Here is a 278711-nt window from a genome sequence, read left to right as displayed (position 1 = left end):
CAAACCCTTTTGCCCATCTTTATGCCACATGGATGTCCTCAAACCCCTTCCAGCCACCACAGCAGGAGAGTTAATTCAAGGGGTGCTGCTCTGAGAACAAGTTATCTGCAACTGGTTGGTGGAGAAGAAGGGAAAAGCAAGTGAGGTGCAGAGCCCAGGGTTTAGCCAGGAGCTGTGGAATGGGATGGATGGGATGCACAGCCTCTGCTGACACTGCCTCAAATTCACATGTTTGTGAGCATGAGCAGAGTGGGAATGCCACAGCTGGCTGCTCAATACATCCTGCAGCACGGAGCAATTACCAGCAGCCATTCCAGGTGCCAGATGGGGTGCAGGGAGAGAAGCACCACGCTCCTGCCTTGTTCAAATGCCATCCCTGCTGCCAAGCCAGCCTTGTGCACTTGAGCAGCCCTGATCTGAGGTGGTGTATCCTTGGATCTTGCAGAGTGCTTCTTGGTGGAGGAGAAATCAATGCCCAGTCAGTGGTTCCTGCCACGTGGCTGCTTCATCCAAACCATCGTGTGGGGGGAGAGGGTGACACTTGCTGTGGTCCCGGCTGGCCACGTGTCCTGGCAGCATGGAGCAGGTCTGCCTGAAGGAACAGTGTGGGGAGCCTGTAACAAGCCCTGGTCCCTGCAATGGCATTGCCCAAAACCTTGGACACCACCAGAACACACACAGCTCATCACACTCGAAGCAGCAACTGCACAGTAACAAAGCAGCCTGGCAAACCGGCACTGTGGTCAGGGCACCCTGAGCATGCAGACTTTGCTTCAGGTGCCCAGATCCAGCCTGGTTCGGCCTTTCCTGGCTCACAGGAGCTGCTTTCCAGCCCTGAAATAGCAACTCAGATGATGCTCTCGGCAGCTGGGGATGATGATGCAAAATACTCGTTATCCAGCAGGAACAATTAGACTTATGGCAATTATCTCTGCAGTTACTGAGAGATGCCGGAACGGGCCGGCCGGCAGCCAGGTCCTGGTGTAATCCCTGGGAGGGAGAGATGCAGTGCCCAGCTTTCCAGCAGCTGCCATTGCCATGGAGGGCATGGGGCATCCCATGAGATTCCTGCAGTGCCAAGTGGGCTGGTTTTGCCTGGGAGTGAGGATGAGGATGGGTCAGTGTTTACCTGAATGCCAAATGTCCCTCTCTAATGACATTTGTTTGCATTTGGATCAATGATGAATGAGCTGAGCCACGCTGGGGTAAGAGGATGGTGTTAGAGATTGAAATGCTTTGAGTAATTCTTTGGCCTCCCTCTCTGCTGGATGCCCCCACAAGAGAAGCCAGGATGGACTCAGCTAATCTACAAAGTAGAAAATGGCAAAACCTGGCTCCAGGCTGGATTGAGCCATGGTACCTGATGACCACTGAGATGGGCAGCAGCTGCTAAGCTAGGCTTTATGGCATATTCCTTTGGGGAAAAAAGGCTTTTGGCTGAGAAATGCCCATGGGGTAAAGGCAGGAAGGACAAATTCACTCATTTCTCAAGTCAGAGCAACAAGGAGGGTTTTTCTTTTTCCCCTTGACATTATTTGAAAAGCTTATTTTGATTCCTCTGCAGCTGCTTAGAGCCAAACCCCCAAACCAATCCAACCTCAATAAAACAACTCCTCCTTGGATAAATCAGGGTGCAGCCAGGACGGAGAGAAAGCTTTTGGGCAGGATGGGACACGGCTGAGCATTGGATCACCAACTGAAGGAATGCACAGGAGTGAGGGAGGAGGAGCTAGAGCCTGCTCTGGGAAACTTCTAAAACTTTGTCTGAGACAAAATGTCACCACATCCTGGCCTTGTTTGGGGCACAAGAGTCAGCAAACTTCCCAGGAAAGCAAACTTCCCAGGAAAGTTTAGCTCCCTGGTCATCAAAGCCTCCCCGATATGCCTTGTTTATTAGCAGCTAAACATTAAGCCCTTGGCAAACAGGGATCCTTGGGTCCAGGGACACGTGACTATGGCAAGCCACTCATGGATGCCAGTACCAGAACTGGGTGGGAGCTGCTGGTGTGGATGAGCAGGGGGACAGGCTACTCCAGCGGGGGGATGGCAGCATCCTGGGGATGCCCAGGGCTCACAAAGCCCAGGGTCAGGAGGAGAAAGGCTCAGCAAAACACTGCTCTTGCCATGGCCCTGCAGAGATGCATCATTTCCCAGGTCAGGAGAAGGATTAAATGGTTTCTCACTGCAGCTGGAGGGAGACTTCAGTGCTGCCCCAGAAACCCACTGCTCTACCATGTAAAATTATTCTTTGAGGACACCTGACTGATCTTGCAAAGCCCATATAAATTTTGTCTCATTTCAGTAATTAGGCCAATTATAGCAAAATGTTGTTTGCAATTCAAGTGAAGGATGGGCTAAAATCTTAACCAGATGCTTTTTCTGTGGTGCCAAAATGATGTCTGAACAAAGCTCCTTTCCTCTCCCCCTGTGTTAAGTAACCCAAGAGAAATATTTTGAAGGGCTCCAGCATCAGGTAATGGCTTTTTCTGCCACACTTGAAGGGACCCTGACAAACACACAAAAAAAGCCTGACCCACTTTAGAAGAATAAGAACTGATTCCAAGAAAGGGAACTAGGATTTTATTAATGTCCTTAATGTGACCCCATTAGTGAGTGTCTACTATGTGCATCCAGGTAAATTTATCTGTCCTCTGTGACACCCACAGTGTCCTTGTGCAGGGCAGTGGTGCCCTGGGATCCATGGATGCACGAGCACAGGGACACAAGAGCACATGGATGAGCCCAGGGATGCACCCAGGAATGCACAGGCACATGTGGATATGTGTGCACAGGGATGCACACATATGTGCTGTCCCAATCCAACACCTTGCCAACATGCTGGGTATGCATCCAGGAGCTCAGGAGAGAAATCCTTGCCTGGGCTGAGCCTTGCCCTTCAGTGCAGGCTCTTGCAGCATTGCTTCAAGGCCACGATTGCATATTGAGAGTGAAACTGTTGCTGCCTCATGTTTTTGGCCGCACGTGTTCAGAGCCTCACTCATTATTTCTAAATAATGGCAGGGACGTTGCTGACTCACCACACTGCAGCAGGAGCCAGCAGGGATCCAGGGCTGCTTTTGCCCAGTGGTGACAAGGGCACTTCTCTCTGCAGGCGTAGGTTTCCTCAGGGACACCCCAAATTCACACTCCAAGTTCCTCTCTTGCTCCTGCAAGGTGACTTTTCCCCCTTTGCCCCGAGTGGAAAACAGCTTGGAGTGTTCAAGCCTAGTTGTGGGATGATTCTGCAGAGACTGGTGGCTCCCAGGACTCAGCTCTCTGAGGTGCTGCACAGTCACAGAGCTGCCCAACAGAGACAGTGAGCTCCAGAGCCACCTGCAGCTGGAGCTGGGCCAGGCTGCGGCCGCTCTGCCTGCGTGTTTTCCTCGATCCATGTTTCTGCGTAGCTGATCTTGTGCAAGAAGTCCTCAGTGCTCCCTCTGCCCACGAAATGGCCAGGGTGCCTCCCCTGGGGGGGCCTGGCCAGCCACCATGTTTGGTCAGCAGTGGAGTGGCACTGGAGAACATGGGGAGGTCACTGGACACTCCCTGTGGCCTTGAATCATCCCCATTCACCTCCTGAGGCACTGCATGGCCAGGCCAATGCCCTGCAGTGACACCCAATCTGGTGCTGTAGGCAGCCTCGTCAAGCTCCAGGCTCTGGCCTGCATGCTGGGCTCTCCTCAAGGGTGGCATCCCCTGGGTCATGGGATGATGGCCCTTTTCCCATGGCAGCCCAGTTTCCCCAGCAGCCAGTGACTCCAGGAGGCATTGGGATGATGTATTTGGTGCTGCTTGTTTGGATCTTAAATCTCAATGGCACCCAGGGCACCAGCAGCTCTGGGAGCATGAGGGATTGCAGGGCTGAGTGTTTGGGGCAGCCAGACCTCCAGGGCCTAAACCCCTCTGGTAAAACATGGTTTCAAAGGATGAAGCTTGGCTTATGACCTGCTACTCCCAACAGCAACCCCATGAGAAGACTGAGACACCAGAGCCTGAAATGAGTCAAGACAGGGCAGAGCCCAAGACTGAATTCACATCTGGTCAAAATTAGGGAGATCTTAGCCACAAACCTGAGCAGTTGCAGGATCACAGCCATGACCAAACAAAAAGGTGCCCCGACCACAGCCAAGGGATGGAGCTGTAACTTCTCATTCCTATCACCCCCTCCCAGGAGGCCACAACCTTGACAACACCTCCCTGACTGAGCAATACAGACTTATCCCACCACAGCAGCTTAGCAAGACTGAAACAGAAAATTCAGCAGATGATGCAGTGCAGGAGCAGGAGGAAGAGATAAAGTTCAACCTGGTGATAGCCACATAGTAAAAAATGATAACAGAGCTGGTGGCAACAGCACAACAAGCTCCAGATGGTCCAAGAGCAAGAAGTGGAGCCCAGTGAAATGTCAGACTATCTATATAAAAACATCAAGTCATTGTAAGGAAATAGTGAAAGGCACAGAGTCACCTGGTGCTAAATTAAATAACTGGTGGTAAATACCTCAAAAGTTCCCTTTGGAAGAGGACAAGAGGTACAATCTGTACAGAAATGACAGGAGAAGAAAGAATAACATTGGTATCATAAAGAAACAGGCAATAACAAAAGATACTCTGGATACGGATTATTTGATCAGCTGGGTTTTAGGATAATGGGTTAATGAAATGTCTGTGTGAGCAATGAATGTACACAGAAAATCAGATGGTTTGGAAACATTCACACATTTCAGACACTGCCTGTCCAGCAAATGAATTGTACAAAGAGCCACAATTAAATTGAGGAACAGGTCGATCATTTGCACTTCAGGTTTATTACCAAATCCAGGGGGAAATTATTCATTTCATTCATCACTAAGTGCCTTTGTTCATGCTTTAGCTGCCTCACATGGAGTTTTCACAGGTTGCCCATTCAAACCTTTCTGCTGAGGAACTGATAGTGGGTGAAAAAAATCCAGAATGAAAATTAGGGAGAGCTGCAGCACACCACCAGCTCCTCCTGAGAACAGATGATGGGCTGACACAGCCCTCCCATCTGAGATGGAGACCTCAGCACAACTGCCACAGGATTGGGAAAGAACTGCATTACAAGGACATAACAAAGGTCAGCAAATTACCCCCTTAGAACAAAGGTCTCACAGCTTGGAGCTCCATAAGGACAGGCGAAGATCTGGGTGCACCATCACTGCCCCTCACCTGAGGTCAACACCGTGCACACCCACAATGCAGAAAACCAAAAATCTTCTCTTCCCTGCCAGGCCTGTCAGCTGCTCTCAGCTCTCCCTGCAGCCCTCACTAGGGATATGAACACACACAGACCACACCTCTACTGTGCCCTTGTGCAGGCTGACACCACACAGTCTCATCTGACCAGCAGCTCCAGCGGTGGAGGAGCCTTTCACACTTTAACCAGACTGTGAAACACCTTGGACTTGCCACAAGACACGACAAGCCCCAAAGGACAGAGGTGGGTCCCCTGGGGCAGCTGGAGGAGCTGTTCCCACAAGGAAGAGAAGGCAAGAGGCAGGGACACACCACCTAGGTGAAGCTGTGTTCCAGCTCTTTGGGAACACGAGACTGCAAATAGAATGAAAAGGCAAAAAGAAATGCTGATTGACAGCACTTTAGGTACTGAATGGCATCTGCATGTTATCACCTGCTGGAACAACTGCCTGACTCAAACATCAGAGGCAGGCATCCAGCAACCCAGCAATTATTGCTGCCCTCCTCCAGAAAGCCAAGGGGAGAATTAAAACCAGCACAGTACAGAGGGAAGTGTCCCCCACAGAGTCTGAATCAACTCCTGCTTTAGAAACAGCCCTTAAAAAGAGGCAGAAATGAACCATTCAGCCCCATCTGAAGGACACAGCATCCTGTGCCTCTTGCTTGGCTCAGTCAAGGGCCATAAATACCACCAGCCTTCCCACAGGGATCTGCTCAGCGGAACCTGGGCTCCTCCAGGCTCCTTTGCACATTCCAGCATCAGTTACCAAACCAGGATCTATTCCTGACAGTAGGAATAAAGTGAGCGATTGCATCTGCTATATTTAGAGCAAACAGCCAATACCCCCCATTTAAATGGTTGCCAGCATTCTCATTAGATGTATAAATAGCCTCTGTTTGTTTTCAGAAAGAAATTGGTTTAAAAAAGAAAATTGCCTTCCCAGTTTTCCTCAGCCTATAACCATTGAGCAGGGAGGCCTATTTCAAATGAAAAATTAAATAATGCGTTTTGTCTAAGCCAAACCAGGAAAAAAAGCTCTCAGCTGTGGCTGGTATTATCCATGCTGTGATGCTTTGTGTGGGTACAGGGGTTTGAACACAAGGGCAGCACTTGACTGAAGCAAATTGAGGCTGCTTGCTGCAGAGGGGTTTCAGGAGGGATCCCTGAGGGTCTCAGGGGATCGCTGCAGGTTTCAGGGGAATCACTGAGAGTCTTTGGGGGATCACTGAGGGTCTCAGGGGGATCACTGAGGGTTTCTGAGGGATCACTGTGGGATCTCAGGGGGATCACTATGGCACAGGTGGGATCACTGTGAAGGCACTTAGAGGGTTTCACTGGGGGTTTTGGGGGGGATCACTGAGAGTCTTGGGGGAATCACTGAGGGTCTCAGAGGAATCACTGGAGGTTTCAGGAGGATCGCTGAGAATCTCTGGGGGAATCACTGGAGGTTTCAGGAGGGATCACTGAGGGTTTTTGAGGGATCACTAAGGATCTCAGGGGATCACTGGTGTGCAGGCGGGTTCACTGCGGAGGCATTCAGGAGGGATCACTGGGAGTTTCGGGGGAGATCACTGGAAGTTTCAGGGGGATCACTGAGGTCTCAGCGGGATCACAGTGCGGGTGCAGGGCACGGCCCCACTCCCCGGCCCGGCTCCGGGCTCCCTGAGGGCCGTGGCGGCGGGCTCCGCTGCCGTGAGGCGGAGCCAGGCCGGGCCCGCCCCGCTCCGTCACTGCCGGGCCCGCCATGGCGTCCGGGCCCGCGGGCCGCGCCGCAGAGGAGCCGCCGCCGCCGGAGCCGCCCGCCGAGCAGAAGCCGCCGCCGCTGCCGCCCGCGCAGGAGGAGTTCTCCTTCCTGCCGCTCGTCCACGACATCATCAAATGGTAACGGCGGGCACGGCCACCGCCGCCCCCCGCCCCGCCGGGCGCCGCGGCCCTGCCGCCGCCGCCCGCTCGGACGGTGCTGCCGCACCCAGAGCTCTCGGCGGGCCTGCGTGAGGAGCGGGGCTACGGGGTGCCCTCGCCGGTGATGTTCTCCCAGTCACAGCATCCGCGGGCATGCCCTGGATAGAGAGTGAGGCAAAGGGATGCCACCTGTAGTGATGCTCACCCGGCTCCCGGCATCGCCAGGATGCTCTGGATGGGGAGCAAGGCAATGGGGTTTCCTCTAAGTTGTTTTTTCATTCTTAGCATCCTCATAGTGCCTTGAAGAGGGAGCTGAGTTATTGGATCCTCCCTCAAGCGATGCTCTCCCAGCCCTTACTTCTCCAGGATGCCCTGAAGAAGTAGCAGGGCAATGGCGTCACCCCTCTAGTGATGCTCTCCATCTTCCCAGCATCTGCTTTGCCCTTTTTCTCTCACCTGGAGTTCCTGGGAAGAGTGTTGGAGGGAGCTGGCACAGGCCCAAGTGCATTTCCGCTCTGAGTCCAGCCTGGGTGGTGTCAGGGTCACCTGAGCAGTGCAGGTGCTCCCATGGCTCAGGTACACTGCCCCACCACCAACCCCAGAGCAGCAGCACTGTGTGTCCACTGGGTTATTGCTCCAGAGAACTCTACTCTTTGGCTGATAACAGCCTCGGGAAGTACAGGCAGTGCTTCAGGAATGCAGCCCATTTCTGGGAAGTTGTAAAAAGGGGGATGGCTTCCTCGGTGGGACATACACTGTTCTTTTCCCAGCTCAAGATAAGCACTGTACAGGTGAAAGGTGCTGGTGCAGGAGTCCTGAGAACTGATGTGTTTCTGGGCCAGGATAACCCTTCCAGAGATGCTCATCTGAATTCCTGGAAAGGTGATGTCTCAGCCATGGAAATCCATCCAGGCAGGCTCTGTGTTCTCACCTGGGCAGGGTGAGGCAGTGGGCATGGGAAGCATGAATTGCTTTCTTCCTGCCCTCTCTCTGTGCACTCATTGAGGAACTGATTTGTGTCCAGCTGATGTTTCACTTGGAGTAAACATGTCTGAAAGGTGAGGGATGTTGATCCTTAATGGCTCTGCAGCCCAAGGAGCCCAGTCCATGGCAGTGAATACCTTTGACACTCCACTCCAGAATGGACATGAGAACACAAACACTGTAATTTCACTCAGTTTCCCCATTGTGCTAGCTGTAGGCCATCCAGTTACCCCAGGACCTTGATTCTCTCTGATCTGTGCAGACCACAGAGTGAGGCTAAATCCCCTGCCAGGTGTGTGCCTGTACATCACCAAAGCGGGCAGTAGCCACAGGCTGAGACCTCCTAGGCTGTGATGTGTCACTGATCAGGTTGTAGTGACTCACAGATGACAGTCCCAGGGAAATCTTGTGCCCTGTCCCACCAAGCCACCCACTCCTGCTGCCCAGCTACCTCCCTTGGCTTCGTGTGTGGCTTTTCCTGGGCAGCTCGAGACGACAGTGTGGCAGAAAGGTGGCACCACGGTGGCCAGTGGTGGGATGCTGTGCCTCCTGTCCCTGACAGATGGCAAACGGGCTGTCCTCTAACTCTGCCTCGAGTGGCAGAGCCCAGCCCTGCTGTTCTGACACTGACTCAGCTGTGAGGACACATCTCCAAGGTGACTCTGCTCCGGAGCGAGGATGTATCGCGTAAATTTGCTGACATTCAAGGATGGGTGCTGTTTCCTGTTGTTTGGGTCTGGAGAAAGTTTTCCTAAACAGAGTCTGCTGATGTTTTCAGCCTTGTACAGTCAATGGCATCACTGCTGAGATCCCTCTGTGTGGCTCTACCAATGGTGGGTTGTGCTGGTGTGGTGAAGGGCACTGTGCCTTAGGGCAGGTTTTGTGCCCAGTGTATCAGCACAGGCTGTGTTGAATCCTGTGTTAGTGCAGGCAGCTGCAGGCTCTTCCCACACCTCCTCACTCCCACATCTCCATGAATTGCTTCGGTGGCTTCATCTAGCAGGAAAACTACCCATCAGGAAGAAAACCCCACCAACCCTGAGATATTTATCCCTTTGAATCAACCAGGCAACAGGCAGCTGTCAGTTCTCTTTGAGTGGGGACATGTGGGGAGGACCCCCCTGTCAAAGCCAGCCTGCAGCTGTGGTGGATGAAAGGCAGTGTCACCCCATCCTTCCCCAGATGTGCCATGGGGTTGGTTGTGTGTGTGTTTCTGTATTTTTCCACTGCCGACCTGGCCCTGAGTGCCTGCATAATGGGGAGACATTATAGTACCAGCTGCAGTTTTATTTAGAAGGGAATAATGAATATTTTGTTCCAACAGGCTTTTGAAACAAGCGTCGGCCATCTGCTTAAAAGTTTTGCTCTCAGCCATGTCACGATTCCCCAAAGTTATAATCGAGCACCTCTCTGCCCTGGTCATGCCAAGCAGATTTATTTTTAGGTCTGGCTATTGAACAGGCTCCCAGTTTTTCAAAGACCATTAGAATCCTGCTCTCCCTATTAACAGGCAGTCTGGAAGCGGGGACTTGCTTTTGCCTGGAATCAGTAAAACTTCTTGCTGGTGCTAACAAAGCTGAGTCAGATACTAATGAGGGTTCAAGGGCAGACGCTGTCTCAGACAACACTGAGCCTTGAAAAGCACAGAGCTGGCTGCAGAGCCAATTCTGCTGCTCTGAAAAAAAACACCCCAAACCAACCAAAAAAAAAAACCCCTGCTGCTTCTCTTTTATTAAGTATTAATCCCCAGACACTCATTTTAAAGCTCCCAAGTACCATTTTCTCTGCCTTTGGACACTCTCTGACACTTTGGGGAACAGTTTCTGTTTTCTGCTGTCAAGCTGTTTGGCTGCATTGATTTTTTTTTGTATTATAGCAGCAACAGGTCACGGGTGAGACTGAGATCTTTTTTTCCAGGTGACTACACACAACACATATGCAATCTTACCTTCCCCAAAGAGAGGTACAGGAGTTCAGAGGGAGAATTTAGCCTGCTCCAGTGTGAAGTTTGAAAGCTGCAGAGCAGCTCCTAACGTGATTAATGCACCCTGAGGTTACTGGATTGTGTGCTGGAAATTTGCAGGGAACCAGGTTGCCCCATAGCTACCCAGTCTGTATCAGTCTGTGTCATTTTATTGGGATAGGTGAATAGGGAGTGTGTACCTAGATACCAAGAGCAATTTTCCCAGTGAATTCCAGTTTAAACCCTGGTTGCATTGGAAATTACAGCGTTTTCAATAGGAGAATTCACAGTGTTTTGATTTTCTCTCCTCTGCAGCATGGACAAGGACAGCCAGGATGTTCACCAGGTGCTGAATGAGCTCAAGAACAAGTTCCAGGAGATGAGGAAGCTGATCAGCTCCATGCCTGGCATCGGGGTGAGCCCAGAGCAGCAGCAGCAGCAGCTGCAGAACCTGCGGGAGCAGGTCCGGACCAAAAACGAGCTGCTGCAGAAGTACAAGAGCCTTTGCATGTTTGAAATCCCCAAGGAGTAGGAAAGAGATAGCTCCACTCTCCAGGTCTAAGATACCTCCTGTCCAGGCTGAACAGGGTGGCAGAAGTTGGCACTTCTTTCTTTAGGTTTTGTGGTTACAGGGCTGTGGCGTTGAGCCTGTGTGGACCGTGGGTGTGTGACACTGGGCCAGGACACTGTGTGCTCTCCTGGGATGATGGCAGCAGCACCTTCCCTTGATCAGCTGCAGGACTGTGCTTTTATATATCCCATCTCCTGTTTTCTCTCAGGGTGGGGTTCTTCTTTTTTACGTTCAGACAAGCAAGAGACATTTTGCTTTCTCCTCACTAAGGGTCAAAGTACCTGCTGGTGAAAAAGGGGGAATTTCTACATTTTTTTTTTTTTTTACTTAAAAATGGCCAAACATCAAAAGGGAACATGAGGGAAGCATGAACTGTTTGGCCCTGCTCCTGGAAAGAGTCTCTGGTACACTTTCCATTCTCTGTGTGTTGGAAGAGGAACGGTTGCTTTCAGTTACTTCTGTATTTCTCTTTTTAAACAATTGGTGGTTGTGTCTGAGATGAGTCAAATAAAGATTTATAAGTTCCAAACTGCCCTTCTTGTGTGTTCACTGAGTGGATGTGGGCCGAGCAGGGGCAGGATGTTGGCAGCACGTGGGATCCTGGGCCCAGCTCCAATGTCTTTCCCTCTTGAAACAGAGGAAGGGCAAGAATCAAAACAAAGGGCATAAATGATAAAAGCTTTTAGTTATTCCATATAAAGTCAGGCTCAACAGGACAGGTAAGTTCCACATTCAGGGGCTTCCCACAACCACAAACATTTGAGCAGCTGGAACAGGTAATTCTGCCCAGTGGGACGGCTGCAACTCACCTGTAGCTCTGAGATTTACTCTGTTCCCACTGAGGTACTGTACTAGTACTTTCTTTGGGAAGGTGCCAGTGTGTAAACTCTGAGTAAAGCAGAACACCGAGATAAACAAAGCACAATGTACACATTTTTTTATTACTGAAATTGCCTTTCCACCAGCCATTGCCTGTCCCAGCTCAATAAATTCCTGTGTCTCATGCCTGGACGATGTTTTTCATTCTTTTGCCAGTTGCTGTTCCTGTGAAATCAGGCATAGGCAGAGCTGGAAGAAACAGCTTATTGCCAAAGAAATGTCTGGCACTTAGCTCAGGAACAAGTTAACTCTCTAAACTTGAATCCAAGTTTCAAGTGAAACTAAGGGTTTGTTTTGAGATGGTTTGCTTTGCAGCCTCACTCCCCCACCGTTGTTTTGTGGCTTCAATATGATTCTATTTTTGCCATTAATATGTGCTAAACACAGATTTGTGCTGCTGCATGAGGGGGAAGCGGAGGTTGAAAATGAGCTTTCTTTGAAGAGTGATCCCGTTTCCCTCTCACTTCTAGCAATGATTACTGCAACTTGTTATTGGGAAGAGATTAAAAACCATCAGATGTAAAGGTGACCTTTTGAGCAAAGTACTTCCTTTACTCATATTGCAGAGTAAAAACAATATCCCAGCTGGGGTGCCAATGAATCAGTCCGTGTTGACATCATTAAAGTCTGCTCAGTTCATCGGCAAGGAGCATGAAACACAATCGGCTCTTTAGAACGGAGTGATGTCAGTCTGCTGGGTGACTGCAGGCAGTGACATGCCATGCCCGGCGTGTCATGGGGCTGGCAGCACCGTCACTCGGCGTAGTGGAGTGAGGAAAGAGTGCTGGCTCAGTGACCCCTTGGAGTGAGCAACTCCCTGCCTGGCCCCGAGTTACCCTGTGTGCCGAAACCCGGCGGCTTGCAGAGGCGGGAACCTTTGCACTGGGAGTCGGAGAAAATGGGGCAATACAGGGCTGGAGTGAGAGGCTGGTTTTGTCACCTCGGAGCTCAGGCCTTTTGTTGAGCAGGCTTTGCTATGGGATAGGGCAAGCAAGCAAAGGCAAACCCACAGGGGTAATTTTTAAAAAGATTTTATTAATTTGTAGAAAAAATAAAACATCAAGTTTCACCCACGGTAGAAACACTTGAAGATTTTTTTTTTGTTCATGTCAATGACAAACAATACCTACATAAAGTGCCTATTATTTTATTTTGTAAAACCCTTCCCGCTGCCCCCCACCCTCCCCAAATCTTGCAAATCAAACAAGACAAATGTAAACAAGAGTCAGTTTTTTGGTCCATCGGGGCTGTAACTCTGCAATGTCTTTGCAACAGCTTAGGAGTGTCTTCTGCATGTGTTTTGCAGACACAGATGAACACACAACACAGAGCCAGAGTCCGTGCACAGCTTCTCAAGTTGGAAAAAAAAAAACAAACCAAGAACCAACCCCAAAGCCCCAGGCAGGTGCTGGCCAGGCCCCTGCCCTCCCTCGTGAAGGCAGTGCCTGAGGCTGGGTGGTTTGGGAGGGAAAGAAACACCAAGGTCTGCCCTCCACACTCACCCTCCCACCTGGCTGCCCAGCAGCTCACCCTTTCCCTGTCTCCTTGCCCAGAGGAGGAGGCTGTTTCCAGCGACATCCCTCCTGCCCTCCAAAGCCTCCCCCTTCGCGTCCCTCGCTCCCAAAATGCGCCCCCGGGGAGGGAGATGATGAAAGCGGGAGGAGGGAGGCTGGGGGAGAGGCGACGCCCTCTCTGCCCGGCTGGGCACCTGCCCAAAGTCAATTCGGAAACGAGCATCTTTCCCCCCTCCTTTCCTCCTTTCCTTCCTTCCTTCTTTTCCGTGGCGAGCGGGGGCTCCTAGCTGATCACGCAGCGATCCTTCTCCTTGCCGTGCCCGCCGCCGATGGCTTTCTCCCGGATGTACATGAGGTCGCTGTGCACGCTGGGCCGCCGGGCGAAGGGGGCCACGATGCCGTACGCCTCCTCCGTGCCGCCCCGGCCCCCCTCCTTCAGCAGCTTTTTGCCTTTCAGCGCCTTCTTGTGCAGGATGTCGCAGTACTGGACCGACACCTTGCGGTGCAGGTCGGGGCTCATCTCGCTGGGCAGCTTGGCCATGGCGAAGAGCGCCTGGAACATCTGGTCCAGGCTGCTGTTCCTCTTGGCTGAGATCTCGAAGTAGGCACATTTTTTGGGGTCCCCTCCCACCAGCTGCTCGATCTCCCGGGGTTGCACCTCCCGGTAAAAGTCCCGGTCGCCCTTGTTGCCGCAGATGACCAGGGGCACCTCGATGTTCTCCTTGGTTTTGTTCTTCAGGCAGGACTTGGTCTCCAGGATTTGCTGCTTCAGGCGCTGCACCTCCTCAAAGGAGTCTCGGTTGTCCAGGCTGAACACAAGGATGAACACATCTCCTGGGGACAAAGAGGGAACGTGAGATGGTTGCAGGGATGGGGACGCAGAGAGACCCACTCCTAAACCAAATACAGGCTTGGAGAAAGAAGGACCAGGCGGCACCAAGAAGTGCTGCCCAACCACTTGACCGCACAAAATCGTACCTCCCTCCTCCCAGGACTGCAAAACCATCCCCAAACTGAGCAGGAATCTGGCAGAGGGACCTCCTGACAAGTACCTGTGAGGATGGAGAGGCGGCGCATGGCCGGGAAGGGGTGGTTGCCCGACGTGTCCAGGATGTCGAGCTGGTACACCTCACCACGGATGCTGTAGAACTTGCGGTGGAAGTCCTCGATGGTGGGCGTGTACTGCTCCTCGAAGCGGCCGGTGAGGAAGCGTGAGACGATGGCCGTCTTGCCCACCTTGGAGGAGCCCAGGATGACCATGCGGTAGCAGTTCTTGGCGGGGATGCTCAGCTCGGCCTCGCTGGGACACATCTTCTTGATCATCGCCGCCAGTTTCATTGACGCCGGCAAAAGTGCAGCTTGCGCCGAGAAGGAGACGAGGAGAAGGAGGAAGGCGCTGCCTGCCCGGCTGCTCAGCCCCTCTTCCCTCTCAGGAAGGGTCGGTGTGAGCTCTGCACGGCGGCCGCCGCGTTTTATGGAGCCGGCAGCGACCGCCCCTCGGCGCGTCACGGCCCGGGGCGGCGGCGGCTGAGTCAGCGCCCGGCTCCGCGCCCGGCCCGGCCCGCGCCCCCCGCCGGGCTCCGCGCCGCGCACACCGCTCCCGTCCGCAGCCCCGTTCGCGCTCCTGGGGCTCGGCTGCCTGGTCCCGTTCACAGCCCGGTTGGGGCTCCGGGTGCTTGGCAGCCCCGTCCCGTTCGCAGCCCCGTTCGCGCTCCCGCTGCTGCGCAGCCCGGTCCCGTTCCCATCCCGGTTCGCACTCCCGGGGGTGCACAGACAGATCCCGTTCCCATCCCGGTTTGCGCTCCCGGAGATTTACAGCCCGGTCCCGTTCGCAGCCCGGTTGGAACTCTGGTTCTCAGAACTCCCGCTCGCACTCCCGGTCCCTTTCACAGTCCCGTTTGCAAACAAATCTCTGCATCTCTGCACGGAGTTCCTGTGCTTTGCCCCCGTTCTCAGCCCGGTGCGGCTCCCGGCGCCCCGCACTCGGCTCGGGGTTCCCGGGGCTCGGGGAGTGGGGCGACCCGGAGCTGCAGGAACCGGGGACGGGGGGTGCAGAGGGTCCCACGCCACTCCCTGACGTGATTTTGCTCCGGTTTACACTTGCCCGGTGCAAACACCCGAAAAACGGGAGAAAAGACCCCTTTCGGTACGAGCTCCCGTGCGCGGGGCCGAGAGCAGAGAGAAGTGTCGGTCCCACCGGGGGCTGCAGCGCGGGCTGGGGCTGCGCGGTGACATCTTGACAGAGGCTCTTAGGACCCCGACCTCGACCCTGATTCAGGTCCCGGTTCCTGTCCCCATCCCGGTCCCGGTCCCGGTCCCGGTCCCGATCTTGATCCCGGTCCCGGTCCCGGTCCCGGTCCCGGTGGCGGGCGCCGAGCGGTGCCGCTGCAGCGCCGGTTCTCCCCGCTAGGGGACAGGCGAGAGTCCGGCTGGCGGCAGCGCGGGCAGGGCCGGGAATGGGAACGGGAACGGGAATGGGAATGGGAAATGGGAAATGGGAAATGGGAAATGGAATGGGAATGGGAATGGGAATGGGAAATGGGAATGGGAAATGGGGATGGGAAATGGGAATGGGAACGGGAACGGGGATGGGAAATGGGGATGGGAACGGGAATGGGAATGGGAACGGGAATGGGAATGGGAAATGGGAATGGGAACGGGGATGGGAAATGGGAATGGGAATGGGAATGGGGATGGGAAATGGGAATGGGAATGGGAATGGGAATGGGAATGGGAATGGGAATGGGAATGGGAATGGGAATGGGAGCGGTGCTGTACTGGGGGAACTGGGAATGGTCAGCCTGGGGAGTAGAAGGCTCCCCAGAGACCTCAGAGCCCCTTCCAGTGCCTGAAGGGGCTCCAAGAGAGCTGGAGAGGGACTATGGACAAGGGCTGGAGTGACAGGACAAGGGGGCATGGTTTCATGCTGACAGATGGCAGAATTAAATGGGATATTGGGAATAAATTCTTCCCTCTGAGGGTGTGAGGCCCTGGAATAGGTTGCCCAGAGTGTCTGCACCCATTGCTGGAAGTGTCCAAGGCCAGGTAGGACAGGACTTGGAGCAATCTTGTTTAGCAGAAGGTGCCCTTGCCCCTAGCAAGGGGTGGTACAAGATGAGCTTTAAGGTCCCTTACAACCCAGCCTGTACTATGATAAAATTAAAATCATTAAGAAAACAAACAAACAAAAAAAACCCCAACCCCAAAAAAACAAACAAAAAAACCCCCAAAACCATAAAAAACATCAACAAACTTAGCAAAAGGTGATAAGGTTCAGGGCAGCAGAAGCCTCACCTATAACACAGAGAGGGACCTCAGGGACAGCCAGAACACACAGACTGGGGCAGAGCAGTGCCTTTCATCAGCACCACTTGGGAAATGGATTGAGCTTCTCATCTCCCCTGAGCGTGGTGCCACCCTTGGACATTAATTTAAACACCCTCAGAAGGCTTATGGAGGGATTGTGGTTGTCTGTGGCTGTCTGGAAGGGAGCAGCAACTCAAACAGCCCTGTACAGCCCCATCCCTGCCTGCAGGGAAACATCCTGCCCAGAGGCACAAGGACACTTGGAGGAGAGAAAGTGGGACAGTTTCCTGTGTTTATTCATCTGTGTGTGTGAGACAGCCAAGAAGTTTAATAGCCGAACACAAAGCCCAAATGTATCACCCCAAATAACAAAAAGATCATTTAATTGAAGCAGTTGATGGAAAACAACAGGGGGAATGGGAAGTGGCAACCTCTGGAGGACAGACAAATCGAATATCTCGATCAGCATTTATTGCTGGCCGTACAACTATTAATAGAGTCAGGAACAGGTAAAAATAGCCTGCTTGAAACCTGCTCCCGGCTGACAGGAGAAAAAAAATCCATTTGCTCCTTCTAAACAGTTCTTTGGGCAGAGCATGCCAGGAGACAGATGTGCACTGGGATCCTGTGGGCTTGGTGGAGTGGGGCCAGAGCCAGGGACCCCCTGACAGCAAGGACAGGGTGTCAGGGACCTGGGGTGGGTGGAGGAGAGCTGCTGCTGCTGCTGGTGGGAGCTCTCAGAGAAGAGGTCGTGGGCACTGCCTGTGCATCCCAGAGCCCTGCTCCTCATGGAGTCACGCAGAGCCCGAGCAGGGAGCATTACACAGCATTAGCTGAGTCCTCCCAGGCTCATCCAGAAACTCATCTCCTGGAGGAGCAAAGCCCATTTGCTGGGAGCCGCTGCCAGTGATTGATGATGAAGGATCCACCTCGCTGCAAGGCAAAGCCTTCCCACGGTTATGACTCTCTAACAAATCACCACCTATTTCTGACCTGACTGCAAATAGCCCAAGGCTTAAAGCAGAGGCAGGTAAAAGGGCATTTCCCCCACGGCTGCCAGAGTTTGTCCCTGCTATTTGTGGGATGTTTTGCTCCTTGTCTGGTTTTGGAGGATAGAATCTCTTTGATGCAGCAGCTCAGCACAGCCAGAGCCACAGGCAGGATGCTCTGCACGAACCCCAGCGACACCTTTAATGGAATCACCTCCAGCACAGATCAATCCTTGTTTTCTTGCTGTTTCCCTCCCTATTTTCACCCTCCTCGCTTTACCAGCCACCTGCCAAGCAGCAAAACCCACCCTGTGTCCGTGAGCAAGTGGCTGAGGAAAGGAAATTCCACGAAAGTCACACAAACATCCCGGCGACAGAACACGCGGCTCCCCAGGGCCTGGCTTGGACGAGCTGTGCAGCAGCAAAACAGAGCTCACAGCAGCAGCACCACGGCAGAAATGTAGGAAGCAAAATGTTCCAGGAAGCAGGAGCGGCACCGGGGCGCCCAGCACAGGGACAGGCGAGCGGGGGATACTCGGAAAAGGACAATTACATCAGAACATGAGTTTGGTTTCTGAGTGTGCTGCGGAGCCGGGAAGGATCATCCCCCCGGGGCTGGGCTGGCCTCGGTTCAGGGCCGGGTCCTGAGCAGTGGAACAGGACTGGAAGAGCCATTTGTGTCCTTCCCACCTGGCACATGCAGAGCCTGCAGCTGTCCCAGCCACGGAGGGAGAGGGGCACATCCCACATGAGCTCCCCATCAGATGCTTCACATCCCACCAACCATCCCCGCTGCAGCAGCACGCAGCATTCCCAGGCTCTGGAGCAGCCACGCACATGGAGCCAAGCCCAGCTCTCCTGGCTCCCCAATTCCTGCTTTTCTCCCCCAGGACTGTCCTTTGGCCAGGGCCCCTCTCCCTGGGGGCTGCACAGCAAGCTGGTGTCCAGCTCCTTACCCTGCTCCCAAAGAACCAGCGTGGGCTGTGCATTCCCCAGCAGCTGCTGGTGAACAGCAGGGACTTGTGGGACCCCAAATCCTGCCCTGGCTGCTCCCCCGGGGTGGGAGAGGAGTGAATGGCCAGAGGAAGAGGGGAGCAGCTGGGGAGGGAAGGGAAGGGAGGCTTTAGCCATAGTTCTTGCTTGTCCCCCTGAGGAAAAGCGTCTGATTAAATCAAGATGCAGAAACCAGGGTTGCTATTCATTCCCTATATTATTAGCTTGTCTCATTTTATTAAATCTCTTTAAGGCTTTTCAGAAGAAGCACGTAATTCCCAAAATATAATTTTTCCCAGATGAGATATGATGCAGAAGCTGCTCCTTCTCTGGGGAATGGGGGGTGGCTTTATTTGTTTCCCTCCCCTACCCCCTGCTTCTTTAGCAACACTTTTCATGTCTCTTGATTCCTTTTAGCACTTGGGATTTGATTAACGGAGAATCTGAAAGCCTGAGATGTCTCAAATCCCCAGTTCCTGGAGTTATCCAGGCAAGGAGTGGCAAGAGGTCCCTCGAGACACCATCCCTGTGCTCAGCATGGTGCAGCTCCGAGCCAGGAGCACCCTGGAAATCCCCTGCTCCCAGCTTCCACCTCCTTTCATCCCATCCTCTTGCCCACAGGTCATGCAGCATCCTGCCAGCATGAACAAAGGCGTCTCCATGTCCTGCACGTGTCCCCAAACTCCAGCACCTTCTGCTCCCTTCCAAAGAGCAGCCTTCCCTTCAGCTTCCCTGGGATCAGAGAGAAAAGTCACCTGTGACCAGAGACAGGCACCAGCTGGGCTTGGGATACAAGGCACAGGGGAGAGGGGAGCTGGGTGACCCAGTGGATGCACTGCTGGGATTTCAGGGAGGTTCCCATGGGAATGGCCGTGCTTGGCAGGGCTGGCAGGACAGGAGGAGGCAGGGAGCCGGGTGGGCAGTGCAGGCAGGAGCTGGCCGAGGCAGGGGCAGCAGTGCTGGGGGCTCCCTGCCTGGAGATGTTTCCTGTTGGGTCCCACATCTGCTCCTGAGGGATGGAGGGGCTGCACAGGGGTGCACAGGTTGGGATCTGGGGGAGTTGAGCTGGACAAAGGCTGAGCCCATGGCCAAATCCAGGGGCTTTGGGGCTCCCTCGAGGCAGAGCCTGGCCCTGACATCTTGCCAGGGGGCTCTGAGCCCTCCTGCAGCCCTGGCTGGGAAAGGAGCTTTGCTCCATAAACAGTTCCTCCCGACGAAAATGCAACATGGAAAAAGCAGCACATTCCTGCCATTCTTCTCCTTTGAAACAGGATCCAAGGAGGATCCGGCTCACCGGGGCAGCTTTTGAGAGTGGAAATTAAAGAAAACAGCCCTGGTAACTTGTCCTCTGCCTCATGGCAGGAGCTCCGTGCGTAAGGGCCCCTGGAGTGAGGGTGGAAATGGGCTGGGCTGGATGGAGCCTCCTCCACCCTGTCCTGATGCCTGGGGCAGGGGGACAGTGGCCATGGGTGCTGCTGCTGCTGCTGCTCTCCGGCACTGGGGGAAATTTCAAAGCTTTCCCTGGACACCAGTGAGGGAACTGCCTGTGTCCAGATCCCTGAGCGTGCAGCTGCCAGCAGAGCCCAGCAGCTCAGCCCTGGGATGCCCATCCTGCCCATGGCATTTGTTTGGGCTCCAGCACTGGGGTTTCCCACATGGGAACAGTTTCCCACCAGGGTGTTCTCCCCACTGCTTTGTGAGCAATTAAAGTGGCTTATTCTCCGGGAAAGAGAAATTCTGTTGTGACCCCTGTCCACCTTCACTGGATGAAGGGATCCCCAATAAAGCAGCACCCAAATTGTCCCCAAACCTCAAAGTTCATCTTTGCTTTTGCATCAAATCCCAACCACTGCCAAAAAAGCCAAGGTTCTGCCTCAGTGCTGGGATGGGTTTGGGAACCCTCAGCAGAGCCCTGAGCCCCTCATCTCCTGCCACCTTCCCAACCAGCCAAGGTGCAGACTCAGCAGGAGCAGGGTGGGAATGGCGAATTCCCGGTGCTGCCAGGGCCACACGTGCCACCCTGATTGCACCACGTGTTTGCTCTGTGTTTGTTTGCCACGGTGTTTATTCTGTGTAAGGGCTGATGGCCGTCCCTCCCCTGGGGCAGGGCAGAGCAGCTTCCCTGGGCAGAGCAAACACGGGGTTACAGGCGGTCACAAGGGACAGAATGGCCTTTGGGAATGTGTCCCTGCTCCTGGATGTCACCACCACCAGGGAAAGAACTGCAGGATGCAGCCTCCACCTCCCAAAATGCTCCTGGATGAAGCATTCCCGTGGAGCTGGCCCCACATCCCCGTTCCTGGGGTGTTTATGGTAGAAATGATCCTCTCATCCCAAGGAATTCCAGGTGCACCTCCGTGGAAGGGAGATGTGTGTGGGGGAGCCATGGAAACAACCACGCAGAGAAAAACCTGCATGAGGGTGGGCACAGAGGTTGTGGGGTGGGATGGGGGGAGCTGGGGCAGCACAGAGCAGTCCCCTGGGTGACCCAGCTGCCCCTGCCAGATAGGAGTTGAGATTTAACTAGTTTCTCCTTTCCTGGTGTTTGCTCTGGAGAAATATCCCAAACTTCAAAGGAAGTGTTATCTGTGGCGTCAGCACACAGCATCACGTGAAGCAATTCCCAAGGCTGCAAACAACCTCCCTGCCAAGCTCCAGTGGGCCCAGAAAGCCCCATCCTGGATTTCGAAGGCATGAAGGCGTGAAAATGGCCCCATGACCCCATTTCCAGAGACCCCATTTGGTCCTTGATGTCTCTGCAGAGCTGGATGCTCCTGCCTGTGCTGCTGCACAACTGGGGCTGCACCCAGCTGCTCCTGGGGGTCTCACAGTGCAGGTCTGCCCTTTGGAAGCAGCAGGACTCACCCTCTGACCCTGGCCATGAGATCCACCCCTGCATCCATGCAGGATGTGTCTCAGCTGCTGCCAGGAAGAGGGGAGAGAGCTGTGCCACCACCAGCACTTCGTGCTCAGCCTGAGGGTTTCACCCCCTCCCTGGTGCAATCTCCAATTCTTGGAAATATTGGGCAATTGGAGAGGAAACACTTTTTTTTTTATTATTTCTAACCAAGGAGAGTCCCCTAATTCCTTGCTGTTAAATACCATAAAACACCATAAATAATGGTGTCTCTGTGCTTCCCTCCCTGCAGCCCAGGGAGCAGCACAGCAACCCCAGGGACTGGTCCTGGCCAAGGCCACCCCTGCCCCAGGGAGAAAGGTGGGCTGGAACATCAACCTCCAGCTCCTCACCTTCCCTCTTCAGGGAACAGAGCAGGTGCCTCTAAAATATCCAACTCCAACCTTATGGCAGCCAGAACCAGCTGTGTGAAGGCAGAGACCTTTCATCCGTGCTGGAAGAGCTGCTAAAACCAGGGATGTGTCTGGCACAGCCCCCAAAAAACCCTTGTGCTGGGAATGGCAGGTGGAGGGGGAAGGAGCCTGTGGAGCCACCCCAGCACCAAATCCTTGTGCTCAGGGGGTGCTGTGGGCATGGCACAGGAGGCAGCTCCACCACTGGGGTTATGGTGACAGACACACGTTTCAGGAGGCTGATACTGGCTGGGGAGGGGAATGGTACCACTGGGGTCCCTCCTGGCCTTGCAGAAGGGACTGGGAAAGGCACACGTGGTCCCCAGACTGGGAATGAGACAGCACAAGTGCAGCCCTCGCTGTGTTCTCTTTAGGAATAATTCTTCCCGTAGGAGCACATGCTTCTTCAGTAAATACTGATTTCACTTATCAACAAATCCAAGTTTATTGACATCAGAGACTTTGAGCCGGGACTGGCAACTCTGACATAAATTGTCTGAATAATGCAATGTATCCTCTCCTCGATGGTTGCTATGGGTACTGGGCCGGTTCAGCCTCCCTCTATAAACATTAGCTGTGAAGGGAATGTGGAAACTTATCTAAAAATAAAATACTATGCCCAAATCTTTGAGAGGAAGGTGGTTGAGATGGCAATAAAAAAATAAATCTATGTGTAATGGTTCTGAAGTGATGAAACACAAACACAGCATTTGGGAGCCCTTCCGGAGGAAATGGAGGCCGGACTGAAAAGAGACCAACACTTTTAATTCTGCTGAGCAATGCCTGGAGGGTGAGTTAATTACAACGTGGAAAAGCAAAAGGAAATGGAACCGTTTCATGGAGGTGACTCTGAGAAGAGGGAGGACCCTCTGAGGAGGGGACAGTGGTGCTGAGATGTGGTGCCACCACAGGAGCCAGCAGCAGCACAGCTCCCTTCTCCAGCACCTGCTCCTTTGGTCATTTACAGTTTACTTCTCAAACTGTTCTGGCAATCTGTGAAAACAGAGCCTGGGGCTGGAGCATCACCTCTGGAATCTTTCTGTTCAAGGCAGGATTCAGCACTGGACAGTTTTGGGACAGGCTGGTGGCAGGGGCGGAGGGCACATCTGTACACAGCTGGCACGGTGTAGAAGGCAGAAACAAACCTTGCCCTTTCTTCCCTCCCTCCCTCCACTGCCCCTGCAGGACCCTGGAAAACAGCTGGAAGGCACTGGGTGCTGGGAAAGGCAGCAGGACCCTCGTGTGGACCCAGGGAAAGGAGGGGCTGGGGCATCACCATGGCCTGGGTGGGATATCTGTGAAGTGCAGACAGGGATTGACCCTTCCCCTGGGTCCTCTCCACACTGGGGCTCTCCCACAGGACAGCTGCCGTCCCTGCAGCCCCTGGGCTGTGCCTTGGGTCATACATTCACATTCCTGTGCCATCAGTCACTTCTCTCAGAGCCTCTGCAAGAGTGTGCAGATGCTGCAGGGCTCTGCACGGGTGGGAAACTGCAGCTCTGGATGGGGAGGTTCCTTTCCCCAAAAAAGAAGGTGTTGTTTTTTTGGGTTTGCAGCAGGTTTTGCTGTTGTTGAGCTCACAGAAGTTTCCCCTGTTCCTTCCCCATCTGTGTTTGAATCCTCAGGGGCTCCTGAGCTCTCCTCTGCTCCTCGTGGCTCTCAGGCTGCACCTTCAGATGATCTTCAGGACCAGCTGGAGCTGGTGCTTCCATTTGCTCAGACCTCACTTAGGAAAGGCCCCTGGTGTCTCCATCATTAATCTGCTTTCCCTCCAGTCCAAAGGGAATTCCTTTTTGCCTGCAGATCTCCAGTAATCGGTGTGGGAGAAGAGGTGGGGAGGTGCCACACTGTGGAACTCCCGGGGAAGCATCAGGAGCTGCAGTGACCTGCACAGAGCCCTGGGGACAGGGACCTCCCTCTCCCATGGCTGTGGCAAGGAGCTGCCACCACGCTCAGGCTGGTCCTCTGGTCACTTCCAGTGCTGCAGGGAGCTCAGCTGGCTCATTAAGGGTTGCTGGGTTAATTAGTAGGATACATCTCAGTAGGAAAGTGGGCAAATCAGACAGTGTGGGGACCGAGAGGCACAAGGTACCCCAGAGAGTGCCCTGCAAAAGGCAAAGGGACAAGAGTCCATTGGGGACCTCACTGGTGCCACAGCAGCTCTGTCACAGCAGCACAGTGCTGCCAGAACCTCAGCAGTGCCGTGGGATTGTCCCAGCTCTCCAAAACCCAGCAGGCAAATGCACTGGGGGCTCCAAGGTGGCAATAAACCCCCAGGAAAGGAGCCTGGCCAGGAGCTTGTGCTGTTGGAGAAGCTTTTGGCACCCCAAAGAAGCTCAGGCTGAGGTTTTAGGGTGAACCCACCGGCAGAAATGTTCCTGGCTCAGGCAAGGAGCATCTGGAGCAGGGAGGCCTGATTTCCCTGAGGGATGAGCAGGCACACATGCCCTCTCACACCATCCCTGCCACTCTCTGGAGCACCTGCCATGGCCAAGAGTTGTATTTTTCTGCCTGATTCAGATTAAGCCTGGAGCCTCAAAGCCTCCCAGCAATTTCCCCTCGCGCTGATTCTCAAGGGTATAATCAAAACAATTTGGGGGCTGCTGGTCGGGTGCCAGGAGGCGGACAGGACTGCTGCTGTGGAAAGCTTCTCTGCCTGGGACTCTGCACAGGCTGGGAGCCCAAATGCTTTGAGAAGTGTGGGAAGGGCTCTGGAGGAGCCAGGGAAGGCAGGGCTGGGCTGGGGTGCTCGTTGGTGGGGGCCCCTGCCATGCTCCCATCAGCAAACGTACCTGGGGCTATTTGCTCTTCACTCCCTTCTGCTTCCTCCGGTAGATTTCCTCTGTGAAAGGCCTGGAGGTGGCAGGATGGGAATTTGGGGAGAGAGGGGGGGCAGAGACAGAAGAGAAGGGCAAAAGAAGGGAGGAAGAACTGAAATCAAGGCTACTGAGTGCTCACCTTTGAGCCTACAAAATTTGTCCTTCACAGGTTGGCACAGCCTGACTATTCCTGCACTGTGGCAATCCTGGTTTCAGCCTCTCTGGATTGTGGAGCAGCAACAGGAACCATCCCTGGGCCAAGCAGGACAAGGCTCAGCACACACCCAGACTCCCCCTCATGCAGACCATGGCTCTCTGCATCTCCTTCTCCCTTGCAAATACAAAAGACCTTTCACTGCAGAAGTACAACTGCTGCTCCTGGGAGTTATTTTGTGCTGCTCCATCCTGTGCTGCTGGCTGGGCTATTGTAGTGCAAAACAGCAGAGAAACCCATCCAAGGAACTACAAAATGCAAGTGCTTCTTGTAGGGGGCTCTTGTGAAGACACAATGAGTCCTCTCACTGCCTTCCTTATTGTTCTTCTATAGACAGAATCTGGCATCCAAAAGGAAAAAAAAAGGCCTCATTTTGATAAAAGTAAAAAAAAAAAAAAACCACACAAATGTTCCTAGAACTCAGCAAATAGCTTCAGAGTGGAATCTGCCCATTATCAAAACAATTGGAAAAAAATCCTCTGTTTTCCTTCTTCCCCGCTGAATTAATTGGAAAAATAACATCTCTACTTGTGCAGTTCTCTGAAACCTCGAGAGTTAAAGCTGGTAGAAATAATTAGAAGCTCTCCAGTTGTGCACAGCTACTCACCCCTCGTACAGCACAGCAATTGTGTAGGAAATTGCCACTACAGCTGTCAGCAAAAGGCCAGCTGGGCTGGCGTGCCTGTTTTGAAAGAGAAGGGAAAGATCAGGTAAGTACATGGGCTTATGCAAGACCTGGTTGAGAAAGTGAAATGAGACACTGGGCTGCAGAGAGCTCTCACTCCTCATTAAACAGAAGCAAACAAAAGAGTTGGGTTTTTTTTGTGCTTAATGTTAACTGTTTTAGACAGATGTTACTTGGCAAAGGCTCTTCCCAGCCTACTTCAGTGACTTCTTTTAAGTCTGATCCCTGCACGTCTCTGCTGTGAGAGCTCCTGCTTTGATGCTAAACCCTGAGATTATGGGGGTGTTTAAGGGCTGGGCAGCTGCTGACACACGCTGCAGCTCCCAGCCCGTGCTCTGAGGGACATGCCTGATGTCCCAAAAAGGGCCACCAGGGTCCAGGGGACACCAGGCAGCCAGAGCAGGGCATGGCACCACACACATGCAAGTGGTGGCTCAGCCAGGGCAGGGATGGGGATGGGAAGGGATGGGAAGGGATGGGAAAGGATGGGAAGGGATGGGAAGGGATGGGAAGGCCCATTCCTGCCCTGGGAAGGGTGCTGGGGTGGGTGCTGCACTGGGGCTGGGGGCTTGGTTCACTTTTAAACCCATTTCAGGGCGTTTCAGGAACGTGTCCTCCAGCCAGATGTCACCAGGCCCAGCAGGGGCACCGATGCCACCACTGCTCCTCACTGTGGTTGTGGGGAGAGATGACCAAGAACTGAGGACACAATGGAGATGGCTGCTCCTTCCAGCAGAGGCCACAGCTTGGGGACCAAAGACCCTCATCACCTCCTGCTCTGAGGAGAGGTGTCACAGAATCATAATCATGGAATGGCTTCGACTGGGAAGGATCTCAAACCCCATCTCACCCCACCCTGCCATGGGCAGGGACCCCTTCACAACCCCAGCCTGCTCCAAGCCCTGCCCAGCCTGGCCTTGCACATCTCCCCACCAAGGACCAGCCAAACACTTTATGTGCTGACAGCCAGCTCTCATCCCTCTCAGAGCTGCCACCAGCACTTAAAGGCAATCACCAGGGTCCTAATTAAGGGGGGCAATTAAGATAAGCTTTAAAGTTTCTTCCAACCCAAACCATTCTGTGATTTTCTGAGGATAAACATCCCACAAGCCTGGTGGTGCAAGGTGACTTGTGCTGCTGGGAAAACACACCTGCAGAGAGAGACTGAACTACCTAAACCTCCCACTGGAGCCCCTTGCAGGTACCACCCAGCCCCCTCAGTCCCTGGAGAGGCACCCACAAATCTCCACTTTTCCACCATTTTCATTCTGCAATAACTTTTTCCCTCATTAGGAAGCTTCGGGCAACTTCCTTCTCTCCCAAGCCCCTGCTATTACATGCTTAGTCATGTCTCCTTCTTGATTCCTATCAGAGAGAACAAATTTACATGATTGTTTGTTGACAGCAAGACCTCTAATTGCATCATTTGGCTGCAGCTCCAGCTCTGATTTACACAGCCTGTTGCTGTGAGTTAGAACACTTCCCTACCAGAGGCACACAAAGCTGTCCCCACACTGAATGCTCCATTTGTCTGGCAGGAGAAATGAGGCTGCTCAGCACAGGTGATGAGCAGCATTTGGGTGAACTGCTCCTGTCCTCTTACGAGTCTGACCTACATCTGATTGTAGCAGCAATGATGAATCAGTCAGGAAGGGTTTGTTGTCCTGCTAGGACTTTTTTTTTTTTTTTTTGGGGTAGGAAGTCTGTCTGTCCCCAGCCTTGCTGCAGCTCCCCGTGGCTGTGGGCTGTCACCCCACCTTAAGGCAGGACTGGAGTCAGAGGACAGGCTGATGGGATGTGTTTTCATCCCTTATGGATGAGGATGGATCCATCCTTTGGGTTCTGATGCCATGAGAGGGAGTGTGGTGCATCCCCAAGGGAGGACAGACTCTGTGCTCTGTGCTTTAGGTCTGGCCAGAATCAGACAGCTGCAGGATTCCTCCAGCACCCCTCCTGCTGCCACCAGGATGGGACATCAGCTCTGGCCTCTGAGGGCAGACACCTGACATCTTCTGAAAGCCCTGGGACCTCAGGAGAAAGCGTGGGCCCCCAAAAAATCAGCCAGTGGAGGGAGTCCAGAGAAGGGAACAGAGCTGGGGATGGGTCTGGAGCACCAGGAGCAGCTGAGGGAGGATGGGGGGCTCAGCCTGGAGAAAAGGAGGCTCAGGGGGAACCTTCTCACTCTCTCCAGCTCCCTGGCAGAAGGGTGAAGCCAGGGAAATAAGCAACAGGAAAAGAGGAAATGGCCTCAAGGTGCCCCACAGGAGGTTTAGGTTGGATAATGGGAAAATTTCTTCCCTGGAAGTGCTGTCAATCCTGGCACAGCTACCCAGGGCAGTGGTGGAGCCACCATCCCTGGGGGGGGTCTAAAAGCCATGTAAATGTGGCATTTGGGGACATGTTTTAGTGCTGATCATGGCAGTGCTGGGTTAATGCTTGGACTCGATGATCTTATAATTCTTTTCCAACCTAAATGATTCTGTGACTGGATGAACTGAGGTCCCAGGGAAGAGAAACAGCCAAAAAGCACCGTGAGAAGGGTTGTGCTGAGCTCCCCCCAGGCAGGTGGGTGGTGTCTTGGTGCCACTCTGCACAGCTCCAGCAATTTGTTCACAGCAATTATTTGTCACGCCTGGCTGGCCTTAATGGTGGCAGCCTTTTAACGAGAAAAAGGAGGCAATCACTGCTGTCCTGAGCTGCCTGCAGCTGCTCCTGCCCAGAATTGTGCTGGAAGAGCACAAGGAGAGGGGTGAGGAAGGGATTCTGTGACAGAAACAGCTCAGGAGGTTTCAGTGGATTCTGCAAAGGTTTTAGGAAGCAGTTTGATGCTGATTTTAAAACATCTCCCTACAATTCCTCCTGGTCAAATCCCTACTTCTGTGCTGCTGTGGGGGTAGTGGTGTGGTGTGGGGGGACTCATCCTGCCCCAGCTCTGCCCCACTCCCCAGAGCAGTATAAACATTGCCAGGGTGCTGCTGCAGACCCCGTGGCCAACAGCACTGCCTCCCTTTGGCATTTAAATCCTGCACCATTTCCCAGGGTTTAAACCCCATCCAGTGCCATGGCTCTGCCAGGAAGGGAAGGAGCCTCATGCAGCCAGCCCTGACAGCACCTGGGGGGATTTCAAGTGCAGAACTAACAGCAACAAGGCTCAGTGGAGACAGGAGAGAAACCATCAGCTTTACTTATTACCAGGGGCTGCACACATGGCTGAAAAAATGACCAGAACGTGGCAAAGCACTTCATTTTTCCCACCCAGGCAGAGCAGAGGTGGTCACAGTCAGGAGCACCAGTGTAAAATACCCAGTGATAACAGCCTGCAACACTCCATGGGCTCCTGAAGTAACACAGCCAAGGGGTTTTTTGTTTTTTTTTTTTCTCCTGGGCAAATAAATAAAATGTGATATTAAATGAGAACCACATCAAACTTGTTAGACTGAATAGAGTATATTGCTCATTTGCTGCTAAATTACAGCCTATTCATTTCCTCCTAAGCAGGCTATTAAGCTGTGTTGGAGCACACAAGGAGCGTTTCGGAAGCGTTTTCGCCGTGGGCTGGGGGAAAGGGTGGCTTGGCTTGTTTTGCTTTTTTCAGAGTAATTGCAGGGTCACACTGCTCCCCAGTACCAGTGCCCTGCCCCTGCAGAGCGACACCCTGCATGAATTTGGCCCTGAATGTTGATTTTTCCACGTGCAGAGCCTGCCAAGGACCCTGCTCACTGCAGAGCATTTGCTGATGCCGCCTCTCCCCCAGCACTCGGCCGCTATTTATTTTTCTACAGCAAATGCTGCGAGTGTTTCGGGACAGCACAAGATTTTCCACGCACAAAAATAGCCAGGGAGCCAGAAGTCAGGGCAGGCAGCACTTTCCCTGCCATCACAGAGTGTCTGTTTGGCCCCAAATGCAGCCTGGCACCTCATGCCCTGCCAAGAGACCCCTACAACCAGCGGTGTTTGCAGGGGCAGGTACTCACATGAGGGACCAGCCCAGGTAGATGGCTGTGCTGCCCCAGTACATGGGGTTATCCAGGATGCTGAAGGGGAAGCTGGTCACTTTTTCCTCCATCAGGATGCCAAAGTAATCACCTAAGAGCAAGCAGAGAGCTTCTGGTCAGGCTCCATGAAATTGGGAGTGGTGGGGGGCTTTGGCACACTGACACCCTCCCTGTGCCACAGGGCACCCCTGGCAGGGACACACAGCAAAGGGTGTCAGCACTGACTTCCAGGCTGAGGAAACAGCAACAAAAAAGCTGCTTGTTTACTCTGTGTCTATCAGCTTTTCCAGGAATGGCTCTTTGCCCACGAGGAAGGCTCCTGCATTGCAATGAGGTTGTGGCAGTCCCTCATCAGGACACAGCTCTCGAGGTCCCAACTGGTTAATTCTGGTTTTTTTCATTTGTAAAATTGCCTGTCAAATGCCACTCCACGAGGAAGCAAGTGCATGGGATCAAATCCATTTAATGTGAAAATAAACCCAGTGCTGGGAAATGGTGTTTGGAGCTGTTTTCATCATGACCACCACAACCAAATGCCCTCATCCATAATGTCACCCTTATCTCATAGTTCAGAGAACTTCTCAGAATTTCAGAAAATAGCACATCTGCCTACAAAACACTCAGGTATTGGCACAATGATGATGATGATAATGGGTGATTGTCATCTGTAATGAGGAAAGCTTTCAGAACTGTCAGCATCCAACCAGCTTCCCATCTACCTTGGAGTAATCCTTCCATCCTCCTGAAGGGAGCTTGGGAAAGAAATGACAAGGAGATGTGCAGCTTGTGAGCAACATTTCAGAGGGGTAAAGGGCCAGGATGCAGATCTCTGGTTCTGTTGGTCTTACAAGTGAGACCACAAGGCATCACACCTACACGATTTTTAATTCCCTCCACTGCCCTGGGCAAGCTGTGCCAGGGCTAGACAACTCCTTTGGTGAAGAATTTTTTTCCTGACATCAAATGTAAACATCCCCTGGTACAACTTGAGGTCATCTCCTCTTGCCCTGTCCCTGCTCCCTGGGAGCAGAGCCTGAACCCTCTCTGGCTGCCAAAAAGAGCCAAAAAGAGCCTCCTCTTCTCTAGGCTGAGCCCCTCCCGGCTCTTTCAGCTACTCCTGGTGCTCCAGACCCTTGCCCAGCTGTGCTCCCTTCTGCTCCATCCACGCTCCACGACCACTGATCCATGAGGAGCAGCCTGTCCCTCAGCCACCCCCAGGGCTGAGCTCCCAGCTCTGCTGCCAGCCCTTCCCTGACCTTGGGCAAGTCTCCTCTGTCCCTCCAGGTGCTACTGTGCACTGATCATAACATCAGTCTTTCTTAGAGCACAGAGGGTGGTGAGGATTAATGTATGGTGAGAAAGTGCTCACAAATCCAGATGAAAGGCATTACAGGAGTGCAAACTATTCAAGGTTATTATTATTACCTGGATCGTAGTGTAATTTCTTTGACCTCACATGGTGCTAAAACATTTATTTCTAAGGATAAACAGCCCCTGCCCAATTACACAATGCTTTTGGGTTTTAACTGCAGGCCACTAAGTGAGATAATTGCCTTGAATTCATACTATATGTTCTCACAGTTACTTGGCAATACATCTCTGAGATTGTTCTGGTAGAGAGAACACATCACCCCCTGCCACAGCCCGTTTCTGCGCTTTCTTATGTGTCAAAATGCTTCATTATCCCCTGCCCACCCTCGCCCTTGAGCTGAACACCTCATTCCCCACGTGGCCCTGGCACTGAGGAGGTTCACACCAAGCCCTGGGTCCGTGGGGCTGGCAGGGGCTTATCTGTGCCCAGCACTGGTGGGGCTGTGCAACCCTCCAGGCAGGCTCCCCACGAGCAGGAGCTCCCCAGGAGCTTTTCCAGAGTAATCTCTGCCTCTAAACCTGCACAGGTCAATGAGCATGACCACCAGAGAGGTGGTTTCCATGTGTTTATGCTCAGAGAGGTGCTTAGGGACAGGTGTGTGTGTGGTGTTGCACAGCATCACCCTGGGCATCTCCTGTGCCTTCACTGAGCTCTCAGTCAGGAATCAGAGTCAGCTCCTTGCCAAGCTGAGGCACTTTGGCACCTAAAAGGAGCTATTTTCTGCTGGAGGTTTGTGCAGCCATCTCACTGCCCAGGGTGGGATCACAGCCACTCTGCAAGGTCCCCCAGAATGCCTGGAGCCTGACCTGGGCTGGAGCATCTCCTCTGCTTCACCCCAGAGAGCTGCCAGCTCCTCCAGGCCCAGGAACAGACTTTGGCAAAGTCAGATTGACTTGAAACCTTGGTGAGTGCTGGAAGAAATGTCACTGGGGTATGAGGGTATGAGGCAGATGGGCTCAGACAGGCAAAGCAGCCTCTCCACGTCCTCAGCCTTGAGGTAAGCCCAGCTCTCATCACTGTGTTTTTTGGGAAAGAGCAACAAAGGAGGGTGCTGAAGTGATGCTGAAGTGATGCCTGAATCCCAGTGAGGGCACAGCATGGAGACAGGGCACCAGGGATGGCTCTGCCAGGGAGAGGGGGCACATCCAGCTGCTGCAAACAGCATCTGGAGCAGGTGCTGCTGTGCTGGAGATGGGGTGGCACAGCCAGGCTGCTGGAGAAGGGTGACTCACACAGCTCCCACTGAACCATTTAGCCCACACTAGAGAGACAAAGTGTTCTGCAGCTGCTCTGAAGCCTAAATGTGCTGTAAGGAAAGAATTCAACAGGAAGCCCTGTGCCCTGCCTGGTTCAGCTGTCACTGCTGTAGAAAAACTCACAAAGGGTCAAATCCAGCTCCAGTGATTTTTGAAGTGCCTGTTGTCAGAGGCTCTCTCAAAACTTCTCTTGAGCTCAGATGTCGACAGTGAGAAGGAGCTGAACTCCCCTCCTTGCCAAAGCAGTGCTGCCCTTTGCTATGTGGAGTCCTTGCTCCTCCTGCAGCACCAGGGCAGCGCTAAAATCCTGCATGGATCTTGGAAGTACCACTCCTGAGAGTCTTGAGCAAGAGAATATCCCACATGACATCCTCAGACACCTGCAGACCCGTTGTCTTCCCCTTGGCTGGGCAACAAAGCACGCTGAGGGACATTCTCCATTCAGAGTTGGCTGACTTGGACTCTTGGGGCTTGTGTGGAGTGGAGAAGCTGTTATCAGTGCAAGGCTGGATCCTCACTGGATGCCTCAGTGCTGCAGAGGTCCTGAGCCAGCCTGGCTGCACTGGCACGTGTGGCATGTCCCCACCCTGACTCAGCTCTGCCCCGGTGCCTGTCACGCCTGCTGGCAGAGAGAGCTGCTCCTTGCTGTGTCAGTCCAGGGCAGGGATGGCAGGCAGGATGGAGCAGAAATGCCTTTATATGGACCCCTAGCACCCACCTCTGCCCTGCCTCGGGGGATTCAGATCTGAGGGCCAGGCCCTCTCCCCTCTTACGCTGAGCCTGACTCACTTGTTTGCTTTTTCCCAGCGGTTCAAGTCCAGTGGATCCTCCTGGTGGGATGAATCAGGCTTTACGTAAACAACTCCAGATCTGGCTGAACTTCAGGAGCATTCAAGCAGCTCTTGCTGAAGGGTACTCCTGTGCCTGGCCTTTCTGGACATGTCTCCACAGGCACAGCATCACTCCAGGGGCTGCTGGGGGTTTTGGAGGATGCTGGTGCCCGGTAGCTGAGGGACAGGGGTGTGACAAGGGGCCGGGAGTGAGGCTGCACACGGAGGGTGAGGGCACATGTTTAGGAGTGCTGAGCTCTATTTCTGGCAGCAGGATTTTGGCCAACTCAACACATTTCTTTGCAACTCCACTTGAAACCAGGAAGGCTTATTACATCCCTCTCTTCTTCCTAGCGACGCCACAGGAGCTAATTGAATTTGGTTTGTAAAGCACTTGCAAAAGCACAGCCTAAATGAGGTGTCAAAGCTGGGGCTGTGATTATTTCAGCCAGCAGGAGCTGCCCCTTTCCTTGGATATTCATTGTTCCTGTCTCTACTTTATTTTTATGAATTCCACACATACTGGCATGTTTTCAAAGTCAACAATGCTAACAGAATTACGCTCTAAATGTGAAAGCAGGCACAGTGGAAAATGCCTTCTGCCATAAAGCGGGAGATAAAAGGATCTGTCAACGAACATCAGGTTTATTGCAGAGGGGAGAGCAAACAACATCCTGCTTCAGCACGTGTGATGAGCAGGTGGGTGCTTGGAGCAGGGCTGCTGGACAGCTCACACACGCTGTGCCAGCGCCACTTGTGAGGTCTTGAATTTGGGGTCCCTTTCTGGAGGGTGCTTGGGCTGGCAGATGAGCAGCTGTGCTCCAAACCTCCAGGCTTGATGCTGGAGGTGATGGGATTTGCTGTATAAAGCCACTGTGCCATCCCCTCTGTGGTAACAGCAGGGTTGGGTCCTGCTTTGGTATCATAATGACAAATCTAACAAGGACAAGGAAAGTCCTGCAGGACTCTGCCCTAGCAGGAGATCCCTGCAAGGATTAAATGCACTTTCTGGTAAAGCTGTTGGATTTTCAGTGCTTACCTAGGAACGTCCCAGTGAATCCCAGTGCTAAGAAGCTGGAGATGACAAACAAGGTCCCTACAGCCGAGATGGCCAAGCCTGAGTAGTAGGTCCAGTGGCAGTCCCAGCCCTCCAGCTTCGGCTGGCTCCTCATGGCTTCTGTGAAGCTGTTGGGGAGACAACGAGGGCTGTTAAAAGCACCAACTCATAATTAACATCACTCACGCCTCCCTGGGAGATGTGGAGCTTTGGGAAGCTGCTGAGGAGGTCCCCTCTTCGGATCCCTTTTTCCTACTCAACCTCCCAATGGGAGAAGCAATCAGCTGAAGACTGTGAGGAGCCAGGGCTTGATCTGGGGCAGCTATTTCTACTCACAGCTCTTGCTCACTCCTGGAAATACCAGTCCCACTGACCTGTGATAGCAAATGCTTTGCCTTATTCACCAAATCCCAGTTTTCATCCTGACTGAGAGCACTGGGACAGACGCCCTTGCAGATGCTGGAGGCTGCGATGCCTCGGCACAGGACTCGAAGGGTTGGGAACAATTGGCTGGATTATCTCGTGCTCCCACCCCCGTTCCCCTCCATCAAAATATTTTGCAGCGTTCATGTGTTAGCCACGTGCCCAGGAGTGATTCATGGCTGGAGCCTGACAGTCAGGGGGAGGATTGGAACAGCGAAAGGAAAATACGAGAGACGAGGCGCTCTGGAGTGCGAGCACAGCTCCTCCCTCCCAGGCTGGGCCAGGCATTCTGGGTCTGGCCTCCCAAATACTCATTTATGATTGGAATAATGGTGACCCCCTCCTTCAGCCCCCTGAGCTCTGCCCAGGGCAGGGCTTGGCAGGCTCAGCATGGCACACGGCTCCCACACCAACGCGCGATGACAAAAGAGACAATGCTGTGATTAAAAAACACCATTAATAACCCAGAGGAGGTAACAGACCCACAGAGCTCCACACTGTGTTTCTCCACATGTTGTTGACACATGAGGTAGGAAACTTTGAGCCTTTTTTTAATGAGCACCCTGGAGGCTAAAATTCAAGTGGAATAACAGCTCTCCTGCGCCTCTGGCCACCGCTGTCTGTCAGGGCCAGGAGAATTATTCCTGCCCGCAGTCCCGGGCTCCTCAGCTGGAAAGTGCTTCCATAATGCTACCTGCAAGGCTTGGGATAGCTTTTTTCCCTGGTGTCCATCTTCCCTAAGCCCTGCAAACCTCTGGATTTTCCCTGTTGCCCAAATTAGAGCCAAGAGAGACAGTCCTGCCTGCATGGCTGAAGGCCAGGCAGCTGGAACCACATCTTTCAAAGGATTGATGGCAAGTTCACGCACCAAGCAAGCCCAGGATATTACTTAAACTCTGGTTTAGGAACCTGGACGATATCCTTTGTTCACTTTGAGTTTGCTGCCACTAGGCTTTCTATCGTTGAGGAGTTTTTAAGACCCCAGAACAAGACATTTAATCATCAGTTTGGACTGGAGCAAGGAAACAAACCATGGAATAAGTGTAATATGCTCAGAAGTGAACAAAACCACAGCATCTGGGTGATTTACACTCTGGAAATTACAGGGAAATTCCTTTTCCCAGGAGCCAAGCACAGACAGAGGAACAACGGCCCCAGGCAATGGGGGCACAGTCCCCAGGGCTGGCTCTCCTCCAGTGCCCAGCACAGCTCCCTGTGCTCACCAGGCTCACGCTGCCTTAGCTCCAAATCATTTCCGACGGGAAGACGCAGATCTGGCTGCACCGTGAGGCAGCAGCAGCTGCACAGCCCTTTGCATCATCTCCGTGCTGGTTATTTCTAAATGACACAAGTCTCCTCCACGAGGAAGCCAAAAAATCCCTGTCCATGCTACCAGCAGTGCCTGGGTTTGGGAGGAAAGCAATCCCCCTGAAGGGATGTGCCTTTCTGCCCGAGGAATCCTGGCCTGGCTGTGCACTCAAAACACACCCTGACATCCCTGGGGATGCTCTGCAGCTCTTTCCTCACATGGAGGAGGATGTGCCTCTCACAGCACGAGGGTTTGGCTCCACATCTGGCCAGGACCTATCCAGAGGGCACCAGCACCAGGAAGGATTTTACAGCAATTTGTTGATCCTTAGGGAGGCAAACCTGGGACAGCAATGCTGTGCTGGAACCCACTTGGATGCCAGGCATTGTCAAAGAGACGGCAAAGCAGAAAGAGGTACAGCAAGAACAAAACCCTCAGAGCCTGCTTCTTGCTCTGGATGAGCTGGATTCACATCCCCTCACATCCTTGGGGCTCCTCTGTCCCATGCTGATGACCTGACTTGGTCTCGGAACATTGCACAAAGGTGGCTTCAAGAACACAAACTGTTTGGCTGGGAAGTTTTGCAGCCAGCACATGGTACGGTTTGTTTTGGCAAAGCTGTCTCCCCTGCTCCAGATGATCCCATCCTTCTTTTCCATGGTCGGATAGGCCTGCATTAGTTATTCTCATCAGCATGTCTTGCTCAGTTCCCTGCTGTCTGGCTTACAGCTAGGGAGGGAGGTGTTTGCACGGAGATAATGGACTGCCTTTCCCTCTAGGAATGGTTTATATCTTCCTAAACACACTCTGTATTTGCATTAAACATGATGCGCTCAGGAGTTTTCAGAATTGGTAAATAAACCTTTTAAGCATTTATGATGCTGGGCCGTGACAAGCAGCACGGAGCCATCAATTATTGCAGCATCCACCACGGGGAGGGAGCCTCCCTGGCCGTGTTTCGCCCTCCCTGGCAGGGAAGGACAAGGTCTGGGGCATTTCCCTTGCTAGGGAGCTGGTCTCCTGAAACATGACATATTTCAGTCTGTCATGAATCCAGTCCCTTCCTTCATGTGCCTCTCAGTCACGTTGGTGACAACATTTATTTCAGGCTCACGACAAGGCAGCGGCGCAGCTCAGCATCCAAGAGGACATCAATTAGAGCCAGGCTTTGTCCCAGTACCTGGAACTGCACTCTGTGCTGAGCTGAGCCATTGCCATGGTGAGGAGCATCCATCCCTCCTCCAGCACAGGGGAGGCTGAGAGCTGCTTTGGTCACATCCCTGGCAGCTGTCATGAGGATGGCTCTCCCCATGGCAGGGCTTGGAAGATGCCCCAAGCGTGTGCAAAGGGAATGGGGCTTCCCCTGACATCTCCCCACACTTGCCAGTTTGAAGCACCATGCCAAAGGCACACATTCTGCACCAGCTGGGAAAAGCCCAAATCCTTCAACTCTGCTCTGGCCAAACTGGCAGATTTGGCTAAATCGTGGCAGGATAGGTGCAGCCAAAGCAGGAGGCATTGTTCTGCCCACCCTTCCCAAAAACAGAGAGGTGCTCGCTCAGACACTCTTCCTTATATCTAGTTTGCATCTCTCCTCTTTCTGTCTGCCACATAATATACCACATGAACTGGAAAACCACTCAAAGTGGCTCTGCACTATGGGGATGGACATGTCACACCAGTGGGTTCACAGGAAGAAAGTGGGAGTGAAGGAAAGGGGCAGCAGATTCTCTGGCTGGGACACGGACAGGACGTGCAGCCAGGTTTGCACAGCAGGTGCTGATTTATTCAACCAGAAAACTCAGCAAGCCACAGTCCTAAACACATCCCCAAAGGCCACGTGGAGCAGGAAGAAAACACAGAAATAATGTACTAAAAGAGAAGCTGAGGTTTCTAGGTCTTGTTGGGGGCATCTCCCACCAAGTGCATTTTGTCATCCCTCTCCTCCAAAGGAGGACAAAGACCCCGTCCAGCAAACTGGGTCGCTGCAGGGAGCAGCCCAGCAGTGCTCCCTGACTGATCCCAAAAACCAGCCTGGAAACTGGGGCTGAGAAGCACAATAGGAGCAGAATTGGGCCAGGGGCCAGCAGGCAGCAAGGAAGCAGCAGTGGTACAGGCAGCCAGGGTTTCGGTGGCAGCAGCCACCACTGCAAGGTGCCACGGTCACCGTGCGGGGCGTCCGTCTGTCCCCCACGCTGGAGGTTTTGTTCCTCTTGGCTAAAGGAGACAACAGGAATAAAAACCATCCGGCGGTGCCCAGCAGCACAGGCTGCAACAAAAGATCTTGTTCATTAGAAAACAGCAACCTCAACAACACTGAAATCGTCCTGCCAATACCACTGGCAATTGTCAGCCCGGTCATCATCCTCACAGCTTCTTCTGCCAATAATGACTTTGCCTTTCTGACAGCACTGGGGTGTGTGTGTTATTTAGGTCAGCTGGGGGCTGTGGCAGCTTCTCCCCCTGCCTTACATCTGAGCTGTGAGGTTTCCTCATCTGGATGCCGTGGGCAGGAGGTGCTGTTGGCTCCCTGGGGCTTTTCCTGAGCAGGCATCAGATATTTCTGGCACTGTGGCTCAGAGGGGGCACCAGCTCTGTCAGGCCATGCTTGATTCCCATCACCAGCCTCGGTCACTTCTGCACACAGGGCCCTGTGGTTCCAGGATCGATGCCATTTACAGCACACTCATTCATGGTGCCAGCTCACAAAATTAAACAGGACTGAGAAGAAGGTGAGAGGCGCTACCTGGCAATGACACACAAACCCTTTTCTGTGCAAAATCCCATCCCAGGGCGGATTTATTTTCTTGGAAGCATCAGCTCCAAGTGAGAAATCCACACAGGAGGCAACATCCAGAGCGTGGCATCAATGCAGGACTTGATGCCAGCCTGCAGCACGATGCCACTGAGCCACTGCCAGTGGCACTGGCTGGCACAGCCTCTGTGGGACTCACACTGAGACACCCCAACAGCTGCAGCCCCCCCAGGAAAGGTGTGCACGTGGGTGCTGCCTTTAAGCTCAGGCAAACATCCTGAGACCTTCAGGAGGGGGGCTCAGAACCTCCCTGTGTACCTGCCCAAGGGTGGGGAGTGTGCCAGGGTGTGCCAAAGGCAGGGCAGAGGGGGTTTGGAGGCAGTGCCAGTGGCTAATTGGGAATAAACTGATGTAGGGAAAGATACCAACAACGTGGTGAAGGAGGAGAGAGAGATAGTGGATGTGAGTTTGGAGGACAGTGAAGGTTGTCACGTCCCATGTCACACAGATAACAGCCACAAACTGCACACAGTTCAAAAGTTCAGGAGTTGTTTTCACAGATTAAAACCTCGGTGATGGAAGTTCCCTGCTTCTTGCAGAAAGAAACTGTTGTAATGAAAATAATCATTGCAGCAAAGCAATTAAGGATGCTTGTCTTGTGCACTTGACTAAGCAGGTCCCCTCTGGTCACAGGTCAGTCTGGATTGCAAGCCAAGGCTGATAATGAAGCTGAGAGCTGGGAAGCATCTAATTGCTTAATTGAGCACAAAGACATCCCTCTTCTTACATGCACAGTATCCTTTTGGAGCTGAGCTGGCACGAGAGCATCAGGGTGCTGGGCTGAGGAAGGACCCCAGCACAGACCCCATGTGAAGCAGCCACACATCCTGGCTCCCAGGTGCTGTCAGCTAAAATGCCAACCCACTCCCAAAGTTCTGTCTGCTCTGCCCTCCTCTCCTCCGCCTCCAGCTCGGAGCCTTTCAAAAATTCAGCTGCAAAAAGGAAGGAGGCTTTTAAAACCAAAAGAAACATCCCCTGGGCTCCTCATCGCTCCCTGGCAGCCCCCACCCACGTAACGAGTCCCCAGAGCAGGAAAAGAGGAGTTTTAAAGACTGGATTACAGCACTGGAGGTGGAGGGACCCCTGAGGCTGCCTTTTTGCTCACTATCAGCAGCACTCACACCCTGCACAAGCCACCCTGGCCACCGTGCCAAGGGATGGTCTCCAAGGGGCTGAGGAGCAGAAAACCTGTTCAGAGAATAAAATAAAGGGAAAAGCAAAATAGCAAGAGCAGTTAGACTTGTCTCTCTCCCAGCATCACTGGTCACTGAGATGATATTGACTGTGTCACACGAAGCCCCCCCTGGTCAGTGGAACCCTAGGCTGGCCCTGGCTGGTATCATCCTGCAAGGGTAAGGGGCAGGATGAATCCCTGCCAAGCAGCAAAAGCTCTCCAGGCTGGAGCAATAAGCCTTGGGCAGCCCTGGAGGGCTCACTGAGCTGGGAATGGAGACTCCCAGGTGTGTTTTGGGACAACTCCAGCAGTTGCTGCCCTGATGATCACCCTGGAACCACCCAATCCCTCCCACAGTTAAGGGCCTGCCTTACCAGAAGAGCCTCCAAAGCCTGCTAGCCATCATTCAGGCCAGCTTCAGCACCAAGGGAAGGGGAGGGAACAATCCAGCCACATGGAAACATCTGAGCAAAATGAACTTTCCATTGCAATAATTTGAAAGGCTTTGGCCCATCAGGATGGGCTGTCTCATCTATGTGCTGCTGGGGCTGAGCTGCCCATCTTCCAAAGCCTCTCCTTCAAATCCAAGGTCCAGAGGCGGCTTTTCCAGCCCCTGGATCAACCTTGCTGTTTCCTTCAGGGCCCAAATGCTGGGCTGCACAGACAGAGCCAAACCCAGTGAGTCCCACAGTCCCCACAGACTCATGACACAGAGCAGAGCCAGCCCTGGTGGGGTCTGAGGGCTCTGCAGGGGCAAAGTGTGACACAGTGCCAGGGCACACGAGGCCACTTTGGCTCTCCCAGCAGCTCCCTCTCAGTGCCTTGCTGTGACCCATGAGCCTCTCTGACCCAGGAGCCAGCAGGACCACTAGAAATGAAGATTGTCCCTCCACCAGCTGTGTTTTTAATTAAAGGCAAGGACAAGGCTTTGCATTGCTTCCCAGACAACAAGTGACTATGTAATTTGTGCAAGAGACTGTTGAGACATTCTCCAGCAAAATCCAAGCCTGCTGTGTCACTAAGACATCAGCAGCACATACACATGCCCTCTGCATTTGATTATAGCCCTGCTCACTGCAAGCTTTCTTTCAGTTTCTGCCATCAGCAGTGGCTGGGACAAACAGAAGGGCAAGGGCAGGTCCTGGTGTCATTTCCAGGAAAGCAGAGCTCTTAAATACATGTGCAAATTCCATCCTGAGAACTCTGCGCCTGGGAAATTACCCAGAGTACTAAACAACCCATTAGCTGTGACCCTGGTATAATTGAACCTGGGAATTTAGTGAGTCTGTCTCTCCTAACAGCAGTGGAGATAAAGCCAAGCAGATCGCAGATAAATTGCTGGCATTGAGGAAATCTTCTGCAGTAAAACCTCTCTGCACTGGGAACGTTAAAGGACATATTCCCATGGAGGATGGTGCATCAGTCATACAATACTATTAGCTAGCACAGGTAGTGTTTAGAGATAGCAGATAAGAGTTTCAAGAGATTGATTGTTAAGTGCACAGGTAATCCTGCTCTTCTGCACAGGAAACTGCGGCTCCTTAAAAGCAGCTTTAATTTTGTTTATGATTTTTACAAGAAAATTAAAAAATTCTGCTGTTACGTATGATCCACCCTGTGTAAACAGCCCTGCCACCTGGGCTGCTCACAGGAGAGAGGAAACATCCCCAGGGAGCAGAGCAAGGTAACCTGTGACACTTAACGACCGGTGAAACTGATGGCTTTGCCACACTGCTGCATCCCTCATCTTTAGCACAAATCCTGGAATAAATCTGCTGCTGCCTGAAGTTATCCAACCATGGAAAAGCAACACACTGGGGTTGGATTTAACACTGCTGAGCAAATGTCCCTTTCCCCCCTCACTGTAGAGGGGCATTTCTGTCCATGATAGAGCAGCAGGGTGAGCTCCTTACCAGTGGCTGCGCACACAGTTCAGCACCAGGATCACAGCGCCCAGGCAGTAACAGGCAGCACGGGGAGAGCCGAAGGTTTGGCTGAGTGCTCGTGTTTTGTGCTCCCATCTGGCTACCTGGAGAGACAAGGGAAAACAAAGTGGGTGGTTGGGGTGTCTGGAACACGCTGCCCCAGGAGCACAAATCCCACAGCCTTGGCCTCGCACGCTCAGAACACTTTGTCTGTGTGGCTCTGTGCAAGAAACAAGTGGAGGCCACGGATGGGACATGGCTGAATCAAGACTGGGGATGGGAGCTCTTTCTCCCACCTGGGCCAGACCCTGCTTGCATTGCATATGCCCTTGCACACGAGGTCAGCCAGCAGCACCAAAAAAAAGAGACTCAAACAGGCTCAAAAAAAGGAGAAAAAACAAACCAGAAAATACCCTACGCATCAGTTTTAGGGAATACAAGGCTTGGACATGTCTCCAACAAGGCTGAGAGCATTGCTAAGGCTGTCCCCTGGCCACCAAAAACAAGAGGCCCCTGCTGTGGATCCTAATATTGCTCTCCTGAAAGGAAAACAGATCCTTGAGTACGGGATGCACCACAGAGATGCTCAGCTCTCATTTTCTGGGCTGTGGCATCTCCCACAACCAGTCTCAGGGGTTCCTGCCAGGAACAATCCCTCCCTCTGCACATCCAGAAAAGTTTGCAAGCTCTCCCTCAAGCTTTCCTAAGACAAGATTTGCCAGCTTTGCCCAGAAAACTCCTTCCACTTAAACCAGATCAGCCTTCATTAGCACTCAGCAATTGTAGCCATTCAGGCTTAGTCTACCCTCCTTACCCAGCCCAGCCGGGCAGTGACAGCCCAGGACTCCACACACATCCACACACAGCATCCCTGGGGAGGTGTCAGCATCCTTCACAGCACACTTTTCCCTGGTTCCCATGCTCAGGCTCCCAAGTTCTGCAGATGCTGATGGGCTCCTTCCCAGGCTGCCCCACGGATGAGGAAGGGCCCTCTCACCCCAGGTGCTGCTGCATGCAGGTGGTCAGAGCTGCTCCCAAAATCTGCAGAACCAGACCCACCCCAGTCACCAAATCCAGGCCCAGAAGTCCCAGCTGATAAAAACCCTTCCAGCTACTTTATTCTCTACCTTTCCTGCATCCCTGGGAAAACTGCAGCGATATTTATTGCCCTCTCAGGCTCCGCTTTCAGGCACCAAGCTGGAGGTTTGGATCAGACATCAGACCCGAAATTCCAGCCAGGGAGAGAGAGCACACCTGGGCAATGAAGCAGGAAGTGGGAGTCAGCAGAACATCTCGGCACCAATTTGCTTCTCAGACATGGCTGGCACTTGATTAGCTTCAAATGCACTTCACTCCCTCGCACGGAGCCTGGGCAGCTTTCGGGGGCACCTGCAACCCAGCTCTTCATCTACTCTGAATGTATTTGGTAAATTATTGGCTCAATTTGAGCAGAAAAAGGCAGCTTTGCAGGTCTAGCTTTCTTCCCAGGCTGCTGCAGAAGCACAAAGTGCTGCTGGTGGAGGGGGACTGCTGGCTTCAGGAGGGGGGAACGATAAAAACCTCTGATAAGCAGGGGCACTGATTTCACATGCTGAGAGCTGATTCAATTAGTTATGCAATGATTGCTCTGAAATTACAAATCCACTCATGACAGAGAGAGCTGCTTCACTGCCTTTTTCTGGCTGGTATAAATAGTTTGTATTCTAAATTGAATTTAAAACACCGTGCGTCACGCTGCTGCTAAAATCGGAGCTGCTGTTTGAGCGCTGAGAGAGAGGAAAAAGAAATATAAGGTGCATTACCACCTTTGGAAAGCAAAAAGAAGTGACCATACAGGTGACTTGAGTCACAGATGGAAAAATGCAGCCACGTGCCAGTTATCTGTACCAGCTTCCTAATTCCCTGGAAATTATTCTGGCAGCGTTTGCATGGATGGCAGCTCCTGCCTTGCTCAGGGAGCTTTGAAGAGCACCTCAGCAGCAGAGCTGAAGGAGAAGGCAGAGCCACTGGGATCAGAGGGAAGAGCTGGTGTGCTTCTGGGAGCCAGGGAGGCGGTCACTGTAATTACCCTCACCTTTGGAAAGGCACATCTGGGCAGCAATCCCGGGATGAGGGGCCGCGCTCCCGAGCCCTTCAGGCAGCAGCTGCCACGGCTGCCATGGGATCACTCCCAGCACAGCCCAGCCTGTGCTGCATCACACAGCTGGGACTGAGATGCCAACTCTTATTTAGCTGTCACAGCCTTCAGATGGGACCCCAGGCTCCTCTTCAAGCCCACACAGGAGCCATCCCAAGCAAAGCTGGGAGCCAGAGCGGGGCTGGAAGCGGCGGCACCCACCGGGCCCTGCGGCGATATTTCAGTAACAATTAATTAGTTCCGGTTCTGGTTCTATTCCTTGAACAACTAATTAGTTCTGGCTGGGTTCTAATTTTCTAATTTTAGTCATTCTGAGCTAATATTAGCACTTGATCGACCCACGGCTATGCAGCATCCTTAATGGCTTTATAAAATCGTGAGCTGATGTGTTATTATTTACTGTGTGATGGATGCAAAATGCTTCCAGCATCTTCCGTGGCTGTGTGTGGGACAGAGCAGGGTTGAGACCAGCAGCCTCCCAGGAGGCTGCACCCATTCCTGGTGTGCTGTTTGTCCTCCCAGCTAAGGTGGGCACTGTGCTGACCATGGGCATGCCCCATGTCAGGGCTGTGTGTCCTGGAAAAGGAGAGAGAGGAGCATTTTTATTTCTCTTCCAACTCCAAGTTTGGAAATGGAGTTAATACAAAGTTTCCTGACTTACCCAAGGGTCAAAGCAATAGAAAAAATTCCTCTTCCTAGTCTCCCAGCACTCTGCTTTCACTTTAGGATACTTGGTGAGGGCTGCAAGTAATTTTTTTAATGTTTCCCCCAATGCTCGTTATTGAATAAATCAACCAGCGGATGTGGCTGCAAAGCCAGGGATGCTCTTGGGTCCCATGTTCTGCCTTTGGCAGGCCATTCTGGGGGCAGGCTCAGCTGGCTGATGTTCCCAGGGAATTGCTTCCTTCTAGACGTAAATTTGGGGCTGATTTCTACGTAACCGATCCAAGACATTTCCCCAACCACTCGGGCAAGTGCGTAAACAAAAATGAAAGCACAGGCACACATCCCCAGTGCCTGCCCTGATGGAAAATGGAAATGCTCTGCGTTTCCTTCTCCTTTTTTTGGGTAGGCAAACCACGAGCCACCTCGTGAAAGGCCACAAATAACCATTCAAAAAGCAATTTCATCTCACGAACCTGCCTCCGCAGCGATCAACGGGAAATGCTCTCTCCAGCTCTGTGTGCATGGCAGACCACGGCCTCTCATTAATATTTAGTATTTGTTTGAAGGAAATTGATTCTTTTTGTCTGCCATCCAGGGAAGCTGCCTTCTGAACACGCTACATTTTAATTGCTCAGTCCCAGCTCTGAACTAGAGCCTTTGTGCTGTTTCATGTGACTCCATTGCTATATCTGGCTCGCCCCAGAGATGGGCAAGGAAACCAGATAGCCCAAAGGCTCAGGACAAAGGGACACCTTGCATCTCAATGCAAATCAGTCATTTTATGTCCTCACATTGCCCCATCACCATGGTACCCAAAGAAAAACGTGCAGGGACTGGTGAATTCAGCCTTGTGGCACTCCTGGGAGGCTGGGATGGATTAGCAGCTTCTTTCAAATCAAGGGAAACTGAGGCACGGGAGGATTGAGGTGAAAGCCTGCTTCCCAGCTCTGCAGGGAGCAGGGTAGAGGGGCTGGGTCTACATCCTGCAAAATCCCATCATCCACCCAGGGAGATGCTCTGCACATTTCTTGGAATGCCCTTGCCCTGGACAAACTGTTGGCATGGAAATATTCAGTGTCCAAGTCTGGGATGGAGGAAAGATGACAGTGTACAGGATGTCCTCCCTTTACATACCCATCTCACAGTATCTGACAGCATGAAGGGTTTCCTCCCATCCCACGGGGTCTAGGAATCCTGCTGAGGGGTCCATAAGTCAGAAATTCCATGAAAGTCCAGAGGAAGAACAATGAGCTCTCTCCAGGGCACATCTGAGCCCCAGTCCCAAGAGGATGCAAGTTCATGGGGCAAACCCTGGATATATGGGTGATACAGCCCCAACTCAATAAAAACCTTCAGACAAACCTGACCTGAGCACATTTATTTTCACAGAACCATTGAGTGGTCTGGGTTGGAAGGGACCTTAAATTTATCTCATCCCATCCCCTGCCATGGGCAGGGACACCTTCCACTATCCCAGGATGCTCCAACCTGGCCTTGGACACTCCCAGGGATGGGGCAGCCGCAGCTTCTCTGGGCAACCTGTGCCAGGGCCTCACCATTTTTATAGTAAGGAATTTCTTCCAACAGAATAAATTTCTCCTTCAGTCTGACCTCTCCTAGGTCAGCCAGGGGATTAGTTCTCCCCTGGGGTGCTAGGGCAGGAGAATCCCTGACTCTGGGCTTAGGTGGCTACATGTGAGCATCTCCCACTGGGAAAGACATGCCCCAGCTGGCTCCTGACCTGCTGAAAGAGCACGAAACCTGATATTACCCTTACTGCACCCACAGAGACCAAAGGCATCGACCTGTTCCTGTTACGAAAAATCCATTTTTCCCTTTCTGATTCCCTGTAATCCCTCATTAAAGCATAAGGACATTCTCTGCTCTCTGTCACTGCCTGGATGCTGGAAAACAACCCTGCTCACAGATATTACATTTATCTTAAGACAGGGAGAAAAAGACAGACCTGAGCAGCCAGGGCCTGGTTGTGATGCTCCCAAGAGCAGGCAGGGAAGCAGAGCTGCCTGCAATGGAACTGCAAGCACTGGGGCTGGCTGACCTTTGCCAAATGCCAGAGGAGCCAGCCTTTCTGGGCCTGGGGAGGAAATGAGTATGGCCTGACCTTATCCCTCCTAACTGGGGGCTCGAGCCCTGCTGCAGCCAGCAGCACCCAGAGCAGACAGAGCAGTGCCAAAGAGGAGCACCAATGGCACCAGGTGAACACTGTGGCCACCCTGACAGCCTGCATCACTTTGGCTGAGCGAGTCCCTCCTAGGTGAGAAAAATCCTATTTCCAGGAGGTTGCAAATCTTAGAAGAGACAGGAGGGGAAACTGCAGGGCTGCTCCTGGGGAGCATTGTGCATGGCCACCCCATGGGAAGTGTGGGGGCTGTTCCTGCAGCTCACCAGGACAGCACTGAGCCCCTGGCACAGGAATGGCACCACCTGAGGCTGGCATGTGCCCATGTGCAGCCACATCAGCCCACCCCAGCACCAGGCACAGGCTTTCCAAAGGCATGTGCAGAAAATGCCCCGGGGACCTGCGTGCCACTGGCAGCAGGAACATGATTAGCAGGAGCTCTGGGCAGCGAAGGCAGGAGGAAAAGAACAGAACAAACCACGGTTTTAATTTGTACAAGCTGGTAATTATAGTTGCTATCTGTCTGAAATCTCTATTGAGTTTATTTAAATATGTTCTCCGTGAAGGCCATTCAGACAGGAATTATCAAGGTGTTGCAGCAGAGGAGATAATGCCATGCAGTTTTCAACAGATCAAGGGCTGATTAGGAGGAATTAATTAGCTGCTTAAACAGTCCTTGACTCGCTGCAGCAATTAGCTGTCACCTCCCTGCAGTCACGTTCCCAGCACAGCGGTGCCTCCGATACAAAGCACAAAACTCCTTCCCTGCTGCTGGTGGGAGCACCAGGCCAGCCCTGGGTGGGCACATGGCCCTGGGAAGGGGTGCTGAAGCCACAAGAGCCCCAAAGCCACCCCCTGGGCAGGGCCTGGCAGACAGGCAGGGTGAGCTGGGCTGTGGGGACTCCTTGTGCCCACCGCAGCACCCGTCACCGGTCCGTGGTTCCCAGCACCATCGGGTGTCTTCCCTCCTCCAGTCCCTCGGGCATTCCTCACCCACCACCTCTCCTGGGCTGGGAACCACCAGCTCTCAGCTGTGCTCCTCCACTGGGGCCAGCAGATCATCCAGCAGCCTTTGTCCCACCTGCTGTCCCTTGGTGGGGTGGGAGCATCAGCCCTCACCTCTGCAAGCACTGAACCACGGAAAGCTGGCACTGCAGAGCTGGAGGCTGAGCCACCCCCACGGGACACTGCCCAGGAGGAGAAGCTGGCTCTTGGGATGACCAAGAGCCCACCATGAGCTCTGAGCCCCTCCTGCCAACACAGTACCTCGCAGGAGCTGCTCCTGGCTGCCAAGCTCCTGCCAGCATCCCAGTGGGCTCCACTTTGCTTAGCTGCTCCCTGCCTCCACTGGGAAAAACTGTGGCAGCTTTGGACTACTTGATGCAGGGACTGAGTTACTTCTCTGAAGGTTTCTCAACTCACAGGCTCTCCATTACAGAGAGCCATCAGATGGTAATGCAGCCTGAAAGCTTTTTAGCAAATGATTAAAGCCTTGTGAAGTTCTCCCTCCAAGTACTGGAGCAGCAGCTTCCAGTTCATGCAATTAAAACATTGAACTGATATGAGAAGAAACAAGCAGCATCTTAATGGTTTCATGTGAGCTGTGAGGCAAATCAGGCTGAGGACTGTGTCTAGGGAGCTTGTAAAGGCTTTTTCATGGTAATGCCCCAAGAAAAGATGCACCCAGAGATGGTTTGAAGGCAAGCAAGAGGCACTGGGGACAACAGGTGACAGGCTGTGCCCATGCACATGGAGGCAGAGCACGGCAGGGACCTGGCAGAGCCTGGAGGCTCCAAGCACCCCAGTTGGAGGGCTGGCAAGTGTCCCAAGGGATGGGACAGGCTGGCTCATCCAGGTCTCCTGAGCAAGCTACACCAGTGAAGTTTTTCCCCTTTCCCACTGCCTCACTGGGGTGATGGCAGTAAGAGCTGTCAGGGAGCCACAGCTGAGCAGCACAGCTCAGCTCCTCAGTCTGCCAAGGGCTTTCAGTTTGGAAAGGAAGGCGTCGATTTGACGCAAGGAGGATTTTTCCATTGCCTTTCACTGGCTCTGGATGGGGGGTTTGTTGTTTGTTCCAGCCAAAAGAAACAGGAGAGGGATTTTGGAGAGACAAGGCGATGTGTGGCCTGGCTGTGCAAGGACACTGAGGTGAGGAACAGCCAGCTGGAACACTGGGGCTGCACACCCAGGTGACAAAGAGCTGCACAGAGGGAAAAACCACATGTTTGCAGGCTCTCACAGTGGAACATGGGGTCTGGAACACATAAAGGGCTTCAAAAAAAAGGAGAACATCCAAGTGCTGAAAAAGAGAACTACCTAGAAGCAGAGAGCAGGGTGGACAGCTCTCCAAAACCAAAAAGCTGAAGTGAGATGAGACAGCATGACAAACCCTCACTGTCTACAGTCCCCATCACCCAAACCAGCAAGTTAAGAGGATGAAACATAAGCTGGAGTGCCTCTTTGAGTGACTCTGTCCTCATGAATGCTGCCAGTGAGGAGGTCAACAGGGTCCAGTCTGAGCGCTTTGACACGGGAGAAGAATAAAGTGACTCCACTTGTAAAGAAGCGGAAGGACACTGAAGTAACCCAGCCTGCCTCCACCACTTCTAGCCTAAAAAACAACCCTCCCTGCACCCATTGCTAGTGAAAGTAATTGGACTGAAACGGCACAGGTCACCTCAGCTAACAGCCTTGAGCTGGGGAAACAAAACAAGTCTGCAGGTAAACAGATAAGGGTTTCATAAAGACTAGGAACGCTTTACCTCAGAGTTATCCCTGCAGATTACCTCCATACGAGCCTTTACCTTGGATCCACTCATGATAAAGAGTGAGATAAAGAATTTCATTTCTCTAATAGTGTTTATGGGATTTGTCAAAGTAGGATCTCATTAGCTGGGTGCAATGAAAACAAGCCCTTGCTCAGTGTATGCCAAGGCAGCCTGGGTCCGTCGATGTTCCATGAGCCACATCCTCTCCTCTTCAATAAAAACAAAAACGACACAGAATATGGGCTGTATTTGCTAGCAATTTCCAACACAAAATCCGAACAGTTTCTCCTCAAAGCAAAGAGCTCATGATTTATGTCCAAAGAGCTGGAAGCTGAAGGCAGGTGATTTCAATAACCCAGAACGAGCTGTGTTAATTAATTCTGAGCATGGGCATGGGGAGCCCTTATGATCAGCTCCCCGGGAGTGAAGGGGAAGGGCAATGTGCTCCCACCGCAGGGAATCAGGCTCAGCCCAACCCCATTTTCCCAGCCAGCAAATCCCACGGAAAAACTATTTGTGAAATAATGATTTCTCCAGAGCACAGCACGGGATGGGGAAGGAGCTTTCCAGTCCCAGCCTGGGCCGTGGAAGGGATGGCCCAGCAGTGGGAGGGACATGGGCTGCATGAGGGAATGGGGAGCAGCTGGGACACACCTAGCTCTTCTAAACCAGGAATGCAACCAAATGAAATAATCTCCTGAGATTAGGGAAAGGCAGAAACTGCCCCTACACAAATATGTGGGGCTCTGCTGGAGCTCAGAGGGAATGCAAGTGTTGCCAGATGAGCATCTCGTGAGCAGGACGGTGAAGCATTTTTCCAGAGTTCTTTTCATCTTCCATGCCCAGATGACTTGGCCCACACTCAGCTTCCCACTGCACACAGTCCCCATCCAGAAAACCACAAGCCTTGTATTTTCACACGTTTCTCTGAAGCTCAGAGTGTTTTCCTTGGGGCAAACAGATTGGAAACAGGCAGCCCATAGCAGGCACTTTCATAAACAAACCAGAAGCAAAGGTGTGTGCCAGCCTCCTGAGTGACTGAGAACATTCTGCCCACATCACATCCTGTATTTGCATGGGATTTTTTCCTGTTGCTTGTGCTCATGCAGTCCTAAATAAAGCAAAGCAGAGGAAGAGCCTGAAGTGTTCTACACAGCTGCTTTCATTGAAGCAGGCCCTCTACCCAACAGACCCATTTTCAAACAAAGCGATCCAACAATAGCACTGACGATGTTTGAACTGGCACGGATTTAGGAAGACAAGCTCTTTGCTGCACCACACTGTCAGCAAGGACTCAGTACAAATGCCACGTTACAAGATAAACATCTCTCCTTTTTTATTTTTTTAAGACCTTTTACTTTCGCTACTCGTTCGGCTGCATTATTTCCAAACGAGGCCCTGGTTCCCAAAGGATCACAGTGCTGAGGTCAAGTCCCCCTGAATTCACTTCAGAGCCTTGGGTTTGGTTTAAAATATGGAGATAAAGCTTTATCTGCATCACGAAGCATCTATTCTGCTCCTCAAAGCTTCCCAACGCTGCTGCAAACCTCCAGTTCCAATTGCTATCACCGCTGCAAATAAGGTCAGCCTGATTAAAAAGCAGTTATTCTAGGTGGAGTGAAAATGCTCAATCTTCAGCCAGAGTGTGCTATGTAGGAAATATCCTGTTCCTGAACTGAAACAAGCCTTCACGGGCTCCAGGTAAAAGGAGATTGAGGTCACCTAACAACTGACATTACTTGCAGCCTCTGATTCATTGCAGAGACTGTGTAAAGCTATACTGGAGGTGTCAGCTAAATCAGGTGTTTCTTTCTCTCCTGTATGACCTGTATTTAATTGCAGATACAAGTTCAGGTACCACTGTGAGCAGCCAGTGTCCCCAGCCAGCCCAACCTGCAGATGTCACACTGCCTGCAATTGAAAACTAGGGCTGGATGCTGCAATATTTCAATTCAGGCAATTACTCAAGGAGCTGTGGCCCATGGGAGTGAAAATACTCTGGCTCTGTTGTCTTAAAGATTAAATCAGAAGCTCCAATTCACCCAATGTATGAGTAAGAGGGAGCTGGCAGGAGAGAAAGGGATGGAGAAAGGCTGTGGGTGACAGCAAGCAGCAGCCTCCAGAGACACAAACCCAGCAGCACAAAAACACCCAGCCCCACAGAGAGGAAGATAAAGCAGCTGAGCCATCCCAGCACTGCCTGGATCCTGTGTTTGATGTGGAGGTTTTCAGGACTGGGCACCATCTTTGCAGTTTGCTCTCCTTAATAGGTTTGCTTGGATTCCAGCTCAGCCCAGCTCATTAGCCACACTGCTGAATCCCACACTAATTCTGCATCCCTTCTACTGCTACAGATAAATAACAAAATTGCCTCCACGCAGGGGTTGTTTTCTTCCTCTCTCCCCCTTATGCAGGTCTGGTAGCATCTCATGTATCTGTTAATGAAGTCCATAATATCCAGAGTTTCCCAGCAAGTAAAAAATTACAATCATTAGCCAGTGAGTGATGAGACAAAAACACCATTTCTGCCAGGCTGGCAGTACCAGTACAGCAAGTACACGTCCCAGAGAGCTGAGCCTTGCTCTCCTGTAATGTGGTACCCAATGTTCTTCATTAGCACCTCTCTCTAATAGAGCAAGGCAGCGTCCTGCAGCAGGTCACAATTACACACAACAATTAATTCAGGGAGAAACAATGACAGGCAACGCAGCGGAACACTCTGCAGAGGGGTGGTAAAAAGATGAAATGGAAGAGGAATAGGAACATTTTAAAGCCCTGCCTGAAACCAAAAACAAGTGGAGGCACAAGTGACAGCATGGTAGAGGAGCCACGGCTGGTTTCCTTGAACAAGACTTTGTAATTTTTGTTTTAAACAGGAAAGAAACACAGCAATTACTCTTTTGGTCACAATACCCCAGTGACCAGGAGCAGCAGGCTCAGACCAGGACTTCTTGTGCTATTTGCAAACAACACACAAAGCCGACTCAGCCTCTCCCAGAGCTGCAGCCTCTCTCTTGCTGCCCTTTTGTGAAATTAGGGTTTAATTCTCTAGAATAAGTCTGCTAATAAGGAGTCCCAACACACCCATCCTCTGGACAGCGTGTACCCACTCATCGTTCCCCCAGGAGCTGTGATGGGAGGGGGACAGGGAAGGGGGGGAGAAGAAAATAAATCTGCCTCAGAGAGCACAAAATGCAAGAGAAATCCAATACTGCTTCACAGAGGAGTGAGAGGTGGTTGGAATAGAGGTACTGGCTGCACTGGCCATGCTCAGCAAAGCACTGATTTCGTCTGGAAGGGCCTCCTGTCCTCTCCCAGCTGGACAGATCATGTTCCACGCTCCGTGTTAAGCTCCCCTGGGAACATTTCCCACTGAGGACACGCATGTTTGCGATGCTGCTGTCGTGGCAGCAACAATAGAGAGGGACAATGTGATCTTTATGTAACGCGGGCTCTGTTCCCCTCTGCCCGGGGATGAGATGTTCAGCACAGGGGCACAACAGGTAATAACAGCCTGAAGGGTTAAACACAGCCACTGGACCCCTCTGGTGTCAGCACTGGGGTTCCCCTGGGTGTGGGTGGGTGTAACCACGTGCCCCATGGTATTTGTTCATCTGTTCAGGGCAAGAAAAGGAACCCAAAAGCTGAGTGAACACTCAGGCATCCTCAGATCCGGTGATCTGCATGCCAGGGGAGCTCCTTCCTCTTCCTGCAGCCTCAAAGCCCAGTGCTGGGATATAGGTACCAGCCCTGCATCCAGGGCTCAAAGAGTCTCACAGCCTTTTGCTCCACAAATTTCTACTAGAGGCCTGCACAGAGCTGGAGGAGAGAGGCTGAGAAAGTCCTTCCAGATATGGATCTACTCACATCCACACCAGTGGCCAAAGCTTAATGGATACAGGAAGAAAAGTAATGTTCTTCCATTGGACAATGCACCCTCTTTGGCTTCCGAGTACATCAGTCTCTGGAAAACGATTGTACAACAAAATCTCGGAACGAAACTAATTCAGTGCCTCTCTCCAGCCTTGGGAATGAAATGAGTAAGTCTGCAGTCATTACAACAATGTCCTGGTAAAAATAAACAGGAAAGGGCACTTAGTAGAAATGCTTCATAGTTAAAAATACAGTATCTCGTCTGAGGTCATTCTGGCTTTTTATAGGAACAGGCATGTGTGCCTCAAAGTGATCAGATTGGGTATCACTTCCTGTTACAGATGGACATCTCAGTCACAGACAGATGGACAAGGTTCTCTTCCCCAGTCCAAAACCCTACCTGGAATGATGCAGACTGAGCATCTGCTACTGGGCTGGCAGCTCTGAGGGAAGAGGCAGCAATTGAACACCTGACTACATGGGGGGATCTGGGGTCTGTCTTCCCTTCACTCAACAAGACTGACAAGGAGGATGCCCAACTTTTTCCATCTAAAAGGTGCAGAGAAGAGGTTTGAGCCAGAGGCGGTCATGCTGAGCAGCAGGCAGGCACAGAGATGATGCTGGACAAAGGGCAGGAGGCAAGAAAAGCGGGCAGAAGAAGTACTGTAAAGGATCATAAAAGCTGCATGTACACTTTCCTTCACAGAAAATGTCTTTCTGCTTTTATGGCAAGGAGCTGCTACAATTACAGCTTCTTTTAGAAGCGAAGCAGAAACCAGATAATGAGCAAACCTCCCACGGTACAAAGGAGGTGACGAAGGCGTTCTGGGAGCCCTGACGGTCAGGCTTCCCCACAACAGCCAAAAGCACAGAAAATTGCTAAAACCCATCTCCATTTCACCCTCTTCAGGGCTGTGAGCTGTTCATAGCCTTTTTCTTCCCCAAAGTACAGAAAGGATCACACCAAAAATGTGCCTACACAGATAGCAAGTGAAAACCCTTCAGCCAGACAAAGCAGAGCTTGCACATGCAGACCTGCAGAATGAGCCCACGGCTGCATCATCCCGGTCTGGGGGAGTACAAAGAGGGTACAAAAAAAGGCTTCACAAAGAAAAAACCAAGTAAGATATTGTCCAATCCAGGTGAGTCTGTACTTCACCACAGATGTTCAGGATTTCAATGACACGTGGGAAAATCAAGAGTTCCCACCAGTCTTCGCTCCTTGACCTCAACACCCACTGGACGAGCAGAGCAGTTTGATGAAGCCACGTGCATGTGCAGGTGTTTTCTGGAAACCAAATTTTTAACTTCCTAAGAAAGTTGCACCTCATTCCTGCATGGGAGCAAGCACAGAAGTTCAGATGTTTTGGTAGGGAACAGGAAAATTTAGGCAGCAGCTCCACAGCCCCTCCCCTGGATTGGGGTCACCCTCCAAAATCAAAACTCCTTGCTCTGTACAGTCAGTGCACTGCTGCTCCCATCCCTCTGCCACATATCAACCAAACCAGGCACACTCTTGTGTCCACAGCTCATGTCCTCCATCAACGAAATGCATCAGCACCAGCTTCCAAAAATAAACATTTTTTGCCTGGGTTTGGGTACAGGGGTTTTAAAGCTTTGTCAGGATCTCTTAGGAAGGGGAATATAAGGGGGCTGATGCAGGCAGGCAGCCTGGGAGGCTGCACATACTTGTTTGCTTTAATTAAGATGAGGTTCCTAATATTAAGGAACCAATTTCCAACGAGCACTGCAGGGATGTGGGATGCTCCTGCCAAGAGCCATTTCCAGCTGTACATGTCACTGAGGTCATTAGAGAGGTGGAAAACGCACAGAGGGTTTTGCTTTAGTGATTTACTAATCTATTTCCCACCCATTTGCTGCTGCCCTGTGAGCAACTGGAGATGTGTCCCCTCAGAGTTCATCCAGGAGGGAAAAAATAGGGGAAATTAGGTGACATTTTCTTTGGAGTGCCACCAGCCTGCCAAAAGCCAGAGTCAGCACCCTCACCATGAAACCCCAAGGACTCCCTCCCCACCATGAGTCTCCAGACATGCAGAAGATGCAGCTGCATCCTGATGGAGGCACAGCAGCGGGGCTAACAGAAATAACCTCCCAAGAGCACCCTGCGTGTCTGCATTTCTCCATCAAAACAGCCTATTTTGGGAGATCACATCCTTCTGGGAACTGGGCAGGCTTCTGCTAAACGCTCTGTGCCATGGCACAGCTGGAATACACCCAGCTCATGTCCGAGACTATGGCAGGCCCCTGCCCAGCCCCTGGATCACTGACATTCCAGGGGGGGCAGTGGGCTTCTCCCCTCCAGCAGCTCCCAGTCCTCAGTCTAGGCACAAACACTGCCACAGCCCAGGGCCACACAGGAGGAGCTGCCTCTTCCACACCTCCCAGTCTGGGTAGATAAAACCACTTTTTTTTTTGCTTCCAGCTGAACCTTTTCCTTTGTCCCGTGAGACACAGGTGGCCACAGACTTGCACGTGAGAAGGCTTAGCAGCAGGATGGAAGGAGAGGGATGGAGTGGGATGAAGAAGAAAGGGCCTCTTCCAGCTTCCAGGGTCTAAAGATAATCCTCTGATCCCATATGGAAACAAGACTCTTGGCTTAAATATTTTTTTTTCATCTTTTGTGTGTGCGCTGACTTACTCCAGCAGGGCTGCCAGAAGCCTGCAGTTTATTTTTAAAATACTAAACAAGAGAAGTCCAGTATATACAACAAAGACCCTAAGTTTTCACAGAAGCACTCTGCAGATGCTAAAAAAAGGAGGTTGCTTATCGGGTCAGCTGTGAGGTGAGAGGCAGATTCTGACCTTGGTTTGAGAAATGCTGAGCTGGCACGTCACACACCAGCTGGATCCCAAATTCACTCTAGGAACAGGCACAGAAATGGCTCAGCTTCCCAAACACAGCCTGCCTTGGCAGGTACCTGTGCACAGTGGGTGGGCAGCTGCTGGAATGACTGTCACCACCTCACCCAGAGCCCTGAGACCGTGCCCAGCTCGACACACAGACAAAGCATCTCAGCTCACAGCTGCCTGGCCAGGCTGGGCTCCACCATACCCCCACCACAGGCAGCTCAGCCTGCAGGGGCATCATAAAAATACATTGCACAGCTTCTCCAAGAGGATTTAGATGAAAACACCACCACCTCCAGCTGTGAGGCTGTGGGAAGCAGTGCTGGATGGAGGATGTGGCTCTCCCTCAAGGTGACAGCTCTCCTAATTGTGCCAGTCCAGCCGGCACGCCGGAGGGTGCGACCCAGTTCTGGTGCTTGTTATGAGGCTCACAGCGGTGCCAACATGCTGGAAAAGCTAAATTTAGGAGACAAACAGGCCTGGTGTTACACACCCAGGCAGGACTGGCTCTGTTACGAGAGCTGGAGAATCGATGCCATCCGCTTCCGCGCGTTACAGCGGCGCGGCGAAGCCCTCGCTGCCGGAGTGAAAGCGCTACCGAGTCACTTGGAATAAAATTGCCACTAAATGCTATTTGGGAGATGGGGGAAAAAAAAAAAAAAGGCAAATCCTCACTCTTTCTCAGCTATTGTAGGAAATGAAAATGGCTATTGCTGCCTGGTAGAGAGTCCAATTATGAATAATGTGCGTTCTCTCCCTGCACAAAGGATGAAAGGCATCAGAGCTGGTGGTGACATTTTAAGACCGGAGATGTAAGAGCGGATCTGAGCCTCGTTGCAAGCCCAGCTTTACCCCAATAAAGAAACACTTTCTGCAGTCAATTGCCTTGCAGCGTAGCTTGAAGCCCTGCTATTGATCTAGCATCTGTTATAAGCAGATAATCATCGCCGCTGTGCCATGGCTGCTATGATGGGGTCTAAAAGCACTTTCCAGAAGCTGGTTGAGGGCTGTTTTCTGCTCTCCCCCACAGCTGCAGGAAGGCAAAGGTTTGTGGGGGAGCCCAGAAAAAGTCTCACAGGTTGACAGAATTTGAAGGCCAGGAAAAAAATATTGAATCCCCTCAGTTCATTCATCTCTCAGTCCTGTAAACTTCAGGTGACTGAGGTGCACTCCCTGCAAGGCTCTGCTGCCATCCCAGCCCTCACACAGTTATTTTATACCCTGCAATTTCCTTTCCCCAGCGAGGTGCTGACACACCACCATCAAGCCACAGCTCAGTCCTTTCCTTCTCTGAGACAGGCAGTGAGAGCTGCTGAAACCTCCCAGCATCAGGCTTTTTTCTCCTGTCCCCAAAAGGTTTCTCAGGCTTTGGCTCACTGAGGCTTGAATCCCGGCACCTCCTGAGCTTCCATCTACTTCCCAGCAGCATGGGGATGTTTTGGGCCAGGCACCTTCCTCCAAGTTTAACAAGAAGTGGTCAGAGGTAGGTGAAATCAGACTGCCAGTGTCTGCATTATCTCCCCCCTCCCTTCCAGTGCGAGCACTTCTTACCCACTAGGCAGATTCCTCCAGTCTCCCAAGAAGGAGAAAAGGATGGGAAATTAAAAATAAATGAACCAAGAGATACACATCCATCAGGAGCCAGGCGTTGTCAGCCCAGGTCCCTGTGCAACTACTTCTTTAATCAAAACCTCATGCAGCTTAAACGCTTGACAGAAGTCTAGAACAGAGATCGTGCTACCCTGAACAGGAAAAGCTGCAACCTTGAAGAATAAAATCACAGTCTGATGAGGTCTATTTTCTTTAAAATCACGCTAAATTATGCCTAGCCCATTCCTAGCTGTGACATTTGAGGTTTCACCCTGCAGATCCCTGTGATACACACGGGTGTCTCTCGGGGGTGACCAGAGGTGACGGGAGGAGTGAGGGAGCCAGCTGAAGATGAGCCATTTCTAAATCGGTCCATGACGCCAGAACTAAATTTTTAAGAGGCTCAAATCAAGAAAAGATTGCTGATGGATGCACTCCCCACTTCAAACTCACTTGCGTGGTGATGGACGTCAGACTGCTGGCCTCATGGCTATGCCTGGCTGCTGCTGGGAGTGACAGAAACCTTCCAGCTTTCTAGAAAGTCCTCCATGCCAAGACTCAGCCAGCTCTTTAGAGCCTCCTGCATGCAGGTTATCTGCCTCTCTTGGCTTGAAAATGTTTGTCCCTGAGGAGTTTTTATTTAATGCCTTCCTTAGTTACCAAGGGATGAGAAGTTTCTCCCATCGTTCTGCGGCTTTCCAAACACAGATGGGATTTATTGAAGTTCCTGCTGCTCTGGCCTCATTAATGTTTTATGGCACAGCTCCAGAGATGTGCCTGCTCCTTGCTGGGTGCCCCTCTACGGCCCCACAGTGGTTCAGGTCTCCTGGCTGCACTGAACATCCTCGGGGAGTTTTAAGTGATTTCATTCCCAAAACAGCTCTGCTGCTTCCTTTTGAAACCTCACCTGCACCCTGCCTCCTGTGGGACCACAGCTCCCAGCAGCTCCTCTCATAACAGACACAGTGGGTGGGAAAGCAGAGACAGCAGAGAGGAAAAAATATGAGAAAAACTAGACAATAATGCAGGAACACACACAGGCTATGCCATGGACAATATAACCTGTCCAGGGATGGACAGGATTTTAACTGGCATGAAGGGGGTGGAAGCAGAAGAGGAGGTGCAAGCCCAGGTTTTGGTGAGGAAATGCAGCAGGTGGCCTTGGGGACACATTGCTGGTACCCTCCTGCACATGCCTGCAGGGAGGAAGGTGGGAATTGCAAGTCCTGAGGCCTTCTGGAAGAGCTTTTCTCCCCTGTAGAGAACAGGAGAGAGCATCAGCACAGCCCAGCTGGAGTCTGCAAATTGCCCCATTTAGGCTCTGGTCCTCAAAATTGCTCTTACCTAAAGTACATCCACCAACCTGACAAGCATCACATTTTTCTCTGGCGGCCACACTCCTCCACAGCCTCCAGAGTTTGTGCTTCATCCCCAAACTCTACAGGTTTTGTCCCAGAGAAATATGCCTGGTGCTCACCAGGTCACCTTGAAATGATCAAGGCCTTGGGATGTGCCTCTCCACGACCCAAGCACTGCATGGAGCCAAGGTTTCCCACCACATATTTATTCAGAGGCACTGCAGAGCAGGGACAACCCAGAGCCAAACTTTGGAAGAGGCAGACCTGGCTGGAGTTCAGCAGAAACAGGGAATTAAAACACTGAACTAAATCAATGCATCCCCACCCAATTTCTATCCAAATCAGGAATTTCATGCACAGGGAGAGATTTTGACCAGCATCCCACATTACTTATTGAGCAGAGAGAGCAAAGAGTGCTTGGCACTGTGCAGAATTCCAGTCTTTGCACTGAAGCTCTTGGAAACCCAGAGTAATTCAGATGCAGAAGCAATCTTAGCTGCTGGAAAGGAGCTCAAACAGCCAAGGACAGAGAGAGCCTGTGCAGGGATGTAAGGAAAGAAAGAAGGGCTGCTGGCTGAGTGCAGGGAGGGGACAATGACCACATGGATAAAAAGATGGGAAAGAGGTCAGGGAAAATCCACGGATATCCAGGGCAACTCTTGCTGCAATGTACCCAACACTGGGGGCTTGTTTAGGGCTGCAGGACACACAGACTCCCTGCAAGAGCCTTCCAGCATTGCCTGGTGTGAGCCACACACTGGGACTGCAAACACCAGGGAGATGCTGGGGGGCTTGGGCAGAGCAAGGATGGAGGCACACGGACTGCAAGACCCAGCCAGCCCATTCCAGAGGGAGAAACACGGGATGCTCAGAGCTTTCCCCAACACCCAGCTCAGGCTGCTCACTCAAACCTCCTGCTCGTCTGGCTTGGAGTGCCACCTGCTGCCAACGGTGCCGTTCTCCAATCCCTGCGAGGGGACAACAGCAGCGCAGAGCAACAAACTTCCTGCTCTTGCATCGGCTTTCCCTGTCCTTTAACAGCAGCCAAACTCCTGATCCAAAAAGCAACGCTATTTCCCAAGCTGCAGGCGTCCCACGAGTTGCAGGCATAGCAGCAGATGCTAATAAAGTACTTTTTTTCTTTGCCTTTCATGCAGTTTCTCGCTGGAGCCAGCCTCTCCCCCCAGAGACCACATCCTGAATCTTCTTGTTCATTGATTCTTTATGCTAAATGATGACTCTGCAGTCGAAATAATGTGGCATATTCCAGCTCGCATTTCAGACACTGCGAGACTTTTTAATAATGAGTTGCATGAAAAATTAGAGAGGCTGCAACAAAGAGCTCCGACAGAGGTTTCCAAAGTGACTCACAGCCAGCAGAGCCTCCCTTTTCCAAAGCCCAGTGTGAGACAATCTCAAGAGCCCCCGCACTCAGAGAGAGAGGAGTCCTCCCCCTCTGGAAAAACAAGGCCTTTTTAAGGAGAATTCTCCAGGGAGAGAATCCCTGCAGGGAGGTTTGGCAGGTGGATTTGGGAGTTGTGGCTGAGATGACATCTCATTCCCAGGAGTGCTCGCAGGGATGTTTCACCCCACACCTCAGCTGTGCTGCTGAGGGTGCTGCAGGGTGGGAGTCACCTCATCCTGCAGCCAGCCTGGGCTTCCTGCTTGGCATATTGGCTCTGGAATGCTCCAGAACGGGGCCAGCAATGGCTCCTGCAGGTTTTGCAAGGAGGCAGCAAACCACAGCAAACCTTGGCTCCCAAAGCACTGTGGGACCCACAGCCACAGCAAGCATCACCCATGCACAGGTATCCTGCTCCTCCTAGGGCTGGCTTGCTGCCAACCCTGCAGCTCTCTGCCAGGCTTTGCAGCATGATGGAGGAGGAATTTTTTCAGGCCAACTTTTGGCTGACTGTTTTTGCTTCCTGCCATCCACAAGAACAGCTGCCAACGTATTTCAAGGGGAAGCAGCAGGCAGCATATCCAGTGCAGCCACCCTGATGGGGATTAATGCCATTCATGCTCGGTCCCAGTAGTGAGCAGTGCCTGGCTGCTGGGTGGGACATGTGGCTGAAGGATGGGTTTGATTGCTGTGTTCCCTCTCCCAAGCTCAGCTCCAAATTCTTTCTGTATCCTGTACTGGCTCCCACCTTCACCTCCTCTGTGAGAGCCCTCACAGTCACCCCCAGCCCCAGGGGCTGCAGCACAACCCCCTGCTCACCCACTCCTAAGATCTAATTGAGCCCAATTCCCCCCACCCAGCCCAGCAGACTTCTCAAAAGAGGTTTTTCCTCCCAAAGGAAACTGGGAAAGGAAAGCTGAAAGTAAAGGAGCAGCTGGCACAAAGGCAGTTCTTACCACATTCCAGAAGAAAGGGTTGAAGGCTATTGAGAGGACAGCCACAATGAAGCCAGTGTCAGTGACATCCACGTAGCCAAAGAGCCGCACCATGGCTGCCACATCCACCTGTGGAAGAAGGGATGGTTACTGCACTTCACCTCAAACCAGCTGCCCCAAGGGTACATGAACCTTTTACCAGCCCTGAGTAATGTGCTGTTACAGCTTGCAAAGTGCTGTGTCAAGGTGCAAAGCCCAGAAGAAGGATGGGGGCTTCTCCAAGCTGTCCCCCCCAAAACCCAGGGGCACTGGGCCCTCCGGGAGCCCTGCACAGCGTGCCCAAAAGGACACAGGATCAGAGGGGACACTGCTGCTCTGAGGATGAGCACCAGTCCTCAGCTGCCAGCTCATGAGTGTTTTAGGAGAGGGAGCACCATTCCACAGCATCTCAGCCTCCCTGGGGACACAGGACTGTCCCAGGGATGCTGGTCTGCATGGAATCCCCTAGCAATGAACAATGCAGTGTCAGCTTCAAACTCGTCTCCCATAAAGTAAGAGTGATGCAAATCCCCTCCACAGCAAGGGGGAATGCATTTGCACTGTAAGGAGCCGCAGAAGTATTTCCTGTCTTAATGACAACAACGAAAACCCCTCAAAACTCACTGCTCTCCTTTTTAAAAAGAGACATTTTTCCCCAGACAGCTCCCTGACATTGTCAGCATTTTTACGTGCAGTAAGCCATGCTGCTTCTCCCTCCACACTCCCTCTCCCTGTGTTGGTATTTGGATGAAAAACAGCCAGTGTCTTTTTTTTTCCCCCTTGGTCAAAACCTTTGAAAACAGAAAAAAAAAAAAAAAAAAGCCCATCCCAAGCCCAGCCCTCACTTGAAACAAAACCAAGACAACATCGAGACGTGGAAGGTTTTTGCTTCCCCAACACAGCTGTGTTTTCAAGACCTTTGGATGCCAGGGGACAGGCACAGCTCGAAAAGGTATCAGGGAGGGAAATTCCCACTGGCTCCTCACAGGCTCTTGGGAAGAACCAGAGCCACAGTGTCATCCCTGGAAAGGGGCTGGTGAGCCCAGCACCTCTCCTAGCCCAGAGGAAAAGCTCCCATGCCCAGGGAACATCCAGCCACTCCAGGAGCCTCCTGCCCGGCCAGGACTGCCCAAGGTGCAAAGTGCAGGAGCAAAGACTGCACAGCCCTGGGGAAAGGGGAGATGGATCCTCGCTGGGGTTCACAGCTGTCCTCAAACTGCCTCTGCCCCAGAGCCTCCAGGCTCCTCCATCCGAGCCCTGGGGACATGGGTGCTGGGGAACAACGAGAACAGCCCCCATGGCCTGATCCAGACTCATCTCTCCCTATTCCCACCCTCCACAGCCTCTTCCCCCCTCCCTTCACCCCCGAGCAGCCCTTTCCCACCAGACCTGTCCCTCCAAACTGCCGAGCCACAACCCGAGCAGCTGCTGGCACCGGGGCCGAACTGTCTAATCCTGCTTCAATTGCAATCCCATGGGACCAGGACAGCTTCTTTCCTCTCGTTTTGTACGGTGCTGAGCACAGTGCTAGCACGGGCTGAACAAAAGCTTCTTGACCTACTAACTCCTGGCAGGCACCATCGTTAACATCGCACTCACCTTCTTTTCTCCTGCTCAACAACCAAATTCGCGGCTGCCAGCGGGAGGCAGATTGGCCTGTGCCTGGCTGTGTGCTTCTCGGGATAAAAGGGGAGCCCTAATGGGATGAGCTGTCTCTGCGAGCTGCTGGGACAGCCACGTAACAGGCACAGAACATTCAACTTTGCCCCCTCCTCCACGGTGGGGGGATCAATGACCGTGGCAAGCGGTGCCCGCTTGATCAAAGCCCCGAAGCCAGGGAGGGTGGGAACAGCAGGGGCAGCTGGCTGAGAGCTGTACAGGCACCCAGGTGGCACCTGGGTGGGACACGAACGGGCACACGGGGGAGACTTGGGGAGAGCAATACAGGCACCTAGATGAGAGCTGCATGGGCACTCGGGTGAGAGCTGTATCGGCACCTGAGTGAGAGATAAATGGATACCTGGATGAGAGCCGCACGGGCACTTCAACAAGGGCTGCAGGGGCACGCGGGTGAGCCGGTGGCAGCACCCCCGTGCATTCCGCGCAGTGCCAGCGCAGCCCCTGCCTCCTGCTCAGACCGTGCCGGCTGGGGTGGCACCGGGCTGGGGAGGGCAGTGGGCGCACCTGCGGAACCGGGGACCGAGCATCCCGAGGCCTGCTGCACCTGCGGGGGCGATTCGCAGCGGATCTGCCGAGCCCCGCGGCGGCACCGGGAGGGCGGGGGATCCATGCCCGCGCTCCCCCCGCTGCCCCAGGCCGGGCCCTCCCCGGGGCCCTCCCTCCCGCGCCCGGCCCGCCGGTACCTGGCCGTAGTCCAGGCCGCCCAGCCCCTCGCAGCACTCCCGCGGGAAGCGCCGGGCCCCGCCCGCCGCCGCCTCCCGCCACCCCGCGCCCGGCCCGCGCCGCCCCGCCATGGCCGGGTGCCCCCGCCGCGCCCCCGGCCCGGGCCGAGCGCCGGGCCCGCCGCGGCGCTGCCGGGAGCCGCGGTCCCGCCCCGCCGGGAGGAGCCGGGCCTGCAGCCGCGGCCGGCCCGGGGCCTGCGGGCCGGGGGCAGCACTGACCTCACGCCGCGGGTGCGTGACCGTGTGGGGCCGCGGCCGGACGGAGAGCGGCCCCGCGGCCGCGGCTGGACTTCGACCCTGCCCGCGGGGGAGCAGCGGGAGCGGGCGGGACGGACCCCCCGGGGCCGCACCGGGAGCTGGAGAGCGGCTGGGAGTGGGACGGCCCTGGTGGGAGAGGGAGCGAGAACCGAGTGGGCACCGCTGCTGCGGGGGAGAGACAGGCACTGCCGGCCCCCATCTGTTCCTCGCCTGTCCCCTGCCAGCCCCGGCCCGTTCCCTGCCAGCTCCCGTGCCTGCCCCTCGCCTGATCCCTCCCCATTCCCTTTTGCCTAGAGAAACCGTGACTGCCCCGTGCCTGGAGGTGTTCCAGGCCAGGCTGGACTGGGCTTGGGGCAACCTGGCCCAGTGCAAGGTTTCCCAGCCCATGGCTGGGGGTGGAATGAGATGGTCTTTGAGGTCCCTTCCAACCGAAACCATTCTGTGATTCCATGATTCTGTGATCCCTGCCCATCCTCTGCCCTGTCCCAGTTCAGTGCCAGGGCCAGGAGCTGGGAAACAACTGCAGTGGCTCACTGGCACAGGAAATTAAATGCTGCTTGACCAATTTTACTCATTCAAGGGCAAAATCTAAAGCCACCACATCTAAATGTATTTTAAGGACAATTCATTGCAGCCTTCTGCCTTCAGCCAGTGCAGTATTTTTTTATTATTATTGCTGTTATTATTACTACTCATGTTATTTTTTTTATCAGTCTTCTCTAGGATGTTTCACGTTGGTGCACCTCATGGGCTGCAGTCCTGGACTTGTCTGGAAAATAGGGTAGTATCGTCCCTGTAGACCCTTGAGGATCTCTGCTTTTGCAGATACTGCTTTGCAAGGAAATAAATTTTCTTGAAAAAGGAATTTAGTGTGAATGAGCTGCAAGTATCCCTCCCAGAGGTCTCATGGGAGCAGGAAAGGGACAGGATATCCGAGTACTCATGTCCTGGCAGGCACTGAAAATGCGCACGAGTGATGGCTCACTTGAAGCCTTCCCCAGGAGAATGGCATCTCTGGAGGGTACACTTCAGCAGAGCCCAGGGATCCCAGTTTGGCTCCAGGGGAAGCCAGCCTCCCTTAGTTCTGCTGCTCCAAACCCCTCGGGGCACCAGCACATCCCCACCACCTGCACCGGCAGCCCCGGCACACGGGGTGCTCACCCCGGGCCCAGGGAGCACATTCAGGGCATGAGCTGGGCTGGATGGGGCGAGGTACACACCGTGGGTGGGAGCAGCGTTCCCCACGGATGATCTCCAGCTGCTTCCAGCCTCTTCTCCCCCGCGCTGGATGATTTTGCTGTGCCAAGTGTGTAATTATCGCCTCTGCCATCTCGCGGGCTGGGCCGCGGAGCAGGTGGGAAGATGTTTGTTCTGAGCCCCACCAGCTGGGTGCTGGGAGCAGCAGGACGGGTGATGTGGGTGAGGTGGGGGAAGCAATGGTGGCTGGGATGTATGAGATGCTGATGTCTCTCTCCAGGAGGAATTAGCAGGGAGAAATCTCCAAACTGTCCTCCTTGCTGCAAGGGGAGGGTGTCCTGGAGGCTGCCAGCTGGGAAAGGACAAGGGCGTTGTGGCACAGTGCGGGGAGGAATGGTCTGGCTGAGGGATGGATGGTGAGGAGGTGTAGAGGGGTGAAGTGTCTCACTGGCTCCTCGTTTAGGGTCAGCAGAGCTGGGCTGTCATGGAAATGTCTCTCCTGTCACCCCAGTGAAGGCACGTGCTGCAGAATCCAGCGTGCTGTCACCAGCTCAGTTGTGTTTGGGGCAGCGAATCGCACTTGAGCCTCCTTGCCGTTTCCACTGCCAAATTCCCTGTCCATGGAAGTTTTTCCATGTGAGAAGGAAAGAAGCTGTTTGTGGCAGTGGGGCCTCTCTGTGCTGGCCTTCATCCCACCTTGGACACATCCCTGCAGCTGTGAAGGAGACAAAGAGGGCTTTCTGCAAAGGCTGGATTTTATGTGCCCTTCCCTCCCCTTCTCCCCGTGTCATGCCTTTAATCCAGCTCTCCCTCTCTGAGCACCAAGCTCAGGAAGAGGATATTGCCCTCAGCTTTCCCAAGTCCTTTATCAGCATGAACTCCCTCAGTGCCCCTTGAAATCCCACCACGGTCCCAAGAGGCCCCAATGAATATGGAATTGCATCATGGCAAAGGATGCTGAATGTGTGTTAGCAGGACACTGCGGCTTGGCAAGCTGCAGTTTGTTCAGGAGCATTTCAAATTTCAAACACAACCCGGGAAATTCCCCACATGTGGAAATCTAGGGCAGGGAGTGTTGTTGGGTGGTTTTCCCTTAGAAATGGGACATTGATTGGGAAACTGCAGTCCGGTAAGTTCAGCACAGAGGGACAGCTCTCCTTACAAAACCAGGAATAAGTTTCCAGGCCAAATGATTGGTTTCCTTGCTGGGAAAATAAAAGACAAGTCTTATTCCCATTCCTTTTTGTCCATGTCCCTGTGTCATGGTCCTCATGTTCAAACCTGCCCTGAAAAAAAGCTGATCCCTGTGGGTTTGGCTCTTGCAAACCTGCAAGGGCCTGTGCTGAAGGGTCATGAAGATCAAGGACAGAGCATTGAAACGTGTGGTGAAGAACAACAAATGATGCTGGAGCACAGAGCCGAAACCTTGGGGAGAAGCAGCAAAACTGCAGCTCCTCCTGTGTCCTCCATCAGATAATGTACAGTTACCAGCGGCGTGGTGCTGCAATCCAGACCTGCAATCCTAGTGGAAATCCTCTAGTGTTTGTGCTGGAGGTTAGTTCTATTTATTTTCTGATGAATGATTTACTTGAGTAATTGGCACACAGCTCCCCTATTACAGATCATAAAGAATTAATCACGAGATTTTCAATGCTCCCCTATCAATTTTATTAGGCTTGATTGAGCGTAGTGGATTGGGAGCATATGGTATGTGAGGCAGACTCTGCTCCCAGTTACACCCTGGTTATGCTGAGGACTTGCTCAGCTGCTGATCCCTGTAAATCCAGAGAGACAGCTGCTCCTTTCCTCCTTTCCATGCCCCCACTGTTCCTTGAGTTCCCTTAAATACCCAGGGATACAGAGAACAACCAACACCACCCCCACGTACCTAAATTCTCCAAAAGCCTGAGATGCTCCCAGACTGGAAGCCAAGCTGGGTAGAGGATGCTTTACTTCCAGCTCGTCCATGTACCAGCATGAGCCAGAAACGGGAGCCAAAAGCTTGGGAGCTCCAGATCTGCCCCTGCGAAGGGGACGTGTCACGGCGTGGGAGGCTTGTCACTGATGAGAGCTGAGGGTGCCTGTGCTGGCGTCAGGGAGTCCTGCCAGCCAGGTTTGCCCACGGGAGATGCTTTCTTGGAAGAACTGGCAAAAAGAAGTCCTAACACCTGCAGGAGCAGGATGACACATCCCTGCCCCGAACCAGCAGCACAGCGTGATTCCCTGGAGCAGAAACCTTCTTAAAAGCCACATCCCCTGCGTGATTCCCCTCATGCAGAGAACCAGGGAAACCTTCAAAATTTCCATGTGGAAGGCTCACAGTCCTTCCCTTGCTTTTTGCCTGTGGGTGTTGTTACCATGCAGAGTCGTGATTTCAGGGAAGGGGATGATGCAGGGCCCTGCTCCAGCTTGTGGGCAATGCTCACCTTGGTGAAACTGCTCCCAGTAACACCAGTATCTCAGTAGGTATTTACAGGAGGGAATGGGAACTTTGGGAGTAGATGGAGCTACTTGCATAAGCCCAGTTTATCCTGAGCTATCCTTGCAAAGCAGCCAGTCTGGCTCAGCTTCAACCCCCATCCCCATCTGCTGCCTCGAGCAGCTGCATTGAAGGGCACCGAGAAGTTATTGCCAGTAACCATTGGCAGGAGCCAGTGTGGAAACCTCCCTCTGGGAGAGCTGACCTGGGGAGGGAAAATCAGGAATGCAGCAAAGGACAGAGCAGGGTCTGGCTGTTACAGTCAGAACATTTTATGTGCACACGGTCGTGGTTCAGGAGCAGAGCGAGCAGGACTTTGCACAAGGGTCTTGCCCAGCTTCAGCGTGCCCAGTCCATGGGGCTGCCTCTTTCTGCCCTGCCCCTGCTGCCTGCACCTGAACCAGCTCTCCAAGGCCTTGCTGTGTCCACGCTGCTGGGTGAACATCCCTCACAAACCCCTCGGGCTCTGGGAATTCCACGCTGACTCCTGGTTAGGTTGAAGCTGTGTCTCTGCTGGGTGCTCTGCCCTGGCACAGCCACAGCCCACACTGCTTTGAGCCAGGACATTGTGCCCTTGTCACACTTCAGTGGGGAGAAACACACAGGGAGGAGGCAGGCACAGAGGTATAAAGGGGCATTTTTCCAGCCTCAGCATTCCCAGGGAGCTCCAGTGCCCCTCAGAGCCTCGCATGTGATGGGCACGGCGGGACAGAGCACTCCAGAGGAAGCCATCCTGTCGGAGGAGCTTCCCAACACCTCGCTCTGAGCCTCGTGGAGACAACATTTAGGGAAGGATTCTCACAGCTTCCCTGCTCCCCGAGGCCACGCTCATCACCAGCCTGTCTCTAATGAAGCAGAGGCTTTGCTTTCTGGGATCAATGAATCCACTGATCGTGACCTGTCTGCTAAGTGGGAAATCAGGTCTCTCCCTCCCCAAACTCGTCTGAGCTGGGCTCAAACAGCAGGTTCTGTCCCCAGGGTTGCTCTGTGTCGCTTAATTGCAAACCCTGAGTCTGATTAGAGAGCAGCAGCGAGGGTGTGCAGAGTTACCACGGAGCAGCGGCTGCCTCCCCAGCCTGGGAGATGGCTGCAGAGAAGGAGGACATTTTGAGGCTCCAGGTGGGTGGAAATGGCCCAGATTTCCCTTTTCCAAAAGGTCCTGACTCTGCACAGCTGGTTGGAGGGTTTACTGCCAATCTGCTCTCCCCCAAAGCCCTAAATCCCTCCAAAGCACTTTTCATGGGGACAGATGCTTTAAGAGAAGCTGAGGCTCCCCAAAGCAGAAGGCAGCTGAAAAGGTCACTGCTACCAAGTTCCCTGGCCACAGGCACGTCCCATGACAGATATGGGAGCAACCCCCATTGCCCCTGGGTCCATCCAAAGAGGCTGAACAGTTTTCCTTAAAGCCTTCTGCCCCTACAAATCGCCCTGTGCACCCCCAGTGCCTTTCCCCATAAGGTGCAAAGAGCTGAACCAGCCTCTAAAATAATTTCCTGCACATCAGCAGCCCAGGGGTGAGGTGCATTGCTCCAGACACATCCAATTAGGGTGTCCCCATTAGCTGAGCCATCCAGATGCCCAGTGCTGGCTGCATTGAGGAGGGCTGGGATGGATCCATCCTGTGGAGGGGGTGAGTCACAGCACCAAGCATTCCCTCCGTGGCCATCTCTCATCCCTCGCTCTGCTGGTGCCTGGCTTTTCCCAGGCAATCAGCATTGCTCTCAAATGTGAGCCCCAGGAGGGCTGTGGGGAGGAAAAGCTCTCATTGAGGACTTGGCAGGAAAAAAAAAAAAAAGCCTGGAAGTGGAGGCTGCTTCGTGCCAGGTGTGATGGCCCCTACAGCAAGTGCCACAGAGGGCTGGGCTCAGAGCCTCTTCAGAGCATCAGCCTTTCCCTGAGTGGTCCCTAAAAGCTGTGGGGATGTGCTCTGCCTTCAGGCTGAATCCACGTGGAAGACTCCTGGGGAAGGGCTGGCTGCAAGGCAGGGACACAAACATATGCTTGTGGGGGCCAGGAAGAGGCTCCGTGGGGACACACAAGTCCATCCTGAGGAACCACAGAGCCAGCTATAAATACCTCCTCAGAGCATCACTCCCCCTCCTCTTTGATGTTTTCCTGTTATTTACTTCAAACCCACTCCTGCTGCTGTTATTTTTATCTTATCTCTTCTCTCCCCCCTGCTTTTGTGTCTGTTTACGAGCTGCATCACAGAAGGGTTTCAAAAGGAAGATGGAAAGGCAGTCAGGGACCCTGAGAAAAAGGTCAGGGACCCCAGAGAGAAGGTTGGGGACCCTGGAAAGAAGGTTGGGGACCTCAGGAGGGCAGAGGCTCTCCAGCTGCCAGCGTGCTGCTCTCCAGCAGGACACAATGGGAAATGCAGAATGTCCCTATGGGACTGATGTGGTGGGTGATCCAAACTGCTCCCCACTGTGGGAAAGGGGCAAATGGGGTCTCCTGCTGCTCTCCAGCAACCCACATCTGTGAAATTTGCAGGAAATTGGTCTCCCTGTGATTCCAAACCCTGCCAGAGCCAGAGGAATCCAGGCAAGCAGCTCAGAAATTAATGAAAGTGGAGGCCGTGTGAGTAGTCAGACACAGATGAGCTTAATTCCCTTAAACAAATTAAAAATACATCACTCCTCACCAGTGTGAGCCTGGAGCCACAGCAGCAGGAGGGGAGTGTGAGCTGGGAGTGCCTTGGCCCTTGGACCCCCCAAACTGAATAACCAGGATTTCTGCCATGATCCTCCCATAGGCAGACTGGGAGCTGGGTGCCATTATTGGCTCATGATTCAACTAATTTCAACAAAAAGAAACTTCTGGAGCCAACTTTATACTTCCCTTCCTTCATCTTTTCAGCCCAAACTGATCTTTGATTGTATAAAACGCCATGGAGCAGAAGTTCTGGGGTTTCCCCACCCAAGCCAAAGCAGACTCTTTACCTTGTTTCTGGTTTAAGATGTTTAACCCCATTGGTACTAAATTCCCAATTCCCTGCTTCTCACACCCACCTGGAAGCACCAAACTCCAGACATCCCCTTTGCCAGGGTGCCTTCCTGTAGCATCACCCTCTTACCAAGAATTGGGGGATTTTTGCAGATTCCCATAAAAAAGAGCAGCAGCTGGGATGTGGGTCAGTGCCCAGGCAGGGATGGGGGGCTCCCTGCCAGCCCTGTCCATTGGGATGGATGTTTCCTGCTGTGGTTTGTTTCTGCTGCTGGAGAGCCCCTGGGACCCTGTTTGGACATCAGCTAACAGGGAGAGATTGAATCCAAAGGTCAGGGAAGGAAGGGGGAGAGGCTGGAGTGAAGCTGGGAGTATGGGGTGGCCCCAGCACCCACTGGCCACAACCCCACAGCAGAGTGTGGGGTGTGGGAGGAGGAAAACCCAGCTGGAAGAGGGGCTGTAGCAGGAATGAGGAGGCTTTTACCAGCAGATGGGTTTAGTGGGGGCTGCCATGAATTCTTCAATATGGGCAAAACTGAAAATCCCAGCAGGCTGCTCCTCTCCAAGGTCTGCTCCTGCCCAGACGGGCAGGCATCCAGGGCAGCCTCCTGGCCTGGAGTGCAGGGAGGTCATGGCTGTCCCTGTGGGGTCTGTGAGCTGGTGAGGATGGAAAACCACAGCCAGGGGCTGCTGTGGCTGAGCCAGGGACTGGGACCCTCCCTGGGGACTCTCTCCCTGCTCCAAGAACACTCCAGGGGAAAGCAGCTGTCCTGGGCTGGGAAAGTCCTGAGTCACTCTGCAGATGGGCTGCCCCTGCACCCCCAGAGACCCCACTGCTGGCACTGGCCCTGGTGTTCATTCCTGCCTCTCCTCACTCCTTGGAGCTGGACCCTGTCTGGCTTCGCTCTGGGATCAGTGCTGGGCTGAAAACAAATCTTGGCTGCACAGAGAGTGGCCATGTCCCAAAGCTGGTAGGCACACACAGGACAGCCCTGCCTAGGCAGAGAAATTCCAAAATTCCCTCCACCCTCTCATGCTCTCCTTAAAGCCAGGCCTGGCAGTGGGTGCTCAGTGGGGACGGGTGCTCCCCTGCTCAGTGGGGACAGGGGCATCGCTGGGGACACAGACAGGATCCTTCAGAGCAGGACCTAAGAGTGCAGTGGGTGCAGGGATGGGGCTTGGGGCTGCAGCAGCTGTCAAGGTGCATCTTAGGGTTCCATGATCGGCCCTAAACCTGTCCCTGCTGAGTTCTGGTGCAGGGAAGCTGCCTGCAATCCATCACCTCTTGTGGAGAGGAAAATAGGCTTGGGGGCATGCAGTATGGGTCCAGGGCACGCTCTCTCTGCTTGGCTAAAATGACACTAATTAAGCCCCTTGCAGTGTGTAAAAGCTATTCCTACAGGGCAGACAATTAACCTTGAAACTTGGCTTTTAGTGCTTGGAGGGGAGCGAATTTTTCATCCTGTTATTTTCCCCGTGCTATTAAGCTAATCCTGGAGACCGTGAGGGAGAAGCCTGTGACACGTCTGCAGCTCCCAGCCTTGCCAGGAGCACAGTGTGTGGCCAGCAGCCTCCTGCTCCATCCCTCCATCACTCTCTTATTTCCACCCAACATCATCACCAGCGCTGGGGAAGCAGAGATGTGACCAAGGGCACACGGCAAGGCTGTGCCATTACTCGATTATTATGGTCAGAAGTAAATCCAGCCTCCTGTGAGTGTGCTAGACACAGAGCCAGCCCAGCCTTGACTTTTCAGGGAGTTCCCTGGGATGGACAGGCTGTTCCCAGCTCTCCAAGGCTGTGGCTGCTGGCATGGCATTTCCTTGGCCCAAGCTTTGTGTGAGAAGTTTTGTTTCCCTGGAGGAGAAAGGGAAGGATGAGAGAGGTGGAGAAAGTGGGAAGATTTCATCTGTGAAGGTCAAACCCTGCTGTGGGGCTGGGGATGTCCCTGGGATGCCCTGTGTCCTCCCCAGAGTTCACAGTTCCTCTTCCCCCAAGCACAGACAGTTACAGTGCTGAGCTTGGGGACACTGGGGACAGGAGCTGGTGGCTTGGTCTGGTCCTGCCCTCAGCAGAGGGGAGGGAAAGGGGAGGATGGATAACCCACAAAACCCCCTCCAGGAGCTGCCACACAAGCACCAGCACACAACATATTTAAGCAGTAAAAACCAGTCTTGGGGTGTTTGTTACAACAAGCTGCAAAAAGGAGCTGAAATGGTAAAAAATTGCTCAGGAAGAGAGAACTGGGAGGGCCCTGCAAGGTGAATAGTGGGAACTGGGGGGGTCTGTGGGTCCCCCCACTCCAAGAATCAGGATGGAGCATCCTTGGCAGCTGATGGCACTGCCAAGAAGCAAAGGAAGGTGTGGAAGATGCACTGCTCCAAAGTGGTGCCATGAGTGCACAAACCAGCCTTTGGGTGCCCAGAAAATATGGGAGAGGCATCCTTCAGAAAGGTTTTCCCTGTTTTCAGCAACCCCTTTCCCTCTGGTGGGACCTGCAGACCCTCACACCAAGCTGAGCATTGGCTGCTCCGAGCCTCACCCCAAAAGAGCAGCAAACCTCCTACCTGAGCACTCCCCTGAGAGCTTTTTCCAGCTCTAATTGGCCTTTCCATGGCAGCAGGGGAGGCTGCAGCACCCCTCGAGGAGCAATTTTCCATGTGGGAGCTGTTTCTCTGCAATGGCCTGGTTTTAAACTGCTTTCCTCTTTTTTTTCTTGAGGGGGTGGTACATTATGGAGGCTGGATAAAGTGACGGAAGGGAGAGCTGTGCCATAAAAGCCGGTGTGCTGCTAAAGCTGGTGAAAAAATGATGCTGCAAAGTGCCTTTGCAGTTGTTTAGTCATGTGTTAGCCTGGCTGAGGGGTGATTTGTGTGGCCGAGCACCAGCTGCAGAACATCATGTAGGGCAAAATGCCCTGAGTGTGTGCAGAGACCAAAGGAAGGATCAGGAAAGGAGGATAAGAGAGTACTGAGAGATTATAGTTGTTTTTTTTTTTCCTAGGCGATGTTTTTGCCTTGTGTCTCACTCTCCCTTTTAAAAAATAACCCTCATCTTCTTCAGGGCTCCCATGGAGGTAAATTCAGCTCCTGCTGCCTCACAGCTCTTCCTTCCCCAAGAACCCTGCCCATGGAAGTCCCTTTTCCTGCTGCCCTGTTGTTTCTCACATTAGCTTTAATGAAAAAAACAGAGTAGGTGCCCGGGGTGGCAGATGGGACTGGCTTCTCCTGCCTGCTGTAAATCCCAGAGGAGGTTTCACCTTCCTGGGATGGAGCTCTGGGAGCACTGATCCTGCTGGGGTCAGCCACAGGAACGACAGCACAGCTGGCTGCCAGTGCCACCACTGCAGCAGGAGGAGAGAAACCAACCTCCTGCACCTCTCCTGCAGAAGGGACCAGGTCCTAATGGGATTTCTAAATCACCACTGAGCTTCAGAGTGTCCTTCTGCTGGCATAAATCAGCCTGGCTGGAATCACCAGCGCTGTGCTGATTTACACCAGGGAGCTGTGGGGGGAGAGGCTGGAGGGTTCATCCGAGTGTCCCTGTCCTCTGAGCAGTGGCAGGAGGCCACAAATCATCTGGGGGCCATGGAAATAACTCAGCAGCCTGAGACTGGGTGTGGGGGTGAGGGATGTGAGCCCAAAGGGCTTTCAAGGTGGGTGTGGGAATGAGTTAGAATAGAATAGAATAGAATAGAATAGAATAGAATAGAATAGAATAGAACTGTTTCAGCTGGAAAGGACCTACAATGATCCTCTGGTCCCACTGCCTGACCACTTCAGGGCTGACCAAAAGCTAAAGCATGTTATTAAAGGCATTTTCCAAATGCCTCTTGGAGAGGCTTGGGACATTGAAGGAAGGAAGCCCGTTCCAGGGTTTGACCATTCCCTTCAGAAAGAATTTCAAATATCCAGTCTAACACCCCCCACAACACAACTTTGCACCATTCAGAAGTTGAACTTGATGATCTTGGAGGTCTTTTCCAACCTCAATGATTCTACAATTCATTCCCACACATCCCATCGCTTGATCCCAGGGAGAAGAGCAACCCTTGGGGACCTCCCAGGCCTGCTGAAGGCTGGGTTTCTCCAGGATTTTGGGATGCTTTAGCCCATATCTTGTTGATCTAGCAGGGGAAGGAGCGTGGGCGGCGCAGGACGGCGGGGCAGGCACCGCGCTCGGCCCGGGGCTGTTTGCGGATGGTTCCGAGCGGCTGCTCGCTCCAAAATTGGAGGGGATAAATGTGGAGTGGAACGCGTGCCAGCCGACTCAGCTGTGATAAACCCGGCGTGAGCGCTGGGCTGTGACAAAGCAGCGGCACCGAGGGGCTCACACGTGAGCCGGGATTTATCGGGATCCGCAGCTGCGGAGCGGCCGCGCCAGCGCCGGGCAGCGGGGCTGGGCGGCACCGAGCGCTGCCACCGCGTCCTTGGCTGAGCATCAGCTGTACCTGTCCCCAGCCCGCGGGGAAAAAAAGCACCTGCAGCCTTGGAGGTCGCATGTAGCCCTGTTGAGGTGCACGTAAATTACAGGCTGCTGGGGCTCACTGAAAAAAAGGCTGGGTTAGATTAGATAAAAGGGGGATATTTTTACAGCAAGGGTAGTAGAGCGCTGGCATGGGTTGCCCAGAGAATCTGTGGGTGCCCCATCCATGGAAATACTCGTGCTCAGGTTGGATGGGGCTCTGAGCAACTTTATCTACTTAGAGATGTCCCTGCTCATTGCAGGGGCAGGACTGCATGACCTTCTAAAGGTCCTTTCCAACCTAAACCAGCCTGGAATTCTATTTTGTAGAGTCCATGCAGGACTGTACTGCCTGCACATGCTGAGGTGGGTTGGGGCTGGGCAGATCCTGGCCTCACACACAGCATTTTGTGCCCTGATGGTGCAGGACAGGCTGTGGGACCAGCTCAGAGTGGGAGCGAGGGCTCCTGCTCTGCACAGGGATATTTTGGCCAACTGGGTGCGATTCCCAAGGTTGAAATTTGTCATCGTGCCAAGGACAATGCCTGGGAGGGAGCAGGGGCTGCCCTGTGTCGTGCTGCCTTTCTCTTTGATCTCCCACGCTGGTTTGAACTGCTGCCTGCCACCAAAACACCCAGGATGGTCATTCAACCTATTTTTATTTTACTTTCCTCCCATCCTGTGCTGCAGAAAACCCAGAGCAGCCTTTCCCTGAAGTGTCAGCACTTTATCCAGCACAAGTCCCAACGTGCTTCCCTAATCACAGACACACCAGCAGGCTTCAGCTCCCAGGACTCATTTCTATCCCTGTGCTTCTTGATAGCACTGCAAATCCCCACGCTGGGTTCTGGGGTCAATACCTGCAGCAGAAATGCCTCCTTGCCTTAAGCAGCACGTTTTTATCCCAAGATAGTGTTTGTTTAGTGGATTGTGATTCTAATTCAGCATATGGCACCAACAGCTGCCAACCCTGAGCCTTATCTCCCTCCTAGCAGGCGGCACTGACCCGATCTGACCCTGTGCAGGGCTCAGCCTGGCACCCAGGGCTGTGGGGCTGAGGATGTCCCCTGGCAGGACCCTCAGTGTGCTTGGCACCAGGCAGGTCTCAGCCAGGCTGGGAGCCCTGGGAGCCAGAGGATGCTGTAGCCCTCCCCGAGGGTGCTGAAGCTCCCTCTGAAGATGCTGAAGCCCCCTCTCAAGACGGTGAAGCCCCCTCTGAAGGTGCTGAAGCCGCCCCCGAGGATGCTGAAGCCCACTCTGAGGACGCGGCTGCCCAGGCTCCGCTGCCCGGGCGCTGCCAGGGGCTGCCCCAAAGCCGGGCAGAGGCTGCCACTTAGTGTTGGAAGGGAGCACGGCTGCTGCAGGGAGCTGGCAGAGCGCCGCGGTGGGGACAGGCCATCCTCCGCTCCTTGGACGGTCCCCAGGCTCCTGCTCAGCCCCCGGAGAGCCTGAGCACCCCTGGCTGAGGGTGGTCCCGTCTGACGGTGGCTCAGCTGATGATTGCTGATGGGGCTGATGGAGCTCGTGCTCCTGCATCCCCCGTTCGTCCCCTTGGGGTGCTAGCAGAGGTCCCCCCCTCCAGCCCTGCACCCCCAGACAGCTGAGCTGCTCCTCACCCCTGCCCAGGCACTGCCCAAATCAGCCACGTCACAATGCCCAGCACAAATCACAGAAGGGTCTGGGTTGGAAGAGACCTTCAAGCCCACCCAGTTTCACCCCCCTTCCACTGTCCCAGGTTGCTCCAAGCCCTGTCCAACCTGGTCTTGGAAGCTTCCAGGGATGGGGCAGTCACAGTTTCTCTGCTCGACTTGTGTTCTAAGGTCTCCCTGGAGCCTTCTGCTCCAGCTGCTCTCCTGGATGTGTTACTATTTAAACAATGTGACTTAGACACCTTTTTCCTAGAGAATGGGGCAGCAAGGCACCCAGGGGAGGTAGGATCCTGCTGCTGTCCTTGACAAGCTCTCCTCTGCCTCAGTTTCCCCTGACTTTACAGAGGTTCAATGAGAAACAAGCCCTTCAACCAGCTCCTGGCGTCCCCTGAGTGCTGGATCAGGCCTCTTGGCCATCTGGGGAAACTGAGGCAGGGCCCAGCCAAGGAGGGCTGGGTGGTCCTGAGCAGCTCCCACCACCCCAACCCTTCTGGCTGCTGTCATCTCCTGCTCCTTCCCCTCGCTGCAGCCTGACTCCCCAGAGACGGCGGCGGCAGCGCGTCCTTCCCGGTGATGTTATATTAGCTTAATGGCATTTTTCCACTCCATTTGAGAGGGGAATTTACAATGATCTCCGATTAGGGCTGCCTCAGGAATGTCTCTGATTAGCACCCTCGGCTCCCTGGCCGCTCGGGCTCACCCTGCCCCACTCGGGGTCCAAGGGCTGTGGGTGCCAGCTGACCTCTGGCCACTCATCACCCCGCAGAGCAAAAGCTTCCCTGGGCAACCTGTGCCAGAGCCTCACACCCTCACAGGGAAGAATTCTTCCCAATAGCCCATCCATGCCTCTGTCAGTAGGAAGCCATTCCCTGTGTCCTGTCACTCCAGGCCCTTGTCTCCAGTCCCTCTCCAGCTCTCCTGGAGCCCCTTTAGACACTGGAAGGGGCTCTGAGCTCTCCCTGGAGGCTTCTCCTCTCCAGGCTGGACACCCCTCAGCGCTCTCATCCTGACTCCAGAGCAGAGATGTTCCAGCCCTTGGCATCTTCTGGACTGCTCCAGCAGCTCCACACATCTTTCTGATGTTAGAGGCTCAGAGCTGGAGGCAGCTCTGCAGGTGGGGGTCTCACCTGAGCAGAGCAGAGGGGGAAAATCCCCTCCCTTGACCTGCTGGCCACACAGCTGCTGCTCTCCAGGACACAGATGGTACCCAGGAACAGATCCTGCAATCACAGCCCTGCTTGCAGCCCCCCTGGCAGTCCAGCAGGCAGCCCCCCACGGGGGCAAGCAGACCCTCACTGCCAGTAGCCCCATCCCTGGCAGCCCCTGCCCTCCGGAGCACCAGGGACTGCTCAGCCCTGGCCCCTCCTCGCCCTGAGCTGCCACTGCTCTTCCCTTGCCTCTGCCACAGCCGGTTCTGGGATCACTTACCAATTAGTGTGGCCTGCTCATTAAAGCTCATTATCTGCCAGTGTGAACTTGGATGGGATTGTGAGGCTTGGCGGGGGATCAGAATCTTCCTTTTTTCCAGTCTCATCCCGCTCGGCCCCCACGCTCCGGGAGCAGCCCCGCGGCTGCACCAGAAGGTTGGGGGATACAGTGCTGCCTTTTAGAGGGGAAAAAAAAGTGCCCAACAAATTAAGTCGAGTCCTTCACACAGCAGAGAGCGGTTGCTGCTCTACATGGATGATGTGATGGAGCAGGATGATGCCTGGATCCCTGTCTTCCATGGATTTCCAGGAATCTGGGGATGCACAGGGGGTGGGGGGAATGGCAGGACTTTTTGTCCACTGTGGGATAACGAGCTCAGCCCAGCTCCAGGGTACAGAGCTGGCAGTGGTGGGAAATATCAGCTGTCAACCACAGAAATTAGGTTTCTTCTCCATTGCTGGGAGGGGCTGGTCACAGAGGTGTCTTGGCTACTTCCTGGTGTGAAGTGCAAGGGTAGAGGGGAAAACACAAGACTCTGACAGAACCATTCTTCTCCCACCACTGCCTCGGTGGGTGTTTTGAGTTAAGCAGGTGACAGAAAACCCAGCAGATTTTATGGCTTGGATGGAATCACCTCCACCCATGGAAGGAGACTTTGCTTCCTGGCTGTGATCTGAGCTGGAGAGCAAAAAAACCCTGCAACCCCATCCTGCCCCACTGCACCCCGAGCTGTCTGTGTGGGACTGGCTCTGCTGCCACCACACACACCCCAGCCTCTGCCTGGCTCTGGGACACTGTGCCTGGGGGAGTGACACGGACCCAGATCCTCAGGCAGGGATGGGAACGTTGCTTTGCAGCCACAGGGGCTGGTCCTGGGCATCCTGCAGCTACAAGGCAAACAAGCCAAAGTCTTTCTGTGCTGGGAAAATCAATCCCAAATGCAGCCTGGTTTCATAAGAACCAGGAGCATGGGAGTGGGAGCTGTGTCTTTCCAGTGCCTCCTTCCCCTCTTTCCCAAAGCTGTCCTTCCCCAGGGACACACCAGGTCTGGCTTTCATTAGCGAATGAGCCTGTTTTGGTGAATGGCTCTTGTCAATATTGATTAAATTCCATCTTCCCATGTGCAGACAAATCCTCTCGCAGTCCCTTCAGCACAACCATCCTAAAATAACTCAGTAACAAGGCATGGTTTAACCCTTCCCTTCTCCTCCAAAAAAAAACCCCTAAGGTGAATCACCCACTGACTGCTCCTTTGTTCATCTCCCACATGGAACCACCCAGTAACAAGACAAAAATTCACCAGCCAGTGGAAAGCAGCTGGTCTAAGTTCAAGCCAAAGAGCCTCAGCTTGTGTGAGCCAGGGCTTAGCACAGGCCAAGCTGGGAAGGCTGCGCCTACATCATTAACAAAATCCCCAGCAAATGCTCCCCGTGGCATCCAACCAGCTCTCCAGGGCTGCAAATTGTGCCCAGGAGCGTATTCTTCCTCAGCTCCTCCTTGCCAGGGTGCCTTTCACTGCAGACATCTCTCTGCCTGCATCCCACGCTGCCCTGGATTAACCGCCTCTTTTATTGCTGCCAATTACTGGCAGCAAAGCTGCCTTGGGGATGGAGGATGTGAGATGGGTTACACCTTCCCGGCCTTAATGACGTGAGGATTTGCAGGCTGGAGCAGCAACCTCGGCTCCCCATGGAGCAGGGGATCAGCACACAGACCCCCACAGCGCTTCCCTGCACATCCTCTGCACCCCACTGCTGGAAGCTGCACAGGCTATTGTGGGGACAGCTGGATCCCCGAGTTCTGGCATGGATCAGAGTGGGGGAGGTGCGTGGATCAGGGGATGGGAAATGCATGGATCAGGGGATGGGAATGTGATGCCCATCCCTGGTGACCCAGAGCTTCCCGCGTGGGTGGGAGCGGAGGCAGCGCTGGGCTGCAGGCAGCAGACCACACTCGACTGCTGCTGAATGCTCTGAGGCTTCACACTGCGAGAAGAATGAGCAGATAATAGGATTTTCCATCTCTTCAAAGGGCACTCGAGCCAGGCCCCGGCGCTGTGCGCAGCCCTGGGAAGAGCCGCCGGGAAGATCCCACACCTCCCAGCCGGCGCCGCAGCCACAGGGATGCTCCCAGCTGCAGAGCAGCCTCCAGCATGCAAATGGGGACTGGGAATGGGGGTTCTGGGAGGGCAGCGTGCTGGAAAGCACCACGGGGATTATCACTGTGATACCCAGCCAGGCCAGGCAAGAGGGGCTGGAATGCTGGTGGTGCCACGTTGGGAGTCAGGGGAAGGTTCATCTGTCCCAACGTGTGGCGTGATTTTCATGGAATCATAGAATGCTTTGGGTTAGAAGGGACCCTAAATCTCATCTCATTCCACCCCCTGCCATCAGCAGGGACGCCTTCCACTATCCCAGGCTGCTCCCAGCCTCATCCAGCCCGGCTTTGAACACTTCCAGGGATGTGGCATCCACAGCTTCTCTGGGCATCTGTGCCAGTGCCTCACCACCCTCACAGGGAAGAATTCCTTGTTAATATCCAATCTAAACCTCCTCTCTTTCAGCTTAAAGCCAGCAACAGCTGCTGTGCTGCAGAAGCGAGCGGGAAAGCAGACACTGAGCCTTCCACTTGGTGCTTGCAGCAGCCAAGGGCATGGCACACTCGCACCTCTCTGGGCACACCCTGGCACCAGCCCGGGGCACAGCAGCCGCCCCCGGGCAGCCCTGGGCCCCTCGGTCCCCGCCCGCTGCACAGGGGCAGCCCAGGGACCATCTGGAGCCTCATTTGAAGAGCTCCCACGTCCCCGCGTCCCCGCTCCATTTCTCCTCGGATGGCTTATCAGCAGTGACTTTCCCGACAGCAATCGATAGAAAACATTTTATCACCTTCCCAGGCGGCAGGATCCGTGGAGTGGGTCTGATTTCTGTTTCTATGGTGACATCTTCCGGGCTTGTGAAAGATTTTGCCTTTCTTGGTTGTTGTTGGGTGGTGGAGACGGGGGGGTGGGGTGGAGGGGGGCTGGTGCTATATTTTTTTGTTGTTGTAGGTTTTGCTTTATTTATTAAATTTTTTTTTAATACCATTTTCAGCACACCAAGGAAGCTGCCAGCCAGCCAAACGCGATGCTCGCAGCATACCCACAGCAATGCTGCTCGCTGGGAGGGGCCCCAGGGCAGCTTTCATCCCCAAAATGCCTCTGAAAGCTATTGAAGCTCCAACTGGGGCCGTCTTCCTCCTTCCCTTATCCCAGTCCCCCTTCCCACCCCTCCGGGCTTCTCCTGCCAGGCCTGGAAAAAGCCACTCGGCCACACAGCAGGGATGGCCTCAAGCACAAGTGACTGCTCGGGGCGTTTTGTAGTGCAGCTGATTTTGCTCCTCAGCTCTGCTCCCTCCTCCTTCTCCTTCCTTTTTATCTCCCTCCACCTGCTTTGGTGGAGGAGGAGGGGGTTTGTCACCCTGCTCTGCCAGCTGTGGTGGCCCTGGGACCTGATCAAAGGGACAAGGAGGGACATGGGGTGGGGGTGGGGGATAATTTCTTATCTCTGGGACATCTCCTGCATGCAAATGGCCCTGTGCTTTTGCTGAGTTATCAGCACCTGAGGATCTCACCGACTGCCTAATTAATGTCTGCAGTTCCCTCTCCTCAGAGCTCCCTGTACCCCATGAACCACATTGCTCCTGCCACCTGGCCCTGCCAAAACAGCCCATGTGCTCCTGCTGGGAGCTGGAGGGATGGATGGATGGATGGATGGATGGATGGATGGATGGATGGATGGATGGATGGATGGATGGATGGATGGATATACTGGAGAGGGACTTTGGACAAGGGCATAGAGTGACAGCAGAAGGGGAAATTGCTTCCTACTGTTGGAGGGCAGGGTTAGATGGGATATTGGGAAGGCATTTTTCCCTGTGATGGTTGCCAGAGAAGCTGTGGCTGCCCCAGCCCTGGAAGTGTTCAAGGCCAGGTTGGACAGGACTTGGAGCAAGCTGGGATAGTGGAAGGTGCCCCTGCTCATGGCAGGGGGCTGGAACTGGATGGGTTTTAAGGTTCCTTCCAACCCAAACCATTCTGGGATTCAACGATTCCATGAATGGATAGGGAGAGGGAAGGAGGAGGGAGTTGCCCTGTGCTGATGCACTTAGCAAAGCAGCCACCACCTCTTCAGTCCTTGTGGATTGGGAGCTCAAAGGGAAGCCCCCTCCTCCACTCCTGAGTCCCCAACGGTGCTGAACCCTTGTCCTTACTGCCAGGGGAACAGCTGCACATCCTGGTGTGACACCAGCCGTGCCACCTGGCCTGGGATGTGCTGCAAGAGCAAGTGCAAGGGCAGGGACTGGCACTGAGCAGCTGGGAGGGCCGAGGTGCTGCTGACAGCATCAGTCCAGGTTGCCAGAGGGGGGTTTGGAAGGCACTGCCAGCTTGGCAACGCTCTCCCCACACCTTTCCCGTAATGATCAAGCCACACTGCTCTATTTAATTAATGTTTCTCAGTGGCACAGCCTCAGCTGCTAAAATAAGTAAATAAAATAAAGCAGAGGTTTCTTCTGGTTTTTTGTTTGCTTTTTTTTTTTTTTTTTAATAAGGGGAAACTCCAAAGCTCATAAAGTTGGAACCGTGTCCTGGCATTAAGTGACAGCAGGGGATCACTCCTTGCATCGGGCACAGACCCAAAGCACTTAAAAGCAAGGGCAGGAATGGGTAGTGCAGGGCTGCCATCCCCTTCCCCAGCCAAGAGAAACGCAGTGTCCGTGACACAGATCAGCACCCTTCATATTTCATCTCAACGCAATGCCCTTATCTTTGACCCAAAATAAAAATTATTCCTTGCTCAGCGATCTCAAAACACAAAATTATCTACGCATGCACTAATGCCATGTATCAATCAACTTCAAATGCAAATCCCCGCAGCGTTTAGCCCTAATTTTACCATAAAAGGATGGGTCCACGCCAAGCACCTCGCTCAACATTATTGGAGGGAACGGCAGCTTCCATCAGCAAATCTTCTCCTGGTCATTGACAAATACTTGGATCCTCAGCTTTTCCTAATGGAAACAATCTGGCCAGTTCCTGAGAAAGGGTGAAGCACGGAAGGAGAGCAGCACACTCTCTTCTCTCCCCCCTTTCCCAGCCTCTCTCCTTAAAAACCGCTTCAGATCTGGAAGCTGGTGCAGAGATGGGTGCAGGGGGAAGGAGAGCAGAGCCAGGTGGGAGCAGCCAGACAAACCCCTCTGCTCTCTCTGCAAGGACCAGCATCATCAGCCACAGTGGGGAGAGCCTGCACCCCATCCCTGCTGACAGCAATGCTGCTCCAGGGGAAGCCAGGATGTGCAGTGGGTAATTAGGGATTTGCAAGGCTGGGCACACTCTGCAAGCCTTTTTCTTCCTTTTTGCAGCAGTGAGGGAGCGTTGGTGGGAAAAGGCGCTGTGCAAGCGACAGGAAAACACCAGGGAACACTTGAAGGAATGTCAAAGTGCAGATCAAACCCAGCCTGTATTAAATGTCTTTCCAGGTTGCTGCAAGGCTGGTGGGGTGCGGGTGGAACAGGCAGACAGCAGAGCTGCTGCGGGGCCACAACAAATACCAGTAGGAGCTCCGGAAAGGCTGAAAGTCGCTGGGCATGTGCGATGCTCCAGCTGCGAGGAGCAGGAGAGCCTTCTCAAGAGGGTCGTTCCACTGGGGCTGTCCCACCACCACCAATACCAGTGACCCTTCCATCAGGCACAGCGTTTAACGCGTTCCCACCCCGGACCCACTCAGTCTGGGATCAGTCCCGGCAATGCTGCGAGCGCGGCACGCAACGGGTCCATCCAAATTTCCGCCCCACATCCTCGAGGAACAATGGCCTGTGTGTCCCTCGGAGGCCCCTCCTGCCACACGCGGCCGCAGCCGCCCTCCGAACACTCTCCCTCTTGTTCGCTTTGGCCGGGAAGCGGCGGAGCAGCAGGTATTTCCTGCCACCGGCTGCCATCCCCGCCTGGCCGGCCCCACGGGGGACGTGCTGCTCCATCTCTCATCCCTGGCATCCCCAAGGGACCTGCCACCCCTCGGGGACAAGCAGGCACCGCAGCGGTTGCTGTCCCTCGGCAGGCAGGTGGCCCCGCTCCAAAGGGACACCAGCAGCTCCACGCACACCCCCGCTGTGCACATCCTGCTGGAAAAGATTTCCCTTCTGCTGTTCCAAGTCCCAGCTAAAATGAGGCTCAAAAACGTGCAAAACGCTGGTTTTGCCTCGTTTCCTTTGTGTGTTTCAGTGTGTTCTGCAAACAGGGCACTTCCTCAGAGCTCCGCTTTGGCTCTCACGTTCGGGAATAAGAGAGAGGCTTTTATTTTAATAGGAAAACAGGATTATAAATTAGCAGTCAAGCTGTGAGAGCACAGAGTCTTCCTCTTAAAATATCTGCACATATCGCCTTGGCCAAAGCTGGGTGTCAGCACTGGGGACACAAGCACGGAGGGGCCCTGGGTGCCACCCCTCTCAGTGCACAGCAGGTGCTGGTGGCCGGTGGCACATCCAAGACTCATGAATAACCAGCTGCCACCACCCTGCAGCGAGGGCTTACACCGGATACCTGATGGAGAGGAAAATCCCAGGCAAACATCAGGCAGTGCTGCTGGCTGCAGCCAATTTTCCTCACTTAATATGTTTCCTGCACTCATCCCCCTCCCTGACCTCGGCTCCTCCTTGGAGCACGTTCAGCCCCAGACGCACCGCTGAGCACAGCCAAGGCCAGCGGGACTGCTGCCATTTCGTCCCTCCCCTCTGCTCCCTGGTCAGGGCTCCTGTCACACTGCTGCAGACCCCAGCTTCCCCCTGAAGGTGCCCAGAGCAAGGAAAGTGGGCAGTGATGAAAACCTCGTGGGGTGATGGTGCTCTGGGCACCCACGGAATGCTCGGGGAGCAGGGGTGGGGGGAAAGGCTACATCCATCCTTTGTGGAAGATGCATGTCCCAGACTCCAATCCAGATGAGGATCGGAATCCAGCACTGAAGGCAAGTCCAGATGTGGATCCAAATTCAGCTCCAAATGCAAATCCAGATGTGGATCCGAATCCAGTTCCAAATCCTGATCTAAATCCAGACACAGACCCAAGTGCAGACCCACATGTGGTATAGTCCTGATCCAAATGTGGATTCAAGCCCAGAGACAGCTCCAGCTCCAAACCCGGACCCAGGGTCTGATGTGTGTCTGCAGGGACCTCATCCTGCCCAGTACCAGCACCCACTGAAGGCTGCCCAGGGGGATGCCCTGCACCCAGCACTGGTGTCACTGCACCAGCACCTGGCGCCGGGGGCTTCCCGCACCCAGCACCGGTGCCACTCTCTCGTGCATGGTCCCCGATGCCCAGTGCCTGCACCCATCAGGGTGCCCGGTGCCCAACACCCCTTCTACCCTCCACTGCCCGGTCCCCGGTGCCCAGCTCAGGAGCTGCCATACGCTTCCTGCTGCTGGCTGCCCGGTGCTCGGTGTGCCGTGCCCCGGCTCCCAGCGTGCCATGCCCGGAGCCTGCCCCTGTGCCCGCTGCTTGTTTTGCCATGTCCCGATTCCCGCTGTGCCGTGCCCAGCGCCCGCCCCGTTGCCCCCGGTGTCCCGTGTGCCGTGCCCCGGTTCCCGCTGTGCCGCGCCCAGCGCCCGCCCCGTTGCCCCCGGCGTCCCGTGTGCCGTGCCCCGGTGCCCGGTGCCGTGCCCAGCGCCCGCCCCGCTGCCCCCGGTGCGCGCAGCGCCCGCCGCCGCCGCCCCGCCGCCGTTCCCGGTGCCACCGGCGGCGCTGCCGGCAGGTGTCGCCGCGGTCGCGGGCAGGCGGCGGGCGCGCGTGCACTTCCGACGGCGCTCGGTCATGCCCCCGCCGTCCCTCCCCTCGCTCCCGGCGCCGCGCGGGGCTCCCGCCCGCTGACACCGCCGAGGCGGCTCGCAGGGCGCGGGAGAGCGGCGCGGCCGCCCGGGCATGGCCGCCGGGGCCGCCCCCGCCCAGCGCCGCCGCTGAGAGGCAGCGGGGCTCGGCCCGCCAGGTAAGGAGGGCTCCGGACGCGGCTCCGGGGGAACCGGGCGGGCCGCCGAGCCCGGGGAGGGCCCGGGGAGGGCGGCGGGTGATAGGGGCCGGCGGGGGGAGCGAGGGGAGCGGAGGGGCCGGGCGAGCGGGGCGCTGCCGAAGGCGCTGGGGGCCCTGCCCGCCGCCCCGTTACCCCCCCGGGGCTTCGCGTCGCAGTTGTGGCTGCAACCGCGGCTCCCTCCGGGCCCGCTGCTCTCCTGCTGCCGCTGGAGCGGCGGTGGCACCGCGAACCCGCCGCCACATCCCCTTCTCTTCCTTTTCCCTTCCCTTCCCTTCCCTTCCCTTCCCTTCCCTTCCCTTCCCTTCCCTTCCCTTCCCTTCCCTTCCCTTCCCTTCCCTTCCCTTCCCTTCCCTTCCCTTCCCTTCCCTTCCCTTCCCTTCCCTTCCCTTCCCTTCCCTTCCCTTCCCTTCCCTTCCCTTCCCTTCCCTTCCCTTCCCTTCCCTTCCCTTCCGCCCGCGCTCCCACCACACTCGTGTTTCCAACCCTAGCCCGTTCCGGCCCCCCCAAACTCGCCCCAAACCCGCCTCGATCCCCCCAAAACGCGAGCCTGTCCCTGGCTCGGTGACGTCACGGAGGGGCTCCCCGGCCCCCCCGGTCCCGCGGGTGCGGGTGGCCGCGGTGCTCCCGGCCGGTGGTGCCGAAACGGCGAGCGGAGACACGGTGCATCTTGGATAGATAGCCCTGAGCCCCTCCTGTGCCCTTTTGCTGCAGCTGTGAAATTCCATTTAAATTCCTCTCTGTGTGTGTGTTTGTGTGTGTGTGTGTGTGTGTGTGTGTGTGTGTGCGTGCGTGTCCCCATTCCCACTCTCCCTGGAAATGTGCAGCTGGAGCAGCACCTTGAGCGTGGCGGTGGGGTCCCAGTGGAGGTGCTGAGCTGCCCCAGGGGTTGGCATCCCGAGGGCTCTCCGGACGCTGGAAGCCTCGTGGCTGACGTTGCAGACCTGCCGGAGGTTCTCACTGACGTCAGAGTGGGATGCTGTTGGGGTGCTTGTTTGTTCCCCACTGCCTTTGATGGAGAACGGTGCCATCCCTTAGATGTGAGCAGATTTTGGCTTGCTGAAAGCTCTTGTGGCCACTGGCCCTGCCCGCTTTCCCCTTGGCTGCCAGCAGTGCCCGTGTTGGCTGCCCTCAGGTGACCTCCCAAAGTGAAGGTGTGGAGGAGCAAACCCAACAGTTGGGGTTTTGCATGGGACAGTGCTCCTGGGGCCCTGTGCCAGCCGAGGGAGGGCATCGCTGGTGGTGCCAGCACCTTCCAGGAGCTCTCCCAGGTCGGCTCCAGCTGCCCCAGCTCCTGGGCATCGCCAGAGCCTCCTTGATGGTGCAGAAATGGTTCCCTGCTGTGTGCTGGGACTTTGTGGAGTGCTCCCACCCCACAGCTGCCTCTGCCAGGGTGGCAGTGTGTGTGCCCCAGGTGGGTGAGCAGCGCCGTGGTGGCTGCGTGGATGTGGGTGCTGTCACCTGTGTGCTGGTGACAGAGGGTGGGGGGCAGAGGTTGGCTGTGCCTGGTGCCTGCCAGTGCTGAAACTGCTTCTCCTGGTGACTGTCACTGTCTGATGAAAATGGACCTTGAGCTGCTGGGAGGGAGATGGAGTGGAGAAAGATGGGAGGAAGCCAAGTGAGATGGAGAAAAGGACGTGTTCCCCCTGAGTGCCCTTCCCTCCCCGTTCCCTGTGAGATTGAGGTGTGCCTCGAGGCGTGGCAAGAGTGATGGTGGTGAGGGGTTCATTGTGGGTTTGTACACGGGGCTGGGGGCACCCACACACCGAGCAGCAGCTCTGCAGCCCAGGCCAGGAGCTGTGTGAAGTTCAAGGCAGGAAGTGAGAAATAAAAAAAAATTTAAAAAAAAAATACCACGACTGGTAGAAACCACCAGGGAGATTTAGGGAAGCAGCAGTGCTGTGCTGTGGAGCCCAGAAGAAGTGTGTATCCTCATCTGATGAGGAGCTGCCCGTGCCAGGGACCGCAGACCCACCTCTCCTCTCCCGGCTCTGTCTCCGCTGCAAGCCCCAGGGAACAATTGCATACAGAGTGCTTCGTTTCAGAGCCGCCACAGTCATTTCAGAGACCTTTTAGGCAGGAAAAGTGCTCTGTAGCGTGTAATTTGAAGGCTCTGCTCTGAACCTTCACTGTCGCTCTGCTAAATGATCCTCTGCTCTTCCAAACCTTTGCTGCCTGGAAACCAGCAGCGCTGACCTGGTTCCTGGCCCCGCTGGGTCCCTGGTCTCCCTTCAGCTCCGTGCTAAGGTGAGGGGAGTTGCAGGTTGCAAGGAGCAGCCTGGGGTGGTTCTCTGCCTTGCATGGGGCCTCTCAGATGTCAGAGTCCTGGGAGATTTCAGCCAGTCTTAATCATCTCTCGCCTCTGCCTGAGCTGCAGAGGTTGTCAGAGCACACTACGGATTTTCCAGCCTGGAGGGTTGAGTCCTGTGAGGGCTCTGCAGCAAAATCTAGGGACTCCAACTGATTTTCCCCCAAACTGGGGGAGGTGCAGAATTTTCCGTAGCATCCCTCAGGCGGCTCGCGGTGGGGAAGGACTGTTTGTTCTGCCACCAGAGGAAATGGCACAACCTTGGTTTAACTGATGGAGCTGTGCCACAGCCTCACTGGGGGCACCAGAGGTGAGTCTGGAGCTGCTGCACCATCAGGTGGCCAGGGAGTGTGGTATCACCTGGGGTTTCCTTGTCTTTCCTTTCCTGCCCATCCTTGTTAGCTGCCCTACAACTTTTGTCTGCTGGAGGCACACCTGGTGGAGCAGAGAAAGCTGTGCCTTCCCTCTCACCCTGGGCGCTGCCTGCCCTGCCAAATGCAGGCAGGGCCCCGAGTTCCTGGCAGCCAGGGCATGCAGGCAGCCTGGCAGGAGCTGCAGGAAAAGGGTACAGGATGGGGAGAAGGAGAAACATTTGGATATGGAGGGTTTGGCTGTCACCTCTTGGCCTGCTTTGGTCCTGGGCTGGGGTGGCACAGTGCAGGCACCTTTGTGTTTTCTCTTGCCTTGCATGGCTTCGCTCTGTTTTGAATTTGCTTTGTTTTGGATTTGCTCTGGTTTGGATTTGCTCCTGGTTCCTGCCGAGCTGGGAGAGTCCCAGTGATGGTGGATTTATGCACGTCACCAAATCAGACACACAGCCAAGGCAGGAGGCACCAGCTTGAGTCTGTCCTAGCAGGCTGTATCAGCAGTGCCAGGCGTGCACCTCGGTCTAACCTGCCCTTAGATCCTGGTGGTGCTGAGGACCCCGCCCTGTCCCCAGGCAGTTGCTGCCACTCACTGATGACAAGACTTCCACTTGGCTTCCGCTGCTCGCATCCTATCCCCCAGAAGGTCATGCCAGCAGGGCACAAGGCAGAGGAAAGGCAGTTTCCCTTTCCCTTCTTCACCTCTCAGAGGGATCCTCCATGGCTACAGCCCTTCCAAAGAGCAGCAGGATGCATCCCAGCTGGGGTGGAGCAGGCAGACCCGAGTATTGTCCTGCCACCATCCTGTCCCATTGCCTGCCTGAAAACACGCTCAGAATCCACCTGCTGGGAATTGCGTGGATTTGGGATTTCCCCCAGGAAGACTGGTCCAGCTGCTTGAGGCTGGCAGCAGCGAGGTTTTCACCTGGTTTGGAGGAGGAGGAGGAGGAGGAGGTGGGAAGCGCGTGCAGATGCTGGGGTTCCAGCCTCACATCCAAGCACATGGATCTCACTCTGAGCAGCACTCACCACCTGCACCCACCAGCACCCAGCTGGCAAAAACTACCCATCCCAGCAAGCAGAGGGCCACCACCAGCCCTGCAGGATGGAGAGTGGCTTCCTGGAGCTGGCAGTCACCCCCGATTCCCCTGTGGGAGGCTGGGATCGCTGCGGGAATGCCGCTTCACCGCGGGAAGGTGGCAGCTTGGTTTTTGCTTTGGTTGCACGGCCTAGTTTTGAGAGCTGGAATATGCTCAAAGCTGGGCTTTCTGAGTTGCTTTTTTTGGTTTTGTTTTGTTTTAAATGACAGCATTTCCCCTTTAAATTTACATCTCTAGCTGGGGAACACAGAGCCTGGTGAGAGAGGGAGTGTGAGACTTTTATAAAAAGAACGAGTCGGGTTTTATTATCCCTTTGAGACGAGCAGGGAAAATCTATACTGAAGGCATGAAATAGCAATAAAAATGGACTTTTTGCCAAAGCAAAATTAATTGAGTGAATCTCAGTCCTCAAGCCTGAGCTCTGAGAGGCTTATGAGTTGGATATGAACCACGCTGCCCCCTTCCAGGCTCTCATCCCCCAAGGAGGAGAGGCAAATCCTCCCTCTGGTCCTCAGTGTGCGATGTGATCAGCGCCTGGGAGCAAAGGACTCCTGCTTGGGATCCAGTGAGGGTGAGGATGCCTCCAGCCGTGACTATCCCTGGAGCAAGGACCTTCTCCATGTCCTTTGGCTTGGGGATGCTGGCGGTCATTCAGAGGTCATCGCTCCAGCGTTCCCATCACTGTGAGTCACGGCATCCCATCTGGACTCTGGATTTGGGGGAGTTCAACAAGAAAGAAGAGGAAGACTGGACACAGGCTCCTTGAACCCGCTGTAGAAGCCTGAAAAGGATCCTGCTGTCTTACCCTGTGCTTGCTCTTATTGATCATTTTCTTCCCTCATTTCTGCATCCTGCTCTTGCTGCACTCTGGGGTCTGGCTCTCCAAGGTGCTTTCTGGGCAAATCCTTTGCTGAAAAGGAAACCCCCCTCCTGGGTTTTGTTCTTCTCAACGTCACATGCGGTGGCACCGGCTCTGCTTTCCCCAATTTTGGGGGGAGGGTGGCAGGAGGAGCCGCTGGACAGAGCAGCAGGGGAAAGACAGATTCTTTTCAGCAGATGGTGCAAAGAGGATGAAGCTGTGTAAACCTCCTGAGTCCACTGGAGAGACGGAGATTAAATAGTGAGAGGGCTGAGAGGCAGCTCCAGGCAGGAGAAGGAAGGAGAAAAAAAGGAAAATGGGGGTGGAAATGGGATTGGAGAGTGGAGCTGGGGAGAGAGGAGTGTTGGTTTGAACCGGCATCCCTCTCCCACTTGATGTCTCCCCTCCAATTCAGAGGGCCTAGATTCAGTGCCATAAAAATATAGCCCTTTTCAATCCCTTATCTTGCAGGAGCAGAAACAATTGGCCTGCAAAGAAGGAGAAAACAATCTGTTTGACTGACAAACAAAACCACATTTCTGCACAAAAGGAGGAGGAGGAAGAGGCAGCTGTCTGGCTGCTGCTTCGGCTTTTTTCCTTTCCCCTCCCTCTCCTGTCCCCTCGCTGACGGTGTCAGTGCAGAGCCTCTACCCTTGCCAGCAAAACACCCGCTGTTCTGACTGGCTGGGTTCAATGTCAGGCTCCTGCAGCAAATGTCATTGTCCTCCCTGCTGTCCCCAGCCACGGTGGAGATGCACCAGCCCTGCTGTGATGCCCTCCTGGGGATAGTGCAGGCAAAGGTGGCGCCCTGAGATCACCAGGGCAGAGCCCAGCTGCTGGGAGAGGAGCTTGCTGGGTGCCAGAGACAGAAAGGGATGCTCAAGAGAGAGACCAGGGCCCCCAGCTCGTGGCAGCTGAGCTGGGGAGAGAGGGGACACAGGAGTCTCTTGTTGGGGGACCTTGGGAAGTTCAGCCAGGTTGTGGGTGATGCTGATATTGCAGCATCCATGGAGCACCCGAGTGCTGCAGTTGGAGGTGCTGCTGGAGCCCGGTCCCTCTCCAGAGCCAGCCCTGTGCCTCAGTTTCTCTGTCTGGAAGGTTAGCAAGGTAACACGCAGATGCTGTAGGAGGGCTGGGACATAGAAATGCCCTGTGCACCTAAAATCATTATCCCAACAAATTGTTATCCCTAAAAATTCATTACTGCAACCGCTGTACCAGCCAAATGGGTGCTGGGGGGAATCCATCAGACAGGAAGGAGCAGAGCCCATGGGAATCTCTGTTCTCCATCTCTCTGGAACAAACTCCTCACTTGGAGGATTTTTTGAAAAAGAAACTGATTTTCCCCATGTGATTCCCTTACCAGGAGCAGCAGCAGTTTCCTGCCTGGAACAGTTTTCCGAGGGGACTCTGCTCTGTGGGGACATGTGAAGCAAACACCCACGCTCTGAAAACAGCCAAATGCAATAAATACCCAGTGCCTGAACCTGGAAAAGCAGAGGCTGGAACGGGGCAATCTCTGCAGGGGCTGGTAGAGCTGCCACAGTGGGAATCAACAGTAAATAAGGGGGCACAAGAAGCAAACACTGAAGCCCCCAGGACACTCTTTTGATGCAGTTGCTGGTGACCTACTAGAATCCACTGGAAAGATGATCCTCCACTGGTGGGTGGTTCACTTTCTCCTTTTTCTATTTTTTGAGGAGCTGTTTCACTCTGCAGACAAGTAGCAAAATAACATGTAAGAAATCAGAGATTCCAGGTGAGTTAATAACAAATAATGAGTCTCTCAGTTCCTGAGTGGTTCTCTGGTTGCCGCAGTCCAGGCGTATAACAACCAGGCTTTCCTGAGCATCCTCAGCCAGCCTTGTTGAAATACTGCTACAGATTGATAGAAACATCCTGAATTCAAGGGGATTTAAGAGATCCAGCCTCTACATTCTTAGATTGCCAGAACAGAAGCTTTGGGGAATACTTGACCTGAAACATTGGAAGAATTTATTTTTTAATTCCTGCACCTAAAATGCAGAATTTTCTGCATTTTTCTTTCGCCTTTAATTTCAAAGGAGGAGAGGAAGTATCCCTGCACATGTCAACCTGCAGGAAAGAGAAGATGCAAAAGATGACTGGACTACTTTTTACAACTTTGGCTCTTGACTTTCCTCCCCAGAAGGGGAAGATGCACTGTCAGCCTGTCTTGTGATCAGGCTGTATCCTTTTGTTACCCTGATAAATGTCAGCTGACCAGGCTGGGATGTGAAAAAGCTCCATCTCTACCAGACCTTTGCTGCTTTTCTTCACTATTGGGGCAGGGAAGGGCCCAGCGTCTCCCCACCTGAGCGGTGCTTGCAGACTTTGCCTGACCCCACAAGGTCCCCATCTCCTCCATGTCCTGCTGTGGTCCCCCAAGGTCCTCCAAAACCCTTTCTCCTTTGCCTGCTCCTGCCCTTCAAATTCTCCCTGCCTTCTCCCTTCACAGCCTTCCTCCCAGCTGGACTCTACAGGCATTGGTGAGATTTTGGCCTCCATTGATGGTAGGTGAAATGCAAAGCTTGTGCTGTGACAAAGTAAATCTAACAAAGAGCCAGATTTTGGCTCATTCCGTTTTTAGCAGATTTCTCTCTCTTGTGTCCTGCATGCTCTGATCATGGCCATGAGAGCAGCTCTCAGTGTGAGGCCAGGGTTTGGCTCAGCCCAGCACTTGAAGGGAAGTGGCAGAAGCAGAGTGGATTCTGCTGGATTCCCATCTCTCACTTCAGACCCTGGGGACACCCAGGGATACTCACAGTCCCTGGCTGATGGGACGATATTTCCCATGGCAGAGCCAGCATTCGGTGATGCAGCATCCACCCGTGTTTGTTCCAGACCTACCTGGAACTCTCCTTTCCCAGGGCATCTCCCACCCCTTCCCCCAGCCACGATCACACAGAAGCTCGTCCTTGGTGTTCCTCTGTGCTTGTGCCTCTTGGGATTTGGCCAGCATGTGTCAGGGCTCCTCTTCCTCTGCAGCTGCTCTCCGCTTGGCTGCCTCACCCGGAGCATCCCTTCCTCCTGCCTGGGGCTGCTTGGAACATCCTGCTTCCCGAGTTATTTCACCCTGATTTTACCAGGTCACGGGCATGTTTCTGTGGTGGCACAGCCTCTTTGATTAGGTGTATCTCCAAGCATGACTTCCATCTGTCCATCACTCTCTGTTGCGAATTCCTGCAGCATTTACAGCCAGGCAGGGGCTTTGGTCATTTGGAATAGTCACTGGTGGTGGCAGGACTGTGCTAAATGATCTCTTCCACACGTTTCACCTCTCCTCTGTTCGCAAATTGTTGGTGATTTTTTTTTTTGTAGTTGCATTAAGTATTCCAAGTGACTGCGATTTCCCCCATCGTATTCATTATTCAAAATTGTTCTCCAGATAATTTCTGCAAATAATTCGCGGTCTTTGCTCTTTTGTGAATACTTGGTCTCAGGAATGAGAGTCGTTTTAATTGGGATCTCACATCACATGATGGGTTTTGGCTTCCCGATTGGGCAGGCTTAATTTTTAGACTTGAGATTTGGGGAGGGAAACTGTTGCAATTAAGAATTTGAAATCCACTTTCTTCCAATATCTTTAGTTGATGCTTAAAATTAACAGAAATTAACAGTCTGTCTCACTTTTTTTTTTTTTTCCCCTTCTCCTTCCTGGCTAAAAATCCCTGCCGGTAACTTGTTGGCAAGAAACACTTGGAGAATATAAACAAAAAGGTGGCACCAAAACAGCTAAATTTAACATATCTAAAAACTGGAGTGATGATTCACGGTGGTTTGTTGTATATTATTCACCTCGCTCTGGTAAAAATAATGATCAAAATAATTTAGAAACTTAAAAAGTCACATAGCAAGGGGACATTTATAGCACTTGGTTTCATAAAATCTTCCATCAGCTGCTCTCTATGTGCCTGAGAAACATCCTGTGGGCTGGCTGGTGTGTTGTACCCCAGCCCTCAGTGCTCCAGCCCCGTGCTGAGGCTGCTCCCAGCTCGGTGGAGGTGGAGAAAAGGAAGGTTCAACCATCCTGGCACCCCACACTGCCTCGATTCACACCCTCAGCAGGCAAGACTCCAGTTGCCTCTCACAGAGCTCGACTCCAGGCAGAGGGTGACTGTAAGTGACTTGCCCAAGGTCACACTCCAGCTCCGTGGTTCAGCTGGAAATAGCTCCAAGGTCTCCTGATCCCCCCAGCAGCCCCCTCGCTGCCAGGCGAGACGGAAAGGTGCAGAGTTCACGTGGCTTCTCTAACCGACAGCCTGGCTCCCGCCACCTCACCTAAAACCTCAAACCTCCTTGGCTCTGTTTTCTGCCCTCCCTGCCATCAGGCTGAGTCAATACAGCCCCCCCTGAGCAGCCTGGGCTCCCGTGGCATATTTATGCCTCTGGAGTGGAGCGCTGTGCCGGCGTTCCCGTTGGTGCAGCACCCGCGCAGCCCGGCTGCTCGCTTCCACCAGCTGCTGCTGCCGATTTCCCTTAAAAATAAAACCCCTCTAAAGGTACAGCAGGGACACCTTAAATGCAGAGCCGTGGCGTGCAGTTAATCATATCCTCTTAACGGGTTTATTCGCTCATTAAATATTTAAGACTCGTTTCTCTTTATCAATAGTGTGGAGGCGTGCAGGCCCCGGTGCAAAGATTTATGCACACAATAGGATCGGTGCATTTAGATTTGTTTGAAGGGATCTGAGAGCCATTTAAAACCCAACTGAGGGGGACGGTTGCTGCTGCTGCTGTTTTCCTCCAGCGAGATTTCTGTCTTTTCTGCCTCCTGACTGTGGTTGGAAGGTGGCAGGAGGTGAGGTTGGGGGCACAGATTGATGGCTGCCTCTGATACCCCCATAGTTCCTTTTGAAATAGCTGTGCTCCCTTTTTGAGGGATGCTGAGGTCTTGAAGGGGCCACGTTTGGCTTGGCTGGTGAGGATGGTCCGTGGAAAATGCGGTGTGTGGAGGCAGAACCCGGTGTTGGGAGTGTGTCTGTGGAAGTGGTGTTTTGATCCCTGCTTCCCACTGCTGTCTGTGGGAAGAGCTTTGCTGTTGTGGCTCAGAAGTGAATTCCAGCTCGTCTGGCGCCGTTCGGGAGCCGTCATGCAGGTGCAACATCTGTTGTTCTTCTGTTACTACCTGGGCTCTGCTCTTCACACAGGTGTAAGAGCAGTGGTGGCCGTTTTGGTTCATAGAATGGGGAGGGACAAAACCCATGCCATCATCCTGCCTCACCCCCTCCATCATCTGCCCCTCTGCCCACCACAGCTCGCCAGCCCAGCCCTCCATCCAGAGCATCTTCATCCAGTACCCAGCGTTTCCCACCTTCCTCATGCCTGGTCCCTACGTGGGGCTTTGTAGCTTCCAGATGCTGCCAGGTGTGTCACTCATCCTGGGTGCAGGGAAGCTGCTCCTCCCAGTGATCTGTGTACACCTGTTCCCTGAGCTCCGAGGGCTCTGGGCTGTGATGTGGGGTGTGGGACATGAACAGAGGCCTGAGTGTCCATTGCACAATGTGCCCTGTTCTGTCCTTTCATGGAGAGCATTGCTGGAGCTTGCAGGGACAGCAGGTCCCGGCATGCAGGACTCAATCTCCATCTCAGCAGCCTCTGCTTGGAGCAGGAGGGAACATCTCATGCCAAGACCTGTCCTCCCCAGGCTGAAGCTCGGAGTCAGAAATGGCAGCAGCTGATGCCCATTTTTTTTCACCCCCTGTGGCATCCTGGCAGGTTCTTCCCGCAGCTTTGCATGCAGCCAGACATGCCTGTTCCAAAACCTCCTCTCCAGGAGTGCTGGGGGTGGATAGGAAGGGTGAGTAGCTGCAGTGGCAATGGGCAGAGCTGGCAGCTGCCTCCTGAGGGTGTGAGAAATACCCCGGCTGGATTATTGACAGACAGCCCAGAGCATGGGAAGTGCGTGCGTGCGTCAGATATTTACCCAAACCTCTCCTGCTTTGCAACGTGCCCACAAAAAAAAAGGATCTGACAGCAATAAAACTGTCGGGCGGCTGCTGCTGCTTTTTTTTAAAGTTCTATGATAGCTTCTCCCCCCGCCTTTTTTTAATAGCTAATGCATCTGTCACTACTTTCCTAATGAGCTTTCCGAAAAGGGCCTTGGGGACCTCTACCTATCCATGTGGGCTTGGATCAGAGCGTACTCAGGGGAGGCAGAGAGAATTCAGCTCCCTGTTTCACCCTCATCCCCTCCCCAAACTCCTCTCTGAGGGCAGGTTGTCCAGAGGGAGGGGAAGGCAGCAATATCTCAGCACTCGGCGAGCTGGCGTGCACCCCCTGCAATCACAGCCAATAATGACAAAAAGACGGGGCTGCTGCCAGAGATAGAGAGCTGAGCTCCAAGCGTTACAGCAATGTCACAGCCTTGGGACTGCTGCTGGCTGCTACTGGAAAGAAATTTCCTCACAACAGGCAGAGTTATAGGAAGGAGCCATTGATTGCATTAAAAAACACCCTCCCCACCTCTTTTTTTTTTGGCATGGATTTTCAAGGCTTTTTTTTTTTTCCTTTCCTCTCCCCCCCCCTTTCTCTCTCCATTTGCCATTGAAGTTGCGTTCAATAAAACCCATCGCCCGAGAGCGTCTGTTCGCATGTTCTCAGCAGTACAATGGGCAGAGGACTGCAGTGTGCAGAGCCCCAGCCAGCCTCTGCAGACAATGAAGGGCTGGCAGCGGGGCAGGGGGGGCTTCTAGTTTATTTTATTTCATTTTCCCCCACCTGCCAGCCCCCAGTACTAATTGTAATCACAAAAGGCAAATGGGAAGGGACTGGGGGAGCAAGGCTGTGGTTCACTGGGGTCATGGTCTCCATCAGTCATTCTCCCAGCCTGTTGCTGGGTAAAAGCTCGGCTCCTTGGTTTATCAAAATGACTGTGCAGTAAAAGCCTCTTTGCCAAATCTCCCCCCCCTCCTCGAAAAAAAGCTGTTTACTGACTCAAAAAAGCCTGAATTTCCTATTACCATCCATGGGAGACTTCCCGTTGACTTCTCTAGGCACAGAAGGGAAAACAGAGGGTTTGGTGACTCAGGCACAAACCTGGGATCTCTTCCTCTTGCTGATGCTGTTGGCAAATCTTTTAGGATTTAGCCAGATTCATCCAGGGACCAAGCACCACCATCCCTGTGCCACTGATTGGGCACAAGAGGATGCACCACTTGGCAGGAGTGAATTCCTAATTGTGCCGTGCCCGAATTCCCCTCAGCTGTGAGATGTGACGGTGCTCACCCCGTGTTGCACGATGGTGGAGAAGCTAATAGCTATTAATGCCAGAGAGATGCTTCCAGATCTCTAGATAAAAGGTGCTCAAGGAGGGAAAATTATTATCATCATGGGCCAAAGAGCTACGGGGGATTTGAAATCTGTTTGTGTTTGTAGGATGTAACCACTAAGGAGGGAGAGACTGGGACAATGGAGCATGCACAGCACTAATGGAATGAGCGTAGGAAAGAGGATATCTCTGGAGACCCTTAGAAACCATTTCCCAGTGGTAAGATCTACTTGGGTTGTTTGTTCTTCTTCCCAGATGAGAGCTGCAGTCGTGGACGCTTTTATCACTTACGAGCTGGACTAGATGGAGGCCAGAGAGCGCATTGTAGGGACGAGCCCGTGTGGCTCTCCAGTGGGTAGGTACTGATTTATCCGGTCTCAGCTTCCATTTCTGGCTTTCAGAGCTGTGCTTTATAATAGGGGACCCTGGAATGGATGTTTCAGGCCTGTTTTTCAAGCTTACGGGATGCAAGGTAGAGATGCAAGGGCATGACGTGGACATCTCGAGGCTGCAGCAGAAGGGTTATTTGTGCCTTGGGGTACAGTTTGGGCTGAGGTGAGGGTTTGGAGCAGCTCCATGGTAGCATGTGGTGGTTCCTTGAAGACATTTCACTTGGAGATTCACTTTTTCCAGCTGATTCATGTCCTCATGCGAGCCCATTTCTCGCCATGGTGACAGTGAAGCTGCTGAGGCTCTGTGTGATAACGCTCCTGGTCCAGGCTAGAGGCTCCTAACGGGCTCTGAGCCCAGAGGGCCAGGGACTGTACAAATACAGGTTGTTCCCTTGAGATTAAACCCCAGCTAGACAAGCTGTTTGCAGTCTGTGGTCTGGCAGTGCTGAGTGCACTGCTGTACAGAGTGTTGGGCAAGCAGGTGAGGCACTGGCAGCATCCATCCCAGCTCCCCTGGAGTGTGTATCCTGGATCCTCACTTCCATCCTGCTCCAAAATCACCATGTCACCTTCACTTTGCTCCTTGAGACAGCCCCATTTTGTGCTCGGGGGAGATGCAGCCTTTCTCACTGGAGACCTGCAGCACACCATGCTCTTTTTTTCCTCTCCTGTCCTTTTTTTTTTTTTTTTCTTCTCTCCTGGACACTTTACTTAGCTTCTTTCTTCCCTCTCATTTTCTCTACCATCAAATGAAAGCCATTCAGACCAAAACGGTTCAGTCTGCTCTTTGTGTCTGGAAAACAGAACACCAAAGACAGCTGGACCTACCCGAGATGGCCACGGCCGTGGCAACAGTGGCTCTTTGTTAGCGCTGTTGTCTCTGCCCCTATCTCCAGTGTCTGGGGCCCTGTCTCTTTAAAGCTTTAGTGTGCTGTGTCAAAGCCAACAGAGAGTTCAGCTTATTAATGGATTCGCTAGGTTAATATCCCAACAGTTTGGTGTGGTGGTTTTGTTTTTTTTTTTTTTTTTTCCTTTCCACCAGCATAATTTAGAAAGAGGGGGAGGGGGAGAGAAAGATAACCCAGACCCATTTCTGGGGAGGAGGGCACGGCATGGCTCATTGCTTTGGAGAAATGGAGCTGGAATGGTTGGTCGGGGCCACGAGAAGGTGGTGGCCCAGCCCTTTGCCTTCCTGTCTGTATGTACATCTCTCTCTATCTCCTTCTCCTGCGGGGTTCCCTGCATCAAAGCTTCTTCCAGTTCTTATGCTAATGAGGTGCATTAATGCTTAATGACTGTGAACAGGCTTGTTTAATTGCACCTATCTGAGCAGGAGGCACGTTGCTGTATAAGAGGGAACGACCATGTAAGCAGCTGCATGCCCTCCTGGACAGTCTTAATTACATGTAAAACTGATGTGATCTAAACCACCAGGCTGGTGATTAGTTTAGTGAGGCAGGTGGTACTTTGCAATTCAGTGCCTCAGAAACTCTAGAGCAAGTGAGATCAGATTCTTTCGTAGGCTATGGAGGATAAGGCAAGCCCTGATCATCCTTGAATTTGATGTTGGGTGGGGACAAGCACGGCATAGTAGATTAATTTAATTAATTTATTGCAGTTAGTTTGCAAAGACATTATCCACCAGCGTCTGTGCAGAATACTGAGCAGTCCCATTAATGCAATGCTATTTTGCCTGTAAATCCTCTCCCCCCGCCCCTTACAGGAGCAATGAGCTGCGATGGTCTCAGCTTTCTGCAGCGTTATCTTGCGCTGGTTGAATGCAACTGATTGTCTGAACTACAAAGGGGCCCGGCTAATGCAGAGCCATCCCTATTGGCACCAGACCTAGATTAATGACTCTGCATGCATTGACTTGGCTCCAAACTGGATTTCCCTGAAGCAGCTCGCTGCTGTCTGCACTCCCATATCCCCTAGCTGGGCTGGGGTTGTTGGGCTGGTGAGAGCCACGGAGCTGGGAGCTTGGGAGCTCCAGGTGGGAAGGCTGTGGGTAAGGGGGGCACAGGTATGAAGGTACCTGTTATCACCAGCCATCTGCTGCTCATCACCCAGCTTCGCTGCTTGGGGTTATTTGTTTTGCTTTTATTCACCAGAGAGGGGATGAAAAAAAAAATAAAACAGCCTTTATTAGAAATGGCTTTGGAAGGGGAGTAAACCAGATCCAGCAGGATTTTGGGGTCAGTTGTTCTCCCAGGATAGGTGTCTCCCAGCACACCTCTGCCCAAGTGGATGCTCACACCTTCCCCATCCCCACACCAGACTCTTCGCTGTCACCCCACTGGACCTTTCCCTATCCCCCACTAGATCATTCTCTGTCTCCACACCAGACCTTTCCCCATTTCCACATAGCACCATTCTCTATCCCTCACTGGACCATTCCCTGTTCCCTCACTGGACCCTTTCCCATCCCCACAATGGACTCTTCCCCAGCCTCACACCTCACCCTTTCCTGTCCCCATGCTGGGCTCTAACCAGACCCAGCCGCTTCCTCGCACTGGAACATTCCCCATGCCCACCCCAGACCCCTCCCTGTCCCCACACCGGACCCTTCCCTTGGCTCGTCTCCCTCAGGCGCTTCCTCCCCGTAGCCCTGCCATGAACTCGGATCTCCCCTCTCCTGCCCGCCCGGGCCCCAGCCGAGGCTCTTCCTGACGTTACTCCCACAACAACCACTTCCTTCCCATCCCGGCACCCCAGCTCCACAACCCTCCCTGCCCAGCCCCTCGCTACCTCCCCGATACCCCTGTCCTGCTCCTCTCCTTCCAGCCACCGCTGTTTATTTTGTAAAAGAACTTGTAGACTGTTTCTCCTGGAGTGAAGCCGATGGCGGAGCTGCCGGGTGGGGGGTCCCTCATCGTCCCTCTTCCACCGCAGAAGTTTCCTTTTGGTGTCCACAACACCTGTGGCGTTTTGGGGTTAGAAACCCAGCGTGTGGGACATGTTTTTAGGCGACAGGCCAGCACCAGCTGCCCCAAATGAAGTATCCCCCCAAGCCCGCCATGTTTCAGGCTCAGCAGGAAGGGAAGGCCTGGCCATGGCCGCCGCCTGCATGTGGTGGGAAGGCGGTGGGGCAGGAGCTGGGGAAGAGGCAGGTGAGGTGTGCGGTGGGGATTAGAGTGCTGTGGTGCCTTCCTCAGTGTCTTTCTCCCAGTGGGCACATTTTGTGCTGGCAGAAGGCTCAGCCATGGCGGGGCAGCAGCTGAGGAGAGGGGGTGGGAGAGGGGGCTGGAGATGGAGGCAGCTTTGAGGGGGAGAGCCGGGACCTGCTGGATTTTGGTGGGAGTTCTCCCTCCACCTGAGCTAGCCCTGCTCCGAGGGGCTGCAGCTGCCTGGCTCCCCACGGGAAGAACAAGCAGCAGCTCCACCGCCATCTGCCCTCCCCTCGCCCGCTCCATGCTGGCTGTCCCCCCGTTGTCCCACCAAGACATTTTGCTGCACCAACACTTGGCCTTGCAATGGCCTCGAGGCAAATTTTGGGTGGAAAAGCAGACTTTCCTTCTCAAAAAACCCACCTTGAGCACAGCTCCATGGTGGTGGCACCAAGGCAGCCCCTGAGCATCGCGGTCTTGCTGCTGGCAGGGACTACCCAAGACCTCAGTGCGGTGGCAGTGGCACGGCCACCCACAGTGCCACCCCTCTGAGTGGGACAAGCAGCGTAAACATGCCATCACTGTGAAATCAGGAGTGTTTTGCTCTCCTCAGGGATGCTGCAGAAACCGGTGCCACGTCAGGGTGCATCCCCTGCGGGGGGGTTCAGCCTTGCCTCGTCTGTGGGCGAAACACCCTCGCACTGAACCCCCAGCCTGAGCAAAATCTTTTTTTAGCACTCCCCTATTTGCCAAGCGTACTTCCTTTCTTTTGATTCTTACCACCTACATACAGTCTGACTGCAACGGCAAAAAAAAGGGAAAAAAAAAAGGGGGGGGGGAAGAATTGCAACATTCAGTCGAAGGCTTTTCTGTCTAATGACGTTAAATTTATTAACCAAAACTCCAGCTGCACCAGGCTGGGATCTAATAATATTCAGGCTATGGAGACATCAAGTAGAAAGAAGCTTAAAGCCCTTTTTATTTCACAGTAAAACTGTCAGTAAATAACTGGATTGTCTTGAGACTGAGAAAATGGGGATTTATCTTCCTGAACATGAAAAGTGTGCTTATTTTTTTTTATCAGCTTCAAAAAGCCCCAGCAACCTTGATTTTCCTTCCACACCGTTCTCAGCTGCTCTGCCAAGCCCCAAAACCACACAAATCAAGAGACAGGCTCTAAAGATATTTTTAATTAAATTAATTCCTTTTCCTTCCTTCCCCATTTCTCCCTTGTCCCCTCCTCCATCCTCTCTTTCTCTCTCTCTGTGTCCCCAGCTAATGACTTCTAAGCACTGTGACATTTCAGCACTGGCTGTCACTAACACCACACCTCCGTGCTGGTTATAAATTGGGCACAGAGACATAAAATTCCCCGCAGAAGGTCCCCGTTTGATGATATTCTCCGAGGTAAACCTCCAATAGCTCCCTGTTTTCTTTAATAATGCTAATAGGCATAGATTAATTAAACTGTTATATTACTTCCTTCTTTCTACCAGCACCAGTTAGAAATCTTATTACCTGCTCCTCTCCGCTTGCCTTTTCCCCAAGGTGGTTATATTCCAACCAGTTACCAAGGTTTCTCAGAGCCTGTAGCACAAGGTGAAACGGCAGACAGCGTCTCCACCAGGCTGGATCCTGCTCCCAGCCCTTGGATCCCAAACCCCACCGACCTCGGCAGAGCCCGGGCGGGCGTAACCGGGGTCAGGATTAAGCCCGGTTTGTCTGAAGAGGTTCTGTCTTGAAAGCAACAGCAGGGCTATTGTTGAGTCTGGATGCCCCCTCTAAAAGGGACCACAGCTGTAGGAAAGGGAATTGTATACATCCATCAACTCCTCCAGGGCCTCAGGATGTATTAGTTAAGATTGTGGGATAGCATGTCTCGGCTCCACTGAAGGGCTCCTTTGAATGACATGTTGGATATACTGTTGCACATCTGGCTGCTGTATTATTGAATTGCTCTATGGTTGCATTTTCCAGACCACGGGAATGTGTTGGTTCAGGAGTGTAGGGGGGGAAAGGATGAAGGGACAACATGTGGGAAAATTAGAGGGATGCATCCCGCAGGGTGGGGTGGGTTTGGATGGAGCCGCGTGGTGGAGGCGGGGAGGGAGCGGGGGGAGCGAGGCAATGCTTTCACACAAAATGCCGTGTTGCCATTTGAAATCCACTCCAGAGCTTCCTGCTCTAATTAAATTTGTCACCATCGTTACTATAATGCCTGCCATTCCTCCGGTGCTTTTTGTTCTCTGGGATCCCAAAACATGACAGAGGCGAGGGCAGATCCTCTGTGTTTCCTCTGTGGGAGCTTTTTCAGAGCAAAGCAGGGAAAATGCAGTTGTAGGAGCTGCTTTGGGAGCACAGCCACTCCTGGTTTGGGGACGCTGAAGTGAGGGACACCGAGCCTGAGGAGTCTGGGCAACTCTTGATGGCCTTTTCCAACCTTAATGATTCTATAAGGTGTCTCCTGGGACTGCTAATTTACAGGAGCTTGGGTGAGTGCCCTGGGAAGGCCCGTTAAACCCAGGGGTCCTTCTTGGGCTCTCACTTGGCTCATCCTGTTCTCGGCCCCTCTGGACCCACACAGAGGCCAGTGTCCCCACTGCCACCTATGCTCTTGGCACCACGTGTGCCCGCTGGCCACTGCCAGCCTGCCACAAGATGCTGGGTACGGCTGCTCTGCGCCGCACTGGGGCAGGAGGAATTCACTAATTACTCGCAGCACTTAATATGGCCCCTGAACGCTGCCAGAGTGGCGTGAAGGGCTCAGAGCAGGAGACACAACCTGCTCCATCGTGTCTTCTGTGTCAGCTTGCAGCGAACTGAATGCAAAAAGGCTGTCTGAGCTGAAAACAGCAGAGCCCTTGGAAATTTAAAGGTGCAGAGCACAGAAAACAAAGGCGTTTACGCTGCTGAATATTCATCCTGGCGTCTGATCCTGCCAGGAGCAAAGCCTGCACAGCTCCTGTGAAAGCTGATGGGAGGGAACCTTGGTCTCAACCTCATCTTGGGCTCCAGCCCAAATCTGAGGGGGGAGAGCAAATTAGTCCTTAATGCACATATATCTTAGACTAAAACCTGATAAGGGAACTCTCCTATGTTAATTTACCTGAGTTATTTGCTATACTGATTGCTGAAGGTACTCTGATTAGCGCATGAAATATTTCTATACCTTCGGTCTGATTAACCCATATCTGCAAAATAAATATTTGTCTCATTATAGTTATGCGATCGTGCAATCAAAGACCCTATCATAATGGGAAAGGGGATTGAGTATCCGTGTGAAAAAGGCAGGGAATGGCGACACAGAACGAGCAGGTTGGAGAGCAGGGAGATGAGGAGCAGGGGCATGGCTGCAGGGGGAGGCTCAGTGGTCCCAGCCCCCGGCTGGGAGGGATGAAATGCCGGGGAGGGCACGATTCTCCTCCCGTTTCACCGGTGCTAATTGGGACTAATTCCGTTTGACTCAGCAGCGTTGCGCCGGTCCCAGCGAGAGGAGGGTCAGACCTTGGGAATCACAGGGGTGAGTCCCAGCAGGCTCCCAGCCTCCAGCTTTTTTGAAACAGAAGCAGGGAGTTCCCGGCAGCGCGGTGCGTGTGCCAGTCTCCCAGACGAGCTCTTAAAATAGCCCAGCGCACCAGGCTGTGGCACCGGGGGAGAGCGCGGAGGATGAAGTGTTCCGTCTTCCTGGCCCAGATCCGGGGAGAGGAGGGGTTGGCAGCTCCCTGCCCAAGGCAAAGGTGCTTTACGGTGCCATTTGGGGACGAGGGCAGTTGTCACCCTTCAACCAGGTGGCAGGGAGCAAAGGAGTCACCAGCCAGCAATGCTGGCTCTGCTGAGCATGCTGGACATCCTCCCTCAGCCATGGGAGCTGTAAGTCATCTGGAGGAGAGGATCCCCCCTCTGCCGTTACAGGGCTGTTTTGCATATGCTCCGTTAGGAAAAGAAGAGTTTTATTGTGGCTGTGCAGAAGAGCTAAGTCAAGAGGTTGCTTTATGGCTCGTGGATCCCAGCGTGGAGAGGCAGGCGTCCCAGATGCAGCATATAGCAAAGCCTGGCAGTGGCGTAGAGCACTGCTGCAGCGCAGAGCAGGGCTCAGAGAAAGAGCTGAAGTCATTTTTCTTCTAAGGGCAGGGGGTAGTGGGGAGGAAATATGAAGGCAGCCCTGTTGCTAAGGAAATCTGCTCTTTGTATGGTCGTACATTTAGGTAATGCTAATGAAAGGCCATATAGTAGCGAGGTGCGGATGTCAGCACTGTGCACTCCTGGATATTTGATTAGCATTTCTTTGACTTTGCCTCCTCTAACAGAAATACCTGAGTACATGGATATTAGGAAAACAAAATCCCCCTTCTCCTCTGCCAAGAGCCCGGTGTTATGCAGAGAAACGAAAAGCCTTACCAAAATATGACACTCCATAATGAATGTGTGTTTTTTCCCCCCCCCCGCACACACCCTGGAGAGGATGAGAGCAAACATGTGATGAGAACAGAAATAGTCACATCACTTAATGCATTGCTGGACGGTACCCAGCCGGCCCAGCGATGAACCTGGCGTGAGACCCGAGAGCAGCAAACCAGCATAGCATCCCATTTAATGGCTGATGGCCCACAGATGTTTTAAACCTCGAGGCTGCATCCCTCAGAGGTTTCCCTTTCGACTCGAGCATCACTGGGCAGCTTTTGGAAGCAAAGGCTGAGGGTGCTCTATGAAGGGACCCAGCACATCTGCGGATTAGCTGGTGTGTGCATGTGTGTGTGTGGCATCCGAGCCCAGATCCGGTGATCTGGCTTAGGAAGCAGGAGAGGACCCTACAGAGCACGAGCACCATGCCCTGCTCTCAAGCATTGCTGGAAGAATGAGTCAGCCGTTTTCCTTCTCATGGGGGTCGAGTGGCTGTCCCTGTCTGAGTGTCACTAATGAAAGCACCCAGGAATGGAAGGGCTCTGTGCTTGCATGGCATGCTTGCAACAGTCTTAAAGACCAGCTGCTCTGCGTGAGACTTCCAGAGAGCCAGAGCGCTTGAATGAAGCCCTTATATCTCTCTCTCTCTTTTTCTTTCTTTCTTTTTTTTTTTTTTTTTTTTTGCCACACAGTGCAGCGTGGGCTCTGTTCCTCCTCGCCTTTTGCTCTTGCTCCCTGGGGCAGCCCGCTGTGTCTCAGAGGCATGAGGAGTGAGTCCTCCTGGGAGTCCTCCAGTTCGTGTGAGGAATGGCCCCTCAGGGGATAAATCCCCCAGGGCCCGAGGTGGCAGTGAGCCTCTCCTCGATGACAGCAGCGCCTGGGATGGAGATTTGGAGGTTTGCACGCCTTCACTCCCTCCCTGCCAGCACCTGCCCCTCCCTTTCGCCGTTGTGCAACATCCCAAGGGCAATTACAGCAATGCTTACGTGGAGGAGTGATATTGGGAAAGTATTTAGTCATTTTAACTGTTCTGCTGGTGGCTCCCCTCCCTTAAGGTGGTTCCTATTTATTCTTTTCCCTCTCCCAGCAATTCGTCGCAACTCTCGCTGCACCCTGTGGCCCAGCGACCCTTTTGGTGTGTCCTTGGGTACTGAGGGCTCCTCTTGGCAAGGAGGAGTGGAAAAGCCACGTTCCCATCCGATAATACTTTTCCTTTCCTTTCCTCATCCCTCCCCTGCTTACTACAGTGATTTCAAAGCTTCCGCCCCTTGACAGTGATGCAGGAGGCGAGGCGGGGGGGATGATTTTGTAAGCAGAAGCAAGAGGCAAGAGTCTGAAGAGCTTCTCCTGCTCTCAGAGGCTTCTGGACGCTTCTGTGTCTCCATCCCTGGAGTGATTTTCCCTGGGCCCAGTGTAAACAAGGCAATCCATTATGGCAGTTTGAGCGTTACTCCACAAACACGCTGCTGGTCCCTGCCCCCACCGCGGGCTCCCTCTGCTTCTCCTCCTCCTGCACCGTGCAGGGAGCCTTGGTGTGGCACTGGGGTTATCCAGATGCTCATCCACACGTGGGAGCAACCTCCGAGCATCTGAGGGTGACCATGGCTCCAGCAAGAGCTGGAGTTGAGCCTGAACAGCCCCACTGTTCATTCTGCAAAACTGGGGAGTGTTCAGGGAAGTTCAGGGACACTGATGCACTCCCAGGAAGAGTCGTGGGTATTGTTTATCCTAACAAGAGAGTGAAAAGAAGATCCTACAGTAGAAGGAGATAAGCTCACGTGCGCACAAGAGCAACACTAAAAAATACATGATTAAGGTTACAAAGTCAGGCACGGAGCATGTAAGAAATCCTGGAATTAAGGACATCTGAGCAGCTTATGGCCGTGGAATGCTGTGCATTCATTAGGGGACAGCCTTAACTCTGGTCTCAAGGTGTTTCTTCTGCAGTGTCTCTGCCTCAGGGAGTGTGTGGGATGGATGGAGCTTGGTTAGAAGCAGCTCAGTGTCCGGTTTGTGACTGTCCCCCCAGTATTCTGTCTGCAGCTCCAGTGCCTCGTTTGCTGGGCATTGTGCAAATCCTGCTTGGAAGTTGAAATTGTTCCTCATGGACTTCCTAAAATGCTAAGCCTGCTCTTTCCTCTGTCTTTTCCCTTCCTTCCCTCTGTCCCACCTCCATGCTGCTTGGTGGCTGGCAAGGGGGAATAGCAGCAGCTCCCCCACCAATAACCCTTTTGGGGTCTGGCTTTGCCCTGGGACCCCGGAGCAGGAAGGAATACACTCTGCAGCTCCAGGAGGGCTGATGCGAGTGCAGCCCACATGCTTCACACTGCCAGCATTTGATTTTCCATCTGTTTTTTGTTTTGGTTTAGTTAAAGGCAGAGAGGAGAGGTGGGTTTTGGTGTGAACCTCTCGTCTGTCTGCATGCAGTGTGTGGGACAAAGGCAGCTTAGCACGGAAAGCCCCAGAAGCACCCCAAGGAGTGGGCTGGGGGACTTAAAAGACGTAGTTTCTCCTGAAGCTGTGGGAAAAGTGTATATTTAGGACAAGCAGCCTTGCAGCCTGCTGTATGTATTCACTGTCTGAGAGCAGAGCCAGCCAGAGCCTGGAGGGGACAGATGGAGGAATTAAGGACATCTCAGCTGGGCAGCAGGACCAAGGGATGCTAGCAGGGGAGCTGGCTCCCACACCTGAACCACTTTGGAGACAAGGCTGGGAGTTACCAGAGCTTTTCTTAGCAAGAGAGCCCTCCACCGGAATAATGTGTTGTGGACATAAAAGGAGATCTGGAGAGGGAATATTTTCACTCTGGAAGCTGCTAAGGAACTTGCATTTAGCTGCTAGCAATCTGTTTCAAACTGAGTTCCTGTCCCAGGAAAGAGAAAGCAGAGCAGTCTCGCTGTGTGGACCGACTGTAAATTCTTTTCTGGCTTTGCTGGGGAAAAACAATGTGCCCTCAGTGAAAACCTCCCAGAAATCCAGGACGTGGGTATTTTAAAAGTCAGCCCTTTGGAGAGAGCAGCTAAGGAGACCAGTCAAGTAGATTCCCCTGACTTTTATTTACTGGCAAGTCAGTGGAGTGGCTGGAGAAGGACGGAGCTGCTGCTGCCCTCATGGAGACGGGCAGGTCACGGTGACACATGCGTGACCGCAAGAGAGAGGCTGGGAAAGCATTCCTGAGAGAAGAGATTTGAAAGGGATATGTCTAGCAGAGCACAGAACTCAAAAAGTCATGGTGAAACTTTGCATTTAGATGCCTGCAGCAGCAACCCGGGAAGCTTTCCGCGAGGACCGATACATTTCCCCCCTCACGGCATTTGCTTAGAAAGAATTCATAAATATACCCACCACTACTAACCATCCTTTTCTGCTGGGAATTGCCATTAGCAGCTAAATTCAGTGTTTTACATATAAAAAGCACCGAGACTTAATTCTGTGCAATGCTTTCTTCAAAGTCTTTGTAGGAGAGAGAACTCCAAGCTGGATTTGGGCTGAGTTACAGCGAGGTGTTGGGAAGCAGGGATTGTATCTGTGCAGGATGTGTGATGGCAAGGTACCCAGGAGGTACACCTGGTGCAGGATGAGATGTCATGAAGGATGGGGTGTATGACCCTGAGAGGGACCTGTCAGACCTGTGAGTTGCTGCACATGGAAGCAGCTTCCATCAAACGTGCACAAATGACACTCGCTAGGAGACCGAAAATGGATGGATTTTCCTGGATTTATCAAGAATCCTGGAATCACAGAATGGTTTGGGTTGGAAGGGACTTTAAAGATCATCTCATTCAACCCCCCTGCCATGGGCAAGGACACCTTCCACTATCCCAGGTGGCTCCAAGCCCCATTCAGCTTGGACACTTCCAGGGATGTGGCAGCCACAGCTGCTCTGGGCAACCTGTGCCAGGGCCTCGCCAGCCACACAGGGAAGAATTTCTTCCTAATATCTAATCTAACCCTGCCCTCTGGCAGTTAAGAAGCACAGGAAGCACATCCCTGACTCTAATTATCCCATCACATTGCAAATCCCTGCTGCAGCACCGGGGGCTGTGTGAGATGTTCAGCCTTTTGGATAGGGAGGGAGATTCCTGTTCCCTCAGCCGCTTTCACAGCAGGAGCTGGACTTTCCCAGCCAAGGTTGTAGCCCTGCTGAAAGGAGCCTGGAGCGAAGGTCCCCATGGAGTTGCTAGTTTGGAAGGGAGATGCAGTCTCATGCTCTGGTCTGCAGAGGAGTTACCAAACACAGGGAATTAGGATGGGATTTCAGTGGAAGCAGATTATCCCGTTTCTCTGTGAGCACATTTCTGCCTCTGAATCAGCACATGACAGGCAGGGCAGCTCCCATGCATGCCAGAAGGGACTGAGCCCAGGTCAGGGAGGGTTCCCTGTGTTCCCAGCATGGCTGGAGCAGGAGCTGGGATGGCAGGAGAGGGATGGAGGGGGAGCAGACAACAGGCACGGAGCTGTGGTGCTGGAGGGGCGGCACAAAGCGCTGTCAGAACAGCAGGGACTCGCGCTGGCGACGGCTGCAAATGGAGATGGAAAGGGCTGGAAAGGAAAGGACTCAACACAGCTGGTCCCCTTCGGCTTTGATCTTGAAAGCAGAGGGGTGTTGGCCACTGAGCAGGAGAGGGGAAGAAGGGGGATGACTCATAAAAATATTGGTGTTTCCATGAAGATGCTGTTACCTGAGGACAGGAAGGAGGAGGGACCTTCCCTGCAAATGTGGAGGGAGCTGGAAGAAAAAGTCCCCCTTGTGTAGAAATTTCCAGCCTGCTTAGGTACACGGAGCTGTTTGCTCTGGAGCCAGCAGCTTGGTTGTTTGCTGGGAATTGCTGGTTTTGTGCAGAGCAGAAGGTGATTTGTGTGCTTGTTGCTTCAGGGCAGAAAAAAAAGAAAAATAAAGGAAGAGCTGGTTTTCTTGGAGGCCTGTGTGGTGGAGATGTATTTGGAAGAAGAGAGCTCTCCTTCCTGCTGCCGGGTGAGGGGTCAAGGGGGACGATCCAGCCCCTGGTAGCTGGGGAGAAGTCAAACATTCCCCAGGAGCTTCGGTCAGAGACTCTGGTCACAGGAGGGCTGAGGTTTGATCTTTGGACCACCACTGGGATTGTGCTGGGGAGAGGGTTGTGGTTTACTCACAGGCATGTAGATTCGCTCCATGTACCCATCCCTTCCGCTCACAAGTGACTGAGGTGGCTTGTCCTGCACAGGAGGACATGAGAAGGATGGATGGACCCAGGTGATGCCAGCTCTGTACCAAAGCAAGCTCAAACTTTCTCTACCCCTCCATGAACCCTTGGGGGATTCCAGCTCACAGAAGCCATACATGCAGCATTGGACCAGCTGTAATTTTTATCCTGGAGGCAAAAATCACTGGAAATAATGCTTCATCACTCTGAAGGTCCTGACACCACCCTTAACCACCACATCACGAACCTCCTGTCGCAATTGTGATCTGCGTATGTGTCAAATCTTGCCTCGCAGATAAAAGCTGCTCCGCAGGCACCTTTTGTACTAAAATACGGAGCCTTTAAAATGTGAAAGAAACAACAAAATGTAGGACGCCACACAAAGCTGACCCACTGGGGACTGGGGGGGGGGGAGAAAAACCCGCAAGAAGGAGGGCTTGACACACAAAAATTGTTTTGTTAACAAAGCATCATTGTTCCACTCTGAATCGGTTTGACTGGAGTGGTAGAAACACCCCATCTGGAGACAGATGGAGAGTTTTCTGGCTAAAGAGCCAGGAGGAGGGCCGGCTGACAGCCCAGCAGATAGCATTGTCTGCCGCTACCTTGGCAATGGAGAGCAGAAAGGGCGGGTGGCAGATGAGGCGTCCCCTGTGCCACCCGCCCAGCACGCTGCATCCCTCTGCACAGGCAGGTGTGTGCCCAGGTTGGCTGCTCACACCTTGGGATAATCCTCCCTCTTTTCTTTTGGGGCTGGTTGGGTGCTCATGGGGACCAGCCAGGTGTCTGGGGAGGCTGCAAGCCAACGAGTTTCCCTCCAAGGCTCTCTTGGTGGGATGGTCCTGCTCCACTTGTGTGCTGTGCCAGGCCTTGGTGTGGTGTGGGTTTAGCAGCTCTGGGGGACCAAAGCGCAAATCTCATCCCAGTGTGAAAGGCTAAATCCTGCTCTTGCATGGGTTTTGCCACTGACTTCCAGGAGGGCAGGGTTTGGGATGATGCTGAGTAGACACTAGCGTTGGTCAGAGGTAAGGGAGTGAAATTGGTGGAAGCAGCAAGAATTGATGCGATGTCAAAACGCTCAGGGATGGGTGATGTGTGGGGTGTTTAGGTTCACCCAGAAGGCCTGCAGGATGCCTGAGGGTTCTTGGAATTCTCCTGGCCACCTTGCTGAGGCTGGGAATGAGCGAGGAAAAATCTGTGTTGAATGCCCAGGGTCTTTGAGCTACAGCACAGGCTAAACGTGAGGTGTTTCATGGCATCAGGCTCTGCTGGCACACAGTGTCTGCTCTGCTCCTGAGAGCTCACCAACAGCCCCTGCTCCCTCTGCTGCCTTCCATGCCTGATGGGAAACTCCAGGGTGGGTAATGCTCCTGCCAGAGCTTTGAGGGATCGTATCCTGCCCACCCTATCTGAATTCCTGATGACTTGCTAATTGCTTGACACACTCTACTTGCAATGCAAGAGACAGGCTCACGTCATCCTCTGTGGTTTGCCAGGGGAGAGTGTGAACCTCTTTTTGACTTGCCTTGAAATAGATGAAAAAGAATAGAGCTCGATATGATTAATGTGAAAACTTCAGCTTGGTTTCCTGCCTTGGCATCTGGGCTTTGGTCTTCTTAGCATCACCGTGCCTTGTTTTTTGAGGAATGGCTGCACGTGGGAGCATCTCAGAGCTGATGGTGCTGGCTGTGCTGTGGTGGTCTGGGGGCTCCTCTGCAAGGTCTGTCCATAATCCCCAGCTGCTGGAGACAGTCCAGATTTGTGCAGCAGTCACGGAAGGATTCAGGTGGTTGCCTCGAGGCACTGGTGAGATAATACCTCAAGGGGCTCCTATTCAAACCCACTGGGGCCTTTACAGTTGCATGGTGGAATCTATTCAGATGCACCATGGCTTCTCCTGGAGCCAGATGAGCAGCCCAGCTTGGCCACTGGCTGTGGGCAGGTGGTCACCCACCAGCACAGCTTTGATACACCCTGCAAAAAAAGATGGAAGGATTAAAAGAAAAGGTGGATTTGATCTTTGAGCCTCAGGGCTAAAGATGTATGAGTGTGGAGGTGGCAAGGGGTGTCCTGGTGCCCTGGTGTCCCCAGACACATCCAGAGTGTACCCATGGGCTTGCAGAGATGGGTTCAATTTTGGCTTCCCTGCCTGGCTTACTGGGTTTATCTTCTGCTTGGCCTGCTCTGGGATGGGTCCCACGTGATCCGAGCAGTGCTGAGCTGGTCCAGAGGGACGGGGCACAGGGAGGAGTGTGAGTGTGACAGGAAAGTCTGTGTCACATCCTGCTGTTCAGTGCAAAGGGTTCCCAGGTGTTTGCATCCGTCGTGGCACCACAGGTGACTTTGGGATGAAGTGGCCTCGGGGAGAAGTGAATGGGGTCAAGGAATGCAAGATGGAGTAGAACAGGATGGATCTATACACCTGAGCTCTGCTACATTGTGTTGTGGTTGTCCCAGAGGGAAGCGACCTGGACTTGTGAGAAGTGAAATCCTTAGACATCCATCCCCTGCTTTTGCAGCCCTTTGCCTTCCCTGGGCTGCTGGGGACACCATTCCTACAGCCTGCTCCAAAAAAACATCCTTTTACTCTCTCGGATTTTGGCCCTGCTGCTGCACCAGCTGCACCGTGCTGGCAGGAGGGGAGAGGAGAGGAGAGGGAAGGTGATGCAGGGCGGGCAGCTCGGTTTGTGCTGGCTGCTGTCACAGCACAGCGCCCTTGACGTGGTGGTGGGTGCCAGGAGCCGGCCGAGGCACAGACCCCACCACCAGGCACTGCCTGCCCTGGAGGGAAGAGACGGGGTCTGGATTGCCCGTAATGCATCAAAGCATCCAGGAGTGAGGTCTGACACCGGGTCAGGGTGCTGTTCTCTGTGCCCTGCCGCTTGGAAGGCAGAGTGCTTCCCTGGGGAAGTGCCATCCACCCCATCCCGCTGTCGTGCGCAGCGTGAAATCTTTCACCTTGCTTTCCCCTGTGCAGAAAGGGGAGGCAGATTCGCATGCGAGCTCTCCCGGGAAGCAGAGGGGATGGATTCACCTTGCTGGGAGGCGAGGGAGTCTCTGGGAAAGAGGTGCTGGAAGAAGCGCAGAGCGGATTAATCTGCAGCGACTCCTCTGTCGCCAGTCACCGGTGCGAAGGCGCCCGGGGAGGTCGGGAGCATTGGGGCGGTGTTGTGCTGCTCTCTCTGCCTCCCAAACGCCTCCTGCGCCGGGCTCTGTGAATCAGCATTTCTGCAGTCGGAACAAGACAGCGGGGAAAGGCAGGAGGATGTCAGGGCACGGGGAGCCTGGCGGGGAGGAGGATGGGGGGGACCTCATTAAAAAGGGGCAGCCTGTGAGTTGGGGGTGGTCTCATGCCGCGGCTCTGCAATCTGCTCCCTCCAGGTTTTTGCTCATTACCGCCGTACACCCCTCGTGCGCGGTGCCGAGGTAAACAAGCGCTGGGAGCGATGCCTCCCCTTCCCACCCGTCCCCTCCCCGCCGCCGGCGACGGGGGAATGTGACAAGCTGGCACTGGGAGAAGGCATGAAAGAGATGTGATCCGCCGCAGCCCCTGAGCCGGGGAACCTGGGGAGATCCAGTTACAGCCGCGGGGTTAGAACAAAAGAGATTTGCCTCCGGGATCAATTCCTCTCCATTTTCCGGGCTGTGCACGTGTGTGTGCCTGGAACGGCCTCGGTCTCTGGCGCACCGGCAGCCCGGGGCCCGGCTAAGCACCAGGGCTCTGACGCTCCGGAATGCTTCTTTTTCCCAAAACAGGGAGAGCAGGGTAATCCCCTGGGACAGGCCTAGAAATAGCAAGGCCAGGCCGGGCTTTGCAATGCTTGGAAATCAGGAGCCAAGCTGGGCAGCTGGCGGCTGCTGGAGCTCCAGCCTTTGCTCTGCCAAGGGCTGAGCTCTGGGTTGGGATGTGAAACCACCCCCGGTCCCCGTGGTTTACTCCCAAGGCATTTCCAGGTGATGCCTCCTCCCCTCCATCATAAGGTTGGCCAGTGAGCAAAACCCCAATCCCTCAAAAGCCTCTTCTGCCCCATAATGGCTGTGCCAACACCGCATTATCCAAGATGCCTTTAACCCACGGCCATGGTGGGGCTGGGGGAATCATGAGCCTTTCACGTGTGCTGCAGAACCAGCTCAGGGAATCAGCAGGATCCTGCACCCTGGGATGCTTGTCACTCATTTGGGGGGGGGTTGGGTGGCTTATCTGGGGGTGGGGTTTTTTGGCATATTGCCTTCTCCCAAATGCCTCCGGGGATGAGCCATGGAGAGCACAGATGTGCATCCCGAGCATACTACAACAAGGTTCCTGATTTAAGGACTGTGATTAACCTCTTTCCGACAGTTGCTAACCAGGTGCAGGATTGTAACGGGAAGAGGAGAAAGCTCAGTGAAAACAGCCACTTTTCCTCTGTCACCTGGAAATGCACACGGATGCCATTTTCTGCCTGGAAATCAGGCAGATTTTAGGATTTATAATGGGTGCAGGGATACCCTGTTTGTGTCAGTACTGACCTGTAGCTGCTCCCCTGAGCCTGTCTCCTCCTCTCCTGCTTGGGATCCCACAAACAAGGCATCGATGGAGTGTGAATCCAGCACAGGGCATGCTGGTGTGTGGGATCATGGGCCATTTGAGGCTATGCATGCAGGGTTGCTAACAGGAAACCAGGCAGAAAATCACCCTGCATTTGCCCACTCCAGGTTTTCCTGGTGTCTTGCCCTTAGGAAAGCTGGGTATCCAGAGGACAAGTGGCATTTTACAGTTAGGCATGAAAAGGGGAACCATTGCAGCTTGTGCTTTGCAGGCAAGAGTTAAACCAGGAGCTGCCAAAGTTGCTCATTTTCAGGAAATCTGGTATCCGTGGGATTCAGGGCTCCTCTGGCCAGGACTACAAAAGCTGGAAAGGGACTCTTTCCAAGGGCATGGAGTGACAGGACAAGGGGGAATGGCTTCACATCGACAGTGGGCAGGGATAAAGTGGATATAAGAAAGAAATTCTGCCCTGTGAGGGTGGTAAGGCACTGGCACAGAGAAGCTGTGAGTGTCCTACCCCTTGAAGTGTCCAAGGCCAGGTTAGGAGGGGCTTGGAGCAACCTGGGATAGTGGAAGGTGTCCCTGGCCATGGCAGGGGGTTGGAACGAGATGGCCTTTAAGGGCCCTTCCAACCCAAACCATACTGGGATTCCACAACTGTCGCTGGCCTCCCAGGTTTGGGTTTCATGTGTGTCACTCATAAATGCTGTGTCTCATCCCAAACACCCCTCTGGCATCACGGTGGCTCTTAGATCAGCTTTGGAATTCCCTATGCTGTGGTGTGTGTTCATGGATCACTTTCTGCACTGTGTTTTTTGGAGAGCCACACTCTTACTGCTTTTCCAGCCCCTGGCTGGATGGTTTTAGGATGCCCTCATTGTACCTCCTCCCCTTTCCATCTCCCCATCTCTTAACTGCAAATCCCTGTATTTCTTCCCAAAGAAGAGGCTGCAGTCTGTGTTTCACACTGGGGCTCCAAACACTTAGCAGAGTCAAGAGCTGTTCCATGAGGGAACAGCAGGGAGAGAGAGGGATGGGGGCTGGGGCAAGAGGGCACCCCCCAAAGTGGATGAGTAGAATAAAGGTTTGGGAAATCCGAAGAGACAGAAAAATTTATTAAAAACAATTAATAGCTGCTCCAACAAGGATTTAGCCTGAAACCATAAACTTGGGGAGGGAGGAAATGAAGTGGCGTACGATTGTTATTTTATTGCTTAATTTTACGTGTTTTTTTTTTTTTTTAATATGATATGCTAAATGCAAATAAGCATTTGTACCAAGCAGGAGAGGGAGGGGATGGAAGACATGCCGGGAAAAGTGAGTGGGATCTAGGTTTTGCATCGTTCGCTGAATTACTGGCAGGTCTTTTGTAACATCTGTTAAAAATAAAACAAACATTCATTTCCATTTCTCGCTGCCTGAGATGGCTCCTGCAAAAAAATTTCAACCTGTCCAGGAATTCGTCTTGAAAGTTGCCCTCCCTCTCCTCACGCCTCCTCCAGGGGAGATTTCCTTCCTGGACTTCCCAGGGGCTCCATTAGCCCCACATTAAAGCCTTTCTACTTTGCTCTAAAACTCTCCATCGAAGTAAAAGGAATTCTAATAAACCACTGGGAAGACTCTGCTATTCACTCTTTCCATGGAAACACGGCACTGCCTTGGAGCAGAGCTCCTCTCGATGGAGCCTGGGTCACGGCAGGAGGAGACCAAGGAGGGATGCAGAGATGGTTTCCATTATAAGAGACCTTTTGAGAGAAATAATCGCTGCTCTCCCACCAAGGAAAGCCTTCGAGATGTCAGGGGCCTCGGCACGGCGCGGGAGCGGGGCCGGCCTCCGAGGGGGTGGTGGTGGGAAGTGGGATCTGCTGGGCTCTGAGAAACTCATTAAAACATCTGATTAGTGGAAATTACGGCACCCAGGACTGGTTGCTCCCTCTCAGTGGGAGGATGAGTTCAGGAGGGTGGATGGACCCGTGATGCAGGAAGAGGCTACACAAGGGGGCTCAAGGCTGGGGTACGGGGAGGGCACGGGGTCACGGGAGGACAGTGGTGGCTCCACACCCAAGGCTGTGCTGCACAGACCAAACATCACACCACAAAAATACATTTTTCAAGGCCAAAAAAGCCTGTTTGCTCTGGATTTCTGGCTGTTCCCTGGGTCCCAGACAGGAGCTGGACAAGGAGGTCAGTGGATGGATCCCTACCTAAAGCCACTGTGATATAATTAATTTCCAGCCTCCTTGCAGGCACAGTCATCCTGAGTGTTGCTGTTCTGACACCGGTGCTGCAAGATGAAGGATTTTATTTTTTTTTTTTTTTAAGCGTGAGGAAGCTCGTTAGAAATAGCCCGAAGGGCAAAGTTAGGAAATGAAAATCCATCGGATCCGCTCGGAGCCGATGCACGGAGCTTGATGAGAGCTGGGGCAGGGCTGCTGCTCCTGCCTGCGAGGAGCCACCACACGTGTGGGGTGTGTGGCACCCAGGCAGGGGACAAAAATCATCCATTGGCGTGGTTGGGAGTGAGGCTGAGGAGGAATCTGCCAGGAAGAGGGGTGAAAGAAAGATGAATGAAAAAGAGCCTGCTTAGAGCATCCTGTGTAGGTACTGGGGAGGTCCTTGGACCCTGGGCTGGCCACTCATGTCAGGGCTGGATGAGGAGGCTGGTGGGAAAAGCTCAGTTTTCTCTGGATGCCTTATCATTTAGGTCAAAGTGGTGAGACACCGAGGGAGCCAGAGTGCCTTTGTTTTAGCAGCTCCAGAAATAACATTGCTATGAGTCATTATTTTTTAGCCTCTCCAGGGCAGGAGGTGTGGGGTTATGTCCAGGGAAGCCTCCAACTTTGATCAGCAAGGTGAGCCCTGCTCTCATAGCAGGGAAGATGGGAAGAGGCTTTTTGATGCTGGTCATGCTGTTTTGTGGTAGCTCAGGGTGAGATCTGCTCTAGGATGCTCTGGATCTGGATTTTATCAAGGGGATGGAAACTTTTCCATCTGCATAACTGAGCAGCAGCATCCTCTATGAGCTTGGAGGTTTTAATGAGTGAAGTTAATTGGTGTTATAGGTGGTGGTCTCCCACCCAGGCAGTGGTTTGGCTTAGATAGACATGACCGTGTCATGCAAACAGAGGTGACGTGGGTGTTGACACCTCAGAAATGCTGAGAAGTCATGAAATCAGCCTTTTTGAACCCATAAATCGTAGGTGCAGAACTTTAAAGGTTCCAGAAAAAGAACAGTATTTGGTGGTGATTTGATTTGCATATGGGGCTCTCTGGGGCTTGTGGTTTCAACCTTTCACCCCACCACAGTGAGGTCAGGGTTGGAGGAGAGCAGGGCTGAAATCTTCCTGAAATCACCGGACTCCTGGAGGTGGGGATTTCAAACATACCAGAGCTGGGAAATAACATGGACAGACCAGATTGTTGAATTTATTGGATTGTAGTGTAAAAATAACAAAATCTTTAGTCTTCTGTCAATCCCAGAGGAGAAGCTGGGGGTGACGTCCTTAGGGTCCATCCCACCTTGGCTTTACTAGGGTGGCAGTCACGGCTTGTGATGCCAAACAGTGCCAGGCTCTTGTGTGTGAAGGGCAGGGCAGATTGGTGATTACAGGGAATAACACCAAGTCCCTGGAGAGCCATGAGGTCCCGGCTTGATTTACCATCCTGCAGAGAGGCATGTGTGAAGCTGGAGGTGGCTGGGAGCATATTGTGGTGTATTACCTACAAACAGCCAGACTGGGTCTGCCATGGGGATGGGAATGGGGATGAGGATGAGGATGGGGGTGGGGAGGAAAACGACAGGGGGAATGAGAACAAGCAGTCTGCTTTTGCAGGTGCTGTGTCCCCTTATGAGCTTTGGTCTGGTTTGCAGCTTGATGGCTCCTATCTCGAGTAATTAACAGGGAAAAGAGAGGGCCTGGTTATCCATCCTTCAAGAGCAAGGGGTTGAATTGAAAGGCAGCGCCTTGGAAGTGGATCAAATAGCTCTCCAGCCCCCCGCGTACGGCTCGGAAACTTGCTGCCGTGCTGCGTTATCAAGGTGAACAGCTTTAGTTCAATTAACGAGAGGCTCAGAGCGGAGTCGTGGGAGGAGGCAGGGCTGGGCGTTTGCGCCCTTCGGGCAGCAGCCGGGGCGCGGAGCTGCGCGGCCGCGATCCCGGCACCGCCGGCGGCACGGCACGGCACGGCACGGCACGGCACGGCACGGCACGGCACGGCACGGCACGGGTGGCCCGCTGTGCCAGGGCCACCACAGCTCTGCGTCCCTTGGCCAGGGGACCAGCCCCCCCTCCTCGCCTCTGCGACGGGTTTTATTTACCCCTTGGAAAAAAATCGGGGTGTGTGTGTGTGTGTGGAAGGGTCGCTCTTTGTTAGCACCTCCCTTTCCCCCTCCTGCTAATAATAAACCTCCCCAAAATCAATCGCTGCCAGCGATGAGTTGCCACCCGCTCACCGTGCACCCAAATCCCCGCAGATGATGGTGCTGGGAGCCCGCGCGCCTGGATTTTTCCTGCCGGTCGCTGCCTGGGCTGCAGCTGGCTCCGGCACGCAGAAAGCTGCAGGTGTGATTTGTTCATTTGCCTCCACCTCCCCCCTTTCCCCCCCGCGCTGCCTCCCTCCTGCTCTGCTTCCCCGCCGAGCCCACCTAGCTCATCCCACCCAGCTCATCGCGGCGGCCAGACCCGCATCCCACCCTGCGCCGACTCCGGCATCTCCCCGGTGCAGTGCTGGCGGAGGGTTGGGATGGCTGGGGCTGGAGAGAGTGTGTGTGTGCGTGGAGGGGAGAGGAGGGGGGGTTAATCTGATCCTACGAGGTTGGAAGAGGGAAAAAAAAAGAAAAAATCAAAACTATAAAGAAGGCAGCAGCCTCCTCCTTTTCCCTCTCCCCCGCTCCAGAGGATTAAGCCTACAAAAAAAAAAAAAAAAAAGAGAGAGAGAGGAAAAAAAAATGTCTGCAGCTTTCTGTTGACCCTGCATGATGGCATTTTTGCGCTCTGTGTGCTGCCTCTGCTGATTGCTATTCCTGGCACAAACACACACACACGCGCGCACACACACACACACACGCAGCCCCGGCACGGCTCACACGGGCACGGCGAGCCCACTCCAAAATACAAAAAAATTCCAAAAAAAAAAAAACAAACCCCAAACCCAACCCAAACCGGTGCCGCTCGGTGTCCCTGGCCACCCTGGTCTCTGTCGGGAGAGCTGCCAGCACCCGCTGCCGCTCGCCCTCTCCTCCACCCCACTTCTCACCTCGGTCCCCAGCTCCAGCGAGCACTTTCTGCCGGAGCCGCCCGCAGCCAGAGCCCTCCACCACTCCTACCGCTGGCATTACATTTTCAGGCTGGATGCTATAGGGCCGTTTCTAATTACCTTATATCCCCTAGTGGTCTATGAATAATGGTTAGTGAAGGAGCTCAGAAGGGCTGCTGAGAAGGGAAGCAAAAAAAAAAAAAAAAAAAAAAAAAGGGAGAATTGTGCTATTTCTCACATTTTTTTTTCTAAGGATCTAATCTGGCTACTGTGCTCTGGAAGAGGAGGAGAGCGAGCCAGCAGGAGAGAGAGGAGAGAGCGAGGACCATCGCAGGTATTGTTGCAAGCTACATCTTTGTGCTTTTTTTTTTCCTTTTTTTTCCTTCTTTCTTTTTTTTTCTTTTTTTTTTTTTTTTCTTGGAGCCGCAGCAGAATTGGAAGGGAGGGCGTGAGGGGGGGGCGGGTGAGGGTGTGCGGACAGAGCTTTTTCCGGATTTATTTTTCTCTTGTGCAACTCGTGTGCTGCTGCGATTGAATGGATGCACGGCGCCGGCATCGCGGAGTTTGGGGAGGGAGGGGGGATTATACGTGCGTGTATGTGTGTGTGTGTGTGTTGTGTGTGTGTCCTATTTGCAGCAGCAACGGAGGAGCCGGGGGGCGTGTGTGGGGGGGTTGTTTTGCTTTTCTGGAAGTAATAAAGAAATTTGCAACCGGTCCAAAACCCCTCCTGACTTGCCGATTGATGGGTGTCTGAACAAAGATACAGCTGAGACTTGGAAATGTTTGTGTGTGGAAGGGGGTGGATTTCGTTTTGCTTGTCCTGAATCCCTACTTTTGCAAAGTTAAAATAATAATGGGCACGGGGCTGCGAAAGCCTCTGCAGAGGGAAGTCTTCCCGGGGAGGCTTATTTAATTGAGGAGTTATGGATGTGCATGGTTTTATACTTCCAAAAGTTGCGGCGGTGCCGCGGGCGGGCGCCTGGCTCTCCTTGCCGTTGTCTGCACGTGAGAACGCTGACTTGATGGATTTTCTTTCTTTTATTCGGTGGCTGGCGGGGCAGGAAAAAATGGATCTAGCAGATAACCCAAGGAATCGTGGGGTTTGCACATCTGGCTGCGCCTTTGGAAAGCCCCTTGATGGGACTTTCACCTCCCGCTCCCTTTCTCCCACGGCAAATTTTGCCTCCAAATCCTCCGTTGACATTAATAAACAAACAAACCGGGGAATAGCCGTGGAGCCCGGTGAGGGGGCTCGGAGTGCTGCCCGGGGGTGGGGAACCGTGTGCTTTTGTTTTAAGTAACGAAACGGCGATGATTGAAAACATATGAATAGGATGCAATGCAGAGCGGGTGTGTTACGGGGCGGGAGGGGGGGGAAGAGCTGGAAAACTGCTTATACGACAGAAGCAGAGCTTGAATGAGTGTGGTGAGATGAAAGGCGAGGGGTCCGTCCCTCGCCCGGCTGCGAGGGGGGGCGATTCCCAAAGGCGGAGGAATGATCTCGGGGTGGGGAAGCTCACTGGGGGGGAGGGAAAAAAAACCAACCCCCAGAAAAACCCAACCAACCTGAAGTATGTGATTATATCCCGTCCAACTTTGCCGGTTGCGGCGTTAACGGAGGTAATTGTCCTCAAAAATAATAAAACCAGGGGGAGATACGCCTGTGTTGTGCGGAGGGGGGAGATGTGCGGGGAGCAGAAGCAGGTCCCGAAACCCTACGGGCTCCCCCAAAAAGCGCCGCCGGGGTGGGGGATGCCGAGGCGGTACCAAACGTGGCCGGATTGTGTTTATTTGGGCGGAAATAAAGATGGAGCGACTGCCCTGGGGAAGGCTGTAATCCCCCCGGGAAGGGCTCCGAAACCGCGCCGGTGCTGCCCTTCGCTGCCTGCCCTTCGCTGTCTGCCCTGCCTGGCCTTGCTTTTGTGTTTGTTTGCTTCCGAGGAGGGGGAGAAGGGAGCTGGGGGGGCCGCGAAGGCGGGGAGAAGCCGTGAGGGCGGAGAGCCGATTTAAATTGGACTTAATGGATTCCCAGGGCAGCTCTTTTAGATGAAAGTCAAAATAAGAGCCAAAGTGAATCTCAGCAGACCTGTCTGTTGCATTAGAGATGCAGCCCTTCCTCTCCCTCCCTCCCTCCCTTTATTCTTTAAAAGAGAGGGGGAAAAAAGTGTTATCCTTACGGAAGACGGCGTGGAGTTTCTCATTCCTATAATGCGAGCTCTAATTGAAGAACTTGCGGCCTCTTGGGAGAGTCTTTACTGATCGCTGCTTTTGTTATTCATGCCGCGCTCTGTTTTCCTGGGATTTTTGGGGGGGCTGACGCGAGTCTGGCTGCGCCGGGTGTGATGCTGTGTCCCCCCCAGGCTGGCTCTGTGGGCTGACAGCAGGTAGGACCCCCTGGTCCCCTCCTCAGGGGGTCACACCGGGCTCCCCCGGATAGGTTGTGCTGTGCTGGAGGAGGAGATGAGCAGCTGAAAGCCCCCGGGAGCTGTCGGGGAGGGGGAGATGCTGCAGCCTGGCTGCGGGTGGCTCTCGTCCTCACAGGACCCCCTGGGACGGATCCTTGCCCAGCGTGGCACACGGGGATGGGGGCACAGCAGGGCTTCTGCCCCCTGCCTGTGCTCGCTGCAATGATTTCGGAGTGCCAGGGAGTGCCACAAGCCGGCTTGGTGCAGAGGGCACAGTGCAGCCCTGCTGTCACAGCTCTCCTGTCCCGTGGGGGTCTGCGGTGTCACCTGGAGGGGACAGGTGTTGTGCCAAAGCCACGTGGATGCTCTGCTCAGCCAGGGTGAGGAGCAGGACATGGGCAGCAAGCCTGCAGGACCTGTGCTGGGCGAGTTTCCTCCTCTCCTGCCTTTTCTGTTGTTCAGGAATTCAGGGGTGCACAGGCAGACTGGCAGATGGGGCTCCCCCCTTCAGAAGTCTCCTCACCCTTCTGAGCCCCCTTGGGTGGCCAGAGGAGTTGCTGGCCTGTGTCCCCAAGCCCTGTGTCCCCACGAGGTCCCATGGTGATGCTGCCCGTGGCAGTGGGCTGGTTTGATGCAGCCAAAAGCTCCTGGGGGGCAGGTCCTTGCTGTCCCTGTGTCCCTTTCCCAGCCTCGGGCACCCATTTGAACTACACTTGAGCTCTGCATGGATGAAAACAAGAGCCACAAGCCCCAGGGCTGCTGTCAGTGGCATTTGGTGGCTGTGGGATGAGCGTGGCTGGGGAGGAGGATGTGTGAGCAGGATGGGGCTCTGCCAGCCCATCGGCTTAGCACGGAGGCAAAGCAGTTAACCTGGACATCTGATCTCCCCGGGAATTGTGTATTGACCCTGACAGCGATGCATCAGGAGCGACAGACTCTCCATCATCGATCCCTCTCCTCCCATCACCAGGTGTCGACACCGACAGCCGTGGAGCCAGCTTTAATTTCAGGCCTCTGGCTCCAGCACGTAACACTTAGCCATGGTCCCAAGGTGCCACCAGGCTTTGCAAACAAACACCTCCACAGGCAGGTGACCGTCCCCATTTTGTGGCAGGGATGGCACTTGCTGTGGGTGGCCAGCTGAGCTGGGGGCAGGGCTGGCAAGGGACCATCCCAGGGCCATTGGGCAGGATGGCATCGTAGCCTTTGGTGGGAGATCCGGGAATTACCTGGAGTTCCTGCTTTGCCAGTCCTGGCTAGGAAAACCCTCTGATCTGGCACCCCTTGTGCCATCAGTGTTGAACAGCAGGGGATTTGCCCAAGCTGGGGTGTCTCAGTCCTTTTGCAGCCTCTTCTGGTGACCTTATCTGGCCTGGATGTGTCTTGTCTTCCCCACCTCTAAAATGGCCACTGCCAAACCTGCTGGGTGGTCAGGTGTGTGTGCCACCCCACAGAGACCTGCTGGGGAGCGTGGTGGGTTTCTTGGGTGCCTTGATTTTGGGCAGGGGCTGGCTGGCACATCGCCTCTCCTCCTTCCCAGCATCTTGAGATTTCCGAGACGCACGCAGCCAAGCTGAGGCTGAAAAAGCTGCTTGTGGTTCAAGAGCATCTCCTCGACAGAGGAGAGAGAGAGAGGCTTTTCATTCCTCCCTTTCTTTTGGAGCCATCCAAGCTCCCCTCACCGGTGCAGGGGCTCTTCCCGCTCCCCCCTGCAAGGGAACGTTAAAAGCCAGGGGCAGCGGATATCTTGACACCCCGTCAATCCGAGCCTTTTACAGCAGCAGTCTCTGAAGGCTGGCACTACTGCACAGAAGAAAACAAGTGAGAAGAGGGGGGGAGGCGAGAGCAAGCCTTTGCAGCCGGCAATCGATAATTGTGGTGTCACTCACTGCCTTGGAAGTTCCCGCATCCCCACGGTCGCTGCTGGGGGGAGAAGGGGAGGGTGAGAGCTGGGCTCTGCCCTGCCAGCACTGGACACGGGGCAGGGAGGATGGCGGAGGGCGAGAGCCCAGCCCTGAGCAGGAGCCTCCCGCTGCATTACTCACCACTTGATGTAGCTTGAACCTTTCAACTCCCTCCCCTTGGGGATGGAGCGGGCTGGGCAGAAGGTGTTGACGGAAAACGCTCTCCTTTCTTAGCTTTGAGGGTTTTTATTCCCCTTTCCTTCTTTTTTTTTCTTCCCCACCTCTCTCTATGGGAATTTTGGGCTTTCATAATCTCCCCAAAATATAAAAGAAACCCAAAAAACCCCCCAGCCCAGCTCCCCCTCATGTGTGTCTCCATCTTAGCAAAAGCCGAGGCAAAAGATCAAGGAATTCTTCCTTTTGTGCAGCTTTCAAGACCAAAGATGTGCCGGTGAAAAGGGGAGGCTCAGAGTACCAGGCACACACAAGTGTTAAAGGAGAGGCTTCCCTTTTGTCTCCAAGGCAATCAGCCAGTGAAGGGATCCACAAATTAATTAAAAATTGCTCTGTCTTGATTGAGTTATTCCTGCTCGCATCCCACCTGCCTATCAAAAGACTGGGAATGGCAGGAGGAAATTCCTATTTCTTTCCCAAACAGCTCAGACACGTACCACGGTCTGTCTCGCTTGCCTTTTATCCCAGGCAGCAAAGGAAATAAAAAAAAGAAAGGGCTGGCGCGGTATCCAAAGAGATCTCTCCCGGAGGATGCGTCCCCTCTCCTGCGCTAACAAATGCTGCGGTATTTGGACGATTTGGAAGAAAAATGAGCAGATTTACGTGTCAGGCATGGGCCAAATTGTAGTTGTAACTCCATGAAGTTGATGGAGATCCATCGGAGATTAATTTGGCCCCAGGTCTGGCGCTTGCTCCGCAGGGAATAGGCTGGATCTCTGCCTTGGTTGAAACAAGAGGTATTCAAATGGGTTTGTTGTGGCTGTGCTATGCCCAAGTGGTAGAGCCGAGCAAAAATCCCAACTGGTTGTATCCCCGGTGCCAGAGCACCATAAATACACCTCGAGCTGTCAAGTCCTGCACAGCCTCTACCGCATTTACCACTGAGAATGCTTTCAGGGGGTAGATTTATCTGTAGGGGCTGTACACAAGTCTCCCTGTGTGCTTTGCTAAGAGGCTTGAACTCCATCCCGGTGTCCTGATGGGGGAAGCCTTTCTCCCCTCCTGTTTATGGGATTTCCACCCAAACTGAGCCTGTGCCTGGGCTCAGCCTGAGCCCCAGAGAGCCCAGCCCTCCTTCCCTGGGCTCAGGCTCTGCTTTGGGGGGGCATCATCAGTCAGTGCCTCTGAGCAGGATTCAGGGGGGTTGGTTTGCTGCTTTGCAGTCAGACCTTGCTTCCTCTGCTTTATTGTCATCTCCGCTCTTAGTCACCGCTCGATGCCTCACCAGAGGACACTGCTCCTGCTGCATTTATGGCAGCCACTAAAATTGGCTGCTCCGACAGGGAGGGACACCGAGCATCAGGGAGGCTCTGCCCAGCTCCCTGATGGTCCTTGGCATCGTGTGGGGAGCGTAGGGGAGCTGCAGGGCAGGTCTGTGTCTGTCACCAAATGGGTCCCCTGTGCTGAGGATGGACCTCCAGCTCTGCTGGGTCCCTCCAGCTGATGCATGAGGGAATATGGGAGCAGTGCTGGAAAGGAGCAGCAGTGGCCACGTTCTCAGGTGGGGATGGCTGGCGTGTAAATGAAAATGAGATGCTCGATAAAGTAGGAAAGCATAATTAAAAACGTTCACGGCTGCTGGCTCGCGAAGCGTGGGCACTCAGTGATCCAGCGAGGCACAGCCATCCCCCCTCCCCAAACCCCACGGCTCTCAGCCCCCCTTGTCCTGTAATAGCGCGTCCTTCACGTGCCTGTCGCTGCATGATCTATGGAACAGGGCTGGCCTCTCATACCACTGCCTTCCACCAGGCCAGTGACTGGATTCTCCAGAGGAGACTCTAGTCCTATCATAGCATGTCCTTCACCGTGACTGCTGCTGCACAGAGACACGGCAGCGCGGGGCTCTAATACCTTGTAATTCACTGTGACTGCTGTGGCAGGACCTGCACCGTGCTGTGCTGCCGCAGCCCTTCAGACCCCTTGGCTTTTGCATCTGCTCTTGGGCTTCAGAGCAAGGGCTGGGCGGGAGGGGACAGATGGTTGAGGTGTCCCAGGCTTGGTGGGGCTCCCTGGCTCCTGGTGGGGCTGGGAAGGTGCTGAGTATCCCCAGGACACGGTCCCATCCTGCCTCCTGGGTGGTTTAAAAGAGGGAGTGCTGGGGGCCAAGCTGTGCCTTGGCAGGGGAGAAATCCCTGTGACTGTGCCAGGGTGAGAAATGGCCCTTGGATGCAAGGAAAGCATCCTTCCTCTGGGTGGTTTGGGCATCATAATAAATGTCAATATCTCTGCACACACAAAGGAGAAGTGGACATTTGGCTACCGAGCGTGTTTGTTCCAGGAGCTGATTTACTTTGAAGACTTCAAGGGTTCTCTGATGCTTCCCTCTTCACTGGTTAACCCTGTTCCTTTGCCAGTTAAATAGAAATGCAGCTGCCATCAATAAAGCCCTTCTGGAGGCTGTTCCAGGGACGTGTCCACACTGCTCCCAGTGCTGTGCTGGACACTGCTCCCTCTCCAACTGATCTGGTTGAGCTCCTCCATGGGCAGGAGGTAGCTGCACCCCTGAGCTTTTGCTGCCCTGGTGAAGTGAGGATCTCTGTGAGGGGTGAGGGTTTTCCAGCTAAGTGATGGAGATCCCAGTGCTCAGAGCATTTCCTTGGAGCCTTGGTGTGCATGGAGCAGGGTGGGGGTGACCATGGCTCAGCCAGGAACCAGATTTGGGGTTGTTGCTTTGTGTTGCTGGATTTTCTTTGGAGGGAAGGCATTGGAAAGCCTGGAAGCTGGAGCCTGTAAGAGTGAGGATGTTTTGTCAGGGCTTCCAGGATGGGAGAATAGCACGTTTGGTGGTGAGATGGATGAGGGAGCAAATTTTGGGAGCTGGTGCTTCCCTGCAGCGTGATGCTCAGCTTGTTTTCCAAAAAACAGGAGTTGGCATCTCCTGTTTTGCTTCCGTACAAATCATCATCGTTGTTGTTGCTCCTGCTTGGACTGAGGAAGGAGGAATTTGGCCCAGTGGCTTTTTTCCCTCCTGCTTTCCCTAGCAGCCTAGGCTACAGATCTGCAAACAGCTGTAAGGAGAGCAGAGATCATTAGCTGGCAGGATCAGATGAGATAGTTTCTTAAAAGGATTGTCTGATTTCTCTATTGATCAGCCTGATTTAAAAGGGGGAGTTGGGTCAGAGGGCATAAATTATCATTGAAGGAGGGGTGAAGGCCTCAAAGGCTGTGCTGCACTTAGCTGCAGTGCTGAGGAATGTGTCTCTCGGCGGGGACGTGCAGAGCTGAGCGCCGTGGCTGCCGGCCAAGCTGGGTCTCCTCCACGCTGAACTGGGAACTGAGTCAAGGGAAGTGCATTTAAACTTGGGTAAAGAGCCTCTCTCTCTTTGCCAAACTGGTTTCTGCAGCCCCCACTGTTTGGGGTCAGAGGGGGAAGGGGTGCAGCGTGGCCCTGGGTGAGGTTTGGGGTGCGGCGATGGGTTGGGGCCACTGTGGGCTCTGAACTCCCTCCCTCCCTCCCCAGAGAGGGGATGCTCTCACCCCGCAGAGACCTGCGACCTCTCCCTGGCTTTCCCCAGGCTCCCTGTGTGGTCTGCAGCAAGATGTTGAACCACAGGAGGTTTCTGCCTCCCTGGCTGTAAAATGAAGCTAATCTGCAACCTGAGGTTGCTGCTTTCCCCGTTCTTGTGATCGCTGCCCAGGGCTCCTGCATCTCCTGCCACTGGAGTCACGGGACTTGCAGGCTTTGCAGTGGCCCCCCCAGCTCTGGATTATGGGAAGAGGAATGGGAAAACGTCCAGGGGAAATAAGACACCATCCACATCAATGGCAGAGGGTCTGGTTTTGGGGACATGGCACATCTTCCACACCAGCTTGTTCTGCTGCAGCCTGGATCCTTGTTCATTCTTCCCTCATTCTCATCCATCCTCATGGTGGAAGAGCCTTTTATGTCTAGGTCTGTGTCCCATTTCTACCTTCTCTGAGGGTTTGCATCTCCCACAGCTCTCTGGGCAGGACTGTGGGGATCTGCAGTGGGGTTATATCCCTGTGACAGGGTTGTGTCACCCCATGAGTTGAAGCCAGGACAGGCTGTCTCAACAGGGAAAGCTACAGGAGTACTTGTGAGGTGCCAGATCATCCTCTGATTGGGGTTTGTGCCCTTTCCAACCCCAATGGAGCTTGTGCCTCCAATTTCTGGCTGTGCTAAATTAAAACAGTGCAAGAGGTGTGATTTCTGCAGCTGTGGGCAGGTCTGAGGTGCTCTGGTGAGTGCTTGGCTGGCACATCTGCCGGGAGTAGCACCATGGGGGAGGCTGACACAGCCACACTGCTGGTGTCCCCAGGCTGGCGACATGTCTTGAATCTGGGTCCATCTGCCCTTTCCCAATGCTGTTCCACATGCCAGCAGTTCAGCCAAGGCTGCTGCCTCCCCTGTGCTGCCCACCCTCTTGTTCCTGCCCTCCTGCATAGAATCATTGAATCACAGCATCATTAAGGTTGGGAAATCCCTCTAAGACCATCAAGTCCAGCCATTAACTGCTAAGCTCACCACTAAACCATGTCCCCACATGCCATATCCAGACATTTTTTTGAACACTTCCAGGATGGATGAACACTCCACCAGTACCCTGGGCAGCCTGTTCTGATGCCTGACCACCCTTTTGGTGAAGACATTTTTCCTAATATCCAACTTCACCTGCCCCTGGCTCAACTTGAGCCATTTCCCCTTGTCCTATCACTTGTTACCTGGAGCAGAGCCCGACCCCCACCTGGCTGCACCTTTCTGTCAGGGACTTGAGGAGGGTGAGAAGTTTTCCCCTGAGCCTCCTTTCCTCCAGGCTGAACCCTCCCAGCTCCCTCAGCCACTCCTTGTGCTCCAGATCCTTCCCCAGCTCCATTGCCTTTTTCTGGACACACTCCAGCACTCCAGCCTCTTCCTTGGAGTGAGGGGAGCATCCCCATGTGCCCCACCCCTGTGCGCGGTGGCTGCTGGGGACAGCAGCCTGGTGGTTCCCCATGACGTGTGGCTTGGAAGGAGCGAAGCCAAGTCATTATCACGGATCACTTCTGCCAGGTGGCGAGCAGGGGACCAGCATCCCAGCCCAGGGCACGGCTGGGAGCGGGCAGAGGGTTCAAAGGCTGAGCCAGGGCGGCAGGGGCTCGCAGCAGCCCCTCTCCCACCGAGGAAGAGAGCATCTCTTCCAAGCATCGGCCTCCCAGCACGGCTGTGGGAGCAGCCACCAGCGTGCAGCAGCTGGGTCGGCATTATCCTGGAAATGTCACCCGAATGCCAGCCCGCCGGTGAGCGCCAGGACGTGGCAGGAGGCGGTGACTCGGCTCGCCGGCATTGGCTACCATTTTAGAGGAAATGTGGAGCGGCGGGTAATTATTTCTCGTTCTTAATTGAAATTTCAGCCTCAGTGGTTCGCGAGAGCGGGCGGGAGCAGGAGCACAGGCGAGCGTGACACGAACGCAGGGCTCGTCGTGGGATGAGGGGGAGCACGAGTGAGCTGAGCCGGTGGGGTGGCAAAGCATCTCGCAGCTCACGCAGAGTCCAGCGCTCCAGGGAAGGAATTCCCATAGCCCGCAGCATGGCCTGCTCACGGCTGCGAAATAAAACCAACCCCCAGAACGCCAAGATTTTCATTTTTTTCCTTTTTTTTTAGCGGGGGAGGATGCTTTATTGTTTCTTTATCCCCGTATTTCTGTTTTGCTTCGGATGAAGGGCCAATTAACTGGAATTAGGCGCTGCAGCCTGGCACCCCGCGTGGGCTCGGAGCAATCAGGTGTAGCGCAGCATGGCTGATGAGAGCCAATCAAGATGTATAAATGAGGTGTTGACATTCAAACAGCGGGTCCCCGCGCCGCCCGGCCGCAGCCGCGCCTGCGTGCTGCCCACCGCGGCACCGACCCTGCCCCGGGGAGCGCTGGAGCCCCACGGGGCTGCTGGGCTTCCAGAAGTGTGCTGGGGACACTCTGAGCTGCCCGTGCTGGGGGCAGGGGGTGTGAAGGAGAGTGGTGGACACCCCTGCCAGGGTCTGTTTGCTGGCAGTGCCCATGCCCAGTGCTGATGCATCCCCTGGTCCAGGCTCTTAGTGCTGCTCCAGGGTGGGCAGCCAAGCAGAATTTGTTCCTTTGGGGAAACCGAGGCATGGGGTAAGATGGTGGACAAGGTCCATGATGCTGGCGCCTGGTTTCACCCTCAAGGTTTTGTATTTCCGTTGCCTGGGTCAGTTTTGCCTTCAAGTCCCTGAGTGGTGTTGGGACATATTTGTCCCCCCACTGTCTAGGGACTGTGGATGGGGACCTCAGTGTGACCACCATACTGGCAGCACCCCCAAGCAGTTTGGTACCCTCAGCTCTTGGGTGTGCCATAGCTGCCACTGTGGGACACCCTGGGAGGTGGGGACAAGGAGCACCAGTGGCTGTGACAGCCAGAGGAGCTGAGAGGCCATCCAGGGAGGAGAAAGCAGCTCCGAGGCAAACAGCCTCATCAGCGTTTCCTGTCTCACGATGGAGAAATCGCATGTGGTGAGAGGCTCTAAAAATAGGCTCAGCAAACTTTTAACCACATTTGCAGATGTTAAAGGTAAAGCCAGAGCAGCCCTGGGGAAGAAAACATCCCTGGCCGTGCCTCCCTGGTGCTAACCCTCAGCTCTGCTGGTGGTGGGGAGCCGGCTCTGAGGGCAGGAGCCCCCAGATGGGCAGTGGGACCGAGCCTCTGCCTCATGGTGTCATTCTCCTGTGTGTCCCCATTAAGTGTGTGGCAGGAGGACATTAGGAGCAGGAGCACGTACCGGCAGGCTCTGTCTAACAGCGCTGCCGCCTGACCCTGATTTGTAGCAGGGCTGAGCAGGGAGGTTTGCTGTAGTGTTACAGCTTTTCCTGTGGTAATAGCCAGCCCGGCAGCACTCTCACAGCACTGCCAGTGGCGCCAGGAGCCCGCAGTGGCACGGGGAACCCACGGTGGGAAGGCGATGCTGTAGCTGGGTCATGGCACATTTGCTTGCAAGAGAACTGAGGGGGCATGTGGGGACACGGTGTTGCTGCTGGAGTTGTGTCTCCCCATGGCAGCAGTGCTGCCACCCAGCATGGTGGCTGAAACACGGCTGGATCCGCCTGTCCTTGTCCCCACCAGCCCAATGGCTCCGTGTCCTGGCTTGTCCTGCACACTGCAGTGGGTGCTGCTGTCTCCTTGCCTCCTGCCCGTGTCACATAGCCAGGGCTGGAGTCAGCTGGGGACAGTGGCCAGGGCTGCCAGGTCCTCTCCCAGCCGAGGTGTCAGCTCCCTGATGGCACTCAGGGGACGTTGTTTCACTTCCCCTGTTTCTGCCACGCCAAGGGTGACAAACCATCAGAGGGTGCCAGCCCTGTGCACACAGTGGCCTCAGCGAGGTCCCTTTGTACCGTCCCTGTGAGATCTCTGTGTGGGGATGGATGCACTGCCATGCATCCCCAGGGACTTGCAGAGGCAAAACTGACCGGGTAATGGAGTGGAAATAAAAAACCTGGAGGGTTGAGGTGAGCCCCAAGGTTGTGGTGCTTGTGGAGGGCTGGCAAGGGGCATTCTGCCCACAAGAGATGGAAGGGGCAGCATTGCTCTGTGGTGCTGTGGTCCCTGGCCTGTGCCAGCCCCAAGTGGGAGATAGCAAGAATCTTTAACCTCACAAACATGGAAGGTTGACTCGAACCTTCAGAAAGATGAAAGAGACAGAGAGAGGGAATGATTCAAGGGAAGAAATGGAGATTCCTCGTGTTACCTTCACTGCCTGATACCAGCAACTTGTGAACCCTCAGCACCTCTCACGTGCAGCTCGGTGCTGGGGCACGGGAGGGCACATGACTTTCTCCTCAGGAGGGAACTTCCCAGGAAGATTTTAATACTTGCTGTTGCTGTGATGTCTGGGGGAATCCACTGCTTTCTGTCTGCCATTGCCTGGCTTCACCTTCTCCTGCTGGCACCTGATGCGTCCTCACGGCTGCATTTGGGGTGATGGTTTGGGCTGTTGTCAGCCTTCACCTGCAACACTGGAGGAGAAAAACTGCCCCTCAGAGTTTTATTTAGCTAAAAAAATCGACCCAAACCCAATGTCAAACATGTGCAGGCTGTGGGGTGCCTCATAGTGGGATGACTAGGATGCTGGGGAGCAGCACTGGTCCCCAGGAATCTCCACTGGCCACGTTGGGATCAGTGTTTTGGCAAAAGGCATCACCTTGCCAGCAGGAATAATAGCCAGGAGGGGGAGGGGGCTGGGGCAGGCAGACAAGCAAATCCGTTTTATCAGACGCCGCATATTTTATGAAAGCACATTTCAGCTCTTCAGCCTTGGAAAGCTTTTCATACCCTTTAATTTTCTAATAAAAAGGAATTACGTTTGCTGAAAAGCCAGTAACAAGATTCACTGTCATTGTCTTTTGTACAGACCATAATTCCTGGCTTGGGCTCCTGCCTGCAGCCCTGTTGTGTGGTCCCAGGTATGGGTCTGGGGTGCTGGCAGGGAGACCCCAGGACCACGGCTGGGAACTTGTGACAGGTGCCTAGGAATGACGGGGGTGAGGGTGAGCACCACGTTTGTCTGCAGCCACAGTGATGCCTCTTGGTGCCCAACACAGATCCCTGAGGAAGGAGCAGCTGGTTTTGAGGCGGCTCCTGCTGTCTGAGTGTGCCAGGTGGGATGGCCTTTGAACCATTGGCCTTGGAACCGCGAGCTCGAGAGCAATGTGAGGTCCTGATGAGGCTGGTGGCTGGCAGACAGCTTTCCTGGTCTTTGATGTGGCTGGGACAGGTTGTGGTTACACATGTGTTGGAGCAATGGGGTGTCTTTGCTGAGGACAACGAGCTGGTGTCCCCTGGCCCTGCAGATGTGACTGGTGAAAAGGTTCAGCGGTGCAGCTGGCAATTCCCACTTATCCCCCACCATCCCGGGTATCCCTCCTGCAGGCTGCAAGATCTGGGATGCCAACAGCAGCTACCACACGTGACATCTCAGCAAGCCCAGGGCACTCCCAAAATCCAGCCAACCACAGGCTCTGACAGCGGGCAAAGCACATCTGGTTACCAACACCAAGACCCACCAGCTCCCTGCGAGCCCTGAGCACATCCTGGCGGTGTTTGCAGCGTGGAGAGCCCTCAGGGGCTCACTCACACCCCACTTTCCTGCAGGGGTGCATCCCCCTGGGATCGCTGGAGCCGCAGCTCTGCCGGTGCCGCGCGGCTGCCACGTGGCGCCGGAGCCGCGACGCCGCTGGCGCTGCCTCTCCTTCCGAGCTGCTCATTTGAAGTTTCAGCTCACCGGCTGTTTTCGTGCAGGTGGGATGCAAAAGCAGCCCACAAACACCAATAAATATCTTCTATATCCTCCACACCCCGCCCCCCCGCCTCCAATTCTCGTTTTCATTCTTACTTCCCAGCTGGTTTTGGGGGGGAAAACGGGTTTTCAAAGCTTTCAGTAAACGTGTGTAACAATAGGAAGCGTTGCCTTTTAGCCTGCGGCCGGCACAGTTTTAAATGAGGTCCCAGGTAGTCATGGTTACCTCTCCTCTTCAGTAAGAGATGACTTTTATTTCCTGCCTTTTGTATTTGCACATCTCAGATATACATTCTCCTAAACCATAATTGGTATTCACGGATAGACAGGAACGCAGGAGTGAGCTGCCACAAGAGGGGAAGAGCCAGATGGACGCAGGGGGTGTCAAGGTCTCCAAGCCCCCAAACATCAGGAAATCTTAATTTCAAGTCATTTTTCCTCCCCTGGCAAGGGCGGAGAGGCAGACCTGTCTCTCCACAGCCTCAGGGCTTGTCCTGATCCCACCTCCCTTGCAGCATCCTGGCTATTCTGGTTGCTGCACCAGAATTCGGGATTTACCCTCTTGTCCTGCAAGCCTCTCCGTCATCCTGCATCCCCCCCAAGCATCCCTTGATTGTGCTGAGCTGGGAAGGTGGAAGAGGGGCTGCCCTGTGCCCCTTGTCCCCAGGCAGAGTCCTGACCCCCCAGGCACTCGGGGGGCTAGCCTGCACCCCTTGATTTTTGGAGGCACGAAGGGGAAGCAGAGCTGTGGGGCTGTGCGCTCGCAGCGGGCACAGCCCGGGGAGCGGGCGCGGGAGGCAGAAGCGCTCGGCAATGATTGATGAAAGATCATAGCCTCATTCCACGGGATCATTGCTCAGAGTGTGGGCAAAGCTGCGAGTCCCAAGGGAACCATCGCCTGGATGCATGTGAGCCTGCGATTCAGGGCAGAGGGGATGCAAAGCCACATATTTTATGCCTTTTTTTTTTTTTTTTCCTCTCTCTCTTTCTCTCTCTCTCTCTCTTTCTCTCTCTCTCTCTCTAAAGCACCAGGAAAACAAAAACCCAAGCTGTCTAATCAGAGACAAGCAGATTCCACCCACTTCCTTGGAAAACTTGCATTTGCTAGGAAATCATCTCGCTGCATTTACAGCAAGCAGAGTGCCCCAGCGGTAGCTCGTGCCTTTCTGGCAGGATGATAACCAGTGCTGAACAATTATTGCGCTGGAGCGGGAGCAGCAGACATATTGGCTTTTCTCAGCCAGCAGGAAAGAATTTGCAAAACTAAGCAGGCGACTGGAGCAGCTCGGATTTGCAGCGCTGGATGCGCGGTGCCGCGGATTCACAGCTCACCAGATTTGCTGGTGGCAGCATATCAGGGACTCGCACACCGCCTGCACCTGGGCTCCTATTTACATGAATTTTTTTCTTTTTTTTTTTTTTTTTTTTCTTTTTTTTTTTTTCCAAGGGAAGGGCTTGATTTTGCTGCCTGGAAAATGTGTCTGATTCCCAGCTTCCCCCATGGATGCTCAGCCCCCAGGTGTGCGCTCGGGTAGTGGGGAGAAGTTGTTTGCTTTTGTGTTTTTCCCCTTTTAATGAGAAAAGTGTGTATTTGTCACAGAGTCATAGAATGGTTTGGGTTGGAAGGACTTAAAGACCATCCACTTCCACCCCCTGCCATGGGCAGGGACATCTTTCACTAGACCAGGTTGCTCCAAGCCCTGTCCAGTCCTGTCTTGGACACTCCCAGGGATGGGGTATTTCACCTTCTCTGGGCACATGTGCCAGGGCCTCACCACCCTCATAGGAGGGTGTTCTTAAAGGAAAGTCTCAAAAAATACTGTCAAAATTGTTGTCAAGGAGGTTGTCCTTAAAAACCAGTGCTGGGAAGAAAGGCAGCAGTTCCAGCAGGATCCTGCCCCATGCCAGCCTGGCTGCCTTAGAACATCACCAGAGGAGCAATGTCGGTCTGGGGGTACCCAGGGGAACCCTCTTGGGGCACAGCCACAAATCCCCAATCAAGGCAATACCCCTTTGCTCAGTTGTAACTTCAGGCAGAGATGTATGGGATTGCTGGAGCAGCTCCCGTCCCTCAGAGGTTTTGTGGTTCTTCCACAGGTAAAACTCTCCCTGACTCCAGGTCCCACATCTGCCCTTTTCTTCTCCATGGGCTGGGCAGAGTGGAAGCAAAGAAATCCCTTCCCTTCAGGCTTGTGAGGTTGGGAACTGGATCTGTTCCCATTTGCCTCTGCCCACTCACAGCACTCCCTGTCTCTGCTGGAGCATTTCTGAAGGGGATGCTCCAGTGTGGAGAGGTGGCACGGTGGGGTTTTGGTGTGGATCTGACCTGCGTTCCTACCATGGGTGCTGCTTGGCAAGGACAGCAGGCAGAGCCTGGCCTGGGATACTCTTCCCAGCCCTGCTCGAGATGCAAACTGCGCATCAGTTGCACCAGCAACTGATGGAGACTCCAGTATATTAGCAGCATTAATTAAGTTACAAAAATTATGCATGTTATCAGTTATGAGACGACCTTTCATAAACTCCGTTATTAAAGCAATAAAGCATGACCCGCTGGTCCTAACCAGTCTAATGGCTGGCTAAGAGCACGGTTTTTCACATAATACTTTTAGCAGGTCATTAGCTGAGCAATAAGATAACGTGGAGAGCCAAAGTGATGTGCAGGAATGGCAATGGAGGCAGAGCAGTGCTTGATGAGGGGACACGGGGCTGGGGGTCACCTGTCCTCCCACATGGCTTGTATGGGTAGGCAGGGCTCTGGTGGTGGCTGTGGTGTGTGGTGGTGGAGTGGTGGGTGATGCTGGGGTGCTCCCAGACTGTGCAGTGCTGAAATCCCAGTGCCATGGGGCAAACCCAGCCCTGGGGCAGATGTGGGGCTGGTGTCAGACCCTCTGAGCTGTGGTTTCCCTGCCAGAGCCCACCCTGCAGAAGGGAGAGGGGGTGTTGTGATGTGGCCATCCTGACTGCAGTCCCAGTGAGCTGTAGGATGAGGATGGAGGTTCTGACCTTCCATGAGGCCAGGGGTGGGATGGAGGGGCCTGTGCTCCCTCTGCCTGAGTGGTCTTGGTGTATGGACAGTACTGGTCTCAGCATAGGGTTGGTGTTGGTCTCTCTGGGCTGAGACCCTGATTTGGAGCTATCCAGGGTTGTCCCCTCCCTGCCGTGCCTGGGGGGACATGCCAGGCATCCAGGGCCGCCCGGAGGAACCCATCAAGCCCTGGCCTGCTCCCTCCACAGACTGGTGCTGTTATTGAGCATGATGTACTGAGTATGATGCCCTCCCTACCCCTGGCTATGCCATGAGACCTGGGCATGCCAAGAGCTGCACCACAATCCAGCACCCCCAAAGCGCCTTTCCCGGTCCCCACCAGCCGTTTCCAAGCACTGACCCTCTCCATAAACAAAGGAGAGGGAGAGGGAGGGTGGCTGGCATGTTATTATACTCTCCCCCCCTCTTTTCCTCCCTTCATCCCTCTGGGAAAGGCCTTTGCAGATATAAGCAAACCTTGATTAAAAGCTGCCTGACAGGCAACGGCAGCAGCAAGCAGCAGGCAAGGAAGCTCTCCAAGTCCAAAGGGAGCTGCTTCTGCTGCTGCCGCTGCTGCCTCCATTCTCAGATGTCCCTGATCCTTTAATCAATCACAGCCGCGGAAGAGAAGAGCAAACACCCGTGCCGGGGCAGAGGTATGTGCACGCATTCGTTGCAGCCGCAGCCGAGGCAGCGCCGCGCGCCTTGGGCTGCAGGCACGGAGCCGTCCCCGCGCCCCGAGCTGCTCTTTCATCTCCCGGAGACAAGCAGGGGCTGTGTCCCTGCCCGTGCCTCCCACAGCCCCGAGGAATCCGGCATGGAGGATGGTTCCCCATGGGGAGCAGGCAGCGGGAGGAGGCTCTTGCCTTCTCCCCAGGTGCTCCAGGATGCGTTCCCGGGTAGAGGATTCTCCCAGCTGCCATCCCGTGGGCTGTGCCACACCGGCACTCATGTGCCTGGCTAGCAGGGAGAATGGGGTGCTTGCAGATGTTGGGGAGCTCTGGGAATGGGGGTAGCCACAGGGAGCCAGCCTGGCTGTTGTGTCGAACACGGGGCTGGCCGAAACCCATCCGTCCTTTGGTGGCACACCATGGCTGGGCATACGGAGCAGCGCGTGTGACTCCTGGGGTGTCCCCATCGCGGGGCAGAGCCCCATCCTGGGCTCTGTGGGGTAGGCAAAGATCTGCTCCAGCCCCAGAGGGACAGGCAGGGCCTCACGCCAGCTGCGGCCATGCCTGGAACCACCAGCATGCAGAGAAACCGCCCACCCCCGGGATGATTTGTCACCAAGTCCTGTGTGTCACCGCGGGGCTCGCTCCACAGAGAGGCTGGAGATGGGGGCGGAGGGAGGGGAAAAACACGTCGTTTTAATAAAACCCAGCAAAATCCTCTCGTTCCTGACGTGCTTCCCCAGCTCGCGTGCGGCAGCGGGAGCTCCGCCGGTGCGAGGCCGGCAGGGGCAGGCAGGGACCGCGATTTTCCTGCTTATTTTTGCTGTTGCTTATTTTTAGCGCCGCTTCTTAATATATTGTGACAGTGCCCTGGGACGCAGCGCGCCTCTGGTCGCAGGAGAAGGTGTCTGGGGCAGAGCTGCTCCATGCCACCAAGGAGCCGCAGCCAACCGCCGGCACAAGGGCGGCTAACGAGGCACCCGCCGCTAACGGGGGTCCCCAGGGAGTGCTGGGGATGAACCTGTGCATTGAATTTGTCAGGGCTCTGCAGGGAGGGCCTTGCTCTTGGGGCAGTCACGGGTTTTAATGTGTTTTTTAATTAGGCAGTTGTGGTAATGGCGGGCTGGTCGCTGGCAGAGCTGGTGCCAGGTGGGAGCGGTGCCTTGGTAGAGTGGGTGCCTGTGCAGGCAGGGACATGGATGGCTTGGTGTTTCAGGCACCTTGTGCATACTGGGGGACTCCAGTGCTGTGCTGACTTTGGGCTCCCTCCCTGGAGCTGGTTTTTGGGAAGGGTTGAGTGGTTTCCATGCCAAAATGTGCCTCACAGTTGCCTTTTTGGACCTCCGAATGGATTTTAATGCAAGGCAGAGAGGCAGCTGGCAGAGGCACAGATCTTACTGAGATCAGGGTGAGATCCCACCAAGCCAGAGGTTGCTGGCGCTGGCTCAGCCATGGGTGTAATTCCGGTGGGGATGCTGTGTGCATGGGGAGATCTGGGTGCAGTGTGGTGCTGGGTTTGGCACCAGGAGTCTGCATGCACAGGCTCTGCCTGCCCCAAGCCCATTAGTGATGGATCTTTGTGGAATAACCCTCCTCATTAAGGCGAGCTACCCCGTGTGTCAAAGCTGCTTTATAAGGAAATTATACTCAGCTCCAGCCGGGACTTGTGTATGTAAATGGGGCGATGCACAGCCCTGATTGAGACGTCATGGTGCAGCTCAGCCCAGGACCCCTGGGAATCTTCATTCCTGTGGGAAACAGGGGCTCCAGAGGGGCTGGAGGGTGCTGGTGGTGTGGGATGCACCTCAGCCACCTCCTGAGGTCTGCCAGCCCCTGTGTGCACTCAGGGCTTTGGCAGGAGCCATGGAGCTGGTTAGGGCTGGAATGTCTACACGTGTTGGAAGCTCCAGTCACCACATCCTCCCAACAGCTTTGCAAAGTACCTCCTCTCTGCACTGTGTTTGGAGGAGTAGAGGGGAACCCCCTCTCTTCCATGCCACCCCCCCAGTTTTATCAAGATGTAACTTGCGTGCCCAGTACTGGTGGAGGAAGTCCCCCTCTGCTCCTCATGCCATGACCTGAAGCCCTACTGAGATGGGATTAAATCCTCCTGACACACATCTTAGGTGCTGGGATGCTCCTATTTTGGAAGAAGCAGAAAGAATGTGCCAGAGCTGAAGCTATCACGGGGCTCTGTTGCCCATGGGACACTGAGGACACCAAAGGACACCATGGAACACCGAGGTTCTTCACACAGCACCTGTGCTCACTGCTCCATTCCAGGAAGGAGCGGACACAGCACACACCAGCCCCCTGGGATCCAGGAGGAGCATCCCCACAGGACATTGGCACCTCTCTGTGGAAACAGGGTGACAGCTTGGCAGGGAATTGAGACCCTTCTTTTTTTTGGCAGCGCGTTCCTAATCAGCAGGACCCGCGCGCCCCGCCGCAGGCACGCCGTGCGCTGCTATTTACGGAGCTACTTGAAATACACCTGCAAGAGAGGAGAGGAGAGAGGAGCCAGCAAGTAAATAACCCAGCAACCCGCCGGAATGAAAACAGGGAGAAGAGATGCAGGCAAAAAAAAACCCCAAAATGAAGTGAGATGTGGAATTGAGGGGCTCCGTCCCGGTCGTGCCCTGGTTTTCCACCAGGATGCTCAGTGGTTTTGGTGGTTGGTGGGGAGACCCCATCCCACTGTTGGCCACCTCAGTGCATCTCTGGAATGGGCAGGGGGATGGATGGATGGATGGATGGATGGATGGATGGATGGATGGATGGATGGATGGATGGAGCCTTTTGCCCACCTCCCCACTTGCTTTGTTTACCTCATGCTGCTGTTCATCTCCTGCCTCCCCCCACCCTCTTCTGAAACATTATAAATCAAACAGCTTAAAATGTAAAGCATCAAAAATTCTAAAACCTTCATCTATTATTAACTGTGACAGTAAATTCCACCTCTGAATGTTTCACATAGCAACTGTTACCAGGACTCAGCATCCAAAGCTGATGTTCCAGCAACTTTCCATCACAGTGCTGCCGCCACTCCAACAGTGCTGACACCAGCCTGGTGAGACTGGCTGCCACTCCCAACACTCTTCAATGGGATTGGGATGCCAGCACAGAAACCGAGCTCAGATTTAGTTAATACAGCCCAAGATCAGAAAGGAACTTGGGGCCTGCATGTGGGAGCTGGTGGTGGGATCGCCCATCATGGTTCTCCCTCTGTGTTGGTCATGCAGCCCTCCAAACTTCATTACTTTCACCATCATGTTATGAAGCACCATAAATAACAAGGATGGGGATGGAATGGTTAAAATAAATGGGTAGTGAAGGGTCTTTGCAGGGGGTGGTGTTTGCTTTTCTACCTCCATTTTGTCCCAGTGCTGGATGTTGTCGTGGCCCCTGAGTGGTGACCCTCAGCCTGGCATATGCAGGGGTTCTCCCTGCTCTGAGCATTGGGTTGTGCTGAGTTTGTGATGTGCCAGGTGCCCTCAGGGACCAGGAGCCAGGTGCTCATCAAAGGGGTTTGTTCATGTTTTGGTGTTTGCTTGCCTTCCCCATGTGTCATCATGGCTCTGTTCTGTGTTGTGTCCCCTGCCTGGAGGTTGAGCGGGGGTGTTTTAGGTTGGATTTGGCTGCATGGCAGCACTGTGAGCCTGGTTGGAGGCAGGGAGAGGTGTGGTTCTGCAGCCCCATGGAATGCTGAGCCTGCTCTGGTGAGAGCCCCACCAGTGCACCAGCACCATGACCATGGCAAGGCTCACACCTGCACCCCAAGCACCCAAAACCACCCAAATTCCCCCAGCAGCACCCACCAGGCCATGCCTGGCACCCCCATACCCTGGCACAGGCATCCCTTCCTTGCCATCATCCTGGCTGTGCCACCTTCCTGCAAATCCTGTGGCTGCCCACTGGGATCTCGTGTCGTGCCATGCCGTGCTGTGCTGGCTGCAGGGCCAGGCAGCAGCGGCTGCTCTGCGTCTCCCCAGGGACAGGCAGCAATTTTCCTGCTCTGAAGAAGCTTGTGAAGGTTTGAGTGAATCTGGGAAGCAAATCTAATTGGCAACCTGGTAATTCCTCGGGGGGACATGTACTTTGGTCATATCTAAGTACATTCCAGCCAGTGTTTAAGACACGCTGAATCCAAACTTGGACAGTCAAATACCAGCAGCTCTAAGCTCCTTATCTATTTCAGGCAGATTAACTCCTTAATCATCTCTTTTGGAAGTTCCCTGCCCCAAATTCCTCTCCCCTCCTTTTCCCCCGCCCCCAGTTTTTCAGCAGGAACAAAAGGAGCCGATTTTGCGGGGTGCCAGAGGTGGGGACGGCGCCCGCCGTGATTGACAGAGTCAATAACCTGGAGCCGGGAGAAGGCCTTTGGAAATCTGCTTCCCACTTCACCTGCCCCAGTATTTGTCTTCAGGATTTGAAGCTGGGGAATATATAATACCAAAATAATTTACCACACAGCATCAAACCTCAATTTATTATTTTCTACCCTCTTTTCTTTTATGTTTTTTTTTTTCCCTTGATTTATTTCTTTCAACACCGTTTTATCCTTAATTTTCCTTTCCCCCAGGGGATTCCAGCTCAGCATCCCCTAGCAGGTGACCACTCTGCAGCCCCCAGCCCCGCTGGTGGCAGGGGGATGCTCATCCCCTCGCTGGCAGGCAGAGGAGGCGGTGCTGAGCCGTGGGGACACAGGCGGTGCTGGCCACTGTCACTCAGGGGAGTGTCGGAGCATTACGCTTCATTACCGAGCTGTCTGCTGCCGGCAGGGGACGGCTCGGGGCAGAGCCCGGCAGGCACAGCCGGGATTGGCTCCGGTGCACGGACCTGTCTGTGGGCAGATGCTGAAACGTGGCAGCCGTGGGGTGCCCATAGCCGAAGGCACCTCACGGATGAGGTGATGGCAGTGGGGAGCTGGTGGTTGCTGGGTCATGAGATTGGCTGCCCCAAAAGTGAAGGCAGGAGCTGCCACAGGAAGGCAAAAGGGGGACAGGGTAATGCCCCCCATAACCATGAATCCCAGAGAGGGGGTCTCAGTGAGACAGGGACTGGGGATCTCTGTGGGATCACCAGTGATAACTGAATGGCACTCGTGTGAAACACAGCCGTAAATGTCCCATGTGCCTGATGTGGTGGGGACACTGGGACAAAGCCCCATCTTCTCTGGAGGGAGAGAGAGAGATTGGGATGGGGAGAATGCATGGGATGCTGCCAGGGTCGGTCCTTTGCTGTCAGCAGCCATCCCACAGCAGCTGAGTCCTCCTGGTTTTGGACGTGAATTTGCTGAGTTTTCCTGATAGAAAAACAGGCTGTGACCAGGGAGGAGCCAGAGGGGCTGGACCCAGTGGCACTTCAGAAGAGCTGGGATGTCCTGGGGGTGACAGTCACCTGGCATCCTTTGGGGTCTCCAGTTCTGTTGGGGATGGGGAGACCCACTGGGGAGCACCCAGGACCCTGGGGCTGGGACACGAGCCTGATCCGTTCCCCTGCTCCTGGGCTGGCACTTGCCAGCATCAACACTGGACCCCAGCACAAACCTGGACCACTCTACAGTGGGGAAACTGAGGCACAGCTAAAGAGTGGTCCTCTAGCAGTGGATTTCCAGCTCCAAGCTGCTGGGTGGGTGCCAGGTTCTGCCAGCAGGTTTGGTGTGGGTTGGCTGGGCCAGCAGGTGCCAGGGGACCATGAGCCATCCCTGTCCCATTCCCCAGGGACTGCAGCCTTGTGCATCCAACCACATCCATCAGCAACCAGCTCAGGAGATGCAGACCAGATCCAGGACTGGGATGAGGATCCTTTCCCTCTTCCATACTTGGGAGAGCTTTTATTTGCTTTTATTTTTGCTGGAAGCAGCATGAACCCCTTGGGGCATCAGCATTGCAGAGGAGTGTGCCAAGGGCATGGCATCTGCTCCCTGCCTTTCCTGGCAGGGATGGAGTTTCTGTCCTGCCTCAAGGGGAAACTGAGGCAGGGGACAAACAGGATGTGGGAGAAGAAGGGAGGGTTAATATTAGCGGTCGCAGTAATGATTGGAATGGTTAATTATTGTTGGAATTGAAGTGAGTCAGGCCAAGAGCAGGAGGGGAGGGAGGAAGGAAGAAGGATCCCAAGCTGTCAAGCAGAAAATGAGTAAAGAAAAAATCCGTGAGCATGTGGAGAACTGGCCAGGCTGTCACGCTGGCCCCGTGCTGGCCCCGTGCTGCTCACCTGGGGTGAGGCTGGAGCGTTGGCTGAAGGTCACCACGGTGGTGACAACAACAACCCCACGGCCACGCTTGTGCCCACTGGTGCCCTGGCGCCGTTGTACTGACAGCTCCAGGCAGGTCTGCAGCAGGATTTGGGTTTGGAGACTGGGATTGCTGGATCTCTCCTAACCTCAGCTGTGTTTCCAGCCTCCTGCAGGGCTGGTTTTCCTTCCCCTCAGAGCCCCAAGGTCGATGTCCAGCCGCTGGCTGGGGATCATGTGGAGCCTCACTCCGTGGTACATCCGGCCATGAATTTTGCTCTGGAGTGGAACATGGTTCACCTCCAGAGAGGGAATTTGCCCAGAAAGGCTCAGGCTGAGCATCTGTTTTGCTGTGAGCCTCCAGCCTTTCCCCCCCCACCTTCTCTTTTCCTTCTTTTTTTTTCTTTTTTCTATTTCTTTCTCCTTTTCTCTTATTCTTTCTCTGTGTTTTTCTTCATTTTTCTTTTTCTTTTTTTTTATTTTCCTTTTCTTAATTTCCCTTTCCCCCCTCCTTTTTTCTTCTTTTTCCCTTTTTTCTTCCTCTTATTCCCTTTTTTTTCCTCCTTTCCTTTTCAAATCCTTCCTTACCAACTGACATTTTCCACCACCAAGAAAAAAAAAAAAAACCAGCAACTTGCTGTGACTCCCAGAACCTCCCATCATCCTCCCCAGCCCAACCCTCTGCAAACCTCCCATCCCTGACATCAAGGACCCAACCCCCCCTTCCAAAATAAAGGAGGAAAAACCAAGGGGAGAGAGGCTGGAGCTGGCAGCTGAGCCGGATTTCCATGTGAGGGGATGAGGTTGGGGCGGCCACGGGCTTCCCCTGGCAAGCGCCAGAGGAACCGGGGCCAGCAGAAACGTTGAGTCATGAGTGCGGTTCGCAGGCGGTGGATTTTTTCCCAAGGAAAATTCCTCGCTGGGGAGGAGCAGAGCAGGGAGGGGGCAGCAGTGAAGGACTGTGGCCCCTAAATGGGACACTGATCTGGGGATGGGGATGCATCCCATTGCCATGGGAATTCCCTGGGCAGGTTCCAGCCCCTGGGAGGGCGGTTTGGATGGGGGGGAGACCTGCCCAGGGAATTCCCCAGCAGCTGGATGGGAGGAGCAGCATGATCTGGGGGGGCTGCGGGAGATGGGGACCCCATCCTTCCTCCTCCTCCTCCTTCCCCACATCCGCCCACCCCCACGCAATGGGCGGCGCAGCCCCAGCTCCATTTATCATCATCTGCGGGCAAGTGAAGTGTGCAGGGAACAGCTGCTCCGGTCGGCTGAGCGCCGAAATGGGGCGGGACGCGGGGCTGGGGGGGCTGCGGGCTGCCCTGGGGTACCGTAACCCCCCAGTCGCTGCACTGGGACGGAGCACTGGTCTGGTGGGAGATGCTGGTGGTGATGGGAGAGGTTGGGGAGGGCTATGAAAGGGGTTCACTGCGGGGAGGGCACATTATTGGGGTGCACTGGGGCAAGGGTGCACTAATGCATTGAAGGGGTGCACTGGAGAGAGGGTGCATTAAAGGGGTTTATTGGGGGACAGTGCACTAAGGGGGTGCATTGCGGGGGTGCTTTAAAAAGGGGTTCACAGAAGGGGCATTGAAGGGGGGGTGCCCTGGCAGGGGGGTGTCCGTGGGGCGCAGGGACAAACAGCAGCAGCTCCACAGCTGCATGGGGGGTTTGCCCCTAGCCCGGGCGAGCCCCACGGGTCCCTGTGCACTGCTGAGGGGGGTCTGTCTGTATTCCATCCCCCCAGCTCCTCTCATTCCCAGCTCCTGAGGCAGGATGCCCTTTCCTGGTCTGTCCCACACACCCCGGCTCCCCCCGCCCGCAGCCTCCCCTTTTCTCTCCTCCCTTAATAATCAAATTCTCCGGAGCACTTTGCGGTGTGGCAGCCAGCCAGAAAGGGTTTCTTTAAACTCCACCAGCTCACAATTAAACAAATCCGGGGCTGACGCTACTCGATAGGCGCTTATTCCCCTCCCTGAGAGCTGCCGGGGGATCCGGGGGGGTCCAATCGCTTCGTTCCCAGCTCCGATAGCACCTCACCCTATGGGGCTGCACCCCTGGCTGTGGGGCAGGGTTGGGAGGGGGTTTGCGCGGGGGCTTTGGGGTGGGGAGCGGGGTGTCCGCGGTGCCAGCAGTGCTCTGATGGCGGAGCATCCCCCTGCGAGAGCGCGCTGCTATTTTTAGTCGCTGAGTCCTTGTTGATGGAGCAGCCGGAGGAGCAGCAGGGCTGGATCAGCCCCCGCGGGATGAGCAGCAGCTGGGAAGCCAGGCCAGCGTGCAGGGACACGGGGGACGCCTTTTGCCCCCTGGGGCGGAGGGGTTGGGGGTCTTGGGTGCTTACCGAGGGTCCCTGCCATCCATGGGAAGTCCTGGGCTGCCTTCAGAGGGCTCCGGATCCGTCCGGCCATGCCGTGTCCCTGCCAGGCAAGAGGAAGGGGGAGGAAAGGGGAGAATGCAGGGAGGCAGGCAGGCAGGCAGGCAGGCAGGCAGGAAGGAAGGAAGGAAGGAAGGAAGGAAGGAAGGAAGGAAGGAAGGAAGGAAGGAAGGAAGGAAGGAAGGAAGGAAGGAAAATAACAGGAAATCCAGCCATGCAGCACAAATCCTGGCAGTGCCACAAGGTGCCCCAGCTCAGCTCCTGGCATCAGCCCGTGCCATGCATCTGCCCCAGCACCATGGCAGCATGACCCTGTGCACCATTATGGCCCTGGGTCATACCCCGGTGCATCAGGGAGGTGCACCAGGTCCTTGTGTGTCCCCCACGAGTGACACAAGCTGTGCTGGGCTGTCCATGCTCCCTTGGGACCAAGAGGACAGGATGCTCTGGCTGTAGCCAGCAGTGAGCGCTGCTCCTTGTGTTTCAGGGACAGGGTAGTGCCAGTGCTGGTCACTGTGGTGGCCCCAAGTCCGTGTCCTGTCCCTTCCCACACCACGAGCCCTGGCCACAGCACGGCTTTGCCAAGGGCAGGTCCAGCTGCAGCCATACACCAGCAGCCCTGTATCGATTCCCATCTCAGAGGCAGTGGCTGGAAACGTCTTCAGGGTCAGGAGAGCATGTCCAGCAGGGACGTGGCAGGGACAGTGAGTGGGCAGGGCCCCTAGGGCCAGCCACAGCCACCTCCCTCTCCGGGGGAAGGCTGTAACCTCCCTGCTGTCGACAGCTTGATTTGATGCCATTAAAGCGTTTGCTGGGAAGCAGCCTGCATCAGGCTCAACATCTGGCACGGCCCTTCCCCGCCAACGCCGTGGCACATCCGAGAGCAGAGCCGGCCTCTGGCGCTGCCAACGGCTCTGGGTGCTGCTGGTGATGAGTGTGTCCCCTCCCAGGGACAGCCTGGTGCCCAGGTGGCCCATGGGGACGTGGGACTGTGGCTCTGGGCTTGTGGGATTTCAGATGGAACACGTTCCCTCTGTGCATCCCCACCTCTGTGTGCCAGTGACTGATCCTTCCCCTTGCACCGTGCGCTTTTGCTCATCCCAACATTGTCCCAGCTGTTTGGAAAATTAACAATAATTAATTAATAATAATAATTAATTATTCACAATAATTAATAATAAAGGAGAAAGGGGAGAAAAGCTCCCCCTATAGCTTCAGCCCAGGGTCTTCTCAAGCCGATTTCATTTTTCAAACCCACTCCCACACAGCATGAAGGGCTCTTTGCTCCCATTAATTCTCCCATCACAGCCCAGAGCTGCCCCACAGCCTGGCTTTGATTTTCCTGCCTTTGTTCCAGCAGCACTGGCACAGGATACCATGCTGTGGTAGGGGCTTTTGTGCCAGCTTTCCAGATTTTTTGGACCCATCTTTTCCCTGGAATTTAGACTTTAGCTGCAGCCAGTTGCCTGCAGAGCCTGCAAGATGCAACTGCAATATGTGGCAGTGACATGGAAAACATCCCAAAAAGGGATGGGGTGCTGGGCTGGTGTGGGTGGCACTGAGCCTGGCTCCAGCGGTGCCTGAGGACACTGTGTGATTGGTGCATGCCTGAGCAGCTGGTGTTTGTGGAAATAGAACTAAATAAAGCCGTGTGTGTGTGTGTGTGTGTGTAGACCCCAAAAAGGTGCTGAGGTGTTACTGGTGGGTGCTGCAAGGAAAAGGGCTGAGCTGGGGCCTGTCAAACCAGCAGTGTGGTTTATGTGGCTGTGGCAGAACTGCCAGCAAAGGGACCATGTGGTGTTTGACATGTTGTGGCAGTGGCATGAGGGTGATGGAGGGACATGTGGGGACACACATGAATCCATATCCTGGCTCAAGGCTGCATGGCACCACAGGGAAGTGTGCCAGGAGCTGGGATGGGCTCGGATGGACACTGCCAGCACCCATCCCCTCCTCTTTTTATACTCATTGCCTTGATGGAGGCTGAGGGGACAGCACTGGTGTCACCACTGTGTCACTGCCAAGGGAGCAGCACTGAGGATATCCCTGGACAGCCACAGACCCTTAGGGCTGCCCTCACCCAGGCTGACAAATCCCTATCTCATCCAGGCCTGCATCCACCCCAGTACCTTCAACCCACGGGTACTGGGGACAGGCAGGATGCATCCCCCTGCCACCAAGCCCTTCGTTAGCCCCCACAAGCCACTTGACTGCCTTAAGAGATCAAACCAGTGCCCCAGGTGTGTCCCTGCTCCCAGAGCAAGCGGGCTGAGGAAATGGGGAGCTTTAATGACGCCGGTGGCGAGGCGCTCGGTAATGACGGCTGCTGGCGGGAGCAGACAGCTTCCAGATGGCATCGCGCCGGGGCAGGGGGATCGCTGGGGCCGGGGGGGCTGCGGGGGGCAGCAGCCGGCAGAGACGGGCAGAGCCAGCAAGTTGAAATGACTTTTTTTGCAGCAGAGCCTGCGGTTCTGGCCCTCCGCGCTGCTGCTTCCAGTAATTAGCCCAATAATTAAAAAGAATGGCGATAAGAGGGGTGTGCAGAGGCGCTCGCAGGATCCCGGCATCCCTGGGGAGGCGTGTGAGAAGGGCGGGAGTGATTTGCGGATGTGAGGGGTGGTGGATGTGTGAAACACAAAGCAGAGGGACCCCGATACGCTGTGGGGGTCACTGCACCAGGTGACCAGGCAGGGAGGGGTGGGCAGCAGGGATGGGCAGCTTCTGCAGCAGGGGCAGGAGGATGGCTGAGCCCACTGCAGGCGGGGAGGAGGCAACCAGACCCCAGCACCCTCCTGGGCATGGGCACCGTGCTGTGATGCAGGGAGAGGGGACAGAGGAGGATGCAATGCAAGGCAATGTGATGCAGGGCGACATGGCACGATGCAGAGGGATGCGAGGTGACACAGAGCCAGCTGCTGCCATCCGGGGCGGTGCAGTGCAATGGGATGCCACGCAGGGCAATGAGATGCAGGGCAATGCAAGACAATGCAGTTCAGGGCAGCACAATGCAGGAGGATGAAATGCAAGGTGATGTGATGCAGGGTGATGTGAGGTGAGGCAGGAGGAGGCGATGCAGGGCAATGCAGTTCAGGGCGATGCAATGCAAGGCAACACAATGCAGGGAGTCAAAATGGAAAGTGATGCGATGCAGGATGAGGCAAAGCAATGTGATGCAGGGCGATGCAAATCAGGGTGATGAAAGGCAAGGCAACATGAAGCAAGGGTAGGTAGTGCGAAGCGATGCAATCAGAGTGATGCAAGGCAATGAGATGCAGGGAGGTGAAACACGAGGTGAGGTGTTGGAGAGCAATGCAAGGCCATGCAGGCAATACAGTGCACCATGGGGTGATGCCAGACAATGCAGGGCAATGCGAGGTGATGCAGCATCACATGCTGTGTTCCAGGGTGGCTGTGAGACGATGCTCAGTGGGGAAATGCCCAGCAGTTGAGGTGAGGCGAGGCAATGATGTCCCCATGGTGCAGGTGACACTGGCCCTCTCAGACCCTGGCCCACCATGGTGGCGACGCTTCATTTGAATTCTCGCCTCTCTCTCTTCGCAGATAACGAGCCCGCGCCATGCAGTCCTTTCGAGAAAGGTGTGGTTTCCATGGCAACCAGCAGAGCTACCAGCCGACTTCACAAGATACATCACGCCTGGAGAATTACAGGCATCAAAGTCAGGCAGGGCCGAACTGCGAGCGGCAGAGGCTGGTGGCGAAGGAGTACTACAGTCAGCAGCAGCTGCCGTACGCAGGCTATGAGAACAGCGCCGTGGAGAAATACCACCGGGGAAACAAGCAATTAGCGGGGCAGCAGCTGCAGGGCAGGCCGGCCTTTTCCAATTACACCGTGCAGGAGAACAGCCCTTATCCGGCCCGGTATTCTGGGGACGAGAGCCTGCAGGCGTGGGGAGGCCAGCCACAGGCACTGCCCGGTGGTGTGGCCAAGTATGAGGACAACCTGATGAAGAAGACAGTGGCACTGGCGGGCGGGCGGCCGTACCATGAGCCGGCGGCCACCTCGCTGCCCTTCCGGACTCACTTCCAGCAGCAGCCGCAGCAGCAGCAGCAGCAGCAACAGCAGCAGCAGCAGCCGCCCGCACTCCCCTACCCCAAGCTGCAGCGGCAGAAACTGCCCAACGATGTCTCCTCACCCATGCCCTTCTCACAGAGCCCTCACTTTGGGCAGCACTCCCAGTCCTTCCCTGCCTCCTCCACCTACTCCTCGGTGCCGGGGGGCAGCCAGCCGGCACACTCCTACAAGAGCTGCACGGCGCCCTCGGGGCAGCCACCGCTGGAGCGGCCCCTGGGTAGCGCTGCCAGCCTGGCCCCTGGCCCCCGTGTGCCCAACCTGCACGGCTACCAGCCCAACCGCATTGGCTACGAGCAGCCCCCACAGCCGCCGCCACAGCCCCCGCAGCCGCCACCACCACAGCCCCCGCAGCCACCGCAGCCCCCGCAGCCCCCGCAGCCCATGCAGGGGCGGCATCACGCCTCAGAGACCCTCCACTACCAAAACCTGGCCAAGTACCAACATTACAACCAGCCAGGCCAGACCTACTGCCAGGGCGATGCGCCGCCCGTCCGGACGCCGGAGCAGTACTACCAGACCTTCAGCCCCAGCGCCAGCCACTCGCCAGCTCGCTCCGTTGGCAGGTCCCCATCCTACAGCTCCACTCCCTCCCCTCTGATGCCCAACCTGGAGAACTTCCAATACAGCCAGCAGCCCCTGAGTGCTGGTGCCTTCCCAGCCGGCATTGCTGACCACAGCCATTTCATGCCGCTGCTGAACCCTTCTCCCACCGATGGGACGAGCCCCGACACTCAATCTGGGAATTGCAAAAACTTGCAGAAGGAGAAGCTGCCCGAAAATCTGCTGTCAGACCTGAGCCTGCAGAGCCTGACAGCACTCACCTCCCAGGTGGAGAACATTTCCAACACTGTCCAGCAGCTGCTGCTCTCCAAAGCAGCTGTGCCCCAGAAAAAGGGCATCAAGACCCCAGCGAGGACCCCTGAGCAGCTCAAGGGGCAGCACTGCAGTCCTGAGAGCAGCACCTACTCGGCAGAGCAGGTGGGGACCCCCCTGTCCGACCCGCTGAGCACCCCCCAGTCTGTCCACGCTGAGACACAGGACACTGACTATCTCAGTGGGTCAGAGGACCAGCTGGAGAGGAGTTTCCTGTACTGCAACCAGAACCGCAGCCCTGCCCGAGTCAACAGCAACTCCAAGGCAAAGCCTGAGTCAGTGTCCACCTGCTCTGTGACCTCCCCAGATGACATGTCCACCAAATCAGATGACTCTTTCCAGAGTATCCACGCCACCCTGCCTCTGGAGACCTTCACCAAGTATGTGAGCAATGAACGGGACTGCCCCCGACTGCTCCTCAGCGCCCTGTCCCAGGAGGAGCTGGCTTCTGAGATCATTGTCCTGCAGGATGCCATCAATGAGAAGGCAGACAAAGCCTGGGCCAACTTGCCCATGCTGGGCAAGGAGACCACCAAGTCCCCCTTCCAGATGGAGAACCACCGGCCCAGCCTGGACTCCATGGTGAAAAGTGCCTGGCCCAGCCAGGGTGACTCCAGCACACTCACCGAGCCCCTCAAGCTGGACAAAGCTTCAGGGGCCAGCACAGGGAAGGACTTCAGTGAGGAGGTGTACGAGGGTCCCCAGGTGGAGTTCACAGCCACCGAAAGCAAGGATGTGCTGAAGGACAATGCCCCACTGGCCTTCAACTCCAAGCCCAGCATCCCGGCAGCGACGTCAAGCGCGGGAGCCACCGGCTACAGCTGCTACTCCAACACCACCGCCAACTCGGTGGCGTCTGAGAATGCCATCGAGCATTTTGAGTGGCCGGAGGAGAGCCTGGGTGAGGCCTGCCTGCGGTGGAAGGATCTCCAGGCCACCGACCTCCCCAAGGGCTTGTTCCCCAGCAAACTGGTGAGCTCCTGCAAGGAGAAAAAAAACGCCTGCGGCTTGGACCTGTGCGATGGAGAGCAGCCAGCCAAGAGTGAGCCGGTCCAGGACTTTGGCCAGCAGGTGATGGAGGAGGAGGAAGAGACACTGACCTACGATGAAGCAACAAAGGCAGACAGTGAGAGGTGGTTGCAAGACACCCGGCACTGCTGCTCAGCTGGGGACTTTAGTGAGATCCCCATCATCTCCTCGCCGGATCTGAAGGAGTCAGACCTGGAGGCAGAGGAGTACTCCTCACTCTGTGAGCTGGCTGGCTCAGAGCAGAAGTCAGTGACGTACGATGCCTCACCACCCAAGCCCCCGGAGATGCCGGCCGTGCTGTCCTCCAGCGAGGTGCCTGTGTCTGCCGAGGAGACCGTCAGCACAGTGGAGAAGGAGAGCTCAGCTCCCACCCCACGCCTCTCTGGCCAGTCTGTCATCCTGCTGGGCCCTGCTGTGGGCACAGAGACCAAGGTGAAAAGCTGGTTCAAATCCTCCCTGCCCCACATCCAGCCTGAGGAGGAAAATGGTGGAGGGGAGACATCCCACCTGGAGGCGGCTGATGCTGAATCCGCCTCATCGGTCATGGTGAAGCAGCAACTCACGCCCGAAACTGCGCTGGGGAAGACGGAGCCTGTCTCACGGGGCAAGAGCCTCCGCAACAAGAGGGTTCACTGCCGGCTGCCGGAGGGGGATGGCCCTGGCAGCACTGTGCTGAGTCCGTTCGATGAGCTGCCAGCGGCCAGCAGCGTGGCCGGCGCCTGCCTGGGGCCAGACGGACAGACGGATGTCCCGAGCAAGAGCGCCCAGAGCCAAACACCCCGGTTTCCAGCCGAGGGGCTGCCAGCACGCATGTGCACCCGCTCCTTCACCGCCCTGGCCGAGCCCCGCGCCCCTGCCCTGCTGGAGGGACTGAAGGCCCCTGCGCACCAGGAGAAGCTGGGGAAGAAGCCTGGCTGCGGTGTGAAGCAGAGAGTGGCTTTCAAAACCAGGAAGCGCAACAGCCGGCCGGCCCCCAGGGTGGTCCAAAACGCCAGCGATGCCACCCTGCTGGTGCCCAGCTTGGTGGCGGCAGAGGAGGTGGCAGGGCCGACGCCGCTGGAGGGGGACGCGGTGGAAGCTGGGGAGAGGGACCAGCGGTCCATGATCCTGCGCTCCCGCACCAAGACACAGGAGGTTTTCTACACCAAGCGGCAGAGGGGCAAGCGGGCAGCTGATGTCCGGCTGAAGAACTGCAAGGCACCCAAAAAGCTCATATCCAACAACCACCTCCCACCTGCCTTCAAGCTGCCAGCACCAGGCAGCCCCCACAAGGAGGGCAAGGTGGGTGCCCGGATGAAGCTGCCCAAAGCAGGGCCGGGTGTGGGGGGCAAGATGTCAGAGCGGCCACTGCACTCACTGAAGAGGAAGTCCACCTTCATCTCCCCCATCCCCACCAAGAAGAGGAACCTGGTCCTGCGGAGCAACAGCGGTGGTGTGAAGGAGGAGAAGCCAGAGGGTCCCCCCAGCCTCTTCAAGAAGATGCCGGTGGCCAAGAAGGTGAAAGCCAAGTTGCCCCCCAAGAGCTCTGGCGAAGCCATCCCGAAGCCCCCCCTGCCAAAGGAGGCCCCTGATGTCTGCATCAAGATCACCTCCCGGGCGGCCTTCCAGGAGGCCACCAAGACCAAAGTGCTGCCTCCCCGCAAGGGCCGCGGCCTCAAGCTGGAGGCCATCGTCCAGAAGATCACCTCACCCAACCTGAAGAAGTTCACCTGCAAACCAGCCGCCACAGCAGTGGCAGCCACAGTAGCTGCCTATGGCTCCTCCCTGAGCCCGGCTGGGGCGGAGCGGGAGCGAGTGGTGAAGCACAGTGGGGTGGCTGTGGCAGTGGGTGATGCAAGGCTGCCCAAGCTGGGGGCAGCACAGAAGGTGCCCACGATGCCGGTGGCTGAGCCTCTCTGCCGGAACCCCAATGGCCGAGCACCAAAGGGGAAGCCCGGTGGTGGGAAGAAGCTGCCCCATGACGGCTGCCAGGGGGAGGCTTGTGGGTCAACGCCGGGGACCCAGTCCAGCCCCAACATGGTGGCCAAGAACCTGGGGCTCCTCCCCAAGAAGAGGAACCGCAAGGGCAAAGCAGCAGCGCTGGGCATGGCCAAGGCGCCCCTGAGCCCTCCACTGCCGCCAGCACTGCCCCGGGAGCGTGTAGCCGGCCCGGGCGGTGCGGAAGAGGCGCCTCGGGAGAAGAAACCAAAGATTGAGGAGAAGGAGGCGGGGAGCGGCGATGGCCCTCCCGAGGGGCGCTCCGCCGCCGGGCCGGCGCGGGGCCCGAAGCCGCGGGCCAACCACTCCAATTACAACGGCTACTCCAAGCGGCAGCGAAAGCGCCTGGGCCACGGCAAGGCCAAGGCGGTGCCGGCGCGGTGCAAGAGCCGCGGGAAGCGGCGGCGGCAGCCCCAGCAGGCCCCGCTGCTGCACCCCGCCGAGCCCGAGATCCGGCTCAAGTACATCTCCTGCAAGCGGCTGCGGGCGGACAGCCGCGCCCCGCCCTTCGCTCCCTACGTCCGCGTGGAGCGGCGCGGAGAGTTCTCCACCACCTGCACCGTCGTCAACTCGCCCGGCGACGAGGCGCGGCTGCAGCGGGGACCGGCCGGGCCGGCGCCGCGACCGCGGGCGGCCCTGCCCGCCTCCTCCACCATGCACATGGGGCCGGTGGTGTCGAAGGCGCTGAGCGCCGCGTGCCTGGTCTGCTGCCTCTGCCGCAACCCCGCCAACTACAAGGACCTGGGGGACCTCTGCGGGCCCTACTACCCCGAGGACTGCCTGCCGAAGAAGAAATCCCGGCTGAAGGAGAAGGCGCGGGCGGAGGGGCCGGGCGAGGACTCCGCCGTGCCCGCCGCGGCCGAGCGGGCGCCCCGCGGGACTGAGGGCGGCTGCGGCGGCGGGAAGGCGGCGCGGCCGGAGGGGGCCGCCGAGGCGGCCAAGCAGAGCTCGCTGCGCTCCAGCCCGCGGGGCATGTTCCGTCGGCTGCAGAGCTGCTACTGCTGTGACGAGAGGACAGAGGGCGAGGAGGCGGCCGAAAAGCCCCGGCGGCACGAATGTCACAAGGCCGAGTCGCCGCCGCAGGAGCCGGCGGGCGACACGCAGGAGCACTGGCTGCACGAGGCCTGTGCCGTATGGACCGCTGGGGTTTTCCTGGTGGCGGGGAAGCTCTATGGGCTGCAGGAGGCTGTCAAGGCGGCCGCCGACCTGGTAAGAGCTCGGCCGCACGCCCGAGGCGGCATCTTCCGCTGGCCTCCTTCAGCCAAGGTCATTGCCCTGTCTGCGCCTCCGGTCGGGATGGAAATGAATAGTTCTGCCCTGGGAGAGCAGGGCAGGGGCTCAGCACCGTGAGCCCTGCTGGGTGCCTACGAGATTTGTGCTGCTGCGTCTCTGATAGCACCTGAACTGTCCCTTTTAGGCACAGAACCTGCGGGTTGTGTTTTAGGAAGGGAAAGGGTTATGTTTCGGGCCCCCCTGGGATTGTCACATCCCCTGGCCCAGCTGTGTGTTGCACGGGGTGGCTCAGAGCAGGACAGATGACACAGGGTGGGAGATGAAAATGGGCACAACGCAGCCTGATGCCACCGTGATGGGCAGCAGGGGAAGGGGAGATGGAGGGAGGGGATGGTCCTGCCCTGCTCCTCTCCCACGGTGATTGGAGCAAGGTGTGAGCAAAGTAGGGAGGTGGCTGAAGGAGATGAGGAGTTTTGCCTGGCCCATTCCTGGAAGTGTTCAAGGCTGGATGTGGCTTGAAGCAACCTGTTCTAGTGGAAAGTATTGCTCCTTCTGGGACGGGGCTGGAATGAGATGAGTTTTTTTCAGGTCCTTTCCACACCATTCTGGGATTCTGTGACATGGATTTTTAGTGCTGGGGAGAGGAAGGGGACAGCCTCCCATCAGAGGCTGTGCAGGGAATTTCCAGCAAGTCCCCCAGTGCCAGGTTTGGGGGCTGGCTGTATTCCCGAGCCTGTGTGCTCATTTCATGGCTGTCTGGTGGCTGCTGCCCTCACCACAGAGCCAGGTGCTCCCATCCCTGCAGCACCTGCCAGGGACAGGGCAGGTAGGGCACAACCCAGGTCATGTCCCTTCCCCTCCTGCCCCATGGAGTATGTCTGTGGGCTCAGTGTCATCCAGGGGAGTGGTATGGCAGGTAGAAACCTCGTGCATGGCTGCAGACAAGCCAGTGACAGGCGTGGTGTTGTTCACAGTGCGCTGGCACGGGAGGAAGGATGTTGCCTGGGAGGGGCTGGAGAGGATCAGGGACACCCGTGTTGCCTTCGCTGCTGGGGCTGTCGTGGTTCTCTTCTTCTGTGCTGGGCTTTGACAGGGTCTCTCTGTCTCTCCACATCTCTCCTTCCCTGCTCCGAATTCCCGGGTGTGTGTGCAGAAGTGCTCGAGCTGCCAGCAAGCAGGAGCCACTGTGGGCTGCTGCCAGAAGGGGTGTCCCCACACCTACCACTACGCGTGTGCCATCGACACAGGTGAGCCCGGCCACAGGGAAGGGGCACGGGGTCCTGGGCACTCTCTGACCCACCTCAGTGTGGGGCCCCTTGCTCCAGGGTCAGGGGCTTGTGGCTCTCTGGCTTGCCAGGATGGTGATGCCCACTGTGCTGGCAGCACTGGCAGGTGTCACAGGCTTGTCTGGCCTCAGCTGAGCCCTTCACACAAACGCTGTGGCTGGTGGGTGGCTGTGGACTGAGGGAACACTGCATTCCCCCCACTCAGGGGCAGCTGCCTCGCAGTGCAGGCAGTCCCCTGACACATCCTTGTCCTCTCCTCGCAGGCTGCTTATTAACTGAGGAGAGCTTCTCTCTGAGATGTCCCAAACATAAGGTAAGCCAGAGCCCTCTGTGCACCCCCCAATGCTCTGCAGCTCCCTGTGGCAGGAGGACCCCAAATTCCTGGGGTTGCCCATCCTGGATGCTCAGCTCTGTGTGGGCATCACATCCCTGGGGGTATCGGGTGTGCCAGCCACTGGGTGCTGCTGGGTTTGGGACACCCCAGCCGGGTCTGAGGGGTCTTATCCCCTTGCCTGAGCACAGACGAGCTGGTGAATGATGGCTGAACCCCTTCTCAAAGGGCTGCGTGCCGGGTGGATGCTCGGTTATTGGCCGGGGGGGGTGGGGGGCGATGGGGACAACTCAGGGCCATCCCCACCTCCAGCGGGATCCCCGGGCTGACCCCTCCGTTCTCCCCGCAGAGGCAGCCGGTGTAGCGCCCGCGGGCACCCGCCCCGCCGCCAGCGAGGGACCGGCAGAGGAGGCAGCGCCTGGAGCAGAGCGGGGCCGGGCCGGGCCGTACCGGGGACCCCCCGAGCCCGTGAGCGCCCCGGGATCCCCCGAGCCCGCTCCGGGCGGGCGGAGCCAGCGCCGGGTTTTCCCTCCCGCCGGGTCCCGGTAAAACCCGGCCCGGATACGCGGGGGACGGATCGGGATCCCCCACCCGCGATGGCTGCACAGGGGGGCGGGGGGTGTCCGTGTACGAGGGGGGGTCCCGGCGATGTTGTCTTACTGTGGGGCCGCCGGACCCTCCGTGGGTCCCGGCTCTCAATATCACACTGATCTGATCTGAGATGTTGCCTTCAGCAAACCTCATGGTGTCTGTATATAGTTCAGCGAAGAAGAGGATAAAAAAAAAGACAAAAAAAAAGACCAAAAAAAAAAAGAGAAAAATGAGGAAAAAAAAAAAAAAAGGGCAAACAACGGCCTGCTGTTTGAAACACCACTCTGCTTTTTCTGTTTTGTTCTTCCATCTCCTGTTTGCCCCCACCCACACCCAGGGTGCTGGGGGGATAAGGGTGCTTGGCCAGGCTGGTGGGCACCCACCGGGCTGCCCCAGTCCCGCTCCCAAACCCCAAACCCTGACTCATTGCACCCCCACCCTCCCACTCCATGCGGCGCTGGCACTGCTGGGCTGGGGACACCTGGTCCTGCTGTCCAGGACCCCCCAAAACCCACCCTGCTGCCCGTGCTTGGCCTCACCAGCACCCCTTCTGTGGCTCCTCTCGTGGGGACTTTGCTCCCTGTGCTTGTGCTGAACCCCACAGCTCTGCGTGCTGAACTGGAGGAGGAGGAGGAGGCATTTGCTTCCTCTCTCTGCATGGGCCTGGCTCACCCCTCACTGGTCTGGGTTTGCTCAGCTCCTCTTTTGCTTCCTGGCCACCTCAGTGGAGCTGGGGGACTGCCCAACACTTTGGTGACCCTTGCCCACGTCCCCAGGCTCCACAGCCCATCTTTGTGTCACCCTGACACAGGCAGCAGCCAGCCCAGGGTGACCCAACTCCAGATCTCATCCTACAAACAGCCATGGCTGTCCCCCAACCTCTGCAGTGTCCTGCAAAGGGGGGCACACTGCTGCTCCCATCCTGCAGAGCCAGCGCCCCGTGTCCCCGCCACCTCTTGTGTCCCCTCCATCCCACCCACCCAAGGTTTGCTGGCCACACAATGTCTGTTGTTTCAGCAGCTGCCTCGGACACAGGAGTGAAAAACAAAACGAGGAGGTGAGAAAAAAATTGAAAAGGGAGAAATAATAATAAAAAATTAAATTAAAGAAGAAAAAAAAAAAATCCTGTGTCCTTGGCAGTGTTGCCTGAAATCTGGCTATTTTTAGTGACATCTTGTACATATGACTGTAAAATGGTAAACCGTGTGTATTATATATTGCCTCATTATATAGTGTATATATATGTATACATATACATATATATAATATATATGAAGACTGTAAATGTTAAGACTAGTGTTCTTATTAGTATATTGCTTCACACTGAAGATTGTGTGTAACAAGCTGTTTCTAAAAGATGTTTATTTTCCTTAAGAGTAAAAAAACAGGTCATTGCATTCAGAGCGTCAATAAAGATACAACGATTGTTTTGGAAGTACGTGGCGCCCTGCTCGTGGCCTCTCTTTATCCTTGGGGGGCTGCTGGGGTCCCCCCCGGGCTGTGACAGCCCCTGCCTGGTCCTTTGTCCCCAAGGGTCTCACTGGAGGGGAAGGGGTTTGGGGACAGCACCCCTAGGACACCACGGGGTAAAGAGGGGGTGTTTGGGGTCCCTCAGCACCCAGTGTCCCCATTGCTGCCACCCCCTCCCGTGCAGCCCTGTGGGGACAAGGTGTCCACAGCTGTGGGGGGCCCCTTGCCCCCACTTCTGGTGCCAGTCCCCCTCCAATCCAGCACACACCAGTATAAATAATCAGCTTTAATTGTCTGTACAAAACTCTCCAACTATGAAAATACCGTTTAAAAAGGGAAAAGGGGAGCGGGGGGAGGCGAGGGGAGGGGTCTATGTACAAGAGGGGTGAAGCAAGGACACAGGGGCACCCACCAGCCCCCCAGGAGCCCCGTGCCACCCTGCCAGCCCTTCTCCCAAAGCTGTCCATGCTCCGGGGGGTGGCAGCTCTTACTGGGGGGGGGATCAGTGCTCGGTGCTGGGGAGGCGGGGGTAGGGCGGGGGTCCCCTCTTGCCTACGGTGGGCATGGCTGGGCAGGGGCACTCCCCGCTGCCGTGGGGCCGCACCTGCAGAAGCAAGCCCCAAACCCAGGGGGTCCTGCAGCAGTGGGACCCTCGGGGGCCGGGCAGAGACCCCGGGGGGTGCACGGAGGGGTGCAGGTGGCAGCGGGGGGATGCGGGTGGCACTGGGGGGGTCGGGTGGCAGCGGGGGTGGCTGCCGCGCGCGCGGTGCCCTGCAATACCGCGACAGTGTCACTAGAGGGCCCCACGGGCCGTCCCCCGCGCGGGCTGGGGACACGGACACGGACACGGGGGGGGGGGGGGGGGGGTCACCGAGGGTACCCCACCTGCGGCTGCCCCACGCTGCGACCCCCACCCCGCACCCTCCAGGCATCACCCGACCCCTCCCCACCCATCCCTTCACCCCCCAAACCGCTGCCTAACATCACCCTGCGGGGAAACTGAGGCACGGCCTCCCCCCACCCCGCATTCCGCACCCGCGGGGGTGGCGGGGGGGCTGGCGGCCCCTTCCCCACCTATCCCGACGTGACGGTGGTGCCGCTGCCCAGCTTGATGATCATCTGCTGGCAGTCGTGCAGCGTCCGGCGGTCGCCCAGCTTGTCCAGCGTGCGGGCGGCCTCGGCCAGCATCCCCACGCGCTGGCCCGGGCCCGCCAGGAAGCTGGGCGGGAGGTAGCAGCAGGCCAGCAGCAGCGCCTCGGCGTGCTCCCGTGCCGTGGGGTGGCTTTCTGGCTCGCCAGCTGCAGGGGACAGAGCCGAGGTCAGCACCGGGGGCGCCCGTGGAAGTCACTGAATAAATCCCAGGGGGATCGCACAGGGATGGGGTCATTCAGCGCCCTGGAGCTGGTGCCACCAGCAGTGGAGGGGCTGAGAGCTCTCGTGGCCCAGCTCTTGGGGTGCTGCAGGTGGGATGTCCCACCCGATGGCGCACCATCTGTGGGGCTGGAGTGCTGCAGGGGGGAAAGGGGCGCCCCACCCTATGTCTCACCCCATATCCCATCATCCAAGGCTGCTGTGGGTGCAGAATGGGGTTTCCCACAACCCAACACTTGTGGGGGCTGCTGTAGGTGTGGAGCAGGGTGCCCCACCCCATTTCCCATCCTCCAAGGTGATGACAAAGGTATCCCACCCCATGTCCCTCCACCCAGCTTGCTGGGGTACTGCAGGTGCACAGCCATGTGTCCCATCCGTGTCCCACCCCTGTGCCACCACATATCCCACACCCTGAGCTGCTGGGGGGCTGCAGGTGAGGAGTGAGGTGTCCCACCCTGTGTCCCACCCCGTGTCCCACCCCGTGCCCACCTGTTTTGCTGCCCTGCACCCCTCTCCTCCGCAGGCTGCGGTCCAGCAGCTGGTGGGTGCGCGTGGGGCTGGCCCGGGCCATCAGCCTGGCAGTGGCTTCGTGCAGGAACACCTGGATTGGGGGGACAGTGAGCACAGCCAGGTGCAGGGCACCAGGGGACCCCGCAGGTGACAGGAGGGGGGCTCACCCGGCGCATGGCGGGGCGCAGGGTCTGTGCCAGGCGCCGCAGGCTGCTGAGGTCCTGCTGGAAGCCGCGGAGCTCCAGGGCGGATGCCTGGTAGAGGCAGCTGCGCTGCTGGCTCGCCCCCATCTGCTGCTGCCACAGGTTGGTGCGGGTGACCAGCAGCAGGTCACAGAGCAGGAGCTGGACCGCCTGCAGGGACAAGGGGCTCGGGGTGAGCAGGGGGTGGGACGGACGGACGGGGGTGCCGAGGAGGTGGCTGCGGGCAGGCGCTGCTGCGCGGGACCCCCGCCGGGCTGCATGGCAGGGGCATTGCACTCCCAGTCTGACACATGCAATGCAACTACAATGCACCCCCGCGAGGGTCGGGGGCACCTCCCGCCAGGGCTGGGGGCTGGCGGCCACCTCGTCCCTCCCCAGCCCAGCTCACCTTGTCGATGGTGCCCTTGGGGGGGCTGCCCAGCTCCAGGCTCTCCCGCAGGCAGCTGCTGGCCTTCTCACAGTGGCCCAGGGTGGCCTGGCTCCCATCCTGTTTGCTCAGCAAGGCACGGACAGCTCGGAAAGAGTGCAGGGCAGCACGGGGAAGGGGCTTCCTGCAAGGTGGAGGGGGCACGGTGAGTTCCTTCCTCAACACACACCAGGTGCTCCAAGTGTGTTCAGCGGGGCTGTGCCAGTCCAAGGGGGATGGGAGACATGCAGTGAGGTGCCACCCCTGTCCCCGGTGTCCCCAGCACTCACTCAGAGCTCTGCAGTGCCCGGGGCATGGTCTCCACCAGTGGGTAGAGGCGCTCAGCCCCCTCCTCATCTCCCTGCAGCCAGTGGATGACGATGCCAATGAAGGATGCCCACCACTTGGACACGGGGTCGGTGCCTGCGGGGTAGGAGGGACACAGGAGCAGGGTGTTTCCACTCCCGTGGCCCCCCACATGAAGTGACCCCAATGGGGGACACGCCAGCCTCACCTGTGACAGCCGCCAAGCCAGAGGTGAGGGAGGGTGTGGGGCCAGGTGTGCCACTGACATCTGAGCAGCCGTTGAGCAGCTGGAGGTACTCGAGGGCATCGGAGAACCGCCTGTGGAAAGGGGCTGTGAGGGGGCTGGCCCCAGGCCAGGCAGGGGGAGAAGGTGCCCACCCAGCACTCACCCCTCTCCCTGGGCAGTGGGACGGCCGGGCTCAGGCATGGCCACGCAGCACAGCGCCTTCTCCAGGAGGTGCTCACGGAAGAGCTGGGTCACCTGGGCCAGCGGGTCCACTGGGGCACAGAGATGGGGTCAGCAGGTACACCACACCCCAAAACAGGGGGTGGGGGTTTGGGAGCTTGGAGTCACCTGGGTTGCCGGCAGAGCTGTAGATGGTTTCCCTGGGGACACCCTTGACCGCCCAGTCTCCGTCAACAAAGAAGCGATGGCCCAGGGGGTGGCAGAGCCACTGCATGGCGGGGGGCACGGCCCCGCCGTGGGACAGGGCCACGCGCCGGGCGCTGCAGAGGAAGGGGCGCTGCAGGGAAAGCAGGGGGTCAGGAAGGACCTGAGAGCCCAGTCCCAGGGGACACGGAGGACACCCCAGTTCCCCACACTCACCGCCAGGAAGTGGAAGCAGCGGTGCAGGCTGGCCTTGATCCGCAGGGCAGCCGCCACGTAGATCTCGGCCAGCGCTGCCACAGAGATGGCGTCACCGGCACACTCAGCCAGGTTGACAGCGCTCAGTGCCAGGTTGATGGCCAGCAGATGTCCCCCAGCCTGCTTCCCTATGGGAATGGGGACAGGATGCTCAGCCATGGGGTCACGGGGTTGTGGGGACATGCACAGGGGTCCCATCCCTCAGCCCCCATGGCACGGGGCCGTACCGGCGAGGTGCAGCTGGTGCAGGCGGTGGTAAGCCATGGCAGCGTCGCGGGCACTCTGGCGGACGTGGGCGGGGGGCGGGGGGTCCGGGCGCAGCCCCCCGGCGCGGGCAGCCAGCCAGCGACCGACCCAGAGGCGCTGGAGCAGGTGGCGCAGCAGGGTCCAGAGCAGGCTGCAGGCCAGGTCCCCGTGGGAGGCCGGCAGCGGCCGCCCCAGCGCCCCGAGCGCCGTGCGCAGGTGCTGGGCCCCCTGCGCGAAGTCTCCCTGCACCCGAGACACAGGGTCAGTGTGGGCAGGAGGAGGGACAGGGCAGGTGGGACAGGGACATGGAGCTCAGTAGGACGTACCCGGTCGAGGTCGAGGTCGGCCTGCCGGCGGTGCCGCCAGAAGAGGATGGAGGGCTCGGAGTGGGGGCGAGTGACGGGCTCCCCGCAGACGAAGAGCCGCACCACCGCGCCCAGCACCAGCGCCACGTTCAGGGCCCAGAAGGCCAGAGTGGGCCACAGCCACTGCGTCCACCCCCATGGGTCCTCTGTGCAGGGATGGGGTCAGCAACACCCCACCAATGCTGCCCTGTGCCCACCCCAGGGTCCCCATCCAGTGGCCTTCATCCCACATCCACCAAAGAGCCTCCACCCAGTTGTGTCTGCCCCAATGGTCTCTGCCTCACACACACCCCAGGATATCCATTCTGGTGGCCTTCACCCTGTGCCCATCCCAGCAACATCCACCCAATGGCCTCTGCCCCACGTCCACCCCAATTATCTCCCATCTCAGACCTACCCTGGGACCCCCCTCCTGATGGCCTTCACCCCCTGTCTACCATGATCACCTCCACTGTGACAGTCGCCACCCTGATGCCCCCCATCCCAACAGTCTTCACCTCATACCAAACCCAACAGCCTTGAGCCAGGTAGCTCCTACCATACACCCATCCCTTGATGGTCTTCACTTCAACAGCCTCTAGCCCTTGCCCACTCTGACAGTCTCCATCCCACACCCATCCCAACAATCTCCATCCCAATGTCCCCCACCCCAGACCAGAGCTTACCCAAAGTGCCAGATTGTGCCATGATGCTCCTGCCAGGACCAGCGGTGTCCTGGCTCCCCAAGGGGGCTGGGGAGGCAGAACCCCGGAGGAGGGAGGCCAGGGGGTTGAAGGAGAGGCAGAGGAAGACGAAGGCGCAGAGGGCCATGCGGGAGCGGTCCAGCATTCCCTGGCTGCTGGGTGAGGGTGGTGGGTGCTCTTGCTTCACCTGCACGGGCAGAGCTGCCGTGAGCCCGGGACACGGGCACGGACATGGGGTGGTGGGCACAGGCATGGGATATAGGGCATGGGATATAGGGCAGGGTGATGAGGCACAGGCTGGAGTACAGGGGCATGGATTTCAGGGTATAGGCATGGGGCACAGAGCACATTTTAAGGTAGAACAAAACTGCCTCCACACCCAGCCCCAAATCATGTGAGGAGCAGCCTCAGAGAACAAGACCGGGGCTCTTAGCTCGTTCCCCATCTGGCGCACTTTGCCTTTAGCACCTCCTACATGAAGCAGAAGATTCCCTGCCCCACTCAGGGCAGGGAGATCCCCCCCAGCCCTCCCTCACCTTGCCATGGGCACAGAGGGGGCTGTCAGGCTCTGAGTCGCTGCTGCTGTTGCTGCTGCCACCACTGAGTGAGAGTGGGCTGCTGTGGGATGGCGAGCCCACGTCTGAGGGCGGCGGTGTCAGCATCTCCATCACCTCAGCCTTCACCACCTCCATGGGCGCCTCCGCCTTGGCCCCCCGGCTGCAGTGCGTCCCCAGGTCCTTCACAGGCTCTGCAGGAAGCAGAGTAAGCTGATGGCTGCCTGGGGGCATGGAGCTGAGCCCCCCACCCCAAGAGCTGCCCTTCCACTCACGGTTCTTCTGCATGGCCATCTTCAGGGCGAGGTTCTCCTGCTTCAGCTTCTGGTTGCTCTGCTGCAGGAAGCGGATGTACTCGATCGCCTTCCTCAGGATCGCCGACTTGTTGAGCTGCCAGTGGGCCGGGACAGTTCAACCCAAATTCCGGGCAAACCCCCCCGTCACTGCCCAGCCCTGCCCCACCGAGCCCTGCTCCCACCTTGGCCTCGGTGCCCACCACCAGGTCCTTGAGCTCCACGATCTTGTCGTTGATGGAGGAGCGGTAGCGCTTCTCGATGGCGTTGTGGGCCGTGCGCTTCTCGCCCCGGCTCTGCAGCAGCGCCGGCTTCCCGCTGGGCGCCAGCCGGTTGATGGGCAGCTTCTCTGCGTCCACCACCAGCGGCACCGTGGCCAGGATGGTCCCTCCGCTCACCAGCGCCTGCAGGGTGCAGGGAGGGGTCAGTGATGGTCCTGAAGCTTCTCCCCACCTTGAGCTCCCGGTGGGAGGCACCTACCGGCACCTGGAGCGGGGTGGCCGAGCCGCTGGCACTGGTGGCCAGGGAGGCGATGGTGGAAGTCTTGGCGCTGCTGGCGTCTGTCTTGACGGCCGTCAGCAGCAGGGAGTCAGCCTTGATGAAGTGGGGCTGCAGGAGAACCTGAGGGGCAGCGGGGGTCAGCGGGGCTCTGGGGGTCAGCGGGACCCCCCAGCCCTGGCCCTGGGCTTACCGGCACCGACTGGATCTGCGGTGACACAGGCTGGGCGGTGGGGGCGGCGGGGGCCAGGAGCTGCTGGGGTGCCACGTTCTGCACGGGGCCGGGCAGTGTCACGGGCTGGCTGGGTTGGGGGGCTGGCAGAGGGCTTGGCAGGGTCTGCCCCGCACTCCCAGGCTGCACAGCTGGGCATGGAGCAGAGGACAGCGTTAAGACAGCCTCTGGCACCAGCCCACCCCACACAGCCCCATCCTGCAGGGACACATCCCCCTCCAGCAAGACCTTTCACCCTGGGAGCCCCGAACCCCCCTGCACCCCCAAATGCTCACCTGAGAAGCTGTGCTGGTTCTGGTAGCCCACCAAGGGCTGGGGAGTGAACGGGCTGGGGGATGCAGGGACGAAGCTGGGGGCCAGCATGACGCCGGGCTGGGGCTGGCTGCTGGGCACCACGGGTGGCTCCTCCTTGACACCCAGGGATGGCCCCGGCAGCAGCGGGGCCGGGGGCGGCGGGGTGAAGGTGGCCATGCCGGGGGGCCCCGTGTAGGCGCTGCCGGTGGGGGCGGCGGGGGGCGGCTTGCTGGGACCCAGGAAGGTGTTGAGGGTGCCCGGCGTGGAGGGAAGCCCCGGGGGCACGGCGCTGTCCGGGGCACTGAACGATGAGTCGAACAACCCCGAGAAGTCATTGTCCGGCGTGTTGATCAGCTGCAGCATGTCTGTAAAACACACCCCCCGTGCCGTCAGCTGCTGCCCCGCACCTCCCAAGGTGGGCTTGGGTTGGTCCCGTCCTGCCCTCCCCGCAGTGAAGCATTTAGGGGCCAGATCTCCATAATCCAGAGGCAAAATTCCCTGAGAGCCCATGAAACTGCTGTGCCCTGTTCCTCTCAGCCTCCCACCCATCCCATTGGGGAAACTGAGGCACAGCACTCAAAACGGGGTGTCAGGGCTTGGCCAACAGCAGTCAGAGTTTTTCAGCCTGGTCTGTGGGTGGCAGGGCACTTCTCAGCGTGTCTCTGATCTTGAGGGGGAATTGTGTCAGCTCATCCATTCATTTACTCTGTCCTGGGAACCCCGAGCATCCCCAGATCAGCCCCTGTATCAAGGGGAGGGCGTGCTCAGACTGGGACAGCGGGGTGGCACCCCCGGGATGTGCCAGACCCCAGTGCCAGGTGTGTTTGACCAAAACAGCCCTCAGGAGGACAGCTGGGCAAGCACAGGGCTAAAACAGCCTTGGCGGGGGTCTGTCCCATCAATGGCACCTCGGGGTCTCTGTGACACCTCCACTGAGGTGTCCTGGGATGCTCCCACCATGCAGGGCTGTCCCCATCCCGGTACCCTCAGGTGCATCCCACCGGGGGCACACAGACCCCAGGACACCCCACACTCCGGTACCCCCAGACTCACCCCCCCTGCACGCACAGACCCCGGGATACCCCCAGGGCACCCCCCGCGCACACACCCCCGGGATGTCCCCACCGAGCCACACAGCCCCCGGACACCGCCCTCGCACGGGGTGCAGCCTCCGAGAGGGACCACGGCAGTGACCCCGCCAGACGAGGAGGAGGCTGGAGAGGCGGGGGTACCTTCAAAGGTGCACTCCATGGAGGTGGGAGCGGAGGGGTCCCCAGGAGGAGCTTGCAGCCCCCGCTCAGCCCCGTGCCCGCCAGCGAAGAGGCCCCGGGATATTTTAAAGCCATGTTCTCGCCTCCTCCCCGGCGCCCTCCCCGCGCTGCCCGCGCCAGGGCTGGAGCGCGGCCGGCGATGGGGTGATGCGACTCCGCCAATCGCCGCCTGCGCGCCCGCCGGCCGGCCCCGGACAGCCCCCGGCGCCCAAGGTGAGCCCGGCACCGGGTTACTCGCGGGCACTCGCCGCCAGCCGCCCGCGGTTACTCGGGGTCACTCTCCGTTAACCCCTCTGCCCCATCGCCCCCCCCCAGCCCGCTGTGAGCCCCCGCACTCATTGCTCAGGAGTCACCCCGCAGCGATCGGGGTCTGCACACAGCACAGTCACACCCCAAAAACCTGCCCTGTGCAGGTGGGTGTCCTTCCGGGGGGCTCCCAATTCCCCCCCTTCCACTCAGAGCGCCCCCACCCCCACAAGGCTCCCTCGTGGTCCAGAGCAAAGTCTGGGGTTGCAGACAGGGGGTGTTCCCTCCTGTCCCACTCCCCCTTCCTGTTGCCCAGCCGGGGGGTGGGCACGGCTGTCCCACCCTCCTGGCACCTTCCAGGTGTTTCTATCCTGTGGCACCCGCTGCCACCCACGCCATCGGCAGGACAATGGCCCCCCACCAGGGCCACCTCCACCTCCCCCGTGGGAACCTGTGGGGCAGACCCACTCGTCTGTGGGTCCTGGCAGGTCCCAGCAGGCTCAGGGCGCCCACATCCGTGGGCACACATCCCACATCACCCTAGGGTTGGTAAAGGGATGAGGGACAAGCCGTGGCCAGCCAGGGACCGGTGACAAACCCACTCTGGGGAACTGTGGGGTGCGAGGTGGCCTGGCTGGCTGTGATACAAAGGAGAGTGGCAAAACCCCACAGTGGGAAAACCTCATCCCATACGGCACCACTCAGCCCTGGCACAGCTCCTGCTTCCCTGCCCACGCCAAAACCTCGCCAAGAAAAGCAGGTGGCACCTGGATCTGCTTTGATCCACCCCGACTGCCACTGCGATCAACCTGCAGGCCTGGGATGCCATCTCCACCCCAGGTCTCGGAGGAGAGACCACCACGGACCACCCAGTGGGGCAGGACACAGTGGGGCAGGTGCTGGAAGTCCCGTGCCCACCTTGCCGCTCTTCCACCGGCTCTGCTGGACGGTGTGGATCCACAGAGCTGGTGGAGCACGTGGCAAGGCGGGTGCGGGGCTTGCCGGGAGCTGAGATCCCCAATTTTTTGAGATCTCCAATTTTTTGGGATCCCCAATTTTTTGCTAAAGCCTTGGGAACACCGAACTCAGCACACGTGGTGCTATGATGGTGGAAAGCGTGTCCCCTTGAGGAACGTGTCCCTTTGGGAAGTGGGTTCCCTCCGGGAATGGGTTCCCCTGCAGCATGCCCATCTCACGGAGCCCGAACCGGCGGGGAGGTGGGTGTTGGCGGTGCCAGCCCCGGGGCTGGAGCAGAGCCGCCCCATCTCCGCACACGCCGGTTGGGTGGGTTGGGAAAACCCAGGCGTCCTGGAGGGAACGACCGAGAGTAACCCCGCCGGTGACGTCACGGAGGGGGCGGGGCCACCGGCGACGCGATGCTGCGACCGGGAACGGGGGGGGAATCGTCGGGGCTGTCCCGGTAGCGGCACCTCCAGCGCGGGGGTCCCGGTGTCCCATGTTCCCCCACCCCGAGCCCCCCGCGATGGAGCGGCCCCTGGTAACGGAGCCAGAGCGGTTCTGCACCGACGCCGCGCTCCAGCAGCTCGGTGTCCCCCCTCCCCACGCCGGGCCCGGCACCGAGCCCGGTCCGCCGGCCATGTACCGAGTCCTGGTTATACACCGATCCCGCTGCCCCGGCCAAATGCCGGTACCAAGTTCCCTGACCACGCACCGAGCCTGGACCCCCCCGGGCACGGCCATGCACCGAGCGCGCCCGCCCATTCACCGAGCCCCAGTTATACCCCTAGCCCGGTACCGGCCACGCACCGAGCACCGGTCATGCCTCCAGCTCAGCCCTGACCTTGCACCGAGCCTGGTTACACCCCCAGCCCGGTCCCGGTTGGGCCCCAAGACCCGCTCATCCCCCCAGCCATGTCCCGACCGTGCTCCAAGAGCCGGTACCGCACCGTGCCCAGCCCCCGGCCGTGCACCGAACCCGCTTTTCCCCCAGCCCGCTCCCGGCCGCGCCACATCCCGGTCCCAGCCATGCACCGAGCCCAGGACTGCACCGGGCCCAGAGCCCCGCCGTGCACAGAGCCCCGGTTATACCCCCAGCCCGGCCCCGGTCATGCCCCAAGCCCCGGCCACGCCGGGCCCCGTCCCCGCCGGTCCGCACCGTCGATGTCGCTGAGCAGGGCCGTGTCGATGTCGTTGGCCCCGGAGAGGCCGAGGGACGGTGCCAGCCCCTCCAGGGCCGCGTCGTCGAAGGCGAGAGCGCTCATCCCGGCGGCTCCGGTGGCTCCCGTGGCTCTCGGTGGCTCCGGTGGCTCCGGCAGCTCGGGCGGCTCTAGGGGTGGCGGGGCCGGCCGCCCGCCATGGCCGCGCTGGCCCGGGCACAGGCACCACGGGGACGAGCCGCCAAGTTGCTCCCGCGAACCGTGCCCGGAGCTGCCACCGGGCGGGAGGGCGGGGGGTGAATGGAGGCGGGGCCGCCGCCGCGTCCCGCCCCGCGCCGCCTCTCCGCGCCACCCCGCCGCACCGGGACCCCCGGCGGCACCGAGCGGAGACCCTCGGGGACACCGGGAGGGCACCCCGCGGCACCGGGCTGCGGGCTGGGAGAAGCGCAGGCTGCAAGCCCCGAGCAGGACACCGTCCTCAAGGAACGTCACTGGCACCTGGGGATGTCACTGACCCCAGGGGATGGGCACCCAGCCCTAGGAACAGACACTGAGCCCGGGAAAATCATCGATCCCTGGCGTTGTCACTGAGCTCTGGGGACGTCATTCACTCCTGTGGACAGGCACCCACCCCTGGGGACAGGCACCAAACCCTAAGGACAGGCACCAAATCCCTGGGCTGGGCTCTAAACACCTGGGCTGGGCACGGAGCCCCCTCAGTCCCGGACGGGGCATGCAGGGAGCAGCCCGTGTGGGCAGGTGGTGGCCGTGGCTGCAGAAGCCTCTGCACGTCGGGTGCCACGTGCCAGGGCAGGCTGGGCCACTGACCCAACCCTCTCAAGGGCCCTGGGCCTTCCCTGTGCCAGCTCCAGGCTCAGAGCACATCCCTCCTGTGGTGCCCATCCATGGCATGGCCCAGGGTGGGAGAAGCTCTCACCCCCTGGTTAGGGACACACCAGTGCTGCCCTGTGAGCCTCAGCTGAGCCTGTGCATCCTCCTGGGGACCACCAGTTGTGGGATCCAGGAAAAATTCTGAAAAATGCAGAAGGCACTGGGATCAGTGCTGTGGTTGTTGCCCAAGCGTGGTAGGTCTCAGTGTGGGAGTCTCGTGCCAGGAAAATGCCATGTCCTGTGCCCTGCAGAGCTCCATGGTCTGTCCTGCTGCTGGAATTCATTTAGGACTAGAAAATGTGCTGCAACATCAGCTCTCTGGAAGTTTGCCTCCTCCTCTTCTGTGCCACCAAACACAATCTGAGGCAACCTGGAAATTCATTAAACTGGCTGCATCTTAGAAACTTCCTTCGGCCTCAGTGGCTCCCACTTGGTGGTGGCACAGCAGGCACTCCTCTGCTAAACAGGGACCCCCTGTGTGGCACGGAGCGCCCCAGGGCACCACACCGAGCCGGGCAGCTGAGCTGGAGCTGCAGAGCCCTGCTTGTCCCCTCTGCACCCTCACCCCACTGCAGCCTCCTCCATCTGGGGACACTGACCTGTGCCCCAGCTGGGGACGAGCCCAGGGAATCCTGGCTCAGCTCTGTGCCAGCAGCTGGGGCAGCATCAGCCCTCGGACATCCCTGACCCGGAGCAAACACCACTGGGGGAGCAGCGATCACATGATCGGGAGAGCCGTGGCCTGCCGTGGCACACGCAGGGAGCCTCGTGCTTCCCCCCTTGTGCTTCCCCCCTTGTGCTTCCCCCCCTTGTGCGTCCCCCCGTTTTTATTGGGGTCACTGCCTGGGAGAAGCCAGGCTCCGTGCTGGTGGCATTTCCCTTTACGGGGCAGGTTTCTAGTACTGGGAAGATGGATGTGCCGTAGCCCCCGTGGATTTAGAGCAGCTTTGTGCAAGCCTGGGGGGGTCACAGACCTTTAATAACCTTGGCAAGATCGGGGCACAGCCTTCCCTGAGGGATACAGAGGGACAAACCCACACAAACGCAGAAGGGAGAAATAACACGTAACGCAGCTTAACTTTTGCACAAGCCGCGTGCAAAGCTGGATTTTGCCAGGCCCCATCCCGGATCCCATCCAGAGGGTCCGAGGACGCCGGGAGCCCACTCGTGATGCTGTCCCTGCCCCTGGGTTCCCCCAGCGAGCAGCAGCATCCTCCGCGCACCGGGGAAGGACCAAGCGGCTCCGTGGGCCGGCGTTGGGGCCGATGGATCCCACGCGGGGTGGGGCTCCCGGGGGTGCGCTGGGTTGCGGAGCAGGGAAAACCCCGCCCGTAGGACCAGGGCCACGCAGCCAATAGGCGCGGCGGCCGTGAGTGGAGTGATTCTACATCACGGCTCCGGGCCCGCGATTACATCATGTCAGTCCTGCGGGGATGGCGGACGGGCCACGTGGTCGCTCCGGAGTCGCTGAGACGTTTTCCTGAGCGCGGGCTGGGAGGAAACCGCAGGATGAGAAAGAAAACAAACCGGCCCCGGGATGGTTGGGCTCTGGCCACCGGGCTACCGAGCCGGCCGGGCAGGCTGGTGCGGCTCCGCGGGCATGTGGAGCATCTCCCCGAGCGGCCGCCGCGGCTCCGGGCGTGCTGAGTCTGAACGCGGCGGCTCCAGAACGGAGCATCCCCCGTCCTGCTGCCCCCTCGCTCAGCCAGCTGGGCTCTCCCAGAGCGAGCCCCCGGCTGTTTCCCCCCTGCCAGCACACCTCAGCCCTGCGCTGGAAGCAGCGTGCCATGCTCCGTGCCCAGCCTCTGGCATCCTGCCTGCCCTGGGGCTTGTTTTGCTCTGGCAGAACGCGGAGTTAATCATTAATTTGTGTCGCAAACAGATCCAAAGCCTCTTCTCTCCTTCACTGCGTGTAACTCGGCTTTGCCAACTGTCCCTTCCTGAACCACAGCTTAGGGAGGCACAGCCAGCTTTGGTGGCACTCCAGCGCAGCCCCCACTCCAGGTTTATTTACCCTCAGGTGAAATAGGGAAAGGTAAATGACCTGTGGTCATTTCCTATTTGCACTGGCATCCAAACCTGCTGCCCAGTGCCAGAAAGCAGTGACACTCAGCTTGCCCCAGGCTCTGCCCGCACGGGGCTCGGTGCCGTGCTCTGTGCCCGGCTGGCAGCCCACGGTGGAGGGCAGTGAGGTGTGGAAGCCCCCAGCCCACGGTGGGAGTTTGCATGGTCCCTGTGGGAGCAGGCTGGGAGAAGAGAATCCCATCAGGGTTCACAAACCTGGGCTCAGTTTGGGGAGCTGGATCACCAGTGGCTGGAGGGGCACACATGGGAAAGGCAAGTCCCCGAGTGCTTGTTCTGCTCTTACACTCTTCCCTCTGCACCTACTCTGGCCCTTGCTGGAGGCAGAATTTGGAGTTTTCGAGGGGATCTTTCCTTCACGAGTGTAACTGTGGGGTTGCAGAGGATAATGTGGTGAAGCCCCTGGAAGGAGCAGCCTCCTGCTCCCAAATCCCTCACTCCCACATCTCCTGCTCCCACAACCCCCACTCCCAAATCCCCACTCCCACAGCCCCCGTTCCCACAGCCCCTCCTGCACAGCGCTGGACATTTGTGACCCGATGCTTTTTGTGTGATTCTGCCCTGTCAGGGCAGCAGCAGCTCCACACCTATCCCAGCAGATCCAGGCCAGGAGCCTCCCTGAATGTATCCGACACTGAGCCGGGCACATGATCAGTGAGGGGTAAACAAGCTGGGGCAGGGCTGTTTAATGCTAATATGTAGCTACCGGGAGGAGAAACCCTGTAGCTATTCCAGCTATTCCACACCCCCTTCCCCAGATTTAAACAATCAGGGTGGATCTCCACGTGCAGAACAGAGGGCACCATTCCGCCAACTGGTTTGGACTTGGCCAATGCCACTTCTCTGGGGTTCTTAAGCTGGTGCTCTTCCCTCTCTGCCCATCAAACCCACCATCATAATGGGGATGTTGGAATAAATTCCTGGCTGATGAGTCAGGAAAGTGGCCCTTGGATGGGCTGACATCACCCATCTCTTTCCAGGTCACCAGGGGGGTGACCCACAGTTGCCCTCCAAGGACTATCAGTTAAGCCCTGCCAGGTGGGCAGGCATCCCACCGAGCACCCAGGTTGTCACCCGTGCATCTGCCTCGTGCCACCCTCAAAAGATGTGCCAGAATTTAGTGGGATGCAAATTTAGCAGCACTGGCAACACAGCACCGAGGGCAGCATGAGCCATACAGTGACACAAAGAGCAACTGCTGGGGACAAGCCTTCTCCCATTGGGAATATCCAGGTTCTGTCTCCTGGAGGAGATCGAGGACTCCCAGTTTGACATCTGGTGGGTACCCAAGGGCTGCACATGTCCCCTGTGCTCAAGCCAGGCAATGGAGCCAAGCGAGTCCCCAGCTGAGAGACAGACGATAGCACCCCCAGCTCACACTAACAGTGTATTTATTGGAATATCTCACATGCAGGAACCAAGGAGATGATTTCTGGAGTAAGTTAAACAATGGCAGATTAATACAGTTGTCTCGTCCTTAACGGAAACACCTTCTACTTGAATACAGTGATGTTTTAGTGTTGGGTTTCTCTGCTTCTTGTGTATTTTGTTTCTCTTTACATAGTCAATCTCTTTAAACAGTTATGTCCCCTCTCTCCCCCTACCCCATTCCCAAACAAAAAAATATCCAGTATCTTCAGTAAATAAATATTATCCACTTTTATCTGGAAAGCCTACAGCTGTAATATACAGAGAAGCTATTACACAGGTTACGTTCGTAGGGTTAACAACAGCTCATAGGAACATGTAGGGAATGAGGAGCTCATACTCATAAAAACACGGAGCAGGGTGGGAATTTTGGAGTAGTGCATTTGCCATGGGCTTAAGAGAACCAGCACCAGAGCTCAGTGCTGCTCCAGGCCAGCAGGCTCTTGGTGACACACAGCCTCACCTTCCTCCAGGTGAGGAAGAGGAGGTGTGTGGAACCTGGGGCTGGAGCAGGCAGGCACAGCCTGCTCTGGAGGCCGTGGTTTGGGATGGATGGCTGGGAGGTGCTCTGTGTGCACCTCGTCTCCTGTGCTGGTGGGAGCCCACAGCAGGGGAAGGGTTACCTCCAACACAGCTCTAAATCCACTCACTGCTTCACTGTTTCCATAAAAATAACTGTTCTGAGCTGTTTTTTTTCCAGGGGAGGCTCTGCAAGGCTTGTGGTCAGCCCGGAGGAGGTAAACAATGACGGAGCTGGATGGGGATGGACGGGAATGGAGATAGCACAAGCAGTTCCCACTCCAGGGCTCCCAGCCACCACAGGAGACTCAACAACTCACTGGATGAAACAGAGTGTAGGAAATCCATCTTGTTTGCTCTCCTGGGCTGCACATCCTGTCCCTGTAGGTGACACCAAGAGAGCAGGGCATAGAGGAGCAGGGACAGGCTGCACTGGTCCGGGAGGGACCATCACCTCTGCCCTGGGCCTGAAACCACAGCCCGGATCTGTTCTTCCACCACTGGAGGGAAACATCTCGCCACCACAGCCAGCTCCCAGTCCTCCATTTTAAAGTGGAAATAGCCAATGTATCCCATCAAAAAATGCTGAATGAAGTAAAAAACCAGAAATCCTCACTAAAAAAATCCTTCAGCATGGAGGTGCAAGACCAGCCCTGGGAATGACGGAGCTGGTTTGATCAGCACATCCTAGGGATGGAGGCTATGATAACCAGAAGGGAAAAGGTATGTTGGAGGCTACGTGAGGGTCCCAGTAAGGACCAGTCTCAGCGTTTATGCTGTTCCCTTTAAGAGACACCGTGCTACGTTTTTATGAGCAGTTCTCCTATGAGCCTTACCTACACCCTAAACCCTAAATGTCTGTACAGCACATTGTTACCTATTACACCTGCTGAAGATGCAGCTGAAATCTACACAGAACAATTTAAAAAAACCCAAAACCCAAAGGATATATTTAAATAGAAACCATTGATTCCTTACATCTCAGCACATGAAGAGTTAACAGAAGAGGTTAAAAAACACACTGGAAAGAAAATATATAGACAAAATAAATATTTTAACCTAGAACAGGGCGCGATTAGACCTTACAAAGGACCCCGAGAATAATTTAGTGTCATTGAGCATCAAGCTGTGATTCCTAATATGCCTAGAAAGCAGTGGGATGTTATTTCTTATGGAAAGTGGATCAGGCTGCAGCTCCATCCCTGTTTTCCCAAGCATTGGAGCCACACGAGTCCTCTGCCCACTTGCACAGAGGAAGCACTTAAGAGTGAAAGCAGAGGAAGGATAAATGGAGAAGTTGGTCCCCTGAAGTGAAAAACCCCTTCCCTTTCCCTCACACAGGTCCCACTGCCCCGGTTTTCAGCAGACCACAAGAGGACAGGGAAGATGAGAGATCCTGATACAGGACATTTGGGAAGCTCTAGCGTAGCTCTTGTATTTGTTAAAGAAGGTTTTGGGCTAAACAACCTGTTCTGCCACACTCTGTTCCCTTTGGTGCTTCCAGCCCTGAGAGCCAAGTGCGGTGGATTTGGGCTCCAGATCCATCCCGGGTCTTTCCAAAAGTACATTTCCTCCCTAGGAAGGCATCTCCTGGGAGCTGCCCTACTTCCAGCAAAGCCACCACTTGTGCTGGTGGCACCTGCCACTCCCTGCAAGCAGTGCCACGGCTTTCCAGAGGATAATGCGGAGTGGCAGCAGGGACCACGGCTTGCCTGGGGCTGCACACACCAAAAGAGCCCCCTGAGCTCTGCCAACACACGATCTGTATTTTCCCCCCAGCCTATTCTCATTCCAGCTCTTTTCCTCCCAGCTGGAGAGAGCAATCACCGACAGCTCTGCAGAATCTTCCAGAAAGGGACCAGATTCTCCCTAAAGCAACACCTTGGAGGTCCCAGGACAGGTTTAGTGTAACAGAAAAAAGCATTCAATGCACTCTCCCCCAGCACCTTTTGGCTGAGGGGTGGGGGATGAAAGGCCAGCTGCAGGGTTTGGTGACAGTGACATCCGTGCCACTCTGCACCATCTGACAGTGTCCCCATGCCTGAGCAATGTGATTATCAAATCTGGCTTGGCAGGGAAGCTGGATTAACATGCTTAGAATCACCTGATGTGGCCATTTGCAGGGTCAATGTGTTTCAAGGATTTAGAAGAGAAAATACACACTTAAAACACCCATGGAGCTTTCTGCATTGACAGGAATACCAGCAATTCATTCTGTGCTGGTGAGACTGCTCAGGCCATCACCAGACGCCGTCTGAAATCAAATCAGCCTTGCCACAGAAGTTTCCTCAGCTTTCTGGGAACTGGTGGCCGCATCTGACACGTTGCAGCAAGCTGGCAGTGCCAATCCCTAAGCACTGGGCTCACCTTGTGTTGAGCAGTGAGGGCAGTGGGTGAGAGCAGGAGTGTGCAATGCAGCCAAGGCAGACTGTTCCATTAGCCATGGAGAAGATGGAATGGGAAAAAGCCTCTGCAGACCCACGCAGGAGGGATTCAACTGGAGAGAGAGCCAGCAAGTGGGGAGAAAAGCCTGATCCCCAAGTTATCTCCATCCTTAAACTGGTTTTGTCTGTCCATTTGTAAGCCGTGCCACACAGAGCAGCAGAGGGGTGGCAGAACAGCCCTGCCTGGGCCCAGCTACATATGGAGGGATCCTGGAAGAGGCTACAGGCAGGGCAGGACAGAGAAGACAATGAGCAGGGAGAGCACAGAGTGAAACCTGACCTGGGATGGCCTGGAAATCCTGCACCAAACAACGTTTCCCTTCAAAGATTAATGTGTCCGCTGTCAAAGTCCATCAGCGCTGCAATCAGGCATTTGGTAACAGGCTTTGTGTGTCACAACGTCCCAAAGGGGGTGGTCCTCAGAGAGTATGGTATGGGCTGATAAAATGCTATGCTCAGATAAAAGCTTCTATCACTTGGCCTAGAACAACTTTCAAGAGAGCTTGACACACATCAGCATCCTGGGAAGCTCAGACATGTCAGGTCAGAAGGAGGTTGCCTAAGCCAAGGAACACCCTGAGGAAGAGGGGTTGGAGCCTGCTGCCTGCACGGACTTCTGGCTGATAAAGTGCCTCTCTGTCAGGATGGGAGATTCTCCTGCCATGCACTGCTCAGCTCTCTCTTTGATCCTGCCATCCTGCACCACTGGCTTCCTCCCAAGGAACGCGCTGGGGGACGCGGCAATGGCTGGAGCTGCCTGCTCCAGCTCTGCCTGTCAGCCCAGCAAGGCAGGCACACATGCTGGAATCCCTTCTGGCAGCCCCAGAGGACAGGAATCCTGGCCATGCCTCTGGCAAGCAAGGGAATATGTTTGTTTGCACAGAGACTGCAGCCCCGTAGGAGCTGGGAGTTAATGAAGGGCAGAAGGATCAAAAGACATTCCAAAAATTGCAAATAGCACGGTCACAATCATTTCAACACTTTCTCAGGCCTAAAACTGGAAGGAAATGAAGAGTTTCACCTCCAGCACAGGCTGGCACAGCTAATCCCTCCGTGGTAACTACTTCCCTCAGCGTTCCATACAAACCTCTGAGGTTTGCTCTTCTCCTCATCCCTACCCCCACGAACCAGCATATCTGTCCTACCAGGCATGGCAGGGAATCCAGGAAGCTCAGTTCACACCCAATCCACGAGCAAGTCCCATCCATCTGCATGGATGTTTACACCAAATGCAGAGCTCCAGAGTCACCAAAGAAGGAATTTAAGGTAAGGAGAAAATAACCAAGCTATTTTAAAAGGCAAACACACCAGGAAAATTCCTGTGTGAAAATGGTCTCCCAAAGAGCGAGGTGCTTCCTGTGCCATCGTTACAGCATCCATTTAGCCCAGCATTTTCCATCCTTATCAACTGCCAGAGCTACTGGACATGGCCAACAGACTGCTTCAAATAAGAGCGAGCCCAGATAAAACACAAGGCAAAAAATACCCTGTGAGATTTAGAAATGAAACGCCACAGAAAGTGGGGAAAAGCGACCACCATATGGTACCAGGAGATGTGTGAGTGGGAGAGTAAAGGATTTTAACTTGTGAAGCACATGTTGAAAGGGGAACAGTTGTTCCTTGCTGTCGAATCCAACACGAAAGCCAATACATTAACATTTTATCTAAAAATAAAGACACACTCCTCCTGAACATTCCAGCTCAGTCAATTACATGCTGATTGACAGAGCCGTCTACTTGGCAGGACCTGCCTACAGAAGAGGATGATCCCTACATAAATTGAAGGGCAAGGCTGCTCTCTTCCCCCCGGGCTTTTGTTTCAGCCCAGTGTGACGTACTCGTGCATTCTGAAGGGGTTTTCAGCATCAAGAGCTGGTTTTGTGCAGCTGGGACAGGAAGGAGGGGATTAAGCGAGTGCTGGAGAATCGTGGTCTGGCAGGAATAGTGTTGGATTTAAATAGAAAGAGTCAGCTTGTGGGGGTGGATCATTTGGGGAGGGAGGGAAGGAGAAGCAAACTATGGAATGGGGGGGACGGGAGTCGTTGTTAGCCAAGGACTGTGGGAGGACAGAGTGGCCGTGCGGCGACATTCGCCGGGCGGAGCACAGGGGCGGGAGGGAGGGCGGCTCCGCGCCACCTTCACAGTGCAAAGAGGGCGTCCTCCGAGCGCTCCTGCTTTTTCCTGCTGGAAGGATTTGTCGGAGGGGTGGGGGCTTCCAGAGGAGGGGATGGCAGATTGGGAACCATCTCCGCCGCTTTGGCTCGCTCTTCTAAAAATTTGTCAAACTCTGCAATGTAAAAACAGAAGGACGACAGGTAAGAATGGGGGCCGTGGGTTTGGCCCCAGGGACAGAGGTTGGCAGGGGCTGAAATTCCAGGGCCTGGCATCCTGTCGGGCTGTGTTTGCAGGCACAAATACTGGTACAGCCTGACTTCCTCGGGAAAGGGTACAGCCGTCCTTGGAGACACCCGAGCTCAGGCAGCAGCTGGAATCAAACCCACACTATGCCACCGGCTGTGACAGAACCAGGGAAACATCATTCCAAAGGGCTGAGCAGCTTGGGGACACATTCCTGCTGGCACAAACACAGAGCACAGCCAAGGAAGATGGCAGGGAATCACTTGCAGCCAGGAGGGCTCCCCGCATCGAAAATATGAACCTTTTGCTGCAAAATGAACCTCTCCTCCCACCTTTCTGAGCATGGAAGCATTTGCTGGGGAACATCAGGCTGGGAGAAGGCAGCATCTCAGCAGGAATCAAAGCAAATTCCATCTGAGCACTAACCTGGGAATGGCTCATAGCCAGGGGCATCTCTGCTTACCTTCACTGGTCACTCCTTCTTCCAGTTCATTGCCTTTCTGCAATGGAACAAAAAGGCACATGAGCACAGGCACTGCTTCCCCTTCCCTGTCATCCCCTCCACCTTTAATACAACTGGACAGTTTCCACCACTTGTTTCCACATATTAACCATGGGAGCAGGGTGACCTGGGGAAATCACAGGGCCCCCACTTCAGGAGGCCAGTGGGGACTGACATTTCACTGTGCTGCAGAGCAGGAGGACGAGCACTGAGGTGCCTCTGAAGATTGCTGGTGGACAGCTAAGCTTTCCCTGTTGGATCTGAATGTCAGTCCAGCGCTGTTTCCCCTTCAGACAGTAATTCTGGTCCAAATCTGAGCTGTGTGAGTCACACACACACTGTACCAGATGGCATCTTTTCTGTCACACAGTCCTTTCAAAAAGTCAGGACTGTGGTTTGCATTGTGTCTTCAAGTAAAATGCCCTTTTAGCTGACAAAGGACACGTGCAAAATTGTTTGGGGTCAACATTCCTCTTGTGAGAGTTCGTTTTACGTTTCATACAAAAATATAGCAGCTTTCATGTGCCCATGCTGCACAAAGACAAGACCAGGGTGAGCTGGATGAAGGATACTGACAGCAGTTAGTGTTTGTCCATCGGGATCAAAGGCTGGGAATGCCACAGGGTCACTGCATTTCTACCAGTTTGTGCATTTCAATGTGCTTTTCAAATGATGAGATTCAAGTCCAGGGACAGGCATCCATCTCAATCTATCAGGATGTTTAAGATGGGTAAAAATACTGGTTGAAAACCTCATGTTGAAACTGCTTTGAAAAAGTAAAGTATTTGTCTATACTTGGCTTCTCTACCAGGAGTGGGAAAATACTGACTGGCCTCACATTTTAGAGCCTGAGCATCTCCTGGCTTCCTGCTGCACTGAGGTTTCTAAAGGTTCACACAGCAGCCTCTTCACAGGCAGAGCTGCTGTTTGTCCCAGTGTACCCCAAAAAGGATAAGGAAATACCAATTACCTAACCTAACCTGCAGCTTCCTCACCTGGGAAGCAGAGAATTGAAATGAGCTGTTAACAAAACAAGGAGGGGACCCACAGTGAAAAACAAAAATCCAGTCCAAATTTTCACAGGCATCTCTCTGCTGCACCCACATAGGGCTGGGATGGGGACCCAGGGGCATCCCCAGGCTTGCTCAGGCATTTCCAGGACACTTCTCTGCTTTGTTCCTTTTGAGCAAGTCTGTGCTGGGGATGACAGATACACAGAGCTACCTCCATATCTCTCCATCAGATCTTCTCTCCCTCTAAATTAATTTAAATGGCAAAGACAAAAGTTTATTGGTTAAGCAGAGTGGACATGCTACATTTACTGTATTTCTTTAACAAAATGAGGCCAGTTTGTAATTAAATTTGAAAGTGACTCCTGTACCAAGGCCTGGCAAACCTACCTGCAGCTGGAACCCAGTGACATTTCAGAGCCAGCCAGTCAGTCTGCCAAAATCAAACACTGAACCTGGAATCTGTTTAAGCACTTCAGGCACCTCGGGAGAGCTGGAGAATTTTCTTCCTTCCAGTACAGCCAGCTCCTCCAGTGCCAGAGCACAGGGCTGACGTGCCAGAGCGTGCCTGCAGCTCTGCTGAATCCCACAGCTCCCAGCTGGGAGCTGAGCAGGCAGCAAGGGGCTGGGGGAGACCCTAAGGAGTTGGGAGTTTTCTGTCTCAAGCTGGAAGAATGGAAGGAGATGGTCCTTGGGGATATGGTGAGTGCAAGTTCAGTTCACTAAAACCATGTTGAAAAGAACAGTGTGAACACAACCCACCACCACCCACTCCCCAAAATGCACTTGGTTGATTTGAGTCACATGCTTACACTGAAAAAAAACATAACACACTGAATGTGTACTAGTTTATCCTGCTTAAAGCAAATGTGTGTTGGGACAGCAAAACAAACTCCAGGGTGAAGGCAAAGCTACTTTTAGTTCTGCTTTTTGTTTGTTTGTTTAATAATTACTGGACAATAATAATTTAGGAGAAAGTTATAAACATTGAAGAGAGACTGTTATAATTTTTTATTATTACCATTATGAAACATGTCAAGATTGCCTGCCAGTTTAACAAAGACATCTTGATTTGAAAGGAATCTAAGCCCTGATCCAGCATCTCTTAAAAGCATGCCTCAACATAAGCATGAACTTAGATCCTGTCTAAATAATGAAGCTTTAAACATGGACTTTAAGTCTAGTGCAGAAAAATTCAGGCCATATTTAATGCTTCCCTATTTGAGGATCAGAATCCCACGTTTTCTGGAACATGTGCTATTCTGTGATGTTCACATGGAGAAGGGAAAATAAAACAGCTCAGGAAAAAAGTGTTTTGATTGAATTGCTGAACACGACCCTGACTCCTCCTGCTTAGATATTCCCTTCAAAGGGAACCAAACTCTCTGTTTGGGAAGTATCACTGCTTCCTGCTATGAGAAGTACCAGGAACTCAGCAATGCATTGAAAGTTACCCATGCAAGTGAAAAATGAAAATATAAAGAGTCTCACCAAGTCGGTACTGAGCCACTCCTCAATGTCATCCATGACAGAGGACTGTGCAACAGGGATCTAGGGAGTGCAGCGAGAGAACAGCAAGGCAGGCAAAAACCAAAACACATCCACAATCATGGCCACAGAGCGATGGAAAACGCCAGAAATAAGATTAAAAACAAAACAAAAACAAAGATGTAAGATGTGCTGGAAAAAAAAAAAAGGCAACAAAATATAAATGGCATTTCAAATAAAGAAACAACTTGGAAAGGAAATTATGAACAACAAGGCTTAAAAAAACAGGAGAAAGATTATGGGGAATGATGTGACTGGATGCCAGTGTAAGATGAGTAACTTCTCGACCACATATTAAAACCATCAAGATGGACTGATGATTCTAATCTTGATCGTGAAATGCTTTTAAGGGTAGAATACTGGATATCAGTTAGGTTTTGAAATGTTAAATTTACACCTTTTGTTTTTTAAAATGGGTATTAGCCACAGTGAAGGGTTAGAAAAAAGAGGGGCTCAAAGTCTCCAGGCAACACTCCTATGAAAACAAATTGGTTTTCCGTGCAGCTGGAGAAGTCAGAGCCCAGGGTACAGTCATGCTTCCTCCCAGATCCTCCTCCCACCACACCACCAAGCCCTGGCAAGCCTTGGCACAAGGGTTTAAAATAAAACTGTCCCAGCTCCCAGTTTCCACTCCTCTGCCAAAGGTGACCCCCGGCAGCAGAGCCCAGTGTGTGCCAGTGCAAAGTGCGGAGTCTCAAAAGTGAGGGAGGAAGAGGAGGAGAGCACAGCCCCAGAGCAGCAGCGGGGCTCTCCAGAGCAGGCCAGGCATAGTTTAACACTCAGGCATGGAAGGTTTGCCTCTGCTCCTGCAGTGGAACTGGTCATGATACCAGTGTGATTCCAACAGGCAGTGCAGAGGCAGCTGAAGGGCAGTGATTTCACACAGTGCTGAGGGTAACTGGGTCAGCAAAGGGAAATTACTGAGTATTAGGTGCAGAATTTCCTGACTTAACTACACTGCTTAAATACAGCAGAGGCCTGCTGAGGTAAACAGGAAAACACCACAATAGATCTGGTAAGGACAACCTGAGAAATAGCTGGAAAACAATGTCAGACATGCGAGTTCCAGGCCAGGGCATGGCAGCCGAGCAGCAGGGCTGGCAGGGAGGAGACCTGGCACTGTTAGAGGGACTCTCCTAGGCAGAAAACGTGTCAGGGGTTCTCCACAGCTTTGCCTGAAGCCTCTCACAGGAATCCCACCCTAGAAGTGATAAAAAACCTTGTGGATGTGGTTAGGACATGGCTTAGTCGTGGCCTTGGAAGCAGTGTGTTAATGGTTGGACCTGATGGTCTTGGAGGCCTTTTCCAACCTTAATGAATCTGTGATTCAATAAGAAAAGCTGGAAGAGGCTCTGCAGATTAACTTCCTGGGAGATGTAGTTTTCTCAGGCACTTCTAGCAGGGGAAGATGGACAGATGCTGGATCACAGAGGCTGAGGCTGTTTAGCAAAGCTCCTCAGGAATTTTTTCACAGAATGAAGGGGCCCTTTGTACTGAGAAGGCCAGCTAAGCCCTTGCTTGAGGTGAGGTGTGCTAAAGTGGGTTAGTTGTGCCAAAGAACTCTAAGTCCAGAACTCAATCCAAAGCATCTCCCCCAAAGAGCAGCACCAGGAAGGTGGCTGGGCTCTGGCTTCACAAGTTGCTGGACAAAGTGACAATCTCTGGGGTCAGAGGTACAAGATGTCAATTTGCTTCCAACGAATTCATAAAGATCCCAAACAGAAAATAAATTCCTGCAGTGTCCTCTGGAATGGGCCAGATTTAGGATAACTGTCCCTTTCTGATTTCCTGAATCATGCACACACACCACTATCACAGTGAGCTGAAGCTGCTGTGAGCTGGCCACTCACGAGGGAAGAGCTCTAAGCACCTTCCAACACATTCCTTCCCAAGGACAAGTTGCATCTTGTAAAACTGTCTCCTTGGTTTAACAGCTTTATAAAATACTGGCTTCAGAGATATAAAGTAATGATTTTATTCATCCTACAGCAACCTAAAACCTACTGCAGATGTTGCACTGCTGCCTCTCTCTTGTATTGCTTAACACTCTGCAAGGTGCAGCCTCTGAGCTCTGGGTTGCAGCTCAGAAAGGTGCTTATGTTTCTCTAAGGATAAGAACATGTGCATGGAAGGGAGGAGGGAAAAACCTGGTTTATTTCTCCTTTTCTGTGAATAAAATTTACAGGAACACAGAGGGCTCCAAGAGAGCTGGAGGGGGATTTTGGATGAAGGCCTGCAGTGACAGGCAGAAAGGAAGAATGGCTTTAAGCTGAAAAAGGGTGGATTTAGATTAGATATTAGAAGAGATTATTCCCTGTGAGGGTGGGGAGGCCCTGGCACAGGTTGCCAGAGAAGCTGTGGCTGCCCCATCCCTGGAAGTGTTGGATGGTTGGATGGGGCTTGGAGCAACCTGGGATAGTGGAAGGTGTCCCTGGCCATGGCAGGGGGTTGGAATAAGATGATCTTTTTTCCCAACCCAAACCATTCCAGGATTTTATTATTATAAGAGCAGCTGTTCTAAAAAGGGTGGCTGTACTGTGCCCCTGTATTAGAAGGAACAGCAGCTCAAATCTTGATTATCCTCAAAACATGACAGATGACTGATCAAGTACTGAGTTCCTGAGAATCACAGGACTCTTGAATTTGCAGAAGTCCTTGAAGAACAGCTCAGCAGCACAAGAGATTGTGCTGTGGTGTTTCGTAAGAATTTTTAAAAATGAAAAAAAAAAGACAAAAAAAGGAATTCTACTTTCAGCTAGAGCTACTTATAACAAACAAACAAAGCCCTCAGAAGTGCAAGAGCACTTCTTGCAGAGAAGCAGACAAAGCTGTAAGATAAACATCTGAGTGTGTCAGCCGTTTGCTATTCAGCACTGACCTTTTAAAAAGCTTTCCCTGTCTCCCAGCACACCCACAGAAGTGCTGAGGGTTCCTATCTATTGCTCCTTCCACGCACAAACTTCCAGTTTACTTTCCTAAGACTCTGAGCCCCATTTCCTCATAAAACATGGGTTACACGTGTCAGGTTTAATTTGTTCAAGAATAAAGCGGGAGGAAACTCTCAAAGAGCAACTGGAAGTTTTAAATTATTCAAACGATAACATTGTAACATTTATTTTTCATTTTAAACTGAGAAGAGAAAGTGCAGAGAATCTCAAGTTTTTGCCTGTCAGTTGGGTACTTGGCAAATCTTCCCCTTTCAGAAGCCCTAAACTGAAAAACGTGTAGGGGAATTTTGTTATAACTAACCCCTAAATCACAACAGAAGCAATGTAAAAATATATTAACTAGTTTGCACATTAAAAAAAGACAACAGTTTCTGGGAACAAGCAGCAGTGGCAGCCACAGACTACATGGAAAAAACTCTGGAATGGGACACTATCTTGCTGATATTTTGATTATGCAAACTTCCATGGTCTAGTGAAGCTTTCAGTCTTGGCAAGAGAGCTCCCCAGATAGTGCAGGCTGCAAGAGCTGTTTGTATAAAGATATTGTGATTTTTTTTTAAGTCTATACTTACAGTAAATGGAAATTAAGTCACAAAATATTTTTGGGTACTTCAAGTAACTGGCTCTAATTAAAAGCTGGTCTGATTGTTTAAATTCCTTTTTTATTTAGTCTTTGGAGAATCCTACAAATGGGATCATCTCAACAGTCCTGAAAGAGAAATGGAAAGGGAGGGCTGGGAGAACAAAAGTGAGTGCTCAATCCCACAAAACCCACAGGAACCCGGAATTCAAGTTCCTACTTATCTAAGCTAGATTGTGTTGATGTTCTCACTAGCAATCAAAAGCCAAAGAGTATTGCCAATATTTTTCCTCAGAAGTCATAAAATCCAATATTCTACCCTTAAAAAGACAGTTTAAGGTTATTATTATCACATTTTATTTCTATTAAAAATGATCCCACTGGAAAAGAAGCAGGTATGAAATGACAATTCAGGTCTCTAGGTGAGCTCATTAATGTTCTTAAAATGTTTAACAAGGTTTATGCTAATTGTTGCTAGACTACTGCCTTGTAATAGCTTAGTTAATTCCACTTCTTTCTAGATGTTTAACAAAGCTGACACCAGTTCTTGGTTAGTTGCTACTCACTCCCCCTCGCTGGTTAGCAGTAGTAAAGGTCTGTCATACCTACAGCAGCACTAGGAGCACACTAGCAGGCTACTCCAGCTTACTACTACAGCCTTACCATCTATTTAAAGCTGCTGTGATCTTGAAACAGCTGCTTGGCCTTGATATTAGACCACTCTTGACTTTATGTGTAAGGATTAAATGAACTCCTTGGTTACTCCTGACTGTGTTTGCACATGGCAGGGTTGGGCGGGCAGGAGCTGGGCTGCAGCGTGTTCCCCAGCAGAGCCTGCTGTGCCCAGGCTCTGGCAGGTTGTACAGCAGCCCATCTGCGTGTGCCAGGCGTGTCCAGGCAGTGGCAGCCCTCACTGCCACTGCCACCAGGGCCTGGGCTGTCCTTGCACAGTGCTCTGCAAACACCGCGGCTGCCTAAGGAGACCCCCGTGGTCCTCGGGCAAGGGGAAGCTCCTGCTTGCCTTCAACAGGGAGAGGGGTCCCACCACAGGGAAGAAATGAGATTTGCATGTGTCTGGTTTGGGGCTTATCCACAATTCAAGCACTTCAGTCTCCAAGAAGATGATGTTATACAACAGTCTCATGTTACCCAAGTCGTTTCCACATCTCAGATCCTATCTCTCTCTTGAAGGCACATAGCGGCATCCCACTTGGTTACTAATTAACAGAGGTTTCATTTAATCTTAACTCACCTATCTTCTCTACAAAGAGGGCTCTCCTCTCTAGCCAGGCATGGTGCTGGCAGTCAAGATAGAAAGCTGAGTGGTGTTCATGTCACTTTCTGGGAATTCTGGTTCAGTTTCCTCCTTCCCCTGCCACTGTCCCAATTAATGTCCTAACGTGGTGGCTTAAGCAACACCTACTTCTCACTTTCATAACAAATAACCCATTTGGTATGTGAGTGGGTTGAAAGATTATTCTAAGAAAGGAATATATTAAGGCAAATCTCTGTCCAATCTCATGAGAAGGAAACTGAGACCACCTGCACTAAAATGTGGCTTTGTGGTAAAGTCTGTGCCTAATTGCTGCTGATACAGACCCCTGTGTGAGACCTGCAAAATCCAGATCTGCCACTGAACAGCTCACCTCCCATCCCTCAGCCATATAAAAACCAGAAACATTTTCTGTCAATATAATTTTACCTATTTTAGTTTTGTAGGTAGAGCTGAGATGGATAAAAGTGTGGCCTGTGTCTGTCTCCATCATTCTGGCACCATCTTGATGGCAGAACTGAGCCACAAGTTAACTGGAAACAAGAACAACACTGCCAAATTCATTGGGAGAGGAGAGCCAGAGACTGCAAAGGTGTGTGGTGAACTGGGACATAGAGAAATGGAGTGGGAAGGACTCAGCCCAAAACTGAAATGTATCACAGCTTGTAGAGAACCATGTCAGGTTGTGAGGGATGTGAGAAACACTCTGGCAGGTGGAGAATTCCTTTTGAGTGGTCTCAGTGTTGTGCAGGCTCAGGCAACAGCAGTGTCAGCTCACTCCTTTCCTCCTCACCAAAGTACCAAAAGCACCCCACAGAGTGGGCACATCAAGTTCATACCTGGGATTCTAGTTATCCACTGGCATTGTAAATGCTACAGGTCATATTAATAAACACTGTTAAGAACTACAGCCAGTTAAGAGAGAAACGGAGTTAATGATTAGTTCAGTTTTATTTTAGGTATTTCTCTCTCGAATTTAGCATACAAACAAGGTGGCAGGTTTGTAAGAGCAGTGACTGTTGGACAGCCAGGCCCCCTTCCCTCCCCAAATCCATATGCCTCCATGAATGCTGCAGTATCCTTTTTCCAGACTGAATAACCACAAGCCAATGAAGGAATATGCTGTTTGCTTTTTTAATAAAGCAGTGGTGTGAGTGGTGTGAACAGCAGGGGTGCTGATTTCATGCTTGCCCGCTCTTGTAAACAGTGGAAAGGCAAAGAAGAAGAACTAACTCAATCACTGGATTATTCATTATGGATGAACATCTAACAGTGGCACAGCACATCCCTGGCTGCAACAGAGCCACTGAACAGCGAGAGCCTCTGTGAGCCACAGCCAACAGCATCAGAGGCAAAGCTGATACTGCTGCTCATTTTACAGCTTTTCACCCTCACCTTGTGAGCTGACAGCACCAAAATGACACTCTGGCTCCCAGGGACAGGTACCCACAGTGGGCTTATCCACCTGTGTGAGCAGGCATGGAGCTGCTTTTGGGCAGGCAGATACAGCACCTGTCCCATCACTGTGTGTGCACCAGCCGTGCAAAATTCTGCCAAACTTCCAAGCTGGCCCTGAGAAATAATCTGCATTAGCCCTAAATCCAGAAGAATAAATGCAAGTGTTTCACAGAGTAGATATTTCACACTCTGGATTTTCTAAACTTTAAGTTTTCTGGGATGTTTCTCCTTTTTAAGCACTGGGCAGCCTAGTCTGGAACATTCAGGGCTCTCCCTAGAGTGAGACATTCCTGTTCCTGGTGCCCAACCCCACATGCTGCCCTGCCAGCACACCCCAGAGCAAAGGGAATTCTCCCTGCACTTCTCTGAACTCAGCTGCAGCCAGGACTGTCTCAGGAGGATTTTCTACAGTTAGGTCACATTATTGGTACTAATCTCAAACACTTAAAATGATGGATTACATAGTCCAAAAAAAATTGTCTTAGAACTTGGCTTTAAGGCATAGCTGAGGGTATTTTTCCTTTCCTCTGGCTTCTGCACCTAAAGCAAGCTTTGAACTTCTCTCTGCAAGCACATTGATGAAGGACAACTTCAAACAAGGTCAGAATGTGCACAGGTTCAGTGATCTTCAGAAGCCTGATTTTATCAAGGCACTGGCATCACCAGACATAGGAATTAAATCCTTAAAGCCAGAAACACTACTGTACCTTTTGGAGTCTGATTCCTAATGCCAGTGGGGTTGAAGATGCCAATTTGGGCAGCAGTTCTCCTATTCCCTTCCTTGCATAAAGACTGATCCCTACATGACTCAATTCAACTACATATGATCCTACAACTTCCCTATGTTTATTCCTGACCATGAAGCCAAGCACTATCAGAAAAAGCTGCTTTACAGACAGGTGGCAAGTGTCCTCTTTATGAATAAGATCCATGAGACTTGTGTTTATCCCTCGAAAAGTGGATACTGCATAAATAAATCAAGACAGTAGAAGGAACCAATTGGATCCCCAGGCCTCTTCTGAAGGTGATGTGGGATCCTACAAATGATTCAGTTATTTACAGGTCTTTGTGCTGTATAAACCAGAAATTGGTGCAAATCTTTCCCTTTGCCCCAGGTAATGATGCAGGTGGGAAATAAACTCCTTGTACTGTCCGATTTCAAGCGGTTCAACAGGGCAGGACGAGAGGTGAATGGAGGATGGTTATTCTAGGTCAGGGACTGGGGTGGGCAGTAGGAATTGCTTCACTGGTGAAGTCCTCACCATTCCTTGTGTAATTAGCCACTTGTCTATGGGCTCCATGTCTGAGTTCCCACCTTTACCTCTCCTCTGTGTTGAGAACAGAAAGGTCCATAAAGAGAGAAACCACAGCAACAACCCGTGATAAAGTAATAAAACAGTTAAAAACTTCACATACACAGACACACACAAACACACAGAGTTGCCTACAGTTGCTTCTGGCAGCAGCTGCGTCCCCCTCTGCCTGTCATCTCTGTTCATAAGGGGACAGACCTCACCCAGAATTCTGCACTTCCTACAGACAGCTCACAGTGTTTTAGCACTCCCTCCATGATGTCCTTAAAAATAAGAAAAATAATAATAAAATAAACCAATCACTGGCTAGTAGTGAGGCTGATGTTTGTCATCTTCTTAGAAGGAGGAAAACTGAGGCTGTACAAGCTACTGCAGGCAGTGGGACTGCACTGGAAACTCTCGTGTCACAGTCTGTGGAGTCCCCCTTGTTTTTAAGGCACACCCTGCTCATGTCCTTGACCTCAGCAGACAGACTGTGCCCCACACAGACAGCACAGCAGCTCTGCAGTGGTGTTGAGTGGAGGGAAGTCAGGGCAGTTTGCTGCAGTGTCCTGGCAGCCTTTCAAACTGCCCCTCTTGAAAAGCACAGAGGTTAAAGGACTGCTGATGCATCCAGCTCTCCTGAGCAGGCTGCAGACTGCACAGCACAGCACCACCAACACTCCAAGATGGTTTTGTGTCCTTCAGCACCTCCTCCCTGAGCCAGGGGATGCAGAGTCATGTCCAGCTCTGGAGGGGCTTGTCTGGGCTCAGCAGAGTGCAGTGGCTCCAGTCCAGAACTGGGTGAGCTCAGCAGAGAGCCACTGGTGTGTTATGTACATCCACCCAGACACCTGCATGCACAGGACACTTCCCTGTCCTCATTAACACAGGTAATGGAGAATCAGCTGCAATCTTTTATGTCTCATTTTATGTGGGGAAAAAAATAAAGGGAAATCATTGCAATTTCATCTACTCTCTGTGTAACACCAGAGAATTATTTCTTGGACACCTCTCCTCCCGGTTGTGATCGTGCAACAACTCAGTGGCAACAAAAGCAATTCCCAACATGGAAAAGCAATATAAAGAAAACAGTGTATTTTTAGCTCATCTTGTTTCCAGCTGCTAAATCACATTAAAAGACAGCTAATGCCACGTGATCAGCCCCGTCTCTGCAGACCATTCTGAGAATGACTGCATTAGAAACGTCGGATGTGCTGAATTCTGCCACTGGACAACTGTGCTGGAACGAGATGTGTGTGAAGAATGTGTTGCAAAGCTTTTGGCTCCTCCCCAGAGCTGTTCTTAAATTAGCTCTACCCAAATTAAAGCCTGTCTTTTCATTTACTGAGCACTGCCAGTTTTTTGCTACACATGCTGGGGCTGGTAACTTTAGGAGAGTTTAATTTTTATTTCCTTTAAGAAGAGACACCCACAAGCCTCACAACAGTTGAGAAAAAGTGTTTACCAATTACAGAGCGACTGCATTTCAAAACAAGCTATTCTGATCACACGTTACAGTCTCCAGGACCTTTGAAAAGAGGCTGAAAGTCTCGACATCTCATAGCCCCAGGTTCCACAACCCATAAGGCATTTACCCCTAAAAACTTTGACCCTCAGATGAGCTTAGCCACAGCCCTTTGAACTGACAGCACTTGGGGCAGAGCAGCAGCTCTGCTGGTGTGAATGACACGTTGTGCTGGTGCCTAAAGCAGAACTGGCTGGGAAGAAAAGTGTTAATAAATAAAGACATGACCCTGAGGCCACTGGGGGAATAAACCCCCTTGACCAGATAAATGCAAGCCCCTTGCATTTGGTTAGCCAGGAACAAAGAGCAGGATCTCAAATCCTTCCCCAAGTCCTGCCAATAACAGCTCAGTGATACTGGAGGCTTGGGATGTCACACTGGATTCAGGAATTCCTGTGAAGGAATATTTCTGCCGCTGCCTCCTCATGCTTCCCCTTTTCCCTCAGTACTGCTGCCATGAGTTTTTGTGGGGCTGAGCTCCAGCTGGTCATGGGGCTGACCTGGGTTATAAACTGCCCTTCCTGCAGGAGGACAGGGACAGGATGAAGCATGTAGGTTCGTGGGGTGGGGGATGCTCTGTGAGAGCTGAGGCCCTGCTCCCACTGAACAATGGCTGGGCAGGCAGGCAGCTGTGATCTGACCCCAGCTGGCTCCCAACACAAATTCTCCCTGGCTTAGAGCACGAGCTGCCAGGCATGCCAGCTGCCCAGAGTACTCCCACTTCATGAAAGAACCAGGGTGGGATCAGCCAAGGCATGGGGAGGCAATTCTCCCCAGTGAGAGGCATGAGCACACTGCATTGGCTCTCCCATGCTATGCTGGCTCTGCCGTGCTCCCTAGTGGTCATCACAGCCCAAAATTGGACTGGAAAAGGCTCTGAACTTGCTCTGTCCTCTAAGAACTCACACACAGCTGCGTACAAAAGAGCAGCAGAGTTTTTAAAAGCAGGGAGGTAGAAAGGGGTCGAGGGATGATCTGAAAGCTCCTTCACTTCTGCCTTCACCGAGGGATGCAGACAAAGCTGCCCAAGCTCTCTCACCCGTGTTTGAAGCGTCAGCTGCTGTGAGGTGACAGCACATGGGGCTCTTCTGCCCACACAAGAGAGCAGGAGCCTGCCCTGGGCAGACAGAACAGGCTGCAAGCAAGGGCAGTTATGGCAAAGAATGTGAAGCATTAAATATCTGCATCATTTCTCTCCCTGTAACTCGCCTGTGTATCCATGCACTTGGAGCAAAGTCTAGTAGATTAAGACTTTCATAAGCAAAACCAAACCAAGCCAATGCACATCAGTGTTCACAGGATATTCCCCACTTAATTCTTCTCAGCAGTGAGTCCAGCCAAAGAGCTGGACTCCCCAGACAAGCTGCAAGGACACAGAGGAATTTACCCACTGTGATTCTGAAGTCTTTAAGACTGAAGTGCAGCATCCCTTTAGAGATCATTACTGAGCTAGTACTTGCTCCCAGATATCAATTTCAAAATAGCCATTACTACCACATTGCTGGAATACAGAATGAGAAGCTCAGTCAAAGCAGCCACCTCCAGCTCGGATTCCACGTGGATAACAAAACTCAGAGCTGTGACCTACCCCTCCTGTGTTCTGTTTCCGAACATCCAGGGCAGATGCCAGTCCTTTGACAGCCTGTGGGTCCTCGTACGTCACGCTGGAAGAGAAGAATAAACCACAGAACTAGCAAGAAACTCCAGCAGTCACCCATCAGCAATCATGGAATCACAGGAAGGCCTGGGTAGGAAGGGATGTTAAAAGATCATCTCATTCCACCCCTGCCATCGGCAAGGACACCTTCCACCATCCCAGGTTGCTCCAAGCTCTGTCCAGTCTGGCCTTGGACACTTCTAGGGATGGGGCAGCCACAGCTTCTCTGGGCAACCTGTTCCAGTGCTTCACCACCCTCACAAGGAAGAATTTCTTTCCAATAGTCAATCTAGCCCTTTAAACTCTCTTAGTTTGAAGCCATTCCCTTTGTCCTGTCACTCCAGACCCTTGAAATAGTCTCTCATCTTTCTTGTAGGCTCTCTTCAGGTATTTTAATTAGGTCACCCCAATCCCTTCTCTTTTCCAGGTTGAACAATCCCAATTCTCCCAGCCTCCCCTCACAGGAATACTCTGGATACCCTGATTTACTCCCCTGGGAACCAAAAAGCACATTCTTTTTCTTAACAAGACTTGGAGGGTACTGTGTGTACCCCAAGAAGAGGAGCTTGCTCTGTACAAAGGCCACCCATCAGTTTTGGAAAACACCTTGAAGCAAAGAGAGCAAGATCAGCATTATGAAAGGCAGCCAAACAGGTCATGAGGCACCCTAAGAATGTCCAAGAGCAAGTGGGGAACTGTGAAAAGAGGCCTGATTGCAGATTATGTTGAACAAAGATTTGGAGATGACATCTGGAAGCCCGACCTTGCTGTGTGCATGGGGGGGAGGCAGAGCGAGACTCAAAGAGAGATGAAATTATGCAACTGCAGTGAAGCAGACAAAGAAATGCACTATTTACAGAGCTGTTAAAAGCTTCTTAACTTGCAATGCAAAAGGGACATGTAGCAGTCAGGTGACAGAGGCAGCAGCAGCATCTCACAGAGCACAGTGGTGAACAGCAGCAGACACAAACACGTGCCCGTAAATCAGCTCCTGGGAGGGGCTGCCTGAGCAGGGGGAGCCCTCTCTCCTCCTCCTGCTGGCTTCTCCCAAGCTGTGAGCACAGCACCCAGAGCTCTCACACCCAGAGCTGTCACCTACACACCACAGCAAGTCACACTCATGCCTCTCCTCCTCCCTGCTGCTCCGTTTATACAGTGCACAATCCAGGGAAGACAGAGCAATCCTCCCTTGTGAAATCACGGATGATCCGTGCTCCTTGTTCCATTAGGCACGAGTGGGAAGAGTAGTTTTGTGCTTCATTTAGCACAAGAGACAGAGGGACCTCAATTAGATCTCTCCTGCAATGCATCTCCTTTCTAACTGTACGTTAAGGCTCCCAACCCAAAATCTCCAGTGGTGGCTTATCCCTCTACATTAGAGCATTTCTTCTAAGCACTGATACCATGTCTGAGGCAGTACCAACAGCTATACTGATAACTGCAAATAAAAGAGCCCAATAAATTTGTAGGCTGTAGTTTTCTAAATTTTTGATAAACTATTTAACAGCATTTCTTAGCTTGAGACAAGATATTGATGATGTTCTGACTACTTTCTCTAACGTCTGAAGCCGGGAGGCAAGAAATAATATATGGAAGAAAAATACCTGAGTGTGTCTTTTATTGAATATCACTTGACAGGGATCAAAGGATCTCTTAATAAGTGCACAGATTTATTTTACATTAAAATAATTTGACCTGTTAAATGCCCTTGAAAGTGCCAGATTTGCAGCTCTAGAGATGCAAGCCCTATGCATATAAACAAATTAGGGGTAGCATGAAACCAGGCAAGCTACACTGCCTTGACAGCCTGCAAGAGTCTGACTGGGGCCAAAAGGAGAGTTAACTGGATGGTAACTCTGTTTCCAAGCCTTTGATGACAGTAATTCAGTCACCAAAGCACATCCATGACCTTCAGGTGAAGGACCCTTCTGCTCCTGTATCTCAAACATGGGTGGATGGGATGACAAGCCTTTAGGAGAAGGCAGAAGTACAGGCAAGCACACTTCCAAGTTTCCAGTGAGCTCATTAACTAAGACAGTGAGTACCCAGCCAGTCTGCTCTGTCCAGCAGAAAGAACTTCTTCACTTGCTCATATTAATAACAACCAAAAGGATAGGGATTGGATTAAATACACCAAAATTACTTTTTCATTCTGAAGTCAAAAAGTTACAGATTTATGCCCTTAGAAAACAGCAGTGCCATGACTAAGTGCTGAAGACAAACTCCAACTTACTTCTTTCGCTGCTCAGCCAAGGAGCTGCCTCTTGTCTGTGCAAACATGTCAAAGTCATCACGAGGATTACTGTGCTGGAGGGAGCTGAGTGTGCCACTGACACTGTTTGTGCCCAAGTCTGCAACCAGAGGAGAAAATAATACAGAACCACTGAAATAACAAACCATATTGCTATTGTTATGGTGGCAAACACCAGCATCATTAACAGCTGCAGCACTGAGGACAGTTTTGTTCCGAAAAGGCTGGAGGATGCTAATCATGTGTTCTTAAAAGAAAAATGTAGAGATTATCTAATTCATCCTGGAAGCAGCACTCCATAAATGCTCCTCATCAAGAAGTCAACATCTGGGAATTGGTGTGAACCTGCTGCCAGTATCCTGAGATATTTAGTGGTCACTAACACAGTCCAAAATTTTGGGCATGGACAGTAGTTTTCTCCACAGTGTTTTCTCTCAGTTACTGACTGTGAAACCAACACTTTCAGACAAAGAGATATGGTATTGGTGCAGGGCTGAAAGAGGTGGAGACCCTTCAGTCAAGCCCAGTGATCCAATCACGTAATCTTTGGTTTGATTTAACGTATATCACCTAAGAGTTTCATAAAACCTTTCATCCAAAGGTTATTTGTAGAAGGGGAATCAAGAACATCACCAGGCTGATTTCACAGAGAACTATAACTAAGCAGAAATAGAAGCAGTAGTACAAGTTCTGCCATGAACAACAACCTGTACCCTCTCCACCAGTCTTCCCTCTGATTAATAAATCCCTCCCTTGTGCAGGCTGGTTCTCAATTGCAGATTGCCACAGTGCAGGAGAGTGGGAATGCCTTCTAATCCCCCCCTGTAAGCCAAATACCCACACCTTTTGGAGGCCACATGGCAACATTAATAGGTAGAGGAGAGCATGATCTAGATCAGGCACTCACCAAGCCCTGCAAGCTGTGAAGAAAGTGAAGATGGAGGTGCTGAGTTTCCAACCATTGGGCTCACCACAGCTGGAGAGCCAGGACCCAAATCTATTAAATTATCTTCTGTCACCTCATTCAGTACCTGTCAGGACACAAGAAACACAGAAGTTACACATGCCAGAAATTTTTTCTTGCAGTACAACATTAAACATCACAATTTTCCACATTAGGTATAAACAGTTTTCAGAAACAAAACTTTGTTGTGACTGAAGTGTCAATACAGAGTCTTTGCTGAAGTTTGCATCACACTGCAGAAGTGGTAAAACACAGTAAACAGAGGAAATAGTTATGAATGCAGAATAGAAAACATAATAGAAGTACAGATTCATCATGAACTCAGACCTTGAACATTATAAAACATCTACAAAAGAGTTTTAATTTAAAAAATAATTAAGACTCTTCAGGTTGGAAAGGGGCTGCTTAAATAGGAAATAAGAGTGGTTCTTCAAATTATGAATGGCTGGAAGAAAATTAACCTGAACAGTGGTATTGTAAGACACAGTGAAGAAAATTAGGTGAAGCAAACAAAAATCATTAAGTGACTTGATCAAATGTAAACAAAATATTTCTTATATATAAATCCAAAATAAATATGTAAAAATGTATAGTGAAACTGTGGAACTTATTGCTTAAGGACATTGTGAACTCCTGAAGTCTACTCAGACTCAAAAGCAATCAAAAAAGTTAATAGAGGAGTGAAAATCCATCAAGGATTGTAAACACAGAGATGTTTTATTGTGAAGTGACTTCCTGAGCTAAAAGTTGTACCTTGGGATTTGCCACATTCTTACTTTTCCTCAGCCAGTACAGGCAGGAGACAAGGCTGGGCAGGTAAAAGGTGTGATACTACTGATAGTACTGCAGCTGGTAGGAGAGAACCAAAGGAGTGAGGTGTGATACTACTGATGGTACTGCAGCTGGTAGGAGAGAACCAAAGGAGTGAGGTACTTACTCCATTGCTGGCGTTCTGTGTTGAGCGTCCCGATCTGTATCGCTCAAATCTGTTCAGGAAAAAAAAAAACCCAACATGGATTTTCAAAGCCACAAATAAATAATAAAAACCATGAGTTTATAACCAAGCCATGACATGCTTGCCACTGAACTTAGTTTTCTCTGGCTCCAAAGGAAGTCTGAAAGCTTTAATTCCAAGCCAGGACAAAGGGAGGATTGCTGAGAAGTTGCACTCTTGGCAAAGGTGGATTTTAAGTTGACTAATCTGATCTTGCAGCACAAACATGCTTGAAAAGCACTGCAGGATTTGTCTTTTGATTTGGGGTTTTTTTTAATCATTAAGTGCTTTGTGACAGACTGTTGTGTGAGCCAAGGGACAGGAGGAACTGCAGCAAGATTGATGCTCACAGCTCAACAAGCCAAGCACTGCAGCTCGTCTCACTCCCACTTACCAGCTCCCTCTTGCTGCAATAATGTAAATGAGGAGCCATATGTGTGTGGCACAGCCCAAGCCAGGCACACGTGGCACGAGGGACAATGGGCAGCAGATTCACTGCTTAAAACATCCTGAGACAACTCAAAGATGGTCACAGCCTATGCTCAAATAGGTTGGTACTTTCCAACAAGGAAAAGTAATGATGTTGGACAAAACCTTCATAGTTCTAAGGAGAAGATGTTGGGTTAGTCAAGCTCGGATCCCTTCTTTACTCCGTGCATGTGAGGCCACAAACATAAACCTAGCTTTTATGAAAGTCTTCAAGGCCAGGCTGGATGGAGCTTCGAGCAACCTGGTCTAGTAGAAGGCGTCCTCACCCCTGGCAGGGGGTGGGATTAGATGAGTTTTGAGGTCCCTTCCAACCCAAACCATTCTGTGATTCTATGAACTCAGAACAGCAGGGGAATTACCTGCTGCTCCCATAGCCTGTCTGAGGCCGGTCTGATCTCCTTCCTCACCATGGAAAAGCACCATGATTTCTTGGAGGTTTTAATTTTTCAAAGTAGTTTTAGAAGCAGTTTCTCTTTCCAGCAAAAAGCCCATAATATTCATATAATCCTACGGGTCTTCTCCCAGATGGACAAAATACAACAGGGAATGTCAAGCAAACTAAAATGTTTTCTTAATGTAACAGAGGAAAACGCAGACTTAAAAGGCAGCAAAACCAAATTCAGGCCCAAATTTCAATTTTAGGAAACTGTGGGTGTTTTCTATTACTGGAAATCCAACTCCCTTTGCTGGAAACCTAAGACACCTCCCACCTCATTTCTCACCAAAAGGCTTCTGTTCATTTACATCCCAAGGCTTCACAGCAAAGGCCAGAGCTCCTGCTTGAGTCACTGACGGAGCTTGGTCCCTGTGCTAGAAATCAGCATGATGGATGTGGAGCTTTTGGAATAGCAGAGGAGGAACTGGAATTTATTGAATGCTCAGACCAGTGCAGCTATTCCACCACAAATGGCTTGCTAACACCACTCAGCTCCCCTTTCATGAATAATGACTACAAACACATCAGCCACAGTCAGCAAAGTCGCAGATGGGGGAAAATAGAAAAAATATTAAGGGTGACCAGACTAAACCTCAGTGCTAGTTACACTCTGCCACTTGTAGAACCCTGCTTGTGCATGAAACACACACCATTTCACACAAAAAGCCAGCGTTTGTTTCAAAGTTTGCCCCATCTCCTCTGAACGACGAAATCAAAGGCAAAATCGAGGGCACCGAGTCGTCTTTGCAGCCTTTGCCGTGACAGCACAAATTCACAGATCTAGAGTCTAATTTATTTTTAAAGGCTTGAGAAACAAAGCCCTGTGCTAAGAGCAAGGAACAAAGGGTACTCTTTGGTGCCTCGCTCCCCAGGCCTGTCATTAAGGGGAAGATTAAACTTTCCCAAGACTGCGGCATCACGTGTCACCTCCTGCAGCAGATGTGCCTGACAGCGCCTTTGTCTGACATGTCGAAAGTCCTGTGCCCCAAGTCCTGTCCCTGGGGATGATTCCTGCAGCATTAGCTCTGCACAAGACAGGCTTTTTTTGTTTTTCAAGATTTTAAGTGTTACTTAAAAACAAACCCTTTGCATGCTCGATGCTCCCGCCCACCTCAGGCAGCTCCCCTTGCACCAGCACTGGGACTGGAGAGCTCAGAGATCAGAGGGCAGAGAGAGCTCATGGGAGCCTCCCTAAGCCAGAAGCAGCAGAGATTTGTGCAGAGCCTGGGCTAGCAGGGAACTAGTGACTGTGGCTGTGCTATTTTTGGTCCCAAGTCCCTACACCTGTACAGCCCTGCACAACAGGGACTCACAGACTTGAGAGTTTTCACAAGGTTGCCTTGCATTTTATAGATATGCCCTACAAAAATTCAATGCATAGTAAAAAAAAAAAAATCATAGTATTAAAAGAATCAACTGAAACAGGAATGTCACCATAAAAGGCCATAAAAACACTGTGTAAATGGTTCCTGTGGTTTGGTTCTCTGTGTCATGTTAGACCCTTGGCCCAGAAGGCCCAATTTCACCAACTGACCTATTTTATTCTTATGTGAAAACCCTGAATGAATGTAAATGGTTGCTGGGAGAGATGCCCCACCTTTCATATCGGAGGAAGACGTTATTTAAATCATCATTCACGTGCAGCAGCTCCTCTGTGACTTCTTCATTGGACACTCGTGAGATAAGCTCCACAATTCTCTGCTGCATGGCTCTGCAGGTTCGGTTCAGCTCCTAGGAGGAATGCATTGTGCACACACAGTCTGATAAGCAACAAGCAATAAGTAGATTTAGTTGAGCTCTGTTCACAGCCAAACATATCCCCCAGCTGAGAAACACTAAGACAAGTTTATCTTTGCATGATTAAATGTCACCCAAAAGCACATCTAATCAAACGCCCTTCAAGAGATGATGGCATAAAACCTTGAGAGCCTATTCACAATTCAACTTCCTGATTCTTCTTTAACTCTGAGCACTTCAGAAAATAAATATCTGTATTTTAGTCATCTGTTTTAAGAATAAAACATGTTAATACAACACCTTCCCAGAAGAGAGCTTTCAAGGAAAATTCAATCTGCTCTTTCTGGCAGTATCGTCCTTAAAAACTAAATGATGTGTAAGGTGGAACATGTGGGGGAAAAAAGGCTCATCAGGGCTGCCACAAATACTAAGCGTGTGCTAGGATGAGAACTTACCAGCTTCAGAGAATATGAGGGTAAAGACAAACCAAGGAGCAGGAGCATGAAAAGGTAAGTGTTCCACACACCCTCCAGCACTGAGACACAGAAATGTTCCCTTCCACTGAGCAAGCGCACAGACAAGAGGCTGCACAAAGGCAATGGGGAGTTTCGGAATGCAGAGGGAGGACATTCATTTTAAATTACTTTCATCAAGAAATCTAGATTTCAGCTTTGCCTAGACCAGGAGTTCTCCTGCTTCCAGGACATCTCTTCCATCACCAAATACTTAGCAGAATTCTGTAGTCCTAAAAGGCCTCAAGACCAAAGGTCAAACTGGTCTGCTGAGGAGAACAGCAAGAAGAAACATGACGTATGGCAGGGTGCCTCTGATCAGGTCAACGGTTTTACTTCAATAAGCACTGATACATTCCAGCTAAAGCATGTCCCTCTGTCATCTTCTGCTCCTCCCAGCTCCACTTCACAGCAAAAATTCAGCACTAAACAAGGATGACTTGTTGGTACACAACCTTCAGGATGAAAGCAAAAATGTGTTTGTTTTCCTTGCATGGTCTGACATCCTAAGCTCTGGATAAATTTCACCTAGTGCAATCCAGCTGCCTTAACAGCTTGAGGAATGTGTTCTCCAATGTCAGTTTTGATCCCATCACTTTGGAAGCAGATTGTGACATTTCAGAGGTTTGTTTGCTGCCTTTCTGAGAGGGCTGACAGTACCTATCTATTCTGCTCAGAGCTGGCTCTCTCACAGGCTGTTTACATTTGATTGTTGGAGAAAATGTCAGGAATTATTTAAGGAGGAGGGCTATATAAACCTCAAAGCAAGGAGTCCTTGCATGCAGCACCCAGCTCACAGCTCTCAAAAGGCTAACCATCCTTTGTGATCAAAAACGGGTTCTTCCCAGCTCTGTGATTCAGATTTAGGCTGCATCAGTCACAGAAGGGAACCAGCTGGAATAAAGAATCCTTGCTGTCACTCCTTTTTATGATCAAGTTCTTTCACCTTAAAGCTGTGCTCTAAGGTTACGCTGTCAAGATGCTGGTGGCTGTTTCTCAGTGTAAGCAAACCCTTCAATTTCGGCCTGTCATGGTTTCCTGGAAGCTGCTTTTGTTTTGAGCAGTTCGACCCAAACAGGCAGTGGCTGAAAGGCTCTTTATTGCAGAGCCTCTCATCAGCTGCCATGATGGCTCTGAGACAAACACACAATGCCACTGCATGGGAGAGACCAGTTTTTGGATGGATTTCAAACTCTGATGCATCACAGAGAGCAATTCCCTGCCTTCCTCCGAACGGATTGCTGTGGGAGCCCATCCTCCCTGCTGAAGGATCAGAACAGAAGGCTACTTCTGAAGCTGTGGAAAGGCAAATCCCACCTTAAGGGCAGCAGCTGGAATGTCAGACTGCAGTGCTCCTCATCTGTGGGACTCTGTGACTTTCCTCAGCCCAAAGGCCACCCCATGACCACTAGCTTTGGGAAAGGGGTGTGAAGCCTGAGACACAAGCTCAGTTTATATGATTTTCCTTCTTGAGATGCACAGTGCAGCACTGGATTGCAGAGAAATCCCTCCTGATTACTCAGTCTAGCCCTCTGGACACAGAACTTCACCTGAGCACCTGCCTAAAGACACCACACCTTCAGAAAAACACATTTCTGGAAAGACAATCAGTTCATAGATAGGATTTCAAGTGGCAGAGGATCCACAGACCCTTAGCATTCTTTAGTCCAGATGGAAATATGGAGTGCTTTTTCCTGCATGGTGACTGGGAATGTTTTGACACTGTACACGTGGTGATGAGGAGTGTAAAAGATGCAGGAATGCTCAGGGCTTACAGAACCTGTAGCAATTCTAAGCTGCTCAGTGGTAAAGGAGATCTGATATTCAACATTGGGAAAAACATCTAGCTACACAGAGAGGAAAGCACTGGAACAAGTTTCAAGGGAAGTCAGGAAACCCTTGTCACTGGAAGCTTTAACAAATGAAGAAAATCAAATGATGGCACTTGCCAGGGTCAGGCACAGCCCAGATCCATTATGAATCCAAGCATGGGCTGTGAAGTGAGCTACAACAAAAAACACCCCCCAGAGAAACACAAGCACAGGAAAGATCAGAATCATATTTTCTAGGAAACTTACCTGGAGTAACTCAAGGTCTGAGGAATCCTCTTGTCCAGGTACCATTTCTGTCAGCATTTCAGACATCACTTTTGTATTCCCACGAACAATATCCAGCTCACTGCGCAGCCGGGCAATCTAAATTGGGGTAAGAAGACAGCAAAACACTGCATAATCTCTTAGTTGAAGCAGTTCATTTTCAAGAACTGACTTTGAGATATCTCTGGTTCTGTCTGACTTGATATCTCAGGCTCCAGACATTCTAGCAGGAAAAAGCCAAAAGAGATAAAAAGTTTACCCAGGAGAAAAGGAAGAGAAAAAGAGAAGAATTATCATCACAAACCCAGATGTGCTGTGCCTGTATGGAAGGGAAGCAATTTCAAACAGCACCTAAAGCCAGACCTTGGCTGTGGTGCCTCATTCCAGTGTGGGGAAAGATGTACGTATTTTAAGTAGAATCTTTGGCTCTGAAGTTATCATTTTGCAGGGAGAAAAAAAAAAATCCTCTATTAGGGCAATTGCGAGGGCTTGACCTCCTGCATCTGCAAGACATTCTGTGCCTTGAAAGGAGAGGGACTAATGGGAATAACTGCTAAAATACTGCTGAGAGGGCTGGACCAGCAGATTGTGCTGCCATTACCAGGCCACAGAGACACATGCACAGCCCAGATTTACAGTATAACAGGAAGAATGATTACTAAGTACACCAGACCTAGGAGACAAAGTCCAAAGGGTTAAAATGAAAGTTCCTCTGCAAAATAATTTCTAATTTGATTTGCTGAAAGAGTCCCACTCGAAAGAATCAACATGCCAATACCTGTTCAGAGTTAGCAGTGATGGGACCAGTCACATTCAAGGCTGGGGCCTGAGGAGCAGAATAGGCCGTCGGAGAGGACGAAGAGTAAGAACTGCTGCTCATCCTTTGCTGAGACTGGGAATTGTGCATATTTGCTGCAGGATCAACTTCAGGAACACTCTGCCACATCAGAAAGACAGGAGTTCAAAAGCTGAGCTGGGACAGCACTTGCTTTGTCAGCAACCTCAGGCCAAACAGGCTCAAATATAGAACATAATTGCACCTTGTGGGAAAGGTCAGTGCAGCTACTAGAAAAGACTGGCAGTTCCAAAAATCTTCCATGCCCATCTCTTTTGACTCAACCCACAAGCATTTAAGTCCATTTAGCTTTACAAGAAAAGTGAGAAGCAAAATAAAAACAAGAGCCAAAGAGAAATAATTATAAATTCTTTTAAACTAGGAATTAAGTTGCAGGCTTCCAAAAAACGATGTGATACGTAGATAGTGAATTTAATTAACCTTGACACAAGAATTGTAATCTCTCAGTCCTTGATCACTTGCATTTGCTGCTTCAAAGATTCATTAACTTCAGTTTTCAGAGTGAATAATCAGAACACCTGTGATCATTAAGTTACTTCCAAGCAGCAGTTCTGTCGACTTTCCAGACCTAACTTTCCAGAGGTGTAAAGTTCTCACATTACTGTGGGATCAGAGAGATTCAGACTCTGTACACCCCTAACAGACAGGCAGACCTTGGCTCAGGGTTATCACCAACAGAAGCAGCCACACTTTTGAGCAAAAGAAGTAAATCTCAATCATAAATCCTGCTGGGCTCTCTTTGAACAAATTAGTTGCATTTGTTTGGTGGTCTTATGGTACAAGATTAAATGTAACAATTTACAACTTCTCAGATTGATGATTGACTCAAGGGAGGAGATAGCTTATCAGTCTGTATTATGTCCCTCTTACATGCCCTTTCACTATTAAAATGTCCTTCCAGGAGTGAGAAAATGAGCCAAATTCAGAGAAATGGGAGGGGAAAAACGAGTAGTTATCCACCTATTTAGACATCCTGGGAAAACACCCAGGTTGCAGCTTACCCTCTGTGGTGTGTGTATTGGAGACAGAGCATCAAGATCTGCCATGGGGAACTCGATGCCTTTCCTCTTGAGTTCTTCATAAATATGCACTACTCCAGTTAAATCGGGGCTACTTCGGAAGGCATCAGCCCAAGCCTGGAAAATACAAGGGATTATCCATAAACCTTCCAAATGAAGCTCCAGCCCCACCCTGACCTCAGATACTGACTGTAAAAGCTTTCATAGATTTCAGCTTCAAAGGAAAACTGGAATCATCAGACCTGGTCTAAAAGATCCTGCAAATATTAAGACAGTCACCCATACATTTAGTTCAGATATAAAACAGACAGGAACCCAGTGCAGAGTAGCTGTGAGTAGCTCCTGACATCATCAAAATCCGTGAACATACATGAACGTCTCTTCCCATCTCCTCTCCTCAGCAGTTATTGATGCTGATCTTTGCTGGCATATTGTACAGCAAATGACCCACCAGAAAAGGTCTGTGTGAAAGATTCAACAGATCTAACCAAAATTCACAAAGCTGTACAATCATCTTAAGTAATCTCCATTCACTTTGTGAAACGTCCTCATTTGTTGCCAAAGGAAAAACACAGCCATCAAGTAGTCTTCAGTGTTTTATTTGGACCAGACTTAAATTAAGAAAAAGGTCCTTTCTGAGGTTCTTGTCCTATGAAAGAGACAGTCCCCTGAGCGGCAGAACTGATGCCTGGGTTCTGACAGAGCATATCCAACACTCAAGACACCCCAGTGTAGCACAAAGGATGAGTTTAAAAGAGAGAAATTCCCACAGCCAGAACATTCATAATATCTCTCCTGCATGAATTCTCTGGTGTCTAAAAAGACTTCAGTTCACATTTGAGCTTTCCCTTCAGTGGGAGTACTAAGTGCTTCTCTTGGCTAGCCAGCCTCCTGCACTCACGAAGCTGCTGGGAGCACAGTATGCTAAAAGCCTCAACCCCTTTCACTTGTGTTGGAAATGAACCAAATATTAAAAAGACAGAGGAAGGAAAAACTGAAATATTATGACTCAATTAAAAAATGAAGCATTCCACAAACCCCCACGTGTGGAGCAGGGTATCAGTGTGCTGGATCCAGAACTACTGTGAGACGCACGTGGGCTCGGAACTTAATTCATTTAGTCATCACTTTTACACTAGTTCTTTGACTATTTTTACTTTAAAAGCTCTTTGAACCATTTTTTATATTTGAGAGGACAGAAATCCAAGATAGCAAAGTAAGATAAAAAATAATATTAATTTTTAACTTGCATTCCTATCCTGTTCAATTCTAAGAGAGCATTTCCTTCCATCCGTGCCCAGGAGACAATCCATTATCAGGTGCGAGCAGACAATCCTGGGTTTGCTTCTCAGCTTTGTTAAGAGTAAATTAACTGCATCAGCTGTTCTGATGCAGTGCAAGTCCAAACAGCCCTGCTTGAGCCAGAGAAAACAGCTCTGACAGCACACAGCCATTGTTTCCTTGGAACTGACCTTCCAAAACATCCCCAGTTCTGATGGAGGTTTTGACTGCAAAAGTAGCTCCACCTTTGCCATTTCACTGCCTTTTCAATTTACACCAGAAGCCATCTGAATGATGCTTCTACATTATGGTGTTCACCACTTCAACTCTATTTGCAAGCAAAAGTGAAAAGTATTAGGCAAGGGATGCTCTATTTAATAATCATCACTCAAAAGAAACTTAGAGGCAAAAATATTCTGCATTCTGTCCCCACTATTTAGTGAAGCTTGTTTGTCAAGGAGGAAGTACTAATGTATCCCCTCTTTCATTGGCTTCCTGTGGATTTTGCAAAATGATCTCATTTCATCTGCACTCCACTTTTTAAAAATATTCTCTCTTCTGCAATTCTCTTCCCTGGAGAAAGGAGACACTTCCATTTGTATTCTTCTTCACCTGAGCTGGGAGCATTATCTACATTAGTGTGTCACAGAGGTCACAAGCAGGACAGGCACTATTGTCCTAAGTGCTGTCTACACACATTGTAAGACAATCCCTGTCCTAGACAGCTTACAACCCAACCCACAGCTGCAATATTAGCTCTGCTTTATGGATAAGGAGCTACACTAGAGCTTAGGAAACCTGCCCATTGTCCAAACACGTGCAGGACAGAGGGGAAATTGAATTCAGAGCTCCTAAGACTTTGGGCCAGATTATCAAATGTAGATACTTCAGGATAAATCCCACTTGGATCCTCAGTGTGCCCTAAACAGGTCATTTAAATACCACTGTAAATCAGCCCCCTAAACTGGGAACCATCCCAGTGTTTGGACACTGAGTGACAGGCCAGCTCTTACCAGGGGCACACAAGGAATATTTCCAAAGCCTCCAAGCAAGTTGAAGAAGGAAGGATAAGCACTGTGTAACATATGCTAATTCATGTACACTGGGAAATAGGTTGAGAAAGTGAGACACAAGATGCTCAACATCTCAAAACAAGTCTCTAGATAAGAACCTGGATGGCAGCTTTATCTACCCTTTTTATGGAAAGGCCCATGAATTTCCCAGCTGTGTGCCTGAAGATGTGTGCTGTTTGTACAGTTCTCTTCCATTCTTCCAAGTCTGGGCTATTAATCCTCTCATTTCTGTTCTTATTAACTCCCCAATAAAAAACCCTGGATATAGAAAAGGATAAATACAATGTTGGAGGGGCAAAGCTGAGATCAGCCCTCTGGGACAGGGTTAACTCTGTTAGGGAGCTCTACAGAGCACAGCCTATGCTGAGCGAAGCTGTCATGGGGTGTTTGGGGGTGTGCGTCCATAGGGCACCTGGGATGAGTGACTGCCATCACTCTTCCAAACTTGTCAGGTAATCTGGAAAACAAAGTCCCCTGCCACCTCCAGCTAAAGAGACACATACAGAACCCACCCACAGGCAACCTTCATAATTTTCAGGCTTTTTATATCAAAAGGCATTCAGTACCCAGAGCGAGGCTTTTAGCTCTACTGCACTAAGTCTCCTCAGATAAAGCTCTGTTTAATACACTGAGGCAATGACTGTGGCTTTCTGATTATATTACAAACACTCCCATCTTAGCTGCATTCACCACTGGGAATCCATTTAAACCCAGAGCCCAGCAGAACCAACATTCCCTAAAACAACGTGGAAACACACCCAGTTTGTCTTTATGGGACAGTTTTTAACCTCATCTCCTGGTCACTGCATGCACCCGCTCTCCCACCAAGGGAAGCAGAAACCTGAGGGCTCAGATGCACAAGAATTGCTTTTAATAATTTCATTATTTTTGTGCTATTTTTTTAAAAAGCCTCAAAATCATATACCAGAAATAAAGAGACCCCACAGACCCCAACTGAATGCCCATTAATTCCACCACCCTACCTATTTCCTTTTCAAAAATCACTTATTTACATTGTCATGCTCTAAGGATGCCCTATCCCTGTATCCAAATAAGAAATAAAGCAGCAGAAATCCAAGTGCATGCTTTGCCATAAAAATCAGAAGTATATCTGGCAAATGATGCTGTGCATTTGTAAATACCTCCCCACAAGGAACACTGCAGCAGGTTTATATCATTTTAAATACGCAGTGTCTTTCAGTCTCTGGTGTATGCAGTAGCCTGTGGAAGCTTAGTGATAAAGCTTCCTATAATTGTCAGATTTCCTCCAGGCAGGCACCAATGTTTCCTCATGTGTGGCTAATGGTTTGTGGAATTAACACGGCTGTTTATTGTTGTGCTGCACAGAAGGAGAAGCGGCAGACAGGCCCATGTCTGAACTTCCCACTGCAGGCAAGGATCTGACAGTGTGCTTTTACTGCACAATAACCACAGAAAAGACACCAAAACCATTTTAATTCCTGTATGGTCATTTACTTTTCTATAACCATCTTTGAAAGGAATGCAGAATGCTTTCAAATGGAGGGAAACAGCTCCATTTTCCGGTCAGGGAAACAGACATGGAAAGGCAAATGTTCTGCAGCTGACACCAAAAGCACAATCCTCTGAAATCTCCTGGCCTCAGATGACAAGCTCATCACCGAGGCAAGTCTCCAGCTTCTAGATATGACTGTTAAATGGCAAAAGCATCCATTTACCTTTTATTAAATCCTCCTGTTTTAGCATGGTACCTCTCTAACTAGAATCCAGACAGTTCTCCCTGGATAAAATATATATGTGTGTACATGTCTGCTTTTCCCCACCAATCTGGATATATTGTTTGAGTTTATATATAAAAAACTTGCCACATTTTTAACGCTGACAGCATGTTTAGTGATGCGTAGCATCAAAGCAGACAGTCCTTATTTCAGGCAGCAACATATGGAAGCAGAGACAAGCTGTGTACCTGAATCAGTGCTAGGACTTTATCCTGTACTATAGTGGGGGGGTTGTTCTTGGGTGAGATGATTTTCACCAGAACTCCATCGATGAAGTCACGGTTTGCCACCAAGACATGGAAGCGATGGCCACAGTTCTTCACACAGGTCTCCAACACCTACACACACAAAAAAACCCAACATTCATTGTTGGAGCAAAGCTTGATCACACACACAGGACCCGATTTTTAAATTTATTTTAGATTTTTTGATGGGAGGGCGAGAAGATAGAGGGGAGATTACGCTTATACTCTTACTACTTCTCTTCTTCCCCAGTTTTGCCAAAAAACTTCTCTACACACACATCCAGCTGTACCTCACCCACTGTTAACATACTGGGCATTTTTGTGATCCACCTTTCCTGTTTTCAACATAAAGAAATAGAAAGTTTCTTTGTCTTCAAAGCAGAACTTTCCAGCCAGTGCAGCTGAACAGCCAAGTACACAGCAGCACGTCAGAAGCAGGTAAGACAGAGGACATCCTGTCACAGTGAGATATTATCGTGCTGTGCCACTCCACCATTTTCTGTGTGCCTGGAACACAGCTGGACCCAGTTGCTCCGAGCTATAAGCCATGTTTCAGAGTTGGGAATTCAGGTGAATGATCTTCACTCATTCAAAACACTCCCCTGTGAATGCTCTGACAGGTTATACTTTGACACATTTTCCCCCTGCAACCTAGCTGGAGGCACCTTCCACTTGCCATTCAACTGCCATGGAAGAACAGCTGTTGATTTCTCTCTGAAGAACATGATTAGCATGGAGATAAATCCAACGCGTCACTTCTCCTTACAGCCATGCCTAATAACCACTGTGACTCTGTACCGAGGAATCTGTAATTACTCTCCTCCTTCAGCCACTTTCATCAGCCATGATGACACGGGCTCATTCCTGATGGATTTTGCTCTTTCCTGCACAATGGATAATCTCATGGTTTGGACTTTGGTAATCTGTCAAAATGACAATCCAGGATAGGAAATGGCAAGAAGACAGAAAGTACGGTTACGCCTCGTCAGGGAGATGCAACAAGAGCTCTGTGAAAGCATCATGCAGATCACCTCCCCACAGCAGGATAACTCGATCTAGCTACTGCCAGAGCCAGCCCAGCACCCCACTCAGGAGGGCTGCACTACCCAGCAAACCTCCAGCTAAAGCCATCAGCAGGAAAGGTCACTGCTAAATTATCCCACACCTTAGCAGTGCTGTCTGAATGCACAGAATATAATTTACACTTTATTGAGTGAAATTAGATCAGCATAAATTAATGTGTTGTCTCCTACAGAGATTCATTCACAAGGGAAATTGTGCATCAGCTACTTATGAAGCTGAAAATATGGCAAGTTCATCATCCTCACTTGCAGATAAGTCCACAGCTGTTGCCTTGGAGTGGAGGAATGGTTGGACACAGGGAAATGAGAGTAGAAAGGAAAACCTCAAAGAGTAACAGACCCATTTGAGCCACTTTAACTCTCCTCAGTCAGTACTTGGGATGAATAAGAGCCACGAAAAGAAGCAGAAATCAATTGAGTTGGAAAACTGCTATGCAAAGCTTCCAGCAGCTCTCCCCAAGGAAGTGAGGAGGCAATTGGAGAGAAGAAAAGGGCAGAGCAGTGGCTGTTAAAGGAAATAGTGTGTACATTCAAAAGAGTGCCAGGAAGAGGAAAATGACAAAAGGGTTCTGCCCTTTGAAGCATTCCAGCCTGCCCCCACTCACCGTCAGTGCCAGCATGACCTCTCTGTAATTTTTGTTTCCATTCAGCCTCTTCTTCAGTGCTCGAATGGCATCCTTGGGCCTGAAGGAGAAACACACCATTTTAACACACAGCTCAGACAGGCTTTTCACATCCCATAAACTGTGGGAAAATTAATCCTTTGCCATTTCCAGCTGGAATAAGAATGTAGGTTAATTTCAGATCATCTGACTACAACCAAACCAGGGTTATGGGGAAATATGTGAGGAGACAAGACCACAGAAATCAAGACTGGAGGAATGCCCCAAGTCTTCAAGAATTCAGACTGTTGATTAGGCAGAGAAGACTGACAGCCACTCTGACAAGCTCAGGGAATAAGAGCAGTGATCAGTTCTCCAGCAGACTGCAAGCAGCAAAGCTTTCTGGTGCTGGAGGTGTGTCAGAAAAGCTGTCTACCCAAATAGCTGAAATTAAAGGCATTGCAAAGAGATACACCTGCTGAAAAACAAAGGTGGCACCCTCTCCAAAAAGTTTTTCATGCCAGCCCTCCCATTCAGAGACTGACCACAGAAAGTATCACAGAATCATTTGGGTTGGAAAGGCCCTCTTAGATCACTGAGTGCAACCATTAAGTCAGCACTAAGCCCACCACTATACTACATCCCAAAATGCCACATCCACGTGTTTTTTGAATCCTTCCAGGAATGGTGGTTCCACCACTTCCCTGGGCAGCCTGACCCAGTGCTTGACCACCCTTTCAGTGAAGAATTTTTTCCTAATACATCATCTAAATAACTTGCTCTCCTGGCACAACTTGAGGCCATTTCCTCTCATCCTGAATCCTACAGGTACTGCATCATACAGTATTTTTTGAGAGCAGGTGAGGTCTAAGGAGCAGGAAAACCAAGCAACTGATCTGCAAACTGCATTCAAACCATGAGCATCTGCTCCCAGCCTCACTGCACCTCCTCACATGCTGAGTACAACCAGAGGAAGATTGTGTTCAGGGACCTTTCCAAGTCTGCTGAAATGGCACATACCCTTCTTCTGTCTCGTTGATGATGTCACAGATCTCCATGTTAAGTGTCCAGTCTTCACTCTGCAAAGAGCCATCTGTGGCCTTTTCTGTAAAGTAAAGAAAAAGAAATCTTTTCACATCTTCCTGATTAGGTCTATACCTCAATCCATCTTCAGTTACTCCAAGCTGAAACTATTCAGTAATAGACAGAAAAAAACCAAATCCCTGCTGACAGTAAACAATGTCAATCCTTCCATCCCGGTTTTAGGGATCAGCATAGAGGTTTCCAGACAGAATCAATTATCCCTCCAGCCCACATAGATGGGTTGTTCTTCAAAGACTCCTGAATTCCTGGGAGAGTAGGAAAATGTCAGCTAAGTCCAATTTAAACTCTTCAGATGCTGCATTGCTGGCAAGTTATGAGCTAGGAAATATCCCCCCAAACCAGCATGATCTCCTCCCTGTTTCAGCAGATAATACCTCCACATGAATTGAGGAAGGAAAGATAGCAACCTGGAGACAGAATTCAAGGAATTTCAGCATGAAAAGACCCACCAGCACATGAAAACATTTAGCACATAACAGTTCAGGTCATGGTATCATGACATCTGTCCCATGCCACGTCCCTCTCCATGCTGGGGCTCTGTACACACCTCCCAAGCTCTGCCTTCCTCCCAGATCTTCCCTCACTATTTTTGTGGCAGGTTAAGTCACTCTGGCATCACTCAATTCCCAGGGAAGGATGACCTATAGCACTGTGACAGTGGCAGATGCCAACTGCTGGCAGTTTAATTTATAGACGCCTGCAGGAGTAGCATAACCATAACTTGTAGTAATCAGTTGACAAGAACTATTTCCTCCTTGGGATTTCCTCCTAAATCAATATAGTTCTGTCTAGCAGTGCCTGGAACATCCCTGGAATTTTTCACACTCCTCACTTGCAGCATTCAAATCCTATCTGCTACTCACAGTCAGGAATGATGTCAAGTTGAACATAAAAGCCTGCCACTAGAAAGATCTAAAAAGGAGACCTTTGAGCCAAGCACGACCCTCTCTAAATTACTCTGGGTTTTTCTACAGATCCCTGCATCCAATGCTGGAAGGCAAAGAGGGTAAGCAAACTCACTTTTAAACATTTCAAAGCAGAAACAAGACCACTGGTACCATCTTCTCCAACTGTCCTTCTGTCTACATCTAACCCCAATTTGTACCCCAGGACAGGGCAGATTTTGTTTGGAAAGACCAGGCTCCAAGGACTTCACACATCTCTTTTTGTTTACCAACAGTGGTTTTTTTCCTATTAATATTTCCATCACTGTGACTGAGGATACAGATGCCCACAGGCCATAATTATGGGACATTGTTTGGAGAAAGACTGTGCCTGGGTAATTCAAGTTTCAGTGACTTGTCTACACCAAAATCATGGTTAAAGCACCTCCACCAAGGACAGCAATTACAGAAGTTTGAGACAAACCAGACAGCTATGGAAAACCCCAGAAGGGAGAGCTGAACAGAAGGGAAAGAACACCATGGAAAAGCAGATTATGGAACAGGAAAATATTTGTTACAGACCTCACTTCTCATTCTGAGAAGCAGCACTGCAGTGTACCCATGGGGGAGGTAATGGAGACTGAAAATCTCCCAGCTGGATCTTTTTCAGCCATCACCACCTCATGGTAAAGTTCACTTTGGTCAATGAAAATTCTTTATGCTTGAGAGATGCTCAGCTTCCATAATGTCCAATAAATACTGGACAGGTTACTGAATATTTTTAATTTACTGCACTTAAGATTGCAGACAGAGCTGTTAATGTTTTCTAGGATAGAGGAATTTATCTTTGTGCAAAGCTACTTGTAAGAATCACTTCTGTTAGTTGCTTTGTGCTCTTACAGTCTACATAAGGTTTTATTGCTACAGAATGTGATCTGCCTTCACCTCCATAGAGTCCTTATCAGTTAAGAAAACATTTTATTCAACAACCCTTAACATTCAGAGATTAAAAAAAAAAAACCACCATCACTACATCTGATCTGCTAGAGAAGGTGATCCCCAGAGCTACAAAGGATTTACAAGCCAAATGCTACAAAATAAGAGATTGTGCCTTAAATAGAGAGTGCTCCTTAAGCTGGGCACATCATTTGTTTCCTTAAACTATTTTAACAAATGTGTGTCTTGACAGTATTTGGCATCAGGCAGCAACTTAGCAATGTTCAGTCTCTCTGGTCTGCTATAATCACTTTTTATATATGATTTTGGGAAATGCTGATCCTGCACAAAGTTGTGCTGGCAGCCAATTCACTCGCTGGTCTTGTAAAACCCATGGAGTTAGGGTTTATTTTGACAAAATGTGGATATGGCAGCACTTCATAGGTAAAAAAAAGTGATACTTTGAAGATAGCAGAGCGAAGAGATGCTGCTGCAGCACTGTACAGAGGTTAGGACTAGAATGTTCATCTGTGGTCCCTGATAACCTTGGTCATATTCCCTTTTTGAGATACTCCAGGAAAAACAAAATCCCCTTTCTCCCAAAAAACTTGGTTACTACCTTTTTATTTTTGCATTTCTGCATACACAGCTGAGACTGTGTGGGTTTAAGACATAACAGTTGCCTTCTTGAGAAATAGTTCTTTTCCCCTTGGGTAATTTTTAATTCGAGTAAGAGTCAGAAGCTAATTTTAGTCTCTTCTTCAGCAACAGAGAGCACACGAGCACTTGTCATCTGGAGTTGTGTGTCCTTTGTAGGGTGTGTGACCCAGATTTGCTGCTGCAGTGCTCTCTCAGCTGTACAAAGGAGTTCACTGGCTGCAGAGAAGGTTTGGGTGGGATTTGCCTGAGGAGCTGCATTGTGCTGCAACGAATTGAAAGCCTGCAGAGCTCTTCTGGAACCAAAACACAGCAGGTTGTAATTCTGGATTTCTAGTGAAACAGCTCTGCCTGCACTCAGCTGTAGGAGAATCCCTACCCAATATAGCCAAAATGCAGGAAATTAAAAATACTCAATAACCTGTGCAGTATTTCATGGACACTTTGGAAGGCTCCTCCTCAAATAGCATCCAGATACAGCTGACAAGACAATTAAACAGATTTTGGAAACTAACACAGAACAGCAAAGGAATGGCACACAAATCATGCAAATCCCCTTTGAAAGAGGAATCAGTTCCTCAACCTCTTTCACGCCCATTAAAAGGCACCAGTTCATTCACACATGAACTCTGGAATGTGACCAAAGGATTCCAGGGTGCAGTAAGAAATGTTAAGAGGGAAGGTGATGAGGAGGAGTTTGCCCTGAACTGAAGAGTTTATGGCACAGTTTAATTGCATCACAGAAGGGCTGGCAGCTCCCAGCCCGGTGCCAAGGGCTCCTTGCACAGCTCCTGACTCAGGAGCAGCTCTGATGAGCACTGGGATAATGCTGGGTTTGTGTCTCACACAGAGACATGATACCACCAGTGAGATTATCAGAAAGTCTCTCTCTGAAACGAGATGCTATCAGTTGCCACCACGTGTCCCAAATTAAAGCATAAATGTTCTGGTGGGAAGAAAGACAATCTGGCACTCCACGCCTGACACGCAGCAGACCTTGGGCACTGCATATGCACACACAGCATCAGCTTATCTGTAGTCTGTGAGGAAAAGGAGAAAAAATGGTGCTATTTTTTTCATTCACACCTTCCCTCTGAGATCCAACTCTTGTGGCCGCATTTCCACGCTCTGCCAAACGGCAATATCAGCATTTCCCTGCTTGTGCTGAAATCCTGTATAATTTACAGCACCCAGAGGGTTCAGCAGTGTAAAGTTCCCAGTACAAACATCTCAGTGTACACACCCCCAGCCAAGCCTCTGCCCAAACAACCTGCTCCGACCTGAGACGTCACCACAAGGAAACCAGGTCAGAAATTCCTCTACAATCTCCATGTAACAAACAGGTTACACAGGGCAGGGCAGGAACTACCTTCTAAATGCAGGAAGAAAACAGAAGAACTTTTATCACCCATCCTGAAACCAAGGCAAAAACGACCTCACAGAGAAACACCAACACTGGTTATCCTCAAGAAGTTCCTCTCTGCTCTCTTCAATCCATACTACTGCTCCACGTGCATGTTTGTACAGCTGAGATAGGAATTCTCTCTGCTGGAAGCACAGAGAGCAGCTATTCCAGCCTGAATGATGACAGGACCAGGGTAAAAATCTCTCCAAAAGTCTACCTATAAGTACCAGTAAGTCTTTATGGTGCTGTAGAATGGTCTTGGGAGAAAAGGCAAAAGGGAATGTTAAATGTGGCACTTGCTAGAAATAACATTAAATGGAAACAGCACAACTGCAGTTTTCTGTTTGAATATCAAAATCTCATGAATGAACAGATCTTTTTTCAGAGACCTCACAGTTTTCTCTCTTGGGTCTTCTCCAGATGTTGCATCAGAGACTCTCAATTCATACATTTGGGATGAACTATGCACACAAAATCACCTATTTATGCAAGAAACATGCACACCAGTGCATTGTGTTAGAGAGATCCAAAACCAAGAAAGCTCCAAGTCCAAACTTCTCCCCTTCCCTCCAACAGTGTTTGAACAGTGTTCAAATAGCATAAAACATCTTAGGGTTTGTGGTTGTTTTTTCTTTTTTGCTTGCAAGTTCATAAGATTGCAGATCTTAGATCTTCGTCTTGTCTCTTAACAGTCCACCTGCCTACCAGCTGTGCTCCACCACTGAAATTAGCAAATCAAACAGCCAGATATGTTATATTTCACTCTGCATAATAAGGATCAGAAGGAGCCACAGTATCAGCAGGTTTTTGCTTCCATCCTGCTGGTTCCCCTCCCTTCAATGCAGCATTGCTCTCTCAGAAGTGAGGGGCATCTGCTGAGGGTAAAAGCAAAATGCTTTTACAGACTGGGCTTCCAGGAAAATAGCAAGAGTTTTGCAAGGCAATACAAGATTACTCAAATGAATGGGACAATGACATCTCTGAGCTGTAGCCTATAGAACTGTTTTACACTTTAAAGCACCATTACATTTTGTGGCCGCAGTTGTCTCTCTTGGATTCAATCATCAATGACCCCCACAACACCATCAATAAGATCTGGGGAAGGACCATACAGAGGCCATGGAAACATATTTCAGCTGTCCAAGCAAAATGAAGATAAGACCAAAGACCCCCAGCACTCAAAAAGCTGCTGAGTTCAAGACATTTCACTTGGGAGACAGAGACACACTCAAATAACACACTTGGATACTCCTGGACCCAATAGCCTATTCTTGCTTCTCTATATTTGCTTTTAAAAAGACAGTCACGGCCACTTAGACATTATGGTAACCAACAGGAGGATTGTTCCTTTTTATCAAAACGCTCCTATTAAAATATAAATGTGACTCATTCAAAATTCAAGATCAAAACTCAACTCTGGAGTGACTTACTCATAAAACCCTGCCAGCTTCTTTGTTAGAGCGCGCAGCTCCAAGAGCATTTTTCAATTAGCCACCTCACTGCTCCAAGTCCTTTTTCTACATTCCTTATTTCACACTGCTCTGAAAATGCTGAGCTTCACACTTCCAAGGAAAAAGGCAGTCAGCTAGAACAAACGGGCTCAATCTGAACGGCAAAGCACTACAGAAAATGTGATTTGGGTTGGACTGCTGCAGCACCGGCCACCACTTGTCATGACCACTGTGATTTTTCACTTGGTTTTTAGCTATGCTCACACTAAAACTCTTTGGGATCAAATAATTTATCTTCCGTTCATTGTTTTGCCAAAGTTTCTGGTGCTGAATAAATGAATAGTTGGCAATGGCTGCAGAGTCTATGTTAAAATAAAATAGAGAGACACTGTGGACAGGCACATGTGCAATCCTAAAGAGTATTTAGCTCGAGTGCTGTTGGAAGGCACAGCAGTAAACTGGGAACTGTCATTTTCTCCAATTAACTTTCAGGTTTTCTTCTTTCTGAAGGTGCCACCCAAATGCCAAACTTCCTCCAACCTGCTTTCCAGATCACACGTACCTGCAATCATGAATATATAGCACATAATTACTGTGCCTTTTTAAGGACCTCATGGTACTCACAGTCATGCTACACCATTCTCGTGATTTAGATATGCTGCAGAAAAAAACATCACCCACAAATTCAGCCTCTCAGGTGCAGGAAACTCCAGGTGATTAACTGAGCATAGCTGCACTGCAAGTTCAGAAGCAGAGCAAGGTGAATGGATTAATATATAGTAAAGGAATATTAACAGCCGTACAACAAAGAAGACTTTTCTTTCATACTCAGATCAGAGCTTCACCTGAACAAAAAGAAAACCAAAACAGAAAGCCTTATAATAATATCAGAGCAGGCAAGGGAACATATCAGCATGGCCCACTTAGTTTATCTCATCTCAAAGGTCTTGATACATTTGCAGGGTGCAAAACCAGTCGGACCTTCCCGTCTGCAATTGTATTGCACAAGAAAGGCCTGGCAGGACAACCTGGTCCAGGCAGCTTCTGTACTCACATGTCTCTCATCTCAGGCATAAATGGTAGTTTAGTCACAGTCCTTAAAAGCATTTGGAAGCTGGATCCCAAGCAGAACGGTGTGTTTCTATACAATAAAGACTTTTGTTATGAATCTTCTCCCTGAAGTTCCCCCATCAGCAGAAATTGTTGCTGCTGACAGCAAACTCCACTGAATGACATGTGTATGTGAGTTGCTCTCTTCCAAAACAGATGGCAGAGAGACACTACTGCTTCTTTGAAACACAGTGAAATCCATCTGACTTCTCCATTCTACACAGCTTTAGAAACAAAGCACAGAAAGCCACCTTCCTCCCATGCCCTGACACTCATCTGAGCTCACATGTTGACCCATGTACTGTAAATAGCTGTCCTTCAGAGCGAGGTCATACACAAGCAGCTCCAAGCTCATCAAGCCATTTGCATGATTCAGAGGCACTTCTCCCCAAAATTCAGCCTTCACTGCACGTTTCTTCATCTCTTTTAGCAGTGACCTTGGGTAGATTCCCACCTCGCTGCCAACCCACGATTTTCAGATGATGGTGCTACTTTCTGATTGACAAGCAGGGACCTGCTCACGTCAGGAATCGATACGCCCAAGCCTTCAATCAGAAATGTCAAAGCAGTTTTAAAATCTGCACCCTGTATTAATGGATTTTAATGGATTTGAATGGAGATGTTTGATTTACAGTAGGGGAGCAACAAATCAATGATCCTTTATGACATGTCACATCTCGTGACAGTGTCCCCTCGTCCCGTTGTGTCGGGGGGATGATGACTTGCCACTTCACAGACATCTGTGATCTATTAGGCAACACTTCCAGCAGTTTAATATCATCCCACTCGGAGTGTCCATCTTTCTTCTCAGGATGAGAGGCATGAAAGCATAAATTAAAATCTCCTGGGTGATGAAATGGTCTCCTTCAGATTTGCCTTTTCTAAATTTAACTGTGACTGCTGCGACGTGTCTGTACGATTCTGTGTGGGAGAATTTATCAGCACGGTGTGGTTGTAACAGGTCAGTGCATCAGGACGGGTTCCCAAATCTCCTCCTCCTTTGAACACTGTCCAGCAGCCAGTGCTTTATAACATGATCATCAACATTTAGTCATTTCCATAGCCAGATTGTAGCCCACCACTTGCCAAAGAGTTTTCATCCTGTTTTAGTTTCTGGAATTTGGACGGTTGGAGGGGTTACCTCATTCCTTAACTTGGGCTACCAGTTCCTTAACTGGGAATCTCAGGTATTAAAGCACTGACATACTGGATAAATAACATCTGTTGATTATCACTAGAAATACCAGATTTTTTAACAGTTTTGGCTCTCCAAAAAAACCACCCAAAACAAACAAAGAAGCTGAAAAAAATCATCATTTTCCAAACACCCACTAGTAGCTGAGAACTACTCACATAGACAACCCCAGTAATCCAAAACCAATGACTGCATTAATTTTTCCTAATGCAAAAAAAAACAACTGCTAAAAATAAGAGCAGCCTCCATCCATTTTATCAGCCTCAACTTGTGAATCTCAGAGAGAGGGGCAGCTGAGAGTAGGAAAAGCAGGCAGAGAGATATCATAATTCCATATCCCAGCAGCACAACATGCTGTAATCACCATCAAGAGTAAGGAGGTGTCCTGATCTGTGACTATCTGCCCCATTCAGGACTTCAACAGCATCCAGTAATTACAGGTGAGCCCAAAAAAATGACTTTATGAAAAGTTATGGATGATCAGTGTGTCAGTGAGCTATATTTGAAATCTATCAGCTCTTGATGGCCAATTTTGTACTACATGAGTAAAGCAAGTTCTAATAACTCACTTGGGACTTCACTCCAGTACTTACAAGCTACGTGCTTTTCATATTCATAAAACAAAACTAATTGCCTTTCATGGATGAAATGTTCTAAGAATTTTTAATCCATGTCAGCTGCAAACTCTAAAAATCCATCCCCATATATTTCAAAATCCCCCTCCCACCTGCTCACTTGTAACATGTTTGCTGCAAACAAACTACGAGGCAGAAAGAATCATCACGCTCCTACATTAGAATTATTTGTATTATTTTTTACAGGTTACTCCTAAAATCAGTTGCCCACATTTTCACATGCTTAAAATAAAATGAAAATACTATTGAGTGAGGGGAAAAAATAGGCAAAATCTCCCATTCCTACACGGAGGCAGTAAGAACAGGTTTACTCCTTTGCTGCAGCATGCTACATGGGATTTTTAAGCAAGTGTTCACACGTGGTAATTAAACTTACAAGTGTTACAAGTGAAATGCAACAACTCCTGCAGTAACTATTCCACATGCATGTTCCCACCCCCAGCTCTCCTACAACTAGGAAGGTGAGAGCTGTGTCCTCTGGAAAACCACAATTATCCCACATGTAGAGTGAACTAGACAGAGGAGTCTGCAGCTTTTGAGAGTTGATGGGTCATGTTTTCTAGTGTGAAGGCATCAGTTTGCATTTCAGTTTTTCAGCCTTCCCCTACACTGCTCTACAGAACAGCAGTCCTGTGCAAGAGGCAGCAAGTTCCAACCCTATCCCAATTCTCCAAAATCTCCATGGCTTGAGGATCAGCACCTGGAATACTCTGTTTTCACCACGGGAGGAGGGAAGAGCTGGCTCCTCTTCCATTAGGTGACAGGAATTACTTTTGCCAGTGCTGTGGCCACTGAAAGGCTCCACTGCCAGCTGCCCATTCTGCTTGCTATGCCTGCAGAAGCTTAGCAGATAAACACTCCCAAGCAATCTCCTCAGGAAACCCGAGTGCAAATCAGGCAACAGCAATAACAAGACACGTATGTGCAATCCCATCTTGGGGGCTGAGAAATGTGGATTTCTTGGTCTCTAATAACCCTACTAAAAATTCTGTTCCATTTTTACAGCCCTGTTTTCTCATGTGCCACTGCTGTAGATAAGCCTGAAAAAGACTGATAAATAGAAAATGTAAATACCAGAAGTTTAGGTCAAGTATGCAAATGCCTATTTCTGAAACCGTCATTTTCATTTTCCCTTAAGTCCCCATTCACCAACTTGTGCTGTCTAGGCACACAACTTTGTAAATTCTTCAGGTCAGGAGCTGTCCCAGTCCATTTCACGTTCCACTGCAATTGCTTCTATTACATCATACCATTAGTGTGGCAAAATTAATAAAAATGCAAATGCATCAGGGGACTGCAGCATAATTTTGGAAAATAACTCTACTGGTTTAACTGTTTTGGACAGCTACAATTCTAACTAGAACACAAATTTTGAGCAGGGCTTACAAACATTTTGGCTTATTTAACACGTGCAGCAGGGAAGCAAACCCCAGCAATGAAAAAGCTGATCTGGTGCAGAGTATGGATGGGAAGGTAACCTTCCCAGTGTAAACACATGCAATATTTTGGAACTGCAGAAAACCAGCTCCTCCTGCTTGGGAAAGCCATGAGGACCAGCAGCCTGCCCTGCCCACTGTGACCAGCTCTGGCCAAGGTCAGCCTCTCCCGGGCATTCCCTCCTGTTTCTGGGTGAATCACAACTTTCTCCTTTTCCTTTGGGTTTAATGTTCACTGTGCACATCCTTCCTCTGAGCCCAGCAGCAGCTCCCTAAGCAACCAGTAACTGTGTGATGCTGTCTCTAATGAAAGGGAGCCTTTAGAGGTGCAAAGGCTGAGCCAGGCTGCAGCGCCCCAGCTCCCTCCTGGTGATCCCCACAGCCAGGAGATGATTCTGCATCCAAACTGAGCTTTGCTTTAAGGAATGCTACACGTGAAATTCCTCATTACCCACAGCAAGACTCCAGGCCAATACCCATTAAGGAACCTGGTAGGAAAAAGGGGTTTTTCTACTCGTTGGCTATGCCAAGTCATTGGCACGGATGGGGATTTAAAAGGCAGTTTTAATTATAGTAGGTAAAACCCACAGATGATCAAGCTGCAGTGTCAGAAAACCATCAGAACTGAACACTGACCCATTTGGGTTGTTTGCTGAACTTTAATCACTTTCCAAGTCTGACAGCTGCTCAAACTTAATTGCTCATTACACTTGTAAATAAAAACTGATCTCACTCTCTGATTAGCCAACCATCTTATAGTTGCCATAACAACTCCTTGTCTAATAAGTGATTTCAGATTTACCATTATTTGTACTAGCAGAAAATTTCACAAAGGTCTGAGTTCGCTCTTTTCAGCAAAATACCCTTCTAATTAAAACCACAGAAAATCAGTAGAGAAAGGGCAGCTCAAAGATAATGAAAAAAACAAGCTATTTACTACAACAGCTTAAATGTGAGCTCAGGGTAACACAAACCCAAATACATGCTCCATCCAGCCCAAGCTCTACATCCCCCTATCAATCTTATTATCATACCTACATCCCATAACAACTGCTCAGGAAAATACCAGACAGAATTCAGGAAATAACTCGGGTGACAGTGTGGAGATGGATTTCAAAACGCACTCCAGATGAAATATTCCAATAAAATTTGCATATTTTCTCTCCTAATCCTTAAATTAGGAACCAATTAACTGGGGAAATTCCTTAACACTCTGTTAACTGATCAGAGAGCTTTTTGGTGAAAACTGAGGAGTTAAGATCCTCAACAACTTGCATAAAAGAGGGGAAAGTGTTGAGCCCAACAGATTGCAGTCAACAAGGTTTTGGAGGAAAAGCTACAACATAGCATCTCATCTCTGGATCATCTCAGTCAAAACCTTAGGCAGGACTTCTTGAACAAAACTACTAATTAAAACCTTGCAGATATTCTTTAAAAAATTACCTGTACTTCAGTAAGTATTTCGTCACCAAAGCTTAAGTAAAATGCTTCTATTTAATATACAGATGTATTTATTAGTCTCAGAAGACAAAGCTATGACATATCTCTCACCTGTAGGCTCAGAATGTCATAAAACTTTCCAAAATTTGCTGGCAAAGCTGCTGAAGCTTGCAATTTATTTTATATGCTCAAGGAAGCCTTTTGTGTTTATGGGCAAAGAAAGGCATTTATTCTCAAATAAGTGGAGAAAGCTATAATTGAGACAAAATAAAAGTTAAAGAAAAAAGGTGAGGAAATAACAGATTTTTAAAAGGGACTTTCTGCATTTATTAAGCTAGGCAAAAAACTGGATTTTTTTTTTTTTTAAATTTGGGTCAAATAGGAAACCAAACATATTTCTTGCAGTAAATGTATCCCATGAAAATAAAGGGGATGCAACATGTTCGAGTTAACTTCTTCAACATTCCTGACCACATTTGAGATGCAACTAAGTCTTTCCTGTCTTAAGAACACGAAACCAATGCTCTGAAAAATTCTTGGTGTTCAAACACAGTTTAAACAGCTTACAACACAAATCTGTGCCTTCACTCTGTGTATGTTTTCTTTGATCTGAATCTGAAAAAATAATTTCTTCCCAAGCTAATTTAACCCAGAAGGTTTCCAAGATCCAGCTGGGGAACAGGCTGCCTGACTCTCAAGGAATAAGCAGGCTACAAGGTAAACAACTTATTCAACAGGTTTCTTCTGAGTTTCTCCTCATTCTGAGTCTCCTGATGCTCCCTGAGACCACACTGAGCTGCCAAATGCTGTGAAGCAAGAGATGCAGGAGCATGGGTAAACAGTCCATACACAGCCATGCCAGGAATTGCTCAAACACAGATAGGGCATGGATTTTTTTCATCCTTAATCCTTGATTTTGAAATGAGTCACTGCATTGTAGAGCCCACCTTATAATTCTGGCAGGTACAGAAAAAATGTGGAATGTATATTTAAATTTAAAGACAATGCTGCCAGTAATAGACTGGCTGGATTTATTTGCATTCCTGAGCAGTGGGAAATGTTACCTACAGCTGGAAGATCTGGCTCCCTGGGTTGTATAAAAACATGAAAGGAGCTGCTCCTAAGGGAAGAGAGACCCAACTCTAGCAAAGCTTTTAGACCAGTATCTTTTGTGCTGAAGAATCATCAATTTTAAAAGAGCCTCTTGCCACTGGCAGTAACTGAAATGATCGGGCAGAACCATCAACAGAATAACTACACAAATACAGAAGATAAGGCTTATCTATCCTTGGTAGGATTTTTATGCTCAGCAACAAGTTTCTTTTACATAGAAAACTAGGAATTCCCCAGGCAGATGCAAATGAGAAGGAGGAAAACTAGTTCTGGATGATTTGTGATGTGTTTCACAGGCTGGGATTTTGAGTCATTTCCTCACTCCACAGGGCTCCTAAAATGTCCTTTCTCCCTGTGCTCTTCAAACATTTATGCTCTTATCACCTACCTATTGTACAGATTTAAACCCAAACACAGAGGATGAAATTACTTTTTGCCAATCAGGAAACACCAGATGAGGAAGGAGATTGCCAGGCCAGCCTTGAAGAGCTCCAGCCCTGCAGGTATCAGGCAGCCCCTTCCCAGGGAAGGATCATCTCCCTAAAACTTCTGCAAGAGCTGCTCTTGTCCCTCCAATGATCACTGTCACTGAGAATACCACAAATGCTTTCAACACCTTCAAAAATTGCTCATTAAAAACTCAACATAGTTTATGAAATCATAGGAAAGTCTGCCTACCTTAAAACTGTTCCTCACAAAGGAAAACAGAGTACTTTTATGGGGGAAAATTGTTTTGGATTAAATATTACATCAGTTGAAAGGGTTTGTGGGGATTTTCTGTGGTTTTTAGGCAAGCATATTTTAAATATGCAGTTTAAAAAATCTGCTGAGTTCATGAACAGAGCAGTACCAAACTGGGAACAAGCTGTCCTCCCTCTCACATATAGATGGCTATTAGAAGCATATGGAATATACATTTAAGTGTACCAGGCTGAAAGAGATAAAACAGCATTACCCAAAAATACATGTTATAATACCTTCATGAACTACAATCTGCTTTTGTGCCTATAAAATAAATCCAGTCTTAGTAACCCAGTATTAAATGGCATTATACTAATTACCCAGCTTCACACGTGTACGTAGTTTCTCCAAGTTGCCAGACTCATGACTCAGTATTTATTTGCTCCTTTAAAGAGCAAAGATATCCATTTTCCTATTTCATGGAGATTTTCCTTACAACATAATCCATTGTCATGAAGTGAAAGCAGATCCAAATAATCTTATAAAACTAAAAGCACTTTATCAGGCTCTTTTTGCATAACAAGCACAATTCTGAATGAGCAGTGGGGGGCTGGATTTCTAAAAACTGACCAGCTACAGGAGTACCTAGAAAAGTACTTCAGCTCTGAGGAGAGAACTTCCTGCACCCTTTTGACTGCAGGCAAAGGCAAAATTCATCTTTTTGATACAGCAAGAAAAGTTACTGCCACCTGGTATGGAGAAAAGCTTCCCTTAGAATAAGGGACAATGCTTCCATGGTTGTGGGTAAATGCAAAGGACTTTTTATTTCGTTATAAGGCAATGAATGATGAGAGAGAAGATTCAGAGCTCAACAGAACACGGCAAAAATGATATTTTATGTGGACCACATCCTAAGATTATAGTGTACACTTTAAACACTCATTCCTAGCATTGGGGAAAGGCTTATCTATTAAAAAAATATTTCACAGCACAGCAAAGTAGTAAGTTTACTCTGAAGGGAACTTAGGGAAATTATGGACAAGAAAGCCTGGATTAATGCCTCCCACAGGACTACCACAGGCTGCTGGCTCTAATGCATTTCTCTGTTCCTACATGTAGTCATCAACTCATTTATTTAGGAACTGTTTTTATTCTAAGAATCATAAAAATCTTAGAGATATAAGAAACCTGAAGAAAAGGCTCAAGTGCTTATTATGGAAGGGAAAATAAAAGGTGTTTTAAACCCCTTGAAGCACTTTCCCATTAAAAAGGAAAAAAATAAAAGACAAAAAAAGGGGGGGAACAAAACAGCAGCTCTGAAAACAGCCTGTATCCACCATATATATTATCAATTTAACAACCTTGAATGGAAACTGCAAGTGCTTTGATAAAAATCAATTGAAAAGCTGTCTGCCTCACTGTTGCTTCAATAAAGTGCCTCTGTATCTTTTGCTGAAACCTTGTTTTTGTAGCCTCCTTAAATCACCACACTGTTTCTCCTCCAAAACAGACTCCAAGTGCCCAGAACAGCACTGAGCATTGAAACTTCCCTTCTGCAACAGGCACCAGGGGTGTAAACCAGCAGCACCTAATCCCCACTCCCAGCCACACAGCACAACTTCATTTCTACATTGTTAAATGTAGAAATTGTTCTTCATTTCTTCATTGTTAAAAATTAACTTTCAAGTCTCGCTGCACTTAATTCAGGTGCTGAACTTCACTCCCAGAGGCCTTTGGCTCTGGCTCAGGCAGATTTGGGGCAGCAGTGAGAAGAGCTGAGTTCAGCAGCACACACAGCCCTGACCAGAACCTGACCAAAAGTGACCTTGATGCCCCTGTCCAGCACCCTGTGAGGAGCCCATTTCACACCTCACTGCCCCAGGTCAGCACTCTGCACCTGCATGAGGGGGCAGCAGGAAGGTTTGCTTTGGATTCAAACAAAGAAGCACTTTCCTGAAGCCTTTGCAATGTCTCCAGAGTAAAACAGAAATAAACTAAACCAGGCTTCCCTGTGTCCTGCCATGTAAGCCATATGGCCACTATCAAAGAAGCAGAATGGCCAAAAAGGAGTTACCAGCACCCCACATTCTTGTAATTCAATCAGCTTTAATCATCAAAGATGTTTTCACTAACCTGCAGCAAGGGTATTTGTTCTAATAACCTTGAATAGAGTGGTGGCACTTTAAAGATGGCTCCATTGAACAAAGAAAGATAAAAAAGCAATTTATGGCAGGATGCTGAATCTCAAGGCAAATTCCCACTACTGTAAATTGCAGCTTTTTCTCCAGGCCAATCCCTCTCCACACAGCAAGCACTCTGTCAGTGCTGCTTTACTACACATCTTCCTGCTCTTCTGCTCCTCACTGGTCAGGATATTCTTCAAGATGGTATTTACAGTGGTGATTGGAAAAAATAAACAGTTCAGTCAGAAGAACTGGGCCAGCACCCAATGCCACAAAGGATCTTGTCAGCCTCAGTGTTCTTGGCAGCCTACGAAACCCATGGCACCCAATTCTACCCTCTAGACTCACGAGCCTTCACAAAGACCTACTGAAAAACACCTCACAAAACCTTTGGGAAGTACTGGATTCTGCTACAAAATCCTGCGTGAGATTTTTAGTTTATATGTAAAATGATGCCATAAGCTCCCTTCACAGCAACTTCCAGGTAAAAAGCAAAATGGGATGGAAATGGGTTTTTTGAGTTCAGGAATCTCTCAGGTACAGCTGCCTGCCTTCCACACAACAGCCCCACCAAAACCCAACCACTCTTCTCAGGAGAGGACTTTGTTGGAGACACAAGGACAGCTGAGTGTCCACAGCTCCATCAAAGTATTATAGCAAAATTAGGTGAAGTTTGTAATTAGCAGCCATGGTGATGGCTTGTATTGTTTCTGCTATGTCACCACTGGGAATTGAATAGAGGGAACCTATAAGCCAGTCTAAAACTCAGGTAGGTTTCAGCCATGAGGAACCTGGCTGCCATTTCAACTGGCACTTCAGATGCAGGAGACTCTATCCATCTCCATTACAAATCCTCTGAGCTCATCCTAGCATTACTTTCCCACATTAAGCAAAAGAGTTAACATAAAAAGCCTGCCTAGCTTCAGACATTATCCAGATAAAGAGGAGAAAAGAGAAAATCCCTTGTATTACCTCTCTCAGCTCTCCCCAAACCTTTTCTGACATCTTTGTTCTTTCAGACCTGGCATTTATCTGCAGATACTGTAGAGCCCTAATTAAATCTTCCTGTGAACCTCTGCTACTTCCTGGCAGAGAACACACATTCTTGGTGTGCTGATGGACCTGCAGGATTTTCTGCACTTCTCCCTTATGGTGAGTGTTAGGCCTTGCTTGAAAACATCACAACTGTGTACAACACAATATGTTTAAACAGAAATACAAAATTATTCCATTTCTTTCAAAGAATGAAGAGAAGCATAAGTGAAAATTATATTCCACAAGCTCATTGGAAAAACAAACTGTGGAAGCACTGGGCAAATAGCAGTGTCTGAGAACAAGGCATGCTTTTGTTTTACTGCTGTCTCAGAAAGGGATAACTGGCAGCGATAGGAGAAGCAGAAAAATTTGTCTTCCAAAATAAAATCTGCAGTTATCTCTTCCCCCTGGGAGTAAAGAAAAACATTCTGAAAGTGCAGCTGAATTTTGCATTAAGGGAAGCTGCACACCTAACCTTATCTGATGGAAGCAGCTCAGTGTTCAAAGCCTCCAAGCTGGCAGCGACCGCTTGCTCAGCGAGCGAGGGGATGTGAGAGCTGTGAAAACCTTTAACTCTGGAGTTAAACTGGCAGAAGGCTAAAAAAGCAGATTTTACCACTCCTCCCTCCCTGCCCCCCCAACAATTCTTCAGTTCCTTCAAACCACAGACTGATGCTAAGAGAAGCTGCCAATGAAGAGGAGAAATTGGTGCCTCCCTCCCCAGGCTGAGGGCAGAGGCCTGGCCCAGCTGTCCTGGCGGGTTGCTCTGACGGCCAAACACAACAAAGCCAATTCACTCCAAAATCACCTTTCTCTTGAGCTGTTCTCGTTATTCTCTTCTGATTCCTGGCACTCCTCTCCCTCAGCAGAAGAAATAAACAGCCCAGATGGCTGAGGATAAACAGCAAGTTATACATATGCTCCATACAGCCTGACAAAGAGAGCCCAGCCACGCTCAAAGCACAGCGTGAGACTCACCCAGGCAAGGGCCCTTCACCTCAGCCAGGGGTGTCCCTTTACCTGGGGATGAGGAAAGGACTAGAAAAGAGGTTTGAGGCCATGAGCTGATTCTCTGCAAAGTTTTCTCCACTACAGTTTTCAAAGACTTCCAGCATTCCATAAATCAAAATAATAGAATATCTATAGGCTGGACTATGCATAGCTGTGTGTTATAGAAGCACAGAATGGTTTGGGTGGGAAGGGACATCAAAGATCACCTCATTCCACCCCTGCCATGGGCAGGGACACCTTCCACTATCCCAGGGTGCTCCAAGCCCTGTCTAACCCGGCCTGGAACACTCCCAGGCACAGCTTCTCTGGGCAACCTGTGCCAGTGCCTCACCACCCTCACAGGGAAGGATTTCTTCCCAATATTCCATCCACCCTACTCTCCTGTCAGTTTGAAGCCATTCTCCCTTGTCCTGTCACTCCAGACACTCTCTCATCTTTCCTGCAGGTTCCCTTGAGATATGGGAAGGCCACAATTAGGTCACCCCAAGGCTTCTCTTTTCCAGGCTGAACAATCCCAATTCTCCCAGCCTTCCCTGGCAGGAGACATGCTCGACTGAGCATCACCTTGGCTTTGGGACTGCCCGCCCTCCTGCACTGCAGGAACCTGAGCCAGCCTGTTCCTTCCCACTGCAATGTCACAGATCTTAAATTTCTTCAGGGCCCCACAGAGGAAAGCAGGAGGCACTGAAAGCCCACCCAGCTGAGGTGAAAACTCAGAGCCACCAAAATCTGCACAAGTGATGTTCAGTCTTTCTCCTTTCTCTTCTTTGCCCCAGGCTTGGCAACCCAAACCAAAACATGAGTAGCCATGAAAGAACACATCTGTGGGAGGGAGGGAGAGAGCAGCCACAGCAGCCCAGGGAGGCCTTGACTGGCCACGCAGTGAAAGCTGGCTCAGAATAACCTGCTAATGGCACCAAAGCATTACCAAAACCACAATTCAGCCTCCAGGCTGAAAAAATGAGCCCTCATTTGTGTCTCTAAACCATACCACCCCCCTGCCCACTCAGAGGCACAGGGAGGTTTCAGTACTTTGGGAAAAAGTGCATCAATGACAAGGTGGTCTGGAAGAAGGCACTCAACTTCAGGAAAAGGAGCTGGGCGATGCAACAACTTTCCTGCATCCATCTCGATGTGGAGTCAGTCTCTTCTCATGGACAGCAGCCTGCTCCCCAGACCTTCTCTGCCCTCTCCACAACGCCCACTAACCCCAGAGCCCCGCACTGAGGCCTCCAACACTCCCCAAAAACAAAAGCCTTGCAGCCCCTCCAAGCCCCTGGAACCCCTGGAATCCCTTCTCCCCAGAGACCCTCCCACACCTGCAGAGCCCCCAGAGCTGCCTCACCTCCTCCAGGCCCCCCATCAACCCGCACTGATCCCCATAACCCCCAAACACCTCCACTAAGCCCCAGAGCCCCTTACCGAGCCCAAATTTCCCCCATGGGCTCCCACAGACTCTCCCCTCACCGCTCCCACAGCCCCTCACAGACCCCCAGGGCCCCCACAGCCCCTCAGCGACCCCCAGAGCCCCCCGCTGCCCCCAGCCCCGCCCGCCGGCCGAAGCCCCGCTGTCTCCCCGGGCTCCCCCGGGCCCCTCCGCGCTCCCCAGGCCGCCGTACCGAGGCTCTGCCCCACCGGGGTGCTGAACGGGTTCCCCAGCAGAAACTCCATCTTGGGATGACAACAAACAGCGGCCCAGCGCCCACCCCTCCCGCACCGCGCCCTGACCGACAGCCGCGCGCACCAACCACAGCGCGCTCTGGCAGCTGAGTCCCGCCTTCCTACGTTCAATTGGACAGCTGCAGGACGCGCGGCAATACTATTGGTTAAGGAGCGTGTCCATCACTGTCAATAGAGGGGTCCGCCCCCGCGGTAGTCCCGCCCTTTTCCCCGCCCTCCATTTGATGGACAGCGGGGACAATGAGACTGCTATTCCCTATTGGGCAAAGCCCGAAACTATCTGTAACGTTATTGGGCAAAGGCAACGTCAATCATTCGAGCCCTCTCCGCCCCGAGGGCACGGTCCCGGCGCTGATTGGCTGACACGGATTTCTCGCGCTCTGATTGGTAGCTGACCTCCCCACCCACCCCACGCCCATTGGCGGCTGAGCCGGTCACGTGCCGCCCTTAGCAACGCACCTGGGCTTCCTTAGCGACGGGCGCTGAGGCGCGGGTGGGACCCGGGAACCGGGAACGGGAACGGGGAACGGGGAACGGGGAACGGGAACGGGGAATGGGAACCGAGAACCGGGAAGTGGGAAGCGGGAACGGGACCCGGGAGCCGACCCAGACCCCTGGGGACCTGCGGTGAGAGGCCTGACGGGCCGGGATCTGGGCCTCGGTGGGTCCGGGAGCGGGAGGCGGCGGCCCCTTCCCACCCACCGGGCCGGGGGGGCTGGAACCGGCACTGGCCGGAGAGACGGGACCAGTGCACATCCCTGGAGTGCCCAGGGCCAGGCTGGGGCTTGCAGCAGCCTGGGACAGTGGAAGGTGTCCCTGCCCGTGGCAGGGGTAGAACGAGATGAGCTTTAAGGTCCTTCCCAACCCAAATAATTCTGTGATTGTACAAGAAAGAGAGAGAGGAAGCTCAAGGGTGGATAAATCCAGAGCCTGCTGCTCCTTGGTCTGTGCTGCACACAGCCACAGAGAGGTTTAGTTTGTTAATGAAATGCCATAACAAGAACAGAACTCTCCAAATTCTGACATTTATCATCTCTGTCCTATGCAAAAATAAATCAGAACTTACTCTGTAATTATAAACATCTTACACAAGCAAAAGTTTGGAGATTCAAGTCTTTCACAGCGATTCATTAACTCTGCACAGTTTGAAAAAGACAAATAGTCTCATTGCCTCCAGGGCAACATTAGGGATATTTAAATTTCCATGGAAATTTTCTTCACTGAAAGGGTTGTCAAGCGTTGGAACAGGCTGACAAGAGAAGCTGTGGATTCCCCATCCCTGGAAATGTCCAAGGCCAGGTTGGATGGGGCTTGGAGCAACCTGGGATAGTGGAAAATGTCCCTGCCCATGGCAGGGGTGGAATGAGATGAGCTTTAAGGTTCCTTCCCACCCAAACTATTCTGTGATTCTGTGATTCTATGACTGCTGGAAAGTGATTTAATTTATTTTCGTTTTCATTTTTATAATCACTGCCAGACAGTGATTTAATTTATTTTCTTTTCTGTCCTTTAAGCCTGACTCCGTCTCACAATGACTCAGTTTTTCAATAATATTGAGCCAAACGTTATTGATGATGAAATGCTTCAGAAAGCCATTGAAGAGAAGTGTCCAGAGGACCTTGGAGATATTGCCAGAAAGGAAAGTATTAACGTTAAGTTTGTGACAGAGATACAATTTAGTTTTAAAAGTGAGTATCAGAATATATTCATATTTTTGCTACAAGGTGATGGAATAAGTGGGCAATTAAGCAACCATTATTAGCTGGGATTTATCATGTGAAAATTAACATCTGGACTTGGACTTCTGCTCATACCTGCACAAAGCAGCTTCGTCAGAGGGAGCTGGGTGATTTCAGAGCTGCTTCGCTCCCCCCTCTCATTGTCACTGCTGTTCTCATTTAACATTTATATTGTGGTGACACCTACAGGCCACAGCCCTGCCGGGCCCCTCAGTTCGTGGCCAAATCCAGCCCTGGGCAGGCTCTGCCGCGGCTGGAGGTTGTGTGAGAGCTGCTGGGGAGGTGATGGTGCTTACAGTCCAGTCTGATGGCATTCTCTGCTCATCCACACCATTACCATGGCTTGCCCCTTACTGGCAAACCTGTCATCAATTTGCACTCAAAAAAAAAAAAAAAAATGGAAAGGAAGAACATTTGGCCCAATATTTGAGTATTTGAGGGAGGGGGGTAATTTTAGTTGATTATTCTTTGTGTGCTCCAGTAAAATAATGTGTGTATGAGTTGATTTTCTTGGAAAAGACTCCCTTGGCCTGATCCTGCATAGATTTGTTTGCAAATCCAAAATCCAGAACTGTGGGAATATTTTGTGCATGGTTTATGGTGCCCTCACTAAATAAGGGTAGCAGGACAGCAGAAGAAATCTCCTGGGAAGGCATTGCAGGGGAAAGAGAAACGGGAGTGAGAATATTCTATATTTCCTGTCACCTTGCTCCTGATCCTTTGCTGTGGTGACCAACAGCCTGCCCTTGTGATTCTGTTTTTGGAGGAAACTAAATGCAGGGATATTGATTAGTTCTAAACTGCAGCCTTCACAGAAAGAGAAGACTCCAACTTCCTCTCCTGTGCTGAGAATTCCAGGAGCAAGAGAGTCACTGACAGGAGCTGGGCACTGCTGGACTGCAAATGCAGGGAAAAGCAGAGGCTCATCCCAAACCTCCTGCTTGCAGCTGGGGAGGGAAGTGAAGGTCAGGGCCACACTCAGCATCCCCTGCACACCCCGCTGATGGGCAGTGTGTGCTGAGCAGGACCCTGAGGTCAGGTGGGCTCTTCCATTGGAATCTCCTCCAGCCACTGCACCTCTGAGCCCTCCAGGGCACTCATCACACGCTGAAAATCCTTCTGGAGGCAAGACTGGACGTGTTTTCCTTGTGCAAGGCAGCGTGTCTGCTAGAACAAAGCTGGCTCACGTGAAAAGCAATTTTCTTTCCTATTTTTGTCTTTTTTCCTGTGGCTTTAGACATCCTGCAGATTGCTAATCTGTGGCCATTAGAGAATCTGACTAAACTGCAGCTGGACAACAACGTCATTGAGAAGATAGAAGGTCTGGAGAGTCTGGTTCACCTTGTATGGCTTGGTGAGATACAGGCAGGGGAGGGTGGATGCCTTTGCAGGTGCAAAGCAATCTGAGATAAACCAGCATGTCACCTTCCTTCTCAAACACGACTGATAGGAGCTTACCCTGGGAAGGCTGTCAGCTGTCTGCATGTCTCCTTATTTGACTGTCAAATGTCAAAATGCCTGAGTATCAGAGCTGCAAAACAATCCTTCAAATGTTTAAAAACTGGGTTTCATTTGGTGTGGCAGGAACAGGAAGCTGAGGTTTCAATGTTGTTTCCAAGGTTTCCATTGTGTTTAGGGGTGACTTTCAGGAATATTTATGGAAACACCTCTGTGATTTAGAAGCCTGAATTCTGTTTTCAAAGCTGCTGCAGGCATTTCAATGCCTACAACCCCTATATCCTTAAGGGCTGGGTGTCATCATTGTCCCAAGGAGTGCCCATCCTTGTGGCCTTGTGTGACTGCTTGCAGCTACACAAATGCACAGCTGAGAGCATTCCCTGGAACTGCAGCCACGTTGCTGGCTGGAATCCTAAATCTATCCTCAGCATGCAGGGCTGGAGCTCGTAAGCACGTTGTGAAATGTCTAATGGGTTATTCCACCCAGTTGTCTGCACAGTTCTGCTCCAGAGATGACTGAGGCTCTTGTGAATCACCAAGTGATCAGTGTGAGCACAGTGTGTTGAAGCACACTCTCATATTTTGTTTGCCCAAAGGCTGCAGTGGCTCAGCTGCTGCTGTACAAGTGTCTCAGCCACCCAGGAGACCTCATAAACTGGTTTTGGGCTCTTGGCTTGCTCAGTACTAATCCTCAGGCAGACCCTGCCCTTAGTCATGGGGAGTGTAGGTGTTAGGACAGATGTTCTGGCAGGGGAAGAGGACATTTCAATCAGTGAAACAGCTAAAGTGAGCCTTTGCATAACTCCACTGACATGGAGCTGCCTTATCTTGGTCCTGTGGGAGGGACCACCACTGTGGCAGGACAGAGTCTGCAAGAAACAAGACAGTGTCAGAATTCACCTCCAAGGGCATTTCCTCACCTCTTGTTTTGTGTTTCCCCATAAGGCAGAAGTCCCTTTCAGGCTGTGGATGTGGACTCTGCATGGGCTAACTTCAGCTTTTCCTCTCATTTTAAAGCTGCACAGACAATTGCAAGGAGGAAATGGGAATAAAGGATGATTTAATACTGAGCTTTTCCTGTGGGACCTGCACAACCCCTGAGAAAAATCTGTACATAAACTCCTACATCCAGAACTAAAGAGCAGAATCAGGGTGTTCTGCAAGAAATAATTTAATGTTTGATTTCTAAATTCTTCCCCAGACCTGTCCTTCAACAATATTGAAGTAATTGAGGGCCTGGATACTCTTGTCAAACTGCAGGACCTCAGTCTCTACAATAACAGAATATCTAAAATTGAGCACATGGACACATTGCAAGAGCTGCAGATTTTCTCCATAGGGAAGAACAACCTGACCATTCTGGAAGATGTGAGTGTTCCCTGGCTTTGCAAATATTCCCTGCTGCAGGATCAGATATTCTAGAACAGCCATTGGCCATTGTGTCCAAGGCCCCCCTTAGGTGATGAAATTCTCCTTAGGATTTCTGAGCAGTCTGAGCTATGGTTTTGGTCCTCTGGTGTTAAGTGCTTACTGCAGCCATTTTTCTTTTAGATTATTGACTCATGGGGGCCCAGTTCTGTGACTGCTCTCAGCCATGGCAAAATTCTTATTGCCTCCCATGAAAGCTAGAAAAGGAATAAGTGGCTACATATGAGAAAAGAGGGGAGGCTAGGATTTATTTGGGGTTCTTTTGAGGGCATCTTACCAATTCAGGACCTGTGATTTGTGCACCCCATCTGCCTTCTCTCTCCACCCATTGTCTAGATGCTGCCAAGGTGAATTTAAGTATTTCCTTTCCCAAAACCATTAGAAACTCATAATTGACTGTCATGTGAATTTGGCAGCAGAGCAGAATACATATTGCAACTCAACTGTAATAAAAGCAATAAATTCCAAGGCTGTGTTTCCCCAGCCCTGGGAAATACAGAGCTCTTTCCCTTTGGCACAGGTTATCTACCTCAGGAGGTTAAAAAGCTTACAGACACTGAACCTCAGTGGGAACCCTTTCTGCAGTAAAGAGCACTACGGGCTGTTTGTTGTTGCTCATCTTCCCAGCCTGGTGTACTTGGACTTCAAGCTCGTGAGAAAATCCACGGTGAGATTTCTGCATTCCCTGATTGGGAAATCAGGCAACAGCATCTTACAGAGCCTCTGCTTTGTTGGTGTGCCAGCAATATTCCAGCACTGGGGGCAGGTTCCCTGCAGAAATCAGGCTCACAGAAACACACAGTGTTTGTTCTGCTTCCACATAACAGCTGTGAACCTGTAGGCCAAATTCTGTCAAATCTGACAGAGAGGTAGAGGTGTCAGAAGCATGATGTCTTCACAGATTTTGTGAAAACCAGCAGCTGTGTGTGGGAGAGGGGCCTGGTTCGTGTTGCCACAGAGGGGCTGCAGTGTGAGTGCAAGTCTTCTTAGAGAATCTCAGAGGAAATCAGTCTGGAGACATGGATCCAGGGGGAAGGAGCCTTGGTGGTCCTGCTGCTCACAGAGTGATTTGTTTCAGTAGCAGCCTGACAATCCAGGAAAGCAGCTGCCTGGATGCACTTCCCACTTTTGATTTCTGAGAATAAGACACTTCATCCTCACCAGTAACCTGTGGAGCTGCTTTGTCATCCCAGGGCTCAAAGGAACAAAGATGGGAGTTTTTGTTCAGGGTTTGTTTGGGTTTTTTTTAGTAACCAAAGAACATGATTAATTGTAAATTTGCTTGGCACGGAGCAGGAGCTGTACTTGGAATGTACATTGCTCTTACCATAGGACTGGAAGGGCTCTCCAGGTCATGGAATGCAGTCCCTGCTCATCAGGGATGTCTGAGAATTGCATACTTAAATTTGTCAAGCTTCAGTTTCAAGCTAATGAGGTTCTTGCCCCTGGTGCTACCTTGCCATCCACTCCTCCAAAGAATCTTCTCCTCCCTAGAAAATGAATTAACCTTGCTGACTGATCAAACTGGAGCTCAAATTCTAGAAGTCAAAATAGAACTTCCTGCTAAAAGAGGAAAAAAACCCAAAAGCCTCTAAAGATGAGAAAATGGGGAGAGAAAAGCTTCCTGGGACTGAATTATCTCAGATGCATTGAATGCAGAAGCAGAGAAATATGCCAGCAAAAAATGGGAGGAGGATTAGATTAGAAACTTCATAAGCAGTTTAATAAAAAGCCCATGAGGAAATGGAGAGGCAGATGCCACTCTGGTGCACGTTCTAGAAAGATCAGTCGCTTATACCCTGACTCATTGATCAATGTTGGCTAATCTAATACAAATATTTTATTTATATTTCTCAGAGAGAAGCTGCAGCTTTAAAGTATCAACATCTTACTAAGCCATTGGAGCAAAAGGAGGCTGAGGTCCTTGCTCTGCAGGAGGCAGAAGATGCAAAGCAGAAAGATCTGGAGTACCAGCAGGTAAGTTTTCTCTGGCTGGTTTTGTATTGTCCCAGGAGAAAGAAGCACAACACATATTGACTTGTCTTCTCCCTGCTTGAAGATTTAATGAGGGGTTAACATCGACTCTGCTAAAACTAAGGCTCAGATTAATCTCTGTGATCTCTGAATCTTATCTTTTGGGTAGAAACAGGAGCTGCTGTGGAATACACATGATGTGGGGAAACATAATTCTTTGGGCTGAGCAATGAAACTACAGATAGAGACCCTGCAAAGCTAAATAGTAAATCATACCCAGGGAGCTTATCAGCCTGACGTGAGATTAGGAAAATTACAGGTCTGAGGGAAGTGTTAACATTTTCATGGTGAAGTGACTTTTTTTTCTCCTTCACACTAAGTCAAGCTTTTCATTAGTTTTATGGTTAAGCTTTTCATTAGTTTTATGGTTAAGCTTTTCATTAGTTTTATGGTTAAACTCTCCAGGACTTTTGGAGATCACTGTAGTCCTGTGACTGGGCTGAAAGCAAGACCAGCTGGAATGGTGCTTTCAATCACAGCCTGGCTCTGTATTCCAGACCTCTGGAAGATCAGAGTGGCTTAAGTTTAGTCTTTGGTGCCAGAGAGGATGCTGCAACTCTGCCCTTTGTACCTCCCCAGAGGTCACCAAGTCCGTATCTGAGAGGCTAAATAGCTTTGCAGGGAGTGTTTGTATGTGGTAATGTCTTATACTGGCAAGAGGGACAGATTGCCCAGAGAAGCTGTGGCTGCCCCATCCCTGAAGAGTTCCAGGCCAGATTGGATGGGGCTTGGAGCAACCTGGGAGAGTGGAAGGTGTCTCTGCCCATGGCAGGGAGTGTGACTGGGTGATCCTTGATGTCCCTTCCAGCCCAAACCATTTTATGATTCAGGGATCTGATGCAAGATTAAACAGTGTTTTCAGCCCCTGGGATGGGTTTCACTCCAAGGTGCTTTCGTGGCTTGCTTGGTGTTTCTGCTGTGTTCATGTCACTGTGTCTGCACCCTTGTTCTGCTGCTGCTGAGGTGCTTACAGGAGAGACACATCCCCAGGACTGCAAGCAGGCTGGCATCTCTATCTTACTTATTTTGTTCTGTTTCTCTTCAAAGGCAGCCTTTGTTGAGTACCTGAATGGATCATTCCTGTATGACAGTCTGCATGAAGACGATGGAGAAGCTGCCAAACTGGTTTCCCTCCCTGGAGTGGAGGACCTGCTGCAGGCATATCCTTCCTGGGTTTGGAATACCTACAGCTAACAGGTAATGCCTTGAGTTAAGAAGGAAGTGCATCCACAGGGACTCTTCATCTGTTGCTTTTGTCCAGAGCTGAAAGCTACATTGATCTAAGATCTGAGACAGTCTGTGTTCAATTTTGGAACGGTACCAAAAGTTACACTACAAGGCTGTGAGACCACTGACAGCTTTAAGGCATGATATCTTGTGAAATACGAGGGCTCCAAACAAATGGTTTATATTACTGACAAGCTGGCCAGCCCAGCTTGAGACATCCCATTTGTAAAACCACTCGTTTCTATCCCCAACAGGTCATGAGATCCCAGCTTTTTAAATTCTCACCGTTGTAATTACCATATTCCTTTTCCTTCCCTTGAATCAAACATGATTTTTGTAGCCTCCTTTCCTGACCCTTCAAGAATCAAGACTTTGTACTTTCTTTAAGTCTGGAATCCACTTAAAGTTTAAAATGAGCTGGAAGATAAATCTCTGTTAGATTGTAAGAGCACAGTTGCTAAAATCATGTTGAAATTGAAGTGGTAGGAGATAGGAACAGACTCATCAGAAGGATACAAGTCACATATCTCACAACCTGCCAGAACTGGCAACGGGAAGTTTCCAGGCCAGCACATTTTTCTGATCATTGCTCCTACACAGGGGAGCAGAAAGCAGACACTTTTTTATTTTTTGTTCTTTTTTCTTTTCTCATTCAGATTAATAGAGTATTGTCAAGGCCAGTAACTTGACCTTCCTTAAAATTGCATTACACTGTTGGGGAAAAATGCATCACGGCTTAACTACAATAGACTCCAGAAACAATTCCATTGCCAAGATAATAGCAGAAGAAAAATTGACGTTATTTTTGTGATGCTACCAAGTCAGTAGTTTATTCTGTGCTCTGGCTGTGGGCTCCAGAGCTGTATTTATTAACTACACAGGCACTGTGCTCACACTTGTGAAGACAGATAGGGTTGTAGGCTTTCTTCTGCTGCTGTGTCAGAAGAGTCAGACAAGTGAATGTATTTTCTTCTCTTTCTCAAGGCCTTTTTCCCCCCTCAAGTTGCCACAGCTTTCTCCATACCCTTAAGGCAGCAAAATCCTCTGCAGGAAACGTGAATGGGTGACCCAGTCCTGCCCCAGACAGAATATTTGGCAGCTCCCAGCAAGAGCCACAGAGTTTACATAAAAGTAGCTCGTAGCTCTTGTTGCTCAGATTTGCAGAGGCAGAAGGAACATAACGTGTTGCTCCACTGAACAAGCAAAAGACCTTGACTCTGCTGTCACATACAAGGAGGAGTTTGTCTTAGTTTGTGAGAACCTGTATAACTATGGACTGGAAGAGTATGAAAAACGAGAAGCTGAGGTCTCTAAATTCTACAAAAGACTCCACGAAATTCTGGCAGCCAACCAGCAAGAAAGCAAGAGAATAATCTCAGACTTTGAGAGTCGGAACCAAAGGGTAATGTTATACTTTTGTTTGTTTGATATGTGATTTCTCTACATCCTATACCATTAAAGTCACCAATATTTAAGAAAATGGAAATGCTCAACCTTCCTTTTAGTTTACATATTTTTATAAAGTTGATTTTTAAGGCGGATAGATAGATGTTTCCTGCTACTCTCCTTCTTTTTGAAGCTCCAATAATTCTTCCTTCATTGAAAAACCAGGAAGAAAAGGAAGGAAATTGCAGGGTATTCAGTTTATTTTCAAGTAATTTTCTGCTTCAGTTCATTTTCTCAACAACAGCTCAAAGAACTATAACCAAAAAAATTAGAGGAAGTTATTTTAATGTATTTCTAGTCCTTTAAAGCAGAAACTCTCTTTTCATTCTGCTCAACTACAGCCACCCATTGTGGCTGCTCAGGGCGTAGCTTCTAGCTGGATCCCTTTCTAACCATGTATAATAGATGGATCATGATTTTGTTTCCACAGGAAAAAAAATAAATAAGGGAGGGCTAAAGCCTGGTAACACTGTCAGCTGAGAGAGCAAGTCCCTGACAAGTGACACCAGCAGAGTCACAAGCGCTGGCTCCCGCTGGAAACCAGGTCACTTTTATTTCAGTGCCTGTCACAGGCTGACAGCTGCTGAGTCACTCTGCTCCCAGGGCCTTGAACCCTGCTGACTCATGTTGGAAATCTGCATCCAGCAGCTTTAGGAGCTGGCAGCAGTACCAGAGTCACAGAACTGCAGAATGGTTTGGCTTGGAAGGGACCTTAAAGAGCATTTCGTTCCAACCAGAAGTTTGATTTGAATATTCGGTTTACTTGTGCTTGAAATCTCGCTCTATCTTCCATGAAAAAAAACCCTAAACCAGCAAAACAAACCCTGCAAAACAACAACAAAACCCAAAGATACACAGCTGAGGCCAGATTTTCCCCTTCCCCTCTGTCTGACCTACAGGCTCAGCCATGGATTGGGCTGCAAGGGGTGACAAGGGGGATTGGCCTAAAGCTGAAGGAGGGGCAGCTTAGATGGGATATTAGGAAGAAATTAGATTAAATATTAGGAAGAAATCCTTCTCTGTGTGGCTGGGGAGGTCCTGGCAGATTCCCATAGAAGCTGTGGCTGCCCCTGGATCCCTGGAAGTGTCCAAGGCCAGGTTGGACGGGCTTAGAGCCACCTGGGATAGTGGAAGGTGTCCCTGCCCATGGCAGGGGGTGTGACTGGATGATCTTTAAGGTCTTTCTCAACCCAAACCATTCTGGGATTCTCTGATTCTCTATAAACAGGACACAGGGTTCAGCATGCCAGTTTTAATATAAATATTAGAGGAGTTCGTATCAAAACCCAACACAGTGTTTTCACATCATTTCCCCATCATTTAAAATTGCTGGAGGAGTTCAAAAGGCACAGAGGTCCCAGCAGACTGCAGGCTGTGAGCTGTTCTTAGGGCTGTTTGTCTGTCTGTAATCCTTTCATGTAAACTTGGGTAACCTGTAAAATCACTGCGTTCTCTGAAGTTGGTTATGGAGGATTAAAGGCCTTGAACTTTGAAGTTATTGCTCCCAGAGGTGCAGCTTGAGTGGCTCTGGAGCCTTTTGAGCCTCCTAACTCGTTTACATTAGAAAAGAAGACACCTTGCTCTCCCCTTCCCCCTTTTAAACTGCAAAGTTTGGGTAATCCACCCCATTTCCAGACTTAGGCCTTGGCAGGGGTTTTTAACAGAATTCCTTATTTCACTCCATTCCATTTCCTCTCAGAAGAAGTGGATCAGACATAATAAGACATATATATTTTCCCTCCTTTTTTAAACAGTTGATTGTTAACTGATTTTAAACAGACTTGAAAATAACACATTCAGCACAAGGGGATTTTTTTTTTTTAACCAAGCAAACATAAATCTTGCCTGATACAAAAGTGACATCAATACATAATTCTGAAGGGCAATAAATCCTTGCTGTAAGAGGAAGGCAGGCAATGATAGGTATTCCATATTCAGAATACTAAATCCTGACCCCACTGGAAGTCAGTCAAGATTCTCCTTGGCAGGAAGTGGATTGGGATTTACACCTGCCTTTCTTTCTCCAAAGCAATTGTTAATTTCTTCTCCACAGCCAGCAATGTCAATAATTAAATATTGTTCTTTTTTTCTGGAAATGAAGGGAAGCATAGAAGGAGCAAAGTCTTCTGCTGAGTGGAGGATGAGGAAGAGTTTTCCCCCTCCCCCTGCATTAGCAAACCTCAGAACTGTTGACTACCCACTATGTAAATCTGGAGACTTCCCTGAATCATCACATTTCATGTCAGCTAATCAGCAGCAGGAACTTTTCTCACACATGTAACAAGTTAATTAAATTGCAATGGAGTGCTGAACACAAACTATAATTCATGTATCTCTGTGTTTAGAGGCTGGATGAGCTTTATCAGGACGGGAGTGGTGAAATTGCTGACTCTAAACGAGCCCAGGGCAAGGAGGAGATCCATCAGCTGTGGGATGCACTGATGACCTTGGAAGCACTGGTATCCAACGACCTGGAGGTGAGATCCAAGCTCACACCTGTGGGACCTCACAGCCAGAATGCTGTGGGGTCACCTCTCTGCCACTGCAGCCCTGTGGAGCAGCTTGCTCACCAAGAGGGGGGCACAGGACTTCCACTCAGGAAAATGTTTTGTCCCCATCTTTTTCTTTCTCTCTTCAAAGTTAATGGGAGTGAGATCAGGCCCTGGACATTGATGCCTTGCAGCAGATTTCTGTTTCTCAGAGCAGAACACAGAATGTCCATCACATCTCTCCAAGCTGATTTCCCACACTTTAGAGGCAGGGAGGTTGTGCAATCACTTTATAGCTCTGCACAAGTTGCTGCATAGCATGGGGTATGCATTTGGAATTCTAGAGGTGTCATTCTTTGAAGCTGATCTTTGCTATAAGATTATACACATTCCTGCTCAGCTTGCTGCATTTGCTTGCATAATAGCTGGCTTTTCCTCCCCAGACTTTTCCTCAGGAACTAGGGCAGGGCTGCTGATGAGCATCTTCATCGAAGGAAAAAACCCAAAATAATCTGTTTAAAAAGGAGCAGGCAGGAGCTGTGGCCTGTGTGCAGCAGTTTAGTTTTGTGAGCATGGATGGCAGAAAGCAGCAGCTCAAAATGGATCCTCACTGCATCAGGATTGTGCCTTTTTAGTGTTTTCTGAGTTGGCCCTTACATATCTGATGGGATGAGCAGAAACATTTCTCCCTGTGTGCCCTGCTGGATTTGCAGGATTCAGCTACCAAGACATTTAAGTGCAACACTTCACAGATTCTCCATCAGCCATTTCTGAGAGAGGGAACAGGCAGCTGCAATTTTAATTTCTGAGGACTAAACCAAGAGCTGCAGTAAAGCCCAGGCAGGGGTTGTGATTCTGACAAGAGGCTCTTCATACAGGCAAGGACAAGGAGGCAGGGGATGGGAATGCAGCCCTCTCCAGGCACTGCTTAGGTGACAAAGGATCCCCTGGCTTACTCCAGACACTTTAAATGCTTGAGGCAGTTCAGTCCTGACTGTGCTAATAACAGCAGTAAGTCCAAATTACAATAAGTTGTAGATTCCTCCTAGACTCTCTGACTCCCTGTTATGTTTGTGCAAGTTTTCATTGTGGTATTTCCTATTTTTCCCCTCTGTTAAGGACCTGTTACAGGATTTTAAAAGAAGCATTGATGTCATAGCATCAACATTCACTGAAAACATTCAAGGGATATATCCTTTTCACAGTAGGTCGGCCTGGACCTCCCAGACATGCACCTACACCTCACCTCTAAATCCAAAAATGAGCCTCCAGTATAAAAACTTTATTTTTTAAATTTTAATCAATAGAAAATATCTTTTCCCGGCCTTGAGGAACAGTTATTTAAGGCGCCTATCTTCTTTATGGGGAGACTCTGGAGAGCACAGAAAGATCTAAATTCTACTGTGCTGAAATTCTGTAGGATTTAGGCAGCTTTCACCCTGTTGGGAATCTGCTTTTCTTCTCCATGCAGAGAAGACAAAACAGAGGGAAGATCTGGTTAGACTGTTGTCTAGGTACATTCCTGCCACAGCAGTAAATGAAATATCTACAATTCTGGTTGAGTACTCTATAAATGGTGTTCATTTTTGTATTTTTGATGTGTGCTGAGCAAAGTTTTATGAGAATACTGAAGTGCTTGAGTGTCAGGTCACGCTGCTTTAAATCTAGAAATCTGATGGCCTGGTGCAAATAATTGCAGTGCATTCAGAGCTTAGCTTTCACCTGGAGGCCTCTTCCAATTTCCCTGGCAATCCTAGGTCCTCTCTCAGTCCTCTGTCATATTTGGCAGTAAAGATGAGACTCGGTATGTGGTGAAGAACTGAGAGTGTGTATCCTGATATCCTGACACCACAGCAGCTTCTGGGAGCAGCCAGGCTCCTTTCTGCAGAATCCCCCTGTGCAGACACTCAGTCCCAGTTCCAGGAGGTTCTTTAATCCCCACAGATGAGTGGTGTGCTCAGCTTTTTCCTTGACCACGTTCTGTACGTTTAGCCAGTGTCGGGACCTGGAAAATCTACACCTTGAAAGGGTGATGGAGATTGTCAACGCCACCCTGAAGAAAATAGAACGCTTTGAGCTTGAAGAGGATTTTCCAGATGATCTTCGAACGGTGAGGGCACCAAAACAATTCACCTCTGTGAGAGAGTAGGCGAGAAAATGAGGCTGTAGCCTCTTCTCTGAAGGGACAGGATTTCCAGGAGGCTCAGTGCTGCCAGAGGCACACCTGAACCACAGCATAACCTCCTTCTAGAGGGTCCAGCTGCTTGGCTGAACTGCGGTGCCTCTGAACATCTCCACTGACTAGGACGGGGGATAGCTGCACTGCAGGTTTCCCTGGGTACTGCCAGAGCTGGTGGCAGCAGCCCAAGAGAGGTGCTGAGGAAATCTCTCTCCTGCCTCCAGCACAACTCACTGCTCTGGCTGATTTCCAGGCATTCAGGCAGCATCTTTGCTGCACTCCCTCACAGCTGGTTTTGTTCACACTCTCTCTGCTCCCTCAGCAGAATCCCAGCACTGCTCTGAATTTCTTACACCAGGGCTCTGTTTGCCTCAGTGATTTCAAAATCCCTTCCTGGAGCTCCTGAGCCCATGAGCTGATCTGGAGGCAGGACACAACACTTTAAATGGAGCCTTCCACCAAGCCCTCAGTCTTGCTGTGCAAGCAAAGATCCCAGGAGCCTTTCCAAAAGCACCAACATCGTTTCAGTGCTCCACTCAGCAACGCTGCTGCCCTTTTTTCCTCCATAATTCCTTCATTTAGAGGCTAAATTACTTAAATTTGCATTAGCTGTGGTTTTGCTCTGTCCAGATTATCCCAGCCCCTGTCACTGCAGGTAATCAGGAGCTGACAGACACAAACCAGACCCCTGAGCCCCCGGGGGAGCTGCTGCTTTATGGCCTGTGCAGATGGTGGCGGTTCCGCACCGCTGCCGTGCACCCATTTTGCTTCACTGCCATCCATTCCCATGGAGAAGGGAATTCATTTACCCAACAGCTGCACTTGGCTGCAGGAGGAGGCTCATTATGGGCTAGCGAAGCCACCCTCTATTTAGAGCCACTAGGGAAGTCACTGCTTCCATTAGAAGCTGGGACTCTCCAAAAATGAAGATTTACAGCCAGTGCCAGCAGTGCAGGAATCCCTTCCAAGTGTGATTTTCCATTTCCAGGCATGCTGGAGCACATACAGCCTTTCTTCCACACCAGCTGCACAGCAGCCCTGCTTGCACTGATCTCCCCATTCCAGCACGTGGGGCCGAGGGTGCTGCCTCTGTTTCCCCACCTGTGTTAGGGATAATGCCCCATGACACCGCAGCAAGGCCAAGGGTAGAGCCCTGGATTCATCCCAATGAGAAGGGATTTGGCAGGTTGAGACAGAGGGTTTCTCCCTCTGAGCACTGCTGTGCTGCTCGTTCATTGTGTGTCACCCCTCCTCTCATCCTGTCACGTTACCTCCCAGCTCTTTGAGGACAAAACCACCGTTGTCAACATCATCGACGTGTCCCACAGCATCCGCCTGCGCAAGATTGATAAGCGTGAGAGCGACATGCTCTCCAACACCTACCAGTGGCAGAAGTCAGTGTTAGAGAAGGTAAGAGACCCTCACACTCAGGGGGATGGGGCACTGACAGGTCTGGCCCAAGTGGCAGGGAGACTGTGAGGAGAGACACTCCCAGATCTTTGCTGGACCTTGACACGCCTGCAGATTCACTGCTTGGTTTCAATCTGTCCAGGCTTTCCAAACCGAGAGCGACAGAAACCGTGCCACTATTGAAAAGATCATTTGCTTCACCAACGCTCTGCAGAAGGAGCTGGATAGCACAGTGATCCTGGAGCATAAAGAATAGAGCTGGGGAGCTGCCTCAGCTGGGGCACGCAGGACAGCCCCCAGCAGGAACCGGGGCCTCTCTATGGCCAAGCTGCCTGGGACATTTCAGTCCAAATTCACATTTCTTCCATCCGCCATAAACTGCAAATAAAAGCTACTTCTTGAGTCTGGAAAAGCATCCAAAGCCCTGTTCTCTTCCATCACATTGGCACAAAGCCCATGCAGACAACTCAGACCTGGTCACGAGGGGTTATGGATCAGTTGTGAGCTGATTGAACCAAATCATCGTAGCATATCATGCCTGAAAGCTTCGGTACCTGCAAGCTCAGTGGCAGGAACCTGTGAGCTGCTGGCACAAGGCAGCAGCTCAGGAGAGGAACACTCTCCATCAAACCACCCCCGAGATAACAGCAGGTTTCCAGCTCAGCAAGCACAAGGCTGGCGGGGGCTCCGTATGCCTGGGAGCCTCATCCTCTCACCCCTTCTTGCAATCGGCTTTCTGCAGCGTGAGCAGAGCAGCCCCCAGCCAGCAGGAAGGGAAATCAATGGTTCCACAGGAGTGACAGCAGAGTGAGGAGTCATTAATTCCCCTCCTTGCTCGGTGACAGGCGCTGCCACGCTCGCTTGTGGGCAGCTCCTGAGGAACGCTGCCGGCCGGGGCGCTGCTGCTCCAGGCAGGCAGCAAGGAGAAGGTGGGAAGGTTAAACGAGAGGGTGGCTCTGTGTGCTGCCAGGGGCAGAGCAGGGCTCAGAAAACCCCGTGGCTGGTGCTGCTTGTCAAACACAGATTCAGCTCATCATGCTCTGTGCTTCTGAAGATGGCTGGAGCCCAGGTTTTACCCCTTTTGCTGCAGGACTACACAGTTATCTCCTTGCTACCTCCTCAGCTGCATGGAGTGGTTCACACAGTAGTTAGTGTCTGCTCTGGTCTGCCATTTTTAATACCTGGAGCTATCCCAGCACCTGCCCACAACCTGGCAGCTCAGGACCCACCCCACAGTTTGGTGACTAAGACAAAGACATGCAGCTTTTGGTACCTCACAGGGGCGAGTCTTTAATGGAACACAGAGACCCTGGTGTTACAGACAGGCACGCCGAGGGATGAACAACAGATGCAGTGGAGTCTGTTTTCAGATTTCCATAACAAGTGTGTGTCAGGAGCTGGCAGCTATGAAGACATGTGGCATATGCTGGGTATGTCTGTGCCGTGCCCTGCCCAGGAAGCTGTTTCTTCCCTGGGAGCTCCTCTGATGAGTTACAGACACCAGGAAAGGATGGAGCTGCTGGCTTGGGGATTCAGAGGAAACTCACCTTGACCTCTCCTCCTTGTGCGCTGCTCTGCAGCAGGCAGTCCAAGAGTTGCCCACAAAACCACAGCACATGAAGCTGATCCCAGGAAAAGTGGAATGGTGGGAAGGTAGCTACCATCCACTGAGTCAGGCCAGCAATTCCCAGCTGGACATATTCTTTCTGTGCCCTGCCCAGCTGCCTCAGTCCTGCAACAGCTTGTGTTTTACAGTTGAGCTCTCTGAGCAGAGGTGAACAAAGAGAGTCCCAGCTGCCGTGCGAGCACGCAGCTCACACAGGTCATAGTCGTGGGCCCACTCCACGTTGCCCCAGCGCCGAATCTGAAGGAGAGGAGGAACATGGATCATACTCAAAGCACCTCAGCAACTCTCAGCTTCCCTTCTCATGTTTGTGAAGCACAGGTAACCCCCCCACCCCCTGCCCAGGAACTGAGATAATCCTCGACTGCTGAGGCAGGGATATCTCAAGATCAGGATGTGCTTCATCTGTACTGGGGTCTGAGGCAAAGCCTCTTAACGGGAGGATGAAAAGATTCCCAACTTCAGCCACTTTTGGGACAAGGAGAGCTTCACACCAAGCTAATTTCCAGCAAGCTTGATATCTTGGTGTCTACCAAAGCCTCCAGGCTGGATAACCCTCAGCAGGAGAAGTCAGCCACAACTTTGCACTTCAGATTAGAAAGGGAGAAAAGCAGCCATCTGGGCTCTGTGAAAAGAAACTGGCAGCCCTGGGAGCACTCTGGGCTGGTGTGCCCGTGGTGCTGCTCTGCAGCAGCACGCTCCAAACGCTCTCAGACACAGAGACTGGTGGAGTGGAACGTCTCCTGCTATAGCAGGCACTTCCCCTGCCAGTTATTTGTGGTGGGGGATGCATTTGTCATGCTGAGATTATTGCTATTTGAATTATAGGGCTGTTTTGTAACATAATTTACCTGGTATTCTTCCTCCAGGCGAGACAGAAGCACAGCTTTCTCTACTGTAATGTGCCTGTCAATCAGGCTCATGGACAGAATCAGCGATTTCAGCTGGGTGATTACAAATTCTATACCTGGAAGGGAATAACCCAAACCAAACAAGATTCATGGCTGTTTTCTGCAGCATTACAGCAGCATCTTCACACGCTCTGGAGAGACAGGCAGGCTGTGGTACCCCCTCAGGGAGGGCCAGTGATCCTCCCATCTGCACTAGGATCTGTGGTTAACAGCAGGCACAGAGCCTTGTGCTGGCCCTGCACTGCAGTGACAAAGGCCATGCCCTGGACACCACCTCCTTTTATTCTGCCACAACCCCTCCCTGTGCAAAGGGAAGAGATATCCAGAATGCTCGAGCATTCTGTGTCTTTTGTGGGTTTCACTGCCTGCTGCTCATTCAGGTCTGGAGCAAAGCAAACCTCCCTTCATTTCTTTATCTTTTGGTGTCATTCAGATGATTCAGGCAAGATTAAGTGGGATATAAGGATAAAAAAGTGAGGACAGTGCACAGTGTGGGCACTTTGGAGTAGCAAGCCTGGTTTCTTTTCCTGGTAACAACAAAGCTAGGGATTAAATCATTAGAAGGTTTGGTATTAAAGAAGTTATTTGTGCTAAGGTGGAGCAAGCAGCTCATGGGACAGCACAGTCAGATCCTGAACACGAGTGGCACTGAAGAGAATCCCTGCCTGTGACAAAAGCAGGTCAGGCCCTGGGCCTGCAGATTTAAAACATAAACCTCCACACTTGGAGCAGGAGAAGAAAAACATTCCAGTGACTATCCTGCCCCGTGGAAAGGAACCACCTCCTTCTCAGTGGCCCAGCCCCACTCACCTTGCAGGGCCCACATGTTGTAGGATGCCAGATGGCTGACAAAGGTCTCCTTGGTGCTGGCTGGAATGTTTGGCCCCAGGATGCTGGTCGAGGAGCCAATTGTCACGTTGTACCTGGAATGATCACCCAAACCCTCAGCAAAGCACACGGCTCATGGAACTTGTGGCCCTGGCACTTCTAAGCACCAGAGCTCCTGGGCTCAGCAGGGCAGGGCCTGAAGCAGCCAGGAACCCTTTGAGCTCTCACCTTTTCTCAGCCCAGGCAACCACGGGGTCCCATTCATTCTTCTGTAGCTCTGCCAAGGCTGGAGGCTCCTCCACACGATAGCTGGGACATGACAGAACAAAACCACACTGCATGGTCACTCCCAGGCTGGGGGACACCTCTGGGAAGGACACTGACCCCACCAGACCCACAACAAGTGGAACAAGGACCTGCTGTCCACCCAGGCAGCAGTGACAAGGAACAATCCCCCAACTCTTCCCTAAATTCAATGCTTTTTGTTATTCCAGGAAGGACAATTCTGTTTTACCAGCCAATTGAAAACTGCAGGCAGCCCCATGCCACAGGCTGAAGTGAGGTTTAGCAGTTAGAGGAGGCTACAAACCCCACTCAACTCTCTGTGGGGCCACTCCTGCTTCTCTTTGCCCAGTGGCTCAGCTCAGCATTCCCTGCTCCCCAGTCTGGCCAAAGCCACAAGGGCAGGTGAGGGAAGGCTCTCTCCACAGAAACTGTGCAGCTGCCAGTGAAGGTTGGGACAGGAGCCTGGGCATGAACAGGCTTGATCCTACAGCTCATGGGGACTTTAAGGAATGAAGGGCATTTTGGGACTGGCACAAGTAGTCTGAGCTATCTGTACTGGCACAGGAATACCAGGGACTGGCTGACAGATCCCCACAGGCCTTTCAAAGGTGTTTTCTTTTCTCCAAAATCTTAATTTCCCACTGCTCTCACCCTTGCCCAGTGGGGAGGTGTCCAAAACAGAGCTCAACAGGGGACGAAATCCAATGCTGCTTCTTTGGGTGCACAGACTCCAACCAGGTGTGCATGTGCAGGACTGCTCTGAACTAATTCAAACCCTCAGGCAAAAACCAGCACAGATCAGAGCCATGCCATGACTGGGTGAGTGCAGATGTCTTCCCTCACTTTACCCAACCCTCTTTCCAAACTCCAGCTGGGTCCCCATCTCATACCAGACTGTGTCTGTCTCCAGGAACTTCACAGCTGCTCGGATCAGCTGCGTTTTGTTTCGCTGCGTGGGATTGTCCAGCGCCGTGTTGCACAGAGTGGTCTGGGGATAAAAGCAGTTGAAACTGCTGTTATTCCAGGCTGGAAAAAGCAGCACTTCCACGGTACAATGCCAAGAAGAAGCAGAGGGATTTGTGGCAGATGAACAACTGAGGGGTGCAGGGCCACAAAGTGGCTAATGTAGTATGTATCTTCTCAAATCTTTCAGGATCCCTGGAAACAGCTCATTAAGCAGCAGGGAAAAGTGCCATGGGTTGCTCCAGAGCTCAGTTTCCTCCTACCCCACACTATTCCCAATAATACTGTCCAGCCCCTTCTCAAGTTCCCCTAGTGACACAGATTCCCTCCAGACAGACCAGCCCAGAGGAAGTCCTAACCTTCTGCTCATTAGGAGCAGGACAACCTGCTGCCTCCACACTCTGCATTTGGAGGTGTCAGCACTCCACCCTGCCATGCTCACCAGGTGCATTGTGTAGAACTTGATGGTGTCTCTCTGGGAATCCCACTCTGTTGCCACTGCAATGGCCAAGGCCTCGCTGGGCACAGTGAAGAGCTTGGCCTGGGGCGTTTTCAGCTTTCGGTGGTCCAGGTTTATTTCAAAGCCTCCTGGGGAATCAGAGTAGAAATCCTGGGGAATCAAAGAGGAGCAGGCACTAAGGAACAACAGACAGCCCCACAGCCAGAGCAGATTCAGAGCTGGAGCTGACAGGGACCAGGAATACTCAGGTTTCCCACCATCACTTGGATACACTTGGTCCTGGAAGCTGCTTCCCACCAGGCAGCTTTGCTGTAGATGAGGAGGGGGCACAGCAGCTGGTGACAAACCTGCCACTGACACAGCCTGGGCTGCAGGTGCTGACGTGGTGTGGGGTGATGACACCTCTCCCAGGGATCAGCCCCTCCATCCCATCCCATCCCAGTGGCCACACTCACCTTCCCCCTGTGAGATGCTCACATTCTGGTAGAACCTTTTTCTCTCTGGGGACAGAAACACAAGGCAAAGAGAACATTCAGAGGGCAAACAGAGAATGTTCAGCCCCTTCCCCTGCTCCCCATCACAGCTCAGTACAGAGCTCTGGTGCTGTTGAAGTGGCCTGGTAACAAAAATCCAGCCCTTCATCCAGTTTCCGAGCTGTGAGCTGCAGTGAGCTCCACTCAGCAGGGAAGCACCAGGGAGCAAAGAGAACCAGCTGCACTCCTGCCAGGCTGGGGGCTCAGCTGCCTCAGGGTGTAGCAGGCCCACATCTCCTCAGGAGTTCTGCTTCAGGTCACCCTTTTCAGATTCTACAACTACAGCCACACTGGACAAATTATTCCCCAAATGAAGCTGCAGCCCAAACATCCCAGTCCAGCTCAGGAATATACTTGCCCACCACAAGGTGAGCCTGAGGAAACTTCAGGTCTCATTTTGGGAGCAGCATCCTTTGCTATCAGCACTCCTGACACTGTGAGAGCAGGATTACACCCATTCCAAAGGCTCACACCCCTCCCACAGGGCAGGAAGAATCCACGAGCCATTCCCTTGACAACAGCAACCAGGTTGTAAATCCCAAACCCATAAATCTGTCTCGTGAAGGGCACAGCAAACAGGTCAGGCTGCAGGTCTGCTATTCCAGGCTAAAACCAGCACATTCCTGCTGGGGAAATTGAAGGATTTTCTCAGGTTCGGCGACCTGTGAGCTTTGGGGCCTCAGGCACAGTTCTAAAAACAGATTAAAGTGTGTGTACCCCGAGGCTCATCAGTGACTCCCAAAACCTTATCAAGAGTCGCCATGACTCTACAGCCTCACCTCCGACAAAATGAGATTAATTTTACTGTTCTTAAACCCGCACGATTCCAGCAAAGTCTTTGGATGAGCTACGTGGGCCAGGACATAGCTGAACCCCCTCGTCTGAGTCCCATTCCCTTAAAAATCCCTAAAACCCAACAAAAACAAGTATAACAAACTGGTTCGGCGAGGGCTCGGCCGTGCTGCCAGCGAACCCTGCCCGCCCCAAACACATATAAACGGCAAGGGACGTTAATAAACAATAACGAACGGCACAGGGGGGCAGCCCCAGCACCGCTCAGCGGTCCCCGCGAGGCCGTGCCGGTCCCAGCCGTGCCCCGGGTGACCCCTGGGTCCCCAGGGAAGGCTCCCCCTCCCCAAACGGCCTTGGAGCGCCCCTGTGCTCCCTCACCTGCCGGCGGGGCATAGGCCCTGCGCCCGCATGACTCCACCGGGCCGCTCCCAGCATCTGCAGGAGGCGGTCGGGGGAGCCGAGCGGGCGGGGAGTGGGCCCACCACAGCCGGCGACAGCCGCGCCACATCGCGACAGACGACATAGCAACCTCGTCCCGGCCGCGCTCAGCGCCACTCGCTGGGCGCCGCCATCTTGCCGGCGGCCGCGACCAATCCGCGCCGCCTGGATTAAAAAAACTACATTTCCCAGCAGCGCCGGGCGGCAGCACAACCAATCAACGCCCGACGTCGTGCCGGTAGCCAATCAGAGCCAGGGAACGCCCCTCAGGGACGCGCGCGGGGGCCAATGGGAGCGCGCGGAGGCGCTGCCAGGAGGCCCCGACCCAGCGGCGGCCGAGGCGTGAGGGAGCGGAGCGAAGCGGAGCGGGCGGCGTCCCCCGGCCGCACCCCGGCCCCGGCCACGCTGGCGCCCGGGGACCCCCCCGAGATGCCGGTTCGGAGCGAGAGGCGCCGCGCTGGAGGGGCGGGGGGCTCGGCCTCCTCCCCTGCCACCGGAGCGGCCGCCAGCAGCCTAGTGCCGCCGCCCCCCATCAACACGGCGCAGCCTGGAGTGGCCACTTCGCTTCTCTACAGCGGGGCCAAGTTCCGCGGGCAGCAGCGCAGCAAAGGCAACGCCTACGAGGTGGAGGTCGTCATGCAGGTGAGGGGGGTGGCGGGGCGAGCCGAGCCCTGGCGGGGCGGGACGGGCCACCGCGGCCTTAAGCGAACCGGGGACCCGGTGGCCTCAGGCCGCTGTGGCCGTTCCCGCCCCGCCGGCCCCTTGCGACAGCACCCGCATCACCCTACCCCTCGGTATGAGGAGGAATTTCTTCACGGAAAAGGTCATTAAACATTAGAACGGACTGCCTAGGGAGGTGGTGGAGTCACCATGCCTGGAGGTGTTTAAGGAAGGACTGGACGTGGCACTCGGTGCTCTGGTCTGGTTGGCACGGTGGTGAATCAGTCACAGGATGGGCTGGATGATCTCAGCTCTTTTCCAGCCTCAGTGGTTCTGTGATGATTCCATGCCGGCGGGGTATTTTTATGTTCAGTTCTCCGCGTTCCTGGTGGGATTTGTTGTGGTGGGGACATCCCATGGCTGCTCAGCTCCACTGCATGCTGCCACCTCGCAGGGGCTGGCTGTGGTTTTGTGCTTAAAAACGCTGCTTTTGTGCCTAAAACGTGGCTGTTTTGCATGTGTCAGCTGAGGAGAGGGGGCTGCCTGCTCTCTCTGTGCTGAGCACAGGGAAACGTTGCAGTCTTTTGATCACAGGTGGAGAAGATCTATCTTCTCACGGGTGGAGGTTTGCACTTCCCTGAATAACTCACTGTGTGTTTTGAAAGCGGATCTGGAGATGTCAGGGAAAAGAAAAAATCCCTTGGAAAATCCCTGCTTTTAAAGGAGCAGGCAAATCCTTGCCTAGTTTCTGTACAGCACAGGCAGAGACAAACAGCATGATAACTCAAAATGCAGGTGGCATAAAAGCTTTAGATTTTGGAGAAAGGCCTCCTGCAAAATGCTTGGGATGTGGGTGATTCTTCCAGGGATGCTTTTTCTTGTAGAACACTTTGAGTCAGATCCCTTCCGGCTGGAAAGGGGATTTGCTTCCTGCTGGAGAATTCTGGGCCGAGGGTGTTGCTTTGGGAGCAGGCCTGGGATGTGAAGGCTGCCAGAGCTGAGCTGGGCACCTGGAAATGATCTTTCCAGGTGATTCCCATCATGGAAAAGGGCTGGCAGTGTGGGTATTGGGCAGTGGGTACCAGCTGGAGCTGAAATTACCCTTGGAAGGGTTAGAAACTGCTTTGGATCAACTATGTACCTTCATGCCTGTTTTTATGGTTGGACTTTGCACTCTTTTGCAGCATGTGGATATGGAAAACTCCTATCTCTGTGGATACTTGAAGATTAAAGGCCTTACAGAGGTGAGTGTTAACTGTGCAGCACCACAAAGAGGGGCTGCATAAAGGTGTTTTTTTTTTCCTGCTGGGGTGGTAGAAGCTGCTGCCAGAAATAGGAAGTGGAGGGATTGGATGTTGTAGATTTGATCACAGGGTATCAGCTGGGGAATGGTGCTGGCTGTAAATGTCACAGGTGATCATCCAGCTGGGAGCTCCAGGAAATCACTTAAAGTTGGAAAAGCCCTCTAAAATCATTGAGTCCAACCACTGACCCAGGACACAGCCAGATCCACCACCTCCCTGGGCAGCCTGTTCCAACGTTTAACCACTCTCTTGAATTGTTCCCAGTATCCAATCCAAACCTCCCTTGGTGCAATTTGAGGACGTTTTTCTTGTCCTGTCCCTTGTTCCCTGGGAGCAGAGCCTGACTCCACCTGGCTGCACCTTCCTGTCAGGGAGTTTGGAGAGTGAGGGTCCTCTTACCTGGGCTGAGCCACTGCAGCCCCCTCAGCTGCTTATGCTCCAAATCCTTCCCCAGAGCCCAGCCCTGACCTGGCTCCTGGCTTCATAAAGTGAGGAGAGAGGTTGGAAAAAGAGAGTGGAAGGGTCAGCCTTGGAGAGGTGTGGGGCAGGATGAGGGGTGGGAGCAGCAGCCTCAGATTGCCCAGAGCTCTCCCTGGGAGATGCTATTTTTGCTGAGTGCATGGAGCTTTGTCTGCTGTTGGGTTTGTGTCTGTAGGTGACAATTGTGAGCCCACCTTTGTCTCCCCTCTGCCAGGAGTACCCAACCCTCACCACGTTCTTCGAAGGCGAGATAATCAGTAAGAAACACCCGTTCCTAACGCGCAAGTGGGACGCCGACGAGGACGTGGACCGTAAACACTGGGTGAGCAAATCTGGGGCAGAGGGTGGGGCTGGGCTGCTGGTTTGGGGGAGAGGTGCAGTGTGTGCCCATGCAAGAGCTGGCAGAAAGGCCTGGAGACCTCTCTGTTCTGGGATTTGGGGGTGGTCTCAGCAAAGGAGAGGGATTACACAGGTAGAGGGAGGGGATAGTCCGGGGTAAACCATCTGGGGAAAACAAGGGTATGCAAAGATGAAACCATTATAAAACATAAAAACACACTACAACACCTCTCCTTTCTGTCTCCCTCCTTCTCTCATTGGGATCTTTGCTAATAGAGGTCTCTTCAGCAAGCTGTGATCTGTCATGAAGGAGGGGATGTCTTGTTTTCCACCTGTTGGCCAGAGGGTGGGAAGGGAGCAGGAGCAATTCCCATCTTTTGATCCCCCCCCCCCCCCAAGAGAACACACTCCTTATTTTTGGAGATTTATTGCAAAATGGAATGGAGATGGGGAAAGGGATCCCATGAGCACGGGTAGGGTAGTTGGTACCTGTGTCCTTGCTCAGGGCAGGGTGTACCTGCTGCTGTGTGTTAATGCCACAGCAGCCACCAGATCAGCCCACTGCCCCTGACCTTCACTGTTGTTTGCTAAGCTTTGATGTTTGTTATATTTCTGTCAAAATATCTTCCTCTGGAAGGCTGGCTGTTGTTGTGAGTGTCAGTAGATTTCCCTCCTAAACAGCAGCTGGTACTAGAAGTTCTGTTCCTGGAATAACCATCCTGATTTGGTTTTTTTCTTTTCTTTTTTTTTTGTTTCAGGGAAAGTTCCAGGCTTTTTACCAGTATGCAAAAACATTTAACTCTGATGACTTTGATTATGAAGATCTAAAAAATGGGGACTATGTCTTCATGAGATGGAAGGTAAACCCTGCCTGTCTCCTCTGCTGAGCTGCTTGCAAGGCACTGACAGAGACTTGAGGTGTCAGAGCTTTTCCAGCTATGATGGTTTAATGAAAGATCTTGGCCTGCCAACCCTAAAACCCACTGTACTTGCAAGTTCCAGTATGACTCGTGTCTAGCCAGCTAATTGTGTCCTTAAGGGCTGCAGTCATGGCTAAAAACACAACAGGAAAATCTTGCTTGGTGATGCTGCAGAGGATGAGAGAATTGCTGTCTCCAGTCCCTGTGTGGGGCCTGTGTTTGATGCAGCTTGGCCACTCTGCAGCTCTGTTCTTCAGCTGGCATCATCAGAGTCACCATAGACCAGTTTGGGTTGGAAGGAACCTTAAAGCTCATCTTGTTCCACCCTCTTGCCAAGGGCAGAGACACCTCCCACTGTTCCAAGCCCTGTCCTTGGACACTTCCAGGGATCCAGGAGCACCCACAGCTTCTCTGGGCACTCTGTGCCAGGGCCTCCCCACCCTCACAGGGAAAAATATTATCCCAATATCCCATCAAACCCTCCCAAAACTCATTCTGTTCTCAGTTATCTGCTTCCCTGTGAGGCCCCTGCAGGGCAGGTGTGAAGGGACATGGGTGTCTGCTCTGGGCTGCTGAGAGTGCAGGGAGTGCTCAGCCAGCAATGTCTTGATGTTAGTGGGTGCCAGTATTTGTTTTGGGAGGGCAGATTGGGCTGGGATGGGTCTGTATTTGATCAACATTTTAAGATGCAGCCTGTGTTTTGAATGCAGGAGCAGTTCCTAGTCCCAGATCACACCATCAAGGACATCAGTGGTGCTTCCTTTGCTGGTTTCTATTACATCTGCTTCCAGAAGTCAGCAGCATCTATAGAGGGCTATTACTACCATAGGAGTTCAGAATGGTAAGGAAGTTTCCTGCCTCCTGAAGATTTAAACCAAGCTGTGGCTCCTCTCCTGCTTGTCCACAGCCTTGGGAGTGTCCAGGCAGGAGATTCAGGCTGGTGGTTGGACCTCGGGGCCTAAGGGAGGGCTGTGGGCCGTGGCTGGCCTGAGCTGGCTGGTGTAGTCCATTGGTGTGGTATAAAGTGCTGCCCTTATGGAAAAGGGGAGGGAATTTGGGATGGCAGGATAGAAGATGATACAGGGTCTGGAGAAGTGCTGTGAGGGAGCTCAGTTCTCTCTCCTCAGGAACAGCTTGGTTATTGCTCCCTTCAGGCAGAAATCTTGTCAGGCCAATGGTTTGTATTCTGAGGTCCTTGGGGTGTTGCTGTTAAGACAAGAGAGCAGTCAAAGCTAATTGGTGAGTTTTTTGTTGGAGACAAGTAGCTGTGGAGAGCTCTTTTCCCTTGCATCATTGTCATGAGCAGCAGGTGGATGGTTGGAAGCTCTCAGGGGGAGGGAAGGAGCCAGGAGGCTTTCAGACACATTCCCTCTAGCTGAGCTTTGAAAGACTCATGTGTAATTTGCACTTGTAGCAAACTCTGTTTGAACTTGAAAGTTGTTGAACTTCAAAGGGAGTCCAAAAAACCACCACAGTCAGCCCACCAGGAATGTTGCCTTGCTGCAGGTGGCTCAGAGGGACCAGAGTGAGAATTACAGGATCATTAAGGTTGGAAAAAACCTCCAAAATCATCAAGTCCAACCTTTGACCGAATACCACCATTCCCACTAAACCCTAAATGGAATGTCTGATTTCTGATCATTTCCAGGGATGGTAACTCCACCACTTCCCTGGGCAGGCCATTCCAGGTCTAAACCACTTTTTCAGTGAGGAATTTTTTCCTCCTGGCTGCACCCTCCTGTCAGGGAGCTGTGGAACAATGAGGCCCAGGAGGAACGATGAGGAACAATGCTGAGTCCTGTCAGGATTTTGGAGTATGGGAAGTGGGTGTTGGATGCCTGAACACCCTGGGGCTGTAAAGGGGGAGAGAAGAGCAGGCAGCAGCGTGTGTGCTCTGTGGCTGCCCAGCAGGAGCTCTGAGTGATCTCTCCTCCCTGTCTCCCTTCTGTGGCAGGTATCAGTCATTGAATTTAACGCACGTTCCCGAGCACAGTGCTCCTATCTACGAGTTCCGATGACAGCTGTCCACGTCTGAGAACGCCCAGAAGCATCGGGGCAGGAGAGCATGGCCTGCCAGGAGAACTGTGTCCCTGTGGGAGCACGGGAATGCACGCTTCTCTCCTGCCCTTGGACTCGAGAGAGAGAGAAAGAGAGCCTGGATGTTAACTCACCCAGCCCGAGGAGCTGCTGGAGCTTGATTCTCCCTCCTGTCGAGTGGCCATTTGATCTTTACTCTGGTTTTAAGCTACTTTAATGCACTTTCTTGTTGCACAGCTCGTTTCTCTGTCACTGAAGTTCCTCCCGGCTCTCCTCTGGAAGCTGTTTCTCAGTAGCTGGAATCAGTGCTCTGGCCTCTAAATAATAAGGAAATGTAAGCTCAAGGCTTATATTTTCCTTGTTATATCCTGATGTGGGTTGAAATCACCAGGATTCAGGTTTCTTGCCCAGATTTCCAGCTCTGATGCTCTCAGAGCCAGGTCCTGGGTGTGAGGCTCAGCTGTGGAGTCTGTTGGGGAGTGTTGGCTGAGGTAAGGCTGGAGTGAGGCTTTGCTGGCTAACAAGGTTAGCTGGAGCAACAGATCTTTCAGGAACGCCAGCCCTTTGGAGCTGGGAGCTGTTCCTGTGTCTGGATACGCCATTGGAAATTAATTTGATGTATGGACTTCCAGGCTCTCAGTAAAGTGGATCTGAACTCTGCTTGTAGGTGTATATTTGCTCTTTACTTAAGTTAAGGGTAAAAAAAAAAAAAGTTTAAAAAAAAAAGACAAAAAAAAAACCTTTTATTAAAAAAAAAATCTATTTTTATGGTTCCTTTTCCAAAGGACCCTATGGCAAATGCACAAGTACTGGATTCCATGTTACTGTTTTCACATTGAAAACCAGGAATGTTTGTGTTTTTATATCTGTGTCTGTATCCAGCTAAGCTTTGGGAACATAACCCGAGCACAAACGCTGAGCAGCGTCACCCTGGGACTGCTCAACGTTTGTACTCCCTCTTCGTGCTTCACCACCACTGCTTGACACCTTTTTACAAGGAAAAACAAGAAAAAAGTTTAAAAAATAACCCTTCTCAGTAGCTCCCTCTGGCTCTGAATGTTCCAAGTGACATAACTTAAGGCTCCTGTGCCAAAGCGTGCGTGTGCGTGTGGGGTGGTTTTTTTAAAGACACTTTAAAACTTGGCCTCAGTTGTGTTTTTACCTTGTCAGCCCCACCTGTGGGGCTTTGTGAGAGTTTAGTTTGCTTTTTTTTCTGGCTGTTTTAAAGCCCAGCTTCCTCCAGGCAGACGTGTGGTACAGCTGGTGCTGAGGATGGATTTTCCACCTGGGAGAGGGGATTGAAGCCGGCGCGAGGTGCTTTGGGTTTTGCTTCTTTTTAACTAATTTCCCTCTTGGCAGCAGTTATTGTGTGTTTAAGCCTTACTGAGGAAGGATTCAGGGCTTGGAGAGCCCTTTCCTCTATTCCAAGTTGGGGTTTGGAGCGCTTGGTCTCGGGAGATGATGCGGAATTCACCCGCCTCGCGCGTGCCGCTCTCCGTGGATCAGCCCTTCTCCCTGGCACACGCATGGACAGAGGTGCCTGGGGAGGAGGGAGAGACCTGGCCCTGCCCAGGGACTGGGTGCTGGTGCCTTGGCTGCTGCTGGGGGATGTGCAGGGACAGCATTGAGGTGGTCTGGGGCTGTGAGGAGGGCGCTTGGGAAGTGTGTTCCCGTTTTCATTTGCTCCTCTCGGAGAGGGGTTTCCTCACGGTCGGTGCTGGGAGATGTCCTGGTTTTTGGAGGTGAAAACTGGTGGTGCTGCTCCACTGTGACCAAGTGTGGGGATGAAATCTCCTTCCCAGGTGCTGTGTGAGTGCAGGGATCCAGCTCCAATGCTCTTCCCAGCCCTTTGGAGCTGTCTGTGCAATGCTGGTGGTGGCACCAGTGTCCCTGTGCTCCCCAGGGCTGTCAGTGCCAGAGGGACACCTGGATTTCTGATAAGGTTTAGTTGAATTAACCCTGTTTGTTGGCAGAAGCTGAGTTAGGATGGTCCTGGGGGTGTTTAACATGTATAACTATCCCTAAACCAGTGAGGTTGGGGTTTTTTTAAGACTTGATATGTTGTGAGAAGGGTGTGGAAAGAGCATCCTGCTCTGTGCCTGCCTTCTTCCCACCATCCTGAAGGGAATTTCAGCTTAGACCCAGAGCTGTCTGGATGTGATGTGTGGCAGGTGCAGAGCAGGTTGTGGGAGCTGAGGGTTTTGCAGGGGCTGTTGGTGTGTGGATTTTCCCTCCTCAAAGGCCTTTGCTTTGGTTTTTCCTTTTCTCTGACCTGTGTGAGTTGAGGGGAGATGTTCTGTACGTTGTGGTGTGGTGAGAGAGAATGGCCCAGGGGAGGATTTTGGGGGGCAGAGGTGAGAAATGGGGTGTTTGGGCTTGGGAGAGGATGTGGTGTCTCTTGAACCACTCTGGCTGCAGCAGGGTGTCCGTGTGGGGGCCGAGGAGGAGTTTTGTGGAGCGATCAACGTCCAAATTAAACACGAATTCTGTTGAAGGGGTCTGTGTCCGTGTGTGTTTGTCCACCACAGCACTTCCTGGTTCCAGGGAATTGCTGTGCTTCATCTCCTTCCTTGAGGGCTTCTCCAGGAATCCCAGCAGCTTCTGATGGCCTTCATTCACAGACTCTCAGAATCATTAAAGCTGGAAAAGACCCCTGAGAGCATCGAGTCCAGCCTGTGACCCATCCCCACCTTTTCACTCAGTGGCACTGTCACATCCAGTCTTCCCCGAACACCTCCAGGGATGGGGACTCCACCAACCTCCCTGCACAGGCTGATCCAGCATCTAATCACCCTTTGAAGAAATTCCTCCTGCTGCCCAGCCTGAAGCTCCCCTGGCCCCTTGAGGCTGTTTGCTCGTGTCCTGTCGCTGCGTGCCTGGGAGAAGGGCCCGATCCCCGCCTGCTCCGCGCTCCTTTCAGGATCCAGCCTTAATTAGAGGAGCAGGAGGCGGCAGTCCCGCTGAGGGGCTCCCCTGCTTTCTGACCTGTCCCTTTGAGCCTGTCCCTCCGCAGCCTCCTGTCCCCGCCGCTCTCGCCCCCACCCGGGGTCCCCTCCCTGGGGACCCTCCCGGTGCCCCCGCCGCGGCGGCGGGCGGAACGCAGGGCGCGGGGCTCGGGGCGCGGCCGGAGCTCGCAGTGCGGCGCGGCCCGGACGCGTGACGGGGACGGACGGGCCGGGCCGGCGGCGCTTCCGGCGGGCGCGGAGCGGGGCCCGCCATGGGCATCCTAGAGAAGATCTCGGAGATCGAGAAGGAGATCGCCCGCACGCAGAAGAACAAAGGTGCGGAGGGCGGCCGGGGGCTGAGGGACCCGGGAACAGCGGGCGGGCGGGTGGGCTGGGCGTTCTGGGGGGCTGTGGGGGACGCAGGTGGTCTGTGAGTTATGGGGGGGCTGAGAGGGAAGAGGGGCCCGGGAGTGTGGAGAGTCTGGGGGTCAGGGGGGCTGCGAGCTCTGGGGGCTGGCAGAGAGTCTGGGGACTGTGGGGGCTCGGGGCTGTGGGGTCTGGGAGGGGCTCTGTGGAGAGAGGAGCCGGTCAGGGCTACGGGAGAGGCAGGATGGGGGGGGGTGTGAAACTGGGGGGGCTTTGGGGTGGATCGGGGGCGCTGGGGCAGGGTGGGGAGCAGCGTGAGCACTGGGGCTGGGGTGTGTGAGCGGGCGGGGGCTGCTCTCTTTCCTGCCCTGTGCTGCAGCCGCAGCCCCCCCGGAGCTGGCAGGGGGGGACATCTCAGCTCCTGCTGGTGCAGGAGGAGGCTCCTGGTGTTTGAGTGGTCTGGGGGCTCCCCGTGGGCTCTGCCAGAGCTGCTGCTGGGGCTGGGGGCTGTGTAAATAATAGAAATAAACCTGTAAGCTCCTGGTTTCATGCCCTTATCTGTTATAGAGTGACACAACCACCTTCCTTTTTTTCTGGTTCAGGTATAGATTCAAGTGTTTTGCTAAGAATAAGGCAGTAAAGTATTTTCACACATGTGAGCTCTGGGTCAAATGGGTCTTTAAAAGTTGACAAGAGGAGGGGAAAATAATCTGATCATTTTGGGGTGCTGAGTATGAGCAGGTGTACGGAGAGGCTGTGTCCAACAGGGGCTGCTCCCCCTGTGACCTCTCTCTCCTGAACTGGCTCCCTTCATTCCTGCACCTGCTCTCCTGCTGCCTTGCCCCTTTAACTCAGGAATTTTTTGGCTGTTTCCCTCCACTCTGACTGTGTGCAGGTCCCTGGAAGGTTTGCTCTTAGTGCCCAGGGTTGGTGATGGAGCAGCTGGGAGCAGCTCTGTGCCTGGCACTGCTTGAGATACTGACCAAGATCCATCAGCGTTTCCTTTTCAGGAAGGTTCTCACTCCCAGAAGGGAATCACCAGCAACTTTCTGCCAACCACCTGTTGGGTTTGTGTCATTGCAGCCACCGAATACCACCTGGGCCTGCTGAAGGCAAAGCTTGCAAAATACAGAGCTCAGCTGCTGGAACCTTCCAAATCCCCGGCTGCCAAGGGCGAGGGCTTCGATGTGATGAAATCAGGAGATGCCCGGGTGGCACTGATTGGATTTCCTTCCGTGGGGAAGGTCAGTCAGGGCTTGTGCTCACTGTGTCTCCAGCTCCCTGGGGTTTGCAGGGGCTGCAGAGCAGGTTTGGGATCACAAGCATGGAATGGTTTGGGTTGGCACCTTAAAGCTCCTCTGGTGGGATCCCACCTGCAGTCCTGTGCAGGGTTCTGGTGTCTCCAGTGTGAGGAGGATGTGGGACTGTTGGAGAGAGGACTGGAGAATGGAGACTGGCTGGAGAAGAGAAGGTTGTGTGGAGACCTCACAGTACCTGAAAAGGCTACAAGGGAGCTGGAAGGGGATTATCAGGGTCTGTAGTGGATGGAAAAGAAATGGGTTCACACTGAAAGAGGGGGAATTTAGGTGAGATATATTGAAGGAATTCTTCCCCATGAGGGTGGGCAGGCCCTGGCACAGGTTGCCCAGAGCAGCTGTGGCTGCCTCTGGATCCCTGGAAGTGTCCAAGGCCAGGCTGGATGGGGCTCGGAGCACCCTGGGGCAGTGGGAGGTGTTCCTGCCATGGCAGAGGTGGAATGAAATGGGCTTTGAGGTCACTTCCAACCCAAACCATTCCATGATTCTGTGATCTAGCTGCAAGTTGGAGATGGGGAAGCACTCCTTCATGTTGTGTGCTCTGCCCTGTGCAACTTGTTCTTGCCTGAAAGTTGTTCTTGCCCAGCCCCAGCAGTGCTGAGGAAAGAAAAAAACTGATTCACTTCAGTTTCATCACAGTGACACCACCTCAGTCCCTGGACCTGGAACAGCCACAACACAACTTCCACAGCCTGAGGAGCACTTTGGTGTTGCTTGTTTTGCTGAACCTTCTCCTTTTCCTGCCTGCTGATGCTGATCTCTTGCCTTTCAGTCCACGTTTCTGAGTTTAATGACCTCGACTGCCAGCGAAGCCGCGTCCTACGAGTTCACCACGCTGACCTGCATCCCAGGAGTCATAGAGGTGAGCAGGATTCTCCTCCAGCTCTGTCAGTGTGTTTGCACCAGCCACACTTGGGCTGCCACCAAGGAGCACATACATCCAAAGGTCTCCAAAGCTGAGTGTTGCTTTAAACTTTTCAGTGCTGATGCAGCACTTCCCTGAACTCTGCAGGATTGGCTGCCTGAGCAGGACTTTTGTGCTGCTCTTGGACTGACCAGAGCAATGCCACAATTCTCAACTCAATTTTGCTTAACCGCTGTCAGTGCCAGTGACCAGCTGGCTGCAAACCTTGACAGATTTGTTTTTAATGAAGCTTTACAGAGGCAATCTGTGCTGTGATCACTTTCAAAACAAAATGCAGCTCTTCCTGTCCTTGAGGGGTTTTATTAGTGGTGACCTCAGCATCCATCAGTAAAGCAAATGATAAAGGGCATCAAACTGAAAAGTGTCCAAGTGTAATGAGGAAATCTGAGTCAGGATGGAAGGGGGAGTTAAATGATGAAAGTAACTGTATTAGTGGGAAGAGGAGTTTAATGTCACACATTCAAACAGCTGTGAGCTGCAACAACAGCTGGAGAGCCAATGCCTTGCAGATCCTAGGAATGAGTGTCTCCTGGGTATTTTTACCTGCAGCACCCCTGAATAGTTTGATCTGTCACAGTCAGAGATGTGGTACTTGTTCATTACTGAGTTTTCTCATTAGACCAATAAAAGAAGGGTTGTTTTTCCTTTCCATTCCCTGAACTTGGGAGTGTGTGACTGCTGTGCTGTTTTCCTGCCCCTTTGTCCAGCTGCAGTCACAGGATGTTTTAGGGGGTCAGGATCTAATGCAAGCTGTGTGTGCTGCTGAACACAGCCCACAGCTCTGGAATTTGCCTCAGGATAGAGCCATGAGCTTTGTGCAGAGTTCCCCTGGCCTGCCAGTTCTATCCAATTCCACTCCCCACAGGATGTGAACCCCCAGCACAGATTTGGGGCTTTTGGGGCAGCTCAGGTGTCCTGCAGGAAGCTTTCAACTTTGCATCTTTCCATTTCCCTTTCAGTACAAAGGAGCCAATATTCAGCTGCTGGATCTGCCTGGAATCATCGAAGGAGCAGCTCAAGGTTGGCTCATGTCTGTGTTCATGTGGAGGAGGGATTTGCCCTCAGTAGTGCCCCTGGGTGTCTCAGATACACACAGGTTTCCTGGGCCAAGGGTTCCTGCATTGTCTTTCCAAATTTTTGAGTCCTTGATCCTATGTGAGGCACGATTCCTGTCCCTGAGCCCACAGAAGGGTCTATATGTAGCCCAAAGATGGTTTTCTGGAGGTGGGAGCCAAAGCAAGCCAGTCACTTCTCACATCCTTGCCTGAGTGTTAAGTGGCTCATCTGTTTTCTGGTACTGAGGAAATCTATAGAAAGATGCTGGAGAGGCGGAGGGAGAATTACAGCTAAACACTAACCTTGTTTGAGTAATTCCCTGAGTTCCTGCCAGTCCTCCCATGACTCCTGATTCTGGGAAGAGATGTTGGCTTTGTCTCTCTGTGTTGTCATTGTCTTCTTTGGGTGGTTGCATCTGAAAATAGCTTAGGAAGTTAGGGAGTGATGGAAGATCTGGGAAGGGACCCACAGGGATCATCCAGTCCAACTCCTGGCCCTGCACAGGACACCCCAACAATCCCACCCTGTGCCTGGTGTTGTCCAAACACTCCTGGAGCTCTGGCAGCCTTGGGGCTGTGCCCATTCCCTGGGGAGCCTGGGCAGTGCCCAAACACCCTCTGGGGAAGAACCTTTTCCTAATATCCAACCTAACCCTCCCTGGCACATCTCCAGCCATTCCCTTGGGTCACTAGAACAGAGTCTGTGTTTCCTAAGGCGCCTTCTGGCACTGATCTTCTCTTTGCTGAGCTCTCTGTGCTGCCTGGAGCTGCTGCCAGAGCTTCCAGCAGCTGACTGCAGCCAGAACAGCACTGCAGGATCTTTATCCTTGCTTTCAAGGGGCAGAAGTGCCCTATCTGTCAGAGAACTCAGCTGGTTCCTCTTGCTGATGTGCATCCCCCTCCCGTGTCCCCAGGGAAGGGCAGAGGCCGGCAGGTGATCGCTGTGGCCAGGACAGCAGACGTCGTTATCATGATGCTGGATGCCACCAAGGGCGAGGTGCAGAGGTGAGTGTGGGCTGGGCTCTGGGCTTGGAAAAGTGCCAGCTCCCTGAGGAATTGTGGAGAGCACCTGGGGAATGAGGAATTCAATTATTAAGTACCAGATGGGGGTTGTATCTCGTGAGAAGCATCCTGCTGACTGGAGTGGGTGCTCAGCTGGAGGGTCATTCATGCAGCACGGCTATCAGAGATGGGAATGTCAGCCTGGATTTCCACCACAGACTCTGACCTGCACTAGGGGCGGTTTAGGCTTGTGGCAGGGCTGTGTCAACACAAGAATCAAAAAGGGAAAGGTCTGGGTGTCACCTGGCCATGCTCAGCCTCACAGGTGCTGTGTCCCTGCAGGGCCTTGCTGGAGAAAGAACTGGAATCTGTAGGAATCCGACTGAACAAGAGCAAACCAAATATCTACTTCAAGGTGAGGCTTCCTGAGCCCCTGCAGGCCCAGCTGGTCTGCTCAAAGCTGAGCTCACTCTGTGCTGCTCCTGGTGTTGGACAGGCTGAGGGGGCTGTGGGATTTGCAGAATGTTCTTACATTGCTTTTTTACCTCGTGCAGCCCAAGAAGGGTGGAGGCATCTCCTTCAACTCCACTGTCACGTTGACTCAGTGCTCTGAGAAGCTGGTTCAGCTCATCCTCCATGAATACAGTATCCTTTCCTAAAATGGAAGACCTTTAAGCCATCAGCAGCTCATGGTTTGAGTGCTTCCTGCTGTGGGACAGCCTTGGTGTCACTTTGGTGCTGGCTGGTTGGCAGCAGGCTGTCACCAGGGAGCTCAGCCCGTGTGGTGTGTTGGGATTTGGGCCTTGACAGTGTCCACCTCAGAAATCTTCAACGCTGAGGTCCTGTTCCGAGAGGATTGTTCCCCTGATGAGTTCATTGATGTGATTGTAGGAAACAGGGTCTACATGCCATGCCTCTATGTGAGTATCCTGGGCAGCCTGGCTTCTGTCTCACCCAGCATCTCTTTTCTGTGCCTGAGGAAACGTTGAAACTTCACAGAATCATGGAACAGTTTGGGTGGAAAGGGATCTTAAAGCTCCTCTCATTCCACCCCTGCCATGGCAGGGACACTTTCCACTATTCCAGGATGCTCCAAGCCCCATCCATCCTGCCCTTGGCCACTTCCAGGGATCCAGGGGCAGCCACAGCTTCTGTGGGCAACCTGTGCCAGGGCCTCCCTGCCCTCACAGGGAAGAATATTTTCCCAATATCCCATCTAACCCTGCCCTCTCAATTTAAAGCCATTTCCCCCTTCTCCTATTACTCCATGCCCTTGTTCCTGGCTCCTAAAACAGTAACGATTTGGGGTTTAAGAGGTGGAAAACAGCTCAACAGGGAGTTTTTTATAGGCTTTGGATGTGCAGCCGTGCTGTATGTGTTTCCTGGGCCCTCTTGTGGCTGGTGCTGCCCTGGAGCAGCGGAGCTTCCAATCCTGGTGCAGGGGCTTTGCTCCCACGTGTGGAGCCTCCGACTCCCCTGCTGCCAGCTCTGTGCTTAACTTTTCACGTCTGGTCCCTTGTGTGCCACGGGTCCCTTTAGGGCTCTGTTTGTAGCCACTGGGTCTGTATAAAATCAAAGAATGTATTCCAAGTCATCCCAAAGGGACAATTTTAAAAGGCCAAAATTTATGTTCGGGCTTCTGAATTTTAATAGTTTGTTTTACTGTGAGTCTTGGCTTATCTTCTGACAAGATCTGCGTTTCTGTTTCAGGTGCTGGAGCTACCTTGCTCTTTGTACATGTTGCTGGATTGCTTTGCTAAGGGCTGTGTTGTTTTCCCTTTGGTTTAGGTTTATAACAAGATTGACCAGATATCCATGGAGGAGGTGGATCGTCTTGCTCGGAGGCCCCACAGTGTTGTCATCAGGTAGGAGCTGTCACGTTGTCTTCTCTGCTGGTCTGCCTGGTGTGGGGCTCATTTCACAGCCCTTTCTCCAGCTTCTCCCAGGAAGGGACTTCTCCCAGGGCTGCTGGGGTGAGAAGCAGTTGCTGTGCAGCTTTTCCCAGATTTCCTTCCCCCGGAGAGGCAGGCAGCTTGGTTTCTCTGTGCTGTCTGCAGGACAGAGTCAAACAATCTGGCTTGTTTCCTTGGAAATGCTGATATGTCTGCTGGGGCTTTGCTGCTTCAAAGCTGTTCACCCTCTGGAATCATGGAATGGTTTGGGTTGGAAGGGACCCTAAAGCTCATTTCATTCCACCCCCTGCCATGGGCAGGGACACCTTCCTCTAGATCAGTTTGCTCCAGGCCCCATCCAACCTAGCCTTGAACAATTCCAGGGATGGAGCATGAAACTCTCTGTACAACCTGTTCCAGTGCTTCTCCACCCCTTTAGTAGGGAATGTCTTCCTAATATCTAATCTAACCCTGCCCTCCTTCAGTTTAAGGTCATTTTACCTTGTGTTTTTCCTTTCCTTGCCTCATTAAAGACTTTCCCCTCATTCTCCAGCACTTTAATAAAGACATTTCACCTTGTTCTTCTGGATCCCTTAATCACAACAGCAGTAAAAGATGATCCTGGTGTTTTGCAGCTGTGGCATGAAGCTGAACCTGGACTACTTGCTGGAGAAGCTTTGGGAGTACCTGGCACTCACCTGCATCTACACCAAGAAACGGGGGCGTAAGTGACCCCAGACAGGCTGCCAGCAGGGCTGGTGCCTTGGAAATGCTGGAATTGCACCCTCCCTAATCATCTTTCAGCTCTTGGGAAGTGCTTCCTGCCATGTGTGGATCCCACCATGGCCTTCCTGTGGTGTTTTACAAGAGCTGAATTTTCATAAGTCTTTGCAGGATATAAGGGAATAAAGTGTGCAAGTTCACAGCTTTTTCCTTGTTATGCACACTGTGATGAACAAGTTTCCTGTTCCTGCTGCAAGAAATTTGGTGTTTCCCATGCCCTTGGAGGTGCCTTTGATCCTCCTTTTGCTTTATAACCCACTTGCAGCTGCTTCCAGTGATGAAGGCACATCTATAACTTGCTCTGTTTGGTTGTGAGCAGCTGAACTGGGGTGGATGTGAGGAGATGAAGGAATTTTCCGAGCTTGTTGAGCTCTGAAATCTTGGGGATTTTGGTTTTTCCTTGAGCAGGTGTGTTTTGACTTGGGTGCTTTTGTTTCTCTTAAGTCAAGGGTTTGGGATGGAGTCATTTCAGGTGGGTTGTGGGGAAGCTGCTGACTGTGTGGAGTGGGTAATGGCACTTGTGGGTGGTGGAGAGCTGATTTGATGCTTTTAGGTACTGGATCCCTGTTCTGTCTGGGAGCAGGAAGGAGGGATTTGGGAGTAGTTAGCACAAGGTGATGTGAGATGGTGTCAGCATTTTAGAACACACTTGATAGAAATCCAATGCTTTTTCCCCCCCTTCTGCTTCTCCACAGAGAGACCAGACTTTACAGATGCCATTATTCTACGGAAAGGGGCCTCTGTGGAACATGTGGTAATTTTTCTGCATCTTTTACATTTCCCTGTGTGCAGAAGGCAGTTCCTCCTGGACCTGCTGTGATTTGTGCTCCATAAAGCTCAGGACCTGTCAGTGTTTGGTTGTGCTTCTCCTTTTGTTGCCTTTTATCTGCCTCAGGTTTCTTTCACAGCTGCTGTAAAAGGTTTAAACAGTAATTATTTAATGCAGCCCAGTGAAAAAGCACATGGAAACAATGGCATGGGGCTTTGTGTGAGTGATGATTCCTTTGTCAGTTCTGTAAGGTTTCAACTGCTTTTAACTAGCTCATAAAGCCTTTATTGTAAATTCTGGCATAGACTTGAATTTCTGTTAATTCCTGGGTATTGAAAAAGTTGTTTGCAAAGTGGGAAATGTAAATACTTCAACTTCTGCCTGTCTGTCTTGCAGTGCCATCGGATTCACAGATCATTAGCCAGCCAGTTCAAATATGCCTTGGTGTGGGTAAGTGTTGGACAGCAACTGGAATCCCTGTCTTCAGGTGTCTCTGGTCTTCTAACCCTTCTCCTCTTTTTTTGCTTCAAAGGGGACAAGCACAAAGTACAGCCCTCAAAGAGTGGGCTTAACCCATATGATGGAGCATGAAGATGTCATTCAGATCGTAAAGAAGTAACTGCTGGTGCCTGGCCTTGCCTTTAATCACTGCAATTGGAACTGACCATGTAAAAACAAAACAAAACACACCAAAAAAAAGAAAAAAGAAAAAAAAAAAAAAAGAAAGGAAAAAGGGAGATGTGTTCCAGAGCCAAGAAAGCTTCTGTGAAGCTCCTTCTCTTGGAAGAAGGCAGAAAATGAGGCTACTGTGCTTGCAGGTGGGGATGGGGAAGATGGGTTTCCAACTGGCAGCATTTCAGGCCAAGTGATGTTTCTTAAAAATTTAAAGGGAGCCAGTTCTTCTAGGGCACAGTTCCACAGCCAGCAGTGTCCTGCCCCTTGTGGGGTTTGCCCATGAATCCATGTGCATTCCCAGTGGGAAGTGTTTGGGTCTGTGTGTAAAAATCTGGCCCTGTGCTTTAGGCTGAGAGAACATTGCTGATGCTTTGCTGCTTATCCATTCACTTAATTTAAGCATTGATCTGAAGCGGAATCAGAGTTCTCCCTCCCCTGCTCGCTGGACACGTCTCTGCAGCTGAGACAACCCCAATTTTTAATAGTCCCACCTCAATTAACATTAAAACCTGGCACTCTGTGCCTCCCCATAGCCTTGCAGTGGGGTTTGTAGGACATCCTGGTACTGAGAGATGAGAAATTAAACTGGCAATGGTTAATTAGCCTGGCCAGATTGCAGTGGGGTATGATCCAAGAGCTGTAGTCTGGGGTGAGGATTCGCTTCTGGCACCTCACTCATTGAGGAGCTGCCTTGGGAGCTTCCTCCTTTGTTGGGCAGGAGTTGTCCTGCCCTTCAGTCCCCCAGGTGGAGGTCTCATCAACCATGTCCCTAAATTCCAGTTGCAGCTCTTAGGAGCTCAAGGTACCACCCCATGCCGTGAGTTTTACCCCAGCCCTGTTAAACATTGCTTGTCTGGATATTGTTCATCAAAAATCTGGGATTTTTGTAATCATGCTTTTCCATTGAATACTGTTGCTAAACAATTCAGAGTGCCTGATAGAGGACAGCTCTTGCCTTCTGGGATCAAGAGCTGCCAATAGCTTTTATTTTCTTTCATTGGAAAAGGGTTTGGTCTGACGTGGATGCAGAACTGTGAGGACAGGTGTGACACCTGTCTGAGCAGGGTTCCTCCCCTCCTCCCTGCTCCTCCCCACCCCTCACAACCTGATTGAGCAGAAATGGAAGGATTATTTTATTTGAGAAAATAAAGAGTTGTTATTTCATGTGAATGGAGGGTAGATGGCTTGGTTTGTTCCCTAACTCTCTTTTTTACCTTCAGCCACCTGAGAAATCCTGGATGCTGTCACAGGAGATTTAGGGGCAATAGAAGGTAAAGTGGCTGCTAGAGACTGGTGATGGGAGATAAACAGATACTATACACAGTGCCCAAGCTAAGAAGGTGACTTTGAACTCTGTAAGTTCCCTTCCCCGTTCCTGGCTTTGTTCACAGCTGGAGTGCAGAGGAAATCCTGACCACGGAGGCAGCGAGTGGAGAACGAGCTCCAAATGATCCCCATTATCCCTGCCTGGCAGTGGAAAGCTGGCCCTTCCCGGTGTGAGCTGGGTGGGATGCTGTTCCAGCACATTAACTCACCCTTCCCATTTCACATGAAGGTCACACAGGCAGTGTTGCCCTCACAAAGACTAATTTTGGTTTCATTTTGTCCCTGAGTTTCTGACTTTTCCATCCAGATCCTGCAGCCTGCCAAGCCTTGGCACGGAGCCGGGCAACCAGGACTGCTGACAGGGCTTCATGCTCAGCCCAGGTAGTGCTGGGAGCAGGGGGTGCTTGGTGTGAGCCTGAAATGCACAGTGTTACTTGCTAAAACCTGTCCTTGAATAGCTGCTGCTACCTCAGTGTGGGTTTCAAATTGATTTTGGCATATCATTGTTAAAACCCCCTCTGCCTAATTAGCTTCATTTAGGAAAATGGGCATTTTATCCTCTTCAAAATGAACAGATACATGATTAAAATTGGAATGGGGATGAAGTAAAAATAGTTAAGCTAGAAGAAGCCAACTTCTTTTTTCAGAGAGAGTAGCTTTTTTGGCAGCAAGTTTATAGCTGCATTTGAAAATGCACCATTTAATTGCAGTATCCTTCTTCCAGGAGCTTCCCTAATTGTTCTGCACTTATGTTAAAAGCAGCAAACGTTGCACTTCCTGCTGGAGTGAGTTTGCCTCCAAGAGATCTCCCAGTCCTGAAAAGACAAGATCCAAAGGGCAAGGGGGAGATCTGCTGCAGCATTAGGGTTGTACTGGGGCCTCCTGGGGTTCATGGAATTTGCAGCATTTCAGTATTTAAAGGGGCTTGTAAAAAAGGTTGAGGGACTTTTCACAAGGGCAGGTACTGACAGGAAAGTGGGAATGGTTTTAAAGTGAAAGGGCTGATGCAGATGAGGTGTTAGGAGGAAATTCTTCCCAGTGAGGGTGGTGAGGCCCTGGCACAGGCTGCCCAGGGAAGCTGTGGGTGCCTTATCCCTGGAAGTGTCCCAGGCCAGGGCTTGGAGCAACCTGGGATAGTGGAGGGTGTCCCTGCCCATGGCAGGCATGGAATGAGATGAGCTTTGAGCTCCCTGCCAACACAAACCATTCTGGGATTGTATGCAGTGACCAGAGCCCCTCACTGGGGAGCTGCTGGAGGGAAATGTGGTCAGATTCTCCTTGTTTGTTGGGAGGAGGGCTCTCCAGGAGGGTGGGTGCAGGCAGGAGCTCTGGATTTGCCCCTAAGAGCAGCACCCTGCATTTCTCTACTGTAGGAGGAAAGCCTTGGCTGAACGATGCTCAAAGAAAGCTGCCCTCAGCAGCCCTGCTCTGTGCTCCTGCCATTCCCTTGCTCTTCCAGGCTCATTCATGCTGTTCCCAGGGGGCTGTGCTCATCCTGCCCCATCCTCCAGGTGTGGAACAGGGTGGATCAGCCTCCCCACAGCCCATCAGCCTCCCTCCATCTAGCACTGCAACCAGAGGCGTGCTCTGTTTAAAATGCCTGTTCCAGGCAATCAAGCAGGTTTGATTGGCTGAACACTCCTCTTATAATTTAATTTAGTCAGGAATCGTTTGCAAGGTAATAAAGAGTGACTCTGCCTCCAAATACATTCATTTAATTCAATGAGAGATGGTTGCTGCGGCAAGGCTCGCCTCAGCCAGCTCCCTCACCCCATCACGGTGACATCTCAAAGTGCTGCTCAGGGCCGTATATAAGAGTCACGATCCGCAGTGACAGCTTAATTGTCTCAAATGCTGACAAGGGTCACCCCAAGCAGCCATCGAGAGTGGCGGGGAGCCGGCTGGGGAGGCTGCGGAGAGGAGGATTTATGGCTGGCAAATAGTTTTGAATTCCTCTGGTTGCGCCTGCTAAATGATGAACCTGCCCCGAGGGGATTGGGGCTATTGATTGTAATTTGCAGTTAAGCCCTCGCGTTCTGAGGAATCAGCATAATAAATACCCACCGCATTACGGCTGGGACGTGCCTGCCTGGAGGAGAAGGAAGCCGAGGTTTTCCCGGCTAGGGTGCTGCAGCACGGTGCTCTCTCTGCCCCTGCATTCGGCAGAGCCACAGGCTCCATCACTGCAGGAAAACGGTCCCCAGTTTGGTGGGATGCAGGAGGCCAGTGCTGGAATGGGGAGAATGGAGTGTTGGGAAGGCAGGTGGAGTGGCTGCTCTGATATTTTTGGAGTAATGGGTGAACCTGCCAGAACCTCTACAGCTGGTTGGTCCCAGCCCACCTTTGGAGAGGGGTGTGAGGAAGTGCATTTGTTCCTCACTCCCACGTTGGTTTGGGGGCCAGAATGGGTCAGGGCCATTTTCCAGCTGTTCACATCTGGGCTACACTGAGACTCACCTTCATCCTGTAGGTCCAGGTGTGTCACCAGGGGTGTAAGGGACAGGGACCACGGGAGGAGGAGGCCCTCACCCCTCCACCCCTGCAGCTCTCTGAGGGAAGATCAGCTCCCATCGCTCTGCTCACGAGCTGAGAATAATAGCAGTCATCAAATATGCAGCAGCCATGGTCCCGCAGCTGCCGGGGGAGGGATGGGGCCGGCAGAGCACCGAGGCAGCCCCACGGCGTGCAGGGCAGCTGGCTACCCCAGGTGAGTGGCTCTGGGTGCCCTAGCGGGGTGGCACCTCCCTTGGGCGCTGGGTGCCACAGGGGCTTTGCTGGGAAGGGACATTTGTGTGTGACGGTGGCTTTAAAGCTGCTGTTCAGATTCTCCCTGGTGTGTGGTGTCCCCTCACCTCTGCCTGTCCCTGCCTGGCTGCTTGCTGCCTTTATCCTCCCTTATCTCACCTGCCTTCCCACCTTCTCCACAGCCCCACATTCCCACTGCCCTCCAGAGCAGAGCAGCCTCCCCTGAACGCTCCCTCCTTCCCTGGAGCCCTCCACCCCATGTTTCCTACCACCTCTTCCCCACATCCCTTTTACCTCGGGGCTGTTTTAGCCCAGGAAAACTCCCGGACTTGGCTTTGGGACCGAGGTGATGGCACAGGGCTGTGACCTGGCTCCAGGGCTGCCAGCCAGCATATTCCTGGGCGCACGCCAGCATCGTGCCCAGCTGCTTTGTTCTCCCAGCATCTGCTCTGGCCTATCTCCTCCCATAACACCTCCCTCGTGGGGAGCAGGCAGCAGCTGGCAGGCAGGGATTGTCGTGTATTGCTCATGTGCTGGGTCCCCATCCTCATTTTGGAGGCAGGAACTGGAGGGGGGTGGAAATTAGCCAGGTCAGGGGGGTGATGAGTGCTTGGGGAGAAAGGAAAGGCCCCACTGTGCCTTGGGGGCTTGGAGGGCTGTGCCATTGTCACACTGCTGGAGGAGCCCAGCTTATCCCTGTGCTCCCAGCATCCCTGAAGCTGTGACTGGAGTGACGAGAGCTGTGGCTGGGCTTCCTCACCTGCTCACGGGTGTTTGAGAGGGGATGTGCAATGATGCAGAGCTGAAGACAGGGAAGGGGCTGTGCTGAGAGGTGCTGCCGCAGCCAGGAGGTGCCCGGGCTGGCTCCGTGGTGCCTCCAGGCTCCCGGGAGGCACGGCAGCGCCGGGGCCGCCGCGGCGTGGTGTGGTGTGGTGGCACGGAGCCCTGCTCCGGCTGTAACTGGAAACAGACTGTAAGCGGACCCGGGGCTGGCTGCTGACCGCAGACCTGCCTGGAGACGTGGAGCTGCTGCCTCTGGAGCTCTGCCCGCCGATGCCGGCACTCCGAAGGTACGGTCCTGGGCAGCCGCGCGTCCCGCCGGGTGGGGCGGGTGAACCCCCGAGGCCAAAGTCTCTGTCCCCTCCCTGCATCCGGCCCCGGCACAGCCACAGGCTGCGGCGGTGCCACCCGGGCTGCCCCGGGCTGTGTCCCTGCGGTGAGCTGGCTTTCCCTTCCTCACCCACGTGGCTGGAGACATTCAGGACTGACCCGACCAAAGGATGCTCTGGGTACCCATTGCCACCACAGAGACCCCCTCACTGCCAGGATTTGCAGTCAGGGTCTCTCCTGTGTGCTGCTGCTGGATGTAGCCCTGCCCAGATGCCCTGGAAACAGCCACCAAGCGTGGGTGCCCCTCCGACCCCCTGCTTTGCTTCCATCCCACTGCACCTGGGCACAAAAGCCTCTTGGCCAGCTCTGCCGTGCCAAAGGCAGGTGAACCAGCACAAAGAACATAGGGAGGTGTTTTGGGGTCTGGTATGGAGTCTGGGACCATGGGAGGCAGCATCTGTGTGGGATGAAGCCCCTCTCTCTCCCTTTATTCCCCCTCTCAGAGAGCCATCGTCATGGGCAGGGAGGCACCATGGGCACAGCCATGGCAACAGCACGGGAGCTGTGCCAGGGCACTGACAGCACTGCCAGGGCCACTCTGCCTGGGGGGACAGAGGTAGGGACCCTGGAGGGCAGTGGGGTGGTGGCAAGGGCTGCACGAGTGGTGGGATGCAGCGAGTGACCTCTAGCAGCTTTTTACCAGGCTGGTACCCCTTTGGTCTCTGCCAGCAGAGAGGGAAGGGCTGTGTCCCTGCCCAAGGTGGTTCCCTGCCACATCGTGGTGCCCAGGCTGTGTGCCCATGCCAGGAGGGTGGGGTGGTGCTGCATGGCAGGTGCCTGTGCTCCTGGCAGGGCAGGCTCGGTCAGCCCCATAGGGCTCAGTGGCCATGGCAGACCTGTGCATGGACTGTGACAGTGCCAGGTAGGGCTCCTGCTGTGCTCCTGATCCTGTGTTTCTGTCACAGACCCTCTCCTGATGCCTGCCAGGTGCCTCTCATCCCACTCTGCCCCTCTGCCCACCCTGCCCTCCAGAGCTGCCTCCATCTGTGCAGACCAGGATGTGTCTATCCCAGAAATTAATGCAGGGAGTAGGCAAAGCCATGGGACCATGGTGGATGGTGCTCCACTGTAGATGTGGCAGGGAGGGACAAGCCTGGGGACAGCACAATGCCAGGAGGTGCCAGCCCTGGGCTCTTCTGATCCTGGGGGAGACCAATGGGTTCAGTCCAGCAACTGCTGCTGGTTCTTTGGTTCTGCCAGCTGCTGGACGCTTCTGTCTCCCCAGACACATCCTCTGTAAGGGGGTGCAGCTGCCCCTGCCCATAGCAGCCCCTCACCTGCCCGCAGGTGATCCATGTGGGACAGCGAGTTCCCACTGCTGCTGCTTAAACTTTGATGAGCTGCAGGAATCCAGGCCTGGCATTAACATTTGATGCGGTCACCCTGCTCCCAGGCACGTGTGTGTGCAAACACGCTGCTGGCACTGCCACGGCCACACGTGTGGCACATGCAACCCCTCTTGCCAGCCGTGTGTGGGCACGTGTGGCACCCTGCCCATACCTGCCACCTGGCATGGCACGAGGAGCGCCCCTGCGGGCTCCGGGCTCCTCAGCGCTTCCCAGCAGGGCTGTGGAATTTGGTCTGGTGTTGGGTCCCTCCCTTGCATCACTCCCCCATTCCCGCTGCTGCCTCGGGCTCTGCAGAATTGACACCTCTCTCTCCGTGCCGCCGTTTGGCTTCACGGATCCCCGGGCTTCATCCGTCTCCGTGCTGCCTGGAGGAAGAGGCTGATTGCTCAGGGAGGGGCAGAGGAAGCCCCGAGGCGTGGGGAGGCGGCAGGGTCCCGTTTTGGGGTAACGGTGCTGCCCCTGCAGCGCTCCCCTGGGGGGGATGCTCCCAGCAGCGGGGGCCCTTCCCTGCTCCTTCGGAAAAGTCTCGGGGCTGGCGTGGTGCATCCCTTACATTATTCATGCCCCCGCGAGCCTGGCGGTTGGGTTACAGCCGGATCCCAGCCACCGGCCCCGCGCTGCCGACTCGCGGGGTGCGCGGGAGGAAGGAGCAGCTCCGCCGGGCTGCCCCGGGACGGCTCCCGCCGCCCCAGCGCCATGCCAAGCGGGCGGCCACCGGCGCCCGAGGGAGCCACACACGGGCATGTGCCTCGCCAAACCCGGGCACAGGTAAATAGCCAGCCGGGGCAGGCGGCGGGGAACCCAGCCGGCCGCTGTGCCGGGAGCAGGCTCCTGCCCGCACGGGGCATCTCCTCCCAGCGCCCCGCCGGGGCCGGAGCATGAGCGCCCGCCGCTGCCAGGATGGCCGGCAAGAAGGGGGAGCCCAAAGAAAAGGCGGGCAAAGGGAAAGGGAAGGATGGCAAGAAGGGCAAGAAGGAGGATCCCAACGAGTCGGAGGATGCCTCGGATGCGGAGCTGCTGAAGGCAGAGGAGAAAGAGGAGACGGAGGTGGTGGAGGAGGAAAAGGAAGAAAAGGAGGAAAAGGAAGAGGAAAAACAGGAGGAAAAGCAGGAGGAAAAGGAGGAAAAGGAGAAAGATGAGGAGGAGGTGGTTGCAGAGGAG

The 278711-nt window shown here is 52.6% G+C and overlaps 10 protein-coding genes across 21 annotated transcripts; 5 read left to right on the top strand and 5 right to left on the bottom strand.

The window, feature by feature from the left end:
• Window positions 1–6470: 6470 nt before the first annotated feature.
• Window positions 6471–11159, top strand: MED9 (mediator complex subunit 9). Its single transcript, XM_084216621.1, has 2 exons — window positions 6471–7098; window positions 10382–11159. The coding sequence occupies exons 1-2, from the start codon at window positions 6962–6964 to the stop codon at window positions 10596–10598; spliced, it is 354 nt and encodes a 117-aa protein (XP_084072747.1). The 5' UTR covers window positions 6471–6961; the 3' UTR covers window positions 10599–11159.
• A 1479-nt stretch (window positions 11160–12638) lies between these two features.
• On the bottom strand, window positions 12639–14460 carry RASD1 (ras related dexamethasone induced 1). 2 transcript variants are annotated; one of them, XM_084216179.1, is made up of 2 exons: window positions 14083–14460; window positions 12639–13793 (listed from the first exon to the last, which is right to left on the bottom strand). In XM_084216179.1, exons 1-2 carry the CDS (start codon window positions 14366–14368, stop codon window positions 13015–13017), a joined length of 1065 nt encoding a protein of 354 aa, XP_084072305.1. In that variant the 5' UTR covers window positions 14369–14460; the 3' UTR covers window positions 12639–13014. The 2 variants fall into 2 exon arrangements, with proteins under 2 accessions (XP_084072305.1, XP_084072304.1); XM_084216178.1 differs by having other exon boundaries at window positions 13183–13864.
• A 7911-nt stretch (window positions 14461–22371) lies between these two features.
• Window positions 22372–64135, bottom strand: PEMT (phosphatidylethanolamine N-methyltransferase). 4 transcript variants are annotated; one of them, XM_084216298.1, is made up of 8 exons: window positions 63899–64135; window positions 61260–61367; window positions 41490–41605; window positions 33838–33983; window positions 29320–29431; window positions 25268–25342; window positions 24420–24480; window positions 22372–23732 (listed from the first exon to the last, which is right to left on the bottom strand). In XM_084216298.1, exons 2-7 carry the CDS (start codon window positions 61350–61352, stop codon window positions 24426–24428), a joined length of 597 nt encoding a protein of 198 aa, XP_084072424.1. In that variant the 5' UTR covers window positions 61353–61367; window positions 63899–64135; the 3' UTR covers window positions 22372–23732; window positions 24420–24425. The 4 variants fall into 4 exon arrangements, with proteins under 4 accessions (XP_084072424.1, XP_084072421.1, XP_084072423.1 ...); XM_084216295.1 differs by lacking the exon at window positions 63899–64135 and adding an exon at window positions 63641–63762; XM_084216297.1 differs by lacking the exon at window positions 63899–64135 and adding an exon at window positions 63298–63441.
• Window positions 64136–85975: 21840 nt separating this feature from the next.
• RAI1 (retinoic acid induced 1) lies at window positions 85976–160799 on the top strand. Of its 2 annotated transcripts, XM_084216673.1 has the most exons (7): window positions 86001–86112; window positions 98179–98290; window positions 121192–121272; window positions 150599–156218; window positions 157396–157489; window positions 157792–157841; window positions 158209–160799. In XM_084216673.1, the coding sequence occupies exons 4-7, from the start codon at window positions 150615–150617 to the stop codon at window positions 158221–158223; spliced, it is 5763 nt and encodes a 1920-aa protein (XP_084072799.1). In that variant the 5' UTR covers window positions 86001–86112; window positions 98179–98290; window positions 121192–121272; window positions 150599–150614; the 3' UTR covers window positions 158224–160799. The 2 variants fall into 2 exon arrangements, with proteins under 2 accessions (XP_084072798.1, XP_084072799.1); XM_084216672.1 differs by lacking the exon at window positions 98179–98290 and having other exon boundaries at window positions 85976–86112.
• Window positions 160800–160882: 83 nt separating this feature from the next.
• Window positions 160883–170650, bottom strand: SREBF1 (sterol regulatory element binding transcription factor 1). 2 transcript variants are annotated; one of them, XM_084216674.1, is made up of 19 exons: window positions 170380–170650; window positions 166728–167111; window positions 166414–166583; window positions 166203–166343; window positions 165908–166126; window positions 165705–165819; window positions 165412–165623; window positions 164858–165062; window positions 164154–164338; window positions 163809–164070; window positions 163543–163709; window positions 163291–163459; window positions 163106–163214; window positions 162925–163034; window positions 162701–162833; window positions 162393–162555; window positions 161969–162154; window positions 161781–161892; window positions 160883–161218 (listed from the first exon to the last, which is right to left on the bottom strand). In XM_084216674.1, the coding sequence occupies exons 1-19, from the start codon at window positions 170483–170485 to the stop codon at window positions 160995–160997; spliced, it is 3372 nt and encodes a 1123-aa protein (XP_084072800.1). In that variant the 5' UTR covers window positions 170486–170650; the 3' UTR covers window positions 160883–160994. The 2 variants fall into 2 exon arrangements, with proteins under 2 accessions (XP_084072800.1, XP_084072801.1); XM_084216675.1 differs by lacking the exon at window positions 170380–170650 and adding an exon at window positions 167979–168098.
• A 4102-nt stretch (window positions 170651–174752) lies between these two features.
• Window positions 174753–231256, bottom strand: TOM1L2 (target of myb1 like 2 membrane trafficking protein). Of its 6 annotated transcripts, none has more exons than XM_084216830.1 (16): window positions 231188–231256; window positions 212313–212397; window positions 211296–211374; window positions 209552–209701; window positions 205235–205369; window positions 204156–204314; window positions 203360–203476; window positions 200630–200763; window positions 198051–198099; window positions 197057–197180; window positions 196132–196249; window positions 193830–193905; window positions 190684–190770; window positions 183106–183165; window positions 180566–180602; window positions 174753–180031 (listed from the first exon to the last, which is right to left on the bottom strand). In XM_084216830.1, exons 1-16 carry the CDS (start codon window positions 231237–231239, stop codon window positions 179883–179885), a joined length of 1611 nt encoding a protein of 536 aa, XP_084072956.1. In that variant the 5' UTR covers window positions 231240–231256; the 3' UTR covers window positions 174753–179882. The 6 variants fall into 6 exon arrangements, 4 of the variants coding, with proteins under 4 accessions (XP_084072956.1, XP_084072953.1, XP_084072954.1 ...); XR_014616563.1 differs by lacking the exon at window positions 190684–190770 and adding an exon at window positions 188393–188496 and having other exon boundaries at window positions 180008–180031; XM_084216827.1 differs by lacking the exon at window positions 190684–190770.
• A 1523-nt stretch (window positions 231257–232779) lies between these two features.
• On the top strand, window positions 232780–246914 carry DRC3 (dynein regulatory complex subunit 3; the record flags this gene model as incomplete). The annotated part of the gene is made up of 13 exons (XM_084216244.1): window positions 232780–232936; window positions 234225–234341; window positions 235647–235813; window positions 236394–236540; window positions 237731–237850; window positions 238955–239074; window positions 240369–240536; window positions 242926–243057; window positions 244541–244566; window positions 244859–244873; window positions 245062–245179; window positions 246527–246658; window positions 246801–246914. The coding sequence occupies 13 exons, from the start codon at window positions 232780–232782 to the stop codon at window positions 246912–246914; spliced, it is 1533 nt and encodes a 510-aa protein (XP_084072370.1).
• A 1019-nt stretch (window positions 246915–247933) lies between these two features.
• ATPAF2 (ATP synthase mitochondrial F1 complex assembly factor 2) lies at window positions 247934–253638 on the bottom strand. Its single transcript, XM_084216182.1, has 8 exons — window positions 253433–253638; window positions 252185–252229; window positions 251712–251857; window positions 251197–251294; window positions 250250–250330; window positions 250004–250116; window positions 249134–249249; window positions 247934–248522 (listed from the first exon to the last, which is right to left on the bottom strand). Exons 1-8 carry the CDS (start codon window positions 253575–253577, stop codon window positions 248385–248387), a joined length of 882 nt encoding a protein of 293 aa, XP_084072308.1. The 5' UTR covers window positions 253578–253638; the 3' UTR covers window positions 247934–248384.
• Window positions 253639–253780: 142 nt separating this feature from the next.
• On the top strand, window positions 253781–261564 carry GID4 (GID complex subunit 4 homolog; the record flags this gene model as incomplete). Its single annotated transcript, XM_084216622.1, has 6 exons — window positions 253781–254134; window positions 255337–255396; window positions 256151–256258; window positions 257034–257135; window positions 257906–258036; window positions 259150–261564. 6 exons carry the CDS (start codon window positions 253781–253783, stop codon window positions 259211–259213), a joined length of 819 nt encoding a protein of 272 aa, XP_084072748.1. The 3' UTR covers window positions 259214–261564.
• Window positions 261565–262399: 835 nt separating this feature from the next.
• DRG2 (developmentally regulated GTP binding protein 2) lies at window positions 262400–272130 on the top strand. Its single transcript, XM_084216557.1, has 13 exons — window positions 262400–262513; window positions 263627–263787; window positions 264632–264721; window positions 265744–265804; window positions 266754–266844; window positions 267184–267256; window positions 267396–267486; window positions 267664–267761; window positions 268630–268706; window positions 269369–269457; window positions 270212–270270; window positions 270682–270735; window positions 270818–272130. The coding sequence occupies exons 1-13, from the start codon at window positions 262450–262452 to the stop codon at window positions 270902–270904; spliced, it is 1095 nt and encodes a 364-aa protein (XP_084072683.1). The 5' UTR covers window positions 262400–262449; the 3' UTR covers window positions 270905–272130.
• Window positions 272131–278711: the final 6581 nt, after the last annotated feature.

This window comes from Fringilla coelebs, assembly GCF_963513975.1.
Source record: "Fringilla coelebs genome assembly, chromosome: 16".
Taxonomy (NCBI): Eukaryota; Metazoa; Chordata; class Aves; order Passeriformes; family Fringillidae; genus Fringilla; species Fringilla coelebs.
The sequence above is the reverse complement of the archived record's forward strand: the minus strand, read 5'-3'. Positions and strand labels throughout refer to the sequence as shown.

What these genes read in the sequence shown, in the direction of transcription:
- ATPAF2 (XM_084216182.1), bottom strand. Translation starts at nt 253,577, where the DNA reads ATGTCGTCTGTCGCGATGTGGCGCGGCTGTCGCCGGCTGTGGTGGGCC. An exon ending in GAGCATCTCACAGGGGGAAG is followed by an intron (nt 251,858 to 252,184) that starts GTGAGTGTGGCC and finishes CTGATTCCCCAG; the next exon opens with GAGGCTTTGAAATAAACCTG. An exon ending in AGTTCTACACAATGCACCTG is followed by an intron (nt 251,295 to 251,711) that starts GTGAGCATGGCA and finishes TTTTATCCCCAG; the next exon opens with ACCACTCTGTGCAACACGGC.
- RASD1 (XM_084216179.1), bottom strand. Translation starts at nt 14,368, where the DNA reads ATGAAACTGGCGGCGATGATCAAGAAGATGTGTCCCAGCGAGGCCGAG. An exon ending in CCGCCTCTCCATCCTCACAG is followed by an intron (nt 13,794 to 14,082) that starts GTACTTGTCAGG and finishes CGCCTGAAGCAG; the next exon opens with CAAATCCTGGAGACCAAGTC.
- PEMT (XM_084216295.1), bottom strand. Translation starts at nt 63,751, where the DNA reads ATGGCGGGGCGGCGCGGGCCGGGCGCGGGGTGGCGGGAGGCGGCGGCG. An exon ending in TACCTGGGCTGGTCCCTCAT is followed by an intron (nt 25,343 to 29,319) that starts GTGAGTACCTGC and finishes CTTTCAAAACAG; the next exon opens with GCACGCCAGCCCAGCTGGCC. An exon ending in ATTGCTGTGCTGTACGAGGG is followed by an intron (nt 24,481 to 25,267) that starts GTGAGTAGCTGT and finishes TGCCACCTCCAG; the next exon opens with GCCTTTCACAGAGGAAATCT.
- RAI1 (XM_084216672.1), top strand. Translation starts at nt 150,615, where the DNA reads ATGCAGTCCTTTCGAGAAAGGTGTGGTTTCCATGGCAACCAGCAGAGC. An exon ending in TCAAGGCGGCCGCCGACCTG is followed by an intron (nt 156,219 to 157,395) that starts GTAAGAGCTCGG and finishes GTGTGTGTGCAG; the next exon opens with AAGTGCTCGAGCTGCCAGCA. An exon ending in CGCGTGTGCCATCGACACAG is followed by an intron (nt 157,490 to 157,791) that starts GTGAGCCCGGCC and finishes CTCTCCTCGCAG; the next exon opens with GCTGCTTATTAACTGAGGAG.
- DRG2 (XM_084216557.1), top strand. Translation starts at nt 262,450, where the DNA reads ATGGGCATCCTAGAGAAGATCTCGGAGATCGAGAAGGAGATCGCCCGC. An exon ending in CCGCACGCAGAAGAACAAAG is followed by an intron (nt 262,514 to 263,626) that starts GTGCGGAGGGCG and finishes GTGTCATTGCAG; the next exon opens with CCACCGAATACCACCTGGGC. An exon ending in TCAAATATGCCTTGGTGTGG is followed by an intron (nt 270,736 to 270,817) that starts GTAAGTGTTGGA and finishes TTTGCTTCAAAG; the next exon opens with GGGACAAGCACAAAGTACAG.
- MED9 (XM_084216621.1), top strand. Translation starts at nt 6,962, where the DNA reads ATGGCGTCCGGGCCCGCGGGCCGCGCCGCAGAGGAGCCGCCGCCGCCG. An exon ending in GTCCACGACATCATCAAATG is followed by an intron (nt 7,099 to 10,381) that starts GTAACGGCGGGC and finishes TCTCCTCTGCAG; the next exon opens with CATGGACAAGGACAGCCAGG.
- SREBF1 (XM_084216674.1), bottom strand. Translation starts at nt 170,485, where the DNA reads ATGAGCGCTCTCGCCTTCGACGACGCGGCCCTGGAGGGGCTGGCACCG. An exon ending in GCTGCTTCCACTTCCTGGCG is followed by an intron (nt 163,460 to 163,542) that starts GTGAGTGTGGGG and finishes CTTTCCCTGCAG; the next exon opens with CGCCCCTTCCTCTGCAGCGC. An exon ending in TGGCTTGGCGGCTGTCACAG is followed by an intron (nt 162,834 to 162,924) that starts GTGAGGCTGGCG and finishes CCTACCCCGCAG; the next exon opens with GCACCGACCCCGTGTCCAAG.
- TOM1L2 (XM_084216830.1), bottom strand. Translation starts at nt 231,239, where the DNA reads ATGGAGTTTCTGCTGGGGAACCCGTTCAGCACCCCGGTGGGGCAGAGC. An exon ending in CCCGGTGGGGCAGAGCCTCG is followed by an intron (nt 212,398 to 231,187) that starts GTACGGCGGCCT and finishes TTTACTTTACAG; the next exon opens with AAAAGGCCACAGATGGCTCT. An exon ending in CAATACACACACCACAGAGG is followed by an intron (nt 204,315 to 205,234) that starts GTAAGCTGCAAC and finishes CTGATGTGGCAG; the next exon opens with AGTGTTCCTGAAGTTGATCC.